This window comes from Typopeltis vanoorti, chromosome 16, assembly GCF_054136105.1.
Source record: "Typopeltis vanoorti isolate ZY-2024b chromosome 16, IOZ_Tvanoo_1.0, whole genome shotgun sequence".
In the NCBI taxonomy this organism is placed as follows: domain Eukaryota; kingdom Metazoa; phylum Arthropoda; class Arachnida; order Uropygi; family Thelyphonidae; genus Typopeltis; species Typopeltis vanoorti.
The window spans coordinates 108,377,950-108,630,466 of NC_143564.1; the positions used below are offsets into that span (position 1 = coordinate 108,377,950).

General features: G+C 36.1%; 1 protein-coding gene across 1 annotated transcript; it reads right to left on the reverse strand.

Moving 5' to 3' along the window:
- Positions 1 to 1,496: 1,496 nt before the first annotated feature.
- On the reverse strand, positions 1,497 to 237,475 carry LOC150098254 (OTU domain-containing protein 7B-like). The gene is made up of 11 exons (XM_090406289.1): positions 237,122 to 237,475; positions 217,990 to 218,088; positions 192,608 to 192,850; positions 167,764 to 168,009; positions 112,321 to 112,419; positions 71,344 to 71,471; positions 61,444 to 61,519; positions 60,571 to 60,573; positions 52,680 to 52,724; positions 30,877 to 31,161; positions 1,497 to 2,662 (listed from the first exon to the last, which is right to left on the reverse strand). Exons 2-11 carry the CDS (start codon positions 218,060 to 218,062, stop codon positions 1,497 to 1,499), a joined length of 2,364 nt encoding a protein of 787 aa, XP_090262415.1. The 5' UTR covers positions 218,063 to 218,088; positions 237,122 to 237,475.
- Positions 237,476 to 252,517: the final 15,042 nt, after the last annotated feature.

Consider the following 252,517-nt stretch of genomic DNA (forward strand, 5'->3'; position numbering starts at 1 on the left):
AACCAAACCAAATCATTCATGTCTTGAGGATCCAGTGCTCAGGCAGGAATTTCAAATTACCTTATCAAACAGATTTGAAGTATTCAAGCTATCAGATGATGTAGATGCAGAAGAGAAGTCGTTATCAGCATCTATCCTAGAGTATACCACCCCCAATGTCCACCTATTTGCCATCGATCACTACTATGGATTTCAGATGAGCACCTGGATCTGGTAGATAAACGGAAATGAGTCAAGCATGTCAACTTCAAACAGTACCAGCAACTGAACAAAGAGGTTAGACGAAGATGAAGACAGAATGTGAAGCCTACTGGAATAGTGTTGCAGCTGATCTGGAAGAAGCAGCATCCAGATATGAGTACCGGACTCTATATCAGACCCTCAGAAGCCTGAGTAGTAAAATTAATCAATAAATGACAACATCAAGAAGGCAGATGGCGCTTTCGTGAGCTCGTGGGGTTTTTCCTCCTGTAAGCAGGCAAACCGGCCCTGAACACACACAGCTACAGTCATAGAATATACCGGGAGGCATAGGGCTCGTCATCTTATCCTTGGGATGGGTACAACTTGGAAAGGCTTAAGATAGCTCTGTAACAGGCCAGTAAGCCTAACACGTAGAAGGGAGAACAAAATGTTGGTTAAGGGACTGACTCGCCAAGTTTGGCAAACAGGTATCAAAAATGTGGGTATTATAAGAATATATAAGGTGAGGGGATTTAACAAGAGTGAAATAATCATGGTATATTCTACAATACATGGTACGAGCGAGTAATGGGTCATCCTTGGAAGATGAGTAACAGTGTGGCTGGTGAAAATTTGAGATTTGTCATGAAGGGTGAGCATAATATCTTGTTCACACTTGCCCTGTCGTGATTTTAAAGAAAAGAAGCATAACATGCATTATGTGTGACAGAATGGATACTAGAACTCTGAAGGCATCCAAATAATTATGCTAAGAACAGCAACAGTGAATTTCTACAAAAATGTGTGTTTTAATGGGTCATTAACATTTTTTTTTGTATTTCAGCAATAAGGCTAAATTTTATGCCCCCCCCCACCCCCAATGAAGTGTATTATTCAAAAGATCTTCCCTTTACCTACCAATGGTTACTTTTTTCCCTTAAAATCTATCTATTTCTAAAAAAAACTTCTATAAAGGTTCTGAATGTAACAGCAATATGAAAAACAATAAAAACAAGGATTTTTTTGACTTCCTTGTTTTTATTTTTATTTATGATACATTTTACAATTTATGCTATATCTTACAAATTATAAATTAAAAATAATAAAATAAAATAATTATTCATGGTTCAAACGGTTTCTTCTATGTACTGTATTCAATTATGAAAGCTCAGAATATATTGAATACCATTGCTACTACGAAATTTTAAAATGTTGATGAATGAAAAACTGACCTTGCTCCTCTGAAATCTGTCTTGGTATGAACGTTTTTTTTTTGTTTTTTTTTTTAATTTATATATCATAATAAACATGCTTCACTGATCTATAACAAGAGCATCTGGGAAACTATTGATATGTATATTTGAACCAGATGCTTTCAGTGAAATTGCTGAATGACCCAGGGAAGAGTTGGAGGGACTGTGCTGCATGGTTCCTGGAGGAAATTCATCATAAAACACTGACTTGTTAAGGTTCTGGCCAGGTCTTGCAGAAGGCCTAATTCCTAAGGGCACTTTAGCCACAGAATCCATCATTGTTTGGTCACTTTCTGTATAAAATGCAGATTTTCCCAAAGTGACTACTGGACCATCTGAACTAGAATTATGCTGCAAAATGGGAGACCCTATTTTTTTATCTTCCAATTCAAATTCATGTTGCTTTTGTTTAATATAACAGCTGGAACACAGATAACTGGTGGTTGCAGTACCATACATAGCGCATCCAGGGTTAACACAACGTGCTGCAGGCAGAGGGTCTTTGTTTTTGTTCTCTATTTCTAGTTTTTGTCTTAATTCCTTCTCTTTCAAAAATCTAACTCTTGCAGTGTTCAAATAGTTTCGGATCATTTCGCTCTGATATTCATGCCTTTTTTCAGTATGGAGTACAGCAGTAATGATGCAATTTGGAGTATTAAAAGTATTTTTAGCCAAATAATGCTTGGATGCTGTAGGAAGGCCACTTAAAGTTCTTCTAGATTTCAGACCATCATTTGTTTGTTTTGCTGTTTCTGATTCCCCTTTAAATGATCCAGCTCGTCGTGTAATATTACCTATATTTTTGAGCTTCTTGCTCATACTTTTACCAATACTTCCAAACTGTTTTGCTACAGTCTGAAGCTGGCGTGCTGCTTTACTTTTATGCTGCCCTCCACCTGTACACAGTATTCCTGTTTCAGAAAGGCTCTCATTGGATTCACAACTACTTACTGTTTTTTTGCCATTATCTACATGTCCATTTAGAGTCTCTGAATTCTCACTTGACTGACTCTGACTGGAATCTTGTCGTTCTACAGCTGGTAGAGACATTTCAATAATGTCAAGATACTCACTAAGAAGTGCCATCTTGTCACTATCTGTTAGATTCAATCTAGAAATCATCCATGGATCATTTTCATCATTATTCCACCTGATTTCTAATCCAGGATCAACAGCAAATTGCAAGGGTAAAAGCTTTCCTTCTGAATCAGTGAGGGGAATAACAGCTGGCAAAAAATTTAAAAAAATGAATTAATTAAATATATAATAATCAAATAATGCAATTTCATTTATGAGATTCTCTTCAAAACATTTATAAAACCACTTTGCAGTACACATATTAGTTTCAGATAACACACACATAATGGAATATCACTATACTGCTAAGGCAATTAAAGGAAACAATAGTTGAATCACTAAAACTACAAAGGAACTATACTGTTACATTACAAAGAAAACAAAAGCAAGTGATATGATTTGTTAATCCTTTTCTATCTGTAAACACATGCAAGTCATTTTTGAAACATACAGTAATAAGAAAATATTGTAATATCTGACATAACTATATGCTTTATGTTCATGGAGTTCATAATAACAGGTCAGCAATGCAAGTGAAAGCAGGTGAAAGATCACAGAAGGAAATGAAACTGCACGCAAAGTGCAAATTATCTGATAAATCAGTCAATCAACAACTACTCGGCAATGTTATCTCTAGATATGGAAAGATTTTTTTTTTCTTTAAAAAAAAAATAATAATAAAAAAAGCTCTTCATCTATTCCTATCTCTATCTCACTGTTTCAGAGTATATACTGGGTTTTCAACAGGAGACATGCAGAGAAAGAGGCCTTTATGATGTACCAGAAAACTCTAGACATGCTGCCTGGTTGGTTGAGTGGTTAGCATATCCACTCTCCAACCAAAAGGTTGCGGGTTTGAATCCCACCGTGGGCATGGATGTTTGTGATTGCTGTGGTGGTGGGTTAGTGTAGTTGTAGAGTAGGTGCCCTCCCTCGATGAGTCCCTTGGATTCCCTGGAGGGATCCCATAATAATAATAATAATAATAATAATAATATATATATACATACATACATACAGGTAACCCTTGCATAACATGGATGTTAGGTTCAACAGAAATGCTGCGTTATATAAATCACATTATGCGAGACTCAGATCACATACAAAAAGTAGGGTTATGTTCCAAAATCGTTTTTTTTTTTTTTTTGAATTATATAAACAACGACATATCCAACAAAAAAATATTTTTATTTAATTCAGGTAATTCATGTCAGTTAAGAAAATAAACTATGATACAAATTCATAGTATAAAATTATAAAAATTATAAAAATTACAAATCGTAATTAAGCTTCATTCCACGTAATGCATAAATGTTTTAGGCAAAATAAAAATAAGTGCATATTTTAATCTTTCATAGCACGAGGATTTGAGGATCGGTTAATAAACATTAGTTTTGTCATGTAATCACCTGATGCATTGCTACAAAACAGTAGAGTAATTCTGTCTTTGGAAACTTTGAATCCAGGAGCTGATCTTTCTTTTTTCGAAATATAGGTGCGTTTTGGCATACACGCACGGACAGAGAAATTAGCACACCTGGAAGAAAATATGGTACAACGGTGAAACGAAGCAAATAGCTAGAGTGCAGAGTGGTATGCAAATGATCCAAGTTTGGTGCGATTGCACATGCCCACACACCCTGCGGTGGTGCTGCAAGCATGAACCGGCAGCCTTATAAAGCCGCCGTGTAGTCGATAGCCGATTAAAGCGAAAAGCACTGGCCGACACAAGCTAGAGTACAGAGTGACAATAATGCCTGGTAGATGCCAGAGACTTCGATTTAAGCAACTTACGGACTTTGACGGAGGCATGATCATCGACCTGAACACCGGAGGGTGGTCAGTGCGCTGTATAGGCGTGCACATGAACCGTTCTGACCATACCGTCCGACAGTGTTGGGAGCTGTGGACACGTTCTGGCACTGCCACACAGCAGAGTGGCACTGGTCGGATCAGGAGGACCAATGCTAGAGAGGATCGACGGATCGTGCGGCAAGCACGGAGGGATCCCACAGCGACCAGGTCCACTATACAGGCAGATGTAGGGGCTCCTGTGTGCCCACGAACCATTTCCCAATGCCTCGCGGAGGTGAATCTACGATCCCAGTGCCCCTTACATGTGCTCCCATTAACACCGCAACATTGCCGACTCTGTTTGCAGTTGTGCCAGGCGAGAGTGATGTGGAACGCCACAGACTGGCGACGTGTGGTCTTCAGTGATGAATGGCACTTCATCTTGGGGACAGATGATCATCATGTCCAGGTGTGGAGGACCCCTGGTCAAGGACACAATCCCGACCTTGCTATCGAGTGTGCCACACCTCCCACACTACAGGCATTATGGTCTGGGAAGCCATAGCCTGATAGCCGATCACCCCTCGTAGTGGTACGTGGCGCATTGACAGGGCAGCGGTATGTGGACGACATCCTACGGCCCCATGTTCTCCCATTCCTGGCCGGGATACCAGGAGCGCTATACTAGCAGGATAATGCCCTTCCGGACACAGCTTGGGTTGCCCAGGCCTGCCTACGTCGTGTACAGACACTTCTATGGCCTGCCCGCTCCCTGGACTTGTCCCCTATCGAGCATGTTTGGGAGCAGCTGAAACACCATGCCACAATATCTGGGATTTGGAGCACAGCGTCTAACACGTGTGGGCCAGTCTCCTGCAGGAGAACATCAAGCGTCTGTTCGCCACCATGCCGGACCGTAGTGCAGCATGTAACGCTGCACGAGGTGGTGCAACACGCTATTGATGATGACCGGATTGCATACCACAGATCCCTTTGTAATTGTCCTTCAGCTCTGTTTTTGCCATCATGTGCATCACTCACCTGTATCATTACACCAATAAAATTTCAGTTGAATCTTATGCTTCCTTCTTAGTGCGCTAATTTCTTTGTCCGTGTGTGTATTTTTCCAATATAACCCGGATTCATCAGCATTGAACACCTGGTCTGCATTATAAATGTTTATAAACTTGGAGAGTTTTTTTGTTTAATAAGATTTCCATCCCAAGGAATTTTCTTTTGAGTGCATCTTCTTTCCAAATCATTAGCGATTTCTTAATTTTTCTCTTCGAAAATTGCATACATGAGCAACGAGCTTTGCACTTACCGTTGACCCAGCAATAAACACTTTCTCAGATTTTATGTTCATTGTGTTGATTGTTTGAATTGTTGATTCATTTAAATTCAAAGTCCTTACAACAACTGGTTTTTCTCCATTTTTCAACCGATCCATAATTATAATTTTTTTTTCTTTGAGACGAATTTTCTTTTCAATATTCATTTTTTCCCTTTCAATGCAATTTGTGGCCATTACTATAAAAATAATTTTTTTACATAAAAAAGCATTACATATTATGTATGTAACTCACCAGAAAATAAAGTGCTCAGCTTGAGATAACACACTTATGATTTTTAATGCGCTTTCCTGGCAGAAAACGAAGATAATTTTCAACAATAAATACTTTATACGGTATATAATTGACGTACATGTGTGCTAAAGGGTGTTTCCCCAAATATAAATTCACTACTTATAACTATCTGAATGACATGGGCAGACACAAATTTAAAGAAGATAAAATTTGATTTTTAAGTCGTGCAGTGAAAAATATATGAAAAGATAAAAGATTACTACAATTTCTAGACTGTGTTTTTGTCAAAGCCGCGTTGTATAGTACCGCGTTGAACAAGGGTTATACAATTTGTAGACCACATTGTATAAGTAGCGCATTATATGAGGGTTACCTGTATATATTTTTTTAACAAAAGAGCTTTGATCTGACTGAGGAATAGCAATGGCATGATATTTGTATTCTGCATGCAAATATCATTTCTTTTTGTATGTTAAAAAGTTTATAATAATGGAATTTTTTTTTAATTATATTAGTAATATTAAAACATTTTTTTTTAATATTACTGTTCATTTCAAGATGAAAAGGTGAACTACATAATTATAAATCTCTGATGTCATTTTCAGTATATAGTAATGATAAAAAGGAATTACTAAAGGAAGAGCCACAGGGCTTCATTTTGGCGATGTAAAATTACATAGGAAAAGTGGATATTAAAGATCCAATATTATTTCAAAGCTGAATGTCTGTTTTATTTTTATTTTTTTAAAGTTTACCTTTTATTTTTTTTTGAGGTTTGACTTGCCTGACAACTGTTTTGAACTGGTTGGTTCTCTTAAGAGACCAGACAGAAACCTTAAGGGAGCAAAAGCTCTTATTCAGTGAGAGTTTCTGCCTGGTCCCTGAAGAAAACCAACAGTTCAAAACAGCTGTCAGGCAAGTGAAATCTTAAATAATGCACTAATAAAAGACGAAACATACAGGTGTTTGGACAGTAGATACTGAGAATGTATTCTTGTAAATTCTATGGTAAAATTTTATGAAACTTTCATGCGTTTCTACAAGCATTTAGCTTTGAAATATGTTGGATCTTTAATATCTACTTTTTCTATGTGATGATAAAAAGGAGTGCTAGATGAGATGTGGAGAAAGATTGGCTAGTGTAAGATTTTCTTTTTTAATTAGCAATATTATTATTCCTGACACCTCCAATAATTTAATTAGCAATATTGTGAAATTTTTGTTAGATATTTATGACATAAATTATTAGTTTATTAGATTTAGTTTTAATTGTGTTTAGTGTTTAATTTAGCGTGAATTTTTATAAGCTTATTTTTATACATTATTATAGTACTAATAATGGAGACAAAACTAACCTGAACAATGGAAGGCAAGATGTCACTGTTCAGGAAGTTAATGAAATTTATTATGCAGGGCTTTGTAATATGCAGCATGTGCATGTAATACATTATTCAATGTCAATTTGGCGGTTTGTGGATGATAAGGAAAGAAGGGGACGGAGAGAGAGTGAGCCAAAAGTGTTATGTGAGTCAAGTGGACATTGGACATGTTCTTGTCAGTAAAAGGGAGATAACTATGTGGTGAATTTTTGTGAAAAAGGAATGAAAATGTGTGTTGAAGAGAATGAAGAAAGGAATACATACAGAAATAAGTGAAAGTGAATGAAGAATGAATGATGGACATGTAAGTTGGAAGAGCGTGTTTTAATATGAAAGAAGTGATGAAAGATTAGGAGAATAGCAATTTGTTTCGCTTATTTGTTTTAATAAGCGAAACAGTGCACTTACACCATCTTTCACAGCATAAAGCATAGCTAGTGTATTTGATGAGAGTATGATGAAACTGTACTTTCCTAAAGATATTAGTGATGCTCTTGGTTTTCAAAAAAGGACAAGTAAAACAGTTAATAATTTTAGTAGGAACAAATGACTGAAACAGTAGAAAGTATAAAAGACAATAGAATACGAAAGTTACTGAAAGAATTAAAAAATAAGAGTAGGATAGTAAAATCTGTAAGTCTTCTGACAAGATATGATAGGAGTGAATTGAGATGGAGGTCAGGGCAGTGATTGCAAATGAGTCAATGCATAGCTTGTGTGTAGATCTTACAATAGTGAGATCCCAATAAATTTTTATGGTATTCAAATACCAATTTTTTGGTACTCATTTAAAAATTAGTTTATGATTTATTCAGAAAAAGGTTACAAAAGGTAGTAGACATCATTATTATTATTATTATTTAGGCCTCCATGGAGTCAAAAGACTCATTGTGGGAGGTCCTTCCTAAGAACATAAAGTCTGTCAAGACTCATCGAGGAGAGGCCCCCCCCCCAAGAAACAAAGTCTATCATACCACTCCTTAAACTCATTGACCGTTCTCACTCTCACCACTCCATCAGGCAATGCATTCCACGGTTCAACCACCCTCCACGCAAAGAAACCACTCCTCACCCTCTTGCTCACAGTTTCCTTTCGTAACTTCCAGGGATGGCCTCTTGTCATCACTCCTTCCCGCTGATCAACCAAGCGAAAGAACTCCCCAGTGTCAACCCTGTAACCACCTCTCAACAATTTAAAAGTCTCAATCATATCACCTCTCCTCCTTCTATCCACCAAACTCTGCAGTCCACATTCTCTCAGCCGATCCTCATAACTATCCTTGTACAGTCCTGAAACCATCTTTGTCATCCGTCTTTGTATCCTTTCCACAGTTAATTTATCCCCGTCAAATCCTGGGAACGAAATCTGAGAACAATAGTCCAAGTGTGGTCTGATCAGAGACTTATACAACGGAATGATAACCCTCTTATCTCTGCAGGTCAGTGTCCTTCTCATAATTGCAGCAATCCTCTGTGTTACCTTCACCACCTTTGCAATATGTGCCCTAAACTTCAGGTTTCTATCAATCATCAACCCCAGATCTCTTGTCTCCCCTATTTCCTCCAGTATAACTCCTCCCATAGAGTATGCAGCATCCCATCGATGTTTCCCAAACCTCAAGACTTTACATTTTGCTGCATTAAACTGACACCCCCATTCATTTGCCCATCTATCTAGCTTATTCAAATCCTCTTGCAAGGCTACCACATCTGCACTATTACTAATAATCCTTCCAAGCTTTGCATCATCCGCAAACAACTGAATATCCCCTTGCAATCCACTGGCAATGTCATTGATATAAAGGTTAAACAATATAGGTCCTAGTACTGAGCCCCTGTGGGACCCCACCCCACTTGTAACCCTCTGCCTCCTTGAAACTGCTCCACCATACACAACTCTCTGATACCTATCAGACAGCCAATCCTGAATCCAGTTGACCATCTAACATCCAGACCCATGTGCTTCAACTTAAATATCAGCTTATCATGTGGCACCCTGTCAAATGCCTTTGCTAAGTCTAAGAAAATTGCAGTATATGCCTTTCCCCCATCTAATGTTCTTGTAACTTTATTATAAAAGGCTAGCATATTGCTAAAACAAGAGCACCCTTTCACAAATCCATGTTGACTCTCACAGATAACATTACTCTCATGCCCAGTGCTGTATACGGTTCCTCACTACTTTCCCCAAGATCTTAACAACTACTGATGACACACAGACTGGTCTATAATTAGACACCTCCAGTCTGTTACCGCCCTTATGCAATGGCACTATCTTACCTTCCTTCCATTCCCTGGGCACCTTTGCCGAAGCCAGACTTTCATTGAAAAGCCAGGTTAAAGGCACTGTCAGTTCCCTAGCACATTCTCTCAAAACTCGTGGTGAAATACCATCCAGTCCAAAAGCTTTATTGACATCCAGAGTTCTCAGTATCTGAAACGCACTCTCCTCTTGTACCTCTAAACCTTGAACTTGCCCTATCCCTCTAGCATTAAAACTGACTCCTCCAGGATGAAATACTCCAATAAAGTGGTCATTGAACAATTCCACTATGTCCTCTGCATCAGTCACTCTATTCCCATTTTTATCCCACAATATCATTCTTCCACAGTCATTTCTCCTCCTACTGGCCACATAGCTCAAAAATTCCCTAGGATTTTCTTTGGATCTTAGGGCCAATCTCCTCTCATATTCAAGTTTCGCTTTCCTTATCACACTAGTCACTCTTCTGGCCTGTGTCTTATATTCTTCACGCATCCTCTCTTCACCTGTCTCCTTATATCTCTTCCATAGCCTCTTTTTCACACAAATCCTGTTTAATATTGTTTGTCATCCACTTTACTCCAAACTGTGTCCTCTTCTTCACTCGTGGTATACAACTTACCATTATTGCTAACAAATATTCTTTCACAATTTCCCACGCACTAACGATATCCCGGCCTTCCAATTCTTCCCTCCATGAAACTTCCCCAAGTTGACATCTAAGACTATTATAATCACCTGCATTATAATTCCACATAAGTTCCCATCTCTTTGAAACTCCTGCATGTCTATTCATTTTCCAAGTCAAAACCATATGGTCACTCTCTCCAACTGGTGGGAGAGATGTCAACTCAGTTATTATCAACTCTTCTGATGCTATAACCAAATCCAAAACTCTTGAACCTCTTGTTCTCTCTGTCACATGTTGCCTAAGACATTTGTCCCTCGAGAATTCTAGAAATTCCATTCCCCTATTGCTACATGCATCTTCCTTACAATTGGCCCCAAGTTCCCGGCGTCCCTTAAATGGGACAGGGGTGCGAAGAATCTCCGGGCTCAAAATGGTGTCCACTTTTAAAATTGCAACTTGGAATGTCAGAACTCTGTATGAAGCTGGCAAATTAAGAAATGCCACAAGAGAAATGAAGAGGCTGGGCATCCGGATTTTGGGCATATGCGAGACAAAATGGCCAGGATCTGGAAAGTGTCAACAAGATAATACGACAATCTATTACTCTGGGAATAATGAGAACAAACATCGACATGTGTAGCTGTAATAGTAGATGAAGAAATCAATAAATCAGTAATAAATTGGATTCCATTTTCTGAAAGGATAATGCTGTTACAACTTAAGGAAAAACCGTTAACATAAATATCATCCAAGCTTATGCACCCACATCTGACAAAAGTGAAGAAGATGCTGAAGAGTTTTATGAACACCTAAAAGAGATTAAAAACCTAACAAAGAAACATGATATAAACATAGTGATGGGTGACTTCAATGCAAAAGTGGGAAGAGGGAGTGATGGAAAATTGTTGGCGAACATGACTTAGGCACCAGAAACGACAGAGGAGATCACCTAGTCCAGTTCTGTCAGGAAGAAGATCTAACAATAGCAAATACCTGGTTTAAACTTCCACCCAGAAGACTGTACACTTGGAAATCACCTCAAGATAACCAACATAACATGGTCAGAAATCAAATTGATTATATACTGATAAATAAAAGATTCCACAGTAGTATAAAGAGTGCAAAGACTTATCCTGGAGCAGATATCTCATCAGACCACAATCTCATAGTTGCAGAAGTACGTCTTAGATTAAAATCAGCTAAAAAATCACAAAAGAAGAAAAAGAAAATTGATGTAGAAAAACTGAAAGACCAGAACATAAATAAAAGTGCCAAGACATAGCTTAACCTGCGATTACAACAGATTAACATAGAAGAAAATAAAAGTGCGGAATCTCTTTGGAATAGCTTAAAGAATGCCATCGTAACAACAAGTATTGAAGAAGTAGGTTATGTGAATAATATAAAACAACAGGAATGGATGACAGATGAGATTCTTTCTCTTATTGATACAAGAAGAATGTACAAAAACAAAGACCTTGCCAGGTATACAGAAACACATAACATCATCAAGAAAAAAATAAAAGAAGCCAAGGAAAATTGGATGAAAAATTTAGGTACTGAAATTGAACTGCTTCAGAAGAAACATGATAATTTCAAACTGTATAAGATAATCAACGAAATTCCTGGAAAACTGAGGAAAAAGCAAATAGTGTCTCTAAGAGACGGAAAAATAGTTCTAGAAGAAGAGAATAAAGCACAGATTTGGATAAAATATGTAACAGAACTTTTCAATGATACTAGACAGAAGCCTATAAATATAAAAGATAACATTCAAAGACCAGCAATCATGAAATATGAAATAGAGAATGCTATACGAACAAGTAAAACAGGAAAAGCCAGTGGACCAGATGGTGTGCAAACAGAATTTTTAAAATTAATAGAACCAGATAACATCAAACTTCTTGAAAAGCTATTTAATAAAATACATGAAAGTGATGAAGTTCCATCAGATTGGCTCAAATCTACATTTATCACTGTCCCAAAGAAACCCAAAACGAATTCCTGTGGTGACTTCCGACTTATTAGTCTAATGAGCCAAACATTAAAAATATTTTTGAAAGTAATTCGGAATCGTATTTACAGAAAAAGTGAAGAAACTCTAAGTGACACACAATTCGGCTTTCGGAATGGTTTTGGTACTAGAGAGGCCCTTTTCTGTACCCAAATATTGATACAAAAATGCATAGAAAAACAGAAATCTGTCTTTATGTGTTTCATAGATTTTGAAAAAGCATTCGACAAAGTCAGACACACTAACTTAATAGAAGTCCTTCAACAAATAAGGCTAGACGAACAAGACATAAGACTAATAACAAATCTGTATTGGAATCAGTCAGCTACCGTTCAATTAGACAACATTACCACCAGTGATATTAACATCAAAAGAGGAGTGAGACAAGGATGTGTGCTCTCACCACTCCTGTTCAACATATATGCAGAGGTAATCTTTAAAAAAGCATTGGAAGAATGTTCAGAGGGAATCACAATAAATGGAAAGATTGTTAACAACCTTCGATATGCAGATGACACCGTGCTAATTGCAGATAATATTATGGATCTCCAAAAACTCATTGACAGAGTATACATAGAAAGTCAAAGAATGGGAATAAATATAAACATCAAAAAGACAAAATACATGATCATCAGCAAACATCCAGCCTCATCAATGAAACTGACACTCAATGGGAAAAATATTGATCAAGTGTCAAGATATAAATATCTTGGTTGCTGGCTTAACGAATGGTGGGATCCAGAAATAGATATAAAGACAAGGATTGAAGTTGCACGGCAGTCCTTCATGAAAATGAGAACACTATTCTGCAATAAAGACCTAAACATGGAAGTCAGATGCCAAATGCTGAAATGCTACGTGTGGTCTATTTTGCTCTATGGAGTTGAAACATGGACATTGAAGGTGACAACCATCAAGAAAATCGAAGCCTTTGAGATATGGCTATACAGAAGAATGCTAAAGATATCATGGACAGAAAAAATTACCAATGAAGATGTCTTAAAATCCATTGGCAAAGCTAAACATCTTGTACAAATAATCAAGAAACGAAATCAAGAAAATTTGTACAAGAAACATCTTGTACAAATAATCAAGATATGATGTTGAATAATATCAACTATTATTCAACATCATATCTTGGCCACATCATGAGAAACAGCAAATACCAACTTCTACAAACTATTTTGATAGGAAGAATTGGCAAAGGAACTAGAGGAAGAAAAAGAATATCATGGTTTGACAACATCACGACGTGGTGTTGTCAAACCAACTGCTCAGATTAGCACAAGAGCGCAGTTTGTTTGCCAAGATGGTCGCTGACCTTTGATAGAAGATAGCACAATAAGAAGAAGAAGTAGTTAAAATCTCCCATAATAATCATTCTTCTTGCACTTGCCAAACTTAGCTGTCTAAACATCTCCTGGTCCCCATCCGCTGTGCTTCTGGGTCTGTAGCAACACCCCACTAAATATCCTGTCTTGACTACCTCTACCTCACACCATATGCTCTCAAAATCATTTGTCTCACTTCCTTCCAAAGCCTCCACTCTTAGAGGACATAAGTCATCACTTATCATAAGCAGTACCCCACCACCACGCTTTCCCCTCCTATCCTGACGAAAAATGCTATACTCAGCGACTTCTATTCCTGTTATTATATCCCCTTCTGTCAATCATGTCTCAGTGATCCCAATAATTTTTGGTCAGGCTGATGCTATCTGCTCCAGCAATTCCTCTCCCTTATTCCAGATACTCCTGGCATTAGTATAAAGCATATAAATGTAATTGTTTCTATACCCAGCATTATCCCTTCTAGACTCCACTGGGCTTGGTGTTACCTGACATCGTCTCCCTTCTCCCAAATATTCATTCCCACAAGAGGCCACCCCTGCTATCATCCTCCCTGGGACACTGACTCATTCAGAACAGCAATCTCTCCAGATGCCTACGTCCTTCCTCATTCAAACGTAAGCGGTCTCTTGCATACAATTCCTCTCTTTCCTCAAACGCACTCCAAGCATCCACATATACCAGTCCTGTCTTGTCACACATTCTCACTATTATGCCATTCAATATCACCACTCTTCTGCTCAGCTCATCATTATCATACCTAAGCAACACGCACACTATTTTTCCTCTCTCCGTCTTCTTCCGTACAGCCTCAAGCAAAAATCTCTTATCTCTCACTGCCCGACTTGCATTACCACTCAAGTCATTTATTCCTACCATCACAATCATCTCATCCACCCTTTCACCTCTCTTAATTGCCATAGCCACCCTTTCTATTGTTCCTCCTGGCAAACACTCCTCACGCATCCTATCTTGAACACCACGGATCATTGAGTCGGCATACATTATACCTCTTACCATTTCCTTTCTCCTCTTCTTTCATTCCCATAGGTCTCTCTCATTCCCTCTCCTCTACTGCTATTCTCTCTTCTAGCATTCCCATACCTCTCTCCTACTGTTTCCATTCTCTCCTCTTCTAGCACTTCCATATCCCTCTCTCATTCTGTCTCTCCTACTGTTTCCATCCTCTCGTCTTCTAGTATTCCCATACCTCTCTTTCATTCCAACTCTCCTACTGTTTCCATTCTCTCCTCTTCTAGCACTTCCATATCTCTTTCTCATTCCGTCTCTCCTACTGTTTCCATCCTCTCGTCTGCTAGCATTCCCATACTTCTCTCTCATTCCCTCTCTTCTACTGTTTCCATTCTCTTGTCTGCTAGCATTCCCATACCTCTCACTCATACTCCCAAAATTCTCTCTCTCCCCTACTCTGATTCGCCTTGCATTTATCTCTTCCATTCTCCTAATCTTATCTTTCATACTTCTGCTCTCATTCACAAGATATTCCACCTCCTCTTACAGCTCATCTATCTCCCTCTGCAGGTCAGTCACTCTTAATCTAAATTCACTCTCCCAAACAAAACCATCTCCTAAACTTTCACAGTTACTCACACCTTCCACACTATCAACTATTATTTTCTCATTCATATATATATTTTTTTCATTCTCTCCTATCACACTACTTGTCTTCCTACATTCATTCCCTGTTCCTGGAGCAACAAGGTCAGATATCGATATTTCTAATGCATTTATTTCCTCCAACTGCCTGCATTTGCACACATATGCTCTCTGCTCTCTTTCACAAGCCACATATCCAATTCCCGAGATGCATACATGCCGCAAGTACTGCATGCCACAAAGTCCCTTATGATATTGCTTATAATAGAGTTCTTAAATGGCGGAGGACTTGGCAATATGCCACTTGCGACTGCAGCTGAATCCGCCATCATTCCTTACTGCCGAGTAGCGTAATCTTTAATAATTATTCAATTAATAAATTCCGTTAAATAAATAAAGTACAAACAATTACAAGCAAAACAAAACATTTAAGTACATTAAATATAATAAAATAAAATGAAATATAACTAAATACAGTAATGAAAACTTAGCTTCGTTTTGTCTTCCACCGTTATGCATTCGATTCCAACGGTACCAAAATATATTATATCGCGACAGCAACTAACTTCCAAAAAACAACCACTGAAGTACACTCGTATTCAGAGAAACAATTTAGCACTCAAAAATGTAGAAAAACAGGGGAAAAACAGACTATTCACCGATTAAAAATCACTTTCTTCTGCACAGCTCAAATTCACCGCCACATGCTATGGCGACGCTAGCGCCACTATCCCTCACCACATCACACCACATCAGAAAGTAATAAATGATATTTAAATAATATAAATGTTCACTCCACGGGGAATTTTGTGGATGCTTGTGCACTGGAAAATATGTCAATTTTCCAGTGCACAAGTCAGTTTTAAGCAATGTAGAATTGCTTAAAACTTGAAGAGAAACAAACAGGCAAATGTGGTCCCTGCCTTTCTAGACATAATTTGCATAGCAACTGATGGTTCAGTTATGACTAAATTTGGTAAGCTAACTGATGCCAAAAATAGCAGCTTTGTTTGGTCACTTAGCAATAATAAACATGCTTAATAAGTCAACAGTAAATGAAGAAAAATCTGAATTTAATAATTTCATAGAATATGATAATAATGAGGGTGGTGCAATTTATAGAAAATAGTCTAACAAGTATACTGTTTTTCATGATATGAATCATAATTAATGTGAGAAAAGGCTTATGTGTTCGCAGTACATGTTAACTTATTTTCACAGTATTGATGACAATACAGAATAATAAGAAATTAATATTTATTAATTATTTGCTGATATTATATACAGCATCTTCAGAGCACAAAAACAGTTTTAACAGTATGTGAAACAACAGCAACAATTTGGTATTACAGCGGGACTAGTTTAAAAAATTTTAATGCACAACACAAGAAACTAAGGTCCTAAATAAGTGCCACCTATATTAGAAAAAAAGAGAAAACAAGTATTAATTAGATCTTAAAGTGACTGTCTCCCAGATTTTTGATATAAATGAATTCAGCCATACTTGTCGAGGTTTCAAGTATGTTTAAAAGCTTCAACTGATTCCAAAAACAATCTCTCTGCCTTCCGTGTAACACTTTTGTTTTCTTCCAATTGATCCTGTGTTATAACGGGTATCCAAGGCATGGTCCAGTAGGCCCAACTTGCCATAACGATAGTGCTGGATGTATTTTTTATATTCACCAAGGCAGATGTCAACAGTTTTTCCTGTCTGTCCATATTAAGCCCAGTCAAGAGAACAGGGCACTTCATAAACTTCTGGATGTGATAAAGAAGAGAGTTTGCCCTTAGGTGAACGGATGAGAGTTGCTAATTTGACAAAAGGTTTTTAGAAGTTTTTTCACTTGGTTATACTATATAGTACTATAAATTAAAGATACCAAGAAATTATATACAGTAAGCCCTCAATTTAATGGACTTCAGATTTAACGGACAAAATTTCTTTCCAGTCAGTATGTCACATGTTAAAATTAACACCCCATTAATTTTAAAATGCTTTTAAACCAAGATTTGCTTATAATTAAATTAATAGGTTATTTTTTGTTATTAATTTTCTGTTATTTTTAACAAATTTTGGCGAATAGGCCATCATATGTTGGAAAAACACTGTAGTAATTTAGCCGACATAAATGAGTCACCGCTCATAAAACATGTTCGGTGAATGATTAGGACGTGATCACACCAATTGCACTGTAATTGGTTCTTTTGTCGTGTGGCGTGACTTTCTGTGGCGGTTTTATTATACACATATTAGGAAGTCAATTATAAAAAAACAGCAGAATTCAAAAGTTCAAAAAAAAACTTAATAGTTTTTTTCAAAGCAGGATTACCTAAACCAAGCGCCTCAACATTGAGCATTAACTTCACATTAACTTATCTAAAAGCGTGTGTAAAACAATTTTTTTGTTCTTACAGTGCTAATATTTTGATAAAATTGTAATATTATGTTACAGATCTCTCGGGGGAGACTCTGTAACCCCTAGAGAGCACGTCTCCTGGGTGGCGGATAGAGGAGCCCAACATGTGTGTGCGTGCACGTGTGTATATGGTGGGATGGTCCGAATATACTGAATAAGGACTCGTGGACCAACAGGGCCATAAGGGCCAATCATCTTGATTGTAAGGGAAGCGGCACTCCCAATGGACCCCTAGCTGGATCTATCCTCTCCTTCTACTACTTTGAGGAAGATCCACTTACTTTAATCTTTCCTATACGGCCTTATCAGCCAACTCTTATTATTTTATGACCCCTATGCTATTAGAGTACTCGAGGGCCATTGGGTCTTTTCATTTCTGGCCTTACAATATGCCCTCTCTATAAATCTTACTATAATTCCTCTATAATCTACTCTTTCCCCCTTCAATATACCCTACTCCTCCTATGGGTTTAAATTCGGAAGAAGGCTAGTTCAGAAGCCTTAAGGTAGCAGCCCTACCACTGAACCATTCCATCGTCAGGCTAGTCCCCTGACATGGAGAACATAATTCTACTAGTAAGCTGACAGAAAAAGATAATCGGATTAAATCTATAGGAAACGACCCTGGAATGGAAAAGAAAACAAAAATGGAAACGACAAAATATAATACACATAGCAAACTGGAATGTAAGAGGAATAGCATATAAAGAAATAGAATTAGACAAATTATTAAATGAAAGAAATTTTAAAATAGCAGTAATCACTGAAACAAAAAAGAAATTAAAAGGAACCATGAGAACTGAAAATTTTAATGTGATATACAGTGGAGTTGACAGAGACCAAAGAGCACAAGCAGGAGTCATGATTTGGATTCATAACTCCCTTTCAAAACAGTTAAAACATTATAAATTATGGAATGAAAGAATAATAGAAGCTAGAATAAAAATAGATAGCGGCTATTTAAGAATAATTGGTTTATATGCCCCAGAAGAGGGAAGAGAACAAGATAATATTGATTTTTATAATCAGCTACAAAACATATATAATAACATAAATAAAAATGATTACATAATTTTAGCAGGAGACTTAAATGCAAGAATTGGAAACACGAAAATTAATAATAATACGAATGGTAAAAAATTGATTGACTTTGTAGTTTATAATAATCTAAAAATAATGAATTCCTTCTATAAACATAAAGACATACATAAATATACTTGGGCAGTTAGAGGATGGAAATCAATATTAGATTACTTTATACTGAATGAAAAGACATTAAAATTTTCACTAGATATTAGAGTTCACAGAGGATATGAAATAAGCAGTGTCCACTTCCTTGTTAAAATAAAATTAAGATTACTACCTAAATGGCTACAAGTAACAAGAACAGAAAGAAAAATTGAAACATTTGTTTATAAAACTAGACTACTGAATGACACAAATGTACAATGGCTATATGAACAAAGAATTAACCAATATCTAGACAAAATAAAAATAAAATGAAGAAATAGAATGGCTTAATATAAAAACGATACTAAATGCAGCAGCAAATGAAAGCTTAGGAAAGACCAAAAAATTCAATAAAAGGAAAAAACTGAAGATCTGGGATGATACAATGAAAGAAATAAAAAGAAAAAAGAGGCCTATCACAAATGGTTAAGCAGTAAAAGATTAGAAGATGAAATAGAATATAAAAAAATAAGAGCCATAGCTAAAAGAGAAGTCAGAAAAAGACAGAGAATCATGGAGCAGATTTGTTTCTAATTTATTAGAACATGATTTATATAAAATAAGACCCAATGTATATAAAATTTTGAAACACTTAAATGCAGAATGTAAATTTTTATTCCATTTTATTATTATTTCATTTAAGTAGATATTAAAAAGAGTTGCTGAGAGGGGACATTTCTGTCGGACCCCTTGGTTTGTCTCTCTCGTGTACGATAGCTCGTGATTTAATCTTACTTGTATTTGATTTTTTTCATATATACTTGTGATAGCTTTTAGGATATTATTTGGTATTTGTCTTTCTTTTAATATGTTAAACAATATGTTTCTTTTAACTTTGTCAAATTCTTTATCAAAGTCAATAAATACAATATGTGTTTCTAAATTGTATTCTCTTCTTTTCTCTATTATTAATTTTAGGCAAAAGGCCGGGTCTATACATGATCGTCCTTTTCTAAATCCATTCTGTACTTCTAAAATAAAATTTTTGGAATATTTCATTAGTTTGCTATTTAAGATTCTGCTATATATTTTGTAACAGGAATTTATAACTGGTAATTAGCTTACGGAATTAACAATGCATATAAAGTAAATTAATTAAAGGCAACTTTAATGAATAACTTCTATATTTCAGCAACGTCACATTGCCATCTTCAGGAACATAAAAATATGGTATGTGCACGCAGCCACTAACAAAAGCAAATGAGGAAGAAAGCAAGAAACTAATTCTGTTCCTAAAGTCCTAATGGTATCCTCTGGCAGGCTAATTTGGTTGTCTTGACCGTTGGGCTGAAGTTCTCATAATGTAAGTCTCCCAAATTTGGGAAAGTTTCATGCACCAAATTTGTTGAGGTTTGAAACGTTTTTTAGAGCTGCTGATGATTCCTTGAATAATCTTTCATACTTAAACTTGCTGCAGTGTATTATTTTAGTTTTCTTCCAACGAATTCTATGGTGGGTATCTAGAGCATGGTCAGCCAGCCCAGAGTGGCTGTAATGGTGAAACCGGACGTAGTCTTTGTGTTCTGAAATCCTGATATTTGCTGTCCTGCCTGTTTGGCCAAAGTAGGACAATTTGCAGCTGCAAGGGACCTGGTATACACCAGGTAGGTCTAGGGGAAGTGGTTGGTCTTTGGTAGAGTGGATAAGGGATGCCAACTTTTTATATGGTCTGTAACAAGAAGTAAGGTCATATTTTTTGAGGATATTAGTTATTTTCTCAGAGGTGCCCTGGATGTAGGGGATGGTGATAGATTTGGTGTAATCTTTATTGTGGAGGGGGGGTTGTGGTTTACTGGTTTTAGTAATTTTTGGATTTTTTGGGGGTTATAGCCATTGGCTAAGAAAGTGTTGAGGATATGGTTTAGTTCAGTGATTACGGCCTTGTCATCTGAGCAGATTAATTTTGCCCTGTTATATAGTGTTTTTATAATCCCATATTGTTGTGAGGAGAAAGTTTCATGCACCAAATTTGTTGAGGTTTGAAACGTTTTTTAGAGCTGCTGATGATTCCTTGAATAATCTTTCATACTTAAACTTGCTGCAGTGTATTATTTTAGTTTTCTTCCAACGAATTCTATGGTGGGTATCTAGAGCATGGTCAGCCAGCCCAGAGTGGCTGTAATGGTGAAACCGGACGTAGTCTTTGTGTTCTGAAATCCTGATATTTGCTGTCCTGCCTGTTTGGCCAAAGTAGGACAATTTGCAGCTGCAAGGGACCTGGTATACACCAGGTAGGTCTAGGGGAAGTGGTTGGTCTTTGGTAGAGTGGATAAGGGATGCCAACTTTTTATATGGTCTGTAACAAGAAGTAAGGTCATATTTTTTGAGGATATTAGTTATTTTCTCAGAGGTGCCCTGGATGTAGGGGATGGTGATAGATTTGGTGTAATCTTTATTGTGGAGGGGGGGTTGTGGTTTACTGGTTTTAGTAATTTTTGGATTTTTTGGGGGTTATAGCCATTGGCTAAGAAAGTGTTGAGGATATGGTTTAGTTCAGTGATTACGGCCTTGTCATCTGAGCAGATTAATTTTGCCCTGTTATATAGTGTTTTTATAATCCCATATTGTTGTGAGGAGGGGGGGGGGAAATTGCTGGTGAATGTATCTGCCAGTATGGGTGGGTTTTCTGTAAACAGAGAAAACCAAAGATCCATCAAGCTGGCGAGCGAATAAAGTGTCTAGGAAGGGGAGGGGTGTTGTTTTCCTCTTTTTCTAAGGTGAACTGGACTCTGGGGTGTTGGTTGTTTAAGTGTGTTAGGAAGGGGTGGAGTGTATCTGAGCCATGTGGCCAAATAGCGAACACATCATCCACATATTGAAGCCAAATAGTGGGTTTTTGTGGGGCGAAGTTTAAGGCTTTCTCTTCAAAGGTCTCAATAAAGAAATTGGCCAAGGGCGGGGAAAGTGGTGAACCCATGGATGTCCATTCTAATTGTTTGTAGAATTTTCTTTGTCAAACGAAATAGCCTGAGTTCATTGTGAACTGAAATAGGGCTGAGATATCAGGAGGAAACTTGGCTTGGATGAACTCTAGCGTTTCTTTGCGTGGGACATTAGTGAATAGGGAGGAGATGTCAAAACTGACCATTATGTCAGTGTGTTGAGCGAGAGGTTTTCTATACTGGCTTTAAAGTGGGCTGAGTTTTTTATGTGTGATGGTGTGTTGCCAGTATAGTGTGTGAGCGTTTTGGCTAAATGTTTCGCTAATTTATGTGGTGGAATCAATGCCATCCACTATGGGACGTATGGCATTTTGTTCATGTATTTTTGGGAGTCCATATAATCGGGGGGGGGGGGGGGCTAGAGTAATAAGGTTTTAGTTTGTTAGTGACTTCCACAGGCCAAGAAGTGACCTTCTTAAGGAGTCTGTGGAGAGTTCTAATCTGAGAGCTGGTAGGATTATATTCAATAGGGAGGTAAGTAGTATGGTCTAGTACTAAAGCATTAAGCTTACATTTGTAGTCCTTTTGATTGAGCACGACAGTGGCGTTTCCCTTATCTGCTTTGGTGATTACTATTTTTTTGTTTTTCTTCATTTCTAGTATGGCTGCATATTCGTCTTTGGATAAGTTGGTTTTTGGAGGTTTTGCTTTGGTGAGAACACTGGCTACATGCAGTCTGACGTTGTTGGCGACATGGTTAGGAAAGTTGTGAATCCCACATTCTATTTGGATCATGATTTCCTCGGTAGGTATTCTTTTAGGAGCTAGGGCGAAATTGTGGCCACGTGAAAGTGCAGTGAGTGCTTCAGGCTTTAAAACTATGGATGAGAGGTTGACTACAGTGATGAGTGGTGGCTGTGGTAAGGAAGTAGATTCTTTATCAGGTTTTCGTATTTTTTCAAGTGCCGACTACGTATTTTTTCGAATTCTTTTCTTGCTGAAGCACATGAGCACAAAGATCAGGGCCGAGCGTATCTGTAAGCTCTTCCTCTAGCGCCCATAAGGTTTTCTTTTCGTCGGCAAGGAGAACACGTGTCGCGGTAATTTGTTCTCTTAATAGTGCGAATCTAGTGCGATTATAAATACGCAGAGCTTTCTGTGAAGTAAAACGGTGCTTCAATTTAACACAATTAGGGATTACCTTAATGTAGAAAGTATTTTTAACTTGGGTATAATTATGTTAAAGATACCAAGCAATTTTAAACCTGGTTTTACTTGATTTTTCCCAAGTGAGCAAACAGACAAAATGTCAAGTTTGCGCCAGCAATTGATGCAAGACTAGCTGATCCCACAGGTAGTGCAAGACCAAGGCAACTCGTGATAAAGGTGGAGCAAGCTCTGATCACTAATCTTAATATAAAGATCAGAGCTTGCTCCACCTTTACCACGAGTTGCCTTGGTCTTGCGCTACCTGTGGGATCAGCTAGTCTTGCATCAATTGCAGGCGCAAACTTGACATTTTGTCTGTTTGCTCACTTGGGAAAAATGGAGTAAAACCAGGTTTAAAATTGCTTGGTATCTTTAACATAGGGATTACCTTGTTATCCCGGTAGCATTTTAGGAACGTCAGACGATTTAGTTGCCTTGATATCATCAACCTCATTTTGCCGTATTGATGGGCCTTTTGTGTGATGGAATCTCCATGGATGATCGTAATTCTAGTAGCAAGGCTTATACATTGGTTATACATAACTGGTAATTAGCTTACGGAATTAACAACGCATATAAAGTATAATAATTAAACTCAACTTTAATGAATAACTTCTATATTTTGGCAACGTCACGTTGCCATCTTCAGGAACATAAAAATATGGTATGTGCACGCAGGCACTAACAAAAGCAAATGAGGACGAAAGCAAGAAACTAATACTGTTCCTAAAATCCATCAGCAGCTCTAAAAACCGTTTGAAACGGTTTTTAGAGCTGCTGATGATTCCTTGAATAATCTTTCGTACTTAAACTTGCTGCGGTGTATTATTTTAGTTTTCTTCCAACGAATTCTATGGTAGGTATCTAAGGCATGGTCTGCCATCCCAGAGTGGCTGTAATGATGAAACCAGATGTAGTCTTTTTGTTCTGAAATCCTGATATTTGCTGTCCTGCCTGTTTGTCCAAAGTAGGACAATTTGCAGCTGCAAGGGACCTGGTATACACCAGTAAGGTCTAGAGGAAGTGGTTGGTCTTTGGTAGAATATGCAACCCTACTAGAAATGAAGAAAAACAAAAAAATAGTAATCACCAAAGCGGATAAGGGAAACGCCACTGTGGTGCTCAATCAAAAGGACTACAAAGGTAAGCTTAATGCTTCAGTACTAGACTGTACTACTTACCTCCCTATTGAATATAATCCTACCAGCTCTCAGATTAGAACTCTCCACAGACTCCTTAAAAAAGTCCCTTCTTGGCCTGTGGAAGTCACTAACAAACTAAAACCTTATAACTCTAGACTCCCCCCCACGATTATATGGGCTCCCAAAAATACATAAACAAAATGTGCCATTACGTCCCATAGTGGATGGCATTGATTCCCCACATATAAATTAGCGAAACATTTAGCCAAAACACTCACACTATACTGGCAACACACCATCACAAAAAACTCAGCCCACTTTAAAGCCAGTGTAGAAAACCTCTCACTCCAACACACTGACATAATGATCAGGTTTGACATCTCCTCCCTATTCACTAATGTCCCACTCAAAGAAACCCTAGAGTTATCCAAGCCACGTTTCCTCCTGATATCTCAGCCCTATTTCAGTTCACAATGTCAGGCTATTTCGTTTGGCAAGGAAAATTCTACAAACAGATAGAGGGGGGGGGACATCCATGGGTTCACCACTTTCTCCACCCTTGGCCAATTTCTTTATGGAGACCTTTGAAGAGAAAGCCTTAAACTCCACACCACAAAAACCCACTATTTGGCTTCGATACGTGGATGATGTGTTCGCTATTTGGCCACATGGCTCACTCCACTCCTTCCTAACACACTTAACAACCAACATCCCAGAGTCCAGTTCACCTTAGAAAAAGAGGAAAACAACACCCCTCCCCTTCCTAGACACTTTATTCACTCGCCAGCTTGATGGATCTTTGGTTTCTCTGTTTACATACTGGCAGATACATTCATATTGGCACCCATACTGGCAGATACATTCACCAGCAATCTCCCCCCTCCTCACAACAATATGGGGTTATAAAAACACTATATAACAGGGCAAAATTAATCTTCTCAGATGACAAGGCCGTAATCACTGAACTAAACCACATCCTCAACATTTTCTTAGCCAATGGCTATAACCCCCAAAAAATCCAAAATATACTAAAACCAGTAAACCACAACCCCCCTCCACAATAAAGATTACACTAAATCTATCGCCATCTCCTACATCCAGGGCACCTCTGAGAAAATAACTAATATCCTCAAAAAATATGACCTTACTCCTTGTTACAGACCATATAAAAAGTTGGCATCCCTTATCCTCTCTCTACCAAAGACCAACTACTTCCCCTAGACCTACCTGGTGTATACCAGGTCCCTTGCAGCTGCAAATTGTCCTACTTTGGCCAAACAGGCAGGACAGCAAATATCAGGATTTAAGAACACAAACACTACATTTGGTTTCACCATTACAACCACTCTGGGCTGGCAGACCATGCCTTAGATACCCACCATAGAATTCGTTGGATGAAAACTAAAATAATACACCACAGCAAGTTTAAGTACGAAAGATTATTCAAGGAATCATCAGCAGCTCTAAAAAACATTCCAAACCTCAACAAATTTGGGTGCATTAAACTACCCTAAATTTGGGAGACTTACATTATGAGAACTTCAGCCCAACAGCCAAGAATAAATACCAAATTAGCCAAGCAGAGGGCACCATTAGGACTTTAGGAACTATGAGTTTCTTGCTTTGTTCTTCATTTGCTTTTGTTAGTGCCTGCATGAACATACCACATTTTTATGTTCCTGAAGATGGCAACGTGACGTTGCTGAAATATAGAAGTTATTCATTAAAGTTGCCTTTAATTAATATACTTTATATGAGTTGTTAATTCCGTAAGCTAATTACCAGTTATAAATTCCTGTTACAAAATATATAGCAGAATCTTAAATAGCGAACTAATGAAATATTCCGAAAACTTTATTTTAGAAGTACAGAATGGATTTAGAAAAGGACGATCATGTATAGACCAGGCCTTTTGCCTAAAATTAATAATAGAGAAAAGAAGAGAATACAATTTAGAAACACATATAGCATTTATTGACTTTGAAAAAGAATTTGACAAAGTTAAAAGAAACGTACTATTTAACATATTAAAAGAAAAACAAATACCAAATAATATCCTAAAAGCTATCACAAGTATTTATGAAAATAATCAAATACAAATAAGATATTATCATGAGCTATCATATACGAGAGAGATAAACCAAGGGGTCCGACAGGGATGTCTCCTCTCAGCAACTCTTTTTAATATCTACTTAAATGAAATAATAATAAAAAAATGGAATAAAAATTTACATCAAGGAATTAAACTTTCTTCTAAAGTAAGCTTAAACACTCTCCTCTTTGCCGACGACCAAATAATAATTACAAATTCTGAAGATAAACTACAGAAAGCTATTTTAGATCTAAATGAGATATCCAAAGATTATGGTATGATAATATCAACAGAAAAATAAAAAACCATGGCCTTTAAAGGACAAGATCCAGCAAGAACTAAAATAGTAATAGATAACAAGATCTTAGAACAGGTGAATTCATTTAATTACCTAGGATGTATGATTACATATGAAAATGAAAAAGATATAAACGTAAAAATTGCAAAATATTTAAAAATAACAGGTGTAATTAACTCTATATTTAAACCTAACCTAGTTCAAAAACAAACCAGACTAAAAGTATACAATACATTAGCCCTACCAGTCTTAATGTATGAAAGCAAAATCTGGATAATAAAACAAAAAGACAAACAAAGATTAACAATAGCAGAAATGAAGTTTATGAGAAAAACTGCAAAGTATACCCTATTTAATCAAAAAGAAACGAAGAAATTATGAAAGAATTAAACCAAGAACCAGTAATAGAAATTAAAATTAAAAAATATAAACATAAATGGATGGAACACGTTCAAAGAATGAAAAACAGAAAGATTACCAAAACAAGCCTTAAAGTACAAGCCATTAGGAAAAAGAAAACCAGGACGTCCTCTTAAACGATTTAACGATGATTTCTAAGGCCGGAACAGGCCATGCTAGGCCTAAATCCTTGATATGCATGATGATACAGTTATTTTTATTTTAAAAAATTTACGATTTAACGGACACCCCTTAGCCCCTATTAGTTTGTTAAATAGAGGGTTTACTGTACTTGGTTTAATCCTTTATCCAAGTGTAAGCAAACAAAGTTTATGCCTGAAGTATTTTCAGACTGGGGCAACTCGTATAAGGAAGCTAAGACTTTACACGTATATGAAAATATGACTTCTGCATTACTTCAACCTTAGTATCACCTTTGGGTCTAGCTTCCATTGAAGAGACCTCAATAAAAGTCGCAACCGGTCTAGGTAGCGACCCTTCCCATAATGCATAGCATTATACATGTCTGCAAAGAGATGTGCTTTGCATTAGGATACTGAGGCAAGTAATGTGAAGTCTTGGCTTCCTTATATGAGTTGTCCCAGTCCTGAAAATACATCAGGCAGAAAGTTTGTTTGCTTACACTTGGATAAAGGATTAAACCAAGTATATAATTTCTTGGCATCTTTAATTTATGACAAAAGGTTTAAATGCAGTGTGTAGTTGATATTTATTAAGTACTGTAGATATCTTTTCAGATATGCCTTATAGGTATGGGATGGCAACAGTTTTGCTATAGTCTTGTGTGGTAGGCAACGGAGGGGATTTCTGGGGAGCGTTTAGTATTATTTCTATCCTATGGGGATTATAGCCATTGGCTGAGAAGATGTGATGCAAGTTCAACAGTAAGAGAATTGTCATTGGAACAAATAGCTCTAGCTCTGTGAGTTAGTGTTTTTAGGATACCATACTGATGAGCTGGATAATGGTGTGACTGTGTGTGTGGGTTTTCTATAAACAGAAAAAGATAAGCAAGCATCTGGAAGCTGTGTGATTAGTGTATTGAGGAAGGGCAAACAGTCATTAGCTTAGTAATGGTGGCACACAGTGATGTGAGCCACCATTACATTGCTATAATTACCATTACAGTGAACCATATATTAGTTAAAGCACATATACCGGCAACTGAATTAAAAACGTTTATTTAATATCATGTTGGACCTCCTTTATCTTGTATTATAGCACATATGTGGTTTGGCAGATTCCACAGGTTGGAAAGTAGACAGAAGAGCAAGGTGCTCTTCTGTCTACAACACTAGGCATTCACCAGACAGTCCTTTAACTGGTTCAGATTTGACAGAAGAACACTTTGCTCCTGGATCTGTTTACCTAATATCTCCCATACGTTCTCAATGGAATTCCCATCTGGCCTTTGTGGTGACCAGGGAAGATGGTGGAAGTCACTGTCATGCTTGCTGAACCACTGCTGAACAATTTCTTGCATGATGGACAGTAATAACAATGTCGTTCATGAAACAAATATCATCTGCTGGGTAAAAAGTCAACATTGCAGGATGGACTTGATTGGCAGCAACATTCAGATATTCCTTTGGGAACACCTTCTAGCAAAAACAGGGGACCCATTCTGTACTAACAGAACATGTTTCACACCACTTCTGGAACCTTGAGTTGTGTTTACAAGGCAAGCTGGGCTCATTGCTTCATGAGGCTCTTGCCAAACTCTCTGCTTACAAAACAAGGTGTACTGTGACTCATCACAGACCACATGATTTTTTTTTTTCAGTCATAGTGTTCTTGACGTTACTGTGATGAACTTTCCAGTTCTTTGCAGAAATCAGTGTTTTCTGTATAGGCATGTGACTGCCAATACTGATGCTCTTCAATTCCCTATGCATAGTTTCATGAGATATGGATTGAGAACAGTCTTCTTTAAATGCTTCAGTCAATTTCTGCACACAGTTCTGTTTATCAGTACAAGCCTTCTAAGACGACACCAATCTCATTCCTGACAGATTGTCTTTGGACCACACAGTTACGCCTCTTAGACAAGCAACGTAGGTTATTTTTCCTTGATTAAGCACCTGGGATATTTCTCCTTTTAAGAAACCAGTAAGCTCTGTTGTTTTCCAAATCGTGGCTCCAGCCAGATGGACACCACAATAAGCCCTTTATTGAACTCCGAAAAATCCTTTGTTTTTATCCAATTGCGATCAACACTATTGATGGTTAACATCCTTAAATAGTTGCTGAGAACATGTGGTGATGCACGTGACCAAGTATTTTGAATATACGCTGTGTAAGTGACGTTTAGGTACATCTGCATAAAATTTTATTTTTTGTAACTTTTTTGTTGAAAATTTTTTAAATATTTTGTTTATTTTATTTATTTATTTTTCTGTTGTGGGAGATTTGAACTGTAGTGACATAATAGTTTGTGCTTTTAAAGTGGTAGAGTATTAGGAAAATTTATAGAGTTAGGACACAGAGTAAGGGATGGACATAACTCCTACAGAGGGAGTGCAGACTCCAATCCAAACATCGCTTTGACATTATCCCATGCTAATGATTTTTTTCACCAGTTGATCAGGAAGCTTTCCAAAGCATTACCAACTGGCAGTGCCGTAAACAGCTTTTCATGGACCCTGTGCAAGATTTTATTTTGTCCCCCTCCCATTTCTTTTGAAAAATAAAAAAAAAAATAAAAAAATACAATAGAATTTGAAATTTTGTTTATAAATATTATATGTTTATGAATCGCCTCCACAACAGCAAAATTAAAAATTTGAAAATGAAAATATAATACTGATTATTTTTTGACCCATTTCAAGGCCTCCTTCATCCTGAGTCCCTGCCTAGTTATGGCACTGCTAACTGGTTCAGTGGCTGGCCTGATGAAACTACTACTGTTATCTCTGGACAGAGGAGACACTTCCTAGCTGAATAATTAGTGTGAGAGCATATACCTGGCAAGGTCATCCATTATTTGCATCATATATAAGATAAAAGGGAGGTGACTGAAACCAGATATCCTACTCTAGAGATAAAACATGGCAATACCCACTACTTAGAGGTCTAGATGGCATGTTCTACAATTAGAAAAGGTAAGCATCTATGGTGGCAATACCTGTGCCACCTTCTATGGTATGGCCTGTTTGTAGAAACATGTTATACCACAGGAAGGTGCTGTCAACTTGGCTGGAAGAAGCTATATATTTCATTCCACCAGTCCCTTAATAGCCCAACAAAATTGGTGTCATCATCATCATAACTTCTTAAATACCATTAGGCTAAACACGGTTACAATGGCCCTATTTACATGATAAGGGTATCAAAATAAATTAACTTGTAAAGTTAATAATATGTTTATAATATTTAAATATAATATTTAAATATAATATTTAAATATTATAAACAACAGTGTATATTTTAGGGGTAAAAAAGATCACATTCTGGGACTCTGGAAGGACTGAATTCTATATTTACCTTAAAAATAATGTATGTAATAGATATGTATGTTTATTTTTTTCTTTCTTCTGAAACTGAAGTGATATGGTAGAGTCACTGAAAACCCTAATAATAACAGGATGTTCACTGGCCTGACAACAACACATGATATATATCTCTCTCTCTTTAGAGGCCAGTCATAAATGAGCATAACACAAAAGGTAACCAATTCCCACTGAAGGTCAAGAACACTTAGCAAGCTCTTAAAAATGCTACTGATTTCAGAAAAATACAATCTCATAGCATGAACACCACTTTGTGCAACTTGATGAGATCTCAATATAGATAACTATACTTTTTTGTGAATGGTCTAATCACCAAGATTAAGTCTTTTAAGTTAATTTATAAGATTTCTATTTTCTACACTTCCTTTATACATGCATATCATTAAAAGAGAAAAGACATGACAATATGCTCAAAAGTAAGAAATACAATGTAAAACGATAAATATAAGAAGAGAAAGAGAGAGAGAGAGAGAATTGGCAGGGATCCAGATAATTTCATTATAAGCACCCAAAGTTCATAATATTACTTACCTGGAAGAATGGGTGCTTTATCAACAAAACTTTCCTCATCCACTGCAACAAGTGCAGAGAAATGTGCTGCATCATATGTCAGACAAAGAGGAGAACGATGGCATTCAGAACATGGATATTCCAAGGGAAGATATATACCTCCAAAAGGAATAGGAGCAAATGGCTCTCCTGTAATATCTTTTAGCATTGTGTCAGCAATAACAATAACAGGTCTTCTAAGGACGTGTGCTAAAGCCAGCACATGAATCTCCTCCAAACTCTCATACACATCTGGTGTTTCACCATCTTCAGGTACAGAATCCAAAGAACTGATCAAGAAAGCAAAATCATTACCCTGAAATACACAGATCTTCAACATCAGCAATTAAAGACTAATTTGTTTTTCTACAATTTTCATGCATAATTTTATATAAATGCTAAAATTTAAGATTCTGAAATTGCCTAGATATCAGAGAGAGAGTGAGCTGTACTATTAGAGTAAATTAGTCTCATTTGAGCTACTTAGAAGTTCATTATGGTGATAAGCATAATCAAAGAACCAACACGTTTAGTAATCAAGATAGATACATTATCCTATCAAAATATCATAAGACACATGCAGATACAGTCAGCTCTCACTATAGTAAGCTCGTAAGAAAGTTTTTTTTTTTTTTTTTTAAATTGGATAGTTTGCAATAGTTAATTTCTTTTAGCCCGGGGCAGAGCTGACTACTACCGGGTGCGTCCCCAGGTGGCGGATCGGGGAACAGCCTTCAGATATGGAGGCTAGCTGCGATATAAGCAGAGCAATCTGGTGAATAAGCAGCCATGGACCAACAGCGACTGAGCTATCAAGGCGTGGGGGGAGCAGAAGTGGCAACTCTGTTTCACTTAAAACCTCACAAAACCCAATGACAACTCGGTGACATGACGAGTAGTGCTGCCATTAAATAAGCACCTGCTGGGGTCACTGCCCATGACATTGGGAAGCAGCATTGTCAGTACTGACACAAGGATGAAGCCAAATGATGACGGAAAAGCTTGTGATCAGAGATTTACAGATGGCAATATGATTATATTGTGTACGTCTGAAATACTGCAGAGCAGAAAGCAAACGGAGAAAATACTGCTCTACCTTATCTCCAGAACAACCACCATGGCGAGCAAACCCTTACAATTGGCCCCAAGTTCCCAGTGTCCCTTAAATGGGACAGGGGTGCGAAGAATCTCCGGGCTCAAAATGGTGTCCACTTTTAAAATTGCAACTTGGAATGTCAGAACTCTGTATGAAGCTGGCAAATTAAGAAATGCCACAAGAGAAATGAAGAGGCTGGGCATCCGGATTTTGGGAATATGCGAGACAAGATGGCCAGGATCTGGAAAGTGTCAACAAGATAATATGACAATGTATTACTCTGGGAATGATGAGAACAAACATCGACATGGTGTAGCTGTAATAGTAGATGAAGAAATCAATAAATCAGTAATAAATTGGATTCCATTTTCTGAAAGGATAATGCTGTTACAACTTAAGGTAAACCCCATTAACACAAATATCATGAAAGCTTATGCACCCACAGCTGACAAAAGTGAAGAAGATGTTGAAGAGTTTTATGAACACCTAAAAGCGATTAAAAACCTAACAAAGAAACATGATATAAACATAGTGATGGGTGACTTCAATGCAAAAGTGGGAAGAGGGAGTGATGGAGAAATTGTGGACGAACATGACTTAGGCACCAGAAACGACAGAGGAGACCGTCTAGTCCAGTTCTGTCAGGAAGAAGATCTAACAATAGCAAATACCTGGTTAAAACTTCCACCCAGAAGACTGTACACTTGGAAATCGCCTCATAAATCAATTTGATTTCTGACAACATAACATTGTCAGAAATCAAATTGATTATATACTGATAAATAAAAGATTCCACAGTAGTATAAAGAGTGCAAAGACTTATCCTGGAGCAGATATCTCATCAGACCACAATCCCATAGTTGTAGAAGTATGTCTTAGATTAAAATCAGCTAAAAAATCACAAAAGAAGAAAAAGAAAATTGATGTACAAAAACTGAAAGACCCGAACATAAATAAAAGTGCCAAGACACAGCTTAACCTGCGATTACAACAGATTAACATAGAAGAAAATAAAAGTGTGGAATCTCTTTGGAATAGTTTAAAGAATGCCATCGTAACCACAAGTATTGAAGAAGTAGGTTATGTGAATAATATAAAACAACAGGAATGGATGACAGATGAGATTCTTTCTCTTACTGATACAAGAAGAATGTACAAAAACAAAGACCTTGCCAGGTATACAGAAACACATAACATCATCAAGAAAAAAATAAAAGAAGCCAAGGAAAATTGGATGAAAAATTTAGGTACTGAAATTGAACTGCTTCAGAAGAAACATGATAATTTCAATCTGTATAAGAAAATCAACGAAATTTCTGGAAAACTGAGGAAAAAGCAAATAGTGTCTCTAAGAGACGGAAAAATAGTTCTAGAAGAAGAGAATAAAGCACAGATTTGGATAAAATATGTAACAGAACTCTTCAATGATACTAGACAGAAGCCTATAAATATAAAAGATAGCATTCAAGGACCAGCAATCATGAAATGTGAAATAGAGAATGCTATACGAACAAGTAAAACAGGAAAAGCCAGTGGACCAGATGGTGTGCAAACAGAATTTTTAAAATTAATAGAACAAGATAACATCAAACTTCTTGAAAAGCTTTTTAATAAAATATATGAAAGTGATGAATTTCCATCAGATTGGCTCAAATCTACATTTATCACTGTCCCAAAGAAACCCAAAACGAATTCCTGTGGTGACTTCCGACTTATTAGTCTAATGAGCCAAACATTAAAAATATTTTTTAAAGTAATTCGGAATCGTATTTATAGAAAAAGTGAAGAAACTCTAAGTGACACACAATTCGGCTTTCGGAATGGTTTTGGTACTAGAGAGGCCCTTTTCTGTACCCAAATATTGATACAAAAATGCATAGAAAAACAGAAATCTGTCTTTATGTGCTTCATAGATTTTGAAAAAGCATTCGACAAAGTCAGACACACTAACTTAATAGAAGTCCTTCAACAAATAAGGCTAGACGAACAAGACATAAGACTAATAACAAATCTGTATTGGAATCAGTCAGCTACCGTTCAATTAGACAACATTACCACCAGTGATATTAACATCAAAAGAGGAGTGAGACAAGGATGTGTGCTCTCACCACTCCTGTTCAACATATATGCAGAGGTAATCTTTAAAAAAGCATTGGAAGAATGTTCAGAGGGAATCACAATAAATGGAAAGATTGTTAACAACCTTCTATATGCAGATGACACCGTGCTAATTGCAGATAATATTATGGATCTCCAAAAACTCATTGACAGAGTATACATAGAAAGCCAAAGAATGGGAATAAATATAAACATCAACAAGACAAAATACATGATTATCAGCAAACATCCAGCCTCATCAATGAAACTGACACTCAATGGGAAAAATATTGATCAAGTGTCAAGATATAAATATCTTGGTTGCTGGCTTAACGAATGGTGGGATCCAGAAATAGATATAAAGACAAGGATTGAAGTTGCACGGCAGTCCTTCATGAAAATGAGAACACTATTCTGCAATAAAGACCTAAACATGGAAGTCAGATGCCAAATGCTGAAATGCTACGTGTGGTCTATTTTGCTCTATGGAGTTGAAACATGGACACTGAAGGTGACAACCATCAAGAAAATCGAAGCCTTTGAGATATGGCTATACAGAAGAATGCTAAAGATATCATGGACAGAAAAAATTACCAATGAAGATGTCTTAAAATCCATTGGCAAAGCTAAACATCTTGTACAAATAATCAAGAAACGAAAAACATCATATCTTGGCCACATCATAAGAAACAGCAAATACCAACTTCTATAAACTATTTTGATAGGAAGAATTGGTTGCAAAGGAACTAGAGGAAGAAAAAGAATATCATGGTTTGACAACATCAAGACGTGGACAGGAAAGAGCAGTGCACAACTGCTCAGATTAGCACAAGAGCGCAGTTTGTTCGCCAAGATGGTCGCTGACCTTCGATAGAAGATAGCACAATAAGAAGAAGAAGAAGAATTTCTTTTAGCATAGCATTCTACTAGCCTGGCTAGCTGAGTGGTTAGCATATCCGCTCTCCAGCCAAAAGGCTGCAAGTTTGAATACCACCGTGGGCATGGATGTGTTTGTGATTTTTTGTGGAAATGCTAGTGGTGGTGGTCGGCAGTAGATGCCGTTGGTATAGTTGTGGTCAGTTGGTGGAGATAGAGTTGTAGAGCAGGTGCCCTCCCTTGATGAGTCTTTAGGTGTCAAATAATAATAATACTATTGATACCATGCTTGAGACTTTTCATTAGTTTGTTATAGAAAGCGAATATGTTATATTTTTGTGAGTCAACTGTATAAATAAAACAGGCCAATATACTGACAGAATTAAAATGTGTTCCACCATTGGCTATAATAACTGTTTTAATGTGTCATGGAACATTTTCTTGTAATTTCTGGTAGAAAGTTGGTTGTGCTATGCTCGGTTTCTCCTTGCAAACATTATTAATGTTCCACAAACAAAAAAAAGACATATTGGCTGTACTCTAATTCTGTATTCCACTTCTAGTATCCAAAGATGTTCTATTGGGTTCAGGCTGAGATCTATGCTGGCCATTTCATCTTGAGTTTCATCTTCAAACTGCATATTTACAATCACTGTTTTGTGACTTTAGGCATTATCATATTGGGAAGCATAAGGGTCAGTTACCATAAAAGTGCCACAATGTAAGAAATGCACTGTATTTTAAACATAAGAGGTCATGATTCTATATGCTGCAACCAGCAAACCAAATTCATAACCAGAAGCAACACCGCATTATTATATTGCCACCTCCAAATTTCATTGCTGAGACACATAGTCAAATTAAAAGCAGTCTCTAGGCATCCTCCATACCCAAACACATCAGACTTCATGAATATGTTGCATAACTCATCACTCTTGGAGTGATGATTATCCATTGCGAAACAGTTAAAATTCTGAGAGTGCATTGTTCCATGTCAAGAGAATACATGTAAATACACAGTCAAGTGACTGTGTATTCACATAAAAATTCCCTCGTTTATTATTATATTTACATTAACACTGCTAAAATATAAATATGCTTAACTGAAAATGTCATTTTACATTGTGCAATGCATGCAGATCTTCAAATGTCATTAAAACTCGTGTCACTGCTTATGGTTGCTTTCATCTCCAAATAAACATTCTCTATGGTCTGACCACAAGATTAAACAGTTAGCTTTCTCAAGAAGTGTTAGCTCTTGTCAATATTTTAAGTTTACTTGATCATCTCTTGGGGTTAGCAGTTGCCTATGGACTTCCATTTTTGCACCATAATGCTAACTATGGACTTGAGAATAATTAATTGTTGCACAATAGCATATACACATATTTTCCCTAAATCATCTTTAACTATTATTACCATATGAAATGCTGTTAGCAATGAATTTTGAGCAAACTGCCTACAAAAATGCTTATCAAGCTTTATATGCCACAAAATTTGATATGATGTAGTAGAACCATTTTTCTCTGATCAGAAGGTGTTTCATGCTTTTGGTAGAACAGTGTACTTTTATGACAGTGATTCTATTATTTATTACTGCATTTATATTAACACTGCTAAATTATAATCATTCATAACTATAAAAATATTTTTTTGCAGTTCAATCATTTAAAATACTTATTTTAATGCTGTTTTAAAAGATGGTTAAACATTCTTCACTCCTTAAACTATGATAATTTATCTTTACCTATCCATTTCATGAAACAATTTACAATTTATGTATGAAATATAATTGTAAGACAGAAGAATTACAATAATGAAGTAAGCAAATGTAATTTCAGTGAAATTTAATACTCATGCAAGTTATAAATCAACAACCAAAGCCTTAGAAATAAGAAGGGTGTCATGCTTTCGAGAATTAATAATCAAAGGTTACCTTCCCAGATGGAATGAAATATTACAATTAAAAATTGTGACATTTCATTTTACCTGTAAAAAAATCTTTTATCATACTTCATAAAGAAGGACCAATTCCTCACATTCAATCACATCTTGTAGAATTGGAGCAGCTAGGACTTTTTCAACTCAGCTAAATAACCTATTGGTTGGTATCACTTAAAAAAAATTCTCTAATACATTTCATTCCTCAAAGGGAGTAAGCAGAGCTCCTTTAACCCTAACTTTCTGAAAATCAGTGAGTGGTCAGTCACCACCCTTAAGTCTTCAACAACAGGCAAGCTAATGGCTGTTCAAGTATCCATGTTTTTCAATTACACAGGCCTGCAATGGAAAAGTTGTCTGAGAAGTAATAATTGATTCTTATAGATTTTTAGATGCTGAGTTCGGAAAAAATTCCATCACCCACCAATTTACCCAATTTCTAATTTTATCGTTTTTATTAGTAGTATTTGGATTTAAATTCAGGGCATTGGTATTTATTTTCATTCTCTTTTATTTATAGCTAATTAGTTGTATAAGTGCTTTTTTGTGATAAATAAAGAAATTTCCACAAAACTTCTCATTCTTAAGATAAGAGAGGGAAGGAGGGAGGAATGCAGATAAAAGTGCAGGTGGCTACTACTTTGAATCTGATTTGCCGAGATAACACGACTTCCCTGTTGTCACAGATACATTTTCTTGTGTGATTCTTTAGTTGAACTTTAGTTGTTGACTACTAAGGTTATCATATCTCTGAAAGGTGACATATTTTCTAAGTTAGTGTGAGGATTTAATTTAATGTGTTTGCATTTTTTTTTTAATGTTTATAAGTAGTGTCATGTAATAGTGTTGATGTCATTTGTTAAAATTCGTTTAACTGTGTTTTAAGTGGTGTTTGTAATGGCTTCAAGAGGTTGCAAAAATTCACCTAACAAAGAGAATACCTTTATCGTAGTTATCGGATAAAGGAATCAATAAATTATCATGCTTTTTGTGCAAGTGGGACAACCGAGATCGAGACCAACATTGGATCAAGAAGGAATGGCCAGAAAGAGTCACATTAGAAACTGGAAATAAAAATGTGTTACTCAAAACTTTGGTTGCTTGGGAAAAAATCCTTTTATCCCGGCTTCACATAAAGCTGGGATTGATGAAGTAATTTGTCAAGGCTTTGTCGAAAGAAAGAGAGTGTTTTAAATACACCTGTGCAAAATTTCCGGGGAAAAAAATGGCAACTGTTGAAAAAGAAGTGTGGAAAACTTTTAAAGAGGTGGTGACCAAATTTTTAGGAAATCACAAGGACCCCAACTATAAAATGATTGTGGAAGACATGCTACAGAAATTCAAGGTTTGAGATGTTCCCTGACTTAAAAGTGCACTTTCTCAATTCTCATTTAGACTACTTTCCTGAGAATCTGGAAACTGTCAGCAAAGAGCAAGGAGAGCAATTCCACCAAGACATCAAGGAGATGGAAAGAAGGTATCAGGGCAGGTGGAATGTCAATATGATGGTGGACTATTGCTGGATGTTGCACAGAGACAACCCGGGAAAAGAATTTCACAGAAAAAGTTCAAAAAGAAGCTTTGAAGGAAAAAGACACCACAATGAAATATAAAGTATGTACCAAAGATTAATCTTTAATTAAAAAATTTTTTTTGAATACTTTCATTCCAAAAATGTTTATGGAATATTGAGATCCATTTTGTGAAAAATCCTTACGTGATAGAGAAAAATGGAAGAGAGATTTGAAATCAGAGGTCAAATATAAATCAGACACAGGTAATAGTTTCCAGACAACTTTCCATGACTCGAATTTTGCAGGCCTGTGTTATTCATGCACTCTTCTCACTCCATTAGCTTGGACAGGCAAGAGTACATTATATATTTAAAACTTAAGCTGTTACATAAGTTATGGGCATAATATTTGGCACAAAAATACTACCAGAAATTTATAATGATCAATTCACAAAAATGAAATTTATTTTGAATGACTCAACTTTTTAGCAGTAACAAAAGACAGACTACAGATGGCAATAAAATCACATAATATGGTTGCAGAGTCTTTCAATCATCATAATCAAATTCCTGATATACATCAGATCATCCCAAAAGTATCCTTTTTATACTGTACTTGTTTCAAGCATGTCTTAACTTGTCTAAACATGAATTCTTAAAGCTTTATAAGGACTATAAGCTGATGGAGCCTCATTCTAAGGAATTCCACCTTGCAAGAACATCATACATAAGTTATTGTTTAAATAACCCTTTATTACTATGGAGGTCACTGAAGAGCACATCAGGCATATTAGTTCTGATTTTCTGAACTTGCTCCCTTTCCTGGATACACTAGTCACACATCTTCCCTCAGGCTGTCTATCCTTCACTGTTTACTGCAAACCTACACATGCTAACTCATATCACCACCCTTCGCAAAAATTTGGAGTCGTTAACACCCTCAAAAACACAGCTATAACAATTTTCTCTATATGAACAAGCTCTTAAACAAGAATTAAAAATTATTAGCAATACATTTATAAATAATGGCTATGGCAAAAATACTATTAATAAAGTTCTTCATAAAACTTCATCAAAAAATAATATAGATTACAGTAAAACCATAGCTATCCCATACATTAAAGGGTTATCAGAAAAAATTAATAGAATCCTATACCATTATAATCTTAATGCCATCATTAAAATTAAAAAACATATTCAACTCCTCTTAGGATCCTTTCCATCCATTGGCACATACTGGAGTTTATTGCATCTATTGTGCCTGTAACTTACCTTATATTGGGGAAACTGGATGTACAATCCCTATCCGTAAAAAAGAGCACAAACGACACATTAAATTTAACAATTTCAGTGAAGCAGGCCTCTCATATCATGCTCCTAACACCTTACACCAAATTGATTGGAAAAGTACCTGCTCATTACATCAAACAAAAACCTGGTATAAATGGAAATTTAAAGAAGCCTATGAAATTTTGATTAATCACCCTAATCTTAACAATAATGGTGGCATAAAAATCCCAAGAATCTGGATGGCAGACATTCAGCCCACTTAATTTCCAGCAAACCCTGACTTCAGGATTCTAAGCAATTTTTCAACTTTTATTGGCCATTACCCATACAGTTGGTTGTAATTTATATGTATACTTATATAAATAATTTATTTATTTATTATTTATTAATTTTTTTCTTTTTGTAAACATGTAGCTCTCCAGCTTAATTTAATTTTGTCACCTAATAGATAATAATAATAGGATTCTAGTTTTGATGTAGTAAGGTTTTTTACCCACCAGAGGTCAGGCCAATATTTTTAATGACTGTCAGTAACTTTAGCATCCCATGTAGATTGTAGTACAGCTTGTTTCTTTGTATGTGTGTACTCCAGATGATGACCTTAATGTGAAGGTCGAAACATCGAGTGTTTATTTTGGTTTATATTAAACTAAAGTTTTACTCTAACATGGTAGTTGTTTCCATAATTTTCATGATGTATTCTGATCACTGTGTAAGCATGAAGGAAAGCAACAGTCGAAGATTTAGCTACAAAACTGTTGAATATTTAGCAAAAGATCTTAATTCATTGTCATCGACCAACCATTGCAATTTGCAAGAACTTGGAATAGTGTCTAAGCTCAGCAACTGGGTTCCTCACGAACCAATGCACTGCTCCGCATTCTCGAGAGGTTCAATCTTCATTTCTGAATTGTGTAGTAACCGGTGATGAAAAGTGGATACTTTACAAGAATGTTAAGTGCTGAAGACAGTGGGTTCATTCAGAGGAACAGGCTAAACCTCAGCCAAAACAAGACCTTCACCCTCAGAAGGTTTTGTTAAGTGTTTGGTAGGATATGGCTGGTATAATCAGTGGCAGATTACCCAATAGGTGCACTAGGCACGTGCCTAGTGCTTCGTTGTCTTGAGAGGCCTCAAAAATCACATTGTAAGTTGTAATACTAACTAGACAAATTAAATAATTATAAATAAAGAAAAAACTTGTTATTATTTAAGGATTTTATTGTCTTTTTAATATATATAAAAAAACACTTTTACATAAAGGGCCTTATAACAAAATTGCACCTGGGCCCCAAAGTTCAAAGTGTATCATACTGGGTATGATACACTTTGAACTCTTGCCACAAAACCAAACAATCACAGCTGAAGTATACTGTGAACAACTTGATCCATTGAATGAAAAACTGAAAGAAAAGGTGTTCTCTGGTCAATCGAAAGGGTTGTTTTTCACCATGATAATGCCCGCCCTCATAGTACAAGAATCACCTGTACTAAGATTGAGGAACATGGCTGGGGAAAGCTTCCACATCCTTCGTATTCTCCTGATCTTGCACCTTCAGATTACCACTTGAAGTTTGCAACATTTCATTAATGAAAAACAATACGATATATTACAGGCACTGAAATTGAGCCTATGCGACGTCTTTGCCTCCAAACTTCCTGAATTCTATAGAAAAGGCATTATGAAGTTTTCACAACGTTGGAAGAGTATTATTGATTCAAATGAAGAATATTTACTCAATTAAATTAGCAAATGATTTATCTTTTATATCCTTTCAAAACTTAATGCTAAAAACGACATTACTTTTGGGATGACCTGATAGAATGAAGGGATGTTACAAGATACAATAATAGTACTACATGAAAAGTTTACATAATATAACTAACTTCCTATCAACAATTTTTTTCCCGATTAGTCTGTTATTAGACTCCAATACTGTCAGATCTTATATTTTGATCTTTTAAGGCACTTCACTGCATCAATCCACTTAGATTCAGTCTTTTCCTTCCCATTCTGATATCAAAAATCTGTTTTGCTAACTTTTCTCATTCTGTTTAAAGTTTAACTTTTAAGATGTTAGATTAGCTTAATGTCACTCACCCAAAATATTCATAATGAATGACATGTGGAGACTGTATTTTTCAATTGGTTCCTAAGTTAATCAATCTCTGACATGAGCAAGCAGGTTTTTTTGCTCCCAAGAAATCAAGTTTTCCATCCTGTAAACTGAAGAAACTTGACCATAGAACTGAGACAATTTGAAACAATAAATGTGTTAGGAACCAAGAGATGGCAGCACTTCTCTGCCATCTCTTCACTGCATGTTGCTTAAAATCAGTGATAGTCTTCGGCCAGCGATCTCTGACTGGCTACTGGTGGAAATTGAACTGCTCACTTGGTCTCCAAAAGTTACAGGACTAAAACAACCTTGCTTACTCCTTATAAGGGAATAAAAGGCATTAGGGGATTTATTTTAGCAGTCAAAAACTCAGATTTTAATTTTGTCTGAAAGATTCTATCAGAATCTTTCAGACACAGATTAGTTTTAAAGTAATTCAAATTATTCATGCTGCATTAGTGAATGAACATTAATGACAAGTGATGAACACTTTCTTACATTATTCATTCTCCATTAGTCCGCCTGAAGGGAGGGGAAAAGCAGTTGACACATCAGACGTCAGGTTCTTAAACTGTACAGAGAATGATTGATGTAACAGATGGCATAAATTGATATTGTCATCTCAGAACTGTAAACATCTTAGCAGCAGACTACATAAGATTTTGGATGATGTTATTAAACCAGTGAATAAAATAAAAGCCCAGTCATTGAATACCCATATTTTTGGGAACTTTGCCATGAAAATGAAGAAGAATTTGAGAGTCTTTTGCTTCACACTGAAGTTAGATGACTCTCAAATGGAAACTGTCTACGATGTTGTAATGATCTCTACGATACTGTTCTAAACAATGGAAAAGGTTGACATCACATTTCTTTCTGATATTTTCACCCAATTAAATGAGGTTAACATCAAATTGCAAGGAAGCAACATGAATCTTCATAAATCCATTTCTTTCTGATGCCACTTCTGTTCATCCAAATTTGTGAGAATTTGACTTAAAAAATGATTTTGAAGCTCAAGTACAATTTCAACAGCGTGGGTATGAAAGATACTGGCCAAACATGCAATGCAAGTATCCTCAGCTTTGGCAATAAATAAATGAAATTACTGTTCATTGCTTTTCCATCTTCACATTTGGTCGAGAAAGGATTCAACATCGTGTTGCAACAGTTAGCTAAGCAATGAAATAAACTGCAAATAAGTGAAGGAGGAGACTTGAGACTTCGTTTATTGAATATTGAAACTGATATTGAAAAATTAGCAAGATCTCATCAGGCTCAGGGCAGCCATTAATGATTGGCTTATTAAATACAGTAAGTCTACATCATTTTTGAGTAAAAATTAATTTGTATCAAAATCATTAATTTTTAATTACCTATCAGCTCAATGCATGGTTGATGGTAATTTAGGTTTGCCTAATAATATATTATAATTATCTTATCGAGTCATTAACCTAGTGTAAAATTGAGCATGGGGCACCAGGCAAAAAAAGGTTAAGAACCACTGATGTATAGGATATAAAATGAGGGAAAACTCCTCATTACAATAAATCAACACTAAGGGGGAAAAAAGCTTTTTGCACTCTTATGCAACTTCCAGAGATGGCTGCTTGTAACCCGTCTTTTCAGTTTATGAATGATCTCCATGGCAATCTTGTAATATTCCCTCACAAACATAGCACTCCTGTTAAATGAGAGAAAATTTGTATAAAAACAAAGAGCAACTACATGTAGGAAGGTGAATCAATAATTTTCAATATAATCACCCCCCCCCCCCACTCAATACAACCTTTATATCATTTGTTAACTTTTTAAAACACTACTGGTAGGCACCTGTTGAGCTCAGCAGTCACACTCTTTTGGATGGCCTCTAGTGAGTCAAACTAGCATCCTTTGAATCCATTTTCAATTTTGGAGAGAAAAAAAAAAGTCCACCAGTGACAAAAATTTGGCATGTGGGTGTTTTAACATGGCAATTATCTTCTGAATTGTATTGGCAATCGTTGGTATATGGCTCATGAAAGATTCCTAGTAGATCAGTTTCTTCTAGCATAATTCCACCAATATAATATGACAGTGGATATCTCATTACACCAAAGTGCATACTTTACATTTACTAACATTGAAGCGATAGCCATTTTCTTATGCCCACAATTACACCCTACTTAAATTATTCAGCATGTACTGCATATTAGCTGCATTCGTGATTACCATGTCTATCTTTGCATTATCAGCAAATAGCTTTATGTCCCCCTGTCAAATCCTTCCCAATGTCATTAATGTACAGATTAAATAACAATGGATCAAAGACTCATCTTTGTGGTACATCACTGGTTACCTTAAATCTTTCAGACTAACATTCTCTATATATATCACTTTCTGTTATCTGTCAGTCAGCCATCCTCTTATCCAAGTTAATATTTTATAATCAAATCACATATTCTCCAATTATACAACAGTCGTCAATGTTGTATGCTGTCAAAAGTCTTAGAAAAGTTAAAAAATATCATAGTGTATCCACCCCTCTTGTCTAACTCAACAGCAACATCATTATAAAATGTGAGCAAGTTGCCAAAACATAAGAAATTAAACCCCACACTGTTCAGAGCAAAGTATAGATTCTCTTTCAATCCATTTCTGTATATGAGTTCTTATTAACTTTTCCAAAATCTTCACCACCACTCCAGAGATACCTAGAGGTTGATAGCTGGATACATCAGTCTTTGCACTAGCCTTATGAAATGGGATTACCATACATTCTTTCCACTCTTATGGAATTTTCCCTGTTCTGAGCCTCAAATTATATATCTAGTCAAAGGAATAGCCAGTTCAGCTGAACATTCTTGTAGCATCTGTGCTGATGTTTCATCAAATCCTATTGTTGACTAGAGTTTCATGGGGTTTAAGCTAACATAACACTTTGAAATTTAAATGTTAATTCTAGATTTTCCTTTTTATTTTTGTAGTTCTTTTCTTTCATATATGTCTTCCTTTATATATATATGATTGCTACCATTCTAGTTGTCATTTATAATTTCCTGCCACTACCTCTGTTCTGTTTCCCACCTTTTATTTCTATGTGTATATGCATTGATACAAATAATTGTATGCATTTATTTTGCAAAAATAAAGTAACAGTGGTACTAGTTAACATATTACAGTAAATTACAGTTGCAATTAGTTCTAATTAATGTCTGGATTAATTCACCAAAGTAAAATAATTCCCCACCTTTCCTTTACAACATGAAAATACAAACTGTTGCTGTGGCTGATTATGGAAAACTGCACTACATACGCTAATACCTGCAGAAGTTATACCCAAAATTTAATTGCTTGGCAATCATTTAAACATTTCACGTGAAAAATTGAAAATATTTGAAACCATACCAATCAGTAGAATACGAAGTGAAAAACTGAGTCTTCTATCTAAACTGGTAGCAATGGCAGGTATGTTGTGGTCTCATTAACATCAGATTTACTTAATACCTCATATACTGTTAGTTCATTTGTATCTTTTATTTTGATTCCTATACCCACTCAAAGCCAAAGGTTCGGAAAGTTCTTGATACTATCAAATGAAGAAACTACAGTTTCTGCAGTTGCCAAAAAACTTGGTGTACTTTTTTGCACAAGACACTACTTCACACCTTCAACAGCTGCTAACTCTATATACAAAGCCCAAATCTGTCCAGCCATGGAATATATTTGGGGTGGTGCATCAAAAGTCTCTCTAAGATTGCTTGATTCTATCCAGAAGAGGGCAATCTGGCTAATTAATGATCCAACTCTCACAGACATTCAGTTTCTGCCTTATACCTCTTCTACAGATATTTTCATGGACAGTGCTCTGCTGAATTGGCCACTATTATTCCTCCACTCTCCTCCAAAATCATTAAAACAAGAGCCGCTGTTAATCAACACCCTTTTACAGTCCATCTTAAAACTCACTGACCCAACTTCACTGCCTCCTCTTTCATTCCATCTATTTCTGTCCTATGGAATAGTCTCCTCCACTCTGCCTTTCCCAAAGATTACAACCCTCAGCTGTTCAAGCAAAATGTGAACAGACTCCTTCTATTCCTCTTGCCCCCATACAGCACTATTGTGCTATAGGTTTTGTGGCTTTTCATGTGTGGACCAGATATTAAAAAAATATACATATATATATCTTCTTTACAAGATGCGTACATCACTACACATTATAGAGAATCACATCCTAGACTGGTCTGACCTTTGCTCAGGGTCTCAGATGTGCAAATAATTTGATGGTAGCAGTTACATTTCTTATGCACAAGTAGTTTAAAAAAAAAAAAATCATACTTGTATATATGAGAAACACGACTTCTGCCATTGTGATCTCAATAAAGGTTGAAAGTAATCTGAGAAATGACTCTCAACACACGGGTGTGTGTGTGTGTGTGTGTGTGTGCATGCACACACCCACCCACCCACCCAGTAAAGGAGAGTGTTCTGGATTACAAAAAGCAATTTGACATAATGTCAAATGTTCTTTATGTAAGCAACTTAGTCACAAAAACATTTCTTGTGTAAACAGCTGTTTATTTATGCTAGGAAAAAATATGGATGAAAACAATAATATAATTTTTTGACAAATAGAGTTAATTTCCCAATCAAGCAACAGAAAGCTTTTTTTTTTAAACCATCACCACAAAAAAGACCTATAATAACATAAGAGCATACATGGGCAAGCGATTATTGAAAATGAAGGTATCTGTTGATGTGTTTCTTAAAAGAGCTGAACGTTATCTATCACAGGATGTTCGAGTGGAGAACATACCTGTTACTCAACCAACAGACTATGGACTCAAATCCCACAACAGGTATGAATGTTTGGGAACGTCTTTAGGTGATATATAATTTCATCATTTGAAAAAACAGTGCTTAATATTTTGAACCCTTGTCCCCAAACATAACACTGCAATGGTACAGGTCAAAAACGTTTCTGAGTCTGTGCTGACATGAGTTCGGCCACTGGTATGAATCAGGCCATTAACATTGGAAAATGATTTGTAGTGACTAGGGAAATTATGTTTACATAATTTTATCATGAACTCGACCACAACAAATGGGTTATTGGCAAACAAATTGACTCATTTTGGTAGAGTCCATCCCTCACAATCAACAGTTTGAATCAACCTCTCAGGTTGAGTTCATGCTGAAACCATAAAAATCTTCTCCCTAGTGATGATAATGTAGTGTTGTATTCACACACACATCACATTAATGCACAATGGCAAATTACATGAATGCTGAATACATCAACACGATGTTAATGTATGGTGAAGTTGAATGTAATGGGAGGGCTGCCAGCTGGTTGTACGCACAGCATTTCACACAACATCTAACTCCATCACACATCCTGTTAGCCAACGTGAATCAGTGGTTGTGGGGAAACAGGTTCCTTCAATGTCAACAGACATGACTGTGGAGTTCGGTTGATTATCAGGTTAGTATTCCTCTTTTGTAATCAATGATCCATGCTTCATCACCACTTTGGTGTTTTTCTTCCAGTTGTTGGCAAAGTTGATAACCTTAGCCTTGCTCATACATGTAGTTACAGAGAAATGCCTTTGGAATTATTGTTCACGGCTGCGATTAATTCCAATGTGCTCACCAGTTTGCCACAGGTCACATTTACTAGTCGTGGGAAGTTCCTTCTATCCTTTTTGTTCATGGGTCTGAAGCAGTCTAACCTGGTAATTTTTTGGAATTGAAATTACATTTTTCATTTAGTTTAGTGATATCATCCTTTACACTTTGAAAGTTTAGGATAGTGGAATTATAAATATATTATTTTTCTTTGCCTCAATTGAGCCATGAACTGCTGAACAATGAGATTACGGAGCTAGGTGGTGTCTGTGGAGAGTGATTTTTCATCATACAGCTGATCATGAATCTGTTTGAGCTTGGCTTCTGTTGATTTAATTTTACTGTGGAAAGTTTTGTAAATAGTGATAAGGCACTGCTTTAGGAAATCAGTGTGTTTTACTCAAGGGAGGCACAGTGAGCATAAAAAAGGCTGGTTCATGTATGCAAAATGTTTGTGCTGATTCATCAGTTTTTACACAACTAGCAAGGAAATATTGCCATCATCAACAATTATTATTATTAATATTCGTGACACCTCCAAGGAGTCCGAAGACTCATCACGGGAGGACACCTACTATACAACACTCCATCTCCACTACTACACCGAACCTCTACTACCAATCATCTACATCAATGCCATCTACTGCCCACAACCACCACTACCACAGCTAGTATTTTTGTCTGTAAATTGTGTGTGTTCTAAAGGGCCGATTTTATGCGGGATGAAAAACCCGAGTTTCCGGGGGAAAAACCCTGCTATTGTACAAAAGACCTGTTTTTTTATTGTGGCCCGGACATCTAGTCTTCAGCTGCGACATCATTGGATTTGTCAGTTCTGGTCGACAGCACTACTTTAGCAAAGTCCGTACAGTCATTGGGTTTTGTTGTTTCTATCTCTGCTTTCTGCAGTAGACACAGCAGGCACTTGCATGTTGCTGATATCAAACTGGCAAAAAGACTGTTATGAAACACTTAAAAAGAGTATTTACAGATTGTTCAATAATATTCAGCTACTTAAGAACTGTTACTGTAGTTTCACTTGGTGGAAGAAACAAATTACTTTTGAAAGCATTAAAAGGAGGAGCACATTTTGATTGACTTATTCTAAAGCACTGCTTATGATTAGAAGAGAAGATATACACACACATGCACACATAGTGTTTCAGAATACCCATCACAAATTTCTAGGGTATGTAGGGGGGGTCAGGTTTTGATTAATAACCCATGTCCCCAAAGGTACAGGTTGAAAACATTTCATGTGCACATCACAAAGTGTTACACCTGATATCTTAGGAATATAGTATTCTCAGCCATCATGGTGTAACATGAAGAATAAATATCATAAATTAAAACCCCTGCATAAAAAAATGAAAAATTTAATGAAAAATTTCTTGCATCCAGTAAAATGTATAAAACATAAAGGTTGTTGTTAAAGTAGCTGATAAAGGAAGGAATGTATTAATATTGTAATATGACTTAAAATAAGGAATTCTAACTAAATAAGTAGCTAACAAAGGAAAGTATAGATTAATATTGTAATACGATTAAAAATGAGAGTTAAGTAAATAAGTAGAAAGGGGTGAGTCATAAAATACGTTATGTGAGAGATTAAGTTATTAAGTAGAATTCATAGAAAAAGTTTGAAAGGGGATTAAGTCAGGCTAGCACAAGAAAAGCAAAGCTATCGCTTAGGGCTGATCCCCAGATTGAAACATTGAGAACAGGCTTGCCGATCAAATGACATTTGGCGGGAAAATGCCACCCTAATTGGTCGATGATTAAAAAACAAGTAGAAGGAGTAGAAAGGAAGTAAGAAAAGGTGCCGTTAGGGTAGCAGCTATAAAAGGGTTGGTAACCCCCATGGAGAAAAAGAAACTCCTTTTTTGGATAGTCGCTTTTGGCCTTGGAGTTTGGTTTTGGTTCCGGTGGAGTTCACGGGGTTTTCCTGAGTGGCGACAGGGGTGATATCTCCTCGTCACAACACAGAAACGAAAGTGAGCGGGATTTCGATTCCCGTTTTCCCGAGTAGGAAGCAAAGGAAAAATTGCCATAGAGTCCTAGAGAAGGAGGGATCTTCTTCGTTTCGACGCTAGCGATAACTATGCAAAGCAGAAAGCTGTAAAGAGATCGATGTCCTCGTTGCTAATAGTAGAGCAAATATATGTGTGTTAAAGTATTCCAGAGTTACGAGAAGTTATACCAGAGGTTCGTTTGGAAAGGGATAAAGGCCCATACGAAAAGCTCAAGAAAGGTACTGAAAATCATAACCTATGTTAGCTAGAAATTTGTCTGTGAAAAGTATCGTGATTCCAATACAGAACTGTTGAAGTTACTAGGACTTTAGTATATGATAGAATGTGTTATGTGTAGATTGACTAGTGTTAAAGATTTGTGAATGATTAAGAGTCCTAAGGTATTTTTGCATGTCTATTATATTGCACAAGATATTTAAATGACATAATTGTGTGTTAGTGCAAATAACGGTATAACGGAATAGTGTGAATTAAGTAATTACGTACCTAAGAATTGAATGCCTAATGTAATGTATAAAATAATTGAAATGTCACAAGTATGTGTTAGCAGTGAATGATTTGTTAATCTACTTCAGTATGAATAATCAGATAGTGTGAATTGATCTAATTTATTCACATCAGGTGAATTTATGAATTAATGTGTAAGGCGGCATAATCACAAATAGCCATATTGCTTGTAATAATTTAATGTTAGTCTATAAGTATTTTAGTTTAGTATTTGAATTGTACCATGATTAGAAACTTAATAAACCTTTTGTTCAATGATAAAAGAGTTGTCTGATGTTGCTAATCCCATGCACCACTTAAAATCATCGTACCTAATCACGCGGGAAATTTTAATGTTGAGGAAAGAGATTAAGCGTCACGACTGCAATAATATATAAATACTAAGAGATATATTTGAGATTGACTTTCTCCCTATTTATGACAACATAAATGGTGCAGTTGATAACCACTTGAAAATATTGTACTTAGTCACGCAGAAAATTTAAGTTGAGATTCGAGTTAAGTGTCACGACTGCAATAGTTACACTTTCAGATATATTTGAGTTCTTTCTCCTTGTTTATGTATGTAATATCCTAAACTAAATATCCCAAAAGGCGCAGTATAAATACAAATATTAGTGGTACTACGGGGAGCAATAACTTAGATATTGGTTTAATTTTTGGTAAAATCTCGGGCATAGAAGTTAGAAGAATATAGATAAAAGGAATTTGTAAGATTAGAGTAGAAATCGTAAGATGGGACACAACAAAAGAATGTAAACATTAGACACAGAGTAAATTTCATTTTAATTTCATAAACATTTACAGAAGGTGCTTGAAGTTGCTATCACCAACTTCACTCCATGCATTACATCTGCATAGCAAGTTTTAGCTCACTCTTTCAAAAATACTTGGCATGATTTGGTCTCTCCCACTGCAATCAGTATCCTTGCCAGCATATCTACTGACTCTACAGGGATATTGTACATGTCACACTTCATGTGACCCCGCATAAAAAAGTCCAATGGAGTTAAGTCTGGTGAACTTGCAGGCCAGGCCACCTTTGTCAATCCATCACCCACCAAATGTTTGGTGGAGATAGTGTCAGATTTCACATGAACAGTGAGGTGGCAGACTGTCGTGTTGAAATGGTGTGTTGCCTAATGTGCAATGGCACATTTTCCAATAACTGTGGCAGTGTCTTTTGTAGAAATATCAAGTTCCTGCAAGGAACTTGATGTATTGTAATGGGTATTCTGAAACACTCTGTGTGTGCATCCTCTCTTCTAATCATAAACATCAAGGAACATTGGGTCATTCAGGAAGGGTGGAAGGATGATACAGTCCAATCAACTCATCACCAACAATGCCTGCCCACATGTTGACGGCAAATGTGTTCTGGAATACATAGCGATGAGTGATGACAGGTTGTCCCCGGACCAAATGTGGTTGTTTTGACAATTCCACATGCATTTCGTAGTGAATACAGCTTCATTAGTGAACAGCACCAGTTCTGAAAATTGAGGCTCTTCTACACTGCATTGACTGAACCACTTACAGAACTCTACCTGTGGTGTAAATTGGTTGGGTCCAGTGCATGAACCTTCTGATACCAGGAATGGAGCTGATTGGTGTGCAGAGCCTATCAGGTATCTGGAGTGAGGGACATCCATGGCATTTGCAATGCCACGGGTACTAACAGAAGGATTCTCACTGCCCCAACAAAGCACCTCCTTGTCGAAGTCTAGAGTACGGAGAGTCCTTCCAAAGCGCTAAAGGATGATATCACTAAACTAAATGAAAAATGTAATTTCAATTCCAAAAAATTACCAGGTTAGACTGCTTCAGATCCATGAACAAAAAGGATGGAAGGAACTTCCCACGACTAGTAAATGTGACCTGTGGCAAACTGGTGAGCACATTGGAATTAATCGCAGCCGTGAACAATAATTCCAAAGGCATTTCTCTGTAACTACATGTATGAGAAAGGCCAAGGTTATCAACTTTGCCAACAACTGGAAGAAAAACACCAAAGTGGTGATGAAGCATGGATCATTGATTACAAAAGAGGAATACTAACCTGATAATCAACTGAGCTCCACAGTCATGTCTGTTGACATTGAAGGAACCTGTTTCCCACAACCACTGATTCATGTTGGCTAACAGGATGTGTGGTGGAGTTGGATGATGTGGGAAATGCTGTGCGTACAACCAGCTAGCAGTGCTCCTATTACATTGAACTTCGTCATACATTAACATCATGTTGACGCAGTCAGCATTCGTGCATTAATATGATGTGTATGTTAATACTTTTAATACTCTAACTGCATGTATGAGCGAGGCCAAGGTTAGCAACTTTGCCAACAACTGGAAAAAAAACACCAAAGTGGTGATGAAGCAAGGTTATCAACTTTGTCAACAACTGGAAGATAAACACCAAAGTGGTGATGAAGCATGGATCACTGATTACAAAAGAGGAATACTAACCTGATAATCAACTGCTACTAATAGCCATCCTTAAAATCAGAGCATAAGTATAGCAAGGGAGCGTGCATAACTTATATGGTCAAACAACAAATTCACTTCACAAATATAAGTAGTCTCAATTTCAACATCAAGTGTCCACTTCCATCTCCAGTCTGCAAAACCCCAGTGGCTTTTCCTGACAGAGATTAAAATTTCAGCCTGCTCAATCACTAATCTCTACTTTCCAAAGCACACACACTCCACTCCTTTGAACTCAAGAGTGACATTTGTGCCTATGTGCACTCTAATATATACCAACTCAGAGAGCATTCAACTTAGAATCACAGAATTATTTATTATGATCTCTGCCCAAGTCTCTATACCAGGCAAATTTATATGCTGCCTTTATCACTCTCCCAATGACACCAATAATTTGAACTTTTTGACTCCTCCTCCTTAAAATGTCAATTTCCTTCAGTCCAACTTTCCAAACAGTGAGATAACTTCCTTGGTGGTTTTAATGTTAACAATATCAACTGGTTTTCCTTCTCCAACTGCACATATATATCAAGCAAGTAGAGATGCTGAGATTTTTGCTATTACAATTGACCTTACACAAATTGTTCACAAGCTTACCAGATAACCCCAACCATCCTAGATCTCTTCCTCACTAGTGAATCTCTCCAAGTATTCTGCGAATGTTGTATCTCCTTTAAGTAATTCGGACCACAGCCTTCGCTATCTCTTCTCCCACTGAAAAATACTCACATAGCTGCTCCTGACCAAGAATTGTTAGGCATTTGAAGAATTCCAAGTGGAAAGACCAAAGACCTGAGACTTCTATGCCTTATCCCCTTGGTTAGACTATTGCTTATATCCCTCTGATCCAAGCATATGCATTAAATGCATTACTGAAGTAAGCCTCCCTTGTATAGAAGTATACATTCCTCATTCTACACTAAATTCCTGTCCCTTAACTAAGCCTTGATTCTCCAAAAGGTGTGCCTCAATGCTGTACAAATGAATTAAGCGTACCACAACTAACCATCAAGAACTCCATCTTCCCCTATTATTATTTGAAATAGTACAAGAAAACCATCAATGTATCAAAAACTGAATTTGAAAGAGCTAAAAGCAGAAAATTTGCACTGTGTCCAATTGGCAGTCATGTTCAAAGGCATGACTGCCATTTGGACATGATGCCAAGGCATTCACAATAACTTTTGTCCAACTGTTCTCACCCCTGTTGTGCACCCAGATGGTATTGTTGTATAGACATTTTATTTTGATTATTTATTTAATTTGTATTGTCGACTTATACCATTTGTAATAGCCCTGTTTCCTCTTATCTTTAATGAATCCTCCCCCTTACATTGATATATCGCTGTCTGCTTGAGCTTATGCTAAATTCTTTTGGAGACGACAACCTCTATCTTTGCCTAAAGTATTCTAATCTTAAAACTCACATCTGATACTATAACTTGACCTTAGTCTGCTCATAATCTGCTTCACTTACTCCCCCCCCCTCAACTTCGTAAGGTAAACCCTTATATGTGCTAGTGCCGTAAAATAAGGGAAAAAACCTCTAGTTAAGGGCAATCAAGGACTATGTAAATTTTTTATTCTTTACAAAAATCAGAATTTTTCTACTAAGCACATATATAAGAACCCTTTGTTCATTAATCTCAAGCAACTCTGAATTGTACAGTTGTGGCGGTTACTTTACCTTGGTCACATGGGTCTGATTAGTTTTTGTGAGACAGCACATTGGTTAACAAGGATCAGGCAAGCTATTTACAAAACAAAACATGTTTATTTTAACTATGACAAATGTTTTAGAAACAGCAATGGGCATATCACGTGCTTGAATCACAATTTATGAAGTAAAGCTAATCACCTGAGACATTAAACAAAAAATCACACACTCAACTTATTTATGACATGAAAGGTTCTTAGCCTGTAAAGCCTTGCATTCGATTTTATAAAAATTAAGATAAATTATATGTAATACTTTCTATGCGTTAGTTAAAACAAGCAATATACAAACATATACCATTCAGACCACTTACAGACCAACACTCGGCTCTCTAACCTCCTTGCTACGTACTACAATTGATTAAACAGGACTAGCATTGATTATCTACACAAACAATCTTGGACAGTAACATAGAGCAATCTACGTACTAGCTCTCAGTATCTTGTAAAGTCCTAGGGTTTTCAAGGGGTATGGGTGAGTTCTGCTGGTTCCTTCCTCATTCTTCTGAAATGGCTGCGATCGGGTACTATTCGGATGGTTGTCGTCTTGCAAGTTCTCTCCCTTGGAAAGGTACTACAGTTCTTGGTGATGTTAGGAACTGCTCCGGTTTCAGCATATCAGCATAGACGTGGGTTGGTACTTTCGAAGAACATCTCGGAAGGTTCTTTTGAATACGGCCTCTCCTGACTCCCCCCCGTGCACTGGGATTTACCTATCAGCAAACTTCCCAAGATCTCCCGGACAACTCCTTAAGGGACTCCCTACTCTTCTCTACCCAAGACTCCAGGAAAAAAAGGCTCTTTTTGCCCACCAATCACGGCCTTTTATATCATTCAACGTCCCTTGTCTTACCATCCAAACTTCCCGGATTTTCTGGAAGTGGCCTGACGTCACCTACGCTTACTTTAAGTTTTGGTGGCAAAACTCCTATATTTCAGTGACCTTAGAGATTATTGTTCACCTTCAGCTCACTAATATAATTCTATCTAATCCTTTTGATTACTTGTAGTTCTACATTCAGTTATTTTCACAATATAATACAAAGTTTAATACATTAAAGCAGGTTATATACACTTCTAATTTTATATATTTTATGACCTATGTAAAATCGATATAGGTGAAAAAAATTTTCTTTATTTCACCATAAGAGATTTTACAGTTGCATCATCATCCAAGAAAAAAAAGCAATCTTCAAACCCCCCCCCCCCCAACCATTCCAAACACCTAACACTCAATGCCTTCTGACCTTTCACAAGAAAGTGATCAGAAAAATCTTGTCCAAATTAGACACCAAAAAGTTCCCTGGTAATGATGGCATTCTTCCAACTGTCCCAAAGCTTAGCATTCCAAAATTGACCTTTGTTCCTTTTCATGCTCTCCTAAGTACATTGAAAAATTCTTACCATCCAACTACTGCCAAATCTCTCATTCTTCAATCCTCTCCAAAGTAATGGAGAGGACCAACTCCTGCACTACCTTAAAGATAATCAATAATAAAATACTGCCAGTATGGATTCCACCAATGCCAAACAACAAAGGATCTGCTTGACTATGTCACTCATCTCTGGATAAATACCATGAAAAATTTTGATGATTCCCAAGTAGTGTTGCATTTGATATCTTCATGGCTTTCAACTGGGAATGGCACAAGAGTGTAAAGTAAATTCTATCATTTGGTCTGCCTCATGACCTCTGCTGGTTTGCCAGCTTTGTCTGGGATGGTGGAGAGTTCCCTATCTTCTAAATATGCAACTAATGATGGGTGGGTCCTTCCTCCTTCTATATAATGATGACCTACTCCAGCTGACTGCTAATCCAATACACAGTTTCACCAATGACAGCAGACTATATTCCTCAATGTCATTTGACAAACCTTGCACTACACAAGCCATAGCATTACATAGTAACAACATTTGCAACTCTAAATTCTGATCTCTAAACCATTCTTTGGAGCTTGGATAGCCTTGTCAATTTCAATGCACACACAGTTCTGCCTTATTTACCACAAAAAAGAACATATACTTCTATTCTTACCTTTAACAACACCTAAATTTCTAGTTCCCCTTGGGATTACTCTGACATGAAACCTTTCTTGGCACAAAACATATTATAACCATTGCCTCCTTGGAATTCAAAAACAATTAGGATTCCTCTTTAGCTCAATTTACCTTTGGACAGCTAATAACCCCTATATAAATCACAAATCCATCCATCCATGTATTGATTACTGTTCACAAGTGGCGGCTCGTGGGGGTGCTGCAACTTTCGAAATATACATACACACTGTAAGTACAGTGTATATGTGTTTGGATAAAATATCAAAATTATGGTGAAAAGTTTTAAAAAAATTAAACATGAAAAAATATTGTTTATTATGGATAAAATTATACAGTTTAGTATAATTCAAAATTACTTAAAAATAAAATCCATTCCTTTAATTGTAATTAAATGAATGGATTTACAATTTTTGGACATTACAATCATCATCATCGTCAAATTTCTGTCATGTACCCTCAAGGGGTATACAGGATATGATAGTACTACATGAAAAAAATTACATCATTACTAACTTCCTATCTACAATTTTCCTCCAAATCAGTCTGTTACTTGTCAAAACTCCAACATTATCAGTTCTTATATTTCTATCATCTAAAGCACTTTGTAGCATATCAATCCACCTATATCTTGGTCTTCCTCTGGGGTCGTTTTGCTGCAAACCTGGCAAAGAGCACTTGTTTTGTGAATCTTTCTTCGCCCATTCTATTTAAGTGACCATACCACCTGAGATTAGCTCTGCTAAAGCATTCCTGGATGTTGACAATGTCAAGTTCTTTCCTAATATCTTTGTTTTTAATTTGATATTGCCATTGATGCCATCTGTTCACGCCTCTAATCTTTCTCAGGACTCTCATATCTGTGGTCTCTAGTCTTTGGTCAAGCGTTTTACTTCTGACCCAGCTCTCAGATCCATAAGTTAAAACTGGTTTGAACACTGTCTTGTATACAGCTAATTTAGTGTTCCGAATAATTTCTCTCTTATTCCATATGAATTTATTCAATTGACTTCCCACCATACAGCTTTGCTGATTCTGTTGTCTATTTCTATATTTAATTTAACATCTTCAATAAAAATTGTGCCTAAGTAGCTGAAATGTTTTACTTGTTCCACAGGTTGTCCATTCACAACACAGTTGACATTTTCAATGATTCTGCCTATTTTCATTGTCTTTGTCTTTTTATTACTGACCTTCATACCATATCTATTACAACAACTATTCAATTTAGTCAGAGAATCTTGTAGACTTCTAGTGGATTTATTTAGAAGAATAACATCATCTGCATAAAGCAAAGAGCTGACATTAACATCTCCAATTTTGATATCATGTTTAATACCACTTTCCTTCATAATGTGATCCATATAGACAATGAATAACAGAGGGGATAATGTACATCCTTGTCTCACACCAGATTTAACATTAAACCATCTTCCTGTACTTCCTTCAATTCTAACTGCTGACTTACAACTCAAATAAAGACTAAGTATTGCTTGATATAATGCCCCATTGACATCATATAACTATAGCGTATTGAATAGCTTCTCTCTTGGCACCTTGTCATATGCCTTTTCCAAATCGCCAAAACTTAAATACAGATCTTTGTTATATTCCCATGCTTAATCGACTATTTGTCGATTAGAGAGAAGCTATTCAATACTGTAGCGCATTGAATAGCTTCTCTCTTGGCACCTTGTCATATGGCTTTTCCAAATCACCAAAACTTAAATACAGATCTTTGTTATATTCCCATGCTTAATCGACTATTTGTTGTAAAGTGAAGATCTGATCCTGACAGCCTCTATTTGGCCTGAATCCAGCTTGTTCTTCACCAAGCTTTTCTTCCACAATTCTTCTCAATCGTTTTTCAAGTATACTTGCATAGATCTTGCCGGGAACACTCAGTAGGAAAATACCTCTGTAATTCTCACATTCAGTTTTATTTCCCTTTTTATATATGGGTACTATGAGAGCTCTACTTCAAACATTGGGAATTCGTCCCTCTGTCCAGGCATTCTGAACTATGCAGTGCAGCCACTATAAGACTCTTATACCACCATACATCAGCATTTCTGGTCGAATATCATCTACTCCTGCTGCCTTTCCACATTTCAAGCCTTTGATAGCTTTTTCTACTTCAAGTATGGATATGTATTCCTGACTGCATGCCTGGGCAGTGTTTTTTACCACTGTGCTGTCATCACTGCTTGTTTCATTTAGCAGTTTTTCAAAGTAATTACTCCATACTTCAAGGATATCTTTTTCTCACATTTTCATGTCACCTTTATCATCTCTAACTCCTTTTACAGCACTCTTTCTTCCATTCCTAAGCCTCTTCAACAACCTCCAGAATATTTTGCCACCTTCTTGATATTTATTTTCTATATTCTTGCCAAAGTCCTCCCATGACTTTTGTTTAGCTAGTTTTACACAGTGTTTAGCATTCTTGCATTTGTCTCTGTATTCTCTAAGAGCACAAGCTGACTTATTTGACAGGAACTTTTGATATGCTTTCTTCTTTTCCTTCACTGCTTCTTTAACTTCCTGTGTCCACCAGGGAGTTCTGATTTTTTTTTATCCTTGCACACAACCTCACCACATGCCTCTCTGGCAGAATCAATCAATGTTTTCTTCAGAGTTTGCCACCGAATCTCCAAGGTTTGATTCCTGTTCTCAAACTCTTCATTTTTTTCTTCAATAATCTTTGTGTATTTTAGTCTACAGTTCACATCTGAGAGCTGCTCAACTTTTATTTGCTTTTAAACTTTCTTACATGTTATTCTTTTGAATGTGAAATTCAATTTTATCCTGCTCAAGATTAAATAGTGATCACTTCCAATTTCAAATCCTCTGTACACTCTGGTGTCCTGCACCAGGGAGAAAACATCACTATCAACAATAGCATAGTCAATGAGACTTTACTTATTCCTTGCCTCTTCTCTCCATGTGAATTTTTGCACATTTTTATGATGGAACATGGTGTTAGTAATAACCAGTCCATGTCCTGAGCAGAAATCCAACAGATATTTGCCATTATTATTAGCTTTGCTCTTTTCTCCAAATTTTCCCAATATATTTTTGTATGTCTCACAATCATTTCTTACTCTGCTATTTAGATCCCCAACAAGGACCAACTTTTCCTTTTTCATTGTGTCAGTTGCTTTTTCTAAAGCCTCAAAAAATTCCTCCACTTCTACCTTAGTAGAACCTTCTGTGGGACCATAGGCACAAATAAGTTTCATTGTCCAGTTCCCCATTCTCATATTTGCTCACATTAATCTACTTGAGACTGTCTGCCATTCAAGAAGATTAGCCTCATATTTTGTGTTGAATACTATGGCTACTCCTTCTTTTCCTTGATTGTCACTGCCTGAATATAACATTTTGTATTTATTGCTCAGAAAGATCTCACCAGTTTTTGTCTTTTTTGTTTCAGTCACCCCTATTATGTCGATCTGGTACTTATCTAATTCCTCAGCTAGCTCCATTTCTTTGCCATTCAGCCTTCTTATGTTGATAGTACCGATCTTTAACTCTGGTGATGTTGAGTTGGGGTTTGTTTTCAGATTTGTTCCAGTAGCTGACTTTTCGCTGTTCGCCCTGATTCCCTGGCGAAAACAATGGGGGCCTTGTTTAACTGGGCGACGCCCCAGCCGGCATGAAATTTTGTCATGTTGTACCATCATTTTTTATTTTGGTTTAACCAATAAGAATACAATTTGGTTGGCTAAATCCCGAATTGCCAGCCCATCCTCGTTCGTTCAGTATCCAAGTAGCTACCCCACAGGGTGCACTACGAGAAGGTGAGGATTGGACATTAGGTCAGAAGCCCTGGTCGATTCTCTGCATTCCTTTAAAGGCTATGCGGAGGTCTCCTCTCAGTTATACAGCTTTGTCCCTTAAGCACCCCTAAATCCTTTAATTGTAATGTCCAAATATTTAAAGAGACGGAATAAACACGATAAGAACTACGAACACTCTACTACTGGCGCAAACTGCATATAAACAACAGTGGAACTGCACGACAGAGAGTGCGAATTATGCTAATAGCTCGCATCTCACCATGACATGCATATGCTGTACACATAGCAATATGACACTGTAGTGCTGCTAGCGTACTTCGCCCTTCTAAGTGCTACAAGATGGATTTTTATTATTTTTTATACAAAATAAGAGAATTGTATAGGATTGTTGATGATAAAATTAAATATTACAAGCAAATATAAATAAATTAATAAATATATTTATATATCGAGAAAAATTGGGGGTGCTGCAGTTCCGCAGTGCCTATGCACGAGCCGCACCTGTTGCTCACATATTTTGGATGTCCCCAAGAACTCCCTAAAAATACTTGACTAAATACAGGAGAGAACAATCATCTCTTACTAATTTACTTCACCCATTTTTCCACAAGTGTTTAGTTTCTGCTGTATTCATCCGCTATAAATATTTCCATGGTAAATGTTCATCAGAACTAACATCTATAATTCTCCTCTCTACCAAATGAAGTGTGTGTGCAGCTGACATCCAACATCTCTTTACAGTTCAAACTGACAGAGCAAGATTATCTTCCACCTCTTTCATTTCTTCTGCTGTTGCACTCTGAAACAGCCACCCTCCTATGTGTTTTGCAAAATACACAGGTTTTCAATTCTAACACAAAAAAGTAGTTCCTTTCTCAAATATCTATCCATAGTACTAGTGTACTATAGATTGGCCAATATGAAACATCATAAAAATTCAGAATAGGCAAGAAAGACTGTAAAGTGTGAAATTATTACATTTGGAAAGGCAATCATTTCTGATCCCCCCCCCCCCCCCCAAAGTCCTTGACTTCAGTTATCCAAAAATTATTCTGGTCAAATCTTGAGGTCAAAAAGCAAACTACTTTTTAATGTGTCCAATACCTATTTAATGGTGTTTGGTGCTTAAATTTGTATTAGTAAATTTTAGGAATTTGAATTTTAAACCTGGCATTGTTCAATATGTATTTGTGGGGTGAGGGATGTTATGACACCACAGCAGAATATACTTTTTTCATTATTATTAACAAATGAACTCTTATCTGGAAGAGTTCATTCGCCAAACTTGGCAGACCAAGATGTACATCTAACGACTATGTATATGAAAAATGTTTTGTACATGTAACAAAAATCACTCACCTTCTTCCACCCAGTGAACTATAGTTGTCCTTGTTCAATGTTCTGGCACGTGGCTGTGTGGAAGCCATCTTTTGTAAATTTTGCCACTCACGGTACCATTCTTCATCACAATATACAAGGCCTGCCTATTTATATACATGAAAAACAAATGCAGATTAGGTGTATAAAAGAATCAATGAAATATATAAAATTTTTCCAAAGAGGGAAGCCCAAGACTCCCTGGAGTCTCTCAGCATTAATAGGGATGGAGATGATTTCTCCTCTTAACATTCTGTACTGTTATTTACTAATGTACTATCAAGTAATGGCAAAAATTCAATACAACAAAATCCACCAAAATCACTGTTTAAATCAGTCCAGTTTGATTCACTGATCTTCTGGCAAAGAAGAATACAAATTCATAAGTCACTGCAAATAACATATTTTTCTTGGTTATATGGATTGAATATTTGTGTGTGTGTGTGTGTGTGTGTGTGTAATTGTCATCTCAAAATTTTAAATCCAACTCACTTTCCATAATACAGTAAATGTATGCTCTCTTTTTTCCTTCATATATATATATATATATATATATATATATATATATATATATATACATATATATATAGGAAGACATACATACATATGTATACATATATATTTTCGGAAACAAAATGGTTTCCGAAAAGGCTGATCCTGCATAGATCTAATTTTTACTCTAAAATTATTAATAGAAAGAGAAGAGAATTTCAAAAAGAAACACACATGGCCTTTATTGATTATGAAAAAACCTTTGACAAAATTAGTACACAAAAATTGTTTAAAATATTAACCGATTTAAATATACCAAACCAACTTTTACAATCCATTCAAGATATATATACAGGAAATAAAATAGCAGTTAAATTAAAACACATCTCGGAATGGAAAAATATATCAAGAGGAGTACAACAAGGATGTACCCTCTCATCCCTGCTTTTCAATATATAAATAAAATTATAACAATCTGGAAACAGTATAACTCATTGGTATACAAATAACCCCACAAATGAAGATAGATACACTACTATTTGCAGATGATCAAATAATATTACTACATCAGAAGATGATTTACAAAGATCATTAAATGATATTTCTTCTCTCACACAAGCATTCTGGATCAGTAGAGCTATATATTGGACTACTATTTGTTTCATGGCTACGGAATCAAAGTTGGTCGATTGGTAGAGTTGGAAGGTTGTTGTTGTTGGAAGGGTGTTAAGTCTCGATGAGTCTTTGGACTCCCTGGAGGTGTCACATAATAATATTTCAAAACAATATAATATGACAATATCTAAAGAAAAAACAAAAATAATGGCATTTAAAGGAGAAAACTCTTTAGTGACAGATAATAAAACAGATATATAGATAATAAAATATTAGAACAAGTAAATACTTCCAAATACTTGGGATGTGATTTATCATATGAAGAAGAAAAAGACAGACACTAAAATATCAAACTTTTAAGTAAATGGCATAATAAATAATATATTTAAACCATCCCTAGTACAAAAACACACTAAAATCAGATTATATAATGTCATGTCAAAACCAACTTTACTTTATGGAAGTGAAAGTTGGACCATAAGAAAGAAGGATGAATTCAAACAGCAGAAATAAAATCTCAGAAAAACAGCTGGATATACCAAGTGGGACCATAAAACAAATGAAGAAATTTTACAATCCCTGAAGATAAAACCAAGTAATTACTACATAAGACAGCATAAACAAAAATGGATAGAACATTTAAATCGAATGGACTACAGCAGACTACCAAAAATATTATACAGATATAAAATAAGTGGGAAAAGAAGAATTGGAAGACCATGAAAGAGATTGCATGAGACCAGAACAGACCACCTGACCTAAATCCATGTTAGGAAGATGATATATATATATATAAAAGAATCTCAAACACAAAATATTACAGAACACAATACATTAAATAATGAATGGAAGCTGATGAATCTGAAAAGGGTGGTGCTTAAGGGTCAAAGCTGTATAACTGAGAGGAGACCTCCACATAGCCTTTCAAGGAATGCGGAGAACCGACCAGGGCTTCTGACCTAATGTCCAATTCTCACCTTCTCGTGGTGCACCTTGTTGGGTATCTACTTTGATACTGAACGAACGAGGATGGGCTGGAAATTTAGGATTTAGCCGACCAAATTGTATTCTTATTGGTTAAACCAAAATAAAAAATGATGGTACAACATGACAAAATTTAATGCCGGCTGGGGCGTTGCCAGGATAAACAAGGCCCCCGTTGTTTTCGCCAGGGAATCAGGACGAACAGTGAAAAGTCAGCTACTGGAACAAATCTGAAAACAAACCCCAACTCAACATCACCAGAGTTAAAGATCGGTACTATCAACGTAAAAAGCCTGAATGGCAAAGAAATGGAGCTAGCTGAGGAATTAGATAAGTACCAGATCGACATAATAGGGGTGACTGAAACAAAAAAGACAAAAACTGGTGAGATCTTTCTGCGCAATAAATACAAAATGTTATATTCAGGCAATGACAATCAAGGAAAAGAAGAAGTAGCCATAGTATTCAACACAAAATACAAGGCTAATCTTCTTGAATGGCAGTCAGTCTCAAGTAGAGTAATGTGGGCAAATATGAGAATGGGGAACTGGACAACGAGACTTATTTGTGCCTATGGTCCCACAGAAGGTTCTACTAAGGTAGAAGTGGAGGTATTTTTTGACGCTTTAGAAAAAGCAACTGACACAATGAAAAAGGAAAAGTTGGTCCTTCTTGGGGATCTAAATAGCAGAGTAGGAAATGATTGTGAGACATACAAAAATATTTTGGGAAAATTTGGAGAAAAGAGCAAAGCTAATAATAATGGCAAATATCTGTTGGATTTCTGCTCAGGACATGGACTGGTTATTACTAACACCATGTTCCAACAAAAAAATGTGTACAAATTCACATGGAGAGAAGAGGCTAGGAATAAGAAAAGTCTCATTGACTATGTTATTGTGGATAGTGATGTTTTCTCACTGGTGCAGGACACCAGAGTGTACAGAGAATTTGAAATTGGAAGTGATCACTATTTAGTCTTGAGCAGGATAAAATTGAATTTCATATTGAAAAGAATAACATGTAAGAAAGTTTAAAAGCAAATAAAAGTTCAGCAGCTCTCAGTTGTGAAATGTATACTAAAATACAGAAAGATTATTGAAAAGAAAATGAAAGAGTTTGAGAACAGGAATCAAACCTTGGAGATTCAGTGGCAAACTCTGAAGAAAACATTGATTGATTCTGCCAGAGAGGCATGTGGTGAGGTTGTGTGCAAGGATAAAAAAAAATCAGAACTCCCTGGTGGACACAGGAAGTTAAAGAGGTAGTGAAGGAAAAGAAGAAAGCATATCAAAAGTTCCTGGCAAACAAGTCAGCTTTTACTCTTACAGAATACAGAGACAAATGTAAGAAAGCTAAACAGTGTGTAAAACTAGCTAAACAAAAGTCATGGGAGGACTTTGGCAAGAATATAGAAAATAAATATCAAGAAGGTCGCAAAATATTCTGGAGGTTGTTGAAGAAGCTTAGGAATGGAGGAAAGAGTGCTGTAAAAGGAGTTAGAGATGATAAAGGTGACATGAAAATGGTAGAAAAAAGATATCCTTGAAGTATGGAGTAATTACTTTGAAAAACTGGCATGCAGTCAGGAATACATATCCATACTTGAAGTAGAAAAAGCCATCAAAGGCTTCAAATGTGGAAAGGCAGCAGGAGTAGATGATATTCGACCAGAAATGCTGAAGCATGGTGGTATAAGAGTCTTACAGTGGCTGCACTGCATAGTTCAGAAAGCCTGGACAGAGGGACGAATTCCCAATGATTGGAGTAGAGCTCTCATAGTACCCATATATAAAAAGGGAAATAAAACTAAATGTGAGAATTACAGAGGTATTTCCCTACTGAGTGTTCCTGGCAAGATCTATGCAAGTATACTTGAGAAACGATTGAGAAGAATTGTGGAAGAAAAGCTTGTGAAGAACAAGCTGGATTCAGGCCAAATAGAGGCTGTCAGGATCAGATCTTCACTTTACGACAAATAGTTGATTAAGCATGGGAATATAACAAAGATCTGTATTTAAGTTTTGTCGATTTGGAAAAGGCATATGAAAATGTGCCAATAGAGAAGCTATTCAATATGCTACAGTTATATGGTGTCAATGGAGCATTATATCAAGCAATACTTAGTCTTTATTTGAGTTGTAAGTCAGCAGTTAGAATTGAAGTACAGGAAGATGGTTTAATGTTAAATCTGGTGTGAGACAAGGATGTACATTATCCCCTCTGTTATTCATTATCTATATGGATCACATTATGAAGGAAAGTGGTATTAAACCTGATATCAAAATTGGAGATGTTAATGTCAGCTCTTTGCTTTATGCGGATGATGTTATACTTCTAAATAAATCCGCTACAAGTCTGCAAGATTCTCTGACTAAATTCAATTGCTGTTGTAATAGATATGGTATGAAGGTCAGCAATAAAAAGACAAAGACAATGAAAATAGGCAGAATCATTGAAAATGTCAACTGTGTTGTGAATGGACAACCTGTGGAACAAGTAAAACATTTCAGCTACTTAGGCATGATTTTTACTGAATATGGTAAATTAAATATAGAAATAGACAACAGAATCAGCAAAGCTGGTATGGTGGGAAGTCAATTGAATAAATTCATATGGAATAAGAGAGAAATTAGTCGGAACACTAAATTAGCTGTATACAAGACAGTATTCAAAAATTTTAACTTATGGATCTGAGAGCTGGGTCAGAAGTAAAACGCTTGACCAAAGACTACAGACCACAGACATGAGAGTCCTGAGAAAGATTAGAGTCGTGAACAGATGGCATCAATGGCAATATCATATTAAAAATGAGGATATTAGCAAAGAACTTGACATTGTCAGCATCCAGGAATGCGTTAGCAGAGCTAATCTCAGGTGGTATGGTCACTTAAATAGAATGGGAGATGAAAGATTAGCAAAACAAGTGTTCTCTGCCAGGTTGGCAGGAAAACGACCCAGAGGAAGACCAAGATATAGGTGGATTGATACGGTACAAAGTGCCTTGGACGATAGAAATATAAGATCTGATAATGTTGGAGTCTTGACAAGTAACAGACTGATTTGGAGGAAAATTGTAGATAGGAAGTTAGTAATGATGTAATTTTTTCATGTAGTACTGTCATATCCTGTACACCCCTTGAGGGTACATGGCAGGAATTTGATGATGATGATGATGATGAATCTGAAAAACTGTTTTATTGCTTTCCCCCAAAACACAATAATGGCATTGACTATTCTGCTAGTTTAAAGAGAACCGACAAACTATTAGAAAGAATTTCTTGTTATGTAGAAGAAAGAAAGAGATCGACTTGAAGTGGTGCATTTTATGTGTTGTATCTTTATAGTGGCACTGAAAGATAAGGGGTTTGTTCATAAGTTAGTTATTAATATTAGGATAACTCGTAGTTTTTTTGTTTAAATTAAATATTGCCAGTATGGCGCCAATGAATGGTAGAGCAATGGTAGCAAAGTTGTCATTGTTGGATTAACTGAATTTGCAATTTTGTACAGTGCAATGAGTGTAAGATGTATTCGTTGCAAAAGCTAAAGGAGAGCAAAACTGGTAAGTGAGTGTATGTTAAGTGTTTTGAGAGTGAGCGCCAGATGGGTGGTGAGAATGAGGTAAATGTTAGTAGAGTAGAGAGTATTGAAGGTAGTATAGAAAATGTTAATGTTGGAATTAATCCTGAATGTGCATAATTGAAAATACACGACAACAAATTGTGAATTTCACAGGACACAGTGCAAAATCAAAAACTGCAGAAATGACAAGAAATTAGCAGGGCTGAGAAGACGAAAAAAGCAGGTGGTCTGAGGTAAGACTCAAGAACACGTGAACAAATGAGCAAAACAAGGTAAGCAGAAAATTATGTATGGAGACTTCATGATCAAAGTGCTAAATGAAAGTATAAGTGGGTGACAATGACCACATGGTACTCAGTTGGAAAATGGCTAAGTTTGTGAATATTGCATTCAGAAAGGTTACATGCTGAACTTCAAACCAGGAAATTATAACCAAATTAGGGGTATAACTGGATTCTGCACCATGGTATCAGTTGTTAGGATGGTAAAGATATCGACAGTGCATGGGCAGTTTTTAAAAAATACTTAAAGGATGCAACATCAGAATGCGTCCCTAGAGTTAAAAAAATAAATATGCTAGGAATCAAATGGATGATGTCCTTTATGAAAATTATAAGCAATGAATCAGAAGAGTCACAACTGTTGTATGGAAAACTAAGTCTGAGTGTGAAAAAGACAGTGGCTCTGCAAGTTAAAGAAATCCCACCAAAGAATTCTATCATAATGCTGCAAGTAAAAGAAAAAATGAATATGAACAAATAACTCTACTGAATGCAGACAGTGTGATTGTGACAGATGCAGAAAAGGCTGTTCAACTAATAAATGCCCATTTTGCTTAAAGCCATCAACCTGGTGTATGCAACATTGCTCTAGCTGCTACCTCTTCACGGAATGAAGAAACTCAGGTGTACGAGGAGGCGATATTAAAGCTTGTACAAACTGAATAAGAAATTGGCAATAGAGGCTGATGGGATATCAGCATGGATGCTAAAAGAGTGTTCAGCTGAACTGGCTATTCCTATGACTTGGTTATATAATTTGGGTCTCAGAACAGGGAAGATTCCACATAAGTGGAAAGAATGTATGGTAATCCTATTGCACAAGGGTGATCAAAAGACTGATGTATCCAACTACTGACTATCGGTATCTCTGGAGTGGTAAAAGTAATACACACTTTTACTCTGCTCTGGAGTGGAAGTAAAAGTGTGTATTACTTTGCAATGAACAGCATGGGTTTACTAAGGGATGGTCATGTTTGAGCAACTTTCATTCTATAATAATGTTATTCTTGAGTTAGACAAGGGAAATGGATACACCATGATACTTTTGGATTTTGTTAAGTTTTTTGACAGAATACAGCATGGATGGCTGTGCATTAAATTGGAGAATATAGGTTTGGATTATACAATATTAGTGTGGATAAGAAGATGGCTGACTGATAGATATCAAAAAGTGATATATGAAAGATGTGAGTCTGCAAGATTTAGGGAAATCAGTGGTGTACCACAAGAATCAGTCTTTGGTCCACTGTTATTCAGTCTATACATTAATGACATTTTGAAGGATTTCACAGGAACATACAGCTATTTGCTGATGATGCAAAGATAGGCAAGGTAATTAGGAATGCAGATGAACTGCAGTACTTGCAGGATGATTTGAACAGGCTGGAAATCTGGGCATGGAAAATTGTCAGTTAAATGAGTTAAATGTTAGTAAATATAAAGTCATTCACTTCAGTGGATTAGATATCCAGTGTCATATTATACTGGTGGGATTATGCTAGAAATTGATCAGACTACAGATTTGGAGTTTGTCTCTTATGGATGTTCTTTGAGTAAAAATCTCTATTAGATTCAATTGCTGTCTCCATTATTCTCCAATCCACCTTTAAATAGCAAAGACATGTTTCTCAACGACATTAATATTCATTATGCCATTTGCCTTCTAGGTGCACTGATTTAACAAGTGCAGATACTGAGGCATTGGAACCTGCATAACTCAGTAATGGCAAGGCTCTTTGGTGTTTCTAAGTGGCAGAGAACATTTACAGGACTTTTTAGCTGAAGATGAAAAGCTCCTGTATAAGACACTGAAGTGGCAGGGTTTTTCCCTCCTGAGAAACTTGGGTTTTTTATCCTGTAAAACAGAATGGCAGACAGAACTTACACAATGTATTATGTCAGTTAACTGTGTAAGTTCTGTCTGCTGTTCTGTTTTGCAGGATGAAAAACCCAAGTTTCCCAGGAGGGAAAACCCTGCCTTTCCTCCCTTTTGAAATACCATTATTACATAAATCTATTGAAAAAATATCACTGCCCAGTGAACGCAACTCCCAAAAATTGCCACACCATACAAGCAACTTCTTCTTGATGAAAAGCAAATAATCATTTAAAACTACTACGGTTAATTTCTAAGTATGATAATTTTTTTTTTCAAGGGTTTTTTTTTTTGGGGGGAGGGACAGTGCACAACAGTATGACATACTGGCACCCTTATTAACAGTGACACACTGATACTGTAAAACCTTTCCTGCTAGCAAAGAATGTGTACCAGTTGTTTGACAAAAAAAAAAAACCCACTGTTTATCTTTATTAAAACACTTAAGGAATTGAACAACGTAGTTAAGGATATAAATTAAATTAAACTTTAACAAATATTTTCCAATATTTCGGCAACGTCACATTGCCATCTTCTAAAGGACCTTACAAAAAAAGTTACGTGCACGTAGGCACCACAACACAGAAACTGGGAATGAAGAGATGAAGCTATTGTTCTCCTAACAGTCCTGATGGTGCCCTCTAGCGGGCTAAGTAGGTGTTCTTGGCTGTTGGGCTGAAGGTCTGCTGATGTAGGCCTCCCAAATTTGGGGCAGTCGCATACAACCAAATTTGTTGAGGTTTGGAGAATTTCTTAGGCTGAGGCTGATTCCATAAAGAGAGAATTGGCATCCCTTATCCACTCCACTAAAGACCAACCACTTCCCCTAGACCTACCTGGTGTTTACCAGGTCCCTCTGCAGTTGTAAACTGTCTTACTTTGGCCAAACAGGCAGGACAGCGAATATCAGAATTTCGGAACACAAGGACTACATCAGTTTTCACAAATACAGTCATTCTGGGCTTGCAGACCATGCTCTGGAAACACGCCACAGAATACGGTGGAAGAAAGCTACAGTGATACACCGTAGCAAATACAAATTTGAAAGACTCTTTATGGAATCAGCCTCAGCCCTAAGAAATTCTCCAAACCTCAACAATATTTGGTTGTCGCATACAACCAAACAAAATTTGGTTGTATGCGACTGCCCCAAATTTGGGAGGCCTACATCGGCAGACCTTCAGCCCAACAGCCAAGAACACCTACTTAGCCCGCTAGAGGGCACCATCAGGACTGTTAAGAGAATAGCTTCATCTCTTCATTCCCAGTTTCTGTGTTGTAGTGCCTACATGTACGTAACTTTTTTTGTAAGTTCCTTTACAAGATGGCAACGTGATGTTGCCGAAATATCGGAAAATATTTATTAAAGTTTAATTTAATTTATATCCTTAACTACGTTGTTCAATTCCTTAAGTGTTTTAATAATGCAAAACCAACGTATAAGCCTGTCTACGAGAACCACTGTTTATCTCTATATAATCAAATCACAATATTGTTGTTACATGACAAATGCTTAATAAGTGGCTTTCTTTTATGCAGAACTACAGAAGCAGTTATTTCTAAATGCATCAATTTATGATGGGCAACTTTTTTTTTTGTAGAAAGAATTCATTTATTTAAGAGTATGCCAAGTGATACCAAAAATAAGTATTGACTCAAACTTTATTTTACGAGGAAAAACTTTAAAGAATGTATCAAGTGGAAAGTCTCTTTTACTTTACAAATCAATTTTGTTCATTCTTGCTTGTGGCTTTAAAGCATTTGGTGTATCAATTTTATTGTTCCAAACTTTTTTTTTTCAATTATCTGCATTCAAGACTGCTTTGCTAATAAATGGGTTTTCAATTTAATATAAAGATTCATTTATATAAAATAGTTATTATCAAAGATGCCTTTATATTTAACAAAAATTAGAGACAATGCGAAGTGTACTATCTAGCTGAGATAACATAAAACTGATATTGCAGTAAAACATACATCAAAAGATATTAAATATATCCATATATAGCTCTGACAAAGTTATTACTTATAATGAAAGCAATGTGATTTGCAGTGCAATCTTTATATAAGGCTTATTGATAAATGAAGTTTTACATACCTCTTTATTTTGTAGAGCTGTCTGCCATCTCCATCTTCTATAAAATGCTTCTGAAAACACACCATTCAATAACATAGAATGTAAAGCTTTCCTCAAAGTTAAAAGTCGATCGTGAAATCCCCACATCCCTGGAATAAAAATAAACTTTGCACTGTCTACATCAACTTGCAGTTAATCTAATATTTTTAAAAAAATTTATTTTTGTACATTATAGTATATAGGTAGTAATACTTGATTTTTAAAAGTAGTTACACAAAATACTCTGTGACACAGTATATGATGTACACAAATACCCACAGTATCAGAAAAAAACGAGAAGAGTTTTTGGAATCGGTAACTTCAACCAACAAAAAAGAAGTTAAGGAAGAGCGTAGATCTGATGAAAATGGTTCTTTTGAGGCTGTCTGGTTTGAGATAGGGCTAACAGAACAAAATATATTTTTGGTTGCTGCTATAGACCTGTGAGTCCAGAAGGAGATGTGGACAAACATGCATCAGCACACACAATGAGTGCAAGCTGAGCAATTATCATGGGAGACTTCGACTATGGTGATATAGATTGGTAGGAGGAAAGGGCACATGGCAAAATGGAAATGGAATTTATACAGTTACTACGGGATATGGCCTGAAACAGCATGTGATGGAAGGCACCAGTGTTGGATCTTGAAATAGCATTAGAGGATCTATCTATAATTACAGTTGCAACTCAACCTCCGATCGGGGAAAGTGAATATGCAGTCTTGTCCTGGGAGGTTGCTCAACATTTGGAAATTTCAGTCAAGAAAGAGTTTATGTGGAACTACAACGCTAGCAATTTCTTAAGAAACTACATGGAATGATTGTCATTAGTACATGGGAAGTGGTCAAGGATTATTTGAGTGAGGTAGTATTGCATACATAGGGTTAAGAGGATAAATCAAGTAGGGATTAAGCGAATGAGTAGCAATATAAAACAGGAGCTGCAAACAAAGAAAGCATTGTAGAAGGGAAAAAAAAATATGATCAGCATGCTTATTTGCAATATAAAGCACAAGCAAGAAGGGTAACTGGTATGGTAAGGAAGACTAAATCAGATTTTGAAAGAAAATTAGCTAATCAGGCCAGAGTAAATCCAAAAGTTTTTTCGCTATGTAGCAAGAATGATTATGGAAAGATAACTACTGTACTGATGGTAGGAAAGTGATTTAAACAGAAGAAATAGTTCAGTTACTAAGTGATCACTTTGCAAGGGTATATCATCTAGGTGTCACTTTGCAGTTACTGAAGTGACAAAGACAGATAGTAAATTACAGACTAATTAGTATCTCTGGAGTAAGAATTGAAAAGATGGCATGAATGAAAGAAATGGAAAGGAAACAAAAGCTAGTGAAACTGATAAAGCGAAAGTAAGAATGTAGAAGAGAGAGTAAAAGTTGAAAGTTTATTTTTCATTTGGTTAGAATATAATACATTTAGTTTAATCCTTTATCCAAGTGTGAGCAAACAAAGTTTGCACCTGAAAGTATCTTCAGGACTGGGGTAAGGTGGTACAACACCATACCTCACCTTACCCCAGTCCTGAAGATACTTTCAGGCACAAACTTTGTTTGCTCACACTTGGATAAAGGATTAAACTAAATTTATTATAGAGAGTAAAAGTGTTGAAAGAAAGAATAGTATGACTGATGTAAAGAATGAAGAGTTGGCTGCAATGAGGGAGATAGCTCGGTTGTGCAGAGTGGTACATAAGTTGAAGCAGGTGCTGGAGCGAATGCAAAAAATGTCTGGAGAGTGGATTATCTGAAAACAGAAAGAAAGAAATGAGAGATAAGAAAAATGAGGGCTTGACCAAAAGAGAAAGAAAAATCAAGGAGTGAGTGTTGTATGGTGATTCAATGATAAAAAGGTGCTATTGATGAGTTTGACAAAATTGTGCTTTGTTAGTGCAAAAATTAATGATGTTGGTGAGGCTATTAGAGCACAAAAGGGTAAGGTGAAAGAAATGATCGTAGTGGCTGGAATGAATGATTTAAAAGGAGAAAAGTATGGCAGGAGAGAGGACATGAAAGAATTACTGGAAGTAACAAAAGAAAAAAGTGAGCGAGTTAAGATAGTGAGTCTGTTGCCATGGTATGATAGAGTAGAGCTGAGAAGGAGGGCTAAAATAACGAATGACTCGATGCACAGGTTATGCAGGAGGAAGTAGTATGGAGTTTGTGGATGTGTGGAGTGAGTTTGACGGGTGAAAGGACTTACACAAAAAGGATGGTTTGCATCTGAATGGATCTGGTGTTCAGAGACTGGAAAAAGTGTTGTTGAATGAAGTGAAAGTGGATGTGAAGAATCAGGGAAACTTTTTTTCCGGGGGGGGGGGGTAGCAGAGTGAATATGCAGACATCATTGAAGCAGTTGAGTGTAAGAATGAGTATAATATGATTAAGATAGTACCACTGGTAACAAACCAGAATGAGATAGTATAAAGCATTGGAATAGCAGTGGGTCTAAGGGGCTTTTGCACTTTATGTACACTGATACCAGGAGATTTAGAACAAACAGGAGGAATTTTTGGCATTGGTTAGCTCATCCTGGCCAAAAGTTATTGGTATTAGTGAAACATGGTTAAGAAGATGATATAGTTAGTGGGATAGAAAGGATAGGGAGAAAGAATGGGGAAGAAGTGTTATTGATGATAGCCAATGAACTGCAACCAAAGAGAGTAGAAGTTCAACTGCAGGCCAGTGAAAATAGCACATCTGAGGTTATCTGGTGTGAGATTGAGGCCAGCAGAACAAAATATAGTTTTGTGCTGCTATAGACCAGGAGATGAAAAAGATGATGGAGATAGTATGCATAGGCAAATAGACCCAATGAGTGGAGGACATGTAATTATTGGGAGAAGGAGAGGACACATGGAAGGAAGGAAATGGATTTTATACAGTTACTAAGGGATAATTATCTGAAACAGCATGTAATGGAAATACTAGGGTTTGAGAGTGCTCAATCTAGTAATTGCATATGAGAATTTGTCTATAACGAATATGATCATGTTGCCACCAGTTGGTAAGAGTGACCACATTGTCTTGACCTGGGAGGTGGGCAAATATGTGGAATTTTCAGATAAGGCAGAGTATATGTGGAATTACAAGGGCTGGTAGGTATGACAAACTTGGGAGATTGCTTGGATTAGTGCCATGGCATGTAAAACTGCAAGGACTGGATGTTGATAGTGCCATATTGTTTAATCTAAGTCTCAGCTCTGGGTTAGTTCCGAAGGGGTGGAAACAGGAAAATAGTTCCATTAAATAAAGGAGGAGGCTCCAAGACTGATGTAGCAAATTACTGACCGATCAGCATATCAGGAGTTGTTGTCCAAGTATTGGAGAAGTTGGTCATGAGCAAAATACAGGAATGGATAGATGAAAATTGGATACTGTATGGGAGACAGTATGGTTTTGTGAAAGGCAGGTCATGCCTCAGTAACTTGCTCACATTTTATACAGTGACAGTTGAGTTTTATAATACAGTGATGACAGCTGAGCAAAGTCCAACAGTGATATTGTTGGACTTTGCAAAGGCCTTTTACAGGATACCACATAGAAGAATTTTAATCATGTGTTCTTGCACCACAGTAGTGATCCAAGAACAGAACTCTGCGGCACATCACTACTCCAAAAGAAGGCCTGTGACTAGTGATGTGCTGCAGAGTTCTGTTCTTGGACCACTACTGTTTAATTTGTTCATTAACGATACAGGAAAAGATCTGAGAGGAACTGTACAGTTATTTGCAGATGATGCAAAGTTGGGTAGAGCAATAATTAATACAGATGATGTCAAAATTTTCAGGATGATTTTGATAGATTTGCAGACTGGGGAAAGGAGAATGGATTTCAGTTTAATGCAAAGTGTAAAGTTATGCATTTTAAGGTGAAAAGAATACCAGCTGTATACCACATTGATGGAACTGTACTCCAGGAAATTGACAAAGCCAGAGACGTGGGAATGTTAGTGGATAGGGAGTTAAAGTTTGGGGCGGGGGGCACATAGCAAAAGTGGCTAAAGCAGCTCATTAGATCACTTGGTTACTGAAGACAAACGGTTATCATTCTTCTTTATTGAACCTTGATAAGACTCATCTTGACTACTGCACGCAGATCTGGGCACCAGGATCTCTTGGTGATGAGGAGGCAGAGAGGATCCAGAGGCGAGTGACCAAGATGGTAGCAGGTCTATGGAATGAATCTTATGAGAACAAGTTGAAGATTTGTGGGTTACAGAAACTGGTTGATATATGGAAAAGGGGTGATATGATTGAGACATACAAATTACTGAGGAGTTTTAACAAGATTAAAGAGGAAATTTTTCAGAATAGATGTGTTGATGGGAGAACTAGGGGCCATCCATGGAAACTGAGTAAAAGTGTAGTGAGGAAGGGTGTTAGAACTAGATTTTTTGCTTCGAGAGTTGTGAATGAGTTCAAAGTAAAGTATGATAGATACTGCACAAATGTTGGATAGTTCTTGATATGTTTAAGGTTTCCCTTGACGAGTATAAGGAGTCCTTGGAGTTGCCGTAATAATAATAAAAGTATTGGAAAAGTTGGTTAAAAGTAAAATTCAGGAATGGGTGGATAGGAATATGATACTCTAAAGGGGATAGGATCTATAAATAGATCCTATCTGATTAATTTATTCACCTTTTATAATGAGGTGACAGCTGAATTGGATAAGGGAAATGGCTCAACCATGATACTATTGGACTTTGCAAAGGCATTTGACAGAATACTACATGGAAAACTAATAAGTTGGAACAAATGTGAATGGATATGAGGTTAGTAGCTTGTATTGGGGCGGGGGGCTGAGAGACATCAGAGGGTGGTGTATGGTGGAGGGCCCAGTACTTTGTACTAGGACCAATACTCTTTAATTTATACATATGTGATTTGAAATTCAGAGAACATATTGCAAGAGTTGGCAAAATAGCTCAGAGAATTACCTGGATGTTGAAGAACATACTGACAAAGTAAAAATAGGAAGGTCATTATCCCTCTTTTATATGATTCAGCCTCATTGTTGACTACTGCACAGATTTGGTCACCTGCATTTCGAGGGGACAGATAGTTTGTGAAGAAGGATTCAGAGATGCGTGACGAAGCTCATGACAGATCTGTAAAATGTTCAGTCTATCCTAATAGGGAAAATTCCATTTTGCAGGGTTTAGCTGACAGGTGGAGGAGAGGGGATAAGACAGAAACTTATAAGTTAAAGGGATTCTATAAGATTGACACAAAAGAAATTTTTCAATACATGGAGAGTAGGGGGAAAATAAGGGTTCACATTTGGAATTTGTCTAAGAGTGTGGTTAGTTAGGATATGCAGACCAGGTTCTTTACTTGGAGAGTGGTGAATGAGTGGAATGAATTGACAGGTATTATGTTAATTGATAGTGTGGATCTCCTGAAATGAGTCTTTTGAGTCCATGGAGTACCAATATAAATAATAATAATACTTGGTTTGCTGCAATGTTTTCCACATTTCTTTTTCCTGAGCTAATTTGTAAAAGTGTTTTCAGTACTGATTAACTCTAAACAGAAAATGTTGAGTAATTTTAATGGTATAGATGAGAACACAGACTGATAAGAAAATAACTATTAACCTATTGGTGATATTTTGCTTGTATTCTATCAGCATCTTCAGAGCACAAAAACATAAATAAGGTATTAATTTGGTCTTAAGATGACTGTCCCCCAAATCTTTGGCAAATTTTTAAAGCCATACTTGTTGAGGTTTGGAGTATGTTTCAAGGCTTCTGTTGATTCCAGGAACAACTTCTCTGACTTGTAAATGCTTCTGTACAGCACTTTTGTTTTTTTCCAATTGATCCTGTGTGCTGAGGTATCTAAAGCATGGTCTGCTAGACCTGAATTGCCATAGCAATAGTGCTGGATATATTTTTTATGTTCATCGAGGAAGATGTCCACAGTTCTTCCTGTCTGTCCATAGTAGGATGACACGAACTGGGCACTTCATCGACTCCTGGATGTGATAAAGGAGAGATTCTGTCCTTGGGTGAACATATGAGAGTTGCCAATTTCACATACGATTTAAATACAGTGTGTAGTTGGTGTTTGTTAAGCACTCTTAGATATCTTTTCAGATGTGCCTTTAATGTATGGGATGGTGACAGTTTTGCTGTAGTCTTCTGTGGTAGACAGTGGGGGGGGGGGGGGATTTCTGGGGAGCATTTGGTATTTTGTCTATCTTATGGGGATTATAGTCATTGGCCAAGACGGTGTGACACGAGTGAGTTCAGCAGTGAGATTCCTAAACAGAAAAGTAGCCCTTTATTACTTGTTCATATTTCCTTAGTAATTTTAACTAGCATTATCAGAGGAATGACAGACTCATAGAAACCATAGAAAACTTTTCAGTCCTAGATACAGCAATGATTAATACAGCTTGAACACATGAGTTGAATAGATGAAAATATGTGAGTATATTACATGATGATTAATAAAATGAAACTTAAAGGTTTCAATGTAGATGGTAACTTCAGTATCACTGATCTAGACTAAATCATTTTTGTTTAGTTTTGGAAGATGCAAAACGGCTTCACAAGATTATTTTGAAGAGATATAAATCAAAAAAGTAACAATATTGTAATAGGATCATGTGTTTGTTTCTACTTAACAATGGCTTTGATTGGTAGTGCTACATTTGACTGCAATTTAAATCTATTTTGCTTATGATAATTGTATGATATCTGTATTAAAATTCAAGATATCCCACAAATAAAAAAAAAGATGTTATAACACAAATATTTCATAAAGAGGTTGTTGTTACTTAAACATGTTTATTTTTTGTATCTCATGAGCAAGACATTTTTGTGTTCATGTTGTACGAATTTATAATCCATAATGTTATGAGAAGCACAAACTCGTTGTATTCGTGTTGTGAAAATTTATGTGCACTTACCTTGATGTTAAACCATCGTGAAATGAACCATTATTAATTCTGCTTGTTTATAGACAGAATTATAAATAATAACTTTTCTGCACTTATCGCCAAATCAAGTATAACGATGAAATCAGTAATGGTGGCATCTGAGGGTTGATTGAATGGATGTTGCTCTACTGCAGAAATGAAAAGAACGTTGATGGACATTGCGAAGTTACAGCTGTTTGAAAAGAAGGAAAAGAGAACGCAGCAGGAAGAGAATTGTGGAGTTTCTGTGTTTTCAATATATGAAGACTGAACAGAAATCAGAAGTTAGAAATGGAAGACAGAGAGCAGAATTCCTTCAAAAAAAAGAACAGTGAGATTTATTTTAGTAATTCATTCATATAAGAGTTTTATTCAGTGAAAACTAAAAGAAAATTTATTGCTCTCAAATTCATTCAGAAATGGGCCCCTGTAAAGTTTGCTTTATTTAGGATTCTGTCTGAAAAGTGATCTGAAGTGTTGATATAGTTTTATTTGTTTCTTCAATGAAGTATGCTGAGCCTTTCGTATAGAAAGTAAATTCAATAAATAATGAAGCTGCTGATATGGTTTTAGTAGTTTATTCAGTGGAGTTTGGTGTGACTTTCATATAAAAAGTGAGTGAAGTAATTAGTGTATATAGGATAAAAACAAAATGTTTTTTTCATTCTATGATTTAGGATGCAGGAAGAATTTGAACGATTTATGTTGCAGTTATACAGAAAACAATATTTTTCATCATCAAATTCCTGACATGTACAGGATATCATGGTAATATTACATGCTAGACATGATACTCAAACAAGAGATGGGCCACATCAGTTCAGTTCGCCCATTTCAAGAAGCAGACATGGAATCAAATCATAGCTTAGTGATTGTGAATATCAACTTGAAACTCAAGCGACAAGTAAAAGCACAGTTTCAGAATCAGAGAAATATAAAGATGCTAAGTGAGAAAATTACAGGGAAAGTGTATAAGAAAGTGCTCAGGGAAGAACTGAAATCCATTATGGAAAAGGAACTGCAAGAGAGAAACAACAAAGTGGAACAAACAGTCTCAGAGATAGAAAAGCCAAAGAAGGGATAAATCTCACAGGAGACATCACACATAATTCAAGAAAAAAGTGCTTTAAAGATTAGGAGAGAGGGAGATCTCTGTGGGAATGGAAGAACAGTCTAAAGCAAAATGCAATGAAGAAGGTGGTTAGGAGAGACAAATCAAAATGGCTAGAAGAACAGATCAATAAATCCTTTGGTGAAAACAGAACAAGTATATAAGATGATGAGAAATATCTACAAGAAATAGAGTCCAAAGCAGTGTGCCAACATCCATCCATAAGCTTCTTATGGATGGATGTTGAGGTCCAAAAGAAGTTTTGATGAATTGAGGGAAATATCACCACTAAGTTCACATGGAGAAACATATATACTGAGAGATGAGGCTGTAAAGGCAGCCTCATCTCTCACCTGGGAATGATGAGATCACTGGAGAGATGATGTGGCGAGGTGATAATAGACGAACTGTACTGGTTATGTAACATGGCATGGGAGGAGGGCAAAACACCAAATGAATGGACAAGATCAATCCTAATACTTATTCACAAAAAAAGGGAAGCAACATGGACTGCAAATATTACAGAATAGCTCTAACGAGTCATGTAGGAAAAGTACTTATAACGATATTAACAAAAAGAATAAGGAAAAAATAATGGAAAAAAATCTGGAAGATGAACAAGCAGGAATTAGAAGAGACAGAAGTACTGCACATCAAATACTAATGTTAAGATTAATTGTGGAGAAAGCTCTACGTAAAAATAAAAATGTTTATACTGTTTTGTTGACTTTCAGAAAGAATTTGACAGTAGTATAGATCAGAAAGTGGTAGAGACTGTAGTCAAATCTTATGGAGTGGAAAAGAATGTGATATATCTCTTTCAAAATATCAATGACAATGCAGAGGCAGCTATGAGAAACCATGGAGAAATAGAAACATGGTTCTGGACAACCAGAGACACAAAACAAGTAAAGGAGACCCAATATCCTCAAGCATCTTTATCCTGCTTTTACAAAAAAAAAAAAAAAAAAAAGGCTAATCATAAAGGATAACGTAAGGGAAATTTCAATTCACGGTACTAAGATAAACAACTTGTGATTTGCAGATGACATAGTCATTATTGAAGAAGATGAAAAGGAATTAGAAAGAACAGTGCTGAAGTTAAGTGAGGAAGGTAAGAGATACAGGCTGATAATGAAAATCAATAAAAATAATGATATTTAGAAAGAAGAGGATGAAAATGCAACCAAAGCAATGGACAAAAGCTGGAAGAGGTTAGGAACTTCACATACGTAGTGAGTAACATGGCACATGATTTAGACTGTAAGAAAGAAATAAGATCCCAGATAACAAAAGCTAAAGTAAACCTACAGGCAATGGACAAAATATAGAAAAGTAAATCAGTGAGCTTCACATAAAGCTGAGACTCCTGGACACATGAATTATTCACAAAAGATCTCTATGATTGTGAGTTATGGGTAGATAATGGTCAAAGACTGTAAGAAGAATATTGGCTTTCAAAAGAACATGTTATAGAAAGATTCTTTGAATTGGATGGATACAAAAGATAACAAATGAAGAACTGTATCACAAAGTAAACTCCAAAGAAAATCTAATGCAGAAAAGAATTCACAGGAAACTAAAGTTTTTTTTGGACACATCTGCAGAATGGATAATGATGGAAAGATTAAAACCTTGATGCTTGGTGCAATGGATGGTATAAATAAAAGAGGACAGCCAAGGCGAAAGTGAGTAGATGATGTGAAAAAGTAGTGTGGAAAGAGTTTACAGATTTGAGCCATCTGGCAGTAGACATAGAAAAGTGGCAAAGGAAGGGAAAAGGCTTTGCATTGACCCATGGGCAATGATGATGATCACATGAAAACGTTACATCATTACTAACTTGCTATCGACAATTGTCCTCAAAATTAATCTGTTAAAACTAATATTATCAGATCTTATATTTCTCCTTTCTAAGGCACTTTTTACTGTATTCATCCACCTAGATTTTGGTCTCCTTCTGGATCTTTTTCCTGCCATACTGGCAACAAACACTTGTTTCACTACCCTTTCCCCTCTCTTTCTATTTAAGTGACTATACTACCTGATATTAGCTCTGCTAACACATTCCTGAATGCTAACAACATCAAATTAATTCATAATATCCTCGTTTTTAATATGATACTGCCATTCCTGGCATTTAATCATTTTCCTAATCTTTCTCAGAATTCTCATATCTGTCATCTTCAGTTTTAGATCAAGTGTCTTATTTCTAAACTAACTCTCAGATCCATGAGTTAAAATTAGTTTTAACACTGTGTTGTATATAGCTATTTCATTGTTTTGACTCATTTTTCTCTTATTCAATATAAATTTATTCAGTTGACTTCCTACCATACCAGTTTTGCTAATTCTGTTGTCTCTTTCCATATTTAATTTGCAATTGCCACTAAAAATTGTGCATAAATAGTTAAAATGTTTTTACTTGGTCATAGGTTCTAAATTCAAGCGGCAGTTGATGTTTTCAATGTTTCTACCTATTTTCATTATCTCTGTCTTTTTTTAGCTGGTTTTCATATCAAATTTATCACAGCAGTTATTCTATTTAGTCAGGGAATCCTGCAGACCTCTACCAGAATTATCTAGGAGAATAAAGTCATCAGCATAAAGCTGAGATTAACATCTTCAATGCCACCTTTCTCCATAATGCAATACACCCAGATGATGAATACTAGTGGAAATAATGTACACCATTCTCTCATATATGATTTAATATCAAACTATCTTTGTGTACCTCCTTCAACTCTAACTGCTAAGGTACAACTCAAATATAAACTAAGTGCTGCTTGATGTAATGTCCCACTTACATCATATAACTGCAGCGTTTTAAACAGCTTTTCTCTTGGCACCTTGTCATATGCCTTTTCCAGATCTAAACTTAAATACAGATCCTTGTTATATTCCCATGCCATCTCCATTATTTGTCTTAAAGTGAAAATTTAATCTGAGTCCACCATAGAGTTCTGATTTTTCTATCCTTACAGACAACCTCATCACAAGCCTCTCTGGCTGAATCTGAATCTCTAATGTTTAGTTCTTGTTTCCAATATCCTTCATTTTTTTCTTGACTAACTGTATATTTGAATCTATATAGTTCACCTCTGAAAGCTGCTCAACTTTAATTCACTTCAAAATTTTCATCCTTTTCAGTTTTATCCTAAAACAACACTAAATAGTGATCACTTCCAGTATCAAATCCTCTGTATACAGTGTCCTGAAAGAGTGGAAAAACATTGCTATCAATAATAACACAGCAATGAGACCTTTCTTATTTCTTGCATCTTCTCTCCATGTGAATTTGTGCACATTTTAATGCTGGAATATGGTGTTAGTAATAACTAGTCCATGTCCTGAGAAGAAATCCAGCAGGTTCTTACCATTAACATTAGTTTTACTATTTTTTGTTATTTTTATCTCCTGTGTGAATTCAAGTGAAAAAGAGTTGCCTAGGAAGCAAGAGACTAAAATTCCAGAAGTTCTGTTCTTAAATGGCCGGCCTGGTTGGCCGAGTAGTTAGCATATCCGCTCTCCAGCCAAAAGGCTACGGGTTCAAATCCTGCCATAGGCATGGATGTTTGCAATTGTCTGTGAAAATACTAGTGGTGGTCGGCGGTAGATGGCATTGGTGTAGATCAGTGTTTCCCAGATTTTTTTCTATGACGGAACTTCACAAATCCTGAAATTTTCATGGAACACCTTGGTTATAATGTATTAATAATTAATTATGGCATAATCATAAAGAGTATTAATACACTTATGTATACAGTGTGACATGTTGACGAATATAAAATTACATTTAAATCAGTTATCAATCACTGGACTAATGAAATCTTGTAGCATATTATAGTTTCCTCAGGCTAACATCATTAAATTAATTTGTGCTGATTTTCATTGATTTATCCCATTCTGATCACCAAAAATTTATAATATTATTATAAGTACTTACAACGAGTGAATGCAGACTTTTTCATTCACTTGTAAGCTGGTAGATTTGTGCTGGTAGTTTTCCTCTCCTTTTGTACATCCTAGAGATCGCTTTGTACGCTGGAGGTGGATGAATCACTATCTATTGCATCACAAACACCTTCAATAAGAGATTTCTTAACACCAAAATTAAACAAAGTCCCTTGTCTCTTATTCATATTAAAATTTAAATCTGTAGGCATATTACTTTTAAAAAATCATGGCACTATGGTTTTGAAACAAGCACTTTCACCCTACAATATGAACTTGCAAAGAAAGTATTCAGCATTACTAGAGGAATTTGAGAACCGGATATAGACTAATCTTCAAATTCAGTGGAAAAATTTTCTCTATACTTCCTTGCTGATTGGTCACTAACATTTGAAACACAGATGTTATTTCGTTCAGTTTTGAGAACAGAGGATACGCCGCCTATTGTTATAATCGGCTTGCAGGCAATTTTTATGACCAGTCATAAAGAGCGGTATTCCCTTTCCCGAATTACTTCCATGTTTAAAAATACAAGGCTTGGTCACTGACATCACAGAACACTTATTCACTTTCCGCAGAACACAATTTGGGAAACCCTGGTGTAGATGAAGATAGTTGTGGTTTGTTGTGGTTGGTGGATTTAAGTGGTGGAGACGGAGAGGTGTAGAGTAGGTGCCCTCCCTCGATGAGTTATTGCACTCCCTGTAGATGTCACGTAATAGTAATAATAATAATAATAATAATAATAAAATGAAAATACTTATTTATAGTAATCGAAGCTGTGTAAATAAGGTATTTTTAATGCTGTTCTGAAGTTGTGATCAGAAGTAATTATACATTGGTGCTTGAACTGTTAAGTTACATTGATTTTATGTTGTATAAGTTTGTGTTTCTCTGTAAAGGGATTTTTCTTTTGGTTATTAAAGGATGTATGAGGATTCAATCGCTTGATGAGTTAAATGATTGATGGGCTAATTTAGAAGATAATATGTATGTGATTTCCTGGGATCTGTGTGCAAGTTTAACTTGTAGTTTCAGGTGCTTTCTTTTTATTTTGAAGTTAAGAGCTAAACCACTTGGAATGGAGGAGGTAATTTACTAATGGTGCAAGCAACATGCACAAGAAAGAAAAGTAAGAGAATATCTGCCCTCCTATACACATGGAACTCTGCATTCCCACTGCCACAAACTAGAATATTTCCAAACAACTGACAGCAATGTCCATCAGAGATGCAAAGGAAATATTCACAAATGTCCGAGAAACATTTATGGAGATGAAAATATTAGTAAAAGCACAAGCAGATGTGTGTGGAACAAATATAAAACAAGAGAGCAAAGGAAAAGCTGACCATTATTTTTGCCCATGTTGTTGTTAGTTAGTCACATGATCAACAACGTTGAACTATGTGCAATATGTGTGTGGGGGAGGGGATTGGAATCATTTTCTGATTCCAATCTATAAATTGGAATCAGAAAATGCAGTATGAATGTAATAATTAGCTGCATAAGATATTCAATGTCATGTTCATGACTGAAACAAGACCATGATCTTCACCAAAAATAAACGATCTTTTTTGAGTTGCCAACACAATGAGATATATGACAAAGATTATTTCTTTTATAGACTGATATGTGAATATATCACACCAAATGACTATCTAGAAAGAGTGGCATCAAAGAAACTTGCCGTGCAACAAAAAATGTTACGAATTACCAATTGTGAGATGGACTCTGAATAAATTCCTCACCAATCTACAAGTTCAACCAGCAAAATACAAATATCTTTTTATAAATTAAAGATACCAAGAAATTATATACTTGGTTTAGTCCTTTATCCAAATGTAAGCAAACAAAGTTTGCACCTGAAGTATTTTCAGGACTAGGGCAGCTCGTGGTCAAGGTGGTATGACTTCACATTGCTTGCCTTAGTATCCCATAAAGCAAAGCACATCTCCTTGCAGACATGTACAATGCTATGCATTATGGGAAGGGTCACTACTTAGAATGGTTTCGACCTTTATTGAGGTTTCATCAGTGGGAGCTAGACTCAGAGGTGACACCAAGGTTAAAGTAATGCAGAAGTCATATTTTCATATACGAGTTGCCAAAAGGTGTCACACCTTATTATTATTATAATACTCTGGATTAGAGATAGTTAGTTGTTGAAAGTTTTTCCCCTTGGTTATACTATAAATTAGAGATACCAAGAAATTATATACTTGGTTTAATCCTTTATCCAAGTGTAAGCAAACAAAGTTCGCACCTGAACTGCTAAGGCAAGTAATGTGAAGACATACCACCTTTACCGAGTTGCTCCAGTCCTGAAAATACTTCAGGTGCAAACTCTGTTTGCTTACACACTTGGATAAAGGATTAAACCAAGTATATAATTTCTTGGTATCTTTAATTTATAGTATAACCAAGTGGAAAAACTTTCAACAACAAATATCTTTTTGTCTGGATAACATTCGAGACCAGTTTGTCAACCAAAAGCAAAAAAAAAAAAAAAAAATGCACAGGAGTGTATTCCTCTGTCCACTGGACATCCACAGTTCTTCCATCTTTTTGATAAAATGAAGTGTTTGGATACTGAAATATTTTAACATATATTCGTTTACGGAAAATATTACTGTTAATTTAGGTAACTGAAAATTAAATAAAAGATGTATAAAAATATCATTAATTTGATAAAATATTTGTTAAAGCAATATTTTACTGTAAGAAGAATATAGCAGCAGTACTTGTAGTTTCACTATTAGTAGTTGACTAGTGAGGCTGTTAAGACTCACTGCACCTCATGGCTATGTCATCAATGGAAACAGCTTATCATTACACAGACGAAGAATCAGCAAGATGTATATACTGAGCACCATGAAATAATCATCCAGTGGAAAAGAAACTTCATTGCAATGCCAATAAATGTATTCAGTTTGCTATTACTGAAACTTCGCTTTGCTGTCTGTGATACCCAGCTGTTGTGACATCATGCACACATTACTTCTCAGTTGTCTAAGAAGTAATAATTGATTCTTATAGATTTTTAGGTGCTGAGTTCAGAAAAAATAGTAAAAAAATTCTATCGCCCACCGATTTTACCCAATTTCTAATTTTATCGTTTTTATTAGTAGTATTTGGATTTAAATTCAGGGCATTGGTATTTATTTTCATTTTCCTTTATTTACAGCTAATTAGTTGTATAAGTGCTTTTTTGAAGTACCGTTTTGTGATAAAGAAATTTCCACAAAACTTCTCATTCTTAAGATAGGAGAGGGAGGGAAGAATGCAGATAAAAGGGCAGGTGGCTACTACTTTATCTGATTATCTGATTTGCTGAGATAACGGATGGCTTCCTTGTAGCCACAGACACATTTTCTTGTATGATTCTTTAGTTGAACTTTAGTCGTCGACTACTAAGGTTATCATATTTCTGAAAGGCGGCATATTTTCTAAGTTAGTGTGAGGATTTAATTTAATGTGTTTGCATTTTTTTTTTAATGTTTATAAGTAGTGTCATGTAATAGTGTTGATGTCATTTGTTAAAATTCGTTTAACTGTGTTTTAAGTGGTGTTTGTAATGGTTTCAAGAGGTTGCAAAAATTCACCTAACAAAGAGGATACCTTTATCGTAGTTATCGGATAAAGGTATCTGATAAAGGAATCGATAAATGATTGTGATTTTTGTGTGAGTGGGACAGCCGAGATCAAGAGCAACATTGGATCAAGAAGGAATGGCCAGAAAGAGTCACATTAGAACCTGAAAGTAAAAATGTGTTACATGAAACTTTGGTTGCTCGAGAAAAAATCCTTTTATCCGTGCTTCACATAAAGCTCGGATTGATGAAGCAATTTGTCAAGGCTTTGTCGATAGAAGGAGAGTGTTTTAAACACATATGTGCAAAATTTCCAGGATTATCTATAGCAAAATTGAAAGAAGGTATTTTTATCAGTCCAGACATCAGAAAACTTATAAAGGATAAACTGTTTAAAAAAAAAATGCAAAAGAAGTGTGGAAAGCTTTGAAAGAGGTGGTGGCCAAATGTTTAGGAAATCACAAGAACCTTAACTATAAAATGACTTGGAAGACAAGCTACAGAAATTCAAGCATTTGGGATGCTCAATGAGCTTAAAAGTGCACTTTCTCAACTCTCATTTTAAACTATTTTCCTGAGAATCTGGGAACTGTAAGTGAAGAGCAAGGAGAGTGATTCCACCAAAACATCAAGGAATATCAACATGATGGCAGACTATTGCTGGATGTTGCACAGAGACGATCTGGGGAAAGAATTCCACAGAAAAAGTTAAAAAAAAAAGCTTTGAAGGAAAAAGAAAAAGATACCACAATGAAATATAAAGTATGCACTGAAGATTAATCTTTAATTAAAAAATTTTTTTCCAATACTTTCATTCCAAAAATGTTTACTGAAAATTTTAAATACTGTTATTTTACTTAATATAATGCATTTTGAAGCTATTTTACTGTAATATTGAGATCCATTTTGTGAAAAATCCTTCCATGATAGGGAAAAATGGAAGATATTTGAAATCAGCGGTCAAAAATAAATCAGAAACAGTTAATAGTTTCCAGACAACTTTTCATGACTCGAATTTTGCAGGCCTGTGTAATTAACAGAAGACATATATTTGAACAAAAGTTCAGGGATAACAAGACTGTTCTGAGTAAAAAATTGAATCCTATAAACTGATTAGACTGGTATATTATTGTCCAAAGTAGTGTAAGTCATATAGTCAAGTTTTTTTGAGTTGTAGGTTAAAAATCTGAGTTTCTGAGGGGGAAAAAAAACCAATCATGCCTGACTGCAACAAACATTAGCTCACTAAGAAAGCTGAAAAAGGGCTGGAAAAATCTCTTTAATAGCCAATTAGAATCCTATAGCAAACCCACATCTGGTTTAATTTATAATGGTGTGTAAATAAGATATGTAAAAACTACTTGTTTCAATTTGCAGCTTTTGTGGAGGGAAAAAAAAAAAAAGAAGTGTTACAAATCACATATGTCAGTCATCTACAGTCTATGGTCATAAAAAAAATGGAAGATTAAAGCTAAAATAGCAGATAAAAGAGACCAAGATATGGTGTGAAACTGCTATCAAGGATAGAAAAAGTAAGGGTGGATCAAATGAGAGAAAAGACCAATTTATACAAACCCAGCTAGAAAATTAGCAATGATAGTAAATGTGCTGCCATAATAATACCCTTGAGGATATGTTATACAAATACAGTCATCCCTCAACTTACGTCGGGATTCCGTTCCATCCATCAGGATGTAAGTCGATACATTAAATCAACAGAGTTATAGGGGTTAGGGGCTCAACCATAATAAGTATAGTCATTTTAATTTTTAAACCTTATAAAAATGTACTGTGCATATCTGCTACTATAAAACTTCCCTATGTGAAGAACCAGGCTGCTGCTCTTCTGGTGTAACTTTTTTTTTTTTTTTTTTTTTAAATGAAAATGTCCAAAGTGCTTTGCTTATTCCTTTTCATCATAAATTTGTTTATAGCAAACAAACATATCATGTGCATTCCTTTCTACTAATAAGTAGTGTGCAACATTGCAGTCCATGTCTTTGGCCATTTTGAGAACATCGATAACTGCAGAGAACATTTCTGTAAAACCCTTCACTGTGATTTGTTTAACTACCTCTTCTTGTTTCTCTTTTCCCCTCTTCCTTTTCTCGTTCTTCCTCTTCTGCAACACATTGTTCCTCCAGTTCGACAAATTCTTCATAGGTTAACTCTTCAGGGGCACTTTCTATGAGTTGAACTATGTTGTTTTCTTCACTTTGAGATTCAAATCATTTGTTAAGCCCACTATTTCTTCACTCAATATACAAAGGTCATCATTTTTTTTCAAAACTTCCAAAATCATGCACAAACCTTTTTAATGTCATTTTCCATATGCCACTCATACATTGAGGTGTCACAAATTGACCTTTCATCCCAAGCCACAGCAATATTTTTCATAGCATGATAAATATTGAATGCTCTGCAGAATTGCATGCGAGTCTGATCATTTCCTTCACCATCAGAAATGGCTTGTGAAAAAGTTCTCCGTAGATAATAAGCTTTAAACACTGCAAGAACTCCTTGATCCATCGGTTGTATCATGAAGTAGTGTTTCAAGGGAGAAACACAACCTTGATCTTGGGATGAAAATCACTGATGTAAGGTAGATGACCTGGAGCATTTTCTAGAATTAAAAAAATTTTAAATTCTATATTTTCTTTCACACAATAGTTTTCCATTTCACTCGCACAACGGTTGATTAAGGCATCCTCAAACAAATTTTGAGTCATCCCCGACTGCTTATTGCTCCGATAATGAACTGGAAGAGAATGCTTCCTAATGTTTTTGAAGGCTCGTGGATTCTCACTGTGCCATATCACAAATGGTTTCAGTTTATATCCAGCCACATTACCCCCTAACAGAATTGTAATATGGTCTTTAAGAGCTTTGCAACCAGCCATAGATTTTAGCTTTTTGTGGATGAATATACACTCAGACATTTTTTTCCAAAACAAGGAGGTCTCATTCATATTAAATACTTGCTGTGGCAAATAATTTTCTTCCATAATAATTTTATCCAATTTCTCCCCAAAACCTTGGCAGCCTTCTCATCAGCAATTGTAGGTTCACCATACATTTTCACATTATGCAGCATAAAATGCTGGTTGAATCTCATGAACCAACAGGAAGAAGCGTTGAATTCATAATCTTAATTGGGGCTCTGCTTTCTCCTTCAACATACTGAAGAGACTTAGTGCCTTAGCAGTTATGGTCCTAATGCTAAGGGATATCGCTTTTGGTTCAGGTCCTCTATCCATGATGCAATTAGCTTTTCCATATCACCAATAGAACATTGGTGTTGGTTCTGTTAAATCTTGAATGAAAGGTTTATTATATTGTAAAATATTTCATTCAGATTTAATAGGTACATTAAAGAAAAATTCCCAGAGAAAATGCTTGTATAAAGGTATAAGTGAAATTGTTGACAGAAGTAATGAAATAATCATTTAATTGTAAATTCTCCTATGTATTATATTGTTAAGTGTCCTTGTAAAACTGATACAGGTTGGAATTTAAGTGAAAGTTGTGTTAACATGAGAAAGTTAGATCTAAGATACGAGATAATCGGCTTAAAGAAATGATCCCAGGCAGTTGCACACGTGGAGAATGGTACTGAGTGCAAGAATTTTAGGTGCCGGACGGAAAAGAGTGACATAAGAGGGAGAATAGCTCAGCAAGGATATATAGAGCTTGGTGATGCCAACTCGGGGCTTTTTTTTTATTGTTCAGGATTCCTGTTCCAGTCATTCCTGGAGAAGGTGCGTGAGAGTGGGCGAAAAGAACGATGTCCAGTGGCAGCGGCCAGATGGCGATCCAGTACAGGCATAATCATCGGTACAGCGGAAAATCCAGCACAAACCGATCAACATGCAGAACCATGTGGACCGAACCCAGCAGAGCAGCTTCGCCCACATCGGAAAAGGTGATTTGTGATCGTAATCACAAGTTGGTCCTACTTGAAGACAGCCGACCGTAAGAGAGGGTAACAAGCCGTGTGAATTTTTTTCGGAAGATAGAGAGAAAAAGCAAGAGAGATCCTGATGCTTGGTAATGTAGAAACTTTTCAATTCCTTTGTATGCAAGAAACAGTTAGTGTGCAATAATGTGCGGATATGCCCATTACATTGGACTTACAAAAATGAAACAGGACTTTAGTATCTAATCAACTAGTAGATTGTCTTAGCTCTGAGTAAGAATTCATGTACAGTGTGGTATTGAATTGCTAAAGTATATTATAGCCTGATAGTTCTTGAATCTAGAAAAAGATAAATGCTTGTACAAGAATGTTAGTTGAATAGGATGATGTTAGAAATTTAACTAATTGTAGATATTGTCTCACGATGTTTAAGACTAAGAGTATTAAGGTTATGTGTGGTTAATAATTTCAATTTGTAGGAGAGATTCAGTTTTGTTAAGTGATCTTGATATTTGTATATCGTATTAGAGTAATGAATAAACCTTTCTTTTTCTTACCTAACAAATTGCCTGATCTGTGAACTCAATGTACCACTCATAAAAATAGAACTGGTGTGAGTTAAAATTTGGGGACAGCTACGACTGCCGTAAGAGTAAAAATATACTAAGTATTTTTGTAATTGGAAATTTAAACTGCTTAATTGTCGAATAGTGTGTCATTCTGAGTGTTAACTCCCTGACAAGGAAGATTCTCCTGTCTAAGAATTTGGATGGTGCAGCTTTAACAAACAAATTTTTCCAAACTCTGACACGGAGTTAATTCCAGATTTGTATCAAAAAAATTTGGCTCTAGCCATGGGCAATTTCTTTGTCTACCAATTGCGCACGTGAGCAATTTAAGTAGTGGTCACAGAGTGAAAAGGGTGAAAGCAAGCACGAGAAATTATATCAAGTAATAGGGATATTCACTAAAGATAATAATCGTAAGTTTTACTAATAAATTATAAACACAACAAACACACACACAAGGTAAGAGTTTAAGTTATATAAAAAAAAAAAGAGAGAAATTTAACAGTTCGTCACTATCATCAATTTAATGGAAGCAGATCCTTTAACAGCCTCTACAATTTTATTCTTATTTTTCAAAACAGTCGTCACTGTAGAATGAGACCATCCAAAGTCACGTGCAATCACACTGATGGGCTTACCAGCTTCATGTTGCTTTATAATTTGCAACTTTGTTTCAAGATCAACTGCTTGCCTCTTTTTCTGCAATTCTTCACTAGGTTTTCTGATTGGCCATGTTGCACAAAATATCACGAAACATTGAACGATAAATACACAAATAACCTATTTCTCAAACACAAAATCAACACAGGAACTGTTGATGACACATGCTGATTGCCGAGAGAGGTTGCTGCTGAATGCGCTGTTGCCACTGCACGATGCATTGTTGCTAAATAGAAACCTTTTTACTTTGCATCTTGTTTGAAAGTATAGTTGAAAATGTTATTTATTTCCTTATGAGATCACAAACATATCTTTGAATACAGTTATTCTCTCACTAATATAATAGTCATTAGGTTCCTGAAAAGTCTTCTTAGTTGAATATGAATTTCCTATAAGAAATAATGTAAACAAAGGAAGATGCATTCCAAACTACTGGCTAAGTAGCATTTTTTATTTTAAGACATTTTGGCTAATGCTTTTTATGTGTGGAAAGAGTAATCTTGAATGAAGAGGATAATTAAATATGGAAACAGCTAATATATGCAAGTCACTGTTACATATCATAAACGACAAATACCCTTGGGTTGGAAAGAGTTGCATTCAGATTGTTTTAATGTGAGAAACCCTTTATAAGGACTTTTCAAATGAAGATGAGTTATCTGCTCTCAAATGGAGGAAGCAAGATTTTTTTTCACATAAAAACTTGGATTTTCATCTCAGGAAACACGTAAACCATCCACAGAAAATACACTTTGCCATATACATTATATTATATAAATAATATTACTATTATTACTATTATTATTATTACTATTATTACGGGCAACTCCAGGGAGTCATTAGACTCATCGAGGGAGGCCCCAAATCATGTTCATCACAACTATTTGACATTCATACAGTATCTATCATACCTCGCCTTAAACTCATTCACTGTCACAGCATCCACCACAGACTCAGGGAGCGCATTCCACTCATTCACTACTCTAAAAGTAAAGAACCAAGCTCTAACACCTTTACTAACCACACTTTTGCCCAGTTTCCATGGATGTCCCCTAGTCCTCCCACAACCAGCCCTATTCTCAAAAATATCTTCTGAATTAATTTTATAGAAACCCTTCAGTAATTTGAATGTTTCAATCATATCTCCCCTCCTCCGCCTATCAACCAATTTTTGCAACCCACAAATCCTCAACCTGTTCTCATACGGTTCATTCCACAGACCTGCTATCATCTTGGTCACTCGCCTCTGGATCCTCTCCACCTCCTCCCCATCAAGAAGAAACCTAGGTGACCAAATCTGAGCACAGTAGTCTAGATGGGGTCTTATCAAGACTCGATACAGAGGAACAATAACCTGCTTGTCTCTGCTTGTCAACGTATTCTTCAGCAACCAAGTGATTTGATGAGCTGATTTGGCCACTTTTGCAATGTGTCCCCTAAATTTCAATTCCTTATCTACCAACACTCCTAAATCTCGTGCCTCATCAATTTCCTGGAGCACGGTTCCACCAATGCAGTAAACTGCCGCCAATCTTTTCACCCCAAAATGCATAACCTTACATTTTGCCACATTAAACTGACATCCATTCTCCTTAGCCCAGACCTCCAATCTATCCAAATCATCCTGCAAAATTTTGACGTCATCTGCATTCACTATTGCCCTACCCAACTTCGCATCATCCGCAAACAAATGAACCATTCCTCTCAGATCCTTTCCTATATCATTTATGAACAAATTAAACAGCAGTGGTCCAAGAACAGATCCTTGTGGCACACCACTAGTCACAGGCCGTCTTGTGGACTCTACTCCTGAGTAAACCACTCTCTGATATCTCTCCGTCAACCACCCTCCTATCCATCTCACCAACCCTATGTCTATCCCCATATGCCCCAATTTACTGATTAGAATTCCATGTGGTATCCTGTCAAAGGCCTTGGCAAGGTCCAGTAGAATCACCGTAAACCCATTACCCTTATCCAGTTCAGCCGTCACTGTGTTATAATACGTAAGCAAGTTACTGAGGCATGACCTACCCTTCACAAAACCATGCTGTCCCCGATACAGTATCCCATTTTCTTCTATCCAATCTTGTATTTTCCTCTTAATTATTTTCTCTAAGACCTTGATAATGATTCCTGTTATGCTGATTGGCCGGTAATTTTCAACAGCAGCCTTGGAACCACCTTTGTGCAGTGGAACTATTTTACCCTCTTTCCACCCCCTTGGGACTTTTACCCTCTTTCCACCCAGTCCTGAGGCTCAAATTAAACAAAATGGTCAAGGGCACTGACAATTCTTTGGCCGCTTCCCGTACGACACGAGCTGGTATAATGGAATAATGGAAATAATGGAAGAACCAACAGCTTATACTGGAATTGTGATGAATGAAGTAGAGGTAACTAGTCTATTACAGAACCTCAATCCCACAGATGTATTGACATTGAGGTTCTGTAATAGACTAGTTACCTCTACTTCATTCATCACAATTCCAGTATAAGCTGTTGGTTCTTCCATTCCTGCAAAGTCTACACCTGGATGATATACTCTTGCAAAGTGCTCACTTAGTAATTCCACAATATCGACTAATTCAGTTACCTCCCTACCCTCAGCATTTTTTAAGATCATTCTACCATGAGCATTTTTCCTTTTACTTGCAACATATTGAAAAAACTGTTTGGGATTCTCTTTAGCCTGCGTGGCCAATTTCCTTTCGTAATCTGCTTTTGCTTTTCTTACCACCCTTGTTACCATCCTGGCCTGAGCTTTATACTGTTCCTGCGCCTGATGGTCACCCTTCTCCTTAAAATTCCTCCACAATTGTTTCTTTTTTTGCAGCTCAAGCTTAATAGTGTTATTCATCCATTTAACCCCTAATTGATTTATTATTCGGACTCTTGGTATACAGTCAACCATTGCCTCCTGCAAACAGTTCTTAACCACCTCACATAATATAATGTGTATGTGTAAATAAAGTTATGTACATAACTTTATATAAACATTGGGTTTATATAAAGTTATGTAACTGGCCAGTGAGCCTAACATAGTAAGGAAAGATGAAATAAAAGAACTGGCAAGGATGTGGGGGATAGCTGAATAATAATAAATAAGGAATAAGAAAGAAATACATACAGCCCTTGACTTATGATGGGGTTCCGTTCCCACGATCCTATTATAGATCAGAAAATCACTATATTATTATTATTATGTGACACCTCCAGGGAGTCCAAGGACTAATCATGGGAGGGCACTCTACTTCGCTAAATACATCTCACTCTCTCCATTACTACAACACTACTACCATAAAGCCATTTACCACCCATCATCACCAACAAGAGTATTTTTTGTCTAAATCGCATGTATTCTGAAGGCTGATATTTGTCTGTAAGCAGGATAAAAAAGCAGAGTTTCTGGAAGAAAAAACCCTGCTACCTCCATATGAGATTGACTAACTCATCTTCAATTGAAGAAGCCCACATAAGGATTCCCCTTGTCACAATCAGAATTGAACATTATAATATATGTTATTAATTAATATGCCTGAATGCTAAAATGTGTAGGCTTGCTTTTAACTTTTTAAACTAATTCTGCTCTTTGTTCATAATACATGATATAACAGAAAATTATTATACTGTAATAAATAACAAAATATGAGTGTACAATGCATACAAAATGAAAGGTTTCACAAATGCAATCACTACAAGATGCCAGCCAAACATGTAGTTATAGACTGATATCCAAAAAACACAAACATAGCTGGCTTCAGTAACATGCCAAGCCAATATTATTGACTGGCAGATGGAATAGCCATCATTACACTTTACAACCAAATATTGAGAGTCAAAAGTAATAAAACAGGATTAATAGGATGACCATTGTGTGAATATAAGTAATAGTAAATCATCTACTGCAGGGTCTTCAACGCATGGCCTGCAGAGCTCTTTGCCATGGCCTGCCGGCCATTTTGAAAAAAAAATAACTACTTAACATTAAAACGATTAAATAAAAAATAATTTCAATGAAACCCACGGACCACTAAGCTACACTGCGGTATTTAAAATTGTAAGATGCTTTCCAGATTCACAAGAAACGCTGTGCATGTGTGTGGTTTGTCGTGTCAGCCATAGCCTATTGTGGTTTCATATTGCCAGACTTTTTTTCATTAGTGCGAGACATATTCAGTAGATGATAACCATTACACTGCCATTTTGTATCATTTTTTGGGTTCACCTTCCATCACTATTGTATCTATGAGTAAAAAGCATAAATCAAGTTATTCTTGTAAGGTTTTTAATGAAAAGCAGACTAATTTGTTCTTTTTTGTGCTGATCGACGATAAGCCAGTGTGTTTAATTTGTCGTGAGTCAGTGTCAGTATCAAAAGAATACAATATAAAACGACACCATACGAGTCCAATTTCGATTACCTTCAAGGGCGGCTTCGTGTGGACAAAGTGAACTGTCTCCAAATTAATTTAAAATGCCAGCAGGGTATGTTTAAAAGGCAGAGGGAAGAGAGAGAGAGAGAAGCATACATCAAAGTATGTAATATGAAAAAACTCTAAAAAATCAAAAGCCTTCTTGGACGGCGAGTTTGTAAAATCATCGCTGCTGGGGATATTCTGTGCCCAAATAATAAGGAAGTGTTTAAAAAACTGAGTTTGTCTGAGGTAACTGTAGCACGACGTGTCAAAGAACTTGCCAATGACATTGAAGGAACTTTAAAAAAACGGTCGTCCAAATTTATGTCATTTTCATTTGCTTTAGATGAGAGCACAGATGTGAAGGATACAGCACAACTGGCTATCTTCGTCCGTGGCATCGATCAACAATTCAATGTGACAGAAGAACTGCTAATGCTCATACCTATGAAGGGAGCGACGAAAGGCACTGATATTCTTGAAGCTGCCAAGAAAATGCTCCAGCGTTTTGACCTCAGCTTAACCAACCTCAAGGGTGTGGTAACTGATGGTGCCCCTACTATGGTGGGAAAGAATGAAGGGTTTGTTGCGCTGCTACAGAAAGAACTGGAACTAGAAGGAAAAGATTTCGTCCATTACCATTGTTTAATCCACCAGGAGAATTTGTGTGTGAAAACTATTTGAGAATGTCATGAAAGTTACTGTGACTGTTTTCAATATTATTAGGGCAAGAGGATTGAATCATCGTCAATTCCAAGAGTTATTGACCCAAGAGTGTGAAGCAGATCACGGCGATGTGGTTTATTATAGTGATGTGCGATGGTTGAGCAGAGGGAAGGTTCTTAAAAGAATCTGACTTAAGGAGCGAAATACAGCAGTTCATGCAAACCAAGGGGAATCCGATTGCGGAATTTAATGATCCGAAGTGAATGACAGACTTTGCCTTTGTGACCGACATCTCGTTGCATATGAATGACCTAAATATGTGGCTACAATCCAAAGATCAACTGGTGCACGCTCTGTTTGATCACATCAAAGCTTTTGTGGTCAAGCTCAAACTTTGGGATGCACAATTCACAAAAAAAGACTTAACTCATTTTCAGCTTCTCACTGAGTCCAATTGTTCGTGTCTTGATGAATACGCTACAAAATTAGCAGTGTTGCGAAGTGAGTTCGAAGGGAGATTTAGTGATTTTCGTAACAAGTCTTCTTTAGATTTATTTTCAATGCCATTCAGTGTCAATGCTGCCGAAATGTCAGGCTCAGTACAAATGGAGCTGCTTGAACTCCAAAACAACTCTTCTTTGAGAGAAAAATTATTCAATGTGCCCTTGCTTTACATTTTACAAAGACTACATTTCTGAGGACGCATTCCCTAATCTTCGCCAGCATGCTTTGAAGATGTGCGCTTTGCTAGGAAGCACATACTTATGTGAGCAGTTCTTCTCCAGAATGAAGCATGTGAAGTCCCAGACAAGAACTCAGATTATGGACAACATCTCGAGAACACTCTGCGCATAGCGGCTTCCAACATTGATGCCAACATTGACAAGCTGGTCAAGGAAAAACATTGCCAAGTTGCCCATTGACATTGTAAAAAATTAATGTTTTCTTCATTAAATTATCTTTTTGGTTGTATTTACAGTGGAACCTCGGTTGTCAAACTTTAATTCTTTCCCGAAGGCTGTTCGGAAACCGAATTGTTCGAAAACTGAAGCCATTTTTCCCATAAGAATTATTGTAAAATGGATTAATCTGTTCCCGAACCCCAGATGATTGTTTATTTAAACCTTTACAACAGACTTCATGCATAAGATCATATACAAACATAATGAAAATGCATAAAATCTTACATAAAAAGAATAAACACAATAAATAAATAAAATATAGACGAAAATTGATCGCCTCTTTATTTTTGAGTATTTTACAGGTCGTTGATTTTGCCATACCGAACTGCATAGCAAGATCCGAGACACGAACCCATTTTCATGTTTGGATATGATTTCTTTTTTCATCTCTATCATGGTTCTAACATTTTTTTTTCTCTCTTTGCTGCTATCACTATTCTTCTGCAGCCCCATGGTGGCTTAATTAATAATAATTTATGAAAAAAAAACAACAAACACAAAGAAAATCAAGAAAACTCACTGCAAATTCGAGCAGGTGTCTGCACTGAACGAAGGCTGCTGCGTAACTGACGCTTTCCCGCCTTACAGCTCAGCACGTGGTTGCCTTTTGCCTGTTCGGGAACCGAAATTCTGTTCGGAAAATATGTTTGGGAACCAAATTGTTTGAGGCGTTCGACAACCGAGGTTCCACTGTACTTATCATGAACCTGACTTCTACCTATGCTCTTAAAGCTGAGTTTGTTTATTTTTATAGGATTTTATGTAAAATATCAAATGCACAGCATTCCTTGTGAATCTGGAAAACATCTTACAATTCTAAATACTGCAGTATAGCTTAGTGGCCCGTGAGCTTCATTGAAATTTTTAATGCGGCCCACACTGTCTGAAAGGTTGAAGACCCATGATCTACTGTATGTCATAAGTCAATGATAATCTGTATATATATCCACAAAGGAACAGAAATTAGTTTAAAGATTAAATAAAAAGCACAAATGTTTCACTATACATGTCACAGCATCATTACTATGGAATAAGAACAAGGAAGTAAACATTCAAAAGTAACCGGATAAAACTGCAGGCAAGCAATGGCTATTATATAGATGCCAGCTAGTATATGTTGCAAAATAATGCCATTAAAAAACTTTGCATAAAGATGCTAAAATATTATACAGAGTGATTATACACAACAATGTCAAACTTTAAAGGCATATTCTACACCTCAAAACTAATGAATGTCCCAATAAATATTGGGACATTCATTAAAATGTAGCCCTTTGTAGTGATACAAAACCTTCCCATCCAAATGCAGATAGACGGTTAAATGGCAAGAAATAAGCATATTTCTTAACTGGTAATTGGCAAAAGGAATGCTGTAGGATGAATATACTCAGCAGCTAGCCACATACAGTCACTGAAACAACTCAGCACTGACAGCCTCACACACTCAAAAGTTCCTGGCTGGTGTCTGATGGCAATAAATATATGTTCAACATATTCCTGCAGTTCATCAGCATTCCCCATGTGGACAGATTACACTAATGATTCAAACAGCCCAACAAATAAAAATACACTGCATTTAGGTCAGGCAAACAAGAAATCCATGTAACTAGTCTCCTTAACAAATCCATCATTTCAGAACTCTTTGACCATGATATTTTGGGGTCTTATGACTTAACTGTGGTAAGTTCTGTCATGTACAAACCACATACTTCTCCTCCACATCAAGGAATTATCATCTAGCACATCACAGATCATTTCTACTGGATTTGACAAGAAGTTAGGGTACCTAAGCTTGTGTGGAAAAAAACACATGGTCCTATCAATTTTTTCAAAGATACCTATCCATACAGTGATGGAGAAGTGCAGCCCTATGTCTTAAGAGAAAAACTGTATGTGTAGTTTGGCCAATATCTGATTATTGAAAATACCATCTCAAGCAAACATTACTTCATCTGAAAAAGCACACAAGAGAATTCATCAGTCCTGAATACACCGTTGTAAGTGCTTGAACTCACTGGAAATGGTATAGATAAGAACAATTTTCATATAGGATCTTTCATAAAATTGCTTGGGCCACCGACTTCCACTGCAATCCTTCATGTGCTGGTGGGTGGATTCCACACCACTAGAAAGAACATGTTTTCCTCAGTACACAGAGGGTTTTTTGTTGCCCACCTTCATTTCATGATGTAGAAACTGTGCCATGCTCACAAAGGTGGTGATGAAGATTATTATTATTGTATGAGCACCTCATTGCAGGAGATCCAAATTATCCACACAATCTATCCATACTTCTCCTTGAAACCATTAACAGACAAAGCACTAACAAATGACTCTAGTAACCCATTCCATTCATTCATAACACTCCAAGTGGAAAATCTAGTCCTAACACTCCTACTAACCACAATTTTATTCAGCTACCAGAGATGACCTCTTGTTCTGCATCCCTCTAGCCAAGTGCTGAAACATTTCCACTACAACAATCCTATAAAACCCTTTAAGTAACGTAAATGTTTCTATCATATCCCCTCTTTTTCATCTATCACCCAACTTCTGTGATCCACATACCCACAATCTGTCCTCATATGGAATGTTCCACACACCATCTTAGTTGCTTACCTCTGAATCCTCACCACCACTTCCTCATACCCAAGAAACTCAGATCAGACCAGAGACTGAGGAAATGGATGATGATAGCAAATGAATCAATATGCAGGTTGTTCAGGAGTAATAACATAGTATTTATGAATGGACTGCACCTAAATGGTTTTGGTATCAGGTGTCTAGAGCGGGCTTTTTTTCGCTGAGTATGCTGAAGTGCAAATTCACGAAAACTTAAGCAATTAGAATGGATGCAGATGAGTGTGTATGAAGCAGCCATTAGGCAAGTGAATGTAAGAATGACCAACAAGCGCAGAATCTAGCCTCTCAAGCAAAAATATTGAATAGAGTAGTCAATTCAGGAAGTAGAGTTTGGGAGCCTAAAAGGGATGCTACAGTTTCTGTATACTAATGCCAAAAGTATCAGGAACAAGAGGAATGAGTTTTTAGCATTGATTAGTGCAACCTTGCCAAAAGTTTTAGGCATTAGTGATACTTGACTAACAGCAGATGATGTAGTAACAGGGATGGAATGTGAAGGGTTTAGAAGTTTCAGGGAGGATGAGAAGACAGGATGGGGAAGGAGGTATTGCTGATGATAGCAGAAGAACTGCAGCCAAAAAAAAATAGAAGATAGGCAGGATGATTGCTGTTCATTTGAAACAGTCTGGTGTGAGATCAAGGCAAATAAGACAAAATATACAGCTGGGTTGCTGCTATAAGACAGGAGGCTCCAGGAATGATCTGGAAGATATGGATCAGCAAATTAGTACGAGTGTGACTATTTATGGGGGACTTCAACCATGGAGATATAGAATGAAAGGAAGAAAGATCAACTGAAAGAAAGAAAGAAATGGAATTTATACACCTACCGAGAGATAATTACTTGAAGCAACATGTAATGAAGAGGACTTGTGTTGTAAGAGTACAGAATTTGGTCACAGGATCAGAAAAGTTATTCATAACTTAGGTAACCATATGGCCTCTGATTGGGAAAAGTGACCGTGCAGTCTTGACTTGGGAGATTGTAAAACATGAGGAATATTCTGTCAAGAAGGAGTATACATGGAACTACAAGGCAGGTGATTATGACAATCTTAGAAAGAAGCTTGAAGCTGTGCTATGACATAAAGCCTTGTAAGGGAAGGATGGTAGTAGTGTGTGGGAAATAGTTGAGAGGCATCTACAGGAAGCAATATCAGATTATATACTCAAGTCAGGGGGTTAATCAGGTAGGAGTTAGATGGATGAGTAATATCATTAAGCATGAGCTGCAGAAAAAGATAATGCTATGGAGGGTATAAAAGAAGAAAGGTGGTCAGGCAAACAAGATGACCAGTGTGGTCTTCTTCTCCCATAGTCCTAAATAAACCGTTGGGTCATTCATGGGTGGTAGCTGATACTCTTTCCTAGCCTCCTCCAGTCGTCTCGGTCTCTTGTTCTTGATGTCAGTTGAGAAAGGGAGGAATTTGTCCATTTTAATCGAGGTCGGCCCCTAACCCTTGATCCCGAAATGATTCCTTCTAGGGTTTGCTTTGGAATGCCATTAGCCCTCTCCACATGTCCGAACCATTTCATCTGTCTTCTTCTGATGACTGTCAGAATATTTTCCCCTTTTTTCTCATCTATTGAGTCAATCAGTTTTCGGACATTTTCATTGGTTTCGTGAGCGGTATAGGGAATTCTCAAAAGTCTTCTGTAAGTTTTCATTTCGAAAGACAGGAGTCTCTTCTCATCTTCCTTAAATAAAGTCCAGGCCTCACAACCATACAAAAGGACAGAATTCACCAAGGTGTCAATTAGAAGATAGGTATGGTAAAGAAGACAAAATCAGATAATAAGAAGAAACAAGTCAAGCAGGCCAATGGAAATCCCAAAGAGCTCTTTCGTTATGTGTCAAGTATGAGGAAGAATGACTATGGAAGATTAACCTTAATGAGTGCTGATGGTAACGAGGTGAGAGAAGCAAATAAAATAACTGAATTACTGAGTGACACTTTGCAAGGGTATATTATTTAAGGTTAATGCTGCAACATATGTGACAGACTGATGTTGGAAGAGAGGTAGATGAAGATTGGGGATTTTAAGGATATTGCAGAATATGAATGTGAATACAGCTGTAGGATTAGATGGGATATCAGCTCACATTTTGTGGGAATGTACAAGGGAACTGCAATGCCTGTGACTAGAATGTTTAATTTAAATCTCAGCTCTGGTAGAGTTCCAAAGGTGTGGAAAAAGGACCATATAATTTCCTTGCATAAGGGAGGTTCTGAGACTGCAGAACCAGAAGGTCAAAAAGAGAATTCAGGAATGGGTAGAATAGGGATGTGATACTCTGAGGGCCAACATGACTTTGTGAAGGATCGGTCATGACTTAGTAATTTACTAACTTTTTATAATGGAGTGATAGCTAAGTTGGATAAGGGAAATGGCCATGATGATTCCACTGAATTTTGCAAAGGCATTTGACCAAATACTACATGAAACTCTGTTATGCAAATTAGAACAAATGGGAATGATATGACACTGGTTATATGGATGAGAGGGTAGCTCCTGAACAGATATCAAAAAGTCATAAATGGAATAGCATCATCCAGGAGAAAGCATGTGACTAGTGGTGTTGCCACATAGTTCCATGCTCTAATGTTTCATGAACACTACTGTTTAATTTGTACATATATGATATTTGAAATAATCTAAAAGGAAATATTCAGTTGTTTGCTGATGATGTAAAATTAGTTAGTGTAATAGTTACTAATTGTGGAGAGCTTGCAGGATGATTTAAATAGGCTGGCAGTATGGGAAAAAATGAGTGTCAGTTTAATGTGGAAAAATGTAAAGTTATGCATTTTTGGATAATTCGATTACAAACTGTGCACCATATTGATGGAACTGTACCCCAGGAAATAGACAAAACTTGGGATTTTTTAAAGGTGGTGGTAGAAAGAGAGTTGAAGTTTAGAGGAAATATGGCTAAGGTAGCTTATAAGATTACTTGGCTATTGAAGAACACAGTAACTAGTAGTGGTAGTGAGGGTGTGTGGATTGCAGAAATTGGTTGATAGGCAAAAAAGATGGGATATGATAGAAACATTTAAGTTACTTAAAGGGTTTTTATAGAATTGATGTAAAGGAAATGTTTCAGGTGGTTCAAAGGGAATGGATGTGCAATATATCATCCTCTCAAGTAGGATCATCTAGTCTCTCCTCCCTAATCCAACTTTCACCTTCATGTGGTGAACCACTGAAACTTGAGCAACCAAGTGGTTGATTGGGTACTAATCCCAGTTGGAAGCTTGGTTAAGTACAAACAAGAGAAGGGAGACTCTTAGGGCAAGTTTGGTGTTCCTAAGGTGGCAGGCCCACCATCAAATTAGGCTGCAGATGGCCAGTAACCAACCAAGCTGAATCTTTTCTTACTCTAATGTCTCAGGAAAGAGGTAACCAGATGGTCACTATCTATCCTTCTCATCTGTTAACCGTCTGGTTAACAGATATGAGCAGGATAAGGAAAGGAACGAAAAAAAAACAAGAATATATGGAATTTTGCTAATGAGAATGTTAACAATATCCATTACAAATATCAAGATATGTAGATAAAACCCTAATAAAAAGAAATGTCAAATTAGCAGTAATAACATAAACAAAGAAAAAACAAAAAGGTTCAGATGAAACAGATAATTACATATCTATAGCTACAGTGGAGACAAAAAGGAAGAAAGAGAAAAAGCAGGAGTTATGATTTTTATTCGCAAATCAATTTTAAAAAATATCACACACATTACAAATACTAAAGTATGAGAATTCTAGCACCAAGATTACAAATAATTCCACATACTCAACACAGACCTATAATCCAAAATGCTAATTGGAAGGTCATGGAAGATCTTGACTGCTCCATAGAAGAAGTCCCTCCAAATCCTCAAGAGTATCCAGAATTCATAAAAATACTGAGGAAAATCTCCACCAAACACATCCCCCGAGGATGCTGCACAAACTACATTCCAGCCCATTCCAGTGACATACAAGCAGCCCAGTATGCTGATTACTTACAACTTTACAACACCAACCCCCTTCTTAGAAAAGAATATCCAAGCAGGAGAAAAATTATGCTCCAAGATGGCAGAGGAAAGGCATTCCTCATGGAAAAAAGAAATAGAAGCCCTTGATATGACCCATAGTAGTAGAAAGACATGGAACTTTATCAACAGAATTAGGAAGGATTTCACTAAGCCATATGAGCATCCGCAGGTAACAGCTAATCAAATTGCTCACCAGCTGCTGCTGAATGGAAAATTCACTAAAAAACACACAAAAAATAAGATACTTAGAACCCCAAGTGAGAAACAAAATATGATTAACTCAGATTTCACCATCACTGAACTCAACACTACCATAAACCTATTAAAACCTAGAAAATCTGCAGGCCTTGATGATGTCTGTAATGAACAGATTAAACATTTTGGAACCAGGACTAAAGAGTGGTCATTAAACCTATACAACACTTGCCTCAGAACTCTAAGGATACCAACTATCTGGAGGCATGCCAAAGTGGTGCCTTTCTGAAACCAGGGAAAACTCCAACCGAAGCAAAAAATTACAGACCTATATCACTACTCAGCAACCTCTTTAAACTCTATGACTGATTAATTTTGAATAGGCTACAACCCCTAATTGAACCCCATCTTATTGCTGAGCAGGCTGGCTTTAGACCAGGCAAATCCTGCACATCACAAATTCTCAACCTCACTCAATATATAGAAAATGGTTATGAGCAAAAACTAGCCACAGGCATAGTCTTTGTAGACCTAACTGTAGCATAAGATACCATAAAACATCTTGCACTCAGAAATAAAATATACAGAATAACTAGACTATCGCCTTGTCCTCCTGATCCAATCACTCTTGGAAAACAGATGCTTTTATGTGGACCTTGGGGTAGGAAGAGCCGCTAGTACCACCAAAAAATTGGCCTCCCCCAGGGAAGTGTGTTATCACCATTACTTTTCAACATCTACGTCAATGATCTCCCCATCTTTTCAGGAACTAGAAATTTTATCTATGCTGAAGACCCTGCCATAGCTACTCAGTGAAAAAATTTCAAGTCCACTGAAACTACTCTATCACTTGCCTTAAATAGTCTAACCACATTACCAGCAATCAACTAAAACCAAACCCCTTGAAAACTCAGACTGGCATTTTCCACCTTAACAATAAGGAAGCCAAAATTGACAATTTTGCTTGAATATTACGTAGTTTTGTTTGCTTTTCAAATCTTAGTGTGTCCGTTTGTGTGTTTTTGGTGTTATTTCAATTATTAATTTGATAAGATACGATAGAAAAGTGCACATGGCTCCGGTAAGAAGAAAAATAATGGTGGCCAGTAATAATGGTTCACCATCTTTGTTCAAAAATTGTAACATAAAGGAGATTATTCAATGTACTATCCACGAGATGTATGCTTTGCAGAGAGCGGTTAGAGTCTGGTTAGATGATGATAGTGAAGTGAATGTGTGCAGAAAATGTAAGACAAATGAGGAATTAAAGTGTTTCAGGTCGTGAGTATGATATTTTTGTCGAATGTCAGAATGTAGAAAATAGCGATATGATAAGAAATTGCGAGGTTGTTCCAGAGAGCTGTGAGGGTGGCGTTGAAAGTGAGAATGAAAGTAATAATACAGAACAAATGAATGGTTTAACAGATAATAAAAAAGATGAGATAGATGCAATGAGTGAGATCGCACAGTTGAGCTGAGCGATACATAGGGCAAAGTGGCAGCTTGAGCACAAATGTCTACCGAGTGTACCAGTCAATAAAAAAAAGTATGATAAGAAAAATAAGAGTATGATTGTGAACATAAACAAAATGAAGGAGCGAGTGCTGTATGGAGATTCGTTAGTACAAGGTGTGAAAGTTGAAAATTTGACAAAATTGTACCAACCTGATGCGACCATTAAGGATGTAAGTGAGTCTATTAGGGAGCAAAAGCAAAGGATGAAAGAAATGATAGTGGTGGCAGGTATGAATAATATGAAAGGAGATAAAATGGATATGATAGAGGACCTGAAGGAATTGTTTGAGGTAGCAAAAAGAGAAGAGCGAGAGAGTTAGGATGGTTAGTCTGTTGCCTTGGTATGACAGTGACGAGTTTAGAAAAAAGCCCCATAATTGCTAATGACTTTATGTGCGGGTTATGCAGGATGAGTGGTGTGGAATTTGTGGACGTGTGGAGCGAGTTCGATGGGTGAAAGGATCTATATAAGATGGATGGTTTGCATTTGAATGGATTCGGTGTAAGGAGACTTGACAAAGTGTTGTTGAATTAAGTAGATATGCAGAACTTAGGAAGGCAGTTGAGTGTGTGAATGAGTATAATATGCCCGAGTGAGTAAGAAGGACAACAAATCAGAATGGGATAGTTAATATAAGGCATCAAGGTAGGGATGGGACTAACAGACTTCTGCAATTCATGTATACTAATGCTAGGAGTATTAGGAACAAGGAGGAAGAATTTTGGCCTTGGTTGGCACTTCCAGACCACAGGTTATTGGCATTAGCGAAACATGGCTGACTGAAGATGATATAGCTAGTGGGATAGAATGTGAGGGGTATAGTATGTTCAAGAGTGACAGGGAGAATAAAATGGGGGGAGGAGTATTACTGATGATAGCTGATGAGCTGCAGCCAAAGAGAATAGAAGTTGAATTGCAGGATAGAGAAAAGAGCACAATTGAGGCTATTTGGTGTGAGATTGAGGCTAGCAGAACAAAATATACAATTGAGTTCTGTATATAGACCAGGTGATGAAACAGATGTTTGAGATAGTATGCATAAGCAAATAAAAGAAATGAGTGGAAGGAGGGTAATTATTATGGGAGATTTCAACTATGATAACATTGATTGGAAGGAGGAGAGGACACATAGGAGGAAGGAATTGGATTTTATGTGGTTATTACGGGATAACTATCTGCAACAGCATGTAATGGATAATACTAGGGGTCAGAGAGTGCTTGACCTAGTAACTGCAACTCAGGATTTGACTGTAACGAATATGATCATATTACCACCAATTGGTGAGAGTGATCATAAGGTCTTGACGTGGGGGGTGGCTAAAGGTGTGGAATTTACAATTAAGACAGGGTACATGTGGAATTATCGGGCTGGTAAGTATGACAAGCTTAGGAGTTTGATTGGTTCAGTGCCATGGCATGTAAAACTGGAAGGGCTGGATGTTGACAGTGCATGGGAGGCGGTTAAGAAGTGTTTGCAGGAGGCAAAGGCTGACTGTATACCTAGCGTCAGAATAATAAATCAAGTAGGGATTAAATGGATGAATAACAGCATTAAGCTTGAGCTGCAAAAAAATAAACAACTGTGGAGGGAATTTAAGGAGAAAGATGACCTGCAGGCACATGAACGGTATAAAGCCCAGGCCAGAAGGGTAACAAGTGTGGTAAGAAAAGCAAAAGCGGATTATGAAAGAACATTAGCCATGTAGGCTAAAGAGAATCCCAAACAGTTTTTTCAATATGTTGCAAGTAAAAGAAAAAATGTATATGGCAGATTGATTTTAAAGAATGTCGATGGTAGGGAGGTAACCGAATCAGTCGATATAGTAGAATTACTGAGTGAGCATTTTGCAAGAGTATATCATCCAGGTGGTGACATTGCAGAAATAGAAGAAACAACAGCTTATATGGGAATTGTGGTGAATGAAGTGGAGGTGAATAGTCTATTATAAAACCTCAATGTCAATTCATCTGCGGGATTGGATGGTAAACCAGCTTATGTCGTACGAGAAGCGACTAAAGAATTGTCAGTGCCTTTGACCATTTTGTTTAATTTGAGTCTTGGGTCTGGGTTAGTCCCAAGGGGGTGGAAAGAGGGGAAAATAGTTTCACTGCATAAAGGAGGTTCAAAGACTGCTGTTGAAATTACCAGCCGATCAGCATATCAGGAATTGTTGTCAAGGTCTTGGAGAAAATGACAAGAGGAAAATACAAGTTTGGATAGATGAAAATGGGATACTGTATGGGGGACAGCATGGTTTTGTGAAGGGTAGATCATGCCTCACTAACTTGCTCATGTTCTATAACACAGTGGCGGCTGAACTGGATAAGGGTAATGGGTTTACAGTGATTCTACTGGACCTTGCTAAAGCCTTTGATAGGATATCACATAGAATTGTTATCAGTAAACTGCAGCATATGAGAATGGATATAGGGTTGGTGAGATGGATAGGAGGGTGGTTGATGGAGAGATATCAGGGAGTGGTTTATTCAGGGGTAGAATCCAAAAAACAGCCTGTGACTAGTGGTGTGCTGCAGGGTTCTGTTCTTGGACCACTGCTGTTTAATTTGTTCATTAATGATATAGGGAAGGATCTGAGAGGAACTGTGCATCTGTTTGCGGATGATGCAAAGTTGGGTAGAGCAATAGGATGCTCAGGACGTCAAAATTTTGCAGGATGATTTGGATAGTTTGGAGGACTGGGCTGAGGAGAATAGATGTCAATTTAATGTGGAAAAATGTAAGGTTTTGCAGTTTGGGGTGAAATGATTAGCAGCAGTATATCACATTGGTGGAACTGTACTCCAGGAGATTGAAGAGGCCAGAGATTTGGGAGTGTTGGTGGATAGGGAGTTGAAGTTTAGGAGACACATCGCAAAAGTGGCAAAATCAGCTCATCAAATCACTTGGTTGCTGAAAAACACTTTAACGAGCAGAAACAAACAGGTTATTGTTCCTCTGTATTGAGCCTTGATAAGACCCCATCTAGACTACTGTGCTCAGATATGGGTGCCAGGGTTTCTTCTTGATGGGGATGAGGTGGAGAGGATCCAGAGACGAGTGACCAAGATGATAGCAGGTCTATGGAATGAACCTTATGAGAACAGGTTGAAGATTTGTGGGCTGCAAAAATTGGTTGATAGGCGGAAAAGGGGTGATATGATTGAGACATTCAAATTACTGAAGGGTTTCTATAAGATTAATTCAGAAGATATTTTTGAGAATAGGACTTGTAGTAGGAGGACTAGGGGTCATCCATGGAAGTTTGGTAAGAGTGTGGTTAGCAAAGGTGTTAGAGCTAGATTGTTTACTTGGAGAATGGTCAATGAGTGGAATAAGCTGCCAGAGTCTGTTGTGGGTGTCATGACTGTAAATGAGTTCAAGGTGAAAAATGATAGATACTGTGTGAATGTTGAATAGTTGTTCTTGACATGATGTTGGGCCTCTCTTGATGAGTCTAAGGACTCCTTGGAGCTGCCCGTAATAATAAATAATAATAACAAAACAAATAAGTCATGGCTTCTTGACTATTATTGGTGTCTATACCCCAGAGGAAGATAAGAATGCATTTTATTCAGATTTACAAAAAGTAAAAGACAAAATAAACGCAAATGATTATATATAATATTGGAAGATTTCAATGCCGGAGTACAGAACATTCCACCAAGTACAAATGGTGAAAATACACGCAATAAAAATGGATACTGACTTAGTGATTTTTCCACATATAATAACTTAAAAATTAGTAATATCTTCTTTCAAGCATAAAGATTGCCATAAATTCACTTGAGAAACAAGAAATCTGAAAAGTATAATACCATGACAATTATCTCTTACAACGAAAATTCAGAATATCCCCAACATATTTTAAAATTAACCAAATCAATGCTAAGAGAAATCTCCAGGAATATTTTAGTATTCAACTGTTGGATGAGAAAAGTATTAACTACCTTTATGTGTTAAGAATAAATGGAAAACTAGAGCAAATAAAAGAAAATTATAAAAATTATGATAATAGAATAATTTAAAAAATATATCAATAAATGCAACAGAATAAAAAGCAAATGAAAGAGGAGAAAGGGAATAAGAAACTGTGATGAAAACATTGAAGCAATAATTAATCAAAGACAAGAAAGAAGCACATCAACAGTGGATGAAGACAAAATCACTAGAAGTAGAAATTAATTATAAATACAAAGAGCAATAGCAAAAAAAAAAAAAAGTGTGCTGTAAAAAGAATAGAGAAACATGGGACAACTTGATAGTAAAACAAGAGACCAAATACATACAAAATTCTAAGAAATATGAATAAGGAGATAAAAGAAAAAGTGAAACTTGAGAAATAATTACTGAGAAAATCTGGCTGGACTTCTTCCAAAGCTTATGGCAAGATAGTAATGAATCTAAAAGTGATATAATACTTCTACACAATGAAAGAAATAACATTACAAGAAATCCAACAAGCAATACAACAAAGCAAAGCAGAAAACTCCCCTGGAGAAGATGGAATAAATATTGAATAAGCAGGTATCCTATTCATCAAACGACTTTCAAAATTATCTAATAATATCCGGCAACAAGGAAAAATCCCAGAAAGTTGGAATAAGGCAATTATCATTCCAATATACAAAACAGGCGATAATACTTGCAACTGTGAAACTATAGAGGAATAAGTCTCCTAAATACTAGTTATAAGTTATATACATGGATATTAACTTCAAAACTTAAATCGTATGTTGAATATAAACTTTACAAAATAGCTTCCGAAAAGAATGATTGCGCACTACCCCAGCTTTTACATTAAAAATCTTAATGGAAAAACATTACAAATTCAACACAGAAACACATAAAGCATTTGTAGATTACCAAAAAGCCTTTGGCAGAGTCTTAAGAATAAACTGTGGACCGTACTCAAGAATCTAAACATTCCAATTCAGCTGTTTGCTGCAATAACCAACATGTATCAAAATAATCAAATAGCTGTAAGAATCAATGAAAAAGTTACAGAATGGAAATCAATAAACAAAGGGGTCTGTCAAAGATGCCCAATGTTACCTTTGTTATTTAATATCTATATAGATGAAATAGTAAAGAAATGGAGGAAAAATATAAAACAAGCATTTAAACTGGATTTTGGAATTATACTTAAATACCCTTTGGTCTGCAGATGATCAGATAATCGTAGCAAGAAGCGAAGATGAACTCCAAAGATTAATGTACTTCTTAAACATAACTGCTAATAATTTGGAATGCAAATATCAACAGACAAAACAAAAATCACGCCTTCTAAAATTTTATTTTCAATCATGATTTTACTTCTGATTGGAGATGGTCCTTTGACCATCTCCAATCAGAAGTAAAATCATGATTGAAAATAAAATTTTAGAACAAATTAATTGCACCAAAAGAAACTGACATTGATATCAAAATTTCAAACTTTCTAAAGATAACAGGAATGATCAATAATATTTTCAAACCTAACCAAATGCATACAAGAATAACAGTTTATAAAGTTTTAGCAAGTCCTTCTCTACTCTATGGAAGTGAATTATGGACCATAAAAACTGCAGAAAGTTTTACAAAATTTTACTAAGAGAGGAAAAAACTGGCAAAAATTGAACCTTAATTATTGAAATGCCATTTTCTAATTTGAATTTTACATATCACGGGATGGCCGTGAATATATGTATGCATATCAATACAGGTTTTGTTTTTCAGCATTTGCTCAAAGAATTAGAAAGAAGGTAAAAAGGTAATCTCTGACTAAAGTTGATTACCTAGTGAAGCTGCATGAAGAAGACAGTTGCCATCTCCAGTGGTTGCTAAGGGCCACAAACGTTGAGATAGTCCTTTTTCTGCCCACCAGTTTAAGCGTCCTTAAAAAGAATAAAAAAATGTTATGTGAATTTTTCATAATTAATAAAGTTAAATAAGATTTACAAATACACAGATATATATATATATATATATATATATAGTAATAATTATGATATTTTGAAATTGAAGAGAGAATCCTAATATTTATTAACATATAGAAACTATTTTTTTTTTTGCATTTTCTTGCATCATAAATTTGATTTGATTTTTGGAAAACATCATTTCCACAGTGAAAAACTCATAAATAAATCTACAAGTAATCCACATTTAATTAGCTAAGGATGAATTCTAGTATGCAAGCAGCATATGCAAGCCTGAAAATGATAAATCTGGTCAGAGGGCTTATTTTATTTAGGAATAAATAACATTAAATTGGTAACTGTGAAATAAGAAATCTTTAAACTTTTTTTTGGTGATATCAAAATTTAACTTTTTAGTGGAGGTGAAATGATTTTAGATATATATATATATATATATATATATATACACACACACACACACAAATAAATACAAATATATCTACCCTATATATATATAAAAATAAGCCTTTTTATGTCACATTTTTTGAAACTTAGGGGCTACCCTGAGTGTCGAGTCTTCAAAATTCAAGAACCAGCCTACCAGTCCGGAACTCAGGATGGTTGGGCGGCGTAGGTGCCAGAATCCCCCTTTCAAGTCTTCAAAATTTGACTCATCAGAATTCAAGGAGAACCGGCCTACCAGTTCAGAACTCGAGGTTTTGGGCGCTGTAGGCACCAGGGGAGCAGGACCTCTTTTGAGTCTTCAGAATTCAAGGAGAACTGGCCTACCAGTCGGAACTCGGGGGATTTGGGCACTGTAGGTTGGGGGGAGGGGAAGAGCCCCTATTGAAGACTCGACACTCAGGGTAGCCCCTGAGTGTCGAGTCTTCAAAATTTGAGTCATCAGAATTCAAGGAGAACCGGCCTACCACTCTGGAACACAGGGGGGATTGGGCGCCCCCTCCCCCCCTCCCCAAGTTCCGGACTGGTAGGCCGGTTCTCCTTGAATTCTGATGACTCGAAAGGGGGGTTCCATCCCCTGGTGCCTACGCCGCCCAATTCTTCAAGTTCTGGACTGGTAGGCTGGTTCTTCTTGAATTCTGAAGACTCGAAAGGGGGGGGGTTCCATCCCCTGGTGCCTACGCTGCCCAATTCCCCGAGTTCTGGCCTGGTAGAACTGGTTATCCTTGAATTCTGATGACTCGACACTCAGGGTAGCCCGAGTTTCAAAATGTTTCAAAAAACGTGACATAAAAAGGCTCATCATTTTATATATATATATATATATATAGGGTAGATATGTCCTTTTCATATATATATTTTTTTATACATGTATGGCTTCTGGCATAATTTTCATAATGTTTAAAAAAAGCTGTCATTACACTCCAGTTGAAACTCCTGCCCACTGAAATGTGTGAGTATTAGACACTGTAAAGATAAGTTAAGAGGCAAAAATATCATCTATCAATGCAAGTTTTAAAAAACGTTTTAGTTGGTAGCACATTCTAAGGCTGCTCAAGAAATGAGGGGAAGAGAGAGTTAAAACACTACTTTCATATGATAAGTGCATTAAGCTGAAGGAATTTCACCTATCAAGGAAATATGAACATAGTATTTAGATATCCCAATTGCTATTTTATTTAATTACTTGATACATTTATTAATTAATTTATTATCAATTATTTTATTAATTAAGACATTTTATAAAGTAGAAAATGCAGAAATAAAAATGTAAATAAATAAGCAAAAAAATTTTTAGACCATTCAATCCTATATTCACCCAGTATTCTGAAGAGTGCAAAATACTGGGTGAATAATCAAAGCAGATATTAATTTTACACCACACTTGTCTTTTACTGTGTTGTGAAACAAAAGAGAACTACAGTTCAAGGTTTGCTCTTGGTGGTGCTTCCATTCCTTCTGCTTGTACAGTAGGCCTTATGCTTAGATGTGATGTCCATGCTTTGGGATCATCTACAAGTGGTGCCCTGGATACTGATCTCCACTCCATCCTTTAATGGAGTGATGGTAATTTGGTCACTTTCTATGCCTGCAGGGTATAACTTTGTCTGTTTTTCTCATTTTTCTCAGAACAGAGACCTTGCTTCTTACCCCTTGTCTCTGATAGTGCTTAGATAGTAGTCATGACCAGATCTTGCTTCTTGGACTGATACTTTCCCCTGGCCTTTTACGCATGGACACATCACATCTATGATATCCTTTATTGCTGAAGCATTGCTTTTCATTTGTCTAACTTCTGGCCATGCAGAGCCAGAAGTTAGACATATTTTGGGGTTTGGGGTCAGCCTTGTCTTGAAATTCTGCTCTGGCATTTTTGGTGGTGCACCTAGGACCTCTCTCAGAAATCTTGTTGCTGTTGACTCTCTGGTCTTGCAGGCATCAGTTGCCATATTGTATTTCTCCCACAGATATTTCCATGCTAGTTCTTCTGTTCAGAAGAACTAGCATCCATGCTCTCCATTTCTTCTACAATGACATGGATAACAGTTGCCAAACAGCCTCAACTGCAAAAATGACTGCCAATGAACACATGGGTTTGAACCATGCTTATGGTGGGATTTGAACCTGCAAATTGTTGGCTGGCGAGTGGATATGCTAACCACTCAACCAACCAGGCAGGCAGTGATCATTCTGATAATTTGCTGAAATTCAAATGTTTGATCAGATTTCAAAATGTTGGTGATAAGCATTACCAATGAACAAAATGCAAAACTGCATTTTGAGGATGCTGTTTCTCCATTATATGGTTTAATGGAATTAAACAGTGTAAACAGATAAATAATTAAACACATATTAAATCAATCCTATATTTCATCTCATTCATTGAAACATTGTCAGGGAAACAATATTAAAGGGTAGGAGGCCTAAGAATTAAAGTTTTCCAAATACTGGAAGTTTAATACAACCACATTTATTAAGATAGGTTGTTGTTTTTTTTAAAATTTGCTGCTGATTCTAAAAGAAAGTCTTTTAAATTTGTATTTGTTGTGGAGCACAGTAATTTTCTTCCATTTGATTCTGTATAAGGTATCCAAGGCATAGTCAGCTAGACCCAAATGACCATGCTTACGGCAGCAGATGTATTGTTTATGTTCTTCTAGGCCAGTGATTCCCAAAGTGGGTGGTACTACCTCCTTGGGGGTGCTGGAACAATCCAAGGTGGCAGTAAGGGCTTCATGAGCAAAAGGGGCATTGAATTGAAGTACTGAAGTAAGGGGGTGGTGAAAGTATAAAGGACAAAAATTAGGTGCTGAAAAAAATTTATCATCAAAAATTTTGATGATATAATTGTTGTGTAACGTAAATAAAGATCATAATGGTTGCTTTATTTTCCAAGGAAACATACAAAATGCAAGTTACAGCTGATCAGCATTGAAGTCCAAAGACAGATCTTAACAAGCAAAATGCGGGTGCACTCGCATTTTCAAGTGATTGGAATTTTACAAGTCCAGTATGCATCGGCAGGAACATGTGCATATTATGACTTGTTCACTGTATAATACTATAAATACGTGAGACGTATGAAACCAGTTTTCAATTGCTTCTGAATTGTGTGACAAGCAGTTAGCAATTTGATGTAGTGCATAAAAATTTTAGTGCATATTTGATACCTAGTCTGTACCTTATTTACACAGATTACACACAAAGCTAATTATTGTTGTTCCAATAAAACAGCAGGTTTCACGTGAGTATTTTTATACCCTTCCTTGTAAAAATAATTTGATTTAGGCATGTGAGAAATTGCATTCTAGCAATTTTGTAAATTCAACTTTTTGATTTTTACAGATAATATCATGGCTGAATCCAAGAAGAAATGTAGACAATATAATATTGAATATTTGAAATACAGCTTTATTCAGTCACCTACAAAACAATACCAATGTGCCTGATTTGCCAAAACATTTATTCAAATGAATCTATGAAGCCTTCAAAGACTAGAACATATGACAAAATGTTCAAGCTGATAAAAAGATAAAGGATTTATCGTATTTTCAAGCATTTAAAGAAAAAATTTTTGAAACAACCAACATTGACATATATGTTTTCAGCCGCATCCAAACTAGATGATGGATTGTGCACCTCTTACATTTCCTTACTGATTGCTAAATCAGGAAAAGCACATAACGTTTACGAAGAACTAATCCTAGTTAGTAACCGGCAGTTAGTGAGGTCATATGCACAGGGCTGCATTTATACTTTTGGAGGCCCGAGGCACATCATTATGAGGCCCTCAAAAATAAGCATTTTTTTTAGTTTCTTGAAAATAAAAGTCAACATTTCCATAATAACTCATTTTAATAACACAATACAACATTGGTATTTGCATTTTAAAAAAAGTATAAAAATAAATCAGTTCAAATTTAAATTAAAAAATTAATAACTAAAAGTTATTAATGTGTGGCATTTGCACACCACGGCGCTTGGCCGCACAAAGGAAGACTTGGTTTCGAGTCTAGTCGGCGACTAGTGGAAATTTTTCTAAGCCTTTTTTCAACTGGGTCCCGAGTTAGTCGATCTCTGGCACGGGCAAGCGGGTTTTTCCTCCCGGAAACTCGGGTTTTTTCCCGTAAACTCAAGAAAATTGACCGTAGAATCCACATTATTTCAGACATTAAATATATTGTGTTAGGGTTAGGAACTATGAGATGGCGGCACATTTGAGCCGTCTCTCTTCACTGTGTACCGCTTAATTAGTGATAGCCTTGGGCCATCTATCTCTGATTGGTACCAGTGGAGATTAAACTGCCCACTCAGTCTCCAAAAGTTAGATAGGGCTAAATGGCCTCGCCTACTCCCCATATACGGGAATAATAATGCGGTAGCTGATTTTTTTTTTTTGATAACTAAAAGTTTTTTTTTCTGCCTTTGGTTTTAGCAAATATATCTATAATGTCATCGTAATTGATAGTCCATTACATCTGATTCAATGCATAATAATGACAGGTCACACTTGTTTTATTTTGGTGCAAGTTGCTTCTTAAATAATTTTTTATTCGTTTCAACACTGAAAATGAATGTTCAGCACTTGTATTTGAAATAGGCATCATCATCAAAAATATTTTTAAAATTGTTTCTACATTCAGAAAAGTAGACCTTAACCCATCGTTTATAAATTTGTACATATTTTGAATTGAAGAATTTTCTTCCTTTATCATTATTAAAAATTGCTTAACTTCATCAGTAAGTTTTTCTGGATCAATATCAGTTCCATAAGTTTGTAAAATTTTATCAATACTAGTCTTGTACTTGTCTTGATCTATACCTTCCATCAAAAAAATGTCAAACATATCTAATATGTCGAAATAGCTTTTTGTTCTTTCATTAATTTCCAACATTAGCTTATCGCAAATGACATTAAAAGTGTTCACAGTGAAATTTTCTTTCCCATGTAATATAATCTCATTGTTAGATTGTGAAACTTTGTCACTCATTTTTTAACTCTTTCCTTTTCATCTTTAAATTTTGTTCTCATCTGTTAATAAATTGTTTCTTCATTTATAGCAGCAAAACTATTTCTTATATCTAAAATAAAACCAACTAAAGAGTGTAACAAATTATTAGCTAAAAACAAATCCATATCAGGATCTTGTAGAGATTTACTAGTAGCATTTATTCGTTGTAAAATTTTGTACCACATAACTGTTAAAATTGCTGTTTCTGGTTGTCAAAATGTTCAGCCAGTGATGAGCTCTCTAATTTAGAAATAGGTTTTTCATGAGAAGAAATGGATAGTTCAAGTAATGCGTCTTTAATTTGTTTATATCCCGTTTCAAAGCCAATATAGCATCAGCTCTTGCGGACCACCTCATTTCACTTAGTCTTTTAACTGTTAAAGATTTTTTTTCTAAATGTTTAAGGAGTATACCCCATCTTCTTGTTGAAGATGAAAAGTAATTATATACATTTTGAATAAAACAAAAATATTGCACTGCTTCTGGACAAGATTCCGTGGCATAGTTGCCAATTAAATTTAAAGAATGACTAGAGAGAGAGAGCATGGCATATAATGTGCAGAGGGACTACGTTTTTTCAGCCTAGCTTGTAAACCTGTATAGATACCTTTCATATTGGCAATGTTATGATAGCTTTGCCCTCTGCACATTTTTATATCCAAAGATAATTCTTCTAATTTTTTTAATACTACCTCTTCTAAATATAAGGAATTATGTTGTGTAATTCTGATGAACCCGATGTTTCTCTAATGTCAGAATTTGTGGCAACATACCTAAATATCATAGCTAGTTGGTCATTATGGACAATGTCTGGTGTTGAATCAAGTATTATTGCAAAATAAGCAGCTTCCGTAATTTCTGATATTAATATTTCTCTTGTTTTTTTAGCAATTAACACTATGAATTCATCACAAGTATGGTAAGAAAGAAAATTTGATCTGCCAGAACCACAGCTGGCATACATTTTCATGTGATGTTTTAAAAAATCATCAAATTCTCTTAAATAATGTAAACACGATAATTAATTTCCGCAAGAATCAGAAAAAATATCATTTGTATTTCCTCCAAATGCTAGCTCTAGTTTACTCAGTAACTTAATGGTAGCTATTATTCTTTTTAAAACCTTCCTCCAATAATTTTCTTCAGATTGTATTTGTTTGATCAATTCAGAATCAATTCAACTATTTACAGAACTTGATTTTCTTTTGCGATATGTGCACATCGTTCGTATATGCTCAGTAGAATGCTCGTGATCACATAAGGTTCGTGTTATCTTTCCCCAGTCATTAAAACCCCTTCATTAAGATATTATTTGACTTAGAAAACAATTTACAAACAAAGCAGTAAATTGCTTTGCTGGTTTCTGAAAAAATTAGCCACTCTCGTTTCTCCTTTGTTCCATTTACCTTTTTACAGTAAAAATGTAATATATTTACATTTCTGACATATATTCTATTGCGTTCTATGTATTCTTTTTTTAAATTTTCGATTTTACCAACGTTCTGGGGCATATTTATTAAAATATGCTCTATAAACTGTTCATTAATAGTAAATGGCCACACTGCTATATCGGTAGGATAAGAGATAGCTTGCTTGCTGGTAAGTACAGACTCCAAGTGAAAATTTTCTTCAGAATCCTCTTGATTTGTTTCATTTACTTCTTTCTCTCCTTCTATGTTTTCCACATCATTTTGATGTTCTTCATTTTCACTTTCATCTCCTCCTGATAATGATACCAATGTTTCATTTTCATTCCAAGAACTGTGAAGTACAACTTCAGTTCTACGAAAGAGTTCATTTTCAGAACGCAAACAAAATTGCCCCCTTTTGATTATTTAGCTGTTTTTCATTTTCTCTAAGTCGTTTTCTTTTACTAGCTCTGGATTCAAATTTTCTTGGCATCATTATGTGTATTAATCTATCAAAAGCGAAATATATATTTATTAAATCCAAAATAAACATATAAATATAATAAACAATTACGTTAAAAGCTTAAAAAATACAAAAATAGAAACAGTAGTATCTTGGTTTTTAAAATAAACGAGTAACAGTAAAATAAGAATAATAATTAATTGAATAATATATTCTTACCGACTCCGACAACTACTTTAACCATTTAATTAGGTATATACACTTGTATACAGTATACTGCTTTACAAGTACTAGCCAAATAACGGTAACTAAACTATCAGTTTAATTAAAGTTTTTTGGAATTTCCTTTACTGTTCTACGATATTTGATCCTTTTTGGTGCACAATTTATTTATTGCGTCTCTTCCCAAAAGTATAAACGAATTTCACATGTATACAATAAATATTAATATTAAAAAAATCTTGGTAATATTAAACTAGCAACCTTGTAAGTCATTTTATATAAATAAATGACTAACTTATATCGATGGATTATAAATAATTATGCAACTACTACGATACTTTATATTTAATATTAAATTTTCTAAATAGTTTAAAATCTTTTAATGTAATTCTAAATATATATATTATTTACACTTTTAAATATTCCATGTAATTGAATCATAATTAATTTGACAAAAGGCGTAATTAAAATTTCAATTGCAGTGTTGATTATTGATTTTGAGAACATTGATTTTGTTTGACAAGCTTCATAGTTGCTACAAAAATTCTCAATACCGAAAAAATATTAAACGGTATGGTAATAATTTAGTATAAGGATAAAAGTTTTTTTTATTTAAAAAAAAAAAAAAATTTAAATGCAATCAAATTAAGTTTGCTAATCAAGGTAAAAATTGGAACTCCATGAACTGTAACGTTCAGATATTCTCACTAAAAATAAAAATTTTGAATTTACAGTAATAAAAATTATAGCAAAAATCATATTTATGGAATTACAACATTTATTTATTACAAGATTTATTCAACTCCAGCTTTGATTTTTATTTAAGTTGCAGTAATAAGCATAATTCCAGCTTTAGTTAAAACGTAGAGGCAATAAATAGTAACGATAACTTGCTATACTCACTAACATCCACTTTGTTTACTCGACATTTTACCCTAAAATCACTAAAATATTGATGCACAAAAAAATGAACTGAAAAATCAATTTAATTTATAAATAATAATAAACTTGAAATTCAAATGCTCTATTTATGTGATATAGAAACTGCTCTTACCCAACTATTTAATACAAATAGCAGCAGCACACAAAAAAACCTCTGTTGTCTCTGGAACGTGTTTCAAAATGATCGCAAAAACTGTAACTCAAAAACTTATTTACAATTTCAACTTATTAAACCTCTAGTATACTTGCAAAGAGGTTAGCCAACTCTCTATTAAGTTACTTTTACAAACTGTATATCAACTTCAAATATGCCAATAGATTCTCTTAATGACACTTCTTGTTACTGTTTATCTAAATCTTAACTGTCCAACTAAAACACATTATAAGAGAAATTGTACAAAGTTATATAACTTACAAAAGCTCTGTATTGCACATTCAGTCAAAGGTCTTGCACAAAAAGTTCCAAGGCAATTCTCTCATCTCAGATCTTGAGCTTCCTTCAGGAAATCTGGTTTCAGAAATATCTCATCGGGAAAATACTGTGAACTGCACCCTGTTGTAAAATTTTATTATCCTTTTGTGTCTATTTCTATTGTCTTGTCCTTTTTCTATGTTGCCATTGTAAAGTTTAATTTCTCCTTTTATTTATCTTACGTATTGTTCTCTTTAAATCTTAATTACACTTATATTGCACTTGTTGTATGTGCCCTTAGTAAAATCCTTCTCTAGTAAGACTTTATTCTCTTAACTTCTATATTTCTCTTGGCCGATCTTTACATATAAGAATGATGCTAGTGGTTTGGGGGACAGAGGGAATATTAATGGTCAATGCCAACTCCCTTGTCTCTACACTGGTTCTAATTCCTTTTTCGGATTCAGGGAAAATTTATTTTTCACTACGCCACCCCAAATCCTAGATTAACAAAGAATGTAGAATCAAGGAACCAGAAACAGTTTAGCTTACAATCTTATGTTACTATAGGTTATGTTTGCAGTCGTAGCCCCTATAAATTAATCTCGCACTGTGGTCCGTATTTTATGAGCAAGTGCAACAGAGAAAAAAATCAGGCAAGTCATCAATTAAACAAAAAGAACAAAACATTTAATTCACTTGATACATATTACACATTATGAATACACTCTGATTACGTAATCTGCAATTGCTAATGAATGAGCACTAATTTCTCAGATTCTCTATATCTATCTTAGCATGTATGACAAAGAACTTCATTTATGATTTACGACTTATATTTGAAAGATCACACTTATTCAACAATATTAAAGACATTTGCTAACTGAATTACTAATGTAGCTCCACGTGCTCTCATACAATTTCTCTCACAAAATTCTCATAACTTATTCAATCATTAAAAGACACAATTCCTAGGCTCCACGTGCTCTTGCACCATTTCTTTCACAAAATACTCATAATATACTTTATCATTAAAAGAAACAATCTCTAGAATCCTTCCTAAAATTTACAGATATCCTTCTAGTACACATTTACATAAAAAAAACTAGACTGTACATTATCAATTGCTGGGGAAACTATTTGGCCACCTCACATATCTCGTCAGGACAATTACTTTCGACTCCACGTTTCTTCTATTTTTCTGAGGCATTCTTCAAGGGTTTCGATCTGCAGATACTTCTGCCTCTGAAAATAAGTATATGTTATTCTCTGGTGAACTGTCTCAGCATCGTAACGAAATCTCCATAAGCATCGGTGAATATCTTCTGCTGGGCTGGTCGCCAATTGGTAAATTTTCGGGAAATCCACAACAAAGTTTCTCAGTCATTATCTCGAATCTGCGGGGAACAAGGGGATGCCACGAGGAGGCTCCACACACCACAGCAAAACCGCATGAGACCCAGAGCATAAGAGAGCACAAGCCTAAGAGTAAAAGCGTTTTTTTCTGGTGCTGCACGACTTTTTAAATTGCTCGCCACACGTAAACACTACGTGTCATCGATTTCTTCTCCCATTTTTCAGCGTCACTTCGTGTCACCCAGTACTGAGCGCCACACACGGAATCCTTAGCGTGATTCTCTGAAAAAGGGTGCACCTGTACTCTTTGTTGCACGGGTTTTCAATTCTGGCCACCTTTTATTTAATCGGATTATCTCTTTCTCCCAGCAATTTATAAGTACTTACACTTAAGCAGTAAGATTTAAGCAATTTAGCAATTCATAATACTTTACATTATAACAAAATAATTGAAAGTTTCTCAGTTTAGTAATATTTTAGTAATTTACAAGAGTTTAGTATATTCTGATATATCAATAATTGATTCAAAATGTAACCCCATGTTAAATCTGAAGGAAACGTAAATTAATCCGATTTTAGTTTCATTCAGAACTTAACACTGTGGTCCTCATATACAGCTCCAGCAAAAAGTTATTCTCCCATGGCGAAAAGAAAAACTTTCAAGCGAAGGTGCTTCGGGTAATTTGTCTCACCTTTCCTCCTCTGCTTGGGCTCCAAAAATGCCTGGACGACTGCCTCCTTGTTCTGCTGCCTCCACTAACTTGAATTGCCACCAACTGTCAACCGGGATCCCTCTCTGGCCTGGAAGCTTTTCTCCAGCGATTGGAACATCTCCTTTCGGCAACTCGAAGCCTTCTCTTAAGACTGGAACTGGGAAGCTCCCCTCTGGCAACGTCTGGAAACGGGAAGCCCTCTCTCTCTCTCTCTAGCAACTTCTGGATCTGGGAAGCCCTATATGCTTGGCTCTGTCCCCTTTTATTATACCTTCTCTGAGACCTCACACGAAGTTTGTAACCCCGAATAATTCGGCATGATTCTTTCATCTTAAATTTCAAGTTTGGCCCGCTTTTTGTTTTCTTCTGTGCCTTCTTTTGATTGTAAGTTGCTGACCATCGGAAAGTTGTCTGAACCTTTCTGACTGACTTTGGAGGTGTTTACGTGCAGAACTTGTAAGCCTTTCTCATACACACAAAATTTAATAAATAACCTTTTTAATGCCGCCATGTAGATCTATTACATACAGCTCTGGCGAAAAACATTGCCTTTGTTTTTAACACTCTAACATATTCTTATTAAAGAAGTATATACAGTTAATTTCCAAAGGGCTATTTACAAAAATATCTAATGCAAAATATACAGAGACAAACAAGGTTATTTTTTACAACATTCTTATGGGACTTGACCTAAGTAAAAAATCGATGTAATGTGCTTTGGAATATTTAAGCTACAATCGAGTTTTTACAATATTGATAAGAACAATAGTCTAAAAGTCCAGGTAGTCCAGTGAAAACCATCTGTGACAAAATGAAACTAGTTTATTTATTTAAAATCGCAAAAATACAAATTTATTAAGTATATCTTTATAGAATTCATAATTAAAAGGACTCTAATAATAATAGATTTCTACAGATGTGTCTCATCTTTGGTATTATCAAAATTATCAAGTTATTCTGAAGCATTATGAATTTTGCTATTTTATTATTATGCCACTATTTCTTCAAATGCAGCACTTTTTACAACAAAACTGGCTAAGTTATGTTGAATATATCCGTTTGTAAATATACTCAAAATCCCTTTGACCTAATAAAAAGGCAGAATGCTGATGAAACTTCATCAGCATTCTATCTGTTAAAATGCAATTACCCCCCCCCACCACCACCACCATTAATGAATTATTGTAGTTATGTGCACTGTATTTCTTGGATTGATAATTTTTTGCTGCACAATTTACTTATTGTCTCTTCCCAAATAAAAACGAATTTCACAAGTGCGAAAATAAATAATCAAAATGTTTGTTTGCATTGGAAATATGTCAAATATTTATATTTTTTAAATAACATTTATTGAAATAAATATGACATTTTGCTTCCTTTCCTTGCAAAATAAGATTATATGGGTCGCACATTTCAATTTTAGAACAATTTATTTATTTTTTTTAATATTTTTATTTTTATGAACAACAAATGGTGTTAAACTACATTACTCGGGGTTTCCGATTGTAAGTCTTTTTAATTTATATCCAATGGTATTTTATCAGAGATTCTACGAATAATGAATTCAAACAAAAAAGAAAGTGCACAAATGTTATCTAGCAGTATTTGTGTGTGTGTGTGTGTGGTGATAATTTTGGGAGGGAGGAGTTAGCCATTAAAGGCAAATTAATTCTGTTATGAAAATTTTGGAAATAAAATTTCATTTTGAAGCATGCACCTACATGTTTCAAAAGATAAACTGTAGGGAAAATATCGCTACTTCAAAACTGCCGCATAATATTGAAATTAGCCGAAAATATGTACATAACAGTTGACTTCATAACTGCCGTTTATTTTGATTTGTAGTGAGTGATTAGGGACGAAAACAAGAAAGTTGAAATGCAAAAACCAACAGATTACACTATAAAAATTATGCATTGCATGATATGATTCAAGATTTACGTATAACTAACCTTCGAACTAAGATTATGAATAAAATAGGAAACTTAATTTGGAACAGATGGAGGCTGTATTCATTTTTAGATTCAGATTTTCATGAATTTATAAAATAATTGTTTGACAAAAATAATTATCTTCAATCGAGTTCTTGGAGAATTTTAAAATGTATTGGCGATTAAAATAATTAGCAAAAAAATTGATAGTGACATTGATCTTCCAAAGTGATACAATATGAAGTGAAGAAAGTATGAAAGGTTTTCTTATTTTATGCTGGCATTAAAAATTATAATTATACAATAAAAACAAGCAGCAAAATGAATATAACTCATAGGTATTTAGTCTGATATAACTTAAATTCCAGTTACCGAGCAAACAGCAGGCAACTGCGTTTCTTGCAGTAGGCCACAGAACGTAGCTACTACGTACGCCAGGTAATGTAGTTAAGTGTTCTTTTCAGGGTGAAGGATTATCGCACCTTCTAATGAACATGACGGTCAAACTACACTTCTTATCCATGTTCTTTCAGTAGTTGGACAGAATATTATCCAGGTTTGTTGGATGTATATATACGTCCAGCAAAGAAATGGTACGCTTACATACATGAATTTTATGGAATACAGAGTTCCTGTTAGTTTTATATTCTAAGGAAAGAACAATGTATTTCAAATGGAAGCGGGAAGCCTCACAAATTTTTCAGCGGCCTCTAGTTTTTATATTATGAATTTAATATTTAAAAATAAGTATTTTATTTTGCAACTATAACTACACTGTTTTTTTATTGTTCTTTGTGAGGAGTAAGGTTTTAAAATGAGGCCCCCTAGAGAGTAAGGCCCCCATCTTGCACCTAATGGTAAATGTGGCCCTGCATATGCATTGTACTGAACAAGCCAGCCTCTGATATCATCAAGAAAATTCCTTTGAGCAATAATACGGTGCAACAAAGAATTGATGAAATCGCCCAAAATGTTGAAGACTCATCATGCGAGTATTTAAAACATCCCAACTCTCTATACAACTTGATGAGTCTACTTTACCAGGAAATGAAGCCTTACTTTTAGCATATGTACGATACATAAAAAATGAATTTACCAAGAATTATTATTTCTTAAAAATTTGCTGACACTAAAGGAGAATTGATATTTCATGCATTGGAAGAGTTTTTTAAAGTAAAAGAAATCCCTCTGAATAATATCTTGTCAGTTGCTACTGATGGTACTCCAGCGATGGTAGGGTGCTATCGCAGTTTTATTGCATATTTCAAAGACGAAGTGCCAAAGGAATTCACTGTACACTGTGTGATTCATCGTCAACATTTAGTTGCCAAATACCTGAGTGATTGCCTACACATCATTACATTATGTAATTACAGCAGTCAACAAAATCAAAAGTCATTCATAATGACAGATTGTTTGGACAACTTTGTATTGTAAATGATGAGTTCAATCGCTTGCTGCTCCATACAGAAGTTCATGGCTATCAAAGGGTGCCTGTTTGAATCGATTTTATAAACACTTTGACTCAGTGCTACAGCTTTCAGAAAACAGAGATGATTCTTTACGAGCCAACTTGATTAATTTCAAAAGTGACATAACTTATGTGACCAACTTGTTTAACAAACGTAAGGAAACAAATCTACAGCTCCAAGGAGATGAGCTGAATTTAATAAAAAGAAAAGCTGTTATTTATGCATTTGTGTCAAAACTTGTAATGTACAAACAAAACTTAGGACAAGGAGAATTCAGCCAGTTTCCAAATCCATCAACAGTGGAAAAATGTGAAGACGTCATCAGCTATTGTCAGTAACTTGGAGGCTCTACATTGTGATTTCAACCAACAATTTAAAGATATTCTTGAAATGAAAATATTCAATTGGGTTTTGGACCTGTTTTCAAGCACAAACACAGAAGAATCTTTATAATTGCAAGAAGAACTGACAGAAGTAACAGCAAGCGAGGAATTAAAATTAAAATTCAAAAATGAGTACCAACAGTTCTGGTTGCAAAAGCAGATGCTGTTAAGCCGGAGTGAAACAAAATATTAAAGAAAATTACGTTTCACTCGGGCTTAACATCGTTATCACTCTCTTAAAAGAATTAATGATTTATCAGAAATGCAGTAGCACTTGTATAGAAATTTTACCTTTAGTTTTGCATCTTATCTTATTTTTGTAATGTGATATTTCATTATAATTTTGGTGTATAGCTGCTTAGTCTCAGATACTATGTAAATAACTAACCATTTGCTGGGTGAGAGATAATAACAAAAATGTGAAACCAACTTCAAAAAAATGTAGTGAAAGTACAGGTACATCTGTTATGTAGCAATGTGCCTCCCCCCTTCCAACATGATGCTACGAAAGTTACGAGAGGATTCCGCGAGCGGCGCTTGTGACGCAGAGAACGTATGAAGTTGATATCAGATGACGAACGAGAAAAGTGGCGCGGCATTTAAAAGGAGCGGTAATGCTGCATACAAGGCTTTTAGACGTTTTCCTGCTGCTGTATTCTTGTGCCTCGGAAGTCCGGCTGGTATGGATCCTCCACATGGGTTTCCTTTGTTCGAGGAAGTTACGACCAAATGACCAAGGGAACTTACCAGTCGGAAACAAAAAGCCCAGCAGATCATGATAGTGGAAAACTACAGAAATCTTCCAATATGAAGTATAAAGAAAATTCATAAAGAGTATCCAGTAAAGTATGAAGTGAAGTGGTCAACATAGGTAGATATCTGACGAGATACTGAAGCAGTTAAAGTAGCATACCAGCAAATTGGTAAGGTGAAAACTTTATGTCTTTTAACTAATGGAATTGAATAAGATTTTATTGTATGTGCTACTAGAGACTCTTTGAACTGTTAAGTGATAGATTTAAGAAAGAAATAGAATAATGTCTCATGAATGTACCTCGAGAGAGAGTGATATACAAGAGTTCTTAATTAGGCCTGAAATATATGTAAATTGGATAAGATTTGTCAGAGAATATTGTGAATGGAATTTGATATATATTTAGAATGAGATTTGATCGAGTAGAGTGATACAACGAGACTAAGTGATAAAATGTTATTAATTAGGTTTCTCAGATAGAAAATTGTGGAAAGGATAAATAACTGTATGTAAGAGTGCTAATGCTGTACCAAAATTTTATTGAACGATTAACTCAGTGCTTCAAAGTGTATTATATGTATTCTACTTGTAATTAAAATGTTTTGTTTAAATATAAATGTTGTTTTGCCTGTACTTAGATCCTACTGCACTTGCTCATAAAATATAGCGAACCTCGAAAGGCGGGAAAATTAGACATTATCAGGTCATGACTGCAAGTTTAAAATTTATAAATGACAAGGGTGAATGCTGACTGGATTCTAACTCCTTGGCCTAACATGTTTAGTATATCCTAGGATTCAGGGTGGCACAGCGTTAATACATAAATTTTTTCTGAATTTGAAAAGGGAGATAGAACCAGTGCTGAGACAAAGAAATAGGCATCCGCCATTTGCATTTCTTTGTCTCACAGAACAACAACTTCACTCTCGTCAGGGATTTCTGCCTAAGTAATAAGTATATTGAGATAGAAGTTAAAAGATAAATGATATTAAAAGGGTGATAAGAAAGTAATAAGTAGGAATTATTGAAAGAAAGATACATTAGTGTGATTTATGCTTACAAGAGATAGAAAGGGCCTTAAAGCACAAGAGGATGACACAACAATGCCCATACTTTATCCTGGATTATGGGCTGTAGTAAAAAAGTTTTTAATTGCATTGCCATCATCGTATTTAGTGGAACGTGGGTTCAGTGCAGTCACAAATCTTTTAACTAAAAAAGAAACCAACTGCAAATAGCTGATTGCAGTGATTTAAGAATGCTGCTGACAAATATAGAGCCAAATAAATTGGTAGCAGCACACAAGGCTCATCCTTCTCATTAGGATTGTTTTTGATATTACTGATCATTATTTACTATTTTATGTGCAATTTTTACATATGTGCAATTTATGTTTGTTTTCTTAATTTTAATAGTGTTATTAAATTTTCAGCTCCAACTTGTCCTATGTTTACATGTAATTTATGTTTCTTTTGTTGATTTCAATAAATAGTTTTAAAATTTCAGTTCCAAGGGGTCTTATTGCCAAACTTTAAAAATCTCTACTAGATGCATAATATAATGTAAATTTGTTTCTGTCTATCTGTTTGTTTGTTTAAAACTTGAGAACTGATGATCCGATTTTCTTTTATGTGTATCAGGCAGAGCTGGTACGGTCTTAGAATGTAGTTTCCAGGATGGTGCTAAATAAATTTTTTTTTGGAAAAGGGGTGGTAAGTGAAATAAGTTTAAGAACCACTGTTCTAGGCTAATGTTCGCAGATCTCATGGTTTGACCATAATATGATAAGATGCAAGAGCAAGGAACTCTGTAAACACCTGGAACAAAGAGAAAGGAGGTAGAGGATTCTTGGGAGTTAACCATTTCTCATGCATAAGGGCTTCATATGAAGACACGTATTTTCCCTCATAATAATTATTCATTCATAATTTAGTGCTACTGTATGCATGTAGTCCTCATCTGGGGAGACCAAAGTGTTCTTAGAAACCACACCAGATGTCAGGAGTTTCAGAGTTACAGGAATACCAATCTCTCTGCAGTGCATGGTGGTATCAAGGAGGAAGTGAAAATCTGCTGTTTTGTTGATTTGAATTTGGTGATTTTATGAGTCTTCTGGAAAGGTTAGTATGGCTTTATATATTGTTATACCTTGTAGATGAAGTGTGAATAATTAATTTGTTCACGTTTATTGCCATATTCATACAACGAATTTGAAAACAACCTATCCTCACATGAGGAAAATATGTCTGTAAGGTAACCTATGCGGCAAATAGTTTGAGGTTAGAAGGTTCTTGTACAATATTTTTATAATTTTATTTTATTTTTGCAAACATAAATGAATAGTAAGTGTGTTAATTGACATTATCATCTCTCTTTTACAGATGGATAACCAAAAGCCAGGTCCATCAGGCATAAAAAAAGCCTATTACCACAAGAGACTCACTGAAGAGGAGATTAAAAAACTGTTGGAGGAATCCGAAGATAACTGAATAGTACATGTGGTATCTAGCTACTTAGGAAAGGAGACTGTCAGTGTATGTCAGAGGTTCAGCTGGAAAGAAAAAATGTATGTCGAAATTCCACTACCTCGCGGCATAGCTGTTTATAACAAATATGGGTGGAGAGGACCTTACAGACTCTCTTGTGGATTTGTATCCAAATGATACCGGGAACAAATGATGGTATATGAGAATTTTTTACCATATGTTGAACATACTTGTTTGTAACGCATGGGTCATTTGGAAATGGGAAGAAAAAGAAATATTGGATTTGTTGGAATTCAAATCAAGAGTGGCAACTGCTTTATCAAGGTTTAGCTCTCAGCTAGGTACAAAGAAACGAGGACACCCATCAAGTCAGACACCACCAGCACTAAAGAAATGCAAAACTCACTCTGTGCCACATGAGAAACATTCTGACAGCAGTGGACACTTCCCAAAGAAGACAACAGGAGCTAATGCCAATCGTTTCAGAGATGTACACCGCAAAAGTAAAACAAGATACATCTGTGGTAGATGTGAGGTTCCAATCTGTCTGGAATGTTTTCAGTCTTTCCATACAAAATGAGGCAAAGAGAATAAGACTGTTTTTGATTTACATAGCTCTACTGCAAATTCTAATTGTTCTACTTTTTTTTTATGTACTAAGTAATCCAAATTTTGACTATTCATGCAGTGTTTCATCAAAATATAAATTATTTATAATCTGTTTTGTCATACTTGCAATGAAAATAAATTCCTTAGTCTAAGTCATTTCCATAGAAATATGTCTGTAGTCTGTTGGCGTTAGTGAGTGATGTCTTCAGATGAGGACATCATTTTTTACATGTACAGGACATAAATTTAGCAAAATTAATGAATTCATGGTAATACTGTAAGATTAAATGGTACTGTATTATGGCATTATAATTTTTTATAAATGAATATAAAAATTCATGCATGAGAGGGTTAAGACTATAAGGAAATTATGGTTAGCTTTGATAAGTACTGAAAGGCTAAGGTGTTAGGTTATTCATAACGGTGCTTTATGGAATAAACAACACCAAGAGAAAAAGTATAACTATTTTATTGAGCTTTACTAATATTTTGCTGGGTTTTTTTTACCCAGCACCATCAGAGCACAAATTACAACTGTTACAAGTACATGGCATTTAACTAGATAAATGTAGAAATAATTCAAATGAAATAGAACTGATGTTCTATTTAAAAAAGCATCCTCTAGGCAACAGATAACCACAAAAATTAATTTGGAGAAGTTCAGGCTGTATTTGGTCTCATAATGACTGTCTCATAACCAATACTGAAAATATCCATGCAACAGAGAAGTTGCTATAGCTCTGGAAGACTATTTTATAATCATTATCAGCTATTGAAGCACTAGCCTCACCTCAACAAGTCTGGCAGAAAAACAATTCTGAGATCAAATACCGGCTGACTTATCACATTAGAGGAAATTTAGACATTAGAGGAAAGCCAGTTCTGCTTTCCATTGCTAGAACAATTGTCATATAGTTTTATGAGGGCACTACCGACTGAAAATCTGAAACCTGGCAGATACTAGTAGTTTGTGTCAATAGCTAATTTCTTCCATATTCAATTTATTTTGAATATCTAGTCACATGCTTAAAATTTTAAAGAGAGAGGATTATCAATGTTAACTCTGAGGTTTTCCCTTGTAATAAGGGAAAACTATTTTGATTTGCACAGTAAATCCAATCAATGGTTTTAGTAAACTTAGGAAGTTTACTAAAACCAGAAATATCAACAAATATTCAGTTTGCTGAATCATTGTTTCAAGACTAACTATTCCATAAAAAAGATTGACAGTGGTATCACAACCCACTGGTCTTTAATCTGTTCATAAAAATTGCTATCATAGAGGAAACAGCTTTCTTGAGATAACTGCCTAAATAACTCTACTATGTCTGATGGGAAGAGTTGTTGAACTTACATCAGTCTACCATCCATACCAAATAAATGGTATCATCAGAACTTTAAAATACAGAAAGCATCATCACTGCAGCATTACAGAAATTAGACAGCATTCTACTTTCATTTAAAAACAGGTTCCCAGAGTTTCTGATGTATTTCTTTATGTGTTGCTAAAACCAATGGAAATAACTTTTTCAATTTAGAGAAATACTTGCCCTTGAAAGGGTTGGAGAAGTCTGTGTTGTTACACAGTTGACATTTCCATGGATAGCAGGCTACTCAGCAAATTACCATCTTATGATTTGTCTTCCACCCATTTGTAACTGGATTTCCAGTTTTCTCTGGCGATCATTAGATATTTGTAATGGTGTTTTCTCTTTAAATTTCTATACTAATGCAGGTGTCTTTCAGGGCGCTGACATATTACCTACACTCTTCCTCATATGCATAAGATACTCATTAACTCAAATGCTATCAACAGTGTTACTGATGATAGTACTATCCATTCCTCCTACTCATAACAAACTTGCAATGCTCAAACATACAAAGCTTCAAGTGCAGTGCTCTAAACAATGATGTCCATACTACTGTTCAAGACCATAGTTCTTCCCTCCCACCCTAAACACACACACACACACACACACTTGTGATAATAGTCACCTCAACAGCTAAGACCAGATCTCTTCTTCGACTGACAATTTCTTGTAGCCTTTCCCAGAACAAACATAACCTCTCTAAGCTTCAATAGCCTCCCAAAAAAACATGGAATCCTTTTTCACTCAAAATATTATTTATCACCTGTCTAACCAACTATATAAATCCCAAATATGCCCAACATTGGAATACTGCTCTCACAGATAGGGTAATGAATCCCCCACACCGCAAAAAAAACAAACAAACAAAGATTCTGTCCAAAACAGAGAAGTGTGGTTAATTGACACACTCTCTTCTTCAAGATCCTCTCTGTGTGTGTTCCCACATTGTCTTATTATTATTATATGGGTATTTCCATGAAGTCAAAAGACTAATCATGAAAGATCCACACTAACCTAGCTACACATAATATCTCCCTCCCTTCAAACTCGCTGTCAGGACACTCACAACTAGTTCTGCCAACCATTCCACTTATTCACCACTCTCCAATCAAAATGTATAGTCGGCACACACCCTTCTTCTTCATGCAGCTTCCTCAGTGAGAGGGTGCAGCACCATGTCCTTCCACTTCTCTCTGTTGGTGGCTTTCCTTTTTGTTTCTGCATAGCCATGTGATCCTGTCCATGATCTTATATCTTCAAGCCATGTCCTTCGTTTTTTGCCTCTTAATCCTTTACTCATAATTTTTCCTTCTAAAACTGTTAGTATCCTCTGTCCTGCTGAACCTCTCAGTACATGTCCTGCCAATCTCATCTTTCTCTGGATCATTTCCTGTAATAAAGATCTCTGTGTTCTCATTCTCTGTAAGACATTTGTATTTGTCACATGTTCTGTCCATGAGATTGTCGGAGCTCTCCTATAGCACCACATTTCAAAGGCCATTATCTATTGTCTTACTCTCTTCTTGAATATCCAGGTCTCACTTCCATATGTGAAAACTGGCTACACTAATGTTCTTATCATTCTTTTCTTTGTCTCGATACCCACAGAACTTCTGAGCAGATCTTTATTTTTCCAGAAGGCATCTTTAGCTATGGCTGTTCTTAATTTTATTTCTTTATCTTGCTTTCCATCTGCAGTAAAGTAGGTGCCTAACCACATTCTTACACAACGTCCAGGGTGACCACGAGTTTTCTCTATTAGTCATGTATTGAAAAATTTTTGTTTCTTTTCAATAATATAATATAGAACTCCTTCAGCAACTCAAGTTTCTATCATGTACCCTCTTTTTTTCCAGATATCATCTAAACTTTCCAGCTCACAGACTTTCAACCTATCCTCAGATGGAACATTTCACAGACCTGTCAATAGCTTGGTTCACTAGTATCTGAATCCTCTCCACCATCTCTTGATCTCTTAAGAAACAGCCAAGATTCAGTTGAATCATAAAGAGGGATCATAACCTCTGTATCTTTACTTGTTGGTGTGTTTTTCCATATCCAATTAATCTTTGGAATTTGTCAACTTTTACAATATGCTCTTCACTTCAACTTCAACTCTCTGTCTACCATTAATCCCAAGTTCCTAGCCTCATCAATTTACTGCAAATCCAAGATCACCAATGTAATACACAGTACAAGTATCCCTCAATTAACGCGGTTAATTAAACCCTTGATGTTACCGTGTATATCAAAATCGCGTTAATCAAATCTAATAATCAATGGTAAAAATTACAATTCGTCCATAATCCATTACTGTATTAATAATTCGTTTTATATGGTACTCTTTTAGGAAAGATAAAAAATGAATGCAAAGGAAATGTTTAATAAATACTTGTACCTATGTTAGTTACTGCAATTTTTTATCAAAAAAAAGTTATCAAGAATCGTTTGAATAGTTTTAGTTTTTTTCTTATTGGCATAAATTGTACGATAACAAGCAAAATGACTCTCGGCAAACAAGCAATAAAACATAAAGAAAAAACACTGCAAATATTTATTCGTCCATGATTGTGGATATTGAATTAAGTGGATATTGAATCAAACATTATTTCATAGTCGAATATAGAAACTACAAGAGTTTCGTGCTGAATATATAGAAACTAAAAGTTTCGATGGATGCAAGCATTAGTACACTTATGAGCAACGCGTAGTAAAGGTGGCGTAAGCTCCAGACACTTTCTTTAGTATTTTCCATAATGTAAAGCACATCTCCTAGAGATCATAAATAATCCTATGATAAATAAGCCTTTGGCTCTCTATTTCAGTAATATGATGGTTTATTTATTTTCAGTTACAATCTAGAAATTATTGAACAAAGAATAAAAATAAAAAATAAAAAAAACAATAAACCATACTATACTGACATCGGAGGTTAAGGTAGCTCTCAGATACAATTTACTGTCAAATATCACAAAGCTTTACATAACACATGTTAAACCAAACTGACAGCAAAAAATAGTGTGGAATATCACTCATAACATATGAATGCACAGCTACTCATGACCTCCAAGCTATACACTGAATTGTGTAAGAATATTTATATTAAACACTTTGTATGTATCTGTCAGATCAGCTGCAAGCTCCGCAGGGTTAAAGGCGCGTTAATCAAAACTCTTGCCACGTATATCAAGGGATTGCCGCAATTAATTTTGACGTGTTAATCAAATCCCGAGTTAAGGATACCTGTATATAACCTTTTCAACCTGAACCTTACATTTTGTGACATAAAATTGAAAACCATTATCCTTTGTCCACAATGGCAATATATTTAAATCATCCTGAAGGTTATCTAAATCACATTTATCGTTTATGCCCTCCCCAGTTTTGCATCGTCAGCAAACAACTGAATACCCCCCCTTAAATCATTATCTATATAATTAATATAAAAATTAAACAGTAGTCCTAGTATAGCCTTGAGGCACTCACGCCACTGGTCACCCTCATTTTACTCTCCACCAACCATATACTACTCGCTGCCACCGCTGCTACCAGCTTCTTATTAGTTCCCATTTACTCTAACTTAAGTAATAGTTTTCTATATAGCATTCAGTAAAATACCTTTGCAAAGTCCAGCAATACTATGCCGCATCTATTTCCTTTATCCAATTCTTCTGTTAGTTTTATTATAAATTGTAAATAAATTTATAAATTTGATAGTGAGAAGTTTCTCACTATCAAAACGTTAATGAAATTTAATGCTTACAACCCTAATCAAATCCAACAGATAACTGACACCTATGTTCCAACACTTAGGGATTCTTCAACAACCACAGGATTCCAATCCCTTATACGGTGGTAGCAGGGTTTTTTCTCCCGGAAACTCGGGTTTTTCATCCCGCATACAGACAAATCGGCCCTTCAGAACACACGCAATTTACAGACAAAACATACTAGTAGTGGTGGAGGTGGGCGGTAGATGGCGTTGATGGAGATGATTCGTAGTAGTGGTTCGGTGTAGTGGGTGAGACAATTGTAGGTGTCCTCCCGCAATGAGTCTTCGGACTCCTTGGAGGTGTCAGGAATAATAATAATATTTCTGGCATCTCTGAACCGATTGGTAGAATTTGAAGAAGTATCATCTCATTCCTACATATTTTCCTATCAATAAATTTCTCATCTGCTGCCATCTACAAAAGACAAACTGTCACCTCTGTCATTAGCTGGCATTTACCAGACACCTTGTGAATGCAATCTAACATACTTTGGGCAAACAGGCCATTCTGTGGAAAAAAGAATTAATAAACTTCAATATTATATCGAATAAATGAAACCTCAAAAGTCTGGTCTGGCACAACATAGTATTGACACTAAACACAACATCCAGTGGGATGAAGCTCATCTTCTCCATAGAAGCAGGTGTAAATATGAATGCCTTTTCAAAGAAAGTTATGAAGCCATTTTACATCGGCCAAATCTGAATCTGAACAATTATCTTTCTTTTTCCTAAAAGTTTGGGAGATCATTATCTTATGTAACCATCAAAAATAGTTTTTAATAATATTATTTATTAAAATTAATTTCTAGCACGCAGCAACATAATTGGTAAACCACAGACTGCTGTGTGTACCTTGTATTCCTTAGTGTGGAATATCACTCGTAACATATGAATGCACAGCTACTCATGACCTCCAAGCTATACACTGAATTGTGTAAGAATATTTATATTAAACACTTTGTATGTATCTGTCAGATCAGCTGCAAGCTCCGCAGGGTTAAAGGCGCGTTAATCAAAACTCTTGCCGCGTATATCAAGGGATTGCCGCAATTAATTTTGACGCGTTAATCAAATCCCGAGTTAAGGATACCTGTATATAACCTTCTCAACCTGAACCTTACATTTTGTGACATAAAATTGAAAACTATTATCCTTTGTCCACAATGGCAATTTATTTAAATCAACCTGAAGGTTATCTAAATCACATTTATCGTTTATGCCCTCCCCAGTTTTGCATCATCAGCAAACAACTGAATACCCCCCCTTAAATCATTATCTATATAATTAATATAAAAATTAAACAGTAGTCCTAGTATAGCCTTGAGGCACTCACGCCACTGGTCACCCTCATTTTACTCTCCACCAACCATATACTACTCGCTGCCACCGCTGCTACCAGCTTCTTATTAGTTCCCATTTACTCTAACTTAAGTAATAGTTTTCTATATAGCATTCAGTAAAATACCTTTGCAAAGTCCAGCAATACTATGGTTTATTTCCTTTATTCAATTGATTTGCTTGTTTCTACACACTGATGATGTACTGTTATTTTCAGTACAAAAATATCTGTACTTTCATTTCATTAAAGTTAATTACTGTGGTTATCATGTAATTTATTGTTTATAGTCATGCCACAGGTACCTTTAAAGTAAAGATGAAATGGAAATTGGAGGCTCTTTTTCTCAAGAGTTCTGATGATGCCATATTGTTGAGAGAGGTATGATGAAAAGTTTATGTATCAACCTGTGTGGGTGGGTTTTCTGCAAACTGAGAAAAAAAGGGTTCACTGGGAAGAAGCTTGATTAAAGTATCTAGAAAATGCAGGCTATTATTATTTTCTTCTGCTATGGTGAACTGGAATCTGAGGTAGGCTAATGAAGCAGAGGAGGAAGGACTATGTGTCTGAGCCATGTGGTCAAATAGAGAAAACATTATCAATATATCTTAGCCACATAGAAGGTTTGAGAATGGTTGTCTCAAGGGCATGTTTTTTAAAATGTTCCATAAAGAAATTAGCTAGAGCGATGATGAAGGAGAAAGCCCATGGCTGTATGTATCTTTATGCATGCTTTCAGATTGTATCCTTGATAGGATGTAATAAACTTATCATTGGTGTCGCATGTCCATTTCGGTTGGGTGTGTGCTGTCGTGTTGCATATGCAAACCATGCTACAAAATTCATGTCAATTTGACCATGTGATTGCATTTTTGTCAATGTATGAAAGTTTTAAGAGTGCATAGTGTATTGCCACTCATCTTAATTGGTCCAATGCAATTAATTGTGAGATAACTTTGATTACTTTAATTTATCGATTAATTGTAACCAAACCTACTTAGAGTGGGAGACAATGTGTTTGTTTTAAGATATATTAGAAAACAACAACAATGAATGAGAATGCTACATTTGGTTGGTACATTTGAATTACTCAAAGGAAATTTGGAAGAGGAAGATGAGGCTTACCTCCTTCAACCACAATCATACAATCCACAAAAGCACTGACAGAAAATGGGACATTCAGTAGATTGCCAACACTGTTTCCCATCGTAAATATGGACAACAAAAAATTATAAATTATTTATAGTCCGTGCGGTTAGCCTAGTGGCTGTGCGCTTCGCAACCATATGCCTGGGGAAGGAGTGTCCTAGGTTCGATTCCTGTCGGTGACGTCAGGAGCTGAAGGATCTTCCTCATTCATAGCCAAGTTAGCCAATCTTGGGCATGGACAGTAGGGTTTTCCCCAGTTTATCCTGGGGTTTTTCATCCCACAAAGTAGGCAAACCGACCCCCGAGAACTCAACACTACGGACATAGGATACATCGGGGCGTAGGGGTGACCACCGTATCCAGTGAACGGTTTGAGGTCCAATGATTAATAAACCCTCGACACCGCAAGGCAAAAGGATGATGAGATGATGATGAGTATAGAAAATTATATATTAAAAAGTTGTCTATATTGGTGTCCTAAACATCATGCTTAACGCATGCAAAACAGATGAACTCAGATAACAAAAATAGCAACTCATGACAATGTTCAACTGGATTGGTTGACACAATAACGAATCACAGCCACTGATTTCTGGGTGCTATTGTCTCAACACACACACACACACACACACACACACACTCGCCTTCTTGGTGGTTTAAACCACTGAAACGCTAAGAATTTGACCAGCTGCACCTTCTGTACATCTGTTCAAAGGGAAAAAGTGTCCATATTTGTGACAGCACACTATTAACATGAATGTGATGCAATGTTTATGCATTGAAAAGTGTCTCCTCTTCATGAAACATTAGTAACTGTGTTATGTTAACTTTAGGAATCATGCAAAGCCAGGAAACAATTACTTAGTGGAATCTTTAACAGGAATAACTGCAAAAATATAATATCAGTGATATTATATTCCCAGACGAGTCTTTGACTCCATGAGGTCTTGGGGTAGTAATCATCATCATGAGTATCAAGGATTTGAGCCAAGCATGGCCTGTTCCGGCCTTAGAAGTCATTGTTGAATCGTTTAAGAGGACGGCCTGGTTTTCTTTTTCCTAATGGCTTGTACTTTAAGGCTTGTTTTGATAATCTTTCTGTTTTCATTCTTTGAATGTGTTCCATCCATTTATGTTTATATCTTTTAATTTTTTTCTATTAGTGGTTCTTGGTTTAATTCTTCCATAATTTCTTCGTTTCTTTTGTGATCAAACAGGGTATACTTTGCAGTTTTTCTCATAAACTTATTTCTGCTGTTATTAATCTTTGTTTGTCTTTTTGTTTTATTGTCCAGATTTTGCTTCCATACATTAAGACTGGTAGGGCTAATGTATCGTATACTTTTAGTCTGGTTTGTTTTTGAACTAGGTTTGGTTTAAATATAGAGTTAATTACACCTGTTATTTTTAAATATTTTGCAATTTTTACATTTATATCTTTTTCATTTTCATATGTGATCATACATCCTAGGTAGTTAAATGAATTCACCTTCTAAGATCTTGTTATCTATTACTATTTTAGTTCTTGCTGGATCTTGTCCTTTAAAGGCCATAGTTTTTGATATTTCTGTTGATATTATCATACCATAATCTTTGGCTATCTCATTTAGATCTAAAATAGCTTTATGTAATTTGGGGTAGTAATAATAATAATAAAAATTTAAAAAAAAATTTTTTAATAGTAATTTATTGATTGTTAAATATTTACACATACAATAGACATCTTGAAAGTTTATTTTACACTTGGTTAGAGTATAATAAATTTAGTTTAATCCTTTATCCAAGTGTGAGCAAACAAAGTTTGTGCCTGAAAGTATCTTCAGGACTGGGGTAAGGTGGTACAACACCAGGGCAACTTGTTGCAAAGGTGGAGCAAGCTACCAACACTGCTATCTCAGTATCTCCCATAATGCAAAACACATCTCCTTGCAGATATGTCTAATATTATGCATTAAGGGAAGGGCCACAACCCAGACTAGATTCGACCTTTATTGAGGTCTCTGCAGTGGGAGCCTGCTAATGACCTGCTAATGCTTCTGCCTGGTATCTCCACTTGGGCCTGGCTCCCACTGCAGAGACCTCAATAAAGGTCGAAACTAGTCTGGGTTGTGGCCCTTCCCTTAATGCATAGCATCAGACATATACGCAAGGAGATGTGTTTTGCATTATGGGAGATACTGAGATAGGAGTGTTGGTAGCTTGCTCCACCTTTGCAAGGAGTGCCCTGGTGTTGTACCACCTTACCTCAGTCCTGAAGATACTTTCAGGCGCAAACTTTGTTTGCTCACACTTGGATAAAGGATTAAACTAAATTTAAAATAGACATCTTGAGTGACACTGCAACTTATAATTTTACAGAATTCAGCTCTAAGTACTGCATTTTCTACATTGATTTCAACTAAAATTTTTAATAGTATTTTTTTTTGCCTCTATATTATGTATTTATAACCCATGTTCTTCTAATGTTAACAATGAAGATTATTCAGAATTTTTTGTATAATAATTTTTTTTTGTTTATATAATTTTTTAATTATAAGAATAATTTATTACATTATTTTTTTCATGTTACATAAGAGTATTATATTAAAGATATTATCACATAATAATCAGTATCTTCTTTATTGTTGTATACTTTACTGTTTTATTACATAATCTGCTTCTTTGGTTATAAGGATTACGTGTGGTTGAGTGAGGCGAGTTAATCGCACCTACTTCGAAGCTTAGGTTAGCTTTTGTAAAGAGAGTGGGATTTAGGCTTCACTATTTATGTTGTTTATGTATGGGATGTTGGCATTGGATGCTGGTGATTTGTGATGTGTATATTAGTGTTAATGGTACATGAACTTTGTTGGTATATTTTCCAGAGTTCGTGTTTTAATGTTCTGTAGTTATCTATGTGTTTTAAATTTCTCGATAGGTTGTTGAGTTGCGTGGGTATCTGATGTGATCTCACAAAAGAACCGTATGAATTGTTGAAGGGTGTAGGGATGTTGTGTGATGTTGAAGTAATTCCTTGTTAATGTTATGTAGTGTTTCAGGTTTTTAATGATCAGAATTCTGTGCATCTCCATGTGCTTGTTGGATATTGGTTGTTGCGTGTAAGGTGTCCAGATCACTGTTGACACGATTTTCCTGTGTAATGTTTCTAATTTTGTTAGGTGGCTGTTTGATGTGTTTGCATAGACTGTTATTTCATATCTGAGTAGGGATTCGCAGATACCATGATATAGGAGTTTTTTTTATGTTGGATGGAATAATGTCTTTAACTTGGAAGAGTTTGCTGCGATGATCCGGAGTTTGGTGTGTAGGTATTCTATATGTGTTGTCCATTTAAGGTGGGAATCTATATAGAGACTGAGGTATTTTGCATGTGTTACAGGTTTGATTTCGGAACATTGGCAGATATTTTTGTTGTTAATGCAGCGGTATGTGTGACAGTGTATCGATAGTGATGCAGGGCATATGATTCTTGGGTTGTGTATTATCAACATCTGTGTTTTGGTGCCATTGATTAGAACTGCATTTTGATGGAAGTATGTTGTGATTTCATTTAGGTCCTGTTGTGCTTTGCAGAGAGCCGTGTTGATGTCTGTGTGGATTGCTAGTAGTGTAGTGTCATCTGCATACTGAAATATTCGACTTCTTATGGATATGTTATGAACGTATATGTTGAATAGAGTGGGTGATAATATAGCACCTTGAGGTACACTGTGTTTAATTTGTATATCCAGACTGTGACGTGTACCTATTTTTCTTACTTGTGTTCTGTTTGAGAGGTAGTTCTTGAACCTCTCAAACAGAACACAAGTAAGAAACTCTTGAACCTCTCACCAAACTATACTCAATAGGTATAGTTTGGTGAGTAGTATGTCATGTTCAAGTGTATTAAATGCTTTGGTTAGGTCCAGCAGTATAAGGATGGCTTACTTGTTTTTGTCAAAAGCTTTGTTTATTGTGTTGGCGATGTCTTCTAATAAAGTGATGGTGCTTTTTGTTTTCTGAAAGACGTATTGGTTTTGTGATATTATGTTGTACTTCTGTAAATAGTTCTGTAGTCTGGTGTGTGTTATTTTTTCTAGAATTTTTGAGATAACTGGTAGGGTAGCTATTGATATGTAGTTCTGAGTACTGTTTCTTATGCCGTGTTTGTATATTGGTGTAATTACTGCAGTTTTTTAGTTGTTGTGGAATAATGCCTGTGTCGAATATTATGTCAACGAGTTTCAAAAGTACCGGATTTATTTGTTCAAAGTTTGTTATAAGGTCTGTGAGTCTTATTTTGTCTATTCCTGGAGTGGTCTTTGATTTTAGTTGTAGGAGTGCTTCTTTCAGTTCCTGTTTTGTTACGGTGGAAAATACATCGTTTGTTGTTGACTTTGTGTCGGTAGTTTTTTGTTGATCATTGGTAGTTTAGTCTTTTTGAGTTGTGTGATATTGTTTGTAAAAGCATGGTTGAATGAGTCTGCTAGTTCCTCTTGGTTTGACCGAAGCTTTTTGCAATAAAATCTTGTGCTGAAGTTTTCTTTTTTCGAGTTACTAATTCGTTGAGTGTAACCCATGTTTGCTTAATGTTGTCGTTATCTTCCATGAATTTTTGGAAGTAGTAGCGTATTTTGACCCTACAAATTTTTGTTGTTAGTTGATTCCTTGTGTTTTTATATAATGTTTGTAAATGTGTGTTACTAGGTGACTTTTTAAGTTTTTTCCATAGATTTCCTTTTACATCATCATCATCAAATTCTTGATATGTACCCTCAAGGGGTGTACAGGATATGATAGTACTACATGAAAAATTTACATCATTACTAACTTCCTATCTACAATTTCCTCCAAATCAGTCTGTTACTTGTCAAGACTCCAACATTATCAGATCTTATATTTCTATTGTCTAAGGCACTTTGTACCATATCAATCCACCTATACTTTCGTCTTCCTCTGGGTTGTTTTCCTGCCAACCCCTGACAGAGAACATTTGTTTTGCTAATCTTTCCTCGCTCATTCTGTTTAAGTGACATACCACCTGAGATTAGCTCTGCTAGCGCATTCCTGAAAGCCGACAATGCCAAGTTCATTCCTAATATCCTCGTTTCTAATATGATATTGCCATTGATGCCATCTGTTCACGCCTCTAATCTTTCTCAGGATTCTCATATGTGCGGTCTCTAGCCTTTGGTCTAGTGTTTTACTTCAGACCCAGTTCTCAGATCCATAAGTTAAAACTGGTTTGAAAACTGTCTTCTATACAGCTAATTTATTGTTCTGACTAATTTCTCTCTTATTCCATATGAATTTATTCAATTGACTTCCTACCATACCAGCTTTGTTGATTCTGTTGTCTATTTCCATATTTAATTTTCCATCTTCACTAAAAATCGTGCCTAAATAGCTGAAATGTTTTATTTGTTCCACAGGTTCCCCGTTCACAACACAGTTGACATTTTCAACAATTCTACCTGTTTTCATTGTCTTTGTCTTTTTAATGCATATCTATTACAACAGTTATTCAATTTAGTCAGGGAATCTTGCAAACTTGTAGCAGATTTATTTAGAAGTATAACATCGTCTGCATAAAACAAAGAACTGACATTAACATCTTCAATTCTGATATCATGTTTAATACCACTTTCCTTCAAAACGTGATCCATATAGACAATGAATAACAGAGGGGATAAGGTACATCCTTGTCTCACACCAGATTTAACATTAAACCATCTTCCTGTACTTCCTTCAATTCTAACTGCTGACTTACAACTCAAATAAAGACTAAGTATTGCTTGATATAATATCCCATTGACACCATATAACTGTAGCGTATTGAATAGCTTCTCTCCTTTCTTTTAGGCTTACACGGTGATCCGAATGCATTTTTGAAAAATACGGAGACAACTACTGTGTTTGAATAAAAACTTTAGTTTAATATAACTAAAATCTACATTCGATGTTCCGACCTTTATGTCAAGGTCATCTTCTGAAGCATAAAACTATACACAGGAAACAAGCTATACTACAATCAAACTGGTTTGTTTAAAGACATTGACCAACCTCTACAACAATTGTTGGCCTGACCTCTGTTGAGAAAAAATAAAATAAAATAAAATAAATAAATAAATAAATAAAAATAAAATTAAAAAAATAAAAATAAAAAAATAAATAAAAATAAAGACTAGCCAATTTTTAGAAACCATTCCATACCAACTGGCTGGAATGATGTTAATATGTGTATGTAGTAGACAACACTGATAATAGGACTTTAGCATTGATGTATAATTTTTTTTTTTTAAATTTTTTTTCTATTTATTTATTTTTTATTTTTTTTTTTTTTTTTCTCACCAGAGGTCAGGCCAACAATTGTTGTAGTGGTTGGTCATTGTCTTTAACAAACCAGTTTGATAGTAGTCTAGCTTGTTTCCTGTGTATAGTTTTATGCTCCAGAAGATGACCTTGACACAAATGTCGAAATGTTGAATGTAGATTTTAGTTATATTAAACTAAAGTTTTTATTCAAACACAGTAGTTGTATCCATAATTTTCAAAAATGAATAGCTTCTCTCTTGGCACCTTGTCATATTCCTTTTCCAGATCGACAAAACTTAAATACATATCTTTGTTATATTCCCATGCTTTCTCGACATTTGTCGTAAAGTGAAGATCTGATCCTGACGGCCTCTATTTGGCCCGAATCCAGCTTGTTCTTCACCAAGCTTTTCTTCCACAATTCTTCTCAATCGTTTCTCAAGTATACTTGCATAGATCTTGCCAGGAACACTCAGTAGGGAAATACCTCTGTAATTCTCACACTGTTTTATTTCCCTTTTTATATATGGGTACTATTAGAGCTCTACTCCAATCATCAGAAATTCGTCCCTCTGTCCAGACTTTCTGAACTATGCAGTGCAGTCACTGTAAGACTTTTATACCACTATACTTCAGCATTTCTGGTCGAATATCATGTACTCCTGCTGCCTTTCCACCTTTGAAGCCTTTGATGGCTTTTTCCACTTCAAGTATGGATATGTATTCCTGATTTCATGCCTGGTCAGTGTTTTTTACCACTGTGCTATCACTGCTTGTTTCATTTAGCAATTTTTCGAAGTAATTAGTCCATACTTCAAGGATATCTTTTTCTCCCGTTTTCATGTCATCTTTATCATCTCTAACTCCTTTTACAGCACTCTTTCCTCCATTTCTAAGCTTCTTCAAAAACTTCCAGAATATCTTACCACCTTCTTGATATTTATTTTCTATGTTCTTGCCAAAGTCCTCACATGACTTTTGTTTAGCTAGTTTTTGACAGTTTTTAGCTTTCTTTTTTTTTTTTTTTACATTTGGCTCTGTATTCTCTAAGAGAAAAAGCTGACTTATTTGCCAGGAACTTTTGATATGCTTTCTTCTTTTCCTTCACTGCATCTTTAACTTCCTGTGTCCACCATGGAGTTCTGATTTTTCTATCCTAGCACACAACCTCACAACATGCCTCTCTGGCTGAATCAATCAGGGTTTTCTTCAAGGCTTGCCACTGAGTCTCCAAGGTTTGGTACCTGTTCTCAAACGCTCTCATTTTTTCTTTAATAATCTTTGTGTATTTTAGTCTACAGTTCACATCTGAGAGCTGCGCAACTTTTATTCGCTTTAAAACTTTCTTACATGTTATTCTTTTCAATATGAAATTCAATTTTATCCTGCTCAAGACTAAATAGTGATCGCTTCCAATTTCAAATCTTCTGTACACTCTGGTGTCCTGCACCAGGGAGAAAATATCACTATCAACAATAACATAGTCTATGAGACTTTTCTTATTCCTTGCTTCTTCTCTCCATGTGAATTTGTGCACATTTTTAAGTTGTAACATGGTGTTAGTAATAACCAGTCCATGTCCTGAGCAGAAATCCAACAGGTATTATTAGCTTTGCTCTTTTCTCCAAATTTTCCCAAAATATTTTTGTATGTCTGATAATCATTTCCTACTCTGCTATTTGGATCCCCAACAAGGACCATCTTTTACTTTTTCATTGTGTCATTTGCTTTTTCTAAAGCATCAAAAAATTCCTCCACTTCTACCTTAGTAGAACCTTCTGTGGGACCATAGGCACAAATAAGTCTCATTGTCCAATTCCCCATTCTGATATTAGCCCACATCACTCTACTAAAGACTGCCTGCCATTCAAGAAGATTAGCCTCGTATTTTGTGTTGAATACTATGGCTACTCCTTCTTTTCCCTGAGTGTCATTTCGTAAATATAACATTTTGTATTTATTGCTCAGAAAGATTTTCTTTTACAGTAATACTATTTAGTATGTCGTCGTTTATCCATGGATTGTTGTCTGTCGCCTTGTTTGTGTAGACTTTGTTGCTTTTTTTTTTTTTTGTATATTTCAGTGAATTTTAGTTGAAATTTCTTGTATAATGTTACAGGATCGTTTATTTTAAGTAGGGAATTCAAGTCTGTATTTTTTACATGGTTATCGACAATGTGAAAAACTCGATCATACTAAAACTCTTTAGTATGATCGAGTTTTGTGGTGGTGGGGGTAGGTAACGTAATAAAACAAAGTTGAGACAAAGTAGTGATCCACAATTTTGACGTTAATTACTGATGATGTATATGTATGGATGGGAGCCCATATGTTGATATGATCAATGCATGATTGTGTTAGTGAGTTATTGAGTATTTCTTCTCTTGTTGAGGAGTTAATGGTAGGGTTTATGTTGTATTGATTTATTATATCAAGATATGTGTTAGTGGTTGAAGAAGCGTGGTCAACAGTATTTATGTTAATGTCTCCCATTAAGATGAGCCTGTGTGTTGTACAGTGTTCGATGCCGCTTAGCCATGTTTCTAACTCGTGAAGAAAGCTGAATGGATTATTATCTGGGGGTCTGTATATTGTGTTTATTGTGCATTTGATACTATTGTAGCTATTTGTGATTTTCAAAATTAGTGTTTCTGCATGTTTGAAATGAGTAGTCACAGTGTATATTTTTCTTTGATAAATTCTACAATAATAATAATAATAATAATATTGCTATTCCGTGGATGTGCACCACACACCTAGCACATCCTGAATATACACCTCAGAAACATGTATTTTTGTTGTTCTGTGCTATGTTCTTTCAATTACACCTTATGAGTTTAAACCAGCACATAAGCCTAAATACTAGATGTTCACTTTCTCTGATTGATGGTAGAGTACCTACCTTGGTTATGGACACATCTTCTCATGCTGTTTCAGGTAATTATCCTATAGTGTACAAATTCGACTTCCATCTAGCCATGCCCCCTTTCCTCCCTCCAATCTATATTCCCATAGTTGAAGTCCCCCATAATAATTGTTCAGCATGCATTTGTACTAATCTGCAGATACATGGCTCTTGTAGATAGGCTTATACGTTGGCAACACATGACTATTAAATTATTTAAGGAATTTACAATGTATACTGGAATACTAATTAAAAGAAACTTTAATAAATACCTCCTATATTTCAGCAATGTCACATTGCCATCTTCATGGGAACATACAATTATGAAATGTGCATGCAGGCACTATAAAAAGCAAATGAAGCAGAAGAGAGAAAGCTACTGTTGTTCCTAGAGTCCTAAAGGTAATGACCCCTAACTATTGGGCTGAAGTTCTTCTCAGATGTAAGTTTCCCAAATTTGGCGCAGTCTCATGCACCCAAATTTGTTGAGATTTTGAAAGTTTTTTTAGAGCTGAAGCTGATTCCATGAACAATCTTTCATATTTAAAAGTGCTGCGGTGTATTAACGTGGCTTTCTTCCAACATGCCGGACTGGTTGGCCGAGTGGTTACTGTGTCCGCTCTCCAGACAAGAGGCTATGGGTTCGAATCCTGCCATTGGAATGGATGTTTGCGACTGTTCTACAAACTTTGTGTGGAAAGGGAATCTGCGACCCTACCACTTATTCTAGCAGAAGACATAATTGCCAAAACCATGTGAGGTACGGCAGTGACCATATGGTGTCTATGGACGTCAAATGTGAATTTTTTTTTTTTTTCTTTCTTCCAACGTATTTTGTGGTCGGTATCCAGAGCATGGTCTGCAAGCTCAGAGTGGCTGTATTCATGAAACCGGATGTAGTCTTTGTGTTCAGAAATCCTAACATTTGCTGTCCTGCCTGTTTGGCCAAAGTAGGACAGTTTACAGCTGCAAGGGACCCGGTATACCCCAGGTAGGTCTAGGGTAAGTGGCTGGTCTTTGGTGGAGCAGATAAGAGATGCCAATTTCTTATATGGTTTATAAAAAGAAGTCAAGTCACATTTTTTTTAAGATTTTGGTTAACTTTTCAGCGGTGCCCTCGATATAGGGAATGGTGAAGGATTTTGTGTAATCTTTGTTATGAAGGGGGTGTCATCAAAACAAGTCTTCATTAATAATTAAACAGGAACTTAATTATGACGTAATAATATGAATTTCTGGGGTGGGGATTGTGGTTAACTGGTTTTGATATTTTTTGGGGGTTGTAGCCAATGACTAAGAAAGTGTTAAGAATGTGGTTTAGTTCAGTGGTTAGGGCATTGTCATCCGAACAGATTAATTTTGCCTTGTTATATAGTGATTTTATAACCCCATATTGTTGTGGGGGGGGGGAATTGCTGGTGAATGCATCTGCCTGTATTTGTAGGTTTTCTGTAAACAGAGAAAGCCAAGGATCCATCAGACTGGTGAGTGATTCGAGTATCTAGGAAATAGAGACTGTTGTTTTCCTTTTTCCAAGGTGGACTAGATTCTGGGGTGTTGGTTGTTTAAGTGTGTTAAGAAGGAGTGAAGTGTATCTGAGCCATGTGGCCAAATAGCAAATGTACTGAACGCATCCCGAAGCCAAACAGTGGGTTTTTGTGGGGTTGAGTTTAAGGCTTTCTCTTCAAAAGTTTCCATAAAGAAGTTGGCCAGGGGTGGGGATGGTGAACCCATGGCTGTCCCCTCTATCTGCATGTAGAATTTTCCTTGCGAAACGAAATAGCCTGAGTTCATTGTGAACTGAAATAAAGCTGAGATATAGGGAGGAAATTTGGCTTGGATGAGCTCTAAGGTTTCCTTGAGTGGGACATTTGTAAATAGGGAGGAGATGTCAAAACTGACTATTATGTCAGTATGTTGGAGTGAGAGGTTTTCTATACTGGCTTTGAAGTGGGCTGAGTTTTTTTATGTGTGATAGTGTGTTGCCAGTATAGTGTGTGAGTGCTTTGGCTAAATGTTTGGCTAATTTGTATGTAGGGGAATCAATGCCATCCACTATAAGACGTAATGGCACAGTTTGTTTATGTATTTTTGGAAGTCCATATATTCAGGGGGGGGGGTCTAGAGTAAACAGGTTTTAGTTTGTTGGTAACTTCCACAGGCCAAGAAGTGACCTTAAGGAGAAGTGTTCTAATTTGGGAGCTGATGTGATTATACTCAACAGGACCACCTGTAGTCCACAGGCCATGAGTTGAAGATCCCTGCTCTATGACGTCTCGTGTGCTTCAGCAGCAAAAGAATTTGAAAAGATACCAAGTCAGCACATAAAGAAAGAAATTTGAAAACTTGAAAAGGATTCTACCTTCAAACCTCAACAACCACTCAACACTGTAATCAACCTTTCTTCCGTTACTTTGAAGCCTGAGGCACTCAACGTGCTGGCACGTGGCCACAATTTCAGCATAACTCCTAAGAAAATACTGGCCAAAGAAATAATGATCCAGATAGAATGTGGTATCCGCAACCTTCCAAACCATATCGCCAACAATATCAGACTGGATGGAGCTGGTGTTCACACCAAAGCAAGACCACCAAAAACCAACCTATCCAAAGAAAATATAAAGCTCTAAAAGAAATGTAAAAAAACAAACAAATAGTAATCACCAAAGCAGATAAGGGAAACGCCACTGTGGTGCTCAATCAAAAGGACTACAAAGGTAAGCTTAATGCTTCAGTACTAGACTGTACTACTTATCTCCCTATTGAATATAATCCCACCAGCTCCCAAATTTAGAACACTCCAAAGGCACCTTAAGAAGGTCACTTCTTGGTCTGTGGAAATTACCAACAAACTAAAACCTTTTAACTCTTGAGCCCCCCCCCCCGAATATATGGACTTCCAAAAATACATAAACAAAATATGCCATTACGTTCCATAGTGAATGGCAAATACAAATTAGCCAAACATTTAACCAAAGCACTCACATACTATACTGGCAACACACCATCACACATAAAAAACTCAGCCCACTTCAAAGCCAGTATAGAAAACCTCTCACTCCAACATACTGACATAATGGTCAGTTTTGACGTCTCCTCCCTATTTACAAATGTCCCACTCAAAGAAACCTTAGAGCTCATCCAAGCCAAATTTCCTCCCGATATCACGGCCATATTTCAGTTCACAATGAACTCAGGCTATTTCGTTTGGCAAGAAAATTCTACAAGCACATAGAGGGACAGCCATGGATTCACCACTCTCCCCACTCCTGGCCAACTTCTTTACGGAGACGTTTGAAGAGAAAATTTTAGGACTCTAGGAACAACAGTAGTTTTCTCTCTGCTGCCTCATTTGCTTTTTGTAGTGCCTGCATGCATGTGTCATAGTTGTATGTTCCAATGAAGATGGCAATGTGACATTGCCGAAATATAGGAGGTATTTATTAAAGTTTTTTTTAATTAGTGCTGTATATGTTGTAAATTCCTTAAATAATTTAATAGTCGTAGTTAAAATTCAGACACATGGCATCTACATTTTACTGTGGACTACCTGGTCTATAACAGAACCAACAATATATTTTGTGCTGGTCTCTATTTCTCAGCAGATAGCCTCAAATGAGCTATCTCTTCCACATCTAAAATCCTCAACTCTTCCACCAACAAAAGTTGGTTAAAAGTTTACTATTATTACTAAGAAAGAAACCTCCAGGGAATGAAATACTCATCAAAGGAGGCCATACTATCCCTACCAGCTGTCATACCTGATTCTTGAATTCATTTACACTGCTTGCACACACACACACACACACTACATCCAATGGTAATCCATTCCAATCATGCATAATTCTATGAGTAGTCCTCATCCACTTCTTGACAGCATTTATTCTCAACTTCCAAGGATGCCCTTGCATCCTTTTCCTACCCTCCATAAAATGAAAACTTCCATTTACTGAAATCATATATGACCCATTCAGAAGTTAGTAAGTCTCAATTATATTATCCCACTATCTGTTTGCTAGTGTCTGCAGTCTAAAAATTCTCACTCTCTCTTCATAATCAGTGACTCTCCTTTGCATTCTCTCCACTGTATCAAAATTACCATGGAGATGGTGATTCTGATACAATGAATCACAAAATAGTCTAAGTGAGGTCTCATCAAGGTCTTATAAAGAGGCAAAATGACTTCCTTATCTTTACATGTCAAGGTTCATTTCAACATTGTAATTATTCTCTGAGTTGTATTTGTAATCTTTGCTCTATGGCTCTTAAACTTCCTTTCTACTAAAACTCCAAGATCCCTAGCCTGATCAGTTTCTTCGCATAATCCCACCAATATAATATGACATTGGATATCTAATCATACCAAAGTGCATGACTTGGCATTTACTAAAATTCAACTGACAGCCATTTTCACATGCCCACAATTCCAAAATATTTAAATTGTTATTATTATTTATATGGGTACTCCATGGAGTCAAAAGACTCATCACGAGAGACCCACTATCCATTAACACACCTATCATAAATCTCCTTAAACCTCTTCACTGTTGGGGGACTCACAACCACCTCTGGTGCAATTCTTTCCATTCTCCAAGTAAAGAACCTAATCTGCACTTCCTTACTAACTGCACTCTTGACAACTTCCAAGTGTGACCTCCTGTTTTTCCCCTACTCCTCATGTATTGAAAAATTTCTTTTGTGTCAACTTATAGAATCTCTTTAGTAACTTAAGTTATATCATATCCCCTCTCCTCTGCTGTCAGCTAAACTCTGCAGCTCATCTATCTTCATAGGGAACATATCATAGGGAAAATAGGGATAGCGAATCTATCTTCATAGAAAACATTCCACGGACCTATCACCAGTTTGATCACTTGTGTCTGAATTCTCTCCACCACTTCACACTATGCACAGTAGTTAACGTTTGGCCAAATCATAGTCTTATAAAGAGAGATAATAAGCTCCCTATTTTTACTTGTCAATGTGTTCTTCAGCATCCAAGTAACCCTCTGAGCCATTTTGCCAACTCCTGCAATATGTCCTCTGAATTTCAAATCTCTATTCACCATCAGTCCCAGATCCCCAGCTCCATTAGTTTCCTGTAAACTAGTACCATCAATATGATACAAATATGCAATCTTTTCATCTTGAAGTGCATTTGCCCACAATGTCAAACATGGGCATCCACAGAAAATTTTCCAGGGGAGGGCAAAGCTTGGAGACAAATAATTACATCAATAAATTTATATTTAATTTTTTTTTTCACAAGTAGATCCAGGGGGGGGGAAACAAGTGCCCCTTTTTCCCTCTTCTGAAGATGCCCATGCTGTCAAATTATTTAAATCATCCTGTAAGATATTGCACTCAACAGTTTTGTATCATCAGCAAACAACTGAATATCCTCCTTCAAATCTTGCACTATAATACTAATGTGCAAATTAAAGAGTAGTGGTCCTAGTACAAAGCCCTGGGGTACTCCACTAATCACCTTTATTCCTCTCCACCATACACCACCCTCTGATATCTATCAGCAATCCCTCATCCATGCCACTAGCCTCATATCCATTCACATTTGCTCCAACTTATTAGTATTCCATGCCGTATTCTGTCAAATGCCTTTGCAAAGTCCAACAATATCATGGTGAAGCCATTTCCTTTATCCAATTCTGCTGTCATCTTATTATAAAAGGTGAATAAATTACTGAGATAGGATCTATCTTTTACAAAGCCATGCTATCCCCTATAGTGTATCATATTCCTATCCACCCATTTCTGAATTTTACTTTTGACCAACTTTTCCAATACTTTAACCACTACTTCAGAGATACTAATTAATCTATAATTTGCTGTCAGTCTTTGTTGCCTCAGTAAATGCAAAGTCACCACTAAATGACATACACTTGCAAAGTTATCACTTAGTAACAGAACTATTTCTTCTGCTTCTGTCACTTTCCTGCTATCAGCACTGAGTAGAGTTATCTTTCCATAATCATTCTTTCTCTTACTTGCTATGTAGCGAAAAAACTCTTTTCGGTTTACTTTGGCCTGCTTAGCTAATTTTCTCTCAAATTCTGATTTAGCCTTCTTTACTATACTAATTACCCTTCTTGCTTTGTACTGCTCATGGGCATGCTGATCACCTTGTTCATATTCCTTCCACAATACTTTCTTCTTTTTTTTTTGCAGCTCCTGCTTTATATTGCTACTCATCCCTACTTGGTTTATCCTCCTGACCCTGGCTATGCACTCTAATATTGCCTTGCTCAAACCATCCTTGACTGCATCTCATGTACTAAAGACATTCATTCCATGTAGCATTGTATGCCGTGGTACTGTTCCAAGTTGCCGCCTACATTTATCACAATTGCCAGTTTTGTAGTTCTGCATAAACACTTTCTTGACTGAAATTTCAACATGTTGAGCAACCTCCCAGGAAAAGACTGCATATTCACTTTCCCTGATCAGAGGTTGAGTTACTACTGTAGTTATAGATAGATCTTCTGATGCTATTACAAGATCCAACACTCTCGAATCCCTGGTGCCTTCCATCATGTGCTTTTCAGGTCATATCCCTTAGTAACTGTATAAATTCCATTTCGCCATGTGCCCTTTCCCCCTACCAATCTATATCACCATAGTCAAAGTCTTCCGTGATAACTGCTCAGCCTGTACTCATTGTGCTAATCTGCTGATGCATGTCATCCACATCATCTTCTGGACTCACAGATCTATAGGACCAACCAACAATATATTTGTTCTATTGGTCTCAAATTGTTCTATCTCACACCAGGCAGCCTCAAATGAACAATTTCCATCAGATCTACAATCTTCCTTAACTTCTATTTTTGCTGGTTAAAGTTCTTCAGCTATCATTAATAATATCCCTCCACCTTCTGCCCTATTTCCTCGATCTTCTCTGAAAATACAATATTCATTACATTCTATCCCTGTAACTACATTATTCTCTGACAACCAGGTCTCACTGATATCAGTAATTTTTGGCCAAGCCGAGCTGACCCCCAAAACCCCTCTCTTTTATTACTGATACTTCAGGCATTCATGTACATGGATTTCGACATCCCCCTTTGGCCTACAGTTACCCTTACATAATGTGATTACCTGCTCATTTAGATTTTAAATCTGGGAAACTGCACCTAGCTCTTCGCAATCATTTCTGCACTCATACTTAATGTATCCCAGGGTGGCTATTTCCATACAGTCATTCCTGCACTCACATTTATTTGCCCCGGGGGACAAGACATGCTTGATTGCTTCCCCCCATACCTCTAATTTCCCACTTCGAAATTCTCACTGAATAACACTTTCTCCAACCACCTAACTCCAAAAACATTTTGCTACAGTCCATTAGGAATATAGAGGTCCTTACATCAATCAAATTCACTCCACACACCTATTTTCTCACTGGCTCAGTGACAATCATGGTCTCATCAATTCAAGACAATCAATTCTCTCCTATCATACTGGGGCAGCAGACTCGCAACCTTTACTTTTACTCTTCATTTTTGCTTCTTCTAACAACTTTTTCATATCTTCTCTCATTGCATATATCTCACCTTTCAAATCATTTGCGCCTACAAAAACAATTAATTTGTTTGCTTTCTTCTGCAAACTTAAAGCTTCGCTAACATCCTTTATCTTTGCACTTGGAAAACATGCTTCTGTCACTTTTTCATTAAGTATACCTCTTATCATCGAATCCCCATACAATACTATCTCTTTTCTCCCAGGTTCTCACACATTTATGCTTTTCCCATTCACACTTTCTTTCATTCTCCATTCTTTTGTACCACACACACACCAATCATTTCTCCAGTTGTTTGACTCAAGTTTTGTCTTGTGAAGCAATCCACATAAGCATACAATTTCTTTCAGCACTTTCATCTCATCATCCAAATTATTACTTTCAACCACTTCAAACTCTCATATTTTGTGCTATCATTCACTGCTTCCACTACATTCTCCGCAACACTTCCACATCCTGTTATATCCATAATATCAATAATAACTCATTTACAAAACATTTTAGACAAATATTCTCTCCATTCTCACTCTCATACCACAAACCATTCACTCTCAGCAACGAATACATTAAACACTTCTACATTGCACTAAATCCTGCACATCGAGATCGTCTTGGTCGGCATTTTTCTTGCAAGAATCAGTGCCATAACATAGAATGTTTTTGAAAGAATATCAAGTAATAATAGTCAAGAAATCATTCTGCAAGCACTGCATATCAGCTGCTCTCATGGTTACCCTACCTATCTTTGCATCATCAGCAAATAGCTGTATGTCACATGTCAAATCCTTCCCAATGTCATTAATATACAGACTGAATAACAATAAACCAAGGACTTCATACTTCTTGGAATAACCAAAGTTGCACAAATTCAGTGTCAAGACTAAAGCTCAGTTAAATTACGTTAAGCCACATGTGATGGAAGGGACTTATAGAACAAGAACACTGGATCTAGTAACAATGTTTATTAATCTTGTCTATAAATGAATTGATCACCAGCAAGCAGCAGCTCTGCAGTAAAAGTACACATTCCTATTTGGAGAAAATCCAACTAGAACTACTAGGTGGTAGATGACCTTCATCAACTAGTCACCATGTGCTCAAGTGGCTGTTGACATGTTTGGCACTCACAGTAGGTGTTACAGTTTATATCCCACTCAATCCACCAACATGCAGTGTGAGTGATGGCATCCCAAACAAACTGTGAAGAATCAAAATTTACATCTTCAAGGGTACAGCAGTAAAGCAGTTCTACACTCTGGCTGCCAGATAATGTATGGATTGAATTGATGTAACACATTTAGGAGGCTGCGTACTGGTATGTCAGGGGCACTGTTAAGGCCATGGTATGGTATGAAAACTGGATGCTCTCTGTATGGGCAATTACCATAAGAGTATCTCCTCACACAGTATGCTTCTCTGTTCTTTTCTCTTCAACGTTAAAATACTAACAGGATAGTAAACCAAAATAAATAGAGATAATGCAATTAAAATAAAAAACAAACCTGCCTCAAAAACTTCACAAAAAATTAAAAGCTCAAAAAATCTTATAAAAAAATTTCTTTCCCATTCACTTCAACATTTGTTGTATAATCACCAATCTAAATGACAATGCCAACCTGCACCTGATGAACCCCAAATTTCTGCGCACAACAATCGCAATGAATCTTAACTGTCCAACTACACCAGGGGTATGATTCTTTCTGCCACAAAAGTGGTACTTGTTCTTTTGTGAGATTCAATATTCCTCGCCAGAAGATATCTAATCTTGAATCCCCTCCCCACCTTTTGATGTAGCTTAATTTTTCCTAGTTTTGTTATGAACTTATCATTCTCCCAAAATATGAAAATCATTTTAACCTCTGACTTTTGCTTAGATGAAACAATCTCATCTAAGTTTGGAACATCTCCCTCAGCCATTCACAACCTAGTGTATTTTGGCACTACAACACCACCAAGCAGGAAGACTTTTTACTCCTTTCTAAGGTCAGAATACTGTTTCTGTTCTCCAGATCCAGATATAATTGCTGTGATCTTGTTGCAGAAATTATTCCATGTTGGAATGAGTGCCTTCATTCCCCACTTCATTCATGAGGTACTTTGTAAGAAAGTTTGATAATAACATGAAGAGGCTGAATTTGCAGATGGGAAATAAACCCAGAAAAGTTGTGATACTTCTTGATGTGTTTGTGTGTACTGATTTACCAGAAATATCAGAAAGAATATACCAAATCTCTGGGATGAGAAAAAAAGAGCCTTATTTGTAAGCAAGCTAATTGCTCTTGAGTGCAATGAGGCTCCTACATATGGCAGTAATCTGTTTCTAACTTACTACAAAAAAGAAATAAAACAAAATAACATTGCCTGGACTAGATGTGCATATATTACTATTCTCATCACTTCCCTTTCCAATTGTATACTATTATAAAAAGTGTAGTTACAGATCCATCAACTTCTGTTCTAACCAATCAAAGCTGAACTTTATTATTATTATTATTATTACATAGGCTTCTCCATGGAGTTTTGAAGATCAAATATTGGAGGTAACACTAACCAAAATGTCTACAAACAAACTTATTTATTGACAGTATTAAAGCTGCCTCTGGCAACCCATTACATTCATTCACTGTTCTCTAAACAAGCAAACAACCATCCCATGCTTTTGCATGGATAACTTGGTTAGAACCATTTAGAACTTTCGATTCCTTTCTTTGAATGTTAATTTCTTCCAGTCCAACTTTCCCAACAGCAAAGTCATCTTACTTGGAGATATTAACGTTCACAAATACCTGTACATTTGGTGTGTGTGTGCCACCTTTTCATTCTCTTCTATTGTTTTTCCACAGGTTTGCAGATAATGTAAAATTGGAACTTGAATCTTTCTACCTGGAACTTAGCCCATATTCAACACCATCCTAAAAATGTGACAAATCCTGGTTATGAAATTATGTCTAATGGAGAAAACTATTAACACTCAGCTTCTTGTACTTGAAAGACTCTTAAATTTATAAATGATTGGCAAGTATGGATTATGCCAGTGTATCACCAAGTTATCAACTTTGTTAACCATCTTTGAATGATTGTCAGGGAAAAGTTTGAAGTGGTTGCACTTGATATTTCTAGGACATTTGATGAGGTTTGGCACAAAGGACTATTAAGCAGGCTTCCCTCATGAGTGTCACCTGCAACTTGGTTACTAGCTTTCTGTCCAAATTCATAATATGTATGATGGATGGAGTTTTATCCTCAAACTTTGCAATTTTTCAATCTCTTTTCCATCTCTGTTAGTGCACCTTCAAGTTTTTTATTATTTTTTTATTTTTTATTATGATTGTTTTCATGCTGTTACATTAACATATTCTTTGACATGCGAGGCATCCTTTACTATACTATTTACTGTTGATACTGCAAGACTGAGTTAACATGCTATACCTGATAAGCATGTGAACTCAGGTATAGCATGTGAACTCAGATGCTATACCTGATAAGCTAGAGTCTCTGTAGCTCAGTCAGTATAGACAAAGCCCTTTGGTCAGGAAGACCTAGGTTTGATTCCCGTCCATGACGTGAGGAACCTTTATCTGGTCTCTTTCGACTAAAGGTGAGTTAGCCAGTCTCATATGGAGATAGAGGGTTTTTTCACCCAGCAACTCAGGTTTGTGGCCCAGAGAACACACACGGATCTACAATCATAAAATACATAATCTCTGATTAGGAGGGCTCAACCCATCCTAATGGATGGAAGAGGATGGGGGGAGGAACCCCGTGCGAATAAATAAACCTGATAATCTTTGTCCACTTTCATATTTCTTTATAATCCATAATTTCATCTCCAGATCAATTTCAGTATGTTTGTGAGATGGCTCATGTTTGGATTCAAGAGCACGTTTACCACCAGCCATTGTGAATAATATTTAGGAAAAAAACACTAAAAACATGAAAATAATATTTAGAAAAAACGCTAAAAACACTGACAAATTTCCAAACCTTACACTTTGCAACATTGAATTGACATCCCCACTCATTTATCCATTCAGCCAATGTATTCAAGTCCTCTTGCAAAGCTCCACTTTACTCCTGATAGCTCTCCTCAACTTTGCAACATCTGCAAACAACTGCATATCACCATTCAGACCTCTCCATATATCATTTACATACAAATTAAACAGCAATGGATCCAAAACAGATGCTTGAGATACACCACTAGTAACTTTCCTCTTCTGGGATATCGCTCCTGCATAGCTATAAGACAGCCAATCTCCAATCCAGCGAAATAATCTACTGTTCAGCTCAATCCATTCCAATTTAATGGAATTGTCATGTGGCAATTTATCAAATGCCTTTGCAAAATCTAAATATACCACTGTATATGCAACACCCTTATCCAATGTATTTGTCACTTTATTATAAAAAGTAAGCAGATTGCTAAAGCATGATGTTCCTTTAGTAAATCCATGATGGCTGCCAAAGAGTATGTTTCTGTTGTCAACCCAACTCTGTAGTAAATGTTTTTAGTGTATTTTTCTGTTGTCAACCCAACTCTGAATCTTGGTCCTCCTAACTAACTTCTCTAATACCTTAACCACAACTCCAGACACATAGACTGGTTTATAATTCAAAGTCCTACGCTTACTACCTCCCTTATGAATTGGAACAATTTTACCCTCTTTCCACTCCTTTGGAACTTGACCCAGTGAAAGACTCATGTTGAAAAGATATATAAAGGCTGTTGTTAACTCTCTGGAACATTCTCTCCAAACACGTGGTGAAATAGAATCAAGTCCCACAGCCTTATTTACATCAAGTCTATTCAATTCCTCATATACCTCCTGCTGTTCATTTACAGTTCCTCCTTCCTCCTCCTCCTTTCAAGTTCTGCATGATATCACATTCATAAGAATTAAATACCTTTATAAACTGCTTATTAAATATCTCAACTATATTCTCCACAGTGGTTATCATTCCTCTGTTTTCACCAATCAATCCCATCCTACCATAATCATTCTTTCCTCTACTGGCCACACATCAAAAAACTCCTCAGGATTTTTTTGGGCTGCTTTAACTAACTCCTGCTCATACTGCACTTTTGCTACCCTTATCCTTCCTTGCCTGTTCTTTGTACTTCTCATGCAACTGGTTGTTATAACTACTCATCTTGTTTCTTCTATAATACCTTCTTCTTCCAGATTGCATACCTTATTATCTCTTGATTCATCCATTTCACACCTTCTCTATTTACTCTGTTAACCTTTGGAATACATTCTGATATTGCCTCCATCAAATAGTTCTTGAATAGGGCCCAAGCAGCATTGATATCCTTTCCATCCAGTTCCTCTTTCCAATATATTATCGCAAGCTGTTTCCTGAGCTTGTCATAATTACCAGTCTTATAATTCCACATATATCCCTTTCTAACAGATGTCATCAAATGCCTGTAACCTGGCAAGTGATCACCTCGTGGTCACTCTCACCAAATGGTGGAAGATTTGACACCTCATTTATAATAACATCATCTGATGAGACGATCAAATCCAATATTCTTGATCCTCCTCTACCCTCCGTTATGCACTGCCTGAGGTAACTGTCTTTCAAAAACTACAAAAATTCATTTTCTTTATCCTCAAGAGGCAGCCTCTTGATTCCAGTTTATATTACCATAATTAAAGTCATCCATAATGATCACTCATTTCTTGCTAACTAGGCCAATTTGTCCACACATTTCCTTCTCATTACCCTCCATATTACCAGGTCTATAGAACACCCAACTAAACAATTCATCCTGTTTACCTCTACCTCAGACCATACTGCCTCAAAACTGTGGCCACTATTTACACCTTGCAAATCCACCTTAGATGGGCACAATTCATCTGCTACTATCAATATACTCCTCCTCTCTTTCTTCCCTGTCTGTCTTCACAAAAAAAATCATATCCATCCACTTTATTCCTGTCAGGATGTCATCATCTAACCATGTCTCACTTATACCAACAATTTTGGGGCGAATAAACTCAAGCAAAGCAACAATTTCATTCCCCTTATTTTGAATACTTCTTTCATTAGTAAATAAATATAAGAAATAATTACTGGTTCTACTAGTCCTAAGAACACCACTTCTAGAATGTGACTCTTCAATACCTTCTCCAGTCACTTCCTCTATTATATTACCACCAATTCTACAACTTTCCTCACACCCAAACTCTCCCCTCCCATCCTGGGCCATCCCAAGCTGTGTATGCCTGCTTGCACATTCACCTCTGAATCCAGCATCTACATGTTTCATAAAGTGTCTTCCTGTCCACATTGACCCCCCCCATTTCCCTGTTTGTGTTATACCTCTCCCTACCCTGCTTTTTTGCTCTTTCATATCGTGTCGCACCAGCTCAGATCTGCTGATTACAGTCATTACCTCTCCTGCCAGCAACAATCTCTACAGCTGACTCCCACCAGAACAATTTAATGCATCCAATCTTCTTTATACAATTAAATCCGTCCAGCAAATTCTTCCACACATTCACAAAATGCCCTCCATTCTCCTCACATAACTGCACTAACATATCATTAATAATCTCTACTCGCCTCCTCAATTCATCACTATCATACCTTGACAACACAATGATTACCTTTCCAACGACACTGTTATCTTTTACTCTCCTTAATAATCTCATTATATCCGATCTGGCATTTTCCTTGTTCCCATCCAAATCATTCATCCCTACTACAACCACCAACTCTTGTGCTCTCTTATTCCTCATGTCCAATGCTTCAATCACTCTCTCCATTCTACCAACAGGAAAACAAAACTTATGCACCTTCTCATTCATACCACCTCTAATAATGGAATCTCCACAGAGAGCCACTCTCAAATCATTCGTTACACCTTTGGCATGGCCATTTTTCCTTCTACTTTTTTTCAATCTTCCATGTATGTCCATAATTCTTTTCATTTCGTTTTGAATGCAGTTCATTTCTTGGCTTATCATCATCATCAACTCTGCTTTCATGTCATCATCCTCAAATTCATATATACCTTCAAGGAGTGTACAGGATATGATAGTACTACATCATTACTAACTTCCTATCTACAATTTTTATCCAAATCAGTCTGTTACCTGTCAAGACTCCAACATTATCAGATCTTAGGTTTCTTTCTTCTAAGGCACAGGATACTGACAATGTCAAGTACTTTCCTGATATCCACATTTTTAATATGATATTGCCATTGATGCCATCTGTTCATGCCCCTAATCTTTCTCAGAAATCTCGTATCTGCAGTCTCTAGTCTTTGGTCAAGTGTTTTACTTCTGACCCAGCTCTCACATCCATAAATTAAAATTGGCTTGAATACTGTCTTGTATACAACTAATTTAGTTTTGGCTAATTTCTCTCTTATTCCATATAAATTTATTCAGTTCATTTCCTACCATATCAGCTTTGTTGATTCTGTTGTCTGTTTTGATATTTAATTTACCAGCTTCACTAAAAATCGTGCCTAAGTAGCTGAAATGTTTTACTTGTTCTCTAGGTTCTCCACTCACAGTGCAGTTGATATTGATGCCATCTGTTCATGCCCCTAATCTTTCTCAGAAATCTCGTATCTGCAGTCTCTAGTCTTTGGTCAAGTGTTTTACTTCTGACCCAGCTCTCACATCCATAAATTAAAATTGGCTTGAATACTGTCTTGTATACAACTAATTTAGTTTTGGCTAATTTCTCTCTTATTCCATATAAATTTATTCAGTTCATTTCCTACCATATCAGCTTTGTTGATTCTGTTGTCTGTTTTGATATTTAATTTACCAGCTTCACTAAAAATCGTGCCTAAGTAGCTGAAATGTTTTACTTGTTCTATAGGTTCTCCACTCACAGTGCAGTTGATATTCTAACTATTTTCATTGTCTTGATCATTTGTACAACAGTTATTCACTTTAGTCAGGGAATCTTGCAGACTTGTAGCAGATTTATTTAGAAGTATAACATCTATATCATCCACATAAAGAAAGAACTGAGATTAGCACCTCCAATTTTGATATAAGGTTTAATACCACTTTTCTTCATAATGTGATCCATATAGATAATGAATAACAGAGGGGATAATGTATATTCTTGTCGGACACCAGATTTAACATTAAAATATCTTACTGTATTTCCTTCAATTCTAACTGCTGACTTGACACTCAAATAAAGACTTAAGTTTTGCTTGATATAATGCCCCATTGACATCATATAACTGTAGCATTTCGAATAGCTTCTCTCTTGTCATATGCCTTTTCCAGATATACAAAACTTAAATACAGATCTTTGTTATATTCCTATGATTTCTCAACTATCTGTCATAAAGTGAAAATCTGATCCTGACAGCCTCTATCTGCCCTGAATCCAGCTTGTTCTTCCCCAAGTTTCTCTTCCACAATCCTTCTCAAGTGTTTCTCAAGTACACTTACATACCTCAGTAATTGTCACATTCAGTTTTATTTCCCTTTTTATATATGGGTACTATGAGAGCTCTACTCCAATCATCTGGAATTCGTTCCTCTGTCCAGGCCTTCTGAACTATGCAGTGCAGCCACTGTAACACTTCTATATCTCCATAATGGAGCATTTCTGGTTGAATATCATCTACCACTGCTGCCTTTCCATATTTCAGGCTTTTGATGGCCTTTTTTACTTCAAGTATGGACATGTATTCCTGACTGCATGCCTGGTCAGTGTTTATTACCACTGTGCTGTCATCACTGCTTGTTTCATTTAGCAATTTTTCGAAGTAATTACTCCATACTTCAAGGATATCTTTTTCACCTGTTTTCATGTCACCTTTATCATCTCTAATTCCTTTAATAACACTCTTTCCTCCATTTCTAAGCTTCTTCAACAACTTCCAGAATATCTTGCCACCTTCTTGATATTTATTTTCTATGTTCTTACCAAAGTCTTCCCATGACTTTTTGCTTAGCTAGTTTTACACAGTGTGTAGCTTTCTAACATTTGTCTCTGTATTCTCTAAGAGCACAAGCTGACTTATTTGCCAGGAATTTTTGATATGCTTTCTTATTTTCTTTCACTGCATCTTTAACTTCCTGTGTCCACAATGGATTTCTGATTTTTCTATCCATACAGACAACCTCACCACATGCCTCTCTAGCTGAATCAATCAGTGTTTTCTACAGGGTTTGCCATTGATCTCCAAGGTTTGGTTCCTGTTCTCAAACTCTTTCATTATTTCTTCAATCATGTTTGTGTATTTTAGCTTACAGCTCACATCTGAGAGTGTACACGTTCTTCTTTTCAATATGAAATTCAATTTTATCCTGCTCAAGACTAAATGGTGATCCCTTCCAATTTCAAATCCTCTCTACACTCTAGTGTCCTGCACCAGGGAGAAAACGTCACTATCAACAATAACATAGTTAGTGAGACTTTTTTCTATTCCTTGCCTCTTCTCTCCATGTGAATTTGTGCACATTTTTATGTTGGAACAATGTGTTAGTAACAACCAGTCCATGTTCTGAGTAGAAATTCAACAGGTATTTGCCATTATTATTAGCTTTGCTCTTTTCTCCAAATTTTCCCAATATATTTTTATATGTCTGACAATCATTTCCTACTCTATTTTGATCACCAACAAGTACCAACTTTTCCTTTTTCATTGTATCAGTTGCTTTTTTCTCTAAAGCCTCAAAAAAATCCTCCACTTCTATGTTAATAGAACCTTCTGTGGGACCATAGGCACAAATAAGTCTCATTGTCCAGTTCCCATTCTCATATTTGCCCACATCACTCTACTTGAGACTGCCTGCCATTCAAGAAGATTAGCCTCGTATTTAGTGTTGAATACTATGGCTACTACTTGTTGGTCATTGCCTGAATATAACATTTGTATTTATTGCTCAGAAAGATCTCGTCAGTTTTTGCGTTTTTTGTTTCAGTCACCACATTATGTCAATCTGGTACTTATCCAATTCCTCAGCTAGCTCTATTTCTTTGCCATTCAGGCTTATGTTGATAGTACCGATCTTGAACTCTGGTGATGTTGAGTTGGGGCAAATTTTAGGATTTGTTCCAGTAGCTGACTTTTCGATGTTTGACTTGGTTCCCTGGCGAAAAGAATGGGGACCTTGTTTAACCGGGCAATGCCCCAACTAGAATGAAATTTTATTATGTTGTACCATCATTTTTTATTTTGGTTCTACTTTCATGTTGAGATCTAATATATGATAACATGAAGATTCATGTCTGACATTTTCATGTAGTTTCATATTATGTCCGGTTATGTTTAGTTGTGTAGCATCTGCAGGAGATCTCACACTGATGTTCTGATAAGGATATCCAAGGATAATTAATTGACTCATGTATCTTCTCCTGAGTGATATTCTGATCTTGTAGTGGAAGCTGCTGAGCATGTATTTTATGAATGCTTGGCATAACAGCAGTAGGCCTGGATGTATCCCAAGACATCACCATCATCATGGAACTACTATCTTGATGTGAAGAACTGGCAAAAGGTGAAAATGCCACTCCAGGTAATAAGAGCGACACACTAGGTTCGATATCTTTTATCATACTTTGTGCAACTTGACAAGAAGTAGATAATGCAGGTGACAGAACAAGGAACAAATATTTGGCCATCTCCACTTGGCCCTGATTCTATGTTATTTGAGTGAGTTTCAATTAACTCAACAGTAATAAGAATAGACATCATATTCATTACTGGGATTAACATTGGATCTTGGAGCAAACTGTCAAAAGATATTGTCACCACCTGTGATTCCTGCATTTCTATTATTGCATATTCACTTTGTTGTGATCCTTTTACCAACATTCAACTCTGTACAGATGGAAGTAAGGTCTGAGTTGAACTAAGATATATATTTGAATGAGAAACAGAAATCTTACTTAATGGATAATCAGTTCCTAACATTTCTGACCTTCCTTCACTTGTGAATGACTTTATTGGTCTGTTGGTATCTTCTGGTTGTCTAATTCATTTATTTTTGATGATACATTGGTCTTCATGCCTTAACTCTTAGAATCACGAAGACATCTACTCCAAGGTCTTCCTCTTTTCTCTTAATTAACAGTGGCAATTCTGTACTGTGTTTTTTTGGTTGCACCTCAACAAGTAACAAGCCTGGTTACTTGAGTCATGTTTATTCTTCTCCTGAATATCAATATTGGAAGTATCCCAATGTGCAACTTCTGTACAAAAGTTGTATCTTGGGAATTTCTTAAGTACAGATCTATGAATCTCTGGTCTTGTGTGTGTGTGCACGCGTATTTTATATATCTAAATGAGCTATCCTACACGAGAGGTGACAAAACCTATAACTTTACAGTGCCATACATTTGCACTGTGATCAGATAGAAAGAAGGAATCTGTTAATGTGTTTCTTGAAACCTGAAATTTATGGAGTGTGGGGAAAGGACAAGACATCCTGGGAAACTGAGAATGAATGCCGCTAAGAAGGGAGTGAGGGCTAGATTTTTCTTTCATAGGGTGGTACATGATTGGAATGGTTTGTCATTGGATGTTGTTAGTGCAAGCAGTATGAATGAATTCAAGAATAAGAATGATAGCTGGTGCTTGTAGTATGTGGCCTCCCTCGCTGAGTCGGACACCCTGAAGGTTTCTCTTAATAATAATAAGAATAAAAGAGATCCCAGCACACCTACTGTAATACACAGTAATACAGAAATCATCAGACATCTCTTTGCTTGAATTAATGTTTACCTGCATAAACAGTCATGTCAGGTCTTTCCTGACATAAACACATCACATCAACAGTCTCTTAAGCATCCAAGAAACTTGCCATTCTCTTTCATTCAAGAGCCTATTTCACACCCAACCAACTCTTAACTATATACAAATCCCAAATCTACTCATATTTAGAATACTGCTCACATGTTTGGGGAGGTGCACCTAAAACTTTCCTTAAAATTCTCGATGCCATCCAAAAGTGAGCAATTAGGCTAATAGATGATCCCTCTCTTACAGATTCACTTCAACCTCTATCTCATGGATGGAACAACCTTCATCAAGTATTCCTGAACTATTATAACCTCCAACTCTTCAAAAAAAAAATCTATCTCAGTCTTCATGTGCAACCCACACAGAGCACTGATATGTTTATAGGTCTGTTGATCTCTTGTGTATGAGATCAATTTAAAAAAAAAAAAAAACTATCATGGTCACATCAACATTTGGAATGGATATTGTATAGCTCACTAATGGTGTTATAAATGGATAGGTTCTGCAATTTCTTGTGTATGGGATTGATATATATATATATATATATATATATATATATAAAAATATAATAAAAAATAAATCTACCTGCTTGTTCCAGTGAGACTAAAGTAGAAGTTTCAATGAGATCACGTTCCAGAAACTCTCTGAAATCATCTGGGTAAATGGATAGGTCAGGTAAAGTGAATGTATAATTGGGAATTTCTAATCGAATTTGAGGTAACCTGCTGTCCTGTCCTGTAGCTTGAAAATCTTCAGCAAATTCAATCCTAGCTTTTGACACCAGGTTTACATTATCAGTTGCTCGGGATATACCACGTGTGAGTTTCTTCACTGCACAAGAAAGAACGCTGAATTGTGATATTTTATATTTTTTATATAAACATAAAAAAAAAAACAATACATAAATACAAAAAAAAAATCTTATATGAATCTTATATGATGAAAATCATGAACATATTTTATTATTTGGTTTACATTCTAGCACTAAGACTTTAACTTGGCCTAAATAATGATGTTTAAACAAAAGATACTCGGAGCTACTCTAATATGCTTAAAGTACATATTTACAGCAGTTCATCTGAAAGCATCAGTGCATCTAGTAAAAGTTCAAGGGAACAATTATTATTATTTTTCTTTTAAGTAAAAACATCTTCATTATTCTGCTGAGAAGCAAAAGGAAATGCCAATCATCCTCACTTTTTTTAATTAACTACCTGATCTGTTCTTCTCTTAAGAATTCATGAAAATAGTTGCAGCCTTTTTGATGAGAAAATAGTTAGATCAACCTTAGATTTGTAAATCCTAAAAATCCTAATTTTTACGATTTACAAATGGTTCTTTAAAAGTAATGCAGGAATGTAAATCCTAAAAATCCAAATTTTTAGGATTTACATTCCTGCATTACTTTTAAAGAACCATGGATAGCACCTACAGTTTGAGTTCTTGGTTTTCTCAAAAAGTCATGTCAACCAGATAACTTCACTTTCTTTGTACTCATTATCTTCTTCAAAGTTCACAATTTTAATAAATTTCATATAGAAAGACTATTAGAAATATGAACAACCATTATAAACTCAACTTGATGAATAAAATATATATTCTCTCAAACAGCTGTATAGTTATCACTGTTCTAACATGTAACTCATAAGCATTTCTCTTTCTATGAAAAACTTCATAAAGAATTATCCATTATCAAGTTCCAAAAATTCTCTCTATTCTTCTAACAGTTGTTTTCCTAATAAGCATCAATAATGACCACTTGAAAACTTAATTCTTTTTATTTCTACAGGAAAGATTTCAAATGGAATTAGCCACAGTCTCAAGTTGTCCATACTCCAGAATAAGTGATAGTTCTGTTTCGGTCATGAAGTGAGAGCTAAATGTTTTCATCATGGAGATTCACTTGAAAAAAAAAAAACACTGAAATCTCACATTTTCAGTAAAAGAAGTTTTTTTTACTTATCTTAGATATTATAAAAACATCAAAAAACATTAAATTACAATTCTTATTTCAGATACATGAACTTATAATCGAGTGAATTTCTGTGAGCACAAAATTATTATTACTATTACTTTTAAAAACAATTAATTATGCTTGTCTCACAGTATATATGCACTAAAACGAAACCAGTTCAGGACAGAAATTTAAACTCTTATATAAAGGAAAAAATGTCTTGGGGGGGGGGGGGTAGCTTTAGGAAAACATGAGAAATCAAAGGATAGAGGAAGACAAAATGAAATAGGAGAATAAAGAGTTGTTAATAAAAGGCTTGGAACGGTACATTTTATGGATGTTACCAGCAGCTGCTTGTGTTCTTCACAGTGCTTACGCCGTTAGGGATGAAACCATAACACAGCTGATGCTGCTGTTTTATTGGTTTTTTATGATGCATCATAAAAAATTAGCATGTGGTAAGGTTGTCTGCAAGGATAGAAAAATCAGAACTCCATTGTGGACACAGGAAGTTAAAGATGAAGTGAAAGAAAATAAGAAAGCATATCAAAAATTCCTGGCAAATAAGTCAGCTTGTGCTCTTAGAGAATACAGAGACAAATGTTAGAAAGCTAAACACTGTGTAAAACTAGCTAAGCAAAAGTCAAGGGAGGACTTTGGTAAGAACATAGAAAATAAATATCAAGAAGCTGGCAAGATATTCTGCAGGTTGTTGAAGAAGCTTAGAAATGGAGGAAAGAGTGCTATTAAAGGAATTAGAGATGATAAAGGTGACATGAAAACAGGTGAAAAAGATATCCTTGAAGTATGGAGTAATTACTTTGGGAAATTGCTAAATGAAACAAGCAGTGATAGCACAGTGGTAAAAAAAACACTCAACAGGCATACAGTCAGAAATACATATCCATACTTGAAGTAGAAAAAGCAGGAGTAGATGATATTCAACCAGAAATGCTGAAGTATGGTGGTATAAAAAGTCTTACAGTGGCTGCACTGCATAGTTCAGAAGGCCTGGACACAGGGACGAATTCCCGATGATTGGAGTAGAGCTCTCACAGTGCCCATATATAAAAAGGGAAATAAAACTGAATGTGAGAATTACAGAGGCATTTCATTACTGAGTGTTCCTGGTAAGAATTATGCAAGTATACTTGAAAAACGGTTGAGAAGAATTGTAGAAGAAAAGCTTGGTGAAGAACAAGCTGGATTCAGGCCAAATAGAGTCTGTCAGGATCACATCTTCACTTTACGACAAATAGTTGAGAAATCATGGGAATATAACAAAGATCTGTATTTAAGTTTTGTCGATCTGGAAAAGGAATATGACAAAGGGCCAAGAGAGAAGCTATTCAATACACTACAGTTATATGGTGTCAATGGGGCATTATATCAAGCAATACTTAGTCTTTATTTGAGTTGTAAGTCAGCAGTTAGAATTGAAGGAAGTACAGGAAGATGGTTTAATGTTAAATCTGGTGTGAGACAAGGATGTACATTATCCCATCTGTTATTCATTGTCTATATGGATCACGTTATGAAGGAAAGTGGTATTAAACATGATATCAAAATTGGAGATGTTAATGTCAGCTCTTTGCTTTATGCAGATGATGTTATTCTTCTAAATAAATCCACTACAAGTCTGCAAGATTCCTTAACTAAATTGAATAACTGTTGTAATAGATATGGTATGAAGGTCAGCAATAAAAAGACAAAGACAATGAAAATAGGCAGAATCTTTGAAAATGTCAACTGCATTGTGAACGGAGAACTTGTGGAACAAGTAAAACATTTCGCCTACTTAGGCACAATTTTTAGTGAAGATGGTAAATTAAATATGGAAATAGAAAACAGAAACAATAAAGCAGGTATAGTAGGAAGTCAACTGAATAAATTCATATGGAATAAGAGAGAAATTAGTCGGAACACTAAATTAGCTGTATACAAGACAGTGTTCAAACTAGTTTTAACTTATGGATCTGAGAGCTGGGTCAGAAGTAAAACACTTGACCAAAGACTAGAAACTGCAGGTATGAGATTGCTGAGAAAGGTTAGAGGCACGAACAGATGGCATCAATGGCAGTATCATATTAAAAATGAGGATATTAGGAAAGAACTTGACATTGTCAGCATCCGGGAATGCATTAGCAGAGCTAATCTTAGGTGGTATGGTCACTTAAACAGAACGGGCGAAGAAAGATTAGCAAAACAAGTGTTCTCTGCCAAGTTGGCAAGAGAATGACCCAGAAGAAGACCAAGATATACGTGGATTGATACAGTACAAAGCGCCTTAGATGATAGAAATATAAGATCTGATAAGTTGGTAATGATGTAAATTTTTCATGTAGTACTATCATATCCTGTACACCCCTTGAGAATACATGGCAGGAATTTGATGATGATGTTGGATCCAGAGAGTACTGGATGTTGTTAGCTAGCAGACTTCTTAGTGGCTATTAAAAACTTCAGTCAATATAAAAAATGCACCTTTAGTAGCATTTCAATTTTAAGTAATTTAATGCAAATTCTACTGCATGCAGCTCAGTAGTATAGTTCCTATCTTGTGGAACGATGCAATTAGATATTATGCTCTCTAGGAAAACAGCTGTAGATTATTCTTGAGACTCTGATTTCAAACCTTCTGTACAGACCAGTAGAGAATCAGAGATATTCTGCTCTGAGTATCTGAAAGAGCACCTAGAGTGATGGATGGAATGATTAACCATTCCATGGTTGCACACGGGAAAGTTGCATAATGGAATGCAGCCATGCCATGGTAATAGTGCATTTAATCGTATTCTTGCAGCATTGCTTACTCTGCTATGTAGTGCTTGTAGTAATGTTTTATTCACAAACCAAAGGGACATTAGACAGGTACTGCAGAAATTTTCTTAGTGTGGTACAAAAATAGTTGACTACGTAGGACTATAAGGCAGGGATTTTATTTTGATAATGCATCTATTCTGACACCTGATGATACCAAAGTGACAAACATGATTCATTGGCTTCAACATAAAGAATAGGTCATGTTCTAAATGGTCCAGTTGCAGTTCTGCATGCCATGCCTGATGGTGGATAGGATGCAAGCATCCAAGCATACTAAAAATAAATAAATCAGCTAATGCCTTTTATTCCCTATCTAGCTTTTGGAGACTGAGTGCACAGTTCAATCTCCACCGGTAGCCAATCAGAGATAGCTGGCCGATGTCTATCACTAATTACAGGTGGCTACTGATGAAGAGACCAGCAAACAAGATATGTTATTGTCTGAAATAATGTGGGTACTATGGTCGATTTAATTGAGTTTATAGGACAAAAAACCCGAGTTTCTGAGGGGAAAAAACAGCTAGCCCATGCCAGAGATCGACTAACTCGGGAACTGGTTGAAATGGGATTAGAAAAAGTTCCTGCAGTCGGGGACTAGCCTTGAACCTAGGTCTAACTTCGAGCGGCCAAGAGTAGAGGACGCAAGAGCCTCTTCAACTGAGTTATACAGGCTCCTATCCAATCATACTGTTTTCTATAAATTAAAGATATCAAGAAATTATATACTTGGTTTAATCCTTTATCCAAGTGTAAGCAAACAAAGTTTGCACCTTAAGTATTTTCAGGACTGGGACAACTCATATATAGAGGCTAACGACTTGACATTATTTGCCTTAATATCTCATAATGCAAAGCAAATATCCTTACAGACATTATATATGTCTGTAAGGGCCATTACCCAGACCAGTTTCGACCTTCATTGAGGTCTCATCAGTTGGAGCCAGACCCAGAGGTGATACTGAGGTTGAAGTAATGCATCATCATCATCATCAAATTCCTGCCATGTACCCTTAAGGGGTGTAGAGGATATGATAGTACTACATGATAAACTTACATCATTACTAACTTCCTATCTACAATTTTCCTCCAGATCAGTCTGTTACTTGTCAAGACTCCAATATTATCAGATCTTATATTTCTGTCATCTAAGGCACTTTGTACCCTATCAAACCACCTATATCTTGGTCTTTCTCTGGGTCGTTTTCCTGCAAACCTGGCAGAGAACACTTGTTTTGCCAATCTTTCCTCGCCCATTCTGTTTAAATGACCATACCACCTGAGATTAGCTCTGCTAACGCATTCCTGGATGTTGACAATGTCAAGTTCTTTCCTAATATCCTCATTTTTAATATGATATTGCCATCTGTTCAAGCCTCTAACCTTTCTCAGGACTCTCAATACCCGCAGTCTCTAGTCTTTGGTCGAGTGTTTTACTTCAGACCCAGCTCTCAGATCCATAAGTTAAAACTGGTTTGAACACTGTCTTGTATACAGCTAATTTAGTGTTCCGACTAATTTCTCTCTTATTCCATGCAAATTTATTCAATTGACTTCCCACCATACCAGCTTTGCTGATTTTGTTGTCTATTTCTATATTTAATTTACCATCTTCAGTAAAAATCGTGCATAAGTAGGCGAAATGTTTTACTTGTTTCCCAAGTTCTCCGTTCACAATGCAGTTGACATTTTCAACAATTCTGCCTCTTTTCATTGTCTTTGTCTTTTTATTGCTGACCTTCATACCACATCTATTACAACAGTTATTCAATTTAGTTAAGGAATCTTGCACACTCGTAGTGGATTTATTGATAAGTATAACATTGTCCGCATAAAGCAAAGAGCTGACATCAAATCTCCAATTTTGATATCATGTTTAATACCACTTTCCTTCATAATGTGATCCATATAGATAATGAATAACAGAGGGGATAATGTACATCCTTGTCTCACACCAGATTTAACATTAAACCATCTTCCTATACTCCTTCAATTCTAACTGCTGACTTACAACTCAAATAAAGACTAAGTATTGCTTGATATAATGCTCCATTGACACCATATAACTGTAGCATATTGAATAGCTTCTCTATTGGCACCTTATCATATGCCTTTTCCAGATCTTTGTTATATTCAAATAGAGATCGTTGTTAAATTCCCATGATTTCTCCACTATTTGTCGTAAAGTGAAGATCTGATCCTGACGGCCTCTATTTGGCTGGAATCCATTATGTTCTTCACGAAGCTTTTCTTCTACAATTCTTCTTAACCGTTTCTCAAGTATATTTGAGAAACGGTTAAGAAGAACCGTTAAGAAGAACTTAACCGTTTCTCAAGTATATTTGCATATATCTTATCAGGAACACTCAGTAGGGAAATACCTCTGTAATTCTCACATTCAGTTTCATTTCCCTTCTTATATATAGGTACTATGAGAGCTCTACTCCAATCATCAGGAATTCGTCCCTCTGTCCAGGCTTTCTGAACTATGCAGTGCAGCCACTGCAAGATTTTTTTACCACCATACTTCAGCATTTCTGTTCGAATATCATCTACTCCTGCTGCCTTTACACATTTGAAGCCGTTGATGGCTTTTTCTACTTCCAGTATGGATATGTATTCCTGACTGCATGCCTGGTCAGTGTTTTTTTACCACTGTGCTATCACTGCTTGTTTCATTTAACAATTTCTCGAAGTAATTACTCCATACTTCAAGGATATCTTTTTCGCCCATTTTCATGTCACCTTTATCATCTTTAACTCCTTTTACAGTACTCTTTCCTCCATTTCTAAGCTTCTTCAATAACCTCCAAAATATTTTGCCACCTTCTTGATATTTATATTCAATGTTCTTGCCAAAGTCCTCCCATGACTTTTGTTTAGTATGTTTTACAGTGTTTAGCTTTCTTACATTTGTCTCTGTATTCTCTAAGAGCACAAGCTGACTTATTTTCTAGGAACATTTGATATGCTTTCTTCTTTTCCTTCACTGCCTCTTTAACTTCCTGTGTCCACCATGGAGTTTTGATTTTTCTATCCTTGCAGATAACCTCACCACATGCCTCTTTAGCTGAATCAATCAAGGTTTTCTTCAAGGCTTGCCACCGAATCTCTAAAGTTTGGTTCCTGTTCTCAAACGCTTTCATTTTTTCTTCAATAATCTTTCTGTATTTTAGTCTACAGTTCATCTGAGAGCTGCGCAACTTTTATTCACTTTAAAACTTTCTTACATGTTATTCTTTTCAATATAAAATTCAATTTTATCCTGCTCAAGACTAAATAGTGATCACTTCCAATTTCAAATCCTCTGTACACTCTAGTGTTCTGCACAAGGGAGAAAACATCACTATCAACAATAACATTGTCAATGAGACTTTTCTTATTTCTTTCCTCTTCTCTCCATGTGAATTTGTGCACATTTTTATGTTGAAACATGGTGTTAGTAATAACCAGTCCATGTCCTGAGCAGAAATCCACCAAATATTTTCCATTATTATTAGCTTTGGTCTTTTCTCCAAATTTTCCCAATATATTTTTGTATGTCTGACAATCATTTCCTACTCTGCTATTTAGATCCCCAACAAGTACCAATTTTTCCTTTTTCACTGTGTCAGATGCTTTCTCTAAAGCATTAAAAAATTCCTCCTCTTCTACCTTAGTAGAACCTTCTGTGGGACCATAGGCACAAATAAGCCTGGTCGGTTTTCTGCATTCCTTTAAAGGCGATGTGGAGGTCTCCTCTCAGTTATACAGCTTTGACCCTTAAGCACCCCGTATAATGCAAAAGTCATATTTTTATATACGAGTAACCAAAAAGATGTCACATCTTATTATTAAAATATTATGGATTAGAGATAGTTGTTAGAAGTTTTTCTGCTTGATTATACAATAAATTAAAGATACCAAGATATTATATTCTTGGTTTAATCCTTTATCCAAGTGTAAACAAATAAAAATTTGCAAGTGAAGTAACATCACGACTGTGGTACTTGTATATAGAGGCTACTTGTATATAGAGAGGCTAATGACTTCTAATGCAATTAATGTGAAGTCATCAGCCTCTATATAGAAGTAGCCCAGTCATGATGTTACTTCACATGCAAATTTTTATTTGCTTACACTTTTATAAAGGATTAAACCAAGAATATAATTTCTTGGATCTTTAATTTATAGTATAACCAAGTAAAAAACTTTCAAACATCTTTCTCTAATCCAGAGTATTTTAGTAATAAGGTGCGACACTTTTGACTATTTGTATATGGAAATATGACTTCTGCATTACTTCAACCTTGATATCCCTTCTTGGTCTGGCTCTCACTGATGAGAACTCAATAAAGGTCAAAACTGATCTGGGTAGTGGCTCTTTCCATAATGCATACCGTTATACATGTCTATAAGGATACTACGGAAATTAATGTGAAATCATTAGCATCCATATACAAGTAGCCCAATCAGGATGTTATTTCATGCAAAAATTTTTATTTGCTTACTTAGATAAAGGATTAAACCAATAATATAATTTCTTGGCATCTTTGATTTAGTCTTTTTAAAACTTGTTTATGTACTGTTCTTTTCAATGTTTTTAGTGACACTTTTCTGTCTTTTCAATGACAAATCCTCAGTATACTCTTGTATCTTGAACCAACATGAAGATATCACTATCAACAATGATGCATGATGTATTAACAATGAGGCATTTTTTATTTCTTATGTCTTCTCTCCACATGAACTTGCGCACATCTTTATGTTGGAATATGGTGTTAGCAATGATTCCTGAAGCAGAAAATATACTTCAGAAATGCAATATTAAAATTGTAATAACATAACAATAAGTTGAAGAAATTAGACTATTTTAAATCTAAAGTCCTATGTGGGGGTTCTTCCTTAGCTGTTGGATAGTAGACCGAAGAATTAAAGTTTCAAAAAACTCTTAGGAGATTTAACACAACCATATTTATTTAGATTAGGGTGTTATTTTTGAAATCTTCTGCAGATTCTAAATTTTCTAAAGGAGTCTTTCAAGTTTGTGTATGATGAAGCATAGCAGTTTTATTCCATTGATCCTGTGCAAAGTATCCAAGGCATGGTAAGCTAGAACTGACTACAATAGTTGTGGCTGCATATGTATTTCTTGTGTGCTCAGTAAGGTGGATGCTGGTATATCTCCCATTTTGACCATAATATGATAAGTTGCAAAAACAAGGACTCTTGTAAACACCTGGAACAAAAAGGGGAGGATGTGGATCCTTAGGAAAGTGAAGATGAGAAGCCAGCTTCACATGACATTTGAAAACAGTGTAGAGATTATATTTCTTTAAAGTTCCAGCTATTTTTCTGAGGTGCCTAGAATATAGGAAATAGTGAGAGCATTAATGTAGTCTGTATGTTGAAAGGGTTGTAAGAAAATAGCATGAATGGCTAATTTGTTGATCTTTTTTTTTAGCATTGTAATCACTTGATAGGAAGGTCTGGTGAATAAAGGAGAGTTTAGTTGTAAAGGAACCTGTGCAGAATAGAGGCTCTGTTGACAAGGATTTTGATGACACTGTATTGTTAGGTGGGGGAAGGTTTGTTTCCACTTATGTGGGTGAGATACATAAACTGAGAAAGAAAGGGTGCCATTCAGCTGACGTGTGATTATGGTATCTAGAAGAGGCAGGCTATTGTTATTTTCTTTTACTATGGTAAACTAGATTCTGAGGTGTTGGCTGTTGAGGTGGAGGAGAAAGGAATCTATGTGTCTGAGCCATGTGGCCAAATAGAGACCACGTCATCAATATATCTTAGCCAAATAAAAGGTTTTAGAATGGTAATATTAAGAGCATGTTTTTCAAAACTATATATAAATCTGCGATAGCAGGGAAGAGGAGAGAATCCACAGATCCGCCTTTTGTCAGTTTATAAAGTATTCTTTCAAGATAAGTAACCGGAAAGGATGGCTTAGGAAAAAGCATTTAAAAGGCTTCCAAAAATGTCAAATCTAGGCCTCCTGAAGTTATAAAAAAAAAAAAAAAAAAAAAAACTTCCACATTTTATACTCCCCCACCCACACTCCCCTGAATATATGCATATTCATAAATCTAATTATCCTCTCTATCCCATAGTAAATGCTGCTGACTCCCCTTTATCCAAGTGTAAGCAAATAAAAATTTGCAAGTGAAGTAACATCACAACTGGGCTACTTGTATGTTGAGAGGCTAATGACTTCTAATGCTAATGATACTAAGGCAATTAATGTGAGGTCATTAGCCTCTATATACAAGTAGTCCAGTTGTGATGTTACTTCACACACAAATTTTTATTTGCTTACACTTTTATGTAAGCAAATATCATAGGCTTCCAAAAATGTCAAATCTTGGCCTCCTGAATTTATAAAAAAAAAAAAATAACTCACACGTTTTATACTCCCCCAAACATATGGATTGCCTAAAATTCATAAATCTAATTACCCTCTGCTGCTGATTCCTTTTCCTTTAAATTAGCCAAACAGCTTGCTAAATCTTTAATCCTGTTTATTAGCCACATTTCATCATATATAAAAAAATTCCACTCATTACAAATCTTCAATTCAAAATGTAGTTTTAACACAATAATGATATCATGGTGAACTTTGATGTCCCTTATTTACAAGTATTCCCTTTCTGACATTGTAAATTTATTAAAAAATGTCCTCTCCTCTCCATGTACATTATTCATCTCTTTAATTGTGCCATCCATACTGGTTTCAAACCAACAAGCTAAGTGTTCAAATTCTGCAATGGGCATGACTGTTTGTGATTGTCTTTAGATAGGAGATGAATTTTATCATTCACTGTGAGACTACTACCCTATTTCTTGGTCTAAAATAGCTTTAAAAAGTTCCATGTTTGGTTTCTATAGCAGAGTTTCCAGATTATGTAAAAATAAATGAAAATACAAAGTATACAGTCAACAAAAAAAAAATAGGAAAAAAAAGTTTTCAGCTCACCTCAGTACTGTGTACTATAGGTTAGCAACCTTTCATGGATGAGAATCCATAAAAAAAAATTATGAAAACAAGAAGTAAAATATCTGAAAGAGATCCTATTTAAAAAAATATATATATATATTACAGGTGAGTATAGCATGATATCTTACAGAAAACACCTATTGAGATCCTCATGATCAAGAAAACTCTTGAAATTTCAAAGGATTGTCAACTGTCTATTACTTTAGTGGATGGAATAGCTTGGACACAATGTAAATTTTTAAAGCCCATTCCTGCTGTTACCTCACCCCCTTAACATGAGCCTAGATCTCAAAACGCTTTGTGGCATTCCTGAATTTCAAGAATTTGTGGATAACCCAGTCTCTCCTGCTTTTTCCTATGAATCATCCATTTAAAAAAGCAGTAGCTCTGAAAAATTACTCTTACTCCATGTCTTTCCAGATGATTATTTTACTAGTAACTGCATAGAAATACTTTATACTCGTGTTTCATTATTTATTACAGCACAGTGCTGTAAACAGTAATTTTATGTTATAATTTATACACTGTATTTCATTATAAACAAAAGTAAAGTTAGTTAAAATTATAACAAAATAGACCTACACATTTTGGCATATTATGGCATATTAATTGTCAACATATCCTTATGATTCGTATAGTGATTTCTGACTTACAACCTTTTCAACTTATGGCGGGATCATTGGAATGGAACCCAGTCATAAGTTAAGGACCGATTGTATTCTCTCAGAGTGCATGCTGAGTTACTAGCCAGGAACTTTTGATATGCTTTCTTCTTTTCTTTTCTTGACTGCCTTTTAACTTTGTGAGTCTACCATGGAGTTCTCATTTTTCTATCATTGCATACACAGCCTCACCACATGCCTCTTTAACTGAATCCATCAATGTTTTCTTCCACTGACTCTCCCAGGTTTGGTTCTTATTTTCACAGTCTTTCATTTTTTTTCTTGAATAATTGTGCATTTCAGTCTACAGCTCACCAATGAAAGTTGCTTGCCTTTGACTGTTTTTAAAACTTTCTTATACACTTTGCAATATGCCATTCAATTTTATCCTGATCAGAACTGAATGGCGATCACTTCCTGTTTCAAGTCCCCTGTATACCCTGGTGTCCTGAACTAGCAAGAAGACACTGCTATCAATCAACAATAACATAGTCACTGAGACTTTTCTAATTTTTTGTGTCTTCTCTTCATCCATGGAATTTGTGCACATCTTTATGCTGGAACATAGTGTTAGAATTAAAGATTTAGCAAACAGTTTGGCTAATTTAAAGGAAAGGGAGTCAGCAGCAGCTACTGTGGGATGCAGAGGGTAATCAAGTTTAAGAATTTTAGGCAATCCATATATTTGGAGGAGTATAAAATGTGTGAGTTTTTTTTTTTTTTACAAATTCAGGAGGTCAAGATTTGACATTTTTGTAAGCCTATAATATTTGCTTACATTGCATGTGAAGTAACATCATGACTGGACTACTTGTATATAGAGGCTAATGATGTCACATTAATTGCCTTAGTATCATTAGCATTAGAAGTCATTAGCCTCTCAATATACAGGTAGCCTCTATATACAAGTAGCCCAGTCGTGATGTTATTTCACATGCACATTTTTTATTATTATTATTATTATTACACAAGACCTCATGGAGTCAAAGACTCATCTAGGAGGTCCGTTTATCTCACACACATCTCACCATACCGTCTTAAACACATTCAAACTCCTTGCAGACACCACACTCTCAGGCAAGGCATTCCAATCACTCACAACTCTGCACGAAAAAAACCTGCCTCTCACTCCCCTACTCACACCCTCTTTATACAGTTTTCAGGGATGACCTCTGGTTCTCCCCTGATCTCCCACTATTCTCTGTAGAACTTCTCCACCACTGATCCCATAACAACCCCTTACCAACCTGTAGGTCTCCATCATATCTCCCCTCTTCCTTCTCTCCACCAGACTCTGCAAATTACATCTTTTCAATCTTTCCTCATACTCGACATTCCAGAGGTCAGAAACTATCTTAGTCAGTCGCCTTTGGACCCTTTCCAACATCTCCTCATCCCCCTGAAAACCAGGTGACCAAATCTAGGCACAATAGTCCATGTGTGGCCTAATCAAAGCCCTATACAATGGAACAAGAATCTCCCCACTTCTACACGTCAGTGTCCTCTGCATCATTTCCAGAAGTCTTTGTGTTGTCTTCACAATTTTGGCAATGTGTCCCCCAAATTTCAGATCCCCATCCACCACCACTCCCAGATCTCCCATCTTCTCCACCTCCAACAATATACTCTCACCAAGCATAAATTCTGCATCCCATCTTTGTTTTCCAAATTTTAAAACCTTACATTTTGCAACATTGAACTCACATCCCCATTTGCTTGCCCAATCACTCAATTTATTCAAGTCTTCCTGCAAGGCCACAACATCTTCACTACTCTTTATGGTTCGTCCCAACTTTGCATCATCTGCAAACAACTGAATATCTCCATCCAAATCCTCGCCAATATCATCAATATACAAGTTAAATAGCAATGGCCCTAAAACAGACCCCTGAGGCACTCCACTAGTGACTTTCCTTTTCCTGGATATTGCATCCCCATACACAACTTGTTGATACCTATCAGATAGCCAGTCTCCAATCCAATGCACTAATCTAATATCCAACCCCATCTGCTCTAGTCTGACTGTCAACTTATCATGAGGTATTCTATCAAAAGCTTTTGCAAAATCCAAGTATATTACTGTGTATCCTTCTCCTCTGTCCAAGGAAGCAGTCACTTTATTGTAATAAGTAAGCAGATTACTAAAACATGACCTCCCTTTAGCAAATCCATGCTGTCCATCAAAGATTATACCATTGTTGTCAACCCAACTCTGGATCCTAGTTCTCACAAGCTTCTCCAACAACTTAACCACAACACCTGACACACAGATAGGCCTATATTTGATGCTTGAGTTTGATCACCTCCTTTATGAAATGGCACAATCTTGCCCTCCTTCCACTCTTTAGGAACTTGACCAAGTGCAAGACTCGTATTAAAAAAATATGTCAAGGCAGGTGTCAACTCTCTGGCACATTCCTTCAGAATACGTGGTGATATATTATCAAGTCCCACAGCCTTATTAACATCTAGTTTGCTCAACCTCCCCATACACCTCTTGCTCACTTAAAGTCAGTCTCTCCTCCCCATCATCAACTGCTCTTAATCTCTCCATGAAGTCACTTTCACAAGATTGAAAGATCTTTATGAACTGCTCATTAAGTATCTCCACCACACATTCTGCAACAGCCTTTATACCATTTCCTACAATCAATGTCATCCTTCCATAATCATTCTTTCTTTTGCTGGCTACATATCGAAATAGCTCCCTAGGATTCTTTTTGGCTTCATTAGCTAACTGCTGTTCATACCTCTCTTTAACTTCTCTCATCAACCAAGTCACCCTCCTTGCCTGGTCTTTGTAGACCTCATGAAATTGGTTACTTCCACTACTCTTATGCTGCCTCTACAATGCCCTTTTTCTCTGTATTGCATGCTTAATCTCTTTATTCATCCATCTCACACCTACCTTGTTTAACCTTCTCACCCATGGTATACATTTAGACATTGCATCTACTAAATAGTTTTTGAAAATCCCCAAGCTGCATTGATCTCTTTTCCAGCTAACTCCTCATTCCATGCTACACCTGCAAGATGTCTCCTGAGCTCTTCATAATCACCCCCCTTGTAGTTCCACATATACTCTTTTTTCACAGGGATCCTTGCACTGCTGGCAACCACCCAGGTAATCACCTCACGGTCACTTTCACCAATTGGTGGATGATTTGACACCTCATTGACAATTACATCCTCCGATGAGATGATCAAATCCAAGACCCTTAATCCTCATGTGCCCTCTGTTACATACTGGCTGAGGTAGTTATCCCTCAAAAACTCAAGAAACTCATTTTCTTTACTTCCAGTTGTTATCTCTTCATTCCAGTCTATATTGCCATAATTAATATCACCCATAATGATCACCCTTTCCTTATTTGACTATACATTTCACTATCACCACCATCCATTCAATTTTATCCTGCTCAGAAATGAATGGCGATAACTTCCTGTTCCAAGTCCCCTGTATATACTGGTGTCCTGAATTAGCAAGAAGACATTGCTATCAACAATAGTCACTGAGACTTGAATATAATTTCCTGACATCTTTAATTTATAGTATCACCAAGTAAAAAAAACTTGCAAAAAGAATTAAAACTGAGCAGCTTTTACAGATAAACTGTAAATGTTTAGAAAATGCAAACAGTTTGAAAATAAGAACCAAAACTTGGAGTCTCGGTAGCAAACTCCAAAGAAGATACTGCCTGATTCAGCTAGGGAGGTTCCTTTAAGTTCTTGTGTCCACTGGACACAAGAAGTTAAAGAGGCAGTTCTGGAAAAGAAGAAAGCATACCAAGTTGGCAGATGCCTTAAAAGAATACAGAGAAAAATGTATGAGAGTTAAGCTATGTGTAAAAGTAGCAAAACAAAAGTCAAGGGAAGACTTTGGTAATAACATAGAAAATAAATATTATGAAGGTGGCAAAGTGTTCTTGAGGATATTGAAAAGCTTAGAAATAGAGGAAAGAGGTTACTGTAAAAGGAATCAAAGATGATAAATGTGACATGAAAACTGAAGATAAAGATATCCTAGATGGCTGGAATAATTACTTTGAAAGACTGTTAAATGAAATAAGCAGTGACAGAACCCTACAGAAAAGCTTCAGGAGGAATGCTGAGAGGAATACATATCAATACTTGAGGTAAAAAAAGCCATCAAATACTTGAAATGCAGAAAGATAGCTGGAGATGATATATGACCAGAAGTGCTTAAATATGGAGGTATGAAAGTTTTGCAGTGTCTGAACTGCAAAATTCAGAGGGCCTGATCAGAAAGTTGAATTCCAGATGATTCTAGTAGAATTCTAATAGTTCCCATCTAGAAAAAAAAGGGAATAAAGCTGAATGTGAGAACTGCAGAGGAATTTCTCTAATTAGTGTTATAGGTAAAATTTACGCTTTTCAAAACACTACGATTATATGGGGTAAATGGAACATTATGCAGAGCAATACATAGTCTATATTTAAGCTGTAAGTCAGCAGTTAGAATTCAGGAAGATGGTTTGATGTAAAATCAGGGGTAAGACAAGAATGCACATTATCTCCACTCTTATTCATCTATATGGATCACATTATAGAAGAAAGTGGCATTAGGCCTGATATTAGAATTGAAAATATCAAACTTAACTCTTTGCTTTATGCAAATGATGTACTCCTAAACACATCGAGTCTCCATAATTCACTAACTAAACTGAATAACAGCTGTAACAAATTTGGCAAGAAAATTAATAATAAAAAGACCAAACTATGAAAATAGGCAAGAGCATAGAAAACTTCAGCTACATTCTACAGAACAAGCAAAATATTTCAGCTATTTAGGCACAGTTTTTAGTGAAGATGGCAGGTTAAATCTGGAAATAGACAGCAGCATAAGCAAAGCTGGTATGGTGGGTAGCCAGCTGAATAAATTTAAATGGAATAAGAGAGAAATTAGCCAAAACACCAAACTAGCAGTATACAAGACAGTGTTCAAACCAATTTTAACTTATGGATCTGAGAGCTGGGTCAGAAGTAAAATACTTGACCAAAGACTACAGAGCAGATATGAGAGTCCTGAGAAAGATTAAGGGCATGAACAGATGGCATCAATAGCAATATCATATTAAAAACGAGGATATTAGGAAAGAACGTGACATTTTATCATTCAAGAAGGTGTAAGTAGAGCTAATTTAAGGTGGCATGGCCTCTTAAATAGAATGGGTCAGGAAAGGTAACAAAATAGGTGTTTGATGCCAAGATGGCAGGAAAGACAGTGTTCAAACTATTTGGAGGAGTATAAATTGGAGGACTGATTCAGTCAGAAGTGCTTTAGAAGCACAAAATGTCAGATGTGACAATATTGGAGTGTTGACAAGTAATACACTAATTTGGAGGAAATTGAGGATAGGAGACTAATAAAAATGTAAACTTAATCATGTAGTACTGTCATAGCCTGAACAATTATGAGGGTACATATCAGAAAATTATGATGATATTAATTATTTTTGTGTGCTGTATTCATTCCATTAAATGTAATTATGAGCATAAAAGCACCTAAACTTCAATATGCATTTACCTGGTAGGAACCTGTGACGTGGCTTTCTTCTTTTCCAGGACTGCTTCTAACTTTCTAATTCCATTATGGAGTTACGATTTTTCTATTCTTACAAACAACTTCACTCCATAGCTGAATAAATCAATGTTTCATTCCATTTGAAAATAAGACTTCAAGGAATGGTTCTTGTTTTTGAACTCTTCCATTTTTTTTTTAAATAATATTCATATACTTGAGTCTACAGTTTGTAAAACCTTGGCTTTAATTCTTTTAAAAATATTCTTACATATTTTTCTTTTCAATATAATATTCATTTTTATCATTCTCATCTCATTTTCCTTTTACTCTTTTGCTTTGCAGTGTCGAGGATTTATTAATCATCGGACCTAAACCATTCACAGGATAAGGTGGTCAGTCCTATGCCCTGGTGTATCCTATGTCCTGTAGTGTCAAACCTATGTCAAACAGCCTTGAGTTCTCAAGGCCGGTTTGTCAGCTTTGCAGGATGAAAAACCCCAGGATAAACTGGGGAAGAAACCCTACTATCCATGCCCAAGACCGGCTAACTTGGCTATGGCTGAGGAAGATCCTTCAGCTCCTCATGTGACCGATGGGAATCGAACCTAGGACACTCCTTTCCCAGGCATATGGTTGCGAAGTGCACAGCCACTAGGCTAACTTCCAATTTAAAATTCCCTATATACACTTGTATCCTGAACTAGTGTGAACATATTACTATTGAGAATAATATAATCAATAAGACTTTTTTTCTATTTTCTTGTGTCTTCTCTTTGTATGAATTTGTGCACATCTTTATGTTGCAATATGGTGTTAGTGATGACTGGTTCATGTTCTGAACAGAAATCCAGCAGGTAGCTACCATTATCATTAACTTTTCTCTTTTCTCCAAATTTTCCCAAAATATTTCTATATGCCTGAGATTCATTTCCTACTCAGCTTTTTTAGATCTCCAACAAGGACTAACTTTTTAAATTTTTTTTTGTCAGCTACCTTTTCTAATGACTCAAAAAATTCCTTCAATTCTACTTTATGGGGACCTGTAAGACCATAGACATAAGTAAGTTTTCATTGACAAATCTCTGTTTATATATATATATATATATATATATATATATATATATATATATATATATATATATATATAAACTGGAAGGAAGGAAGATCACATGGCAGGAAGGAAACAGAATTTATATGCCTACTAGGAGATAATTACTTAAGGCAGCATGTGATGGAGGGGACTAGGGTTGGGATAGTATTGGACCTGGTCACATTGCCTCCGATTGGTGAAAGTAACCATGCAGTCTTGACTTGGGAGATTGTAAAACATGAGGAATACTCTGTCAAGAAGGGGTCTATGTGGAACTACAAGGCAGGTGATTATGACAAGCTTAGGAAGAAACTTAAATCTGTGCCATGGCATAAAACACTGCAGAGTAAGGATGTTAGTAGTGCAAAGGATATGGTTAAGGGTCATCTAGAGGAAGAAATATTAAATTGTATACCTAAGGTAAGAAGGGTTAATCAGACAGAAGTTAGATGGATGAGTAATATTATTAAGCATGAGCTGCAGAAGAAGAAAATGCTGTGCTGTGGAGGATATATAAAGAGAAAGGTGACTAGCATGGCAAGGAAGGCAAAATTAGATGATGAGAAGAATCTAGCTGAGCAGGCCCAAGGAAATCCCAAAGAATCCTTTCGTTATGCGGCAAATAAGAGAAAGCCGAGTAGATAGACTTATGTGTTCGTTACACATGTTGAATTGGATTTAAACGGTATTGATGTGAACACAGATTGATAAGAAAATAACTATTTATTAAAAAACTATTTATTTATTTATTAATAAGAAAATAACTATTTTGGAATCAACAGAAACCTTAAAACATACTCCAAACCTTAACAAGTATGGCTATATAAATCTACCAAAGATCTGGGAGACAGTCAATCCTAAGACCAAATTAATATTTATTTTTATTTTATTTTTTTCACAACTTTGGACTACTATTTTTCAAAACTACTTAGATGGCACTGTATTAGGCCTTTATTCTTGTGTTGTATGCTGCAATTACTTATACTAGCCCCAATGTTACACCGGAGTGTAGTTGTCTCGCATTTGTAACAAACTTTGTTTGTGTGCTCTGAAGATGCTGGATATAATACCAGCAAAATATTAGCTTTTAAGTTTATAAATAGTTATTTTCTTATCAATACCATTTAAATTCAATTGAACATGTGTGACAAACACATAAGTCTATCCACGTGGTTAAATATTCTTCACGGAGATAATATCGTATGCAAGGCACGACAATACGGTAAGTGGAAAGTAAAATTGGTGCAGCAACTGAACTAGTTAGCCTTCTTAAAAAGGTGCCGAGATACCAATTTGATACCAAACTGTATATAAATTAAGAACAAGTTTCACTCGGCCAAAGCCCAATGTAATTATAAACGAGCGAGTTTAGCACCATTATGGGAACAAATATATGCTACTTGTCGAGAACTTTCAAAAATAAATTTGTCCATCAGTGAGATATACTACCTCACTGATGGACAAATAGTGTCCATCAGTGAGATAGTATATCTCACTGATGGACACTATTTGTATATATTTGTATATATAGGTATTGTGTCAGATAGTATATCCTACGTGATATACTATCTGACATTTTGAACCCGGAGCTATGGGATATCCTGGATAGAATCTCTGACTCTACAGCCAACAAACAATTCGCTGAAGTTAAAAACCGGCACCAGAAGAAATTTGAAATCCTCCGGCAATGCAGCGGCCGCAATTACATCAACATGGCATCGTTGTGAACTTATCATCATTAACCTTAACCAAAGAAGCCATGAGTGCATTAAGTCGTGGACACAATTGTGCCATTACTCCTAAAGAAGTTCCTAAAACCAAAATAATGGTGTCCGTTGGACGTGGAATATACGACCTGCCTCCAGCAATAGCCAATAATATTAGGTTAGATGTGGCCAATATCCTAATCCATTCTAAGATTCCCAAAATAATATCCCACATAAAGAAATAATAACCACATTACAATAACAAAATCAGACAAAGGAAACGCAACTGTAGTAATGGATATAACAGAATATGAAAGCAAAATATACGCACCTCTCCAAGACCGGTCAACATATCAAATTATAGATCGAGATCCCACCAACTCACAAAAGAACAAGGTGTGCAAGTTATTGAACAAAGTTACTTCCTGGCCAAAAGAAACAGTCAACAAACTCAAACCCTTTCACGTTAAAACACCCAGAATATATGCAGCTCCAAAAATTCACAAACAAGGTGCACCTTTGATAGCATAAACAGTCCTACAAATAAACTAGCTAAACATTTAGCCAACCTACTAGCCACTTGCACAAACAATTCTCCCTCTTTTGTTAAAACTTCTACCCACCTAAAAAGTATTTTAGAAAACCACATCTTAAATAGTTCAGACCTAATGGTGAGTTTTGATATCACCTCATTATTCACTAATGTACCATTGACTGAAACACTTAACTTACTAAATTCACAATTTCCCCCTGATATATTTCAGCTATTTAAATTCACAGTACAGGCAGGTTATTTTACATTGAAAGGGAAAATATACAAACAATTAGATGGGACAGCTATGGGATTCCATAGCTGTCCCATCTAATTGGCTTTATCCAGGCTTTAGCCAACTTCTACATAGAACATCTGGAAAAGCTAGCTATCAACACAGCCACTCTCAAACCTAGTCTCTGGCTACACTATGTTGATGATGTGTTTGCTATTTGGCCACATGGCCCAGGCACAATGAATACATTTTTAGTGCGTCTAAATAGCCTGCACCCTAAAATCCACTTTACAATGGAACTAGAAGCCAATGACTGCCTGCCCTTCCTGGATCACACATCTTCCAGAAGGTTCCTTATCATTTTCTGTTTATAGAAAACCCACACATACAGGGAGGAGATATTTACACAAATAATCACACCATCACTCTTCTCAACAATATGGTATCTTAAAAACACTAACCCATAGAGCTAGAGCAATCTGTTCCAATGACATTGCTCTCACTGCTGAACTTTCTCACCTGCGTCACACCTTCCTAACCAATGACTATAATCCCCATAAGATAGATAAAATACTAAATGCTACCCAGAAATCCCCCCCCCCACTATCTACCACAGAAGGCTACAACGAAACAATCACCATCCCATACATTAAAGGCACATCTGAAAAGATATCTAGGGTGTTTAACAAACACCAACTGCGCACCATAGTTGGTGTTTGTTAAGCACCCTAGATAAACGCCAACTGCGCACCATATTTAAACCTTATGTGAATTGGCAACTCTCACCCTTTCACCTAAGGACAGATTCACTTCTTTATCACATCCAGGAGTCTATGAAATGCCTTGTTCTTGTAATTGAGCCTACTACAGACAGACAGGAAGAACTGTGGACATCCACCTCAGTGAACACAAAAAAATATATCCGGCACTTTCACTATGGCAAGTTGGGTCTGGCAGACCATGCTTTGGATACCCCAGCAGAAAGGATTAATTGGCAAAAAACAAAAGTACTGCACAGAAGCTTCTACAAGTCAGAGAGGTTGTTCCTGAAATCAACAGAAGCCTTAAAACATCCAATATCCTTAACAAGTATGGCTGTATAAATCTACCAAAGATTTGGGAGACAGTCATCCTAAGACCAAATTAATATTTATTTATTTATTTTTATTTTATTTTTTTCACAACTTTGGACTACTATTTTTCAAAACTACTTAGATGGCACCGTATTAGGACTTTATTCTTGTGTTGCACGCTGCAATTACTTATACTAGCCCCACTGTTACACCGGATTGTGGTTGTCTCGCATTTGTAACAAACTTTGTTTGTGTGCTCTGAAGATGCTGGATATAATACCAGCGAAATATTAGCTTTTAAGTTAATAAATAGTTATTTTCTTATCAATCTGTGTTCACATCAATACCGTTTAAATCCAATTCAAATAAGATGAATAATGACTATGGAAGATTAACCTTAATGAGTGACGATGGTCACGAGGAGACAGAAGCAAATAAAATAACTGAGTTACTGAGTGACCACTTTGCAAGGATATATCATCCTAGTGAGGTTACTGCTTTAACATACGCAACAGACACTGATGTGGGTACAGAGGTGGATGAATTGGAGGTTCTTAGGATAGGATATTGCAGAATCTCAATGTAAATACAGCTGTGGGATGAGATGGGATATCAGCTAGGGCAATAAAACCTGGCTCTGACTAAGCTCTTTAAGTCTTAGCCCTGGTAGAGTTCCAAGGGAGTGGAAAGAGGAGAAAATAACTGCAGTTTAGAACCTCCCTTGCATAAGGGAGGTTCTAAGACTGCAGTAGCAAATTATAGACCAATCGATATCTCAGGCATGGTAGTAAAAGTTCTAGAAAATTTGGTCAAAAGAGAATTCAAGAATGAGCAGTTAAAAACATGATACTGTATGAGGATCAGCATGGCAATGTGAAGGGTTGGTCATGCCTTATTAATTTACTAACTTTATACAACAGAGTAACTGCTGAGTTGGATAAAGAAAATGGCTGCATAATGAATTTGCTGGATTTTGCAAAGGCATTTGGCAGAATATTGCATGGAACTTTGTTACACAAATTAGAACAAATGGGGATAAACATGAACTGGTTAAGAGGATAAAAAGGGTAGCTGCCGGACAGATATCAAAAAGTGGTATAGAGAGGGGGAAGAATCGAGGCGAAAAGAGGCTACTAGGGTGTGCCTCAAGGTTCGGTGCTGGGACCATTGCTGTTAATTTGTACATAAATGATATAGGAAATAACCTGAAAGGAAATATTCAGTAGTTTGCTGATGATGCAAAATTAGGTAGTGATAGTTAATCAAGGTGATGTGGAGAGCTTGCAGGAGATTTAAATAGGCTGTTAGTATGAGCAAAAGTTGATGGGTGTCAGTTTAATGTCAAGAAATGTAAAGTAATGCATTTTAAATAAATAGATTGCAAGCCATGTATCACATTGATAAACTGTACTCCAGAAAACAGATGAAGCTAGAGATTTAGTGGTGGTGTTAGACAGAGTTAAAGTTTAGAGAACATATTGCCCATAAGATTCTTGGCTATTGAAGAACACATTAACAAGTAGAGATAAGGAAGTTATTTCTTTTTATAAGGCCTTGGTACATCCACATCTGGATTACTGTGCTAAAGTCTGGTCCCCTGGATTTCTTGGGGATGAGGAAGTGGTGGAGAGGATTCAGAAGCAAGTGACCAAGATGGTGAGTGGCCTGTGGAATGTGCCCTATGAGGATAGATTGAAAGTGTGTGGATTGCAGAAGTTGGTTGCTAGGAGAAAAAGAGAGGATACGATAGAAACATTTAAGTTGCTTAAAGGGTTTTATAAGATAGATGTAGGGGAAATATTTCAGCACTTGGTTAGAGGGACCAGAACAAGGTGAAAAGGGGAAGTCATCCCTGGAAGTTTAATGAAAATGTGGTTAGTAAGGGTGTGAGGGCCAGAATTTTTGCTTGGAGAGTTGTGAATAAGTGGAATGGTTTGTCAGAGTCAGTTGTGAGTGCTTTGTCTGCTAACTGGTTCAAGGAGAGGTATGATAAAGTGGGTCTCTGTGATGAGTATTCGGACTCCATGGAGGTGCCTATATAATAATAATAATAATTCTTAAACATAACTCTACTTGAAATTTCATGCCAATCAAGAAGTTTACTTTGTGTTTGGTGTTGAATGCAACTGCTACTATTTCCTTTCCCTGATCACTATTATCTCAATATAATATGCTATATTTATTATTTAGCAAGAACTCACCTATTTAAGATTTTTTTTGTCTGGATGACACCAATTATGTCCAGATAGTATTTCTGTAGTTCTTGTGATAGTTTAACTTCTTTTCCATTTACACTTCTTAGGTTGATGGTTCTCATCTTAAATTCTACTGACACTGAGTTTGTTCCAGTAACTGACTTCTCACTAAAATAGCAGGGGACTGGTTTAAGTAGGCAACGCTACAACCAGTATGAATCATAATGTTGTATCACATCCGTTTTTTTAACCAATACAGAATACAATTTAGTAAGTCACATCCCAAATTACCAGTCCATATCACTTGGTCAAGGTTGGACTTTAGGCCAGAAGTACTAGTCGGTTCTCTGCATTTCTTAGAGGTTATGTGGAGGCCTCCTCCCAATTATCTGGCAAGAACCTTAAGAAATCCCATGTAGTAAACTTATTTCTTTCTAATATGAAGAATTTCTAATAAAATTCAATTTCATATGCACCCTCACATTAGGTATTGATGAATTTTATTGCAAATGTGCTTCTTGCCCAGTAAGTTTTCTCAGTGCTAAAAAAATAAAAATATATTAGAAAACATCAATTATGAATTAATATTTTCATATTTCAAAGGAGAAAAAACTATACTGAATACAAACCAGGTCCATCTTCTGTTTCTATTGCCTCAGTTTTTTTAAGAATAGGTCTGGAATGCAAATTTTTCTGTGGAATATCAGGAATGGGTGCTTTTGAAAGAACAAGATTAGATTTCAAATCTAATGTTTCAGCTGAATTTAGATGAGATTTTTCAATGTATATATCACTCACTGGTACTGAACCTGGAAGAATGCCTTTCATGACATAAAAAGCTGATAAGGCTGACTGTAAATCCCACTGCTGACCTGTGAATATAAAATATACATCCATAAGTATTGATAAATACAATACTGCTATTAAATTAATAAAATTAACAGTAGCAAACTTTGAAAATAAATGTTACAAGGGATATATTTTATAATAATTTATTGAAATGACGTAGCCAATTGGCTACTTCATTTCAAAAAGGAAAAACACCAAATATATGAAATGTTGTGGCTTCATCATGTTTAATTAAACATGATGAAGCCACAACATTTCATGTATTTGATTGATTTTTTTTTTTTGTACTATTCTTTGATGTGGCCCACTTAACAGTTAGATACTGTCCTCTTCAACGAGCCTATCTATAAAATTTCCTAGGCAATATTCATCACCTAGCTTAGCTATTCAAACAAATTGTAACACATGACATTTTTTGCATCTTATCTCAGGTAAAGCAATACCTTTCAGATGATCCTTGGAACAATAAGAAAAGGGAAACAGTTGAGATATGGACTAGGTAGTACATGCTGAGGCATTTCTTGCTCCAATAGTGTTAGCAGATCCAGAGTTTGTTGTGATATAAGTGATGTTTTGGATCATTGTAACGCATTATGCTGTGCATGTGGAATATCTGATTATAGTTTCAAAATTATAATTTTTCTTAAAGTAGATAAAATGAAAAGAGATAAGATATAATTTCAATACATACTTTTTTGCTAACAATAATTTTTGTCTACTCATTACAAATTCAATTGTCTTTTTCTACAAAAATATTTAAAAAATTAATAATATCTCAAATTTAATTCTAGTTTAATTCATGTAAATTTTTTTTATATATATCAATTTTACATCTGACAATTCCCTTAGCTATAAATTTAAATTCATTAAACCGATAAATATTTAACCCATTCATTTTTTTTTTTTAAGATATAGAATAATTTATTAATGCTGTGTAAGCAACGCATTACTTAAATTTGTATTATGAAGTATTGCAAAATACTTTGATGTTTTGTAATGGAGATAGAAGACTAATACATACTTTCAGTGTCAAGGATTATTGTTATTATTCTTATTCTGTAACACCTGTCCAAGGAATCATTGAGCCAAACAAATATTAAGAACTTGTCATCTGTTACTCTAATAGACTCGACTGTATAAGTTGAGTCTATTATGCTGATTAACAGCACAATAGACTCAACTCTGGTTAACAGGAGAAAGAGGGTTGATATGATAGAGGTCTATAAACTTTTGAATGGGTGTTACAGCATTTCAAATGATGAAATTTTTCGTTATATGGAAGGCGGGGAGAGAACATGGGGGGGCATCCATGGAAGTTATGGTTGTTCTCAGTCAAGAAAGGGTTAAGAGTTAAGTTTTTCTCCCAGAGAAAGCAGTGAGTGAGTGGAATAATTTGCCCTTACGGGTAGTGAGTGCATCGTGTAAATAAATTTAAGGGAAGGTATGATAGGTGGGTGGAGTAATTTACAGCCTCCCTCGATGAGTCCTTGACTCCCTGGAGGTCTCAGATAATAATAATAATGAAGATATTATTTTTTATTATTATATTTTTATACAGACTGGACTGTGTAGAACTATTTCTTATACTTTCAGTGTCAAGGATTACTATCATTATTCTTATTCTGTGAGACCTCCAAGGAGTCATTTAGCCAAACAAATATTAAGAACCTCTCATCTATTTTTCCAATAGACTGAACTATATAATGAAGCTATTATTTTTTTCATCTGTTTTTTTTTTTTTTTTAATACAGACTGGACTGTGTAGAATTATTGAATGCATTCAGATGTATTTACAAGAATATTTTGTAGATTATTGGAAGTTTATTTTGCACTTGGTTAGACTATAATAAATTTAGTTTAATCCTTCATCTAAGTGTAAACAAACAAAGTTTGTGCCTGAAAATATCTTCATGACTGAGGTAAGGTGCATCTCCCATAATGCATACGTGTATCTCCCATAATGCAAAGCACATCTCCTTGGGGATGTGCTTTGCATTATGGGAGATACACGTATACTGCTATGCATTAAGGGAAGGGCCACTACCCAGACCGGTTTCAACCTTTATTGAGGTTTCGTCAGTGGGAGGCAGACCCAGAGTGGTGATACTCAGGCAGAAGTAATGGAGAGGTCATATTTACCTATACGAGTTGCCAACCGGTGTACCACCTTATTATTAAATGACGAGACGTCAATAAAGGTCGAAACCAGTCTGGGTAGTGGCCCTTCCCTTAATGCATAGCAGTATACATGTATCTCCCATAATGCAAAGCACATCCCCAAGGAGATGTGCTTTGCATTATGGCAAAATAAACTTCCCTCGATGAGTCTAAGGACTCCTGGAGTCGCCCAAAATAATAATAATAATCTTTCTCTAAATCCAGAGTAATTTAATAATAAGGTGGTACACCAGTTGGCAACTTGTACAGGTAAATATAACCTCTCCATTGCTTCTAGCTGAGTATCACCACTCTGGGTTTGCCTCCCACTGACGAGACTTCAATAAAGGTCGAAACCGGTCTGGGTAGTGGCCCTTCCCAGAATGCACAGCAGTATACATGTCCGCAAGGAGATGTGCTTTGCATTATGGGAGATACTGAGACAAGGAGTGATGAGAGCTTGGTCCACCTTTGCTACGAGTTGCACCACCTTACCTCAGTCCTGAAGATATTTTCAGGTGCAAACTTTATTTGCTTACAATTGGATAAAGGATTAAACTAAATTTATTATTTTGTAGACTAATACAAAAACATTATGATACATGGTGGTTTCACACATATGTGTATCTCATAAAGTATGAGAAAATAACAAATAAACATGACTGCATTATCAAAATAACAAAACTATAAAATTTTATAATGATCCGTTACTGAATTAATTCATTATTTTCTTTGTTTACATGTTATTTAATTTTGACGGTATATATCAGAACACAGAATTATAAGTAAATAATTATTTTTTTCAGTAAGGAAATACCATGAGTAGACATATTACTTACTATTATAATAACGGAATTAACTCACATAAAATATTCTTTATTCGTAGAATTTTCGCCTGAGTATCACAGGTAACTGCTATATTCACAAAGCGCCACCTAAGTAGCTAAGGTTAAATTTCCTAAATTTATCTAAAAAAAAATTATATATATATATATATATATATATACATATATGTGTGTGTGTGTGTGTACTGTTGGATTCTGAATGAAGAGAATTGGAAATTATTAATACTTCATTCAAAGTCCAACATAATCTGCCATTCCCTAAGCCAAATTTGCTCATCAGACTAATAATCTCTTATTAATATATGATATTTATGATTTCTTACAAGTTATGTTTATTAATATTTATTTGTTCATCTTTTTTTATATGAAGCACAGTTGTAAAAACTGTGTATTAAATATCGCTTATTATTATGAAATTAATATTACTAAAACAGAGATAAAAACTGTAAAATATGCAATCATATTTTGATATTAGTAAAATGTAATACATTCAAGTAATTCTTCAAAATAAGACTTGATTGGCTGTTGTGAGAAATTATGTTATTTTTAGCCAGCGCGTGCTTTAGCGTGAGTTACTGTACAGTATAAAAGAAGCCAGTTCGGTATCAATAAAACCAATTAGAACCAAATTTTGGCAGGAAAGGAGAGTAGGATGTCATGAGCAGTACATGAAAAAGAACAGTTAGAAAGCGAGGAGAGAAATAACCTGGGGTTGAACGGAGTAGGAAGGACTGGGAACCACTCTGTATTTTGACATCTTTCCTCGATCTCTTATTCTTTTATAAATTCCTATTACCTCGCATTAGGATAGCATTGGACGAAAGGATAATAAGAATGAGTAAGAAATATTGAAAGTTAGACAATTACGAGCAAGAAGATAAATTCTCCCGAGTTAACTAATCAGTCACTAAAAGCCAGGATTCTATAATATTTGTGTGCTCTCAAAGTGAAAGTATTCAAGAGCCAAGGAGTGTTTCTAGGATTCTCGATAATGAGGAAGCTATACTGTTTATACCGGTTAGAATATCTTTTCTATGCCTCGTGTGAAGTAGCGAAGCTTGATTCTGGAAAACATGATATAGTTCATATTGCTGAAACTAAGATTGAATGTGTAATATAGTAAAGCATTTCCTTGTAAACGTAATATATGAAGTATCTCTGGAATAATAGTTCATATTTGGATGTGTGATATAGTGAAGCCTGTTACATGAGAATGCAATGTAAAATTGAGACTGAACTTTCTGAGAACTATTGTATTAGATTGATAAAACTTTAAAGTTTCTAAACGAATGTCTGATGACTTGTGCTTTGTGATTGTTCTGAATAGTTAAACTGAATCAATATTTAAAGTGCATTGAACGATAGCTTTGTTTAGAGTGGAATTGTGTTTGGAATCTTGATAATAAGAAGAGTGGAATTTGTATGCATAAATTCTAATCGTAAATTACTAATAAATTCTATTAGTAATTTACTCAGCTGAGTAAATTACTAATGTCTTAATGAGAACTTATTCATTTTTAATTGTATTATCCCTACTAGAAATCCTTATTTAATTGTAAATTTATGTGTTAAAGCATTAAATATTTTTTATTCGAGTTGAATCTTGTGTTTGCCTGATTTCTTTCATTACACCGCTCATTAAAATAGTTCGAATATTAGCAGGAACCCTATATGTAGTAAGGAGAATTTCGGCCTGAATTAAGTTGATAACAATTTGTGCTAGCTGATGGTTGATTTCACAACATTGCTTATGCGAATTAGAACATAGAGTGTGCAGTTAAAAATAAATATTCTCTGTGTTCGAATGTGGAGTCAGTCAACAACTAGAATATACATCGAAGTAGAAAGTAGGATCCAAGAATACAATTACAAGTTAGGAAAGATTCGCTGATTTATAGAGTACTATCTCCCACAAGGGAGAAAGATGTGGACCATCAGATCTGTTTAGGTTAGAGGAGTAAAGTAACGCTTCACATGTTTCTTTGTAAAGCCGTTCCGTTAGGAACCGACTTTTGTGAATAACTTTTGTCTTGTTCCACTGATTTCTATGTCTAGGGTTGATGGCATGCTGTGCAAGACCATCAACTGTTCAGGTTCAAGGTACTGGATATACGACTTGTGTTCTAACCGATCAGAGCATATTTTCCTGTTTGTCTGAAATATGATAACCCACAAGAGCAGGGAATCTGGTAGACACCTGGATAGCTGAGAGCTATCCAGGTATCTACCAGACTGTGGGAGCTTGTCCTTTGGAGAAGTGAGGAATGTGGAGATTTTTCTGATGGGTCAATATATTACAATATATTGACTTTTTATATTAAATATTTTATATAAAAATTTTTATATTAAATAAAAAAAATCTAATAAATAACAATATAATTTTTATATTAAATATTTTATATGAAATACATTATATTACAATTACAATACAATTCCTCCTTCATATCCAATGGTTATAAGAATTCCTTCATTAAAAGAGCTTTAAATAGTCGTGCTTCATCATCCTCTTCAAATACAGAAGAAACTACACGTATACCTATCCCCTATATGCAAGGTATTAGTGAACACATAGCTAAAATGTTAAAACCACTAAATATTTGTGTGGCCTTTCGACCCATCAGAAAAAATCTCCACATTCCTCACATCTTCAAAAAACTTAAGCTCCCACATCTCAGCTATCTACCAGATTCCCTGCTCTTGTGGGTTATCATATTTCGGACAAACAGGAAGATCTGCTCTGATCCAGTTAGAAGAACACAAGGCATATATCCAGTACCTTGAACCTGAACAGTCTGGACTTGCACAGTATGCCATCAACACTAGATATAGAGTTCAGTGGAACAAGACAAAAGTCATTCACAAAAGTCGGTTCCTAAAGGAACGGCTTTACAAAGAAACATGTGAAATGTTACTTCACTCCCCTAACCTAAACATCAAGGATAGATCTTTCCCCATCAAGGGGGAAAGACGTAGATCTGATGGTCTACGTCTTTCCCCCTTGTGGGAGATAGTATTCTATAAATCAGCAAATCTTTCCTAACTTGTAATTGTATGCACATATATATAATTATTTTTTTGAGATAAATTTAGGAAATTTAACCTTAGCTACTTAGGTGGCACTTTGTGAATATAGCAGTTATTCACAGCTTTGGTAGACTGTGAATTCTCGGGGAATGAGCATAGTGCAGAAGTAAGTGGAGGAAATAGTGTGGAGAATGGTGGAGATAGTATACATAAGCAAATAGAAGAAATGAGTAGAAGGAGGGTAATGATTATGGGAGATTTCAACTATGGTAACATTAATTGGAAGGAGGAGAGGGCACATGGGAGGAAGGAACTGGATTTTATGAGGTTATTAAGGGATAACTATCTGCGGCAGCATGTAGTGGAAAATACCCAGGGTCAGAGAGTGCTTGACCTAGTAACTGTAACCGAGAATGTGGCTGTAACGAACATGACCATGTTGCCACCAATTGGTGAGAGTGAGCATAGGGTCTTGACTTGGGAGGTGGCTAAAATTGTGGAATTTACAATTAAGACAGGGTACATGTGGAATTATTGGGCTGGTAAGTATGACAAGCTTAGGAGTTTGAATGGTTCAGTGCCATGGCATGTAAAACTGCAAGGGCTGGATGTTGATAGTGCATGGGAGGCGGTTAAGAAGTGTTTTCAGGAGACAATGGCTGACTGTATACCTAGAGTCCGAATAATAAATCAAGTAGGGATTAAATGGATGAATAACACCATTAATCTTGAGCTGCAAAAAAAAAAGAAACAACTGTGGAGGGAATTTAAGGAGAAAGGTGACTGGCAGGCACACGAATGGTATAAAGTGCAGGCCAGAAGAGTAACGACTGTGGTAAGAACAGCAAAAGCGGATTATGAAAGAACATTAGCCATGCAGGCTAAAGAGAATCCCAAACAGTTTTTTCAATATGTTGCAAGTAAAAGAAAAAATGTATACGGCAGATTGATTTTAAAGAATGTCGATGGTAGGGAGGTAACCGAATCAGTTGATATAGTAAAATTACTGAGCGCGCACTTTGCAAGAGTATATCATCCGGGTGGTGACATTGTAGGAATGAATGAACAAATAGCTTATACGGGAACTGTGGTGAATGAAGTTGAAGTGAATATCTATTACAAAATCTCAATGTCAATACATCTGTGGGATTGGATGGTATACCAGCTCGTGTCGTACATGAAGCGGCTAAAGAATTTTCAGTGCCCTTGACCATTTTGTTTAATTTGAGTCTTGGGTCTGGGTTAGTCCCAAAGGGGTGGAAAGAGGGGAAAATAGTTCCACTGCATAAAGGAGGTTCCAAGACTGTTGTTGTAAATTACCGACCGATCAGCATATCAGGAATCGTTGTCAAGGTCTTGGAGAAAATAGTCAAGAGTAAAATACAGGATTGGATAGATGAAAATGGGATACTGTATGGGGGACAGCATAGTTTTGTGAAGGGTAGATCATGCCTCGGTAACTTGCTCACGTTTTATAACACAGTGACAGCTGAACTAGATAAGGGTAATGAGTTTACAGTGATTCTACTGGACCTTGCTAACGCCTTTGAGAGGATACCACATGGAATTCTTATCAGTAAACTGCAGCATATGGGGATGGATACAGGGTTGGTGAGATGGAGTGATATCAGAGTGGTTTATTCAGGAGTAGAGTCCAAAAGACAGCCTGTGACTAGTGGTATGCCGCAGGGTTCTGTTCTGGGACCGCTGTTCAATTTGTACATTAATGATATAGGAAAGGATCTGAGAGGAAGTGTTCATTTGTTTGCTGATGATGCAAAGTTGGGTAGAGCAATAGTGAGCACACAGGATGTCAAAATTTTGCAGGATGATTTGGATAGTTTGGAGGACTGGGCAAAGGAGAATGAATGTCAATTTAATGTGGCAAAGTGTAAGGTTATGCATTTTGATGTGAAAAGATTAACAGTAGTATAACGCATTGATGGAACCATACTGCAGGAGATTGACGAGGTCAGGGATTTGGGAGTGTTGGTGGATAGGGAGTTGAAGTTTGGGGGCACCGCAAAATTGGCTAAATCAGCTCATCAAATCACTTGGTTGCTGAAAAATACTTTAACGAGCAGAGATAAACAGGTTATTGTTCCTCTGTATCGAGCCTTGATAAGACTCGACCCCATCTAGACTACTGTGCCCAGATAAGGGTGCAGGGTTTCTTCTTGATGGGGAGGAGGTGGAGAGGATCCAGAGACGAGTGACCAAGATGATAGCAGGTCTATGGAATGAACCTTATGAGAACAGGTTGAAGATTTGTGGGTTGCAGAAATTGGTTGATAGGTGGAAAAGGGGTAATATGATTGAGACATTCAAATTACTGAAGGGTTTCTATAAGATTAATTCAGAAGATATTTTTGAGAATAGGTCAGGTGGTGGGAGGACTAGGGGCCATACATGGAAGCTGGACAAGAGTGTGGTTAGCAAGGTTGTTAAAGCTAGGTTTTTTTACTTGGAGAGGCGGTGAATTAGTGGAATAAGCTGCCAGAGTCTGTTGTGGGTGCCATGACTGTGAATGAGTTCAAGGGAGGTATGATAGATACTGTGTGAATGTTGAATAGTTGTTCTTGACGTAATGTTAGGACCTCCCTCGATGAGTCTATCAACTCCTTGGAGTTGCCCGTAATAATAATAATAATTTTTTGAGTGTATCTTTGGGCCATGTAGAAACTGATTTACGTAGCTTCTCTGTTTTCTTTTTTATTCTATTGGTTGGGTCATAGTTAACAAGTTGGTATATACTATTGTCCGAGACTAGCAGATTCCTTTTTTTTTTTATTAGTGATTCGGTTTAGAATAACGGTGGCACTTCCTTTATCGGCTCTAGATGTTCTGATTTGATTTTAATTATTTCACTGCTGTTAATTCATGTTTCGTTAAGATGCTTGTTATTGTTTTCTTACGATTTATATTTAAACTGTTGGTGGTTTCTAAACGTATTTTATCTGCTACGTTAATTGGGATGAATCTTAAGCCTCTTTCAATATTACAAATAAAATCCAGTTTGTTCATCGATATGGGTGCCACGGCAAAATTTTGACCTTTGCTGAGTAGCACGAGTTCATCTTTGTTTAAGGCGTGGTTGGATAGGTTAACTACGTTACTGTTACCTGCAGGTGATTGGTGGCTTCTGTTGTCTCTTGCTTCTGGTTGGTTGTTAACGTTTACTGTGAAGAAATTCGAATATGTCCATTGGCCATGTCGATCTTTTAGTCTATGAAATTTAGATATGAGATTTCCTTTCTTATTTTGAAGGATATGGTTCAGCATGTTATCCATAATCTTTTCGAGGATAATCCAAATATCTGCGTTCAAGTAACTTGAAAGTTCAGATTTTACATTTTGTACCTCAATTTGAGTAATGATCAAGTTTTTTCTCATAGCCTGGATCTGTTCTCTGAGTAACACTTTCTCCATGCAGTGGTATATTCGTTGTGCCTTTGTTGAGGTAAATTTTCTCTTTAGTTTGAGGCAATTCAGAAATGATATTGCTGTCCCTACACATTTAAAAATGCCAGTCAATTGATCAAACCAGAAACATGAATCTTCAACTTATCATATTGAATGCATTGCTTGTGGGTCGAATCTCCATGAATTATCAGAATCCTTTCTTTTAGTGTTGCACGGTGATCAGCATTCATTTTAGAAATTATGAACTTTACAACCGTGTTATAAATAACTATTTTAATTTCCCGACATTTCGACCTTCATAAAGGTCATCATGGTTTGGAAATGATTTGCAAATGCTATTCAAATTCCCTGAACTTTGGGTAGCACCTTAACCTTAATATGAAGGTCAAAACGTCAGGAAATGAAAATAGTTATTTATAACATGGTTGTAAAGTCCATAATTTCTAAAATGAATAGAATTAGAATATAACTTTGATCTGAGCAAAGACAAGGTAGAAAGACTGAGTGAAAAATGAAGGAAAACTGTTCTGAAGAAATGCAGACTGGGCTGGACGAAATAAGTTGCATGCAACAACTGTTACACGAGCAGTCACAGTGAATATATCAAGCAAAATGAAGGTAATTAGGAGAAATGTATGCTATGCATTGGTTAGCAGTGTGCAGTAACTGAAGGATGAAAACAAATCTAAGGATTTATTGCAGAATTTATTCACGTGAAGAAAACAGTAACCTGAAAGGGCAAAAGGGCCTCAGAGGTTGAAGAAGAAAAAGCAATTAATATTTCTATCTTCATAATTAGTTGGATTTTGAAGATGGGATCAAGTGCAAAAATAGACAGTTTAATGGAATCATTTTCTAATTATATGAAATTTTAATAATTATGTAAATATTCTGAAAGATTCGTGTCAGGGTAGAAACATTGCAGTTTATGAAGATTCAATAGTATGGAGAATCAGAAATATTATACAGAATTTACTGCAAGAGAGCTACTCAGGTTATGTTCTCCTGCTGCAAAGGATCTGACACATACTATTGTTAAGGTAAATTAAAGGAATGCTGAGATATTCATATTGGTAAGGACAATGACTTTAAACTAGGATTACTTAAGAAATTTATTTCAGGAGGATATTTCAGAACTCATTTTGATCACTAAATCAAGAGTTAATAAAGTCAATTTTTCATAAGTACTATGAGGTGCTACCCAAAAGGAATTTGACCATAAAAAAAAATTATCTACTCTGGCTGCTAATTTTCATCTCCTTCAGAGTAGTCCCCTTGGGCATGTATACAGCAATCCCAGTGATTTGTCAATGATTCCATTCATTCCTAAAGTCCTAAGGGTGAATATGTTGCGTGCCTTTTGCGATTCTGCCTGGATCTCCTCAATCGTATCAAAACAACACCCTTTCAGTGGAATTCCATCTTGAGGAACAGGAAAAAAAGTCGCAAGGAAAAAGTCAGGTAAACAGGGGGAATAACTGTCATGTTTTTGGAAGCCAGGAACTGTCAAACAACAAGTCATGATAGAAAAATTAGTTGTTGTTCGTCCACTTGTCTGGATGTTTGCACTGAATGCACTCCCTTAGCCACTTCAAAACTTTACAGTAAAACTTGTTATTGACAGTTTGACCAGGGGGAAGGAATTCCTTGGATATCAAAAAAAAAAAGCTATCAACGCTGACTTGATATTGCAGAACTTGCTGCACTTTTTTTTGGTCACAGTGAATTTGGCAACTTCTAAACACTTCCTTAAGCATTTGGTGGGTTTCTGCAGGATTTTTTTTTTTTTTTTGTGATTGTTGTTTTGAGGTTGATATAAAATTTGATGCAGGTTCTTTGCTCCTTAATCAGTGAGCCACTAAACCATGATATTACAAAAACGCATGTAACCCAAGAACACGGTCTTTCAGCTTGCCAGTTGTTGGCATACTAATTCATAAAGGGTATTACATGCCCCTTATAGCAATGGAAGGCTATACTACAAATGGTTTGCAAATGCTATTCAAATTCCCTGAGTAACTTTGGGTAGCACCTTAAATGCTTGGACTAGATAGTGAAGAATGCATAGTCAGAGCAATGGAAGCAAATTCATTATTCAGTAAGACAAGATAAAGTAAATGAGTTAGAAGTATTTAACTTAAGGTGACAGTATATGTTAGAATTTTGACAGAATCTCCAGAGTCAGGAGAATTAATCGCATGGGAGCTAAATTAATGAATAACAAGTTAAAACAAGAACTGCATAAAAATGAGGATACTGTGGATCCAATATCATGAGAAGAGTAATGAAAAGACCGGAGTTCCATAATGAGACCAGGGGTGATGGTTACAATGAAGAAAGTAAAAATACAGATTATGAAAGGAAATTGGCTGAAAGCCAAAGAAAATTCAATTTATTGCTGTGTAGTAAGTATAAGAAAGAATGACTGAAATAATAATCTCAGTGAATGCAGATGGTAAGAAAGTGTCAGATGCATAAGAAAGAGCTGGGTGTTAAGTGATTTCTTTAGCAAGATATATATTCCACAGACCCATCTGTAGGGAGAACTGGATGAACGGTGTGGCTATGACTGATGAAGTAAATTATAGACCAATTAATATATCTGGTGTTGTCATGAAGGTATTGAAAAGGCTGGTTAGGAACTGCATCCTAAGATAAGTAGACAACAATGAAATCTTCTACAGAGGACAACATGGTCTTGCTTTAACAATCTTCTCATGTTCTATAACAGAGTGACAACAGTCAGATAACGGGAATGGATACACCATGATATTACTGGATTTTACCAAGGAATTTGACAGGATCCCACACTGTAGGTTGTTATGTAAACTCAGTGAGATGAGTTTGCAAAATAAACTGGTGGCATGGATTGGAGAGTGGCAGACCAACAGTTATTGGGAATTCATGTATGGTGGTGCCGAATCTATAAGGATCGAAAGAATAACCCTCTGTACTACAAAGTTCTGCACTTGGGTCATTTTTATTTAATATACACATGAATGATTACTGGGGAGAGTCTCTTGAGTGTGATATTTGGTTATTTGCTGATGATGTTAAGATAGGGAGAGTGATAAGGAATGTAGCTGATACAAAATCCCTGCAGGCTGATTTGAACAGATAGATTATATGGACAAATGACAATGAATATCAGTTCAATGTTGCCAAGTGTAATTTATGAATTTTGGACAGAGGACATTACAAAGCAGAATATTATATTAATGGGAATTTGTTGGAAGTAATCAATGAAGCTAGAGGCTTAGTAGTTATTGTGGAAAGTGGGTTAAAGTTTAGAAGACACATTGCAAAGGTGGTTGAATTATCAATATTGAATAATCCTTCTTCTTGTAGATGAGCTTATACGTTGGTGATACATAACTGTTAATTTTAAGGAAAGAACAACGTATATATTATTATATTAACTAAATAACTTTAATTAATACTTCCAATATTTCGGTACTGCTATATTACCATCTTCAGGGAACATAAAAATTAATGAAATGTGCACGCAGGCACTAACACTGAGCAAAAATGGCTGATGTTCTAATCAGCCCAAACAGCTAAGATTAGTAATTTTTTTTTTTTTTCGTCAGAGGGCGCCAAAAATAGGACTTTAGATCTTTTGTCTTTTGCAATTATATTGTTTCACTCACTCACTGTCGCGTTTACATGTGTGTTGTGCTCTGATGATGCTGAGTTGAAAATCAGCGAAATATTAGCGTTAATAAAACATCTTTGTTGATAAAAGTGTTTGTGGTGTTGTTAATACCGTGAAAAATAAGTCATGAATGTTTCCATATTTAATTTGCCATTGTCACTAAATATTGTACCTTAATAGTTGTTTTACTTCCTCTATAGTTATTTTAGTTCCTTCATTCAATAAACTAAAATTTTTAATGTGCTTGCTTATTTTCATAATCTTTTGTATTTTTATTGCTGAATTTTACAGCAGTCATTTAGTTTATTTGTGGAATCTTTTGTAAAATCTCCAATTTTAATGTCTCATTTAATGTCACTTTTCTTTATTGTGTGATTCATATAAATCAGGGATTACAGCAGGGTTGATATTGACTGAAGTTAGGAGAATTAATTGCATGGGAGCCCCTTCCCCAAAGTTGGAGTTCAGTCTTCTTGAAAGAGGAATCAGCATGTGCTAGTAATATTATTATAATATTAAATATAAAAAAATACAGTTATGAACATTGGTCTTGTAAATAAATCAGACACAACTATTTAATTAAAATAGGCATGTAACATTCTGTGGTTTTTACAAGACTAACATAAGAGTTGCATATAAATCAAATAATACTTATTATTAAACAGAAGTAATTTTTTTAAAAGAAAATGATTGTTATTTACTTATGTATTATAATTTTTTGTATTTTTAATTAGATTAGATTTAAAGTGTATTTTTGGATGAGAGATCAGTGAGAAAGAAGTGTTTTTATGAAGGAGTTGGCAAGTAAAAAAAGGTTGAAAATCCCTGATGTTAAAACACTGGAGCTAGTGTGCACCCTTGTCATACACCTAATTTTACATCAAACCGTCTTCCTATACTTCAGTCTGCTGGCTTATGACTTAAGTATAGATATGTATTGCTTGATATAATGTGGGCTTACTTTTTTAATTATTTTTCAAAGTAATTACTCTGGACATCTAGAATATTCTTATTTTCTGGATGTCCAGAATATTTTGCCATCTTTGATCCTCCCATTGTCTTCCTATAAGTATGTTTTGCTACTGCTTTTCGCATAGCTTTCTTTCATTTATCTAACCTGAAGATATAAAATGATAAGCCTTTTTATGAAACATTTCTATGTAACGTTTTTGTGTCACATTTTTTGTCCGGATTCTTAATATAACATATATTTAATAGTAATTAATAATAATAATAATAATTTGGTGTGAGTAGTGTAATTATTTTTATATAAAAAATTTGAGGAAAATAATATGTATTTTTTTACATAGAAAAATATTAAACGTTGCACTATTTTTATAGATATATAAGACAAAGCTAATATTGAACAAAAATAGCTGTTTTCAAGTCTTAGCAAGTAGTGCAACATGAGGGAAACTCGGAAATAGTGCAACAACAAGGCGACTCGGAAGTAGTGCAAGACTCGCTGCAAAGGTGGAGCAAGCTCCTAGCATCAGATCCAAAAATAACCAGCTTACCAGCCCGGAACTGGGGGGATGCCGTTGTGATGGGGGGAAGAGCCTCCCTAGTATGCATATAATTTAAACATACGTACTGACTTATTTGGTAGGAGACTAACATGCTTTCTTCTTCTCCTAGACTGGTTAACTTCTCGAGCCCACTACTAAATTCAGATTTTCAATCTTTGCAGATAACTTCATTGCATGCTTCCTGGCTGAATCAGTGGCAAACCAAGTGGCAAAATCTGAAGAGTGTTCTCTTCAGATTTTGTCACTTGGTTTCCAGAGTGTGGTTCTTGTTTTCAAACTTGAATATTTTCTCCAGTAATATTGGTATATTCATTTTTATCCTACTCAGTACTAATCAGGAATCACTTACTATTTCAAATTCCTTGAATATTCTGGTATCCTGAATCAGTTGGAGAATATCACTGTGAACAATAATATAATCAGTAATATAATTGTATAGTATCCTTATGTATATGTATGGTATCCTTAACAAGAAGATATATTCCTGTTTTTATCCTTTACCAAGCATGAGAGCCAAAAGGTTGCACTGAAGTAACATCATGACTGCTATTATTATGAATGCGTCTCTAGAGACTTCCTTGATGTATATATATCGAGGAAAAGTGAATTTAGACACTCTTAATTAAATGCCTGTCATAGCTCTCCTTGAGCACCTTTAATGAAGACATTCACAATATCTAACTATTCTACATATTCACCACATGCCACAAGAAAAAATTGGACATCATAACATCATCACCACTAGCCAGCTTCCAGAGATGCCCCCTCCACCCCAAGTTTGCCTCCACACCCATAAACTACAAAATCTTGCTTGTGTCTATATTGTAAGATTCCTTTATTATCTTATCATTTCTCCGTCTTTTCCTCAAACTTTGAAGACCACATTCTCTCAGTCTATTCCTCAATCATATGGCTAGTTATTATCTTTATTACATGTTTTTAAATCTTTTCAGCTGTCTCCCATCTCCTTGGAATCTAGATGATTGTGTATACTGTCTGGAGATGGTCTTATCAAAACTATGTAAAGTGGTGGAATGATTTCCCTATTTTTACAAGTTAGTGTCTCTTCAACAGGGATATTATTCAATATTAAAATATCAGCCTTAAAAAACTCCCCAAACCTCAATAAATTTGGATGCATGAGACTACCCAAATATGGGAGGCTTGCATTCTTAGAACATCAGCCCAAACAGCTAAGATTAATAACTAATTTGGCCCACTAGGTGGCACCCTTTAGGACTCTAGGACTGACTTCAGTTGTTTTCTTCAGCCATTTTTGCTCAGTGTTAGTGCCTGCGTGCACATTTCATTAATTTTTATGTTCCCTGAAGATGGTAATATAGCAGTACCGAAATATTGGAAGTATTAATTAAAGTTATTTAGTTAATATAATAATATATACGTTGTTCTTTCCTTAAAATTAACAGTTATGTATCACCAACAGTTAGCCAGGAGTTTTTCTTAGGATAACCGTCTCCCAATTTTTTGGCAAATTAATGCAACCATATTTGTTAAGGTTAGGAGAATTCTTTAAAGCCATTGCTGACTCAAAAAATAATCTTTCAGATCTATAACGACTCCTAAATAGCACATTCGTTTTCCTCCATCTAATCCTGTGTGAAGGAGTGTCCAAGGCGTGGTCTGCCAGTCCCGACTTGCCATAGTAATAGTAGCGGATGTTCACTGATCTTCCTGTTTGCCCATAATAGGCCAAGTCACAGTCACATGGAACTTCATACACTCCTGGGTGTGCTAAAGGGTGAAGTTTATCCTTTGGCGAGCGGATCAGGGTTGCCAGCTTGACATGAGGTTTGAAGGTGGTGCGAAGGCCATGTTTCAAAGAATACTTTGGCTATCTTTTCCGATGTACCTCTGATATAGGGAATAGAAATGGTCATGTTGCATTCTTGTGTATTAGGGGAGGGCAGAGTATTGGGACTATGTAGTATTTTATCTATTTTGTAGGGATTGTAGCCGTTGGCTAAGAACGTATGGCGCAGGTACTGGAGTTCAGTGGTCAGAGCTGTATCGTTAGAACAAATGGCTCTGGCTCTGTGTGTAAGTGTTTTTAAAATGCAGTACTGTTGGACTGGATGATGATGTGATTGTTTATGTAGGTATCTTCCTGTGTGTGTAGGCTTTCTGTAAATAGAAAAAGATAGTGATCCATCTGAAAGGCGGGTGACTAATGTATCAAGAAATGGTAAACAGTTATTTGATTCTTTTTCTACTGTGAAGTGAATTTTGGGGTGTTGGCTGTTTAGGTAGGTGATAAAAGTATCCAAAGAGTCTTGTCCATGGGGGTCAGATGGCAAACACATCATCTACATAGCGCAACCACACTTGTGGCTTGTATGTAGCTGTGGTAAGTACTTTGTTTTCAAAGTGTTCCATGTAAAAATTTGCTAACGGGGGAGAGAGGGGGGAACCCATAGCAGTACCATTAATCTGTTTGTAGAATTTCCCCCCCCCATGTAAAGTAACCTGCATTCATGGTAAATTGAAATAATTCAAAAATATCTGGGGGAAATTTAGACTTGATTAAATCAAGAGTGTCTATAAGTGGTACATTGGTAAATAGGGAGGTGACATCGAAACTAACCATTATGTCTGAATTTTTTAGGATTAGATTTTTAACCAATGTTTTGAAATGGATTGAATTTTTTACAAAAGTAGAGGAGTTGCCAGTAAGAGGGGCAAGCAACTTAGCTAAATGCCGGGCCAGTTTATATGTGGGACTATCTATGCTATCGACTATGGGGCGTAGGGGAATATTAGTTTTGTGGATTTTTGATAATCCATAAATACGGGGTGTTTTAGCATGAATTGGTTTTATTTTTCTGATGATTTCTTTGGGCCATAATGTCACTTTTTTCAGTAATTTTCGGACTTTTTTCTTTTGCGACATCGTAGGGTCTCGATGTATAATTTGATACGTGGAACTGTCACATATGAGATCTTGCATTTTTTTGTTATACTCTTCTTTATTCATGATAACTGTTGCATTTCCTTTATCGGCTTTTGTAATAATGATATTTTTATTATTATATAACTTTTTTTAGGGCAGTTATATGCTTACGTGGCATATTGCTTTTTGGAAGCTTAGCCTTGTTTCACTTCACAGTAGAAAATTCACCCCAAAATTCACTTCACAGTAGAAAAAGAATCAAATAACTGTTTACCATTTCTTGATACATTAGTCACCCACCTTTCAGATGGATCACTATCTTTTTCTATTTACAGAAAGCCTACACACACAGGAAGATACCTACATAAACAATCACATCATCATCCAGTCCAACAGTACGGCATTTTAAAAACACCTACACACAGAGCCAGAGCCATTTGTTCTAACGATACAGCTCTGACCACTGAACTCCAGTACCTGCGCTATACGTTCTTAGCCAACAGCTACAATCCCTACAAAATAGATAAAATACTACATAGTCCCAATACTCTGCCCTCCCCTAATACACAAGAATGCAACATGACCATTTCTATTCCCTATATCAGAGGTACATCGGAAAAGATAGCCAAAGTATTGTTGAAACATGGCCTTCGCACCACCTTCAAACCTCATGTCAAGCTGGCAACCCTGATCCGCTCACCAAAGGATAAACTTCACCCTTTAGCACACCCAGGAGTGTATGAAGTTCCATGTGACTGTGACTTGGCCTATTATGGGCAAACAGGAAGATCAGTGAACATCCGCCTGGAAGAACATGAAAGATACATTCGCTACTATTACTATGGCAAGTCGGGACTGGCAGACCACGCCTTGGACACTCCTTCACACAGGATTAGATGGAGGAAAACGAATGTGCTATTTAGGAGTCGTTATAGATCTGAAAGATTATTTTTTGAGTCAGCAATGGCTTTAAAGAATTCTCCCAACCTTAACAAATATGGTTGCATTAATTTGCCAAAAATTTGGGAGACGGTTATCCTAAGAAAAACTCCTGGATAACTGTTTTTTTTTTTTTTTTTTCGTTAGAGGGCGCCAAAAATAGGACGTTAGATCTTTTGTCTTTTGCAATTATATTGTTTCACTCACTCACTGTCGCGTTTACATGTGTGTTGTGCTCTGATGATGCTGAGTTGAAAATCAGCGAAATATTAGCGTTAATAAAACATCTTTGTTGATAAAAGTATTTGTGGTGTTGTTAATACCGTGAAAAATAAGTCATGAATAACCATCAACGCCTAAGCTTATCTGTTAGATTAAATATGGAAACAGACAACAGAGCCTCATAGCTCAGTCACAGGTGCAGGTGGTGGTCATTCAAAATCTTTTGTCTCCGTATTATATGTTGTGATACAGTAGTGTTTTTTTTGGGGGGGGAGGGTTCAAGATCCTCTATAGATGCAAACCATGAGGACAATATTATATTTGACAATTGGTTATAAAAAGAACTGAATTCATATCCTGATAGAATACAAGTAACCTTTATAAGTTTTAAATTTTTTTTTAATTTAAGGTGAGTTGTAGAACTTTTCCTCCTGGAGAGATTGGTTTTTCATGCTGCAACACAGAAAAAGCAGCCAGAGAACACATGTGATTAACATACATAGTATAGTAGCCTTGTACCTAATTCCAGTCAGATCCACTACACATTATTATTTCTTTTTGATATATTATTATCATTGCGTGACACCCCCAAGGAGTCCAAGGGCTCATCACAGGCGGACATTTCGCTACACATATCTCACCATCTCCACTACCACTTAGTCCTCCAACTGCGCTGAAGAATGCGAAGGATCTGCAAACTGTTTGGCTAAATGAGAAGAATGAAAACATCAACGTAAATGAGAAGTGTCAGGATAGGCTGGAGCAATTAAGAATGGAAGCAGACGTCTGGACCGTAGCAGAAGAACTTCAGCAGGAGTTTGTGAAAATAAAAAGTGACCATCTTCTGCTAGAGGAATTAGAAGTGCTTAGTAAGGAGGTTCTGAAAATTAAAACTGAGTTAAATGTGTTGAATAGAGAAATTAGGACTATGGAGATTACTTTAGCTGAAGTAACTAGAACAGGATTAAGTATGGGAGAGTCTTTGGTGATTGATGAAGTAATAAATAGTATGGGAGTGATTGGAAGTCAACAGAATGAAAGCACAAGAGGTCTAGAAGAAACGAGATGTCGTGAGAGTGAGGGAGTAAGTAAAAGAGCGTTGAGTAATGAAACTGGGAGAGTCATGCTGAATAACGTGGAAAATTAGGCCGTGAGTGACACTTGTTTGGACTTGAATGAAGTTATGAGTGGTAAAATATATGGTGATTTTATGATTAAGGGTATAGAGAGCAGTATGCCTGAGGAGTGCTTGGCTGGTGGAACAATAGAGAGAGTGGCTTTAGCAATAAAGAGAGGGCATGATGCAGAAAAGATGATAGTTATGGTGGGTACAAATGACCTGAGTGGTAGTATAAATCAGGTAGCAAAAGATTTAAGAACATTGTTAGATATTGTGAAGAAGAAAAGTGTCAATGAGAGGATAGTGTGTGTGTGCTGCCTCGTTTTGACAATTATGAGTTACGTAGACGAGCGATGATAATGGATGATATGATTGCAAGAACATGCATAAAAAGAGGTCTGGAATTTGTTGATGTCTGGAGTGTGTTTGAAGGCAAAAGGCAGCTGTATGCAAGAGATGGGTTGCATCTGAACATGGAAGGTCATAAGCAATTGAAGAAGTTACTGTTTTCTGAACAAGTTGAAGTAATTGGGCAGGGAAACTAAAATTGAAAAAGTTGAGTGTAAGAGCGAGAAACTTAAGCAGTGATTGTATATTTGTTGATCCTTATTCGCGGAATAAATTGCAGAACAGAGTGGATAAAAATCGACATGGAACAACTGAAATTAGTGACATGTATATCAGTTCTAAAGCTGGTACAAGAACTAAAGGGAATCTGCAATTTTTGTATACTAATGCTAGAAGCATTTGAAATAAGAGGGAAGAAATTTTTAGCATTAGTCAGTACAATCTCACCAAAAGTTGTAGGTATTAGTGAAACTTGGCTGTCAGCAGAAGATGTGGCCACTGGAATTGAATATGATGGGTACAGTATTTTCAGGGATGATAGAGAAGATAGAACGGAGGGAGGAGTACTGTTGATGATAGCTGATGAGTTGCAGCAAAAGAAAGTAGTATATCAAGATGATAGACATGTGAATGATAGTTCATTTGAGGCGGCCTGGTGTGAAATAGTGACCAACGCAACCAAATATACAGTTGGTTGCTGCTATAGCCTAGAGGGGTACAGGGTGATACTGAATTCATGCATCAGCAAATCAGTGCAATAAGTGCAGGGTTAGTGATTATTATGGGGGATTTCCTCCTTCCTAGAAATTACTAGAAACAGCACATAACTGAAGGGACACGTGGTGTGAGAATGTTGGTCATTGGTTCAGAGGATATATGCATAAGTAAGGTGTCCTCGTTTCCTCCAATTGGTGAGAGCGATCATGTGGCATTGACTTGGGAGGTTGCAAAATTTGTGGATTTCTCTCTTAAGAAGATGTGTATATGGAACTACAGGTTAGGCAATTATAACAAGCTTCAGATTGAGCTTGCAGCCATCCCATGGCAGAACATATTGCAGGGGAAAGATGTTAGCAGTGCACAGGATAAAATCAGTGGGTATCTGAGGAAGGCAATATCAGATTGTGTCCCCATGGTCAGGAAGACAAACAAGGTAGGCGTTAGATGGATGAGTAGTAGTATCAAGCTTGATCTGCAAAAAAAGATAATGTTATGGAGAATTTACAAGGAGAAAGGTGATCAGTACACCCATGGGCAGTACAAGGCTCAAGCAAGGAAGGTTATCAGCACAGTAAGAAAAGCTAAATCAGATTATGAGAAGACCTTAGCCAAGGAGATCCAAGGGTAATCCCAAAGAGTTCTTCCGATATGTGGCAAGTAAAAGGAAGAATGACTTCGGAAGGATAACTTTAGTGGGTGCTGATGGTATTGAGGTGACAAATTCAGATGTAATAGTCGAGTTACTGAGTGATCACTTTTCAAAAGTCTATCACCCAAGTGAGGGTATCTCTGTACCTATAGCAATAACTAATGTGAGAATTGAAGTTAAGAAATCAGAGGTACTTAGTATATTGCAAAATTTAAATGCAAATACTGCAGTAGGTTTAGATGGAATATCATCTTAGGTGTTGCATGAATGTGCAAAGGAATTGTCAACACCTCTTACTTGATTATTTAACTTAAGTTTGAACTCTAGTATGGTCCGTAGGGAGTGGAAGGAAGGCAAAGTAGTTCCTTTGCATAAAGGTAGCTCTAAAACTACAGTAGTTAATTACAGACCAATCACCATCTCGGGAGTGGTGGTAAAAGTATTGGAAAAGTTGGTTAAAGACAAAATTCAAGAATGGGTGGATCAGGATATGATACTCTATAGGGGCCAACAAGGTTATGTTAAAGGTCGATCCGGCCTTAGCAATTTATTAACTTTTTATAATAGAATGACATCTGAGTTGGACAAAGATAGTACTTCTACACAGTGGTACTTCAGGATTTTGCTAAGGCTTTTGACAGGTACCCCATGGAGTACTGTTGCGCAAATTGTTACTAAACTGGTGACATGGATAGGAGAATGGCTCAGGGAGAGATACCAGAAGGTAGTGAATGGAGGAGCAGTCAAAGATGAGGCAGGTGACCAGTGGTGTGCCTCATGGCTCTGTGCTTGGGCCATTGTTGTCTAATTTGTACATAAATGATATAGAAAATGGCTTAAAGCGAGATATTCAGTTATTTCCTGATGATGCAAAGTTGGGTAGCGCAATAAAAAATCAAGCTGATGTTGAGAGTCTGCAGGATGATTTAAATAAGCTAAATAAGCTGGCAAAATGGGCAAAAGGTAATGGATGTCAGTTCAATGTGGAAAAGTGTAAAGTTATGCATTTGGGGATTAAAAGATTACCAGCTGTGTACTACATTGATGGAACGGTACTCCAAGAGATTGATGAGACTAGGGACATGTTGGTGGATAGGAAGATGAAGTTCAGGGGACAAACATTGCTAAGGTGTCCAAGATTACACATACGATTACTTGGTTATTGAGGAACACACTGACATCCAGAGATAAAGAGGTTATCAAGTGGGGTCCCACAGGGCTCAGTACTAGGACCTATATTGTTTAACCTTTATATCAATGACATTGCCAGTGGATTGCAAGGGGATATTCAGTTGTTTGAGGATGATGCAAAGCTCGGAAGGATTATTAGTAATAGTGCAGATGTGGTAGCCCTGCAAGAGGATTTGAATAAGCTAGATAGATGGGCAAATGAATGCAGGTGTCAGTTTAATGCAGCAAAATGTAAAGTCTTGAGATTTGGGAAACATCGATGGGATGCTGCATACTCTATGGGAGGCGTTACTGGAGGAAGTAGGGGAGACAAGAGATATGGGGTTGATAATTGATAGAAACCTGAAATTTAGGGGACATATTGCAAAGGTGGTGAAGGTAACACAGAGGATTGCTGCAATTATGAGGACACTGACCTGCAGAGATAAAAGGGTTATCATTCCATTGTATAAGTCTCTGATCAGACCACACTTAGACTATTGTTCTCAGATTTGGTCCCCAGGATTTGAAGGGGATAAATTAACTGTGGAAAGGATACAAAGACGGATGACAAAGATGGTTTCAGGACTGTAAAAGGATAGTTATGAGGATCGACTGATGGGAATGTGGACTGCAGAGTTTGGTGGATAGAAGAAGGAGAGGTGATATGACTGAGACTTTTAAACTATTGAGAGGTGGTTACAGGGTTGACATCGGGGAGTTCTTTTGCTTTGTTGAACAGCGGGAAGGAGTGATGACAAGAGGCCATCCCTGGAAATTACGAAAGGAAACTGTGAGCAAGAGGGTGAGGAGTGGTTTCTTTGTGTGGAGGGTGGTTGAACCATGGAATGCATTGCCTGATGGAGTGGTGAGAGCGAGAACAGTCAATGAGTTTAAGGAGTGGTATGAGAGACTTTGTGTTTCTTAAGGGGGACCTCCCCTCGATGAATCTTGACAGACTTTATGTTCTTAGGAAGGACCTCCCACAATGAATCTCTTGACTCCATGGAGGCCTGAATAATAATAATAATTATTATTATTATTCCCCTTTATAAAGCATTGATACTTCCACATTTAGATTACTGTGGTCAGGTCTGGTCACCTGGATTCCTTGGAGGTTGTGGAGAGGGTTCAGAGGAGAGTGACTAAGTTGGTGAGTGATGTAAAAAATGCTCCCTCCATTGATAGATTGAGAACTTGTGGATCGCAGAGGTTGGTTGATAGGCGGAGAAGATGGGATATGATAGAAACATTTAAATTACTAAAAGGTTTTATAAGATTGATGCAGGGAAAATGTTTCAGCTGTGTGATAGTGATGGAAGAACAAGAGGTCATCCCTGGAAATTAAGGAAAAGTGTGGTTAACAAAGGTGTGTGAACAAGGTTTTTTGCCTGGAGAGTGGTGAATGGTTATTTCCATTCAGTGGAATGCACTGCCTAAACTCAGTTGCGAGTTCTTTGTCTGTAAATGAATTCAAGAAGAGATATGATAGATATTGCTTTGATAGCTTGGGTCTCCCGCGATGAGTCTACTGACTCCATGAAGATAGCTGTAATAATAATAATAATAACTACAGACAACTCACCATCTCTGCTACTTAATTCTCCAAATACATACAACACCATTTACCACTCACCAACAACAATAGTATTTTTGTATTTAAATTACATGTTCTCATGGTTGATTTGCCCGTATATTTTTAATCCATAAAATATATTAAAGTGATATCACTGTAATTGTTATTTTATTGATCACTTTCCATCATGAGATTTACAAGTCAATCTAGGATGGCAACAATGTGTAGTTGGCAAATCAATTTGCTGCTTTCTTCTTAAATAACGTATGAGAACATTATCAAATTTGCTCTAGCATAGTTTGTCAGATCAAAATAGCATAAATTCACATTTTTTAATATAATTTTTGTATTAATCTTGATGAGTGTTTACACAATCATCTGCACACCACAGTTCAGTGTGCTATAATTAATTCAATAATGCTTGAACTGTTAGACACTTGAATAGTATTTTAAAGGATAGTTAACACTTCAAAGAGATTCTCACAGAAAAAAAAACATATAAACGAGTCTGTGAAGGAAAAATATTAAATCAAAAAAATAAAAATTTGAGTTCCCTTATTCTTTAAGAAAAATCATAAAATTTTCAGTCATGTTGAGTCATGACTATTGCTGTTGTGTTCAGGAAGGAGATAAATGCTTTTCGGACTACTACTAAATTTTACATAAATAGCAAGAGGTATATGAACCACCTGCTGGAAAATACTGACTACAGTCTTTTCAAATTAAATTTGCCTAAGCAATGTTAGGTTGTATTTAAAAATAACATCAGCTGGACAAATAATTCTTGAAAACTGAGAAAACAATAGGAATATAATTTTCATTTTTGAGAGATTAACAGAAATGAAAATGCAATTAGTAACATGATTAAAAAATATACCTTCTAAGAGGTCTCTCGCTAAACCTGGATCAGCAGAAGTTCTGGCAATGAATTCTGATAATATGGAATCCATTCTTCAGTTCATCCTGTTTAGTGCCTCTACATACATAATAGCATTAATTTACAACATGAAATGTTTCAAAAATATATCAAATAGGATGAAAGCTGCAAAAGCATTGCACATAAAAAATAAAATACAGATTAATGTCAACATGACTACACAATTACAATAATATGTTAACTTCTCCAAACTGTTTTTAATGAAGAAGAACTTAGGAATTTCATAAATTTTTCTAATATAATTCCCAATTAATTAGATGATGCTGGAAATAATTTTTTTTTTCTTTTCCCAAATTCAAAAGATAATTGATTTTACTGCTTAAAGATATGGCAAAGCAAGTCACTGTATGTGATTCACCTATATCAGATTAACTGCATACAATCAGGCTAAAAATGAATGTGAAGGAATTGCAGATTAAATTGATCATTAAGAAATTAAAATCTATGGACAAACCACAAAGTTTTTTTTTTTTAAGATTGTCACTATTTTCATCAATTTAGACATGATCTAAGAAGTGAGTTGAGAAACAAAGCCTTCAAGAAGAAAATCATGAATTAAAAAATATGTATGACTTTTATTATTATTATTATTTGTCACCTCCAGGGAGTCCAAAGACTCATCGAGGGAGGGCATCCACTCTACAACTCTGCTTCCGCCACACACAATTCATCAACTGACCGCAACTACACCAATGCCATCTACCGCCGACCACCACCACCACTGGTATTTCCACAGACAATCACAAATATCCATGCCCACAGCAGGATTCGAGCCCGCAGCCTCTTGACTGGAGAGCGGACAAGCTAGCCACTCGGCCAGCCAGGCCAGGCACATGATAACATATGCACACATACAATCTTGGTGCATCTCGAAACAAAAACAATTTGTTGGAATCATTTTTGCTCTCCAACATTTCCACTAATCTTACTTGAGGCAATAAGTGCTTGAAAAAGTTCTACGTTGGGATTCTAGAGCAAATTCAGATGCATTCAATACTGCCTCTCAAAATTCATCAAAAATACAGATTAAGGGGGGGGGGGGGGGAGAGAACGTTGAGGCTAGAATACAAGGGTTGAAAAAAGTGAATTGGAGACTTTCTGCTAACTTCAAAGGATAATATGAATCTTTGCAATAAGGGCCAAAACTTAGGCAATCTCTTACATAGTCTCAATAAACAGGCAAAAGATTTCATAAAAATCAGATTAATATCCCAGTTGCTCAAAGTTAATCACAGTAGCTTTTCCAATCGAACATAACTGACTAAAGAGAAAAATTACCACTTAGATACTAAACTAACACAACTTTAGAAAAAAATTGTTGTCTGGTTGTAACAGAGCTAGATATATGGCTAAGAATTACTAGTTTGAAAACTGAGTTCCATTTCAGACAACTAAATCAATCTTCTACACCACTCGGATACTAAACCATCACATAACTTTGAAAAAAATATTGGTGTCTTTACCTATAATAACAGAGCTAGACATATGGTTAAGAATTGCTAGTTTGAGTCCTATTCTAGACAATTCAACTGATCTCCCACACTTTACTATAATGTTTTCTATATCTCAATAAGAGAAAAGTATAGCTTTCATCCTGTTTGGATTTAATCCTCGTTTCCATCAGATTTCTAAAATGTCATTCTAACAAGATTTGGTGATGAGATGAAAACACAGAAATGGTAAGCACATAACGTTACAAAACTGAGCAACAAAATGAAAATTTCTGTTTTGCTTTGAAAGAAAAAGTAAACAAGTCAGGTTTACTTCAGTGTAATGAAGGAAAGAGTCACCCCTGAAGTCATCAGCTTATAGCTGATATTGGCAATATCGTTGATTTAAGAACTCTGATTTACACAAATGAAACTAGCATTTTGGGGCAAATATACTAGTTACACTTCTAAGTATATCTTTATTACACACAAGAAACATCCAGATGGAATCATGTTATGTTTTGCCACTGACAACACTCAAGTTAGCAGGAAAGAAATCAAATGTGAATGTAAGTGGATCTTTAAATGATATGTTACATCACACTGCTTTGCATTGTGTAGCATACTGACTATGCAAGGTCTGCCATCTTTTAAGAGACCTTAAAATTGGTAGCAACAGCCCTGAACCCATGATGTTTTTTCAATATCATTTAAGATGTTATTGAGAGAACTTTTGGACAACTTTAAGTGTATGAATTTGCAGACTAATAAAAAGTGGCATCTTTAATTTTTATATCACTTATTCTTGGGTACTTGTCCTTAAATACTGGCAATCATCATCATCATTCTTATTCAAAGGCTTAATGAAATTTGTCACCAAATGGTAAGAGAACTTTTTTTAGATTTTATAAGAAAAGGATACACTATCCTCCTTGTGAAATCTAAAAGTGATCTTCCTTCTCTTTGCAACTGAATTAATTGGACTATTCCACCTACATAACAAGCAATATTTCAAGAATCTTAGCTACATGCATAGTAAATAACCTCACTTTGAAGTCAATGCAAATGTTTCATCTGAATTCATTGTAGTTAACATATTTAAAAAGCAAGTTCATTATTCTTATAGAATTCCTTTATACAGACAGCATATATGTTGGGATATTTATTTCAGCATATGTAAACATTTCCACTAATCTTACTGGAGACTTGAAAAAGTTCCATCAGCCCAGAATATGAGTGAATTCAAGCAATGTGATACGCTATTCTGGCCTCTTTTGCAATATGGTCTCTAAGCTTCAACTTCCTGTTCACAATCACCATCCAAATCCCTAGCCTCATTAATTTTCTACAGTCGAATTCTATCAATGGTGAACAGTTTGTGATCTCTTCATCTCAAAGTGTATACATGACCTTAGGCTTGGCCACATTAAACAAGTAGCCATTATTTCTTACCCAAAAAGCAAGTCCAATCATCCTGCAGGATCTCAACATCTACATTGCCTATTACTCTTCCTAGTTTTACATCATCAGCAAACAATTAAATTTCACCTTAAAGAATATACTGCTGACGTACAAATTAAACAGTAGCAGATGATCAAGTACTGAGTCCTGCAGTACACCACTATCCACTTACCTTCTTCTGGATTCAAATTCCCTCATATACTACTCTTTAATGACTGTTCATTACATTAGCAACAATTTAACCTAATTGCCAGCTTCACATCATCTCCATTTGCTCTAATTTACGTAACAGTTTCATCCTGCTGGATGCCAAAGTCCAGTAGCATCATTGTGCAGTCATTTTCATTAAACAATTTAAGCATCACTATCATAAAAAGTGAGCAATACTTTTTGTTGTTATGTGCCATCTAGTCATTTTCAACTGGGTGATCTTGTGAACAAAGGCTCTCCATCCCATTCAGCCTCTTGTTCTTTCTTTCAGCAATAAGTTCAGTTGGTAAGTTCTTTTATGTTGTCCATCCAACTCTTTTGTGGCCTTTCTCTTCTTCTCATTCCCTCAATCTTCTCCAACATAACTGCCTTTTCCAATGATTCATCTGTTCGCATAACACATCCAAAGTACATCAAATTCTATTTAGCGATCATCGCCTCCAAGGAGCATTCTGTATTTATACTCTCTAAAACCTTCTTCTTGGTCATTTTTGCAGTCCATGGATTCTTAATATACTCCTCCACACCCATAATTCAAATGAATCAATTCACTTTCTTTCTTCTTAATAATCCAGAATTCATATCCATACATCATTACTGGAAATACCACTGCTTTAACAATTCCAACTTTTGTGGCCTTACTCACACCTCTATCTTTCATAATTTTTGGCATGTTTAACATACCTTTTTTTTCCTCACATTTACCATCATTTCTGATTCTGATTCAATGATTTCTATCATATCTCCTTCTATTATAAGTTCATTTAAATTGCCAGAAGCCATCACTTTTGTTTTGCTGATGTTTAAATCAAGTCCGGCTTTGTTACTTTCCCTTTTAACCAATAGAATCAACCACTCCAGATCTTCCTTAGTTTTTTTCTGCTGTGAGAGTTGTATGATCTGCATATCTTAAATTATTTATTTTTCTGCCAACAATCTTAATTCCAGCTGGATCTTTGTCTAAGTTAGCAATTCTCATTTATTCACTCTATAAATATTAAAAAGATAGGGCAACAGTATATAACCCTGCCACAGCCCTTTTTCCACTCAAACACCATTTCTCCAAAGACTGTTTTTACTGAAGCTTCTTGGTTGTCATACAGTTCTCTTATCAAGAGAATTATATGCTCAGGTATTCCCACTGATCTTATTACAATCCAGAGTCTATTGTAATCAGTGGTGTAGCTAGAGCTTTTTCTGCCCAGGGCAGTTCCTCTCAATACACACCAAAAATACTACAAAAAGTCAAAACAACATATAGGGAAATAAATTAAAACACTATGTTTATGTTTATTTTAGTTGTAAGTATAGTTGTTAAAAACTAATTATTAAATAATAAAAATTACTAAGTAATATTGTTTGAGTAAGATCAGCTGTAAACGTTGTGCACTACTACTGGTATTATTAGTGTGGGGGATTTTTCTTGCGTAAACTTAATTACGAAATCGTTATTATTAGACCTAGCAACCTGCAGGGAGGGGAAAAAAAAAAAAATGGCGGCGGCATTGTCATTCCTTGATTTTAATTTAGATTTCAGTGGTATCGTTAAGTGTGAGGTCTGTTATATGTATTCCTTCGATTACATAAATGATTTGTGGATGTTTAGCGGGATGGAAGAAGGGTGTGTGTGCGAAGTGGGACCTGAATGAGAAACTGATGAATGCAAATATGAAATTGATGACAGAAAGTGCTAGTAACGATTGTGTCGCGAGTGCACGTTTGAAAAACAAGATGGTGAGAAAGAGAGGCGAAAAAATGTTAAAAAATCAGGAAAAAAGAAAAAGAGCGATTTGAAAACCGTGACGGATGTTAAAAGGGATGAAAGTGAGGCGACAGTGGCAGAAATAAACGAAATTGGGAGAACGAATGAAACTAGAAATGGCGTGATGCAGAAATCACAAGTGAAAAAAATCAAAAGAATAAACGATAGCGAAAAAAGAATGAATGATGGCGAAAGTTGGATGCATGTTGGACTGAAAGTACTGAAACAAAGAAAGATGAATGAGAGTAAAAAAAGTGAGAAGAATGATAGTGAAATTTGAACGTATGTTGGACCGAAAGTACGGAAACAAAGAAGGATGAATGAGAGGGAAAGTGAGAAGAGGGGGTCGAGAGTTAGAAAGTTAGAAAGATTTAATGATAGAGAGAGAATGTGTCGCGAGATTCGGAAAGTGAATTGGATTAGATGAGGCAAGAAATGAAATGGATGTGGAATGAAATTAAGAGAATTCAGGTCAAAACTATTAAAATAAATCATGATGGCATGAAAGAGTTAACGAAAGATGAGCGAGTGGCGTTGTATGGCGACTCCATTATTAAAGGTGTGCTAGAGGATAAAATGCACAAGGTATGTTTTCCAGGCGGTAAAATGAGTGGAGTGATTGAGGCATTGGATATGAGGCGAGAGCAAGCAAAAGAGTTAATAGTATTAATTGGTACTAATGATTTGAGAGAGAACAAAGAGAATATCAGAATGAATATCAGGAGGCTGGAAGGATAAAAGAGAATAGTGTGACAGGAAGGGTAGTCAGTGTGTTGCCTAGATATGACTGTGGTGAAATGAAGTGGAGAGAAAGGATTATGAATGATATTCTGGCTGAAATGTATGAGGAGACGGGAGTACAGTTTGTTAATGTGTGGAATGAGTTTGAGGGACGAAGTGAGCTGTATGGGAGCGATGGACTGCATTTGAGTGGTTATGGTGTGAGTCGCTTGGAGAGACTGCTGCTGGAAGGTAGAGAAGTGAATAGAGAGAATGAATCAGATCGAGAGGGGAGTGATGTGGAAGAGCAGGAGAGATTGAAGAAGTGGATATGAATGGGGAAGTGAGTGGTATGAGTACAGAAAATGAGAGAATGGGTATGCAAGAGAAGCAGGGAAACGGGGAGGCTCAGGGTGGACAGGGGTACACAGCGTGAGAAAGGTGGATGCTCCAAGAGGAGGTGAGAGCATGTGTATGCAGAAAAGAAATGGGATGACCAGGGATCAAGAGGAAACAGATGGAAATGAAAAGGGTTCTAAAATGAAGAAGCAGAAAGGGAAATGGCCGCAATCCAGCATGGAGAGATCACATCGAGTGCGTGGTATCAGTGGAACTAGCTGTAGATCCAGAAATAAGCTGTTGTGTTCGTATACCAATGCTAGAAGTATAAGAAACAAGGCGGATGAAATGGTTGTACTAATTGTGTCTGTTCACCCAAAGATTGTCGGAATAAGTGAGACATGGTTAGATGAGGACGACATCCTGACAGGAATAGAGATGAAAGAGTATGATATGTTTCGTGAGGATAGAAGGGATAAAAAGGGAGGGGGAGTGCTATTGATGATAGAGAAAGCGTTATGTCCATACAAGGTAGAGATGCAAAAGGGAAATAGGGTCAGTGGTTTTGAGGCAGTATGGTGTGAGATAGAGTTGAATAGAATCAAATACTTGGTGGGATGTTGTTATAGACCTAGTAATGTGGATGGTGGTGATAGTGAAATGTATAGTCAAATTAGCCAAGCAAATAAGAAAAGGGTGATCATTATGGATGATTTTAATTATGGCAATATAGACTGGAATGAAGAGATAACAATTGGAAGTAAAGAAAATGAGTTTCTTGAGTTTTGGAGGGATAACTACCTCAGACAGTATGTAACAGAGGGCACATGAGGATTAAGGGTCTTGGATTTGATCATCTCATCAGAGGATGTAATTGTCAATGAGGTGTCAAATCATCCACCAATTGGTGAAAGTGACCATGAGGTGATTACCTGGTTGGTTGCCAGCAGTGCAAGGATCCCTGTGAGAAAAGGGTATATGTGGAACTACAAGGGGGGGGGGTATGAAGAGCTCAGGAGACAGTTTGCGGGTGTAGCATGGAATGAGGAGTTGGCTTGAAAAGAGATCAATGCAGCTTGGGGGATTTTCAAAAACTATTTAGTAGATGCAATGTCTAAATGTATTTTCCAAGGGTGAGAAGGTTAAATAAGGTAGGTGTGAAATGGATGAATAAAGAGATTAAGCATGCGATACAGAGAAAATGGGCATTGTGGAGGCAGCATAAGAGAAGTGGAAGTAACCAATTTCATGAGGCCTACAAAGATCAGGCAAGGAAGGTGACTTGGTTGGTGAGAGTAGCTAAAGAGAGGTATGAACAGCAGTTAGCTAATGAAGCCAAAAAGAATCCTAGAGAGTTCTTTCGATATGTAGCCAGCAAAAGAAAGAATGATTATGGAAGGATGACATTGATTGGAGGAAATAGTAAAAAATGGTATAACAGGTGTTGTGGTTAAGTTGTTGGAGAAGCTTGTGAGAACTAGGATCCAGAGTTGGGTTGACAACAATGGTATAATCTTTGATGGACAGCATGGATTTGCTAAAGGGAGGTCATGTTTTAGTAATCTGCTTACTTATTACAATAAAGTGACTGCTTCCTTGGACAGAGGAGAAGAATACACGTGGATTTCGCAAAAGCTTTTGATAGAGTACCTCATGATAAGTTGACAGTCAGACTAGAGCAGATGGGGTTGGATATTAGATTAGTGCATTGGATTGGAGACTGGCTATCTGATAGGTATCAACAAGTTGTGTATGGGGGTGCGGTATCCAGGAAAAAGAAAGTCACTAGTGGAGTGCCTCAGGGGTCTGTTTTAGGGCCGTTACTATTTAACTTGTATATTAATGATATAGGTGAAGATTTGAATGGAGATATTCAGTTGTTTGCAGATGATGCAAAGTTGGGACGAACCATAAAAATTTGTGAAGATGTTGTGGCCTTGCAAGAAGACTTGAATAAATTGAGTGATTGGGCAAGCAAATGGGGATGTGAGTTCAATGTTGCAAAATGTAAGGTTTTAAAATTTGGAAAACAAAGACGGGATGCAGAATTTATGCTTGGTGAGAATATATTGTTGGAGGTAGAGGAAATAAGAGATCTGGGGGTGATAGTGGATAAGGATCTAAAATTTAGGGGACAAATCGCCAAAATTGTGAAGACAACACAAAGACTTCTGGGAATGATGTGGAGGACACTGACGTGTAGAAGTAGAGAGATTCTTGTACTGTTATATAAGGCTTTGATTAGGCCACACATGGACTATTGTGCCCAGATTTGGTTACCTAGTTTTCAGAAAGATGAAGAGATGTTGGAAAGGATTCAAAAGAGACTGACTAAGGTAGTTTCTGACAGCTGGAATGTCGAGTATGAGGAAAGATTGAGAAGATGTAATCTGCAGAGTCTGGTGGACAGGAGGAAGAGGGGAGATATGATAGAGACCTACAAGTTGGTAAGGGGTTGTTGTAAGATCAATGAATAGTGGGAGATCAGGGAAGAACCAGAGGTCATCCATGGAAACTGTATAAAGAGGGAGTGAGTAGGGGAGTGAGAGGCAGGTTTTTTTTGTGCAGAGTTGTGAATGATTGGAATGCCTTGCCTGAGATTGTGGTGTCTGCAAGGAGTTTGAGTGTGTTTAAGACACGGTATGATGAGATGTGTGTGTGTGTGTGTGATAAAAGGACCTCCCAGATGAGTCTTTGACTCCATGAGGTTTTGGGTAATAATAATAATAATAATAATAATATAAATAAAAGAATCGTCAAAAAATAAAATTGTATCTCGAGTAAAAAGAGTCTCCCGGGGTGGACCCTAACCCCCAGCTACACCACTGATTGTGATCCATGCAATCAAAAGCTTTCTTATAATCATTTGATTCTTTAACGATACTTGTGACATAATGATTAGAAATATATACATGTTTCTTCTTTCCCTATGCCTTATCCCATGTTAAACGGGGTCGATGCACCGATCTTTAACCTTCCTCTTCCAAGTTCTCCAGTCCAGGGCATCCTTCAGACTCCATCCTTTCTCCCTAAGATCCTCTGTCACCTTATCTCTCCACCTGAGCTTGGGCCTGCCTCTTTTCCTCCTTCCATCCAACTCCATATACTCCACTTGTTTACCAACATACTCCTTACCCTTCCTCTCTACATGTCCGAACCACCTCAGCCTACTTTCTTGTATCTTCTTGCCAATTGGTCCCACCTTAACCATCCCTCTGATGTAGTCATTCCTTATCCTGTCCTTCTTTGTCACACCACTCATCCATCTCAACATCCACATCTCCACTACCTCCATCTTCCTCTCCTGTGCCTTTGTTATTGGCCACGTCTCCGTGCCATGAAGCATCGCCGGCCTCACCACCATCTTATACAGCTTTCCTTTCCTCTTACAACTCACTCTCTTGTCGCACAGGACCCACTCATCTTCCTCCAGTTCATCCAGCCGCATGTTATTCGGTGCTGTATTTCCTCATCCAGGTCACCATTCCTCTCGACGACCGACCCAAGGTACTTGAATTTCTTCCCTGAAATTAGCCTTTCACCCTGAAGTCGTATGATCATATCCTCGTTCATTTTAGAAATTTTATGGAATTTACAACCATGTTAAAAAAACTTTTTTATTATCCCGACGTTTCGATCTTCACATCAGGATCATCATCTGGTGCGTACATAAATATACAGGACAAGCTGAGTTACATCATTAACTGTAAGCTAGCGAAACAATGATTTGATCACATGTTATTCTACTGACGTGACCTCTGGTGGAAAAAAAAAATAAAAAAATAAAAAATAAAATAAAGTAATAAATAATTTTTATTTATTATTTATTTTTATTTATTTATTATTATTTATTATTAGGTCTCTGCCCTCTTTACGAATGTCCCAATCAATGACACAATTCTTCTCCTACAGAACAAATTCCCTCCAGATATCACGCCGCTTTTTGCGCATGTATTACGGTTGGGTTATTTTGTATGGTGAAACGCTTTCTACTTACAAAAAGAAGGCACAGCCATGGGCTTGCCATTATCCCCCCCTATTGCTAACTTTTACATGGAACATTTTGAGCAACTTGCCGTAGATTCCTCCCCTCTAAAACCCAAACCCATGGCCGCCAGACATTAGACACATTCCATAGCCACCTAAACAAACAACACAAATGCATACAGTTCACAATTGAAATTGAAAAACACAACACACTTCCGTGTCTAGATACACTTGTCACACGTCTTCCCTCGGGCAATCTTTCCTTCACTGTTTACCGAAAATCGACACATACGGGACAATATATACACATAAACTCCTACCACCACCCAACACAAAAACTAGGTGTCATCAACACGCTAAAAAACAGGGCTCAGACGATTTGTTCCAATGAATAGGCACTGAAAGACGAATTTAAAATTATCAGTAGTAACTTACAAAAAAAACGGATACAGCCAAAACACTATAAACAAAATTCTCTACAAAACCACAATAAAAAACAAAGACAAACCAGACTACAGTAAAACTATAACCATTCCCTACATTAAAGGAATATCAGACAAAATAAACAGAGTACTACAAAAGTACAACCTCAAAGCCATCTTTAAACCTCCTGCAAAATTAAAAAGCTTACTCAACTCATCCAAAGACCCACTCCCTCCACTAGCTCACCCTGGAGTATACCAGATTTACTGTACTTGCAACATACCATATATAGGAGAAACAGGACACACTATTCCTATTAGACAAAAAGAACATAAACGACACATTAAATATAATAATTATGGTGAAGCTGGCCTTTCTGATCATGTCCTAAATACCTTACACAGAATTGATTGAATTAATCTGATCATGCCCTAAATACCTTACACAGAACTGAACAACAATGATGGTTTAAAAATCCCAAATATATGGAAGATATATATTCGACCTTCCTCACCAAGAACAACTATAAACAGGACTGTAGAAAATCCAGTATTGTAAATCAAAAATAAGAATTGTACTACTAAAAATAGGACACCGATTGTTTCTGAAAGAAAACCATCTAAAAGAATGTTTATTCCTGTCATTGTAAAATTAGAATTTAGCTTGATGTAAAAATTATTTATTATTTTATTTTATTTTTATTTTTTTATTATTTTTTTTCCAAAAGAGGTCACGTCAGTAGAATAACGTGATCAAATCATTGTTTCTCTAGCTTACGGTTAATGATGTAACTCAGAAATGATGTAACTTGTCTAGAATATGTGTGTAGGGGCTTAAGTGCTGTGAGGACATCATGTTGGAGGCTTAATGGATTTTTTACAACACTCAAAAAGAATTAAAATAGACTTTAATACTTCCTATATTTCGTCCTAGTCACTAGGACATCTACAGGGATTACAAGAAATTTACTGTAACATATGCACAAATAACAAACAATACTAAGCCCAACCACGTGGGTGACACTAAAGTCCTATCTAGGTAGAGCGCCCTCTAAGGGCAGTAGTAGGTGGCCTGGAATGTAAGGTGGGAACTCTGGTGATGAGTGTTTCCCAAATCTTCGGAAGCTTAATGCACCCATATTTATTGAGATTTGGTTGGTTTTTGAGAGCTGCTGCTGCTTCTAAGAAAAGTCTCTCTTTCTTGAATTTGCTGTGGTGGAGCATGGTGGTTTCTTCCATGATACTCTGTGGGTGGTGTCCAAAACATGGTCAGCCAAGCCTGAATGGCCATAGTTGTGTTTGAAGATGTAAGACTTGTGTTCCTCTAGACGGATGGATGCTGATCTGCCTGTCTGTCCAAAGTACGCCAGCTTACAGGAACAGGGTACTTTGTAAACTCCAGGCAGAGAGAGAGGAGGGAGCTGATCTTTCGTAGAACGGATAAGGGTAGCCAGTTTGCGGTGGGGCTTATATGCTGTGTGTAGATTGTATTGTTTTAGTATCTTGGCTATTTTTTCAGATGTGCCACGGATGTAGGGTATGGTGATGGCATTTTTAAAATCTTGTTGATGAGAAGGAAGGGGACTGAGGGAGGAGTTGATTATTTTTTTGATACTGTGATCACTGTAGCCATTGGAGAGGAAAGTGCTGTGTATGTAGTTAAGCTCATTAGTGAGGGCGGTTCCACTGGAACAAAGATTGTGGGCTCTCTTGGTAAGAGTTTTAATAATGCCATATTGTTGAGAGGGGTGGTGGTGGGAGAGTTTGTGAATGTATCTGCCTGTGTGTGTGGGTTTTCTGTATACGGTGAAGGTAAGTGTATCATTAGGCAGGCGTGTGACTAAGGTGTCTAGGAAGGGTAAACAATTGTTCTTTTCCTTTTCCATAGTGAACTGGATTCTTGGATGTAGACTATTGAGATGACTGAGGAAGGAGTCTAACGTGTCTGGGCCATGAGGCCAAATAGAGAACACATCATCTACATATCTTAGCCAGATAGAAGGTTTGAGTGGGGCTGAGTCTATGGCTCGTTTTTCAAAATCTTCCATATAGAAATTGGCAAGGGGGGGTGAGAGGGGAGAACCCATGGCAGTTCCCTCTATCTGCTTGTAGATTTTGTTGTTCCACGAGAAATATCCAGAGTTAATGGCAAAGGAAAAGAGATCTAAGATGTCAGAGGGAAAAACCTTTTTTTCCCTCTGACAAAAATCCATTAAGCCTCCAACATGATGTAACTTGTCCTGTATATTTATGTATGCTCCAGATGATGATGATCTTGATGTGAATATCGAAACGTCGGGATAATAAAAAAGTTTTTTTCACACAGTTGTAAATTCCATAAAATTTCTAAAATGAATGCTGATCACCGTGTAACCCTAAAAGAAAGGATCATATCCTGATCACTCCCCGTTGGCATATATTCAGTCTTCTCCTGGTTAATTTTCATGCCTCTCTCCTCCAATACCTTTCTCCACTCTTCCAGGGTATTTTCAAGCTTCTCTCGGGATGATTCGCATAGAACAATGTCGTCGGCAAACAGCATGCTCCATGGTGCCTTCTTCTTGACATCCTCCATAAATATATACACGTTTACACAAGAATAATGTTTAATTTGCGAAATATTTCGGTCTGAATATTACAGACCATCTTCAGTGGCTACATAGGAATAGTTTTAAAAAACAAGGTGGAATACGAACAATTGATCATTCACACATAGAACGAGCCGCATGATGTCATATCGCTAAGTATTAGAAGAGTAAACATTTTTAAAGTCATAATTAAAGATATTAATTCAGAAATTCATATAATAATCTTAAATAACATTAGACTAATATAGGAAATTTACATAAAAAAAAATAAAAAAATCAATGTGTTATCCTGATTAAACTTTCCCAAATTTTTGATATAGATATACAGTCATTACGATTCAAATTAGGACGTTGAGTAAGGCCTCCACACTTTCTTTAAATAAACGGCAAATATTTGGCAAATTAAACATTATTCTTGTGTAAACGTATATATATTTCTAATTTCTTATAATCAATAAAACAGATGAACACTTCCTTCTGAAATTCTCTTGTTCTTTCCATAATCCATCTCATGTTTGCTATTTGGTCTCTAAATCCTAGTTCCTCTACTTCTCTTAAAGCCTGCCTGTTCTTGTGGCATTTCTCTACTCACACATGGCTCCAGCTTTTGTTGGATCACTTTCGGCATAACTTTACTTGCACATGGAATTAAAGTGATGGTTCTATAATTCTCACAATCTCTTTGGGATTCAATTTTTTTGGAATTGAGGTGAAAGCTGATGTTTTTTAATCTGTAGGTCAGTATATTTTCTTCCAAACCTGTAGACACTCGTAGACAGGCTTATACATTGGTTATGCATTAATAAAACACTTAAGGAATTGAAACAATAGCTATTGTTCTCCTAAAAGTCCTGATGGTGTCCTCTAGCAGGCTAAGTAGGTGTTCTTGGCCATTGGGCTGAAGATCTGCTGATGTAAGCCTCCCAAATTTGGGGCAGTCGCATACAACCAAATTTGTTGAGGTTTGGAGAATTTCTTAGGGCTGAGGCTGATTCCATAAATAGTCTTTCGAATTTGTATTTGCTAATATGGTGTATTACTGTAGCTTTCTTCCACCGTATTCTGTGGCGTGTATCCAGAGCATGGTCTGCAAGACCAGAATGGCTGTACTTGTGAAAACGGATGTAGTCCTTGTGTTCGTTTCAGTCAATATATTCATTACTTAATCCCCAGCTGCTCTTAATAATTCCACTGACATTCCATCAGCCACGGAATCGTGGATTCCTCAACAAATTCTCCTTCAATACTATTATCTTTCTTGTACAAATTCTCTACACTCTCTTTCCATCTTTTCACCACTACTTCTTCCATCAGACATTTTCCCAAATTACTTTTTACAACTTGTAATCAGATAAGCACAGATTTGTCTCTTATTCAATATAAATTTATTCAGCTTATTCCCATCATATCAGCTTTACTTATCTTAATTCTCTTTTCCCATATTTAATTTGATGTCTCTGCTAAAAATCATGCCTAAATAGGTGAAATTTATTTTTTAGTTATTCGTGTGGAGTTCCCCCTGTTCTTCAACTGTCCCTTAGGACAATGCTTCACCTGTTTTATAGGTTCTCCATTGAGGATGCCCTGATGTTTTCAATATGTTTACATATTTTCATTCTTCTATATTTTTATTGCTGATTTTTGTATCAAATTTGTTACAGCAGTTATTCAATTTAGTTAAGGAATTCTGAAGGAGATGATACTATATTTATTTATGAGTATAACATTGCCTTGAATAAAGTAAACAACTGAGATAAAAAATCTTTAATTTTCATAATAGGTTTAATGTTATTTAACTTTTGTAATAATGAAAGACAGTGAAAATAGCGGGCACCCTTGTTTCACATTTCATTTTAGATCAAACCATCTTTCTGTACTCATATACTCTTTATAATGGCTTGTTTATACGAAATAATTTGCATGTTGTGAACATTGGCACTTTTGCAGATTTATAAAACTTAAATACAAATTGTTGTCATATTCCCACGATTTCTCAACTATTTCTCTTAAAGTGAAAATTAGATCTTGACAATCCCTATTTGGCCTGACACCAAGTTGTTCATCTCCAAGTTTCCACATTTTTCTGAGCCTCCTTTAAAATATGTTTGTACACAAATCTTACCTGGAATACTCAATAGGGAAATTCCACCATAATCCTCACAGTTGCTTTTATTTCCCTTTTTTACAGATGGATATTATCTGCAGTCATCTAGAATTCAACTTTATGATCATGCAGGCCTTTAGAATTATGCAGTGCAGTCACTGTAAAAACTTTTATACAGCTATATTTAGAAGCATTTTTAGCATATCATCTACTTCACTACTTCTCCATATGATGGATTTTTCTATCTCAAGTTGGTATGCATGATTGCATTTCTCCTGAATATAATGCACTACTGTTCTATCAATGCTGATGGTAAGAAGGAAACAGAACCAAACCAAAGAAGTTACTGAATGATTTGCAAATGTGTGCAATTTGCAAATCATTCAGTAAATTTCCAGATGGATAATGTAGTGCCAGATGTGACATTGACTGATGGGAGAACAGAAGCAGAGGTGCTTAGGATATTGCAGAACCTTAATTCGAATATGGTCGTGAGATCAGATGGCATATTATTATTATTATTATTATTTCATGACACCTCTAGGGAGTCCAAAGACTCATCAAGAGAGAGGACACCTACTCTACAACTCTCTGTTCATCAGCTACACCAATGCCATCTACAGCCCCCACCACCACTTCCACAGACAATCACAAACATCCGTGCCCATGGTGGGATTCGAACCCACAGCCTTTTAGCTGGAGAGCAGATATGCTAACCACTTGACCAAGCAGGCTGGCATATCAGCTTGTGTATTATTAATGGCACCACCTCTGACCAAGATATTTAATTTAGGCCTCAGTTCTGGGAAGGTGCCAATGGAGTGGAAATAGGGCAAAATAGTTCCACTGCATAATGGACTCTCCAAGACAGAAGTAGCAAATTAGAGGCAAATCAGTATCACAGTAGTGGTGGTTAAGGTACTGGAAAATTGGTAAAAGATCAGAATTCAGGGCTGAGTGGACAGAAATATGATAATTTATAGGGACAAGGATAGGTTTGGTGAAATGTAGGTTTTGCCCTAGTATTTTACTTTTTTATAATAAAGTGACAACTGAGTCACTTTTTTATAATAAAGTGACAAATAATATTGCTGGCCTTTGCAAAGGCATTTGAACAGAATTTCATATGAAACTCTTGTGGATAAATTGGAGGAAATGGGGATGAATATGAAGCTGGTGTTTTGAATTAAAATCAATAAGTGGTTTATGAAGTTGACTCCAGGAGAAAGGCAGGTGACCACTGATGCATCACAGGCTCAGTACTTGGTCCTCTCTGTAATTTTATATATCAGTGATATAGTAAATGATCTCAGGGTAAATATTCAGTTGTTCGCTGATGATGCAAAGCTGGGAACAGTAACAGTCAATGAAGATGATGTTGAGATCATGCAGGATAACTAAAATAGACTGGCACTAGGGGAAAAGGTAAATGGCTGCCAGTTTAATGTGGTCAAGTGTAAGGCAATGTACTCTGGAAAGAAGAGATCACAAGCTGTGAACTTCATTGATGAAACTGAACTTCAAGAAACTGATGAGGCCAGGGATTTGGGTGTGATTGTAGACGTGGAGTTAAAACTTAGAGGACATACAGGAAAGTGACCAAAACAGCATATCACATTACTTGGTTTCTGAAGAACATGCTGACAAACAAGGATATGAAAGTTATTCTTCTTCATAAGATTTTTATAATGCCACATCTTGATTACTGCCCACAGATCTGGTAACCTGGTTTGAAGATAACAATATCACAGTATGATTGTTATCTTCAAATATCCCTTGACCACTTTATTTCCCAAGCACTGCTAACATTTTTCCCTTCAGAATCTTATGCCAAGACACTGTACAAGTTGGCTCCTCAGCTAATCATAATTACTTTTTTAATTTCACATATACCATCTCTTAACTTAAAATTCTATGCATCTGGCAATCTCTCAGGTCAAGACTGGGTTCACTCAAATTGGAGACAATGTTGGTTAGGAACTAAGTTTTCTGATGCTATCGCCAGCTCCAACATTCTCAAATTTCAAGTCCCTTCAATTACATGCTATCTTAGGTATTATCTCTTAGCAGACACATAAATTCCATTTCTTTAATGACATGACAATTTCTTCTTTCAATCTATCTCCAGAGTTGAAGTCCACATTTTCCCTTTATATCCATTCCAAAGCCTATAGCAGCAAACTATATATTTCACTCACTGCAGTCTCAATGAAGTGTTCTCTGCATCATTGTCCTGCTTATCACTGACTATTATTATACTATAATATTTGAATATTATAAAAGTATAATATTTAAATATTATACTTCTTGCATTCTATCCCTGACTATACATCCTCCATCAACAAAGTCTCACTAATCAAGTGGTTAGCGTATCTGCTCTCCAGCCAAAAGGCTGTGGGTTCAAATCTCGCTGTGGGCATGGATGTTTGTGATTATCTGTAGAAATACTAGTGGTGGTCAGCGGCAAATGATGTTGGTGTAGTTGCGGTCAGTTGGTGGAGACAGAGTTGTAGAGCAGGTGCCCTCCCTCGATGAGTCTATGGACTCCCTGGAGGTGTCAAATAATAATAATAACAACATTTAGCAGGTGACCAGCTAGGGCTGGTCACCTGCCAAATGCATTATGGGAAGGGTCACTACCCAGACTGGTTTCAACCTTTATTGAGGTCTCATCAGTGAGAGACGAACCCAGAGGTGATACAAAGGTTGAAGTAATGCAGAAGTCATATTTTCATATACGAGTAACCAAAAGTCTGATACACGATACAAAAGTTTCATATATGAGTAACCAAAAGGTGTGGCACCTTTTATTAAAATACTCTGGATTAGAGACAGGTGTTGGAGGTTTTTCTGCTTGGTTATACTATCAATTAAAGATGCCAAGAAATTATATTCTTGGTTTAATCCCTTATCCAAGTGTAAGCAAACAAACTTTGCACCTGAATTTTTGGTATTTTCACCTTTTCGCTACTTGTATATGAAAATATGACTTCTGCACTAATTCAACCTTGGTATCACCTCTGGGTCTGGCTCCCACTGATGAGACGTCAAAAAAGATCAAAACCTGTCTAGGTAGTGACCCTTCCCATAATGCATAGCATTATACATGTCCATAAAGATATGTGCTTTGCATTATGGGGTACTAAGGCAAGTGATGCGAAGTCATTAGCTTCTATATACGAATTGCCCAGTCCTGAAAATACTTCAGGTGCAAACATTGTTTGCTTACACTTGGATAAAGGATTAAACCAAGAATATAATTTCTTGGCATCTTTAATTTATAGAATAACCAAGTGGAAAAACTTACAACAGCATAGTCAAAGGTAATGCCAATTCTCTTAGAGATTCTCATAACACATGCGCCAATATATTCACATTAAGGTTTTGTAATACTAAGCACCTCTAGTTCATCTACTTCAATTTTCACATTGGTTCCTATTACATCAATCCCTGCATAAGTAACATTATTGAGCAGAAGCTGAAAAAAAAAAAAAAAAGAAACAAAATGTGGAGGATTTATAAGGAAAATGTGATCAGCTAACTCACTACCAATACAGGGCTCAAGCAAAAAAGGTGACCAGGTGTTTGCTTACACACGGATAAAAGAATAAAACAAGAATATAATTTCTTGATGTATGGGTATCAAAATCAGAGAAAAGCATTAAACAAAAATAACCCGTTAATGACTTTCTGTTTATACTTCATGCATTGATAGACTACACTCATTTCGATGGGCGTAATCATTCTGCTTAGCAAATGAAATTTTAATGAATTTCTGTACATGACAAAATAAGTATTTCATTTCATCATTTCAAGTGTTTCAATGTTATCCGTATACATTCTTCTTGCTCTAGGAGTGGAAGTAGTTAAGTAACTATGATTAAAACCGTTCTATTCACCAGTTTTTGAGACTGTATAATAAATATAGTAAATTTGTCAGTTATTAGTAAATCAAAAATAAATTTTTGTGCTTGATTAACATGGAGTGGCGTAGAATAAATCTTCCAATTTTATTTTGTAAATACGGCATCAAAAAGTTAATAACTCACCAGTGTACTGTAACTTCTGCAATATAGCTATCGTTACAAACCATTTCGTATGGGTTATAGTCACATTTGTTAAATTTACAAGAACTTCGTAACTATTAACATTTTTAATTAACTGTTTTAAACCAAGGCTTAACAAAAAAACGTTTTGCTTCTATATGTATTATCATGTCTAGATGATGTCGCAATGCAAAAGTTCCAAAAAGGATAAACTTTGGTAAGATTCCAACTTTCCATAAAAGAACGAATGCTAGTAAACATAGGCTGAAGATGTGCTTGGTACCTTAAACATAAAAACTCGCAAACTTTTGAAAGTTTTATAAAGCAACTTGTCTGTTCAATAGTACGTCATTTAAAATTAACAACTGGCAATTATTATTATTATGTACAACAAAAATTATTCTGTTTCAAATAGAGAAATGTCACTAGGACGTTATTCATATGATGAAACAACGCCTATGCAGCCACTGAAAAACACTTATTCAACTCTTACATCATATACAGTTTTTCACGCATGTGTAAGAAAACGTACGAAATTCATCACGCGTTCATTGTTTCCTAAGGATAACAAAATTTTATCATATATTTTATCATGCTGAAGCATACTGTTCTGAGAAATTTTAGTTTCTATTTTTTTTGTGTACTTTCTATTAACTGATCTAGTGTGTGTGGTTAATATCTATTATACCTCCCACAATATAGCCAAATTCACCATAGGCAGGGCCGAACTTTTGCACAATCGCAGGAGGCTAGGCTTTAGCTGGGGCCCCGAAAAATTAGGGCCAATCTAAGGACCTAAACACAGAGGCGCAGCTAGAGGGGGCGGAGGGGTCCGCCCCTGGCGGCACTTTGAACATTTTGAACATTTGTAGTTAATTCTAAAATACAGTCTCGAGAACTCATTTCCAAATATTGTAATACTGTACTACTGCTAATTTTCCTCACAATTGCCGTAAGTGTTGGTAGCTGTGAGAGGAGTTTTTCTAAATTAAAATTGATTAAGAATTACCTACATTACTATGAAATAGACTCGCCAATGTCATCGACGATTTTGCTAAAAGAAAAGCAATAATAAAATAAAGACAAATAAAAATAAAAACAAAAATAAAGAAAAGAAAAAAAAAAAAAATATATATATATATATATAACTTTCTATTAATTGAGCTAGTGTGTGTGGGAATACCTATCATAACTCCCACAATATAACCAAATTTCACCGTAGGAGTAAGAAATTATCATTATTAACACAGTGGCTCTCCTTACACTGATTCACCGACGAAGAACTGATAACTACCTAAGCCAACTCATTCCTCTCATTTACCACCCTTGCAGAAAATAGATCTAGATCTCACATTCTTGCTAACTGAAACTTTAATCAACATCCAATGATGACCTCCTGTTCTGTCATCACCGTCTACATACTGAAAAAGTTTCCCAACTTTCATTCTATAAAATCCTTTTAGCAGCTTGAATGTTTATATCATGTCACCTCTTTTCCTTTTATCTGTCAATTTTTGTAATCCACAAATCTTGGTTACTCGCTTCAGAATCATCCTCTCGGCCATCTTCATATCTCCAAGAAATCCAGGTGACCAAATCTGAGCACATTAGTCCAAATGTAGAAGTATCAGAGTCTTATAAAGAGGAATAATGACTTTTCTGTCCCTACTAGCCAGCGTATATTTAAGCATCCGAGTGATCTTCTGAACTGTTTTGCAATTTTTTGCAATATAAATACAAAATTAATAACGGAAAAACTCACGTAAAAAGATTATTTAATAGCATAATTATATGTCTGCTCATGGTTTGCCATTATTAAAACTTTTTGCAATATGACTTCTGAACTCAGTTCCCCATCAACCATAACTCCCATATCCCTTACCCCATCAATTTCCAGCAACGAAACCCCATCAATAGAATGGACAGAGTGGGACTTTTTCAATCCAGAATGAATAATTTTATAAATTTCCATATTAAAAAAAATTATCCTTTCATCACAATGCTAGCTGATTCAAATCATTCTGCAGGATCTCTACATCGTCTTTATGTTCTTATAGCTCTTCCCAACTTAGCATCATCAGCTAGCAACTGAGTATCACTCTGTAAATTGTCTCCAACATCATTAATACACAGATTAAACAACAATAGTCCAATAACAGAGCCTCATGGAACACCACTGTTCACCTTTTACTTTGCTCCACCATACACTACTCTCTGATGCCTGTCTTTGGACTCCATGAAGAAGTAGCCCTTCACAATAATAAAACGGGCAAGCGGAGTTTTTTCTCCCGGAAACTCGGGTTTTTCGTCTCATAACTCAAGAGAATTGACCGTAGAATCTGCACTATTTCCGACACTAAAAATATTGGGTTAGGGTTACGGATCACGAGAGGGCAACACTTGTTAGCCGATCTTCACTGCGTGCCGCTTAAATTAGTGATAGCCTTCGGTCAGCTGTCTCTGATTAGCTATCAGTGGAGACTAAACTGCCCACACATTGGTTTAATAAAATAAAAAAATAAATCTGGTATTTGGTTTTACAAAATAAGTATCGATACTTTTGGAACTGTAGCTCGAAATGCTCAATTTGTGTTTCTGAGTGTTAATCTGTTATACAATACCCGATCGTTTCCCCATGTGTAATACTAAACGTTCGTCTGTAGAATTTGCATTTAATTTCGTCGTTATGTTTTCCTTTTGCAATAAAATTCCATTCTTTCGAATAATCATTGTTAAAAACACAATTTCGTTTTGGCATTAAGGGCTTAAGGAATTTACCTTTGTATAATTAGTAAAGAAAATACATTCGAAAAAGGCGAGATATTATTTTTAATAATTCTTGAAATAATATCCACGTACTGTGCCAATACCGCATTGTACAATGTCCAAATAATAACTGTTTCGAAATAAGCAAATGCAATATATCTGCACAGAATTATAAATAAAATGCTTATACTAAATAAAAAGCGACCAATGAAAGGGACCGTTGCCACCATAAAGTGTAAACACAATTAATTTCCTCGAATTGTCAGTTTTTATGGCTTACAAATCAATTTAAGTTGGATTATTCGAAAAGAATATTGAAAATTATAATTGCTTAACATAATATTTATAATTTTTATCTTTTCATTAAAAAACAGGATATTAGACTGTCCCTACAAGTGCAATACTGGACAGCAAAAGTCAACGCAAAATACGGGACAGTCCCGTATATATGGGACGTCTGGGAAGCCTAGGCTAGATGCCCATTAGTCCTCAAAACTTTAGGACTAAATGACCTCTTCTGCTCCATTTCAGGAAGTAGCAGATGCTTTTTATTTTACATTTACTTCAGAAATGGTTAAGAAAAATCGTTGAAGAGAAATTTGAAGAATAACAATTTGTGTTAAGGTTAAATAAAGATTTTCAGTATCAGATTTTCACTTTAAAATTAAACGAATCGTTTTAAAACTCATGGAAATATAACAGGGTGTGTATTTTAGTTTGGCTGAACTCAGAAAACATGTAACAAGGTGGTAACAAAAAAAATAAATAATTTGGTATAAACGGGAGTTGAGGGCAATATGCATAGTGTGTATATGAGTTGTATATCAGCAGCTAGAAATGAAAGACTTGGTTATTAGTTAGTGTTTCATGACATGACACAATGGCCATGAGATCCATAAGGCTGGTGGAGCATAATCTTATGAAATGAGTAGAATACTATTGGTGGTATTATACGTGTGATCACTTATTGTTATTCACAATTTATCCAGATGATGTCTTACGATACGTAAGACATAATAACGCATAATAAATTTAATTTTTGTTGTGATACACTATAGCCAATGATATGAAAGTCATTCAACATGATTGTGAATGTAGTGGAGTCGAAATGTACGTTCTGGGTACACACACACTAAAAACGTCTGAATTCAAAAGCGCATGTTTCAAGTCTTTCACAAAAAAGAAAATGTGACCAAACTAAGCCAAGCAGAATGGAAATGTACCTATACGAAAAAGCCAGGGGTTAACGTTTTTTAGGATCATTACAAACAAAGGTACTTAATTCATTGTCTTGGTGAATAAGTTTGGAATAACATGATTAGTGAAACTTGGCTCCCTCAGGGAGTGAGAGGTTGTAACTGAAATCGAGTGCAAATGGTAAAGTACATTTAGTAAGGACAGAAAAATGGAAGCATATGAGGCTACACTAATGATATCTAATGACCTGATTCAAGTTGAGATAGAAAATCATGAAAGCAATAATTGTAATAATGTCTCCGAAGCTGCCAGGAGTTTGAACCCATTTTTGTAAAGTTCAGCTAACAGGATCAAACATATTATGAGATGTTGCTACAGATCTTCCAGCTTAGTTTCTGGGAACAATGAAATACATTGCTCAGCTACTTGATGTTTACTAAACAAATAATTATTATGGGTAACAAATTATCTAACTATCGACTGGGCAGCAGAGTAACCTCTTGATAAGAATGGAGTATTTACTGAGTTATTTCTAGAAAACGTTCTCAAGCAGCACTTGTAAGAAATATATTGAGGTTAAGGAATGTTGAATTTGATTAGCTAAGAACCCTCAAAATGGTTCTTAGCTAAGAATATGACTAATTTTCCACCACTTTACACTGATCATGTCATGTCATGTTGTCTGGGTTAGTAGTTCATACTACGGGAATATTCATACAAAGTATACAATAGTAGAATATACGTTCTATTTTTATAAATGTTCCAACCAGACAGCAGGAACTTATGACTAACCCAGGATAGGAACAGGATTAGTGGAATTAGCTAAGTCTTATACAAGTAGGTGTAATATGAGTCTTAGCTCAGGAGAGTCCCACAGGAATGGAGGAAATATATGATAGTTACATTGTGTGACGATGATGCAAAAACCGATCTGTCTAACTTCTAATCAATCAGTATCTCCGGAAAAGTGTAAAGAATTTACAGAAGTAGTTTCGATTAACAGAAGTACTTTAGCATTTCAATAGAGAAATTGGCTGAAAAACAAGCTATACTTTTAACATAATTGCAGGGTTTACTAAAGGAAGATAATGTTTATAGAATTTGCTCATCTTTTATAATACTGTCACGGCTGAGATGGATAAAGGAATGGGTATACAATCATTTCGTTGGCCTTTTCTAAGGTATTTGATAGGACACCACATAGAAGGCTGTTGTGCAAAATGGACATTTGGGACTGGAATATAGCCTATTGACATTTATAAGTGGATGGCTGGCGGATAGGTCTCAAAAATGGTATATGGCGTCCGAATCTAAGAGATTTAAGGTAATCCCACCGGTATAATATGCCATTTCCAATGGCATAGAATATCGGTTATGCTGTGAGAAACTGATTATGTTAGTGATACCTTAATTAGTTTCCCGAAATATCTTCTTGAAGTTATGATAGACAAGAATTTGTTGTTCAAAGATCACATAAATCGCAAATACAACTGAGAAGATATCTGTGATTCTGAACGAACATTGACCAGTAACGATAAGTAAGTCACTTTTGCCACTCTTTACAAGGAATTCATACGAGTGAACCTGTGCAACTGTGAGTTGATTAGTTTACCTGGTTTTGGAGAGGATGAAGAAACTGTGAAAAACGTCAAAGAAGAGCAACCAAGATTATATCGGGATTATGGTATATAGATAATGATCAGAGATTATGAATATGTGGACTGCAAACCCTACTATATAGGAGAAAGAGGGGATGATATAATAAGAATCCGAACATTTCTGAAAGAGTGTTAGCGGATATCGACTGAGGGACATTTGTTGTTATATGGAAGAGGAGAAGGGTGAATCCGTAAAAGTTAAGTTTGTCTCGAGATTGAAAATTTTCTCTCCTAGAGCAATAAGTGAGTGAAACAGGTTTCCTGTTGAAGTTGTGATCGCATTCTGTGTAAATCAGTTTAAGAAAATATTCTCAGATTTCAAACATAAACTGATGAGCCACTAAAGAATAATATCATTAAGTTAGGACTAGATATACAATTTCGATCTCTAAGAATTGTCAGATTTCACCAACTCGCACCCATGAGCAAAAGAAAATAGAAGTGAACGAACTTCCTACGACTCGTCAACGTGATCTGTTGCACATCAAGTGAACAGGTTCAAAGGCACTTCCTTCTGATCTGGCGTATGAATACCCATAACCAGCTTAACTTCACACAGCGGCGACGAGGTGGTCAACTATCAGAACAGCTTGTTGAAAAACAAAAGTGGTAACGAGGTTAGAGAATTTACTAAAAGTAAAAAAAGGAATGTTAGTCTAGAAATCAGAAGCCACAATTCCGCAACAATGAAAATCGCCTTGCATGACCCATGAAATCAATAACAAATCGCACAGAACATACCAATTCACTTTACAAATATGTGATGTAAATTACAAGCTCAGTTATATAAACTACAATTTATAGAGTGAAAATCCCACCTACGTTTGCTGGAAGAAACAATAAAATTCCACTTGTATCAAGCAGTGCTCATCTCAACTTTCCCAATTATGCACTCTGATTACTTTTGACTGAAGGGCAGTGTCTGTGCTATGGTCACTCTGACATAACTTGTCACATGCATAGGTCGTAGAGCCGCCTGACTCTGACCTCTCTTTCTGAGCAAGCCAAATTAATTGCTGTCTCTCTCTAGCTGTCGCAATGTAATTAACTATACCTTCTGAATTACACTCATTAAATGTTGATTTTCAATAGTCTTACTTTGCTAATAGTGAAGTTTTCTTTTTTTTCTTTTTCAGAGATTTAAATGCAGGGGCCGCTGGTGCATAGGTACTGCAGAATTGCAGAACCCCCAATTTTTCTCGATATATAAATATATTTATTCATTTATTTATAATTGCTTGAAATAATAATGTTATCATCAACAATCCTATACAATTCTCTTATTTTGTATAAAAAAGTAATAAAAATCCATCTTGTATCACTTATCACTTAGGAGGGCGAAGGACGCTAGCAGCATTGTGTTTACCCCAGTGTCATATTGCTACGCGTGCAAGCATATGCACGTCATAGTGAGATGCGAGCTATTAGCGTAATGCGGCACTGTCCGTCGCGCAGTTCTACTGTTGTTTATGTGCAGTTTGCGCCAGTAGTAGTTCGCAATGTTCATAATGCTTATCGTGTTTACTCCGTCTCTTTTAAATATTTGGACATTACAATTAAAGGATTTAATTGTAATGTCCAAAAATTGTAAATCCATTCCTTTAATTACAATTAAAGGAATGGATTTTATTTTGAAGTAATTTTAATAAACAATATTTTTTCATGTTTAATTTTTTTTACCATAATTTTGAATACAAAATTTTGAATCTGGGAATACAGTCTGATACAGCTTTCTTCAAATACTCCTAATATCTATAATAATATATATACTCCTAATAATTATCTCCAAGACTTTTCACTAGGTACTGCACAAATGCCTGTAAAGTATGATTCCCTCATTTCATCTATCCCATAACATTGCAAAACAGTTACTAGTTTGCTGACTTCATCAACATTACGTGTGGTAGTGGAATAAATAAACATTTTTACTCCTTGGCATAAAAAAAAACTAGGATTTCTTATTCATTCAAGGAGTTATTTTGCTTCTAAGCATCTGTTAATTTTATAAAATCACAAACTCTAACTAAAGAACAATACTCGTACATTTAGAATCGTGCTCTTAAGAACACCCTATCAACACTTGATCAATACAGAGGAGGTTGATAATCTATATCTTACCAATTTACTACATCCACTTTCACACACACAATCGGTTTCTGTAGCGATCATCTTCCATAAATATATATTTTTTCCTCGTAATTGCTCACACTACTATTCCCAACTCCTTCATTCTCTTCTAAATTCATTGAAACCCATACAGATTTCATTCAACTCCAATCTTTCACAATCCAGTTCAAAACTTACGGAAGAAGATTCTCTTCTTCCTATATTTCATTCTTTCTACTACTGCATTCCGGAACAGTCTCCCCTCTTATTTGTTTCCCTCGGAGTACAATTAATACACAGAACTTCAAATCAGACGTGCAAATGTTTTGCCTTTCCCAACTTTACTCTACTCTACTCATCTATGATATTAAACTATTATAGGTTGACTAATCAACTTCTCGAGTAAGGAATTAATATAAAAAATCCTGTACACATCTTGAGGGTGAATCAAGAATTTCAATGAGGCTGATAAATAAAGGGTGAACAAAATAAAAGTATCCCTGCTCCATCTTTGTTCCAAATGCTACGAAATTTTGAGGAAATGCATTGTGCGTCATGCGGAAACAATAGATGAGAAACAAAAAGTAATTCCAAAATTCACTACCAGGGCCTTATAAAAAATGAAATGCATGGAATTTGCATATAACGCATCTCGTCAAGTGCCAAGAGGGTTTATTTACAAATATGGACGCCCGAGTTTTCCCTTCAGTCTGGTTGTTAACAAAGTTCACAGTGATGACATTAATCTTGCCAAAACATTCTTTGCTCGTTAAGCTGTACTACCTAAACAATTGCAATGCTGTTGCTGCACTCGAATTTCGTTGCCTGAACGAATGTCTATGAAGTCCACTATTTCCATTTGCTCTGCTACGAATGATTCATTTTTAAGAAACGGGATTGTTGGCAGTAAGACTTCAGAGAGGTCCCAGACTAATCAGTTCATAACAAGTGAATGAAGTTGCTCCTGCCGTTGTGGAGCAGGCATTGAATAAATGGGTTACTTCCTGCAGTGCATGTGCTGTATCAAGACAAATGGATGTGCATTACACAACTGTCTCGAAAATTGTACGGAAGATTCGGCATTTCTACCGATTCAAGACAACCCCGAGACAAGCAAGTGTTGCGCTCTCAGGACTTTGAAAGTCGATTGACATTCATTTTAACATTGCTCTAGTATGGTTGGACATTGAATGGCCGTCAATGAGTTCATGGAGAGATAAGTCTCGCTTTCCCCTCAATAGAGCTGTGAACTCCCACAACTGCCAGATATGTGCTATGCAAAACCGGCATACAATAGAACAAATTCGTTGCATTCACCCAAAGTTACTGGTATGGCTTTATAGCTTCATTTATCATTCGACCATTCTTCTTTGATAACATTCGTCAGTTGAGGTCTATCACCTGCTTTTGCTGCTGAGAGGTATCGTGATATCATAAACATTTTTGTTGTACCAGAGTACAGCATCGCCTGTTCATTAATTCAGTCATTTTCTTGAAGGATAGAGCCCCGTCACACATTGGTCGATCCGTAGAGAAGGTTCTTTGAAAAATTTCATGGAAGCCAGAGTGATGAGCTGTGTGTTTTGCACTGCATGAATGACCGCCTCGTTCAGCTGATCTCACCGTTTATGACTTCTGGCTCTTCGGATTTCGCAAGGACAGGATTTATCGGGATCATTCCGATAACTTTCTGGCACTGAAAGACAGCATGAAGCACCATGTGCGGAAAGCCAGTCCCGAACAGCTGCGTTCTGCCACTGAACACACTGCGTAAAGGTAGTTTGTGGCATATTGGGAAGAGCAGCACACATCGAACAGTACGGCCTGTGAATGAATAATGGAAGTGAATCAAAATGTATTATTGTTCATTGTGTCACTTTTCTCTTTCTTACAGAGACAGAAACATTACTACATTCATACTTGATACATTATACATCGCCCCTGTTAGTGAATTTTGGAACTACTATTTTTATTCTCCGATATCGCTTCTGAATGACACAAAATGTATTCTGGCAAAGTTTCATTGTATTTAGATCATTGGGTGGCTCTCTGGCCGCCCTAAACAAATAAAAATCCAAAATAAATCAGCTAATGCCTTTTACTTCCTTATAGGCAGCAGACGGAACGTTTTAATCCTATCTAGCTTCTGGAGACAGTAGACAGTTTATTCTCCACCAGTAGCCAATGAAAGGTTACTGGCCCACAACTATCTCTAGTTATAAAAGGAAACTGATGAAGAGACATCTATCAAGTACTGTCATCTCTTGGTACTTTATCTTAACAATATATGTTCTTGTCTGAGATACAGTGGGTTCTGCGGTCGATTTCGTTGAGCTTAGGGACGAAAAATCCTTCTTTCTGGGAGAATAAAACTCTGGATAATGCCTGAGATAGACTAACTCGGGAAACATTTGAAGGAAGGCTTAGAATATGTTCATTCAGTTGGTGACTAGACTTGAACTTAAGTCAATCTTCGGAATGACTATCATAGAAGATGCAAGTACCAATTCCATTGAGCTAATGAGTCCTTAAAATAAAATTTAAAAAAATCGCCTAATGCCTTTTTATTCCTTTATAGGGAGTAGGCAAGGTCGCTTTAGCTCTATCTAACTTATGGAGACTAAGTGAGCAGTTGAATCTCTACTGGTAGCCAATCAGAGATAGCAGGCCCAAGGCTATCACTAATTAAACTAATTAAGTAGCCCACAGTGAAGATACGGCTCAACAAGTGCCTCCATTTCGTAGCCCCTAACTCTAACACAATCCTTTTAATGCCTGGGGTTCTACGGTCGATTTTTTTGAGTTTAAGGGACGTAAAACCCGAGTTTCTGTGAGAAAAACCCGCTTGTCCGTGCCAGAGAGCGACTAACTCGGGAATCTGTCGAAAAAAAGCCTAGTAAAAGTCCCTGTAGTCGTCAACTAGACTTGTACCCTGTCTATCTTCTGGCGCTTTAGCACTGAGGAATGCAAACACCACTTCCACTGAGCTACAGGCTCCTGACCTTAATATATGATCGTTTAATTTTGATCACCCTGTATTTTAAGCAGTGAAGGGTCTTTAGGAGTGACATGAGGAAATTTAAAAAAAAAAAAGTTTCATTGCTTTTTTTAACTTTTTTTTTCAGATAAGTTTGCCATATTTTTGCAGATAAGTTTCAAACAAAATATCTCTTTTGTTATTTATTGAGTCATTTCCTTTTGGTACACTGCTGGGTGACTGCACAGTAATATTCCAAACGTGCAGTCTAAACTGTTGTTTATTATTTTAACGGTATAATAGAACACAGAAACTAAGTAAATAATTGATTTATTAACTTGATGCTGATATTTCGCTGGTATTATAACCAGCATCTTCAGAGCACAAAAACACTGTTTGTCACAATACGCGAGACTAAAACAACATGGTGTACATTAACAAAATTGTAGCAGCAACACAAAGACTAGAGTCCTGATTTTGGCGCCCTCTATCTGAAAAAAAAAAAAAAAAAAAAAAAAAAACGCTATCATATATTGCTAGAGTCCTAGAAAAGTGCTAGTTTTTCCTTAATATGACTGTCTCCCAGATCTTCGGCAAGTTAATACAGCCATATTTGTTGAGATTTGGAGTGTGTTTTAGGGCTTCTGTCACCTCTAAGAACAATCTCTCTGATTTATATGGGTTTCTGTGTAGTACTTTTGTGTTTTTCCAGTTGATCCTGTGTGCAGGGGTATCCAGAGCATGGTCTGCTAGGCCCGACTTCCCATAATGATATTTCCGGACGTATCGTTTATGTTCGCTGATGCGGATATTCACAGTTCTTCCTGTTTGACCGTAGTAGGCTTGATTGCATGAGCAGGGTACTTGGTAGACTCCTGGATGTGATAAAGGAGGAATGCTGTCCTTGGGTGAGCGGATGAGGGTGGCTAATTTGCTACATGGTCTGAATGTAGTGCGTAGTTTATGTTTAATGAGAATTCTTGAGATCTTTTCGGATGTGCCTTTAATGTAAGGGATGGTGACTGTTTTGTTGTAGTTCTCTGTGGTGGATGGTGGGAGGGGTTTCTTAGGAGTGTTTAGTATTTTGTTTATTTTTTGTGGATTGTAGCCGTTGGCCAAGAAGGTGTGGCGTAAGTGAGTCAGTTCAGCAGTAAGAGCCTTGTCATTTGAACAGATTGCTCTCGCTCTATGGGTTAGCGTTTTTAATATGCCATATTGTTGAGAAGGATGATGGTGTGATTGTTTGTGTAAGTATCTGCCTGTATGTGTGGGTTTTCTGAAAACTGAAAATGATAAGGAACCATCTGGGAGACGTGTGATGAGTGTATCCAGGAAGGGCAGACAGTTGTTGGCTTCCGGTTCCATAGTAAAGTGGATTTTTGGGTGTTGGCTATTTAAATGTGCTAAGAATGTTTTCAATGTCTCAGGGCCATGTGGCCAAATGGCAAGCACATCATCAACATAGCGTAGCCAAAGTGTTGGTTTGAGAGTGGCTGTATTGATTGCTTGTTTTTCCAGGTGTTCTATGTAAAAGTTGGCTAGGGGGGGAGAAAGGGGGGAGCCCATGGCTGTCCCATCAATTTGTTTGTATATTTTCCCTTTCCATGTGAAATATCCTGCATGTATTGTGAATTTGAATAGTTCAAATATATCAGGGGGGAAGTGTGACTTCAGTAGATTGAGGGTTTCTATTAGTTTCTATTTTTTTTTTTTTTTCAGATAGAGGGCGCCAAAATCAGGACTCTAGTCTTTGTGTTGCTGCTACAATTTTGTTAATGTACACCATGTTGTTTTAGTCTCGCGTATTGTGACAAACAGTGTTTTTGTGCTCTGAAGATGCTGGTTATAATACCAGCGAAATATCAGCATCAAGTTAATAAATCAATTATTTACTTAGTTTCTGTGTTCTATTATACCGTTAAAATAATAAACAACATGTTCGACGAACACATAAGTCTGTCCACACGTGCAGTCTAAACTGTTGCCATTAAAAGTTTTATGCAGTTAGTTCAAACCACACGATCAGAACACTTTGCTAAAGTTCATTAAATTTCTTCAGTAAATGCGCTGGGTATATATTGGATTCGTATAAGCAAAATGCATTGAATAATTAAAAGGATTTCACATAAAATAAATAAATAAATCAGCTAATGCCTTTTATTCCCTAATAGGGAGTAAGTGAGGCCTTTATAACCTATCTAGCTTTTGGAGACTGAGTGGGTAGTTCAATCTCCACTGGTAGCCAATCAGAGATAGCTAGCCAATGTCTATCACTAATTATAGGTAGCTACTGATGAAGAGACCAGCAAACAAGTCCTGCCATCTTTGGTGCCTAAACCTAACAGGATATGTTATTGTCTGAAATTATGTGGGTACTACGGTCGATTTTCTTGAATTTACAGGAAGAAAAATTCGAGTTTCCGGGAGGAAACTCTGATTTTTCGTCCCGGAAACTCGAATTTTTATTAGACAAAATATTTTAGATTTAGTTTCTTAAACAGGGAGGAAAAACCCGCTTACCCTTGCCAGAGATCGACTAAATCGGGAACTGGTCGATGATAGGCTTAGAAAAAGTTCCTCCAGTCGGCATATATATATATATATATATATATATATATATATATATATATAAAATCATCAACCTGATATTTTATTTATAGATTTTAGAGTAGCATGCCCATTTGCCCATCTTTTTGAATTAGTTTCGAAAAATGTGTTAGAGAAACTGTAAAAGATAACTCAAGCAGAGCAGTTAGGATATGCAGATGATATATGACTATCTGCAGAAAATGCCGAAGATATTAGAATAACATTGTTGAAAATCCCTCTCCCCGAACATGCACCTGTAATTCTCTATCCTGTTTGGCTGTAGTGTGCATAACTGCTCTCTAATATCTAATAGCATATGGGTTTGAATACCAAGTGTGATAAGAATATCTTTAGATGAGAGAAGAATATTTAAGATTATGTGAAAACCACAGTCAAGGAAGGGGAGTGATCAATTTACCAACGATAACTAGAAATTTGAAATTTTCACTTCCTTCAAATATCTTGGGAGATTGATTACTCGAGATTATAAAATTAGTACAGAAGGCCACTACATGATTTACTATATTCTATTCAAGCAGTTTAATCAGAAATATGCAAACAATCATCAGATCAATTGTTTTATATCAAGTAGACATCATAAGTTTGCATCATAAGAGACAAGATGCAAAACTTTACAGATATTTGAGAATAAAATCCTCAGAAAACTGTTAACGCCTGTAAACGATAACAGGTGAATGGAGAAAAAGGCAAAATCGAGAACTATATGAACTTTACAGTTCTCTACTTCCATCAGATGAAATCAGAGTTTGCAGATTAAGATTGTTTGGGCATGTGGAAAGAATGAGTGACGAGAGAATGCCAAAGAAGCATTCAAGATGAGAGTCAATGGAAAGCGACCTAAATGAAAACAACGGCAGCGCTGGGAGAATGACATCCAAAAAGTTGTGCGAATTCTGGAATGGACTAAAAGATCTCAAGACAGAAGGGAATTGAAGAAGTTAGTTTTTGCAGGAAAGGATCTTAGCAGTTCAACAAGTTACGAAAGAAGACGATAGTAAGTAAAGTAAGGTCTTCTATTTTATATTGGCTAACAGTTTTATAATTTCTAGTGATAAAAGACCCTCAGCTCTCTACCACAGAATACGAACGATATCAGATTCATTGATGCAGTTATCCTCTCTTCATCTCTCCCTCCATAAAATTCCAGCTGTTTGTTAAACTCGTGCAACCTCCCATGTCATCCACATGTTTCTTTTATGCATGCTATAATGGTTTCTACAAGCATTGCTGAAAGTGTTTTAGTTTACAGTTGCTAACCTCACATTTAAATTTTTTTGTTTATCCTGACGAAACCATATACCTTTTCAGTAGCGAAACCGGTAGGTTAATTTATTTCCCGTAATATTTCGCCCAACAAAAAACCATTTATTTGCAACACTGACCTTCATTTGAAAGTCATCTAATAAACATTAATCAGTTTATTAGAGGGAGAACATTTATTCATAACAAAAAAAATTAAATTAAGTTAAAAATTAGACAAAATATTTTAGATTTAGTTTCTTAAACAATTATCCTTGTGAACGAATGAATAATTGAAAATTGTAAACTAATAAGGTAAGCGTAGAGCACCAGAATTAAAATCCCTGGTATAATTACAGTAGCGAACAAGCCGAATTTTTGTCTATTTTTGGTTTTGGCTGTTTTCCGTTTCGGTTTTCCTTCACTGTATTGGTTGAGTACTGCATGTTTTAATTGTCTCTACAATGTTTGTTAATAGGGTTGCTCATTTTTAATAGTGTAAACAAGTTGACATGCATAGTGTTTGATTCATTTTGTGCTATAAAATGGATGCATCTCCAAGAAGACGTTCAAAAATATGTATTCTTTCTCAGCACACATCCACGACTCAGAGAACTTGCCTATGAATGTAGTGTTGATTTGGGTACTGTTAATGCGATTTTAAAGAGATTTAGGGAGACAGGTACCTTTACTCCTGAAAGAAAATTAAATGTGTGTTAAAAAAGAAATGCCCTTACTCAAGATAATTTACTAGTCAGGAAAAGTGAAATTAGTCTAATATTATCTGTTGTAGCTTAAATAGATAAAGACTTGGCAGCTAGTGAGATTAATGTTCTGACATGACAG

What these genes read in the sequence shown, in the direction of transcription:
- LOC150098254 (XM_090406289.1), bottom strand. Translation starts at nt 218,062, where the DNA reads ATGGATTCCATATTATCAGAATTCATTGCCAGAACTTCTGCTGATCCA. An exon ending in AGAAACAGAAGATGGACCTG is followed by an intron (nt 168,010 to 192,607) that starts GTTTGTATTCAG and finishes TTTCTTGTGCAG; the next exon opens with TGAAGAAACTCACACGTGGT. An exon ending in AGTCTCACTGGAACAAGCAG is followed by an intron (nt 112,420 to 167,763) that starts GTAGATTTATTT and finishes ATTCTTTTTAAG; the next exon opens with GACGCTTAAACTGGTGGGCA.